Source organism: Dama dama, chromosome 31, assembly GCF_033118175.1.
Source record: "Dama dama isolate Ldn47 chromosome 31, ASM3311817v1, whole genome shotgun sequence".
In the NCBI taxonomy this organism is placed as follows: domain Eukaryota; kingdom Metazoa; phylum Chordata; class Mammalia; order Artiodactyla; family Cervidae; genus Dama; species Dama dama.
The window spans coordinates 42,216,390-42,452,187 of NC_083711.1; the positions used below are offsets into that span (position 1 = coordinate 42,216,390).

The following is a 235,798-nucleotide window of genomic DNA, read 5'->3' on the forward strand; positions in this document are numbered from 1 at the left end:
AAAGAACATTACAGCATACTAACAAAAATCTCTTTCTTGATTTAAAGTGATAAAAGCTAAGTGAGGAATTTTCTTGAATTTATTAGACTTATGTAGCACTTTATAGTTTACAAGTATAATCACTTACGTTACTCATTTTATCCTTACTGGAGACAGAATAGCTCATTCAAATGTCATTACTTCCCAGCTGAATGCCTTTGATCTTTCCTTTTTCTATTCCTTTTGAAGTTTAGTTTTCTCCTCTGTTATATGAAAATAATAATACTTATCAAATAGAGTTGTAAATATTTTAAACATGCAGTGCTTGGAAGAGAGTTGGAACTTGAGCATGAGTCCACTAAGCTGACTGCACATTGCCACCATTTATAAGATAACATAATCCACAAAAAAATCAGGTAACTTGCCAAAGACTTCATAGATGGATGAGATAGACATAATAGTATCTTCAAAATTACTATTCTGTGATTTTTCTACACAAATACAAGTATTTCACCTATAATCAGATTGACTAATGTGAGGGTCTCTAGATATATTTTTATTTACATTGAGTGGTATGTGCATCACTGTTATGCTTCTTAAACGATGTATGCATGGGGTATATGCTGTGTGCTACTGTTTTTCAAAATCACAGATTAAAATTTGAAGCACCTTAAACATGGGGGCAGAGCCATATTTTGTACTAAAATAAGCAACTATATATAAACCATATATAATGAGGTAGACTTTTTTTTAATAAAAAGCCAAAAAATTGGTTGTAGAAGTTTGTTTTAGATCATATTTTCTTCTGTGCTTGGTACTTCTGGAAAGAAGGTTTGATGAGCAATAAAATACCATGTTAAAGATCACAAAGATGTTTCTGTCCCCCAGAAATCTACATTTCCCAGAATACAGACTAGAGATTGGCATGGTTTCTAATCCTCTCTGCATACTATAATTTCTATATATTCATCAGGTTTTTCCTATTTCTCCTTCTCTTCCATTTTAAAGGAAGGATTATTAAATATAGAATGGGAAAGGCAATCTGCAGAGGAAGACAAGCCTGACACTTTCTGAAATGTATTCTGTTTTCTAAAGGACATGATTTTACTTGAGATAAAATTAAAATTCTTAACTATATTAACTGCTCTTATATCACATTTGACAGACATCTGGATAGTAAACTTTAAACTCAAACGTTTTACTGCTCTTTGTGATGCTGGGGCTGGAAGACTGGAAACAGTTCTGCTTTACCTGGTTGGATCTTTGCTGAACTGTGCCAACAGAGGGCGCTAGAGGGAACTGGAAAACCAAGGAGAAGAAAAGACTTAATGCTTCCTGTCTTGTCCCAGGGCCCGAGCATACACCTTCTCCCTACCAGTGACAATTCTTCAGTAAGCACAGCTAACTCCAATTTGCAGTTTTTCCAGCTGTCCCATTGTCTTGCTTTAAATCATTGCTTTAGGCACTATTTCTTTCAAAATCATTTCCTAAGTGCTTTGGTTATTATCACAAACAAGACTGACAGATATTTAGCTTGTGTTTTTTCTTTTTTTTCCAACTTGATCTCTGTCAGAAATCTCAAGAGCAGTCATCCTATCTCTCGCCTCTCCTCCAAGAATTCCAGATGGGATGGGTAATCTCCTTTTGTGATTACTGAAGAGAGTATTCAAATAAGTAAAATGAAATTTGTCTCAACACTGTAAGCCACGAGGCTACAAGATTTTATTTCAAACTTTGTTTAAATGTGTCCATATAAAATATTACTAAATGAAGTAGTTAATTGGGCCTTATAATTTTAAACATTCTCTTGAGAGCTTCTATGATATTAGAAACTTTTTTTTTCACCTTCCTCACAGATGCAACATAAAATACACCAGAAAACTAAACCACTGTACTCTCACATCTGTTTTTCCTACTTTATACATCAAAGTCTTTAATTTTTTTCCTCATTTTTTTTTCTCTCTGTGTAATGCTATAAAAAGGCTTGTGAAACAAAATATTTTCAGTTTGCTACCCTTTCATAGGAAATGAATACTCACAAGTTAATTTTTTTAATTTTTTGAAGTTCTTACTTTGAAGATGTTTAACCTTCTATAAAAGTAGAAAGAATAATATAACATATTCCCATATATTCATTATGATGGTTAATTTTACACACCAACTTGATTGGGCCACAGTGCCCAGATATTTGGCCCACCATATTCTAGATGTCTCTATGAAGGTGTCTGGGATAAGATTAACATTTGAATCAATAAACTTTGAGTAAAACAGATTGCCCTTTATAGTGTGAATGGTGGTGGCGGGTTAGTCAGTAAGTCATGTCCAACTGTTGTGACCCCATGGACTGTGTAGCCCGCTAGGCTCCTCTGTCCCTGGGATCCTCCAGGCAAGAATACTGGGGTGGGTTGCCATTTCCTCCTCCAGGGGATCTTCCCGACCCAGGGATTGAACCTGGGTCTCCTGCATTGGAGGCAGATTCTTTACCTACTGAACTATGAGGGAAGCCCCTGCTGTGGATGGGCGTCGTCTAAGCGACTGAAGCCCTGAACAGCACAAAAGACTGGCCTCTTTCACGCAGGAGAAAATTCTGCCAGAGGACAGCATTCAGATTGTATCATGTCTTCAACTTGCTGACCCACCCTACAGAATTTGACCTTGCCAGCCTCTATAATTTTATGAGCCAATTCCTTATAATAAATAAATAAATACATACATGCACACACTTACATCCTATTGGTTCTATTTCTCTAAAGAACCCTGAATAATACACGTATCATCTCCATTAACCGTTGACAATTGCTATATTTACTTAATCTATTTTCATGTGTAATGCTGCTGCTGCTGCTGCTAAGTCGCTTCAGTCGTGTCCGACTCTGTGCGACCCCATAGACGGCAGCCCACCAGGCTCCCCCTTCCCTGGGATTCTCCAGGCAAGAACACTGGAGTGGGTTGCCATTTCCTTCTCCAATGCATGAAAGTGAAAAGTGAAAGTGAAGTCGCTCAGTCATGTCCGACTCCTAGCGACCCCATGGACCGCAGCCCACCAGGCTCCTCTGTCCATTGGATTTTCCAAGCAAGAGTACTGGAGTGGGGTGCCATTGCCTTTAAAGTAAATACAAGTACATGACATTTCACCCCTAAATAGATCATTACATTACTATGTATAATCCTGAAAGTAATATTTCCCTGCATAAGAAAATACTTTCATTATACTTAACAATTATTCTTTATATCATTTAATAGTCACTTCATCTTAGAATTCTCCCAATGATCCAAAAATGTATTGTTCAAACAAGAAGCCAATTAAGAACCAACCATTATGTTGGAGTGTGATGACACATAACACTTTAGATGATGTTGTTTTCCTCATAATGCATCATAATGAAAAGCACACAATGTCTGCACCATCTGTGATGCTAACATCGAATTCCCTGCTTAAGGGATGATGGCCTTACCCCTCCCTCCTCTGTAAAATAACATCTTTTTCCCTTTGTGACAGATAATCTTTGTGATGACATTTTGGCATCCTGTAAATATCTGTAGCACTTTTTCATTAGTAATTTCATCATTCATTAATGATCCTTTCCTGAGTCAAATATTTTATTAGAAGTCCCCCCAAAAAAGTTAGCAGAATATCCAATGATAAATTATGCAGGAGTAAAATAGCAAGAGAATTCCAGAAAAACATCTACCTCTGCTTAAGTGACTACACTAAAATCTTTGACTCTGTAAATCACAACAAACTATGGAAAATTCGTTAAGATAAGGGAATACCAGGCCACCTTACCTACCTCCTGAGAAATCTGTATGCAGGTCAAGAAGCATCAGTTAGAACTGGACGTGGAACAACAGACTGGTTCCAAACTGGGGAAGGAGTACGTCAAGGCTGCATATTGTCACCTGCCTTTTTACGCTTCTGCGCAGCGTTGTTGCTATGGAAGTCACTCAGTCATGTCTGACTTTCTGCGACCCCGTGGACTACACAGTCCATGGCATTCTCCAGGCCAGAATACTGGAGTGGGGAGCCTTTCCCTTCTCCAGGGGCTCTTCCCAGCCCAGGGATCGAACCCGGGTCTCCTGCATTGCAGGTGGATTCTTTACCAGCTGAGCCACAAGGGAAATCCATATGCAGAGTACATAATGTGAAATGCCGGGCTGGATGAAGCACAAGCTGGAATCAAGAGTGCCAGGAGAAATATCAATAACCTCAGATATGCAGATGACACCACCCTTATATGGAAGAATGCAAAGAGGAACTAAAGAGCCTCTTGATGAAGTTCGGGAGAGTGAAAAAGCTGGCTTAAAACTCAACATTCAAAAAACTAAGATCATGATATCCACTCACATCACTTCATGGAAAAAAAAAATGGGGAAACAATGGAAACAGTGAGAGACTTTGTTTTCTTGGGCTCCATAATCACTGCAGATGGTGACTCAGCCATGAAACTAAAAGACGCTTGCTCCTTGGAAGAAAAGCTATGACCAACCTAGACAGCATATTAAAAAGCAGAGACATTACTTTGCTGACAAAGGTCCATCAAGTCAAAACTATGGTTTTTCCAGTAGTCATATAAGGGTGTGAGAGTTGGACCATAAAAAATGCTGTGCACTGAAGAATTGATGCTTTGAACTGTGGTGTTGGAGAAGACTCTTGAGAGTCCCTTGGACTGCAAGGAGATCAAGCCAGTCCATCCTAAAGGAGATCATTCCTGAATACTCATTGGGAAGGACTGATGCTGAAGCTGAAGCTCCAATACTCTGGCCACCTGATGGGAAGAACTGACTCATTAGAAAAGACTCTGATGCTGGGAAAGACTGAAGGCACAAGAAGAAAGGGATGACAGAGGATGAGATGGTTGAATGGCATCACGGACTCAATGGACATGAGTTTGAGCAAGGTTTGGGAGCTGGTGATGGACAGGGAGGCCTGGCATACTATAGTCCATGGGGTCGCAAAGAGTCAGGCACGACTGAGCATCTGAACTGAACTGAACGGGAGAGCCAGTTCTGTTCTCCGTCTCTTCCTAATCTGTTTAACTCTGAACATACTAGCATGGATCCTCAGATTGTCATGGCTGAAATCAATTTAAAAAAAAAGATAATTACTCTGGATGGAAGACAGCCTACTTTAAGATCTGGTTTTTATAAGATGAGGGGACTTGAAGGATTAACAAGAAATATTGATGTTCAGAATTCCCAACTTCCATGTCACTGTAAGAAAATTATTTTGTATATATTACATGAAATTTTCTGATAGAACCAAGAATTGATAATCGATAAATTATGCTTGGCAGTGCAAACCAAAGAGCTAATAGGTAACTTTTTCCCAGCTTTATTGAGAGGTAATTGACAAAGAATTGAATTATTTTTATAAAGACCTAATTAAATAATATTTAGTGTATATAACCTATTAACACAGTTTTACTTGTTGCCATGTATTTTTGTATGATCTGGAGAACATTTAACTTTTTTATTCCCATTTGTTTCTCCTATCCACTTTGAGTCAAAGGTTTTGAAACTCTGAGCTTTGCTTCTTTGACATTAGATTTTCACCGTTTAGCTACCACTGCATACCTTCTGCATATATAAACTTACCTTCAACTTTACTAAGCCTGTCGTGAAGGAACACCCACTGAGAATGAATGGAAAAGATATTAAAGTTAAGGGATATGGGATTTAGAAATTAACATTTTGATAGGAGCAAGATGATTCTGAGACAATACTGGAAAAAAGCCAGCTCTGTCTAAGTTTTGGTCTGCTCTGGTAGATTGTGGAGGTTTAATTAAGATCCCAATAGACTTTTGAACTTGGAATACTTATTCAAACTCATTGAACCCCTTGAGGTTGATTTGTTGCTAATATTTTTCCATTTTAGAGTAAGATTTCCCATTGACACTAACCAACACCACCTCAATGTGGATAAGTGGATAGGAAGTTCAAGATCACTGAACTCTTGTAAAATGACTTATTTATTGTTTTACTTAATTCCTCAGACTTACTTCAGGGGCTTTTTCTACTATTATTATTAGATTTTTTTAAGATCTATTTTCTGTTCAGTGGCCCTGATCTTCCTAGGAAAATCCTGAACAACAGAGACAGCTGTTAAAAGAATGAAGTCACTAATTAGTTTCATATTAGGAAAATAAATAGTGTAACAAGTAACTTACCTTATTTTTTATTTCTTAAGGGATAGTGTGGAAAATGTCCACTCATGACTTAATTGCAATAAAATAAATTGGATTCAGTTTGTGTGCTTTGGTTGACAAATTTTTTAAGGGTAGAACTGTTCCAAATTAAAATAAGAATCTGTCCTCATAAGCTTGGTTGTTATCTATCTATTTATTTATCTTTTTAGTCCAAGAAAAATTTAGTGTTGAATAAATTATTCTCTGAAATCCAGATGGCATGCAACAGTCTGCTCCTTAAAGTACTCTAGCATTTTAGTCTGCATGTCATTCTATCATGAGAAATAAAATAAGAAGGAGCACCTACTGAGAAATGATAGGTTTCTGTAGATTATAAATAAGTATTTCAGACACTGATATCAAATTGTTCTGTTTCAATAATGAAGTTTATTCATTTCATCTAATTTTTAAATAATACTTTGATTTCTTTAAATGTAGATCTCATTTTTTCATTGTATGATATTTCAGATTTTCTTTTCCCATCTTCATCCAAGAACTGACTGGTCTGTTATGGACTGAACTTCTAAAACTCATCATAAGAAAACCATACCCCCAAAATGTGACGGTATTAGGAGGTTGGACCTTTGGAGGAATTAGCATTAGAGGAGGTCATAAGGGCAGACTCCTCCAGACCAGGATTAGTGCTTTTGTAAGAGTTATTGCTTCTCTATTCTCTGCCATGTTAAGTGATAGTTGCTCAGTCATGCCCGACTCTTTGCAACCCCACAGACTGTAGCCTGCCAGGCTCCTCTGTCCATTTTATTCTCCAGGCAAGATTACTGACATGGTTGCCATTTCCTTCTCCACTCTGCCATGTGAGGATAACAACAGAATGACAGCCATCTACACTAGAAAATGGGTTTTCTCCAGACACTGGGTCAGCAGACACCTTGATTTTAGATTTTCCAGCCTCTCAAACTGTGAAAAATAAATGTATCCTACTTAAGTCACTCAATCCATGATCATTTGTTAGAGTAGCCAGAACTGACTAAAATTGTTTAAGCTAAATAATTGCCAGTCACATACGAAAATAATATCTTTGAAAGATAATGCTGGTCAACTTCAGCATTTATGTTTTTACTTATTACTCAAAAGATCCAGTGTTCTGAAACTCACAAATTCATCTTCTGGACAAACTTAAAATTAATGCCCATCAGAATTATTATGTGGTTCAACACAACTTCGCTTTTCATTTTTGTCTGGCGCCAGTCAAAGTGAAGACAAACCCACAGCCAGTTCCTGTGGGGGCACAAAATAATAATTTGTGTTTCTCTATGACCACCACAGGCTAATTGGTGTCTAACCTGGGAAGTCCTCAAGAACACTTAACTATTTATGAACGCCTTCCCTACATTATGTCACCTTAAACAGAAAAAAAAAGTGAGGAAGACAGTGAGATCAGGGGAAGCAGTAAGGAAAGAGAGTGATTGAGGGAAAAAAGACAGTAGTTACAAAGGATTTACAGTGGATTTCAGATTTTCTTTGCAACGTTCTCTAACAAAGTTCTGGAATAAAGGATGATTGTAATATGATGTCAATTAGTACACTATGAAAAAATAGGTAGTTCTACAGAGACCATTAATTAAAATAATGAATGCTTGAAATCAAATCAAAATAACAAATTTTTTATTAAATGTATTATTTTATTAAATATATAATTAAATTTTAACAAATATTTGAGATAGTAATTTCAAACAGTTAAGTAATTTTAACACTCACTTGAAAAAAATGTGTCATATGTTTGCCTCAACTTGTAACATTTAGCTCTATAATAATTTAGGGGCTTTAATTTGCTTTCAAAAATCTTTACCAAAGCAGTTTATTATACTTCTGTTTCTTACATCCAGCCATCTTCCAGGTTAAAAATACGTTTTTTAAAAGTTTGTGCTAAAGCTCTTACTTTTCTTTATAAGTAGGTAAAGTGAAAGTTAAAGTCGCTCAGTCGTGTTCCACTCTTTGCAACCCCATGGACTATATAGTCCATGGAATTCTCCAGGCCAGAATACTGGAGTGGGTAGCCTTTCCCTTCTCCAGGGCATATTCCCAACCCAGGGATCAAACCCAGGTCTCTCTCATTGCAGGCAGATTCTTTACCAGCTGAGCCACAAGGGAAGCCCAAGAATACTGGAATCGGTAGCTTATCCATTCTCCAGCGGATCTTCCCGATCCAAGAATCAAACTAGGGTCTCCTGCATTGCAGGCAGATTCCTTACCAACTGAGCTATGAGGGAAGCCTGTTTATAAATAGGTACACTAGATTTAACATAAATGATATCCAATAAATCTGTAAATTGCTGAGCTATGTATAAATTCCTTCTGGCTTCTGTCTTTGTCCTTTTGGTGATTCTGAAGTAAAAAAAAAAAAGTATTTATGATTGATTACTTGCTATGATAGAGTACTGCTACAGAAGATGTGATTAGTGGTAAACCAGAGAGAAGATTCCAATTTATACCCCTCAAAGTCTGTTAACCATATACAGTGTGGCAGAATGTATTTTTTTTTAATGGCCACAGCAAAATTTCTGGTTACACAGCAATATTTTCATATTCTTGCCATTCCCCCATCAAGAAGCCTATTTTCCCTACTTGAAAGAGAGTGGTACTTTAAATCAAATGTAAAGAATCCACCTCCAATGCAGGATATCTGGGTTCAATCCCTGAGTCGGGAAAATCCCCTGGAGAAGGGAGTGGCTACCCACTTCAGTATTCTTGCCTGGAAAAGTCCATGGACAGAGGAACCTTGTGGCTACAGTCCATGGGGTTGCAAGGAGTTGGACATGACTGAACAACTCATGCTTTCTCACTTCTCCCACAAGTGATGCTATGTGACTTTGAGGCTAAGTTAGTTGTAAGTGATTACATGGCTTCTGCTGGACGTTCTTGAGCCCTTGGGATGCTCATACTTGGAACCTACCTACCAGATGGAACGTGTAGGTATTCAGCCAACAGTTCCTGCTAAAATCCCAGATCCAGCATCAGTTGTTGGATGTGTGAGTAAAAGATTCCAGCCCCTAGCCTTCTAGCCGCCCTGTTAACACTGAGGCGGTATGGATGATGCTTTAATCCAATGGGACTAGCATCCTTATAAGAGGAAGAAACACTAGAGGTGCACTCATGCACTCCCTCTGGTCTCTCTCTCTCCCCCTCACCACCCTCCATGAACACACAGAGGAAAAACTATGTGAAAACACAGGGAGAAGGTGGTCTTCTGCAAGCCAGGAAAACAGAGAACTCACCAGAAACCAATCCTGTGGGCACCTTAGTCTTGGACTTCTAGCCTCTGGAACTGTGAGAAAATAAATTTCTGTGGTTTTAACCACTTAGTCTGGAGTGTTTTGTTATGGAAACCTGAGCAGACCAATACAGATTTTGGTATTCTGAGTAGGGCGTTACTGTTAAAAAAAAAAAAAAAAAAAAAACACTAAAAATGTGACAGAAACATTGCCAGCTCCCATTAAAGAGGACAGAAAAAGTGGGACAGAACAAAGGAACACTGATGACTTTCAGGGATTCTAAAGGATGAGACAACAGAACTATCCATCTTTGAACAAGTGAAAGTGAAGTCACTCAGTCGCATACGACTCTTTGCGACCCCATGGACTGTAGCCTACCAGGCTTCTCCATCTATGGGATTCTCCAGGCAAGAATACTGGAGTGGGGGGTTGCCATTTCCTTCTCCAGGAGATCTTCCCAACCTAGGAATTGAACCCGGGTCTCCCGCATTGTAGGCAGACGCTTTACCATCTGAGCCACCAGGGAAGTCCCTTTGAACAAGTAGTGTTCTTCAAAGAAAGGGAAGGATGGTCAAGAGGGCAATTCGGAGACACTCAGGAATTGCACTCCTACCACAGCCCCTGGGGGCCAGACTCCTTGCGCAGTGACTTTTGAAGGTAAGGCTGTCTCAGCGTCTGTGGGTCAGGATGCTGCTTGCTAGCGCCCAGGGGCAAGACCACCGCGCAGAGCTGCAGAAGTGAGACTGCCACCCAGCAAGGTGCGGGGGACGCTGCTCCCACTCCTGAGTCCAGACACGGAGCACTGAGCCAAAGAGGGTTATTTTGAAGCTTTACCGCCTGATGGAATTTTACTTGATTGGAGCCTGTCATCCATTTTGATTTCCAACTTCTCCCTTTTGGAATGGGACCATCTATCCTGTGCCTGTCCCACCTTGCTTGTATTTTGGAAGCATCTAAGTTGTCTAACTTCACAGGTTCACAGCTGGAGAGGAATCGTGAATCAGGAAATACCGTACCTCAGGTCTCACCTGCACTTGATTTGCATGAAATTTAGACAAGGCTTTCAACTTGGAATTGATGCTGGAATGGGTAAGATTTGTGGGGGCTGTTGGGATAGGTCAAGTATATGGCATACGAGAAGGACATGAATTTTGGGAATGAGAAAGCAGAATGTCATGAACTGAATTGTGTTCCTCCAAAATTCACATGTTGAGGCCCCAACCCCTCATTTGGACATAGGGCCTCAAAGGAGACAGTTAAGATTAAATGTGATCCTAGAAAGAATGAAATTTTGCCATTTGCATCAACATGGGTGAACTTGAAAGGTATGGTGTTCAGTGAAATAAGTTAGAGAAAGACAAATATATGATATCACTTATATGTGGAATCTAAAAAAATAAACTCGTGAAATAACAACAACAAAAAAGAAACTGACTCACAATTATAGAGAACAAACTAGTGGTTACCAGTGGAGATGTGGGAAGGGGAAGGGAAAAGACAGGGTTAATGGAGTGAGAGGTACAAATTATTTACTGTGTATAAAATAAACAAGCCACAAGGATATGTTATACAGCACAGGAAACACAGCCAATATTTTATAAGAACTATGAATGGAGTATAACCTTTAAAACTTATAATTCACTATGTTGTATACCTAAAATTGATATAACATTGTAAATCAACTATACCTCAAGAAAGAAAGGGCTAAAAAAAAAAAAAAATGAGAGACCCTAATCCAGTATCCTTACAAGATGTTCTTATAAAAGGAAGGAAGACCAGGAGCATGAGTGCAGAGAGAGGCTACGTGAGGACACAGCAGGAAGCTGAGTGCTAAATCACCCTCCCTCCCCACTTGCCTAAAGTACTTGTCAGAAGGCTATGAAATGATCTTTGAAATGTGTTCTCACATACTGCAGTGGCAGAAAACATCAGGCTAAACCATTTTATTCCATCCCAGAGTGAATTGTTCACTATTCTGCTTTTTTAAACATTTTCTTCCAAGCTTCTACTTTATAAAATGTTGATGGCTGTATCTTGAGAAAAAGAGATACTGCAAATAGGATTGAAATTATAAGTGTCTCTAGTGGGGATTAGAGCATAAGAAAAGGAAGGAAACATGCTGTTTTGAGTAACAGATGGAATTTGTTGACACTCAAACCCATCATTTTAACATTTGGGGTGAACTACCAAAGACAGATATGCTGAAAATAGGAAAAAAAAAAAAGCACACTACTAAATAGTAAAATATTAAATCATTTCATACAGCATTTGTTTATGTCTACAAGGTGCAACAAATTATATCAAATTATTACAACCTCAAATTATAATTAAAATAAATTTGAGTTTATGCATTAGATATAAAATCTCCCTCTACTTGACTTATATTTATGTTTGTCTATATTTCTTTACTTACTCTTCACATTGAAATTATGATACTTGAATTTTCTGTATTTATAAGATAAGAATAATTTAATTCTGTATCTCAGGTTTGATTTTTTTCTTCCTGATTGGGAAAATGGACTAATTTCCATAGATTATCCAGCATTATATATGATTTCATTATCTTTGTTTATTCAGATATTATTCAATTGTGAACTTGACAGTGACTATAAGACACAAGCTTGCAAAAAAAGAGCTTTTCATTTTGATATCAAGAAGTCATTAGGATTAACAAGTTAATGTTTATCAAATGACTCTGAACATTCATGTGTATGGCTCTGCATTAATACAAGGGATTATCTGGTAAGCCAAATTAACAGAAGTGAACAGCATGGCAAAACAGGAATCATCTGCTTTTAGGAATTAGGTAATTATATATAATTAATGGAAAGGAATAATAATCAGTGAATACATAATACTTACACAATAATCAGTTAACACTTTAAAAATAATTAACTTTGCTAATGACCATTTTCAACAAAATTAATGTAGTTTGCATGAGTAGCTCGTGACAACTAAAATACTAATAGGTCCTCATTACAGCACCGCCAGAGGGGGTGGAAAGAATACGGTGAGAGCAAGGCTTCTTGTTTTTCATTAGTATACTCCTTGCATTACTTTTGCTGAAACATAGTAATTCTCTCCTTCAGAAAATTTAGTTTTGGTAGGATTTAAATGATAAAGCATATGTGCATACATTTGTATTATATATATGCTACATATGTTTATATTTACAACTACTGTTATTTAAATGTATTAATTTCAGAGGAAGTAATCCTGTACTATTCTGCTTTCAAAACTTTTTATTTTTATAAATCAGGGTATCGCCGATTAAAAATGTTGTGATAGGTTCAGGGGAACATTGAAGGGACTCAGCCATACATATACAAGTATCCATTCTTCCCCTAACTCCCATCCCATCCAAACTGCTACGTAACTTTGAGCAGAGTTCCATGCGCTATACAGCAGGTCTTGTTGGTTATCCATTTTAAATATAGCAATGTGTACATGTCCATCCCAAACTCCCTAACTATCCCTTCCCTCCAACCTTCCCCTGGCAATCATAAATTCATTCTCTAGATCTGTGGATCTCTTTCTGTTTTGTAAGTAAGTTCTCAGAGGAAGTAATTTTTAAACTATCTCAGTAACACTTTCTCTTTTCCTTCTCCTAATATTTGGTCACTTATCAGTTTGTTCATTTTTTCCCTTCTAGACCTACTTCAGTTTTTCCATTCCACTTGCTCCCATCATACATGATATCCTGTAGGTATCTTACTTTGTTTTTAACTCCTATATTCTATCTTATACATCATCAGCAATCTTGTTTTTCCCCTAAAACATGGTTTACAACTAGGTCTCAACCAACTCAGAAAGTATCAGTGGTTTGCCATTGATTACAAGATAAAACCCCACACAGCAGCAAGACATTCAATGTGATCAAAGTCCAATCTAGCTTCCTTCTCAAATCTTACTTCACTCTTCTAATCCTGATTTTTATAGTTCTTACAAGGATTAGGTGCAATCCTTCTTATCCTAAAGTTAGTAATTCAGACATTCAGTGTTAAGATGATGATCAAAACTCAAAGTACTCTAAGTTGCCAGCTATTGTAATGATCTTCCAAACTATCCTCAACTTTCTCTTTGAATCTTCAGAAAAATAATTAGTAGTTAGCATGAGAAAGAGATCTAAATCCTGGTCAAGGAAACAATAAGATAAACCTTCCTTCTATGACCTTGCCCGTTTCTAAGCACATTTTGAATACTGCCAACTCTTTCTAGGAGAGTGAGTAGATGCTGTAGCAATTTGTCTTCTTTTTCTCATCTTTAGGGCTTTCCTCATAGCTCAGTCGGTAAAGAATCTACCTGCAATGCAGGAGACTTGGGTTCGATTCCTGGGTCAGGAAGATCCCCTGGAGAAGGAAATGGCAACTCACTCCAGTATTCTTGCCTGGAGCATCCCATGGACAGAGGATCCTGGCGGGCTACAGTCCATGGGGTTGCAAGAGTCAGACACGACTGAGTGACTTTCACTACTTCTACTGCTACTTCTCATCCTTGATTGTTTGGACATTTGCCTCAGGATCTTACCAACTGTGGGGCGTGGGGCACAGGTTTGCTTATCTTAGACTCTTACATACTGCTCTTGGCAGAACATCTCTCGAGAGTCTTTCTGGAACAGGACATTTAGCTAAACTATAGGCGGGGGGGAAAGATGCAAGAGACAGAGTTCACAGCGTTGTCTCAGATACTACTAAAGGGCATCACTGTAGTAAGAGGGAGCTTGATCACATTAGGAGGTGGGTCTCCTGAGAAGATGAAAAAGACCCAAAGACAGAATGAATTAAACACATGTGGTGTTAGGTACAGGGAGACCCTAGAAGTTATTCAGTCCTTATGTCTTATCTTGAAATGAGGTACAAAAGACATGGAGTGACTAGTATGGGGCTCTACAGTAAGTCCATGAGGGTGATATAATTTCAAAATGAGCATTCTGACTGCTAACTGGTCCAGTTTTTCTGCTAAGCCACAGTCTACATCGGGTGTCTCTAAAGTAGAGTGCAGGCCCCCCAGGATGTGAATAAACCAAACCACTGTAGAGTGCAGAAAATGTCAGCATTTATATTTACTTTCTAAACTTAAAAAAACTAAAGAAGTAAGTAATATTAAGTTTGACATTAGTCCCCTCAGTAAAACAATATATATGTCAGATGTTCATGTCACCTACAGTCTTCAGCTGACGAGGAATGAGTGGAACATCTACAGGTAGGAGAAATGGGACAAAGGTTCTTTCATTTATGCTTTGTTTTCATTTTACTGATGTATGTGGTAGTCTACATTTGTACCAGAAAGTGAACTTTTAGATTATGATACTCAGTTTTAACCAATAAGTGAACTTACAAATTGTACTATTCAGTTTCAACTAAATTAAACCTACATGAAGTGGACCAATGGCGAGGATTACATTATTGGTCATCCTAGTATAAGAACCTCACTGACCACACTGCAAAATAAAACTGATGAAAATCTGATCAGATGTGTTAATATATCAACATTAAAATATTAAAGTTATCAAAAAATGATTAAAATTATGAGCAATGTCCACATTCACTAATAATCTCACCCTAAATGCATATTTTGCATAGACATATAGGTTAATGGATAATGGTGTGTATAAATATAATAAATGAGTGAATAAATACATAGCTGGTATAGCCAAAAACTGCTCGAGTTAAGGAGCCAGATATCAAACAACAATTGGCCAATAACTGGAGACAATCCAAATGTCCATCAGCAGAAGAATGGATAAGCAAATTGTGGTATATTTACACAATGGAATACTACCCCATAATAAAAAAAAGAAGGAATTATGGATACAATCAACATTTGGAGCCAAATTTCTGAAATGTTTTGCTGATAATACGAAGCTATATCAAAAGAAAAAAGAACATACCAAGTGATTTCATTTGTATGATGTTCAAGTTGAAATTTTATGGTGATACAGATTAGAACAGTTGCTAAGGGATGGGAAAAGAATAAAAAAGGACTTGGGCGGGCTTTCTAGGATGATGAAAGTGCCCTATGTCTGGTTTTAGTTGTTGGTTACACAGGTGCATATGCTGCATTAAAATTCATTAAATGCTACATATAATATCTGTCTGTTTCACTGTGTATAAAGTTTGTCTCAAAAAAATTCTAAAAACACACATTTAAAAGAATAACATCGGTGGAACTCACACTTTTAACTAAGGCACCTATGTTCTAGCTCTTTTTATATGATACTGTAATTTTCATTCATATGTCCCCCTCTCCTCTTTATTGGGGGTGGATACTATGACTCATTTATTCCTAATTTATTCTACCACACACAGAACATCCCTTGGCACTGGCTCAAGGCAGGTGTTGTTGAAACAAATAAATGAAAAGGCACTAAATTTTATTTACAAGTTGTTTAATGTCCTTTTAATTAGCCAGCAGTTCCCCCACAATAACTCCAGGAGGAAGCTTCTCATTGCTGCTAGAACAATAGTAAATAAATTTCTCCAAGTCCCTCAGGCATTTTGGACTTTAAATCAGCCAGCTTTGGGTCCCAAAGGGCATTTTACTATATTGGGACCTTACCTTGAGCACAATTTCTCACTGATGTAAATGATGATAATAAGGCCCAACACAAAAGGCGTCAAGGATTTTAAGTGATATGGAAAAGCACTAAAACACCGTATGACACTGTAATAAACATGCCATAAATGTTTGCTTTATTCCCACATTCTATAAGCTATGTGACTACATTTCTCGTGCAGTCATCAAAATAATAGTTGTTTCTCTCAACCTTTAAATGTGTGCAGATGGCCAGAGAGGTTCACTAATTAACCTCTTGTTCCTGCATAATTTAGAGTTGCTGACTTACTTCTCCCCCAGTTCTGTTTTTAATTTGGTGTGACTGGGTAAGTGGAGGTGTAACACTCCACACCTTCTGTGACTTGAGTGTCAGAAACCCTCTTTTAAACCCACTGGACACTTCCTCCAGAGCAAACTAGAACTCTTTCAGGGTGTGACAACTGAATTGAACAGTTCCTGGTAGAACTCAGTTCCATGAGACCACTAAATTATCCAAGGAGCTTCTCCCCTTCCACGTATTGCTCTACTGCCCACCTCACCCCAAAATGTGTGTGTCAGTTGTTTCCTGCTAACTGCCTCCCATTTTAAAAAGCAAAAACTGGTGGGAAGAAAGCCAGCAGTGTATACTTATTCTGCTTTCTATGAATAACTTATTTTTCAAAAAAATAGGCAGTGTCTTATTTGTAGCCATAAATCCGAACTCAAATCTTAGAAAAGGATTAGACTCTAGACTCACATGAGCCATCACTAGAAATTCACAAGGCTCTGTCTAACAAATCCTAGTTTCCATACTACAGTCATATCATACCAAACCTACAGATTGCAGAGATAATAGGCTCTGAAATTTTGACTTTCATGAAACAATATCTACCAACTCCTTTATATATGCAATACTTTCAAATTTAATGTGTGTGATTTCAAGGAAGAAAACTATGAAGCTGGCAACTAGTCTCTTGATATGAGGATATTTAGATTTTAGTACTTTAACAAAGAATAATTTTTCCTGAATCCTCTCATTCCTACCACATTTTCTAATTAAAATAAGGAAATAACTAATTTAGTAAAATCAGCTAATTTAAATGAGAAAAATGACCTTTATCTAACAAAGTGGTACTTTTACCGGACATGATGGAGGGAGATGTGTATAACCTCAGATGACTGGCAAGCCTACAATGTCCTCCTAAGAAAAGTGGCCAGAACCAGTCCTTTCCTATATATGATGCTTTCAAAGGTATATGGGGTGAAACCAATTTAGTTCTTTGGCAACACTGACTGAAGCAGTAATCAGTGTGCTAGTTAAAGACAACCAAGCTGGAGCAGGTTAAAAGTGAGGCCAACCATCTCTAGGGGCTCCGTTCCGAAACTGTACCGAATAGACTTCATTCTGAAACTAAACCCTATAATTCCATTCTGAAACTACACCTGGAGCAGGTCAAAAGTGTGGCCAACCACCTCTGAAGGGCTCCTTTCTGAAACTATACCCAAACTGAAAGATGATAACCTAAGCCAATCAAATCCTCATATATTTAGAAACATAAATGATAAATGAAAAAGTATCTCACATTCCTATTAGATCCTAGATAATACTGAGTTACGGTTTCAATTCTCCAAGAGGGGTAGTACATGTTAATCTTAGAGAAACTTTCAACCTACTCTTTCTATATAAACTTAATAAGCTCCCTGTGCCAAGGTGACTCCTGTGTGCCTCTTTCTTGTGGTATTAAAGAATCTGACTGACAAAACAATACCAGTGCTGGGAATAATGTATTTGTTTTAATATGCATAACTGAATAATAAAATAAAATAAAGCCTTCATATTGACATCATAGACCATATTTCTTATGTGCAGCTTTCCTTACCACAGGGAACATGTTTAAAGGGAATACAATTTGAAGGAACAAAAGGAATTAATTTAGTGAAGCAGTTGACTGTGAAAAATGTATAATTGAGAGAATAGTAATTGCAAATAAATAAACAGCATACTTCATTATACTAAATTCCCATTTTCCTCAGGGTGGCTCCAGGTAAAAAGTAGAGCTTTACTTTAAAATAAAAGGTTGGCAAATACCAAGAGTAAAATGAAAATTCTCCCCAGTTTAGAATGGGTACCAATTCCTATCATTACTGACTTTTCACCAACAAAACCAGGTTAACTGGAAATAAGGTAAACACAAATGCTATCCAGCCAAAAATAAAGATAAACACTAAGTTGCAGCCATACTTCTTAAATAAACTCTTAGAAAGCAGTGTAGACTAGTTTGGATCATATTAATGTCTAAAGTGGGTAGTAACTAGATAAAAAGGGCTTTTTATTCTAGCATAGCTAATTATTATTTCTCCCACAATTTTGCTTTCTCAATAATGTAAGCCCTGAATGCAGTCTGCACAAATGTCTTGTACTTTTCTATAATAAATGCTATCCTATTTATAATGCAAATCTAGATACATTTAGTCATGAAAAGATTCATATTTTGCTACTTATAATTGGTTTTAGCAGTAAGTCTTGCTATCATTTACTCTCTGTTAAAGGCACGTGGCTTCATATATTCCAATGAAACAAATTTTCCAATGTTTTAGTCTTGTCTTCCTGAATTTAGCCTTCACTTTTTTTCAATAATTTGAAGACATGGATGTGTTTTGCTTCTACATCCATTATATTCCACCTTATACATACCTGGCCTTGAAATGTTTTCTGATACTTCTTTCTCCCACTTTTCTTGCATGCTGACTCCAAACCAGACTATTCTCCCTCTTTATGCTAATTTCCTTTCTAACTCCAATCACTGCCCAGTTTTGTCTTCCTTTCTGTTTGATCTTGTTCTAACTCTAAATAAGTTTCTAAAATATAGAAACTTGTATATATGTCTGTTAATTTTTTAGTTGGAGGATTGAGCCAAAGTTATTAGAAGTGAGTTAGGTATTAGAAGTTATTAGAATCAAGGTAGGTATTAGAAGGCAAGCACAAAAAATCTTGATTTCCAAAAAAGAATATCATATTTAAATATCAATCAGCTTTACTTGAGGTAAACAACATAAATTAAACTACTCAAAGGTGCCTACTTAGAATCTGGCCCACTATTAGATCACAACTTCAGGAAATTTGACCCATCTTTTCTCAAAATAACAGAACAAAAGTAGCTTGGTTTGTGAGCGTAATTATTCTTCATTTACCCAGCACTAACCCAAGGGCAATTTAATTCAATCAGCCTCATCCAAACATTTACTGGTATTGTGTAAGTGACTGTCATCCATGACAGATATTGTGAAAAACAGAACAATAATTTCAATATAAAAAGCATTTCTTCCTACACAAAAAAGGAAGCAAAGGAAGGCCTGAAACTTGACCTTAGATACTAAACATTCTAGTGACTGCAATTTTAAATTGAACTATCCTTTTATGAAGGAGTAGAGGTTTGATTTTTTTTCTGCTCTATTTATATTTTATTACATTTTAAAAAATGAATTTATGCCATGTAGTATAAAAATGGAACACAGAAAAGATGAGAAAAGAGTAACTATCACTCCCCTCCCAGTCCCTTAATTACAGAACAGAATCTTATAGACAATGCAATTACTTTGAAATATTTCTGTTTTCAGTATTTTATGGTTATCTAATTTTCTAAGAAATGAAAGTTACTGTAAATATGCATCCTGCAAGGTCCTCTACTTCTTAGTAATGAGAGATACAGAGAAATACTTCAAAGTCTTTAAAATGCAATGGACCTATTAGTCCTTTTGAAAGTCACTCAGTCGTTTCCAACTCTTTGTGACCCCATGGACTATATAGTCCATGGCATTCTCCAGGCCTGAATACTGGAGTGGGTAGCTGTTCTCTTCTCCAGGGGATCATCCCAACCCAGGGATTGAGCCCAGGTCTCCTACATTGCAGGCAGATTCTTTACCAGCCAAGCCACCAGAAGCCCAAGAATACTGGTAGCCTATCCCTTCTCCAGTGGATCTTCTCAACCCAGGATTCGAACTGGGATCTCCTGCATTGCAGGTGGATTCATTACCAAGTGAGCTACCAGTCCTTGTACTCCACACAAATCATCTAAGAGAGGCTATCTTTTGAAAGTCTAAGTCCATGAAACAAAATAAGGTTAAACTTAAAAGTTTTGCCTGTGAAATTCAGAGTTCAAGTTGCACTGGAATTTCATTACTCAAGTGCAACCTTTTTTCAATAACATCAGATGAGATTATTTGTTTGGTTCAGGAATTCAGGTTATGGTGATGGAAATTGGAGGGTCACTCCTGGGTCTGATAACATTAATATCTGCGATTGGATTGGTTGGGTTGCATTCATGATTTATGAAACAATCTCTAAGTCAATATTTCTAGAATTCATAGAACCTTAGAGTGGAAAAGGACTAGAGACATCACCTGCAAAGAAATGACTTAATGATGGAAATGGAATCTCATGATTTAATAGTTAGGAGAGAGAGCGAGCGAGCATGAAAACCATTTTCTCTGCCTCTTGGAGAAGTGTCTTACTCCGCTAAAGCAAATACAAAGAAATGAATTTCTGTCCACTTGACAGTATCTTTCGGTTCCTAGAGCTTTTTTACACACTAACACTGCTTTCCATATCTCTGGGCTCTTCTGAAGTGTTATTTTTCAATGCTTTTTGGTGTAATTGCTATCTATCTAAGCAAAAGAATAATTTTAATTGACTTCTTTTGGCTTGCATCTCAGCAGAAAACGTGAAAATTCAGCCCTAAGCTATTCTTTCAAATAATAAATACTTTATTTTTATTTGAACCAAAATTACATTTTTAAGCATGTTCCAAAACACTAAAATGCTATGTGTAGCCAAAAGGAAACACTTTTTTCTGTTGATATAAGAGCCCTTATCTAAAAAGCAAAGGATTCAACTCTCAAGTCAACCACATTTTACAACAATCTTATTCTAATTGGTCTGAAAATAGGCTCTTATAATTTTATGGAATGCATAACTCTCCTTAACAAATTAATTGATTATTTATATAATGGCAAAAAATAATATGTATATATATATATACATATATATGTATACATATGTATACATATATATATACATATATATACCTCAGAAGAATATTTCAGTTACCAGGAATAATTCATTAAAATACAACTGGGTGAAAAAATAGAGCCAACACATGAGAAAACCAAAGGAAAGAGAACAAAATGAAATCTAAGATTCATGTAAAAGCTACATTTCCATGCAGAGAAAGAGTGAACATAGACTTCATGAGCTGAAAACCATAAAACAAAGAAAATTTGACTAGAGCAGGAGTGAGAGACTAACAGGAAACAAGTAAGAGATAACATAAAACAAATATTTTTGACTAATATTCTTACTTTTTGTTTGTGATACAAACTCTGATTTTCCATTGTATGTCTGTTTGATTTTGTCATTTCCATATAGCAGTTAGAAATCAGACAAAGAAGGGAAAATGTATCAGAAAAAAAAAACAACACAACCCTTCTCTTTAGCTAAATTTTAGGGGAGAAATTTCCAGGATCTGGAAATTGAGGGGAGAAACACATAAATGGAGTGGTAACAGGTTAAAAGAGGTCCAGTCAACCTTTTTGATCATCTTCAGTAAAGACTATTATCAGTCACGGCTGGACCTGCATACCTTCCAGCCCTGCTAGGTAACCATCTGAGTATTGAACTAAATGACCCTCCATGATTCTCAAATACTATAGTAGATCAATTGCATTTTAACATTTGCACAGCTGGTTGTTTGGTTAAATGTGGGCAATTCCCCAAGTCCTCATTTGATTTTGGAATGTATCTGTTCACTTAAAGCACCGTGTAATGTGCTGCCTTGAACAGTGTATTTGTACCAGGGGAATTCATTCAGCAAACCTGTATTCCCACAAGCAAAACATCCTCCTGGAGAGACGGTGGAGGGATTCCAGCCTCATTGGTCACAGCCCTAAATACACACTATCTGTTGATGGTTATTTTTAAACAGAGACATTATTAAGATTAGCAAAAGAATCAAAAGCCTAAAAAAAAGAAGGGTTCAGGTGGCAAAATGAGTCCCCAGATGATTTATGATCCAATATGCACTTTATCAAATGTTGTCTGAAATTTCCTATCTGTAGTTAAAACCTAACTAAAAATCTGATTATAAAATACCAGAAAAATTGCCCACAGATTCTAAAATAATAGAGTAGGATAAATTATGAAAATTGTTACTAATAAATGTTCATTTATGGCATTTTATATATAGTCCATGGGGTCGCAAAGAGTCGGACACTGAGAGACTTTCACTTTCACTTTTCATGCATATCAGAGAGCTCTTAAATCTTTCTATTTAAAAAAAAAAAAAAGTATGTTATTTTTTCCTGTTTTATGGTGATTTCTTTCTACCATCCAGTGAAGAAAACAAAAGCAATGCACTTCCTTCCTCAGAAAGCAATGGAGGTAATCAATTTAATGGAGGTAATCAATTTAATCCTAGCTTCCCTTGTGGCTCAGCTGGTACAGAATCCATCTGCAATGGTGGGAGACCTGGGTTCGATTCCTAGGTTGGGAAGATCCTCTGGAGAAGGGAAAGGCTACCCACTCCAGTATTCTGGCCTGGAGAATTCCAGGAGGGGTCCCAAGAGTCGGACATGACTGAGCAACTTTCACTTTATTCCTAGCAGCCCTCCACAGAGCACTTCTGCTGCTGTGATTTAACAGTGAGCCCCTTGGTCCCAATCCTCAAATTCTTTCCCCTAGAGCAAATTCTTCTTTCACAGTCATTTTAACTTCAGGAGAAACATACTTGGATGTTCAGTTTGTTCAATTGCTTCTTAAGGAAGAATTGCCTATATGCCATTTATACGCAACCTCTGTAACTCTCCCTCTGTGAATGGGAATGATTTCAAAATTTATCTCAAAAAGTTTTGTGGGAAATAAAAGAACAGTTCATGTGAACCATATAGTACAGCAGTTAGAATATATACCATGAATGTTGGCTTTTATGCCCTGCTAGAAGACAAAGAGGCAAAGACATCTTAAAAGGAACTTGTAATTTAATATTTAAGACAGAAAGAGAGCAAAGGCCAGTAAAAGAGGAAATAGAGTAATGTTCAGTTGCTAAGTCGCGTCCTATTCTTTTCAACCCCATGGACTGCAGCACACCAGGATTCCCTGTCCTTCACTATTTCCTAGAGTTTGCTCAAATTCATGTCCATTAAGTTGGTGGTGCTAGAGTAATACCAAAGGCAAAAGACATTTTAATTCACTTTAATTCATGAAGTCATATCTGCTTCAAGCTCTAATTAGAAACTCAAAGAATGGAAGTTGAGTTGCTCTCCATTCCATTTTTTTTTTCCTTTACAGAACATTCTACCTATTTCAAAGAGGGGCTACAGAAATATTACATTCATGAACATAGTGGAAATAAGTTAACACCATGACAGCGATGATATTTTTATTTGTTTATATGTTATGCAACCTAAAATAGCATCTATAAAGAAGTAAAGGACCTGTGGAGAGGGGAGGAGAGGGTGAGGTGTACGGGAAGATTAGCATGGAAACTTACAGTCAGTTCAGTTCAGTCGCTCAGCAATGTCCGTCTCGTTGCGACCCCATGAACTGCAGCATGCCAGGCCTCCCTGTCCATCACCAACTCCCTGAGTTTACCTAAACTCATGTCCACTGGGTCAGTGATGCCATCCAACCATCTCATCCTCTGTCATCCCCTTCTCGCCCTGCCTTCAATCTTTGCCAGCATCAGGGTCTTTTCCAATGAGTCAGTTCGTCGCATCAGGTGGCCAAAGTATTGGAGTTTCAGCTTCAACATCAGTCCTTCCAATGAACATCCAGGACTCCTCTCCCTTAGGATGGACTGGTTGGATCTCCTTGTAGTCCAAGGGACTCTCAAGAGTCTTCTCTAACACCACAGTTCAAAAACATCAATTCTTCTGCACTCAGCTTTCTTTATAGCCCAACTCTCACATCCGTACATGACTACTGGAAAAACCATAGCCTTGACTAGATGGACCTTTGTTGACAAAGTAATGTCTCTGCTATTTAATATGCTATCTAGGTTGGTCATAACTTTCCTGCCAAGGAGTAAGCGTCTTTTAATTTCATGGCTGCAGTCACCATCTGCAGTGATTTTTGGAGCCCAAAAAAGCAAAGTCAGCCACTGTTTCCACTGTTTCCCCATTTATTTCCCATGAAGTGATGGGACCAGATGCCATGATCTTAGTTTTTGAATGTTGAGCTTTAAGCCAACTTTTTCACTCTCCTCTTTCACTTTCATCAAGAGGCTTTTTAGTTCCTCTTCACTTTCTGCCATAAGGGTGGTGTCATCTGCATATCTGAGGTTATTGATATTTCTCCCAGCAATCTTGATTCCAGCTTGTGCTTCCTCCAGCCCAGCGTTTCTCATGATGTACTCCGCATATAAGTTAAATAAGCAGGGTGACAATATACAGCCTTGATGTACTCCTTTTTCTATTTGGAACCAGTCTTTCGTTCCATGTCCAGTTCTAACTGTTGCTTCCTGACCTGCATACTGGTTTGTCAAGATGCAGGTCAGGTGGTCTGGTATTCCCATCTCTTTCAGAATTTTCCACAGTTTATTGAGATCCACACAGTCAAGCTTTGGCGTGGTCAATAAGGCAGAAATAGATGTTTTTCTGGAATTCTCTTGCTTTTTCGATCCAGTGGATGTTGGCAATTTGCTCTCTGGTCCCTCTGTCTTTTCTAAAACTAGCTTGAACATCTGGAAGTTCATGGTCTATGTATTGATGAAGCCTGGCTTGGAGAATGTTGAGCACTACTTTACCAGCGTGTGAGATCAGTGCAATTGTGAGGTACTTTGAGCATTCTTTGGCATTGCCTTTCTTTGGGATTGGAATAAAAAGTGACTTTTTCCAGTCCTGTGGCCACTGCTGAGTTTTCCAAATTTGCTGACATATTGAGTGCAGCTGTTTCACAGCATCATCTTTCAGGATTTGAAATAGCTCAACTGGAATTCCATCACCTCCACTAGCTTTGTTCGTAGTGATGCTTCCTAAGGCCCACTTCACTTCACATTCCAGGATGTCTGGCTCTAGGTGAGTGATCACACCATCGTGATTATCTGGATCGGGAAGATCTTTTTTATACAGTTCTTCTGGGTATTCTTGCCACCTCTTCTTAATATCTTCTGCTTCTGTTAGGTCCATACCATTTCTGTCCTTTATTGAGCCCATCTTTGCATGAAATGTTCCCTTGGTATCTCTAATTTTCTTGAGGAGATCTCTAGTCTTTCCCATTCTGTTGTTTTCCTCTGTTTCTTTGCATTGATCGCTGAGGAAGGCTTTCTTATCTCTACTTGCTATTCTTTGGAACTCTGCATTTAAATGAGTCTATCTTTCCTTTTCTCCTTTGCTTTTCATTTCTCTTCTTTCCGCGGCTATTCATAAGGCCTCCTCAGACAGCCATTTTGCTCCTTTTCATTTCTTTTTCTTGGGGATGGTCTTGATCCCTGTCTCCTGTACAATGTCACGAACCTCTGTCCATAGTTCATCAGGCACTCTGTCTATCAGATCTAGTCCCTTAAATCTATTTCTCACTTCCACTGTATAGTCATAAGGGGTTTGATTTAGGTCATACCTGAATGGTCTAGTGGTTTTCCCCACTTTCTTCAGTTTAAGTCTGAATTTGGCAATAAGGATTTCATGATCTGAGCCTCAGTCAGCTCCCAGCCTTGTTTTTGCTGACTATATAGAGCTTCTCCATCTTTGGCTGCAAAGAATATAATCAGTCTGATTTTGGTGCTGGCCGTCTGGTGATGTCCATATGTAGAATCATCTCTTGTGTTTTTGGAAGAGGGTGTTGCTATGACCAGTGCATTCTCTTGGCAAAACTCTATTAGCCTTTGCGCTGCTTCATTCTGTACTTCAAGGCCAAATTTGCCTGTTACTCCAGCTGTTTCTTGACTTCCTACTTTTGCATTCCAGTCCCCTATAATGAAAAGGACATCTTTTTTTGGGTGTTAGTTCTAAAAGGTCTTGTAGATCTTCATAGAAGCATTCAACTTCAGCTTCTTCAGCATTACTGGTCAGGGCACAGACTTACATTGCCACATGTAAAATACATAGCCAACGGGAATTTGCTGAATGGCTCAGGAAACTCAAACAGGGGCTCTGTATCAACCTAGAGGCCTGGGATGGGAATGAAGATGGGAGTGAGGTTCAAAAGGGAGGGGATACATGTGTACCTATGGCTGATTCATAATGAGGTTTGACAGAAAACAACAAAATTCTGTAAAGCAATTATCCTTCATTAAAAAAAAATAAATAAATTTTTAAAAATGAAGTAATGGGAAATGATATCAAGAGTGACTTTTGAGTGAAAAACTCTAAAGATTTGACAAAGCTATATCTAAAATAGCTCCAAAAAACAATCTGACACAGATAGAGATATGTGCATGCATGAGTTTTAGTATTTTTAGATGCTTCAGGATTCATTATTTATTTAAAAACTAAGTGAAAATGAGCATGTATATGGTTGCAGGAGTGCAAAATTAAAAAATAAAGTCAAAGAATTCTTCCCTAGAATTGTTCAGGTGTCAGCATTGCCATCTTTGCGTTTATGGACAGAATTAATTTTTTATTTTTCCAGTTGTTTCCTAGAAAGTTACTGAAATTAAAGTTTTGTTTCTTTTGTGAAGAAGTGAGGAAGGATCAGACTTCAGAAAAGCAGGAACCAACCCCAAGGGGTTAATGAGGATGGAAGAGTTAGAAGGGAGACAGGGGCTAGGTGACTGGTACAGCTGGGGATTCTTAATAGCAATCAAGGGCCACTATAAACAAATAAGCAGGAAATAGAGAGGCTCTACATTTTCCTGGCCTAGTAGCAGGAACCATCTGGACAGAGAGAATTTGGCTTAAAACTCTCATAAGGGAACTTGGGTGTTTTTTTTTTAACCACTCCAGTATAGTAGGTCACTGAAGTAAACAGGCTGAACCTGCTTGTGCTATAACAGATTAAATTACTGTCACAAAATATAAAATCCACAAGGCTATGACTAACAACACAATAATAAAGGAAAACTTCTACAGCTAGGGAAAAATGGGTATAGTTTTAAGAGTAAGCAGGGAATCCAAAAAAAGGAGAGAAAAGAAGAAAAAAGTTATTGGTTTATAATATATATATCTTCTGTTTTCCAGAGTTTAAAAAAGAAATCATAGGTTGTTTAATAGCATTTGAGTCAGCAGAACTGGTGAGCGTGATCAAATCTGTTTGAAAACATCTCTTGGGCAGTCCTGGGTCAGGGAACTGCTAGTGAGGATGGAAGTAAAGAAGAATCTGGAAAAACAGCCTGAAAGACTTTTCCTCCAACAAAAGGAATGGCTAGTCATGATATAAAGAATGACAACAGCCAAAGGATAGCTTTTCTTGACTTTTCCTTCCGTCTGTACATTTACAAATCTCCATCATCTCTGCCCCACTTCCTAATGTTTACTATACCCAGACCAGACTCCACATCTTTTTTTTAACTTAGCATTCACTATACTGCTTTATGTCTCCCTTTCTTTGTATCTGTAGGATGCAACATTCCACTGTCAGGAGACAAACAGGCTTATCATCAGGGGGTTAGGGAATTCTCCATCTACGAATCAACAAGGTTAATTAGCTCTCTCTCCTGACTTCTTTCTTTTTCAGATGCCGACTCTGTAAGGCTGACTCTTTCAAATCTTGAATCTAGTCAACTTTGACTTCAGAAGTTAAACAAAAGAACTGATATTAAACTCAAGTCAGTTCCTGTATTTAGCTTGATTTTCATTTTTTATTTTTGAATGCCTATGAAAAAATGGATGTTGAAAAGTTGCTATGAAATACATTCACTATTGTTATCAGTTGGTAATTTAATGCTAAGGGATACCCTTTTAAGAGGTCTGCCCCCTTGGAGTTGAACTTAAACAGCCAAAAATGGCTGTTAGAGCCTGCTGGCCTATGTATAAAATAGCAAAATGTTTGCTGTTTATAAAAAGATGGGATGTAATGGGGTGGGGGGCAGGGGTAATTTCAAGTTATTAATTTAAAAATGAATTAGCAATTTTGTACCTGGTGACTTTGCGGTGCACTCACCTCTGATAGTGACTTGAATTTGGTATGTTAAAAGGGGTTAGTGCTATTTCATTGCTGCTAAAAATGGCAACTCCCTCTGTGTCCTGTTTTTTTCTTAAAGCTCTCAGTGTACAAGTGGATATTTGGGTACAAGACCTTACTGTAACAAAGAGGAAAGGTGATATTTGAAGCATGTAAATTGGATATAAAGTTCTACTCTTAAAGAGTTGATCAAAGAGTATGACTAAACATCTATATATGCAATCTATTAAAAGAACTTAATTTGGCTCTAAAAAAAAAAAATGGCTGTTAGGCTTGCATCCGAGTTGCGGTCTTCATGTTCAACACTATATGGTGTAACTAAGAGGACCATACAACGCAGAGTCTCTGTGCTACCATTTAGCAGCTCTGTACAACTAGGCAAGCTGCACAACCTCTCTTCCATTTTCTCATCCACAAAGTAGAGAAAATAAATAGTACCCACTGATAGTGTTGCCGGAGGACTTAGCATTTTAATGTGCGCAAAGTGCTAAGCATTGTGCCAGGCACAAAGATCAGGCTCTTTTAAGACAAATTAGCTCTTGTTTTTTTTCCAGGAACTGCTTTTGAAAAATTGTATGACTTTCCTCCATTTTAGGCAGACTCATTTGATTTGTACCCAGTTGTGAAATTATAAATATTCAGCTGTTCAGTTCAGTTCAGTTCAGTCGCTCAGTTGTGTCTGATTCTTTGTGACTCCATGGACTGCAGCACGCCAGGCCTCCCTGTCATTTAGCTGTGAGTAGTTCTAGTTCTCCTTTGTCATTATTTCCTGTCAAGTGCATTATGTGTACACTATTCCCACCAAATAGAAGCAGAAACAATTTCTTGGTTTTTGCTTTTCTCTCCTGGGCAGCAATTATAATTTGCTTGAAACATAGTTTAAGTCATCAAATCTATTTCCCTATGGTGTCATTGTACACCACCCATCTAAATATTTTTTTCTGCTGATTTATTTATTTGTTCTTGAAATAAAAATAAAGACAGTCATATGACAAAAAATATAATTTACTTATCCAACAGTCTTACAAAAGGTATGTACATTGACCCTTTAATTACAGTGATGATTTTAAATATCACAGCAGCTTTAAACTAACACTAATTCCACAATCCTTAATTTGGATTTACACAGAGAAGGAGAGATTTATATTAAGCACAGATTACATTTGAAGAAGGAAAATTTTAGCCATATGACCAGACATCATAGAGTTATTCTTTCTTTCAATCATTAAATCAACAAAGAGTTGGAATACTTAGAGGTGCCAAACTCTGCTACACACTCAGGATATGACAGTGGAAAAAATGTCTTGCCCTCATGGGGCTTAAATTGTGGAGTGGAAGACAGGAAATAAATAGTATATGTGATGTGCCAGATTGTAATCAGTGCTGAGGAGATAAAGTAGGAAGAGAAAAATTGAAATGTACAGATAGGAATTTTAATTTTTAAACATTGACTTGAGTGACTCACTGTAAGGTAAATTTTGACCCAAAAAACCTGAAAGCACAAAAGAGCTTCACTCTACCAATATCTGAAGGAGCAGCATCTCAGGGAGATGGAGCAGCAAGTGTCAAGTCCTTGAATAAGGAGTATGCCTGACTGTTGAGGAAGAACAAGGAGGAGGCTGGGTGGGCATGGAGAGAATGAAGGGATGAGAAGCAGAAGAAAATGACAGAGAAGTAATGGTAGCTTAGGCAGAAAAGGTAGCTTTGTGTATGCTTTGAATCAGTAATAAAAATTATCTAGAACATAGTTGGAAGTTTTACTACCCTATAAAGTATGTATCTTAGATTAAGATACCATAAATAGAACATTTCAAAGAAGGAATTAGTTTTTTGGCTAGTCACACCGAAGTTCTTTATTTGCATGCATATTATCTATAATGGGTCTTCTGTAGACATCATCCTTGATTTAATCTAAGGCTAAAAAATATATTGGATAAAATATGACCATTGAATCTTTTTTTTCTTACCTTCTATGCTAAATCATGATATCTCAGTTGGTAAAGAATCTGCCTACAATGCGGGAGACCTGGGTTCAATCCCTAGGTTGGGAAGATGGCCTGGAGAAGGGAAAGGCTACCCACTTCAGTATTCTGGCCTGGAGAATTCCATGGACAGTCCATGGGGTTGCAAAGAGTTGGACATGACTGAGCGACTTTCACTTTCACATGCTAAGTCAAAGGATTAATCATTTCATAATTTACCTTAAATTTAAAATATGTGAGAGGTCAACAAAATCCATAAAAAATAAAGTAGGGGCCATAAAGCAATGGGTAAGGAGCTCTACTCAGTAAAAAGAATAGGTTATACCCCATGCCTAAGGAATCTATAATGATCAGTGAAGAAGATTCCTTCAGAAACTCCTTGAAGTTACTGTAAGGGAAAATCATTAACAGCAGAGCATTGACAGGTCTATAAAATGATCTAATGGCCTTACAAATTTAAGACAAAAAATGCTCAAACTGAGGCAAGAGAACTTTTCATGAAGTAAAAGTTTTAGGGCTGAAACACTGTTACAGAGTGGGGCACTGTTAGAAGATCAAATTCAACTGACATCAGTTAGGCAATGTGAAGAAGATGGTGTTAGACCCTCAGAGAGGAAGTGACATTACAACTTAATGGGGAAGATAGATATTCCTTCAAAAGTCACATTGAAATTTAGAACCAAAGGGAAACCAAAGACTTTCAGGCTCATTTTTATAACTTCAAGTATAAATTTACTGAGATAAAATATATATATTTAACTAGACTATATATATATATACACATACATACATACATACACACACGTACAAGAAACCAGTTGGGAATTTTCTCTCCCCTTGCCTAGGAAGATAAAAATAGGATTAAAATAGGATGCAAATTGACTTCTATAAGTCTAACCCTTTCATTTCACATGGATAATAGAGTCATTCAGTATGCAGAAGATACCTAAACATCATCACCTCAAATATTACATTTGAGCACTTATCAGGATTACTATTTACCTAAGCTATTCAACCCAAACCAGTTTAAGATTTACTGTGAGCCAAGCCTAATGAGAATTTATCAGTTCAAACAAAATGGCAAACAAAATCTGGAGACCATCTATTCTTTTCATGTAGCTCCTGACATTTGATACAAAGTTATGAATCCCTGGTAGCTCTGACAGTAAAGAATCTGTCTCCAATGCAGGAGACCCAGGTTCAATCCCTGGGCCAGAAATATCCCCTGGAGTAAATAAATAGCTACCTCACTCCACTATTCTTGCCTGGGGAATTCTATGGACAGAGGAGCCTGGTGGGCTACAGTCCACGGGGTCGCAAAGAGTCAGACACGACTCAGCGACTAACACTTTGACTTCAAGTTATGATTCAATTAGTACATGTAATCCCAGTAAAACTAGACAGGATTTTTTTATGACTTAAAAAATTATGCCACACTTATTAGATATTTTAACTTGTTTTCAGGTAACTGCACTCACCACCATCAATAACAAAAATATGGAAAGTGAGAATCACTCAGTCTTGTCTGACTCTTTGCGACCCCATGGACTATACAGTCCATGGAATTCTCTAGGCCAGAATACTGAAGTGGGTAGTCTTTCCCTCCTGCAGGGGATCTTCTCAAGAGGCCATGAAAATGTCTGTCTAGGCTAATCTGCACTAGAGTAGGAGTTTCCCTATAGTCACCTCCTGCCCAAACTTAATCCATTTGGGCCTTCTCTTTATGAAGTGTAAGAAATGAGGGTTATTAAGTCACTTTCAAGTAGAGTAACCATTTTCTAAATTTTTTAAAAGAATTTTATGGTTGCACTGGGTCTTCATTGCTCTGCACAGGCTTTCTCTAGTTGCGCCAAGCGGGGGCTACTCTTCGTTGCAGTGCATGGGCTTCTCATTTATTGCGGTGACTTCTCCTGTTAAGGAGGATGGGGTCTAGGGTGGGGCAAGCTTCAGTAGTCATGGCACATGGGCCTAGTTGTTCCGTCATATGTGTAATCTTCCTGGGCCAGGGATTAAATCTATTTCCCCTGCACGGGTAGGCAGATTCCCATTCACTGTACCACCAAGGAAGTTCATAAATTAACCCTAAAATCAGATCAATAGTTGTCTTATCTACCTATCTACATATCTATCTATTCTTAGAGATACAATAGTCTTAAATCAAGATCTTATTTCCCTGTCCAGGGATTGAACCTAGCTACCAGTCCACCAGAGGCTACAGGCTAGAGGCTAGAAGCAAAGTTCCCTGATTCTTACCCCATCTGAAACCAAGTATGTTTCAAGGAGGCAAAGACTGCAAAACAAGATACCAAATTTCTTATCAGAGACACAGTACAACATGTGGGACAGCACATAGAGAAACAGTTTATTAATTTAAGTCACAGGTAAGGCGGAGATACAGACCTAGGGAGGAGTGCAGGTGTCCTGAGTAAAGAGTGCAATAAAGAGATGGTTTACATCACTTTTTATAGCACAGTCCTTCTTGGTCTTTGTCTACATATGACCAACTAACTTGTTTCTTTCTTCACACCTGACTGGTCCTAGGACCCTCCACAAGGTGCGTGAGCAATTTTTTTCTAAGATGATCCCACCATAGAGGCTTATGGGTGCATGTCCAGACTTTATGGGGTGGTGTCCCCCTCCCTTTTTGATCCCCCAAGAAGCTTTGCTGCATATATGCATACAGGGAAGTCTTCGTGGACCTCAGGAGGCAGTGCCTTATCTCTCTACTTGAGCAGAGCTCAGCTTTTGCCTCTAGCTTTGTCCTTGGAGTATCTGGGTAAGAACAAAGCTTGAATTTTATTCTACTTGATGAACACCAAGTGTCCAGCCCAGGGGCCCATCTACCTTCTACCTCATATCCATCTATCTATATCTGTACATACACATACATGTATGTATATGATGAATTCTATTTCTATTATTCTAAGATTGTACTATAATCTAAATGTTTTATTTCTACACACACTACCGATGTAACTTCTATGTACAAAACTTCCTCTCACTACCAAAGCCACGATTAATCATGTTTTTTGTAGCATAACTCATTCCATGCTCTTAAAATGATCTCTCATAACATTTCTGATTAAATCTAACATCTTCTTTTTCTCCTACCATTTGAGTTCATATTGACCTATCTCCAGCTTTCTATGCCAAACTCCTTTCTTCCACACTTTGCTCCATAAGTTCTTCCCAGCAGCCCACTGTATCAGTGTTCCTCCTTCCTTCCTGAAACTTTCCATAGTTAACGGAAATAAGCTGACATCCCCTTCTCCTCAACTACAACATAAAATCCACATGATTTCCTTTCTGCCTTCCCCCCAGATTTATACACATCAATTTTAAGTGCTTTTCTAATTAATTTTGTTTTAAAAAGAGCTAAGACTTGCACATCTTACATATGTCAACTTATTTAATCTTCACAACTATTACGTGAGTAAGTACATTATTAGTCCCATTTTACAGGGAAAGAAACTGAGGCACATAGAAGAGAGCTACCAAATGTCATATGCTAGTAAGTTGAAGAGCTGGAATTTAAACAGAAGCATTATGACTCTTAACCATGACACTAATCCGCTCCTTCGTGTACAGTATTTATCCTTTATTCATATTTTTTAAGCTTATACATCTCTGGTGTCTGTTCTGTTATACTAAAAACTCTATTGTTACAAGAACAATGAAGTTTAATTCAAACTATATTTGAATTTTTTTAACTTTCATTAATCTTTAGTAGTCAATACATTCAGGACACTAACTTGGACAGGGCTGTAAAAAAATGCCAATACATGAGGGAAAAAAGACAAGGAAGAGATGAGAGAAATATGATGAAGCTGTATAAATAATATATTTGCTGGGATTTTCTTTAGGAAATCCATCATCTCCTTTCAAAGTTTTCTGCTGCCTCAAACCATTGCTGAAAGATTACATTAATATTCTAGTCCTTTCAGATGGATTACTTGCTTTGTCAGAGGTATTTGTTGGGGGGTTGTGGGTTGGACTAAAATATACCTCAAATGTTAAAATCATGTTGCTGTTTACAGTATACTCTTTATATATACCTTAAATACATTATTTTACTAAATTATATCTCCTATGACCTTTTCCTTTTTCCTGACTTAGAGTAAGTAAAATGACAAGATGGGAGAATGAATTTCTTAGGAAAACATTAATTTTTGGAAAGTTAAAATGGTTTCTCATGATATGCACCCATCTTCCCCGTCCTAAGAACTAAGTTACTTTCTTAATCGATGAGAAGGTTTAGGCTACCATTGCAGCAACATCATTTGTGTGTCAGTTTCTACTAAATAGTAATCAAGACAAAGAAATGAGAAAGGTTTGAGGGCCAGTGTCCATTCCCACAAGTGGGAAGCGATGTACACTTCTATCTTTACCATGCCCTACTTTTTATGGAAAGATATGCATGGGTAAATAACCACAAATTAAAAACTAAAGCTCTCTCTCTCTGTCACACACACACACACAATAATAAATATAAAATAATCATTTTATTAATGGATTAATGTATAAAGTCTTTTTCTTTTATAAATTTTAAGTTAAGTAACTAATAGTAAATAAGCAGGTTGTCTCTTATCTGGTATTAATCATTTGTATTTCAGAGGAAATGTGTTAGGTTTAACAAAATAATTGCAGCTAAATTAATTGTGAAAGTGAATTTACTTTGTATATGTTGTACCCTCTTAGATTCCTATTATTTGGGGTGACATTTTATACTTCTTATGTTGTTTTTATATTTTGTACTCTCCACTAAGTGTACAGTAAAACAATAACTTAAAAGACTTTTACTGGTCAGCAAATAACAGCAGATGAAGTTAAGAGCTTTATTAAGGAAAAGATGCTATTGATGCTATTCTTTATTCTGCAACCAATAATTTTACAATTAACAGGAAATAGGCCAGTTGTTTCTCTGGTATAGACTTTTTCATAGGGATTCTTGTGATGTGATTGCCAAGAATAGATTTTTACATCTGCTTAATGGTCACTGAAGGGTTGATATATTTTCAAAGTAAACCAATCAATTACTTTCAATTTCAGAAGCTCTCTAATATAGTAAAAACAGAACGAAGTAAAAGGAAGTCTTCTAAACTGCCTAAAGAATGTTGCAAAATGTAAGTTTTATACCTGTAACATTAATAAGAACAAAATGTATCTCTAAACTGAGAAAAATAGTCATTATTCTCTCTGAGCTTGTGACCAAATCACTAGATGTGATATATACAAGCTTTCTGTCTGTGAGTTTTCCTTTCACAAAAAGGGAATTACCCAGCACATTTTTACCACCCAGCAACACAGATAGCCTGCAATTATATTTAAGACAAATCCATATTGTGGAATCAAACAGTCACTGCTCTATTAAAAGACTCAAGTAACACAAAGATCGTGTTAACTCACAAAATCAATCAGATTCATGTTTGAAGTCCACAAAGAAGTCACTGTAGCTGTTCTTCAAGCTATTCCTTTGATTTTTTTTTTTTTTTTTTTTTGCTTCCTTCCCAGAAATCAGGCCCTGATACTGGCAAGTTGAATTACAAACCTGTAGGTAGAGACATCTGTAAATGATACTGTAACCAATGGTCATGGCTAGATCCCAAATTTAACTAGGTGCAAAAAGATAAAAAACAAGAGAGTTCCAGAAAAACATCTATTTCTGCTTTATTGACCACGCCAAAGCCTTTGACTGTGTGGATCACAATAAACTGTGGACAATTCTGAAAGAGATGGGAATACCAGACCACCTGACCTGCCTCTTGAGAAACCTGTATGCAGGTCAGGAAGCAACAGTTAGAAATGGACAGGGAACAACAGACTGGTTCCAAGTAGGAAAAGTAGTACATCAAGGCTGTATATTGTCACCCTGCTTATTTAACTTATATGCAGAGTACATCATGAGAAACACTGGGCTGGAGGAAGCACAAGCCAGAATCAAGATTGCTGGGAGAAACATCAATAACCTCAGATATGCAGATGACACCACCCTTATGGCAGAAAGTGAAGAAGAACTAAAGAGCTTCTTGATGAAAGTGAAAGAGGACAGTGAAAAAGTTGGCTTAAAGCTTAACATTCAGAAAATTAAGATCATGGCATCTGGTCCCATCACTGCATGGCAAATAGATGGGGAAACAGTGGAAACAGTGGCTGACTTTATTTTGGGGGGCTCCAAAATCACTGCAGATGGTGACTGCAGCCATGAAATTAAAAGACGCTTACTCTTTGGAAGTAAAGTTATGACCAACCTAGACAGCATATTAAAAAGCAGAGATATTACTTTGTCAACAAAGGTCTGTCTAGTCAAGGCTATGGTTTTTCCAGTAGTCGTGTATGGATGTGAGTGTTGGACTATAAAGAAAGCTGAATGCAGAAAAATTGATGCTGTTGAACTGTGGTGTTAGAGAAGACTCTTGAGAGTCCCTCTGGACTGCAAGGACATCCAACCAGTCCATCCTAAGGGAGATGAGTCCTGGGTGTTCACTGGAAGGACTGATGTTGAAGCTGAAACTCCAATACTTTGGCCACCTCATGCAAAGAGCTGAACCCTGGTGCTGGGGAAGATTGAGGGCAGAAGGAGAAGGGGACGACAGAGGATGAGCTGGTTGTATGGCATCACCAACTCAATGGACATGGGTTTGGGTAGACTCCGGGAGTTTCTGATCGACAGGGAGGCCTGGGATGCTGCGGTTCATGGGGTCGCAAAGAGTTGGATATGACTGAGCAACTGAACTGAACTGTTCTCATCTGTATGCAAGTGCTGAATTCAATGTTGCAAAGAAATAATCTTTCTTCTCCAAATTTCTGTATTATTATAAATCATCATGGAAAAAGTTCAGATTAATCAGACAGTGGTAATAGAAGTTGAAGCATTCAAAGTCATTGAGTTTGGCCATAAGTGACAAAGATTTCAGAATATTTAGTGATTCAGTAGGAACAGCTTTCTAAATAAAACTTTGAGATGCTTATAAAAAATAGACACAGGATTCACTCTAGATACAATTATGATGCTGACTCTTCCCAGCAACTCTGCTATTATAAACTCTCTAGGGTTGCCCTATTTTTTATAAACCCTCTGATAGGTTGCCCTATCAGAACCTATGTTCTGATTCCAAAGGTTCCTAATCTCAGCTGTAATGGTAGTAAAAAAAAAAAAAAAAAATTAAAGTGTTAATATGCCATGAACTGAAGAGATCATTTGCTGACAATGACTGATTTTTACGTGGTTTAATAAGCCAAACTCCCCTCATAGCTTCTCTCATAGCTCAGTTGGTAAAGAATCCGCCTGCAATGCAGGAGACCCCAGTTCGACTCCTGGGTCGGGAAGATCCCCTGGAGAAGGGATAGGCTGCCCACTCCAGTATTCTTGGGCTTCCCTTGTGGCTCAGCTGGTAAAGAATCCGCCTGCAATGTGGGAGACCTGGGTTCAATTCTTGGGTTTGGTAAGATCCCCTGGAGAAGGGAAAGGCTACCCGCTCCAGTATTCTGGCCTGGAGAACCCATGGATGGGGTCGCAAGGAGTTGGACACGACTAAGCAACTTTCACTCACTCACTACCTCAAACCAAACTCCTACCAACATTATTTTTCAAACAGCTGTAAATGCACAGCAGAAGTAAGCACATGAAGGAACTGATTTTTCCCACTGGGGTCTATTGCAAGATTAGAATGAGCAGGAAAGTTTTTTCAGAACCTATGCTGTGTCACAGGGCACAGAGGGTACAGTGATGGGACTGTTCCAGATAATTCAAATAAAAACCCTTCCCTCAGTGGTTCTCAATCTTAATCGTGTATTATATCACCTTGTGAGCTTTTATTATATACAAGTGCCAGGGCTCTTCCCTAATCCAATTAAGAAAGAACGTCTCTGATGGCTAGGGAATCAGTGTTTTAACAGTTCCCCGGGTGATTTTAATATGCAGCCAAGGTTGAGAACCACTGCCTTATATTAAGAAGAAATTGGAAACCATGAAGTCACCGAGTTTGCAAGGAAAACTGACTACACTATTTATCATAAAATATATAAAACCTTATGGTTTCAGTTTTACTGTGTATAGTTACAAACTTTATATTTACAGTTGACTGAAGTTAGACACAGCCTAGTGTGGGAGGAAGTTTGAGGGGAAAACAAATAAAGATCTTGAGTACCTTCTAGTTTCTTATTCTCTCAGCTTTATAATTTTCAATCATTGAAAAATTCTTACTCATTGAAAAGTGTCACTATGACAACACCAGGTTCTTAGACATAATAAGTTTTCAAATAAAATAATGATTAAAAATAGAGGGCTTTGTCCTCGCTTAGTAGCTTTTTTGCTTGGTAGTTTAACAGACTTGAAAGACAAATGCCCTACAACCATCCTCAATTGTTGCTGTAACATTTGATCAAGTGGAGACCGTGACCTGAAAGAAGATATGGACCTGAGAAAACTTTTGGAGGTGATGGAAATATTTAGTATTTTGATTGTGCAAACTGTTTTGGGGTATATGTACATGTCAATATTTATCATATTGTATACTTCAAATATATGCAAATATATATCAATTATACCTCAGTAAAGTTAGAAACTATTAATATCATTATAATACTAAAAAAAAAAAAAATAGAGACCATGTCCTAAATCAAATGAGGAATCTCCACAGTTCTAATGCACACAGAAGCTCAATATGCATTATTGATTGACAGGAGGAGGAAGGAAATAGTCTTAACCTGTTTATTTTAATTTCCAAGGCATTTAAAATACAAATTGTTTAGTACATGTATTTAAATAAGATATATATTTAAATACTTCGAATTTAGAAAAACAATGTAAATTTTCAGAAAACTTTTATAACTACAAAAGTTTCTGTCAATCACAGAAGTAACTTGGGAAAAGATTAAAGAACTAATGATACAAAGAGTAAGGATTACAAACAACTATTTCCAAAATTCTCAGATTTTAGTTTTAGGGATATTTTTGGTATTGGAAAACATTAAGCTACTACAAATTCTTATTCAAAGAAGGCAATCTGTAAATAAAATATTGCAAGTGTGAAATTGTGAGTGGAAAAAGCAGTTATCTTCATCATCATATTATAAAGGTAACTGTTGTAATTCCATCAACTCCCTCCAAATTCCAACAATGACTGAAATGACATTGTTATTATATAAACCTTTGAGGACCAATTACTTGCCATGAATACTCCTGGTAAAACTGGTATCGCCAGTTATTTAAAGTAACTTTAACAGACATGAACTGATAGCATTTGGTGTAAAAAGCAAGATTAGAGGCTTCCAGACAGCATCAAAGTCCACATTTGTCTACTTTACAGAAATTGAAACGCGCTGTGTTGGCTTAGCCACTTAGTCATGTCCGACTCTTTGCAACACCACGTACTGTAGACCACCAGGCTCCTCTGTCCATGGGATTCTCCAGGCAAGAATACTGGAGTGGGTTGCCATGCCCTCCTCCAGAGGATCTTCCCAACCCAGGGATTGAATCCAGGTCTCCCTCATTGCAAGTGGATTCTTGCACTCCTGGGCTACCAGGGAAGCAGAATGAGACTAACTTACACCCTCTCAGGATCAGTCTCTACATCTGAAAAGATGCAGATAACACCCTGAAGCTATTGAAAGTTGGAATCACTTAGAATTAGATGCTTTTGAACATAATTTTTTATAGCTGAAAATTTTGAAAATCTAGTATACTGATGTAAACTTAAATGTAGAAATAAAAATAGAAAATGATTTACTGAGAGCAGTTTACTCAAACAGAATTTGAGAGAAAACATTGGGGTAATTTTTTAATAGTTAAAAAAATTTTTTTCCAAAGACTTTACCAGTCTAATAAACTAGTCTATAATAAATATGAGAATCTCATTTAAATTATTTCAATTATTTTAAGATAACACATTGTATTAATATGAAATTCCCAAGTGGGTAATGAAGGTGATATTTTAAATTTTGTGTATTTTCTTGTATTCATTTTTTAAAATATATATTTACTTTATTTGGCTATGTCAGGTCTTCATTGCATCATACAGGGTCTTTTCTTGTTGTGTGTGGACTCTCTCTGGGGTGGGTGAACTCAGTAGCTACAGAGGTTGGGCTTAATTGCTCTCAAGCATGTGGGGTCTTAGTCCCCTGATCAGGGACTGAACCCATGTCCCCTGCATTGCAAGGCAGATTCTTAACCACTGGATCACCAGGAAATTCCCTGTTATATTCATTTTAATTTATTTAACTTTTTGGTAATGTTTCATTTTATTTGCAGTTGTGCCATAACTAAAATATTTGCCATTACATTTGCAAATAAAAAATGGTTTAATGAGACTGTAAACATAATATTAATTTTTATAATGTTAATAATTGTGATATTTAATTTATAATTTTGTAATCATTTTAATTCAACTGTTAAAATAATTATAAATAATTCTGTTACAATATTAATGACATTGTGCATACTTACATGCAAATATTAAATAGTTTACATGCAAACAATTAAAGCAGTTTACCATATTATATGCATATCATTTGTTAGTCAGTTTTTATGTCACTACTCAGTTCTAATATTACTTCTGTCCTAAGCTTGTGAAATAAGTTTTTTGTTTTACTTTTTAAATTATTATATCAAACATTATGTTCACATAGATCTCTTTAAAAGTAAAACTAAACTCTTAGAGAAAACACAATTTAACTAGATCTTATAGTTTAAAGATATATACTGAAATGGTCATTGAATTTGAGCACATAGCAGACAAATAAAACATTAATTATTATGAGCCAAACAAAGGTTTTCAATTTTAAATTTCTGCTACTGTAGTCACAATTTAAGTCAGTGAAGCTATAGTATACAAAAAAAAACAACCCTCCGTAAATGGTAATTCCCCACTATTGTCTAATAGCCATTAATATACTGTGCATTTTCTGTATAGTGCTGGCCTCACTATCAGCTCAAATTAAGGTATCTTTGAAAGGATGAGAAATGCCCTAATCAGGCAAATCTTCCTGGATCATCCATTTTGTTGTAAGATTTGAGAGGCACAAAGTAACAAAAGAAATCATTAAACTAATATATAATTTAAAACACTGTTTTTATGTTAAAACAAATACTGGTACCATGGAAATAAGAATAAGTCCCCAGAATTTGTATGATTAAACAGGAGACATCAAACGTATTTGATACAGATGCTTCTGGCCACACTTCTGCCACCCGGGACACTCATCATTCTTCTCTGCTGCAAGGAGGACTTCTGAGAAAAAGTGACAGAAGAAGGGCTGTGGTCCCTTCCTCTTGCTCATTGATGTCAACTACACCTCTGACCCTGCATTATACAACCAAAATGCTGGGTTTTTTTCAATTAATTTCAACAGATAATGAGAATGTATTATGAACCCACCATTTAAAGAGATATTCAAGGATAAGACAGAATCGTTTAGGAAAGAAAGAAAGCAGAGTAATTTTTGTGGCATTCGATAAACATACAGGACTGATGCACAGAAAATAAGCATATAGAACAGATGCATAGAGAATAACATGTGTGTGTGCACACGCTCAGTTGTGTCCGACTCTTTGTGACCCTATGGACTGTAGCCCTCCAGACTCCTCTGTCCATGGAATTTTCCAGGCAAGAATACTGGAGTGGATTGCCATTTCCTTCTCCAGGGGATCTTCCCAGCCCACGGATGGAATCCTCATCTCCTGCATCAGCAGGTGGATTCTTTACCACTGAGCCACCTGGGAAGCCCACAGAAAATAATACATTTTAGTAAACCTCACAGTAGTTCCCACAAGAAATATGATAATTATGTAGCACGTATGGGTAAAGGAGAGAGGCCTCAGCATTAAAGTGAGGAGCAGACACTTCTCTGAGACAGGAGACTTTTGTTCTCAAACAAATTAGATAGAGAAGAAGAGGGTGGTCTTCCCCAAATGGAAAAACACCCTGAATAAAATCATATCACTGACAATAATCAGGATCTGAGAAACATTACAAAGAAAGAAGTGATCAGTCATGAAAGATTGGACAAGGATGAAGATGACAATAAAAGATTTCCACATTTCAAACTTGAGAAAACAGGTAAATAATGCCAAGGAAAGTCTGAAGGGAAATTTCATGAAAGAAAAGCATGAATCTGGGTTTAAATATGTTGAATTTTCAGCCACTGGAGAGACAGCCAGAAGAAAATGAAGGGTAGACCAACATGAGAAGGGACAATGGAAGATAACTGCTACCATTTCTGCTACTGAGAAAAGCACAATCACTGTTGTTGTTGTTTTTCTTTTCAACACAGCTTGTCTTCCTTCTATGTGAAACACTGAGCAACGCATATTCTCAGTGAACGTTTCAATGGAATCCCTAGGACTCCACAGTTTGCAGGAACATTGAGTCAAACCTCCTTCCACAGCTTTTTTTATACACCCACTTTCCTGCACTCAACAGAAGTTATTCTAACTCTTCCAAGACTCTTCTAACTCACGAACTTTAATCCAAGGATGCTAGAAAATTGCTCTTCTGGTGAAGGGTCAGAGGATACCAAGGTAAAGAGTAGGTGGCCCAGTCACCCTTTCATCCTTTCAATCTCTGGAAAGATGGCTGGATGCAAGCTCCCCACAAGGAGATAAGCAAAATGACCAGTAAGAGTTTCTCACATTTGGCAACCTGATGTCTTCTAGGAGTATAGTGTAACCCCATAACAGCCATGGCTTCCCAGATGGCACTAGTGGTAAAGAACCCACCTGCCAATCAGAAGACATAAGAGACGTGGGTTTGATCCCTGGGTTGGGAAGATCCCCAAGAGGAGGGCATGGCAACCCACTCCAGTATTCTTGCCTGGAGAATCCCATGGACAAAGAAGCCTGGTGGGCTACAGTCCATGGGGTCGCAAAGAGTCAGACACAACTGAAGCGACTTAGCCTAGCACATAACACAAGTAACACCCAAGCCCAGATAATCCAGGCTCAGCTCAGACTTGTGGTCAAAGAAACATAATACTGTCATCCTTCTGTATCTTCCGAGGGCTGGTTCCAGAACACTACCACTCCCAATACCAGAGTTGTGCAATCTTTGCATACAACCTATGCATATCTTCTCATATACTTTAAACCATCTCCGTATTACTTCTAATACCTAATACACTGTAAATGCAATGTAAATAGTGCACAGGAAGTTCAAGTTTTGCTTTTGGAAACTTTCTGGGATTTTTTTCTCTTTGAATATTTTCCATGGTTGAATCCTCAGGTAAAGAACCTAGGATACAGAGGGCCAACTGTAGAGTTAACTGGAAGGAATTAAAAGACATTCCAATCATTTAAAGATGTCACTAAACCAGACAAATCATTAAAACAGACTTTAAAAACTATGAATCATCTTAAATATCCATTTCCCCCACTTTTATAACTTTTAACATTCCCACATGGATAGAGCCACTCCTAAAAGTCTTCCTCTCTGATACTGTCAACTCCCAACCCAGCATGCTACTTAACTTCACCTCCTGCAAGAGTTTTTCCCTTCCCTTCCTCTCTCACTTTTCTCCAATCACTATTCTTCTTTCTCTTCCCAAAGTAAATATTCCATCCTCCCTTTTTCATTACTTGCCTTTTTTTTCCTGTTTTATTTCAATGGCCCATAATAGCATCAAAGTCACATAAGAAATTAAAGACTTCTCCTTGGAGGTCAAGGGCAAGGAGAAACGAAGGAACAAAAGTGGGGCAGCGTAAAGCATTCACACGTTAACATCTTTTATTCCCATCACATGTGAACACTTGGTTTCCAAAGAATGTATCAGTATTATGTTTTATTTTAGTCTCAAACTCCAGGCTCTTCAGAAGAAAGATTTCTCAGGCAATCTACAGATCATCCTTGTTTAGGATCCCTAGGGCTTTTGGAATCAGTGGAAAACAATAAAAGCCTCCATAGTTAAGTCTCAGGACAGAGATCTCAAGAGGCCCCTGACCTCAGAGATGCAAATATCCTCGGTGCGTCCCTGGCACCTGAGATGAAATGCAAGGACTCAGTGCAGCGCCACTACCGGCCGATCTACGGCTCTGCACCGCCTCTCCCCAGGAAGCAAGCGCGGGATTTGTCTGCCCCAAGAACCCGTAAACTGACATTTCCAGGTTGTTTCTTTTCGTCAGTTTGTTTTTGTCCTATTTTGCATTTAGGAAGGAGAAGTTAATGATTAATCAAATGTTATCTAAACTTTTTAAGTGTTAGAGAATTACCAAGAAAGAAAAACGCTGCAAAAATACAGAATATGTTCTTTTTCTTCTAAAATGTCCAATAAATGTTAGGTTACTGATGGTAAACACCTGGCTAAGTAGAAACTTCTATGTCAACTGCTAGTTACATAAAGTGTGAAAATACAAAAATATTCTTTGGCACATAGTGGACCTTAATAAATATTCATGCACTAATCATTCTCCTTGAGGAGACTGTTATTGACAGTGGTTTCAGATAATAGTCTCTTTACTAGAAAACTAAAATATTCCTTTTTTTTCTGAAAAATGAAAAATTTTAAAGCAAATTTTCTCTTAAAGAGTCTAATTTCAGGTAGTTTATTTGAATCGTGTCTTTTACGATAATTGCACATGTTTTAATAATTATTGTAAGTGTATTAGGGAGTGCTGTATTCTTAATCTTCACTTATAGAATAAGAAATCACAGTATTTGAATTTGAAGGAATATGAGGTGTAACTATGGCAGAATATATACTCCTTACTCAACCTGTCCAGCTCTAATTCAATTATGTGATATGTAACTATCCATTATACCTACTTAACTGTTTATTCAGCAGAGTGAAGAGATATCAACCTAAGTAGCACCAAGTGGCTTTTACCTAAGTGCAAGATTGCTTTATAGACATTGCTGAATTCTAATTGCATAGTGGATAACATATGAAATGAATGAAAATCATCCGGAATGAATGAATTCTTATCTAAAGTATATTATGTACCACTTAAGAAAAATGCTGAATCCTTTAACTGTGATGAAAGAAAATTTGAAATAAGGTTCCTTAATTTGGGATAGCTCTTCTATGGATGCATATGTTTAATAGCATTATAAAAATCACTTCTAAGACACCATTATATTTGCAGACAGCATATTCTTAGGTCACAAAGTTACGATTCATATATATCAAGTCACTTAGCACTGTTGGCAAGTGTTGCCAGCCTGAAATATAAAACAGAGAGGATAATAAAACTTTAACAAACAGCAATAAAACTAATGAAATATAATCTCAAATATACTACTCTAATTCATCCAGAGAGGAAACACAATCACCCAATCCTGAGGATGAGGAAATGAAGCCAGGTCCATAAAAACACATATTCATCATAGTAACATGGGTCATTTTAGAATTAGAACTAGAGAGAATTCTAGCGGGTTACAGCAGTGTAATTATCATTGCCAAATAGATGAGGATGACAGGATGAGGCATCAGTTCACAAATGCTTATTTTGGCTCCATATTTAAAGCTATGGAAATGAAAATATTGATGTTATTTTTAATAGGGATTATCTTTCATGCTGAGGACAGAGAAATTTCATGATAGATTGAGCAGCACTTAATACATTAGTTATGACTTCCAAGATCAATATGTAAGTGGGTCACACATTTATTTACATATGGTTTGTATGTGCCTGTAATAACCACGCAATCTAGTCCAAAATAACCTCAGGTTGATGTTTATTACTGTGTCCCTTGAGGTTGTAATTTGACAATTGTGTGTTTCCCCTTCTAATTCCTTGTCATTCTCATCTGCTTTTGAGAACTTAGAACTCCAAATTTAAGAATAAGGGAGGATAGAGAAAGACAGAGGAAGGGAAGGAAGAAGAAGAGAAGGAGGTAAGAGGAGTTTGTTATATGAGTCCTTTCTCTGTAGCTTGATGTTCTGCACACAGAAGTGCTGTAAGTCAGCAAGCTAAACAACAGGGAACAGACTTGTCCAGCGATGAAATCAGGTAGACAAGCTTTCCTTTTCTTTTAAGAAATAACATCTGTAATTGTGTATGTGGTATAGTTTACACATCCAAATAAATCAGGAAAGAGAAACTGGTTGATCCCCATGACTAGAGTTCTGTGATTACTTTGTCACTGCTGAAGATTGAGGACAAAATTAGAGGCATTCCTATCAATGCCTGACTTCTATCACCCCAGATGGCTGGGGAAACATATAATGTCAAGTGTGGTCAAACATGAGTAAGACAGGATGTGGGGTTCTGTTCAGGTATATTTAAGATGAATAGAAATAAAGAGGAAGATGGTGTATGGAGATTGTATAGAAGTTTGGAATTTCTGTTTATTAAAGGGCAACCTAAATGGACTAGTCGGAATATTTTCCTAATAGAGTAAATTCATAAACAGGTTATCCTTCACAGGCTAAGTTGACTGAAACACTTTAAACAACTCAAACCTAAAAAGGTGCTTGACATATAACAATCGAAAAAAAAATAAGGTGTCACATGAAAAATGTATGAATATAGGAATACATTTTTTTAATCTAGGTTTTATCAGAGTAGAAAATAGGATATAAGGTTTAACTCAAATAAAAACAATCAAATTTATCTTATTTGCTTTCTGTTATCTCACATTTAAGAAAAGTAAGTGTGCTACTACCCACTGGTTTTATTTCAGTTTGGTCAATAGGAGTATTAACATTGGCCTCAAAATTGTCCCCTTCAAAGACTTTCATTGTTTCTCACCTATCTTGAAATTTTAAAATGATAATTATTTATTAGTTACCTCTGAGCATAATACAAGAGAAAAATAAAATAATATAGTAATGAAATAATGAGGTTTGGAAGTGTTATCGATTGACAAAAGAGTTAACACTACTATTTTACTACTCAGTATAAATGGCTGATCCCTCTTTTTACTAAAGTCGTGTTCCACTCTTTGAGACCCCAATGGAATATAGCCTACCAGACTCCTCTGTCCATGGGATTTTCCAGGCAAGAGTACTGGAGTGGGTTGCCATTTCCTTCTCCAGGGAATCTTCCTAACCCAGGGATCGAACTCCGGTCTCCCACATTGCAAGGAGACGCTTTGCCATCTGAGCCCCAGGCATTCTTTTTACTAAAAATAGAATCAAAACAACAATGCCTTTAATATCTACCTGCTTTCACTGATTACCTTTAATTCTATCAGCCTATGATTGGGGAGAGGAGTCCTTAATACAAAGAGCGTATACTTATAATATTTGTAATAGAAGGATGTTCTGTGAAATAGGAAAATCGACTTAGGTCACATTCATGTTTTAATGGATAATTTGGATTGTTAAATTATGCAGTTTGAAAATGATTTTTTTTTTTTTTTAAGTTTGCTTTCATTATGAGACATTCATATAGCGCCATCGTGTGGTAAACCAATCACAATCCAGTTTATTTGAAAGTAAAAAAATACCAAAAGAGACTGTGCTGTTTTGCCCAGAGATAAATCCACGAACCTATGGACACCTTATTTTTGACAAAGGAGGCAAGGATATACAATGGAAAAAAGACAACCTCTTTAACAAGTGGTGCTGGGAAAACTGGTCAACCACTTGTAAAAGAATGAAACTAGAACACTTTCTAACACCATACACAAAAATAAACTCAAAATGGATTAAAGATCTAAATGTAAGACCAGAAACTATAAAACTCCTAGAGGAGAACATAGGCAAAACACTCTCCGACATAAATCAAAGCAAGATCCTCTATGACCCACCTCCCAGAATATTGGAAATAAAAGCAAAACTAAACAAATGGGACCTAATGAAACTTAAAAGCTTTTGCACTACAAAGGAAACTATAAGTAAGGTGAAAAGACAGCCCTCAGATTGGGAGAAAATAATAGCAAATGAAGAAACAGACAAAGGATTAATCTCAAAAATATACAAGCAACTCCTGCAGCTCAATTACAGAAAAATAAATGACCCAATCAAAAAATGGGCCAAAGAACTAAACAGACATTTCTCCAAAGAAGACATACAGATGGCTAACAAACACATGAAAAGATGCTCAACATCACTCATTATTAGAGAAATGCAAATCAAAACCACAATGAGGTACCATTACACGCCAGTCAGGATGGCTGCTATCCAAAAGTCTACAAGCAATAAATGCTGGAGAGGGTGTGGAGAAAAGGGAACCCTCTTACACTGTTGGTGGGAATGCAAACTAGTACAGCCGCTATGGAAAACAGTGTGGAGATTTCTTAAAAAACTGGAAATAGAACTGCCATATGACCCAGCAATCCCACTTCTGGGCATACACACTGAGGAAACCAGATCTGAAAGAGACACGTGTACCCCAATGTTCATCGCAGCACTGTTTATAATAGCCAGGACATGGAAGCAACCTAGATGCCCATCAGCAGATGAATGGATAAGGAAGCTGTGGTACATATACACCATGGAATATTACTCAGCCATTAAAAAGAATTCATTTGAACCAGTCCTAATGAGATGGATGAAGCTGGAGCCCATTATACAGAGTGAAGTAAGCCAGAAAGATAAAGAACATTACAGCATACTAACACATGTATATGGAATTTAGAAAGGTGATAACGATGGCCCTATATGCAGAACAGAAAAAGAGACACAGAAATACAGAACAGACTTTTGAACTTTGTGGGAGAATGTGAGGGTGGGATATTTCAAAAGAACAGCATGTATACTATCTATGGTGAAACAGATCACCAGCCCGGGTGGGATGCACGAGACAAGTGCTCGGGCCTGGTGCACTGGGAAGACCCAGAGGAATCGGGTGGAGAGGGAGGTGGGAGGGGGGATCGGGATTGGGAATACGTGTAAATCCATGGCTGATTCATATCAATGTATGACAAAACCCACTGGGAAAAAAATAATAATAATAATAAAAATTAAAAAAGAAAAAAAGAAAAAAAAATAAATAAAAAATAAAAAAAAAATTACTCAAAAAAAAAAAAAATAAATAAACTTGATCTTCTCGAAAAGAGCCTAGAAAGAATAAGTTGAAATGAACTCATCCAATAAATGTAAGCCCCAAATACTTATTTAGCAGTGGGCTTGGAAAGTGCATGCTTGAATTCAGAAAGAAATCAAAGTTAGCTGAGAAGGCCACAGGGAGCAAATAACAATTCCCCTTTCAGAACTGTTCAATATTATGGGCATCATATGTTAAAATAACAGACATGAAGCTGACCAAAGTGCCTTTTTTAATGTTACCCCATAGCCAGATTTTGTTCTTTATGTAATTATTTTCAAAAATCACAAGTTACAATTAAATGATAGTTTATAACCATAATTCCTTCTTTTATCTCACTAAAAAAAAAATCTAGACATGAATAGACACGTTTAAGTGCCCATGTGGGGCAAATCAGAGCAATTTAAATTGTAAATGCTAAGCACTCAGTTTAATATTGTACTTTTCTCAAATCGTTTGTGTTTATTTTCAAAAGTACAAAGTCAAAGAGGAGCTCCAACTCTCTTCTACTTAATTTTCAGTTTCATCTCTAGTTTTACTGATGGATGGGTATAATCATTCACATCATGAGATTATTTTAGCAAATTTATATTTTACAAGTTAAAAATTTTCTCCCAAGGTCAGAACATGGAAATCAAGAACACAAGTTGGTAAAAGACTGACTATTGATTTAAATATAGGGGTTCTTAAAAAGCCTTTAAAATTCTTTTTCAGAAATACATTACATAAATTTAAGTATCGCAAAGGCCTCAGAGAAATGCAACTCTGTTCACGACTTCTCTCACTTTAGAAAGTATTAAATAAGCTTTTGAAATTTTTGCCTTTAGTAGATAGCGTAGAGAGAGAGAAATGGGGTCATTTGATTTAAACTCTATTGTCTTTATAATTGTTTTTAAAAATGCCAAGTACTTTCAAACATACTATTTCAGATTATAAATTTTAAATACGCCAATCAACTTTGTGAGACAAAATCCTAGTTTTATTCTTTTTTTCCCTTCTCAGGCCCAAGAGGTAGAAGAAATTAAGAGGTACAAGCTTGCGGTTGCAAAATAAATGTGTTGTGAGTATGAAATGTACAGTGTGGGAAGTAGAGTCAATAACTGTGTACTACCTCTGTGTGGTGACATATTTTTAAAAAGCACCAACACAAATTACTTACCAGATTGAAAAGATATAAAATTATTAGCAGATATAAAATCACAAAGAACATAGCTATGAATCTAAATTTTTGGTCTTAAACGGTCCATTTAACATAGTGTCATTCAACAACAGATTAATGAGTTTATAATAGTTCATTTAAAATAAGTTTATTCTGGTGAAATTTAGTAATAAAGAAGATACCCATAAAAAAAAAAAGAAAAAAAATGACTTAGTAAGTAAATATCCTAATGAAGAAAGGAAAAAAATGTGCTAAGTAGAGATGGAGATTATCTACCCCAAAGATAAGTACTACAATTTTGGTTATGAGCGTCTATTATGAAAAACAAAGCAAAACCAGTAAATAGGCATAATAAAGTAGAAAGCCTGAAGAAATCCTGGACACTCTAAAGTGAAAGTCACTCAGTCATGTCCGACTCTTTGTGACCGCATGGACTATACAATGCATGGAGTTCTCCAGACCAGAACACTGGAGTGGGTAGCCTTTCCCTTCTCCAGGGGACCTTCCCAACCCAGGGATTGAACCCAGGTCTCCTGCATTGCAGGCGGATTCTTTACCAGCTGAGCCACAAGGGAGGCCCCAGACACTCTAAAAGGACTTAATGATTAAGGAAAGTGGAACCACATTAAGACCAGTCCACAAGTTACTTAATTGCCTGTCAAAATCCCACAAAAACATTTAATTCAGCCAACATGTGTTTTGATATAATAGAAGTACCAGGGACATGTGCCGATGGCAGTGCTACAGATGGAAAGTCTCCTGAATCTTCAACCCTTATGAGAGAGACGCATGGCTTCCAGTAGATTTAGCTACGGGTAATAATACCAAGGAAGGAGTGCTGGCCATCTTTATAGATACATGTCTGTTATCTTCAGGACAAAGAAGAGTGAAGGCAATCTTCACTCAATATTCTTTTGACTGAAACTCACTTGAGATGGTGGAAGCAAAGGGCATCCCTCATATGGATATAAGTGTACACTGTGGATATAAGTGTATAGTGTTGCTCAAAGAATTATCCAAAGAACACGATGGGATTAGTTACAGAAATTAAGAATTTAGAAAGCAGCGTAGCATTTGATAGAGTACTTTTTTTGTCCACTGATTCTATAATAAAATCTGTATTAGTTTTTTCTGGCCGCTGTGACAAATTACCATAAATGTGGAGGCTTAAAACAAAGGAGATTTATTCCCTCATAGTTCTGGAGACCACTCCAGCCATCCTCTTTAAAAGGAGGACCTTGAGCTATTGAAGCATCTTTGCCAGCATAAGCAGAGAGCAGGAAGTGCTTGAACGTTTACAACCAGCACTGCCTCCCAGGATGGCTGCAAGCCAATGTCTGATTGGTGAGGGAATATGAAAGCCCAGCAACTTTGCCTGAGTCAGGACAAACAGTGCATTGTAACTTACATTCCAGAACTCCCCTGCTGAATCAGGCTGTCACCACCCTTGCTTGAAAAAGCACCCTTGCTGCTTACCTTCCCTCCCCAGCTTCCCTCTTTCCCTTTCCAGTTTATCTGGGAGCACTTCCTTAATAAATTACTTGCATATGCACTCCTTGCTTAATGTCTCTTTATATGGAAGAAACTGACCTATCACGAGGGGCATTTCACAAACAACTTATTTAATGTCTCCTTAGATTGGAGAACCCAACCTAGAACAAAAGCTGCCTCATACCTAGAGGAGAATGAGCATCTTTAATGAGGATTAAAGACCCAGAATCAGATCATCCAGCTCTGTCTCCCTGGGCCTCCTGAGCCTCTGCTTCTCTCTGCATGTCTATTTTATTTTTGTTTCTGCACCCATCCATCTCTGCTTTACTAGACATGACCATCACTTTCCATCTAATGTTTTGGTCTTAATTTATCATTTCTTTTCACTTAATAAAGTAACTTTCTCTAATGTATTCATAAAATTTTTAACATTTTACACAAAAGTTTATTTCAATGAACTTCAATAAAAAAGAAGTATCACTCTACAGCTCTAAAGATTACAAAACTCTTAAGAAGATTCTAGGAAGATTCATCTCCTAGGATCTGTTAGAAAATTCTTCCCTTTTAAGAGAAGAGATGAATGGTAAGGGCAGAAACCATTCAGCTTTCAGGAGATATCTGAAGGAAGGCATGAGGCACCTCATTTTTGGACCTTGAAGAACAAACCAAGGGAAAACTTGAAAGGGAGGCATATCCTGAACGAACAGTGAATTTGTCTTTGAATACAGAAAAGGGTTAAACTGAATGTGCCATAGGGAAAACCATTAATAATTAAACTGTTTACTGAAGGGTAAAACCTTGATTTGGCCATTGATAGTTTTACTGGTTAGAATAATTTAAGATAACTTTTTTACTAATTATGATGAAAAACAGTATTATTGTTATTATCTAAAAGATAGCTAACGTTTACTCAGTTTCTGTTACAGACCAAACACTGTATTTAAATCTCTTCATGTAAAAGCTCATTTACTTGTCACAACGATGTTTTGATAGGTATATTATTCCCTTTTTAAAGATTTCAAAAGTGAAAGTCGCTCAGTCATGTCTGACTCTTTTCCAGGCCAGAATACTGGAGTGGGTAGCCATTCCGTTCTCCAGGGGATCTTCCCAACCCAGGGATCGAACCCAGGTCTCCCGCATTGTAGGTGGATTCTTTACCATCTGAGCCACCAGGGAAGCCTTCAAAAGATTTCAAAACTGAAATTCAAAAAGTTTTATAGAAACTCACAGTTACATAGCTTGTAACCTGGAAGGCAAATCTAGACCTTTGTTACCAAAGCCCAAGTCATTCCACCCTATTGTAGCATCTTAAACTATTATACTGTGTAACATCTCCTTCTCTCTGTGCCTCAGTCAGGGATCCTATTTCTAAGTCAGGGCTTGTTCTGCAACATCAGCTGTCTCAGCTTCACTTTCTCCTCTCTCAGAAGTCCTTTTCAAAGTGTTAAGGTGCCAACAGAAGGGATCCATGGAGACTAGGGCATACCACACACACACATGTTCTGTTTCCTGCCCTGTCCAGCTTCTCAGAGCATGCACACATGTCCTCCGTGCTGGTGAGGGGAAACCCTCATCTGTTTCCAGGGGAGAGCTTTCAAACAAACGTAAGCGCTCCTCACTCGAGAATGAATTTGATGCAATTAGACAATTCAGCAGAATATACAAAATGATCTCTCACTCCACTGTGATTATTTAATTTTTTAAAATTGACTGGTTATAATGTAAGCCAGGAATCATGTTAAAGGAAGGGAATAGGTCTTGATTATCCTTGGTGAAAATGGAAAATTCAATATGGCTTTGTCCCACTGAAACTTTATATTACAGATTAATGCTTAAGAAAGGATTATACAATGGAACAAATACCACCTTATGGAAAGCCAGAAAAATGACACATACTTTAAATTAAGATGAATTAAGATATATAAATTAATGAAAAATAATATAAAACTTAATTATACTCTGAATAATTGTAATTTTATTATTTGTATTTCAATGGGTTAATTTGAACCACATTTACAGATCTCTAAATACCATGCACCCCTCTTTGACTTCACATTTGTGATTGTGTTAAATAATTAAAACCTAATGCAGTACAGTATGCCTGGAATAAATGTTTGACTATGATTCAATCACTGTTTGATTTTTGAGGAGGCTGATATGAGGAATCCATGGGTCTTGTTCTCAAGCAGGGAACTTACAACCTTACTATAAAATAATTAAGTTCTTGTTCATTCAGTATGCATATTGAATGAGAAAGAGAGAGATGGAAGGAGAGAAACATTCTCTTAGAAACTGGGCATCCAAAAGTAAAAAAGTGAAAGTTGCTCAGTCATGTCCAACTCCTTGCTTTATGGACTGTAGCCTGCCAGGCTCCTCTGTCCATGGAATTCTCCAGGCAAGAATACTGGAGTGGGTTGCCATTTCCTCCCCCAGGGAATCTTCCCAACCCAGGGATTGAACCCAGGTCCCCTGCATTGCAGGCAGATTCTCTACCACTTGAGCCACCAGGGAAACCCCAAGGTGAGCGGAAAGAAAGATGCCATTTCTGCTTTAATGTTATACACTATTTAGTAGGGTAGATGGATATTAATAAATAACTATTACAAATAGGAAAGCTACGAAGGAGAAAAACATGGCGCTATGAAGTATGAAATAGGGGAAACTGATCTAGGATGATTAAGCTGGGATTTGATGGCAGAGTCTGGGTGGGCTAAACAAAGTGAAAGGAGAGGACTGGTGGAATAACATGTGTTAAAGTCCTGTGATGACCACTTGAGAAGTCATTTGGGTAAGGTCCAGAGTGACTTGAGAGGAAAGAATGAGGGCGTGACAAATATGACACTAGTCTGGTAATGCAGGCTGCACTGTCCAGAAAGCAGAACGCCAAGCTGATAACACTCATCTTCACCTAGGAGCCGTGGAAGCCACTGAAGAGCTTTCAACAAGAGAGTGGTGACTACGTCCCTGAGGAGAACAAATACAAGGAGCAAGCATGTGGGTGATGAACAACGAAGGAACAAAGGATTGCTGCAGTAGAAGAGCATGGTCAGGGTGGCCAGGAGGAGTGGTGTTGAAGATGGACAGCACCGGACACTTCTGAGAAACATTTAGGACCTCATGTCAACAAAAATATGCAAAAGCATAGAAACATCTGGTCACAATACAGATTCATTCTTTCTAGAAGATAATTCACAGAAATAGCATTAGGTGTGGACTTGAACAGTGGATAAAAATTTAAGAGGGGTAAGTAAGGGGAAGATATTTTATGCAGAGAAAACAGCATTGTCAAATCAGTGAAAGCTTAAAATGAAGCTTCTAGAGAGTAGATATTCTTTTTTTTTTTTTTTTTTGAGAGTAGATATTCTTTTTGGTGCTTTTCTTCCCACCATTCAGTCCTTGGGTTATGCTTCTCACATGCAAGTTGTTCAATAAAAGAGTGTATTCAGAAAATAAGTGCATCAGAAGAGTAGCTGGATTGTGGAGCACATAGAAGAAAGTTAAGGTGGACAATGACAAAGGAATCATAGCAAGATGAGTCTGAGTTTCCTCCTCTAGGTAGTAGCCAGTCAAAGACAGTTTTAAGGCACAAAAATAACTTGATGGACCTTCATTTAAAAAATATAAATAATAAGAAAAAAGGACAAATTGAATACAAGGAGATTAGAAAGCTGAAGTAGAAATTACCACTAATTGAGAAGAGGTAACAAATCCCCCAAATATTCTAGAGGTAGAATTGACAAGACTTGGTCACCAAAGAAATAAATTATGAGGTGAGCAGGGGAGAAAGAAGTATGAGGTCACAGATGAATGAGGTTTTAGAGAAAATGCCTAAGTAAATGATAATCCTTTTATTTAAGGTAAAAGAATGAACAGGAGAAACAGACTTGCACAAATTAATAAAAGTGCAATTTCAGGCTTTATTTAATTTTGCAATGCCAGGTATGTGTTCAGAATGAAGATACAGAATGAAACCTCAATTTCTCTCGAGGGCAGAGATAAATCTTTGGAAACTGTCAGTTGTGCTCAGTCATGTCTAACTCTCTGCAGCCCCATGGACTGTAGCCTACCAGGCTCCTCTGTCCATGGGATTCTCCAGGCAAGAATACTGGGGTGGGTAGCCATTCCCTTCTCCAGGGGATCTTCCAGAAGCCATCTTCAAAGAGCCTGAACCCTCCAAATGGAATATGCACAAAATGAGTAAAAATGAGGAAACTTAGCAGCGCAAAAATTTACATTAATTCACAGGAGATGGGCTTCTGTGGTGGCACAGAGGGTAGAGAATCTGCCCGCAATGCAGGAAATCCAGGTTCGATCCCTGGGTTGGGAAGATCCCCTGTGACGAGTATGGCAACCCACTCCATTATTCTTGCCTGGAAAATTCCATGGACAGAGGAACCTGGCAGGCTACAGTCCATGGGGTCACAAAGAGTTGGATACCAGTGAGTGACTGACACAGGGGATAAAGGAGGTTTTCTCGTAAAGCATCCATTTAACTCTATGGCAAAGAATTTCAAGCACTCTCTATGGAAAATAAACTAAAAACTAGCCTCACAATAAGTGTTCAATCTTGCCTAAAGAATTCAGTTTCTAAGAAAAGATTAAGGAAATGATTCAAAGTCTTAGAGGAAAACATAGGCAGAACACTCTTTGACATAAATCACAGCAAGGTCTTTTGTGACCCACCTCCTAGAGTAATGGGAATAGAAACAAAAATAAACAAATGGGACCTCCTTAAACTTAGAAGCTTTTGCACAGCAAAGGAAACCGTAAACAAGACAAAAAGACAACCATCAGAATGGGAGAAAATATTTGCAAACGAGGCAACTGACAAAGGATTAATCTCCAAAATATACAAGTAGCTCAGGCAGCTCAATGTCAAGAAAACAAACAACTCAATCAAAAAAATGGGTAGAAGATCTAAATAGACATTTCTCCAAAGAAGACATACAGATGGCCAACAAACACAAGAAAAGAGGCTGAACATGACTAAATATTAGAGAAATGCAAATCAAAACTATGAGATAACTCCTCACACAAGTCAGAATGGCCATCATCACGAAATCTACAAACAAATGCTAGAGAGAGTGTGGAGAAAAGGGAATGTAAATTCATACAGCCACTATGGAGAACAGTATGGAAGTTCCTTAAAAAACTAAAAAAGAACTACCATGTGACCAAGCAATCCCACTACTGGAAATAGACCCAGAGAAAACCATAATTTAAAAGGGCACAAGCAACCCAATGTTCATTGCAGCACTATTTACAATATCCAGGACATGGAAACAACCTGAAATATCTAGAAGCAAAAAAGATCATTGGAAAGAGAAAAATCTGAGGCAAATGAAAAAGTATACGGCAAATTAACTGAGAATTTTATGAATAGAAATGGAATTTTATGAATAGAAATGGTTACTACTAATTTGTGGGTTTTTATGATACACTTAATTGACGTCCGGTATATCAAAAGGGTTCAAAATAAGACTCCCCAAAAATGTGCCCCAAAACTTTTGCATGAGGATTATTTTGAGCTAAAGGCATTGACACCCTACAGACTGAAGAGAAACTGCTGTCCCTTCTTTAATTATGTAGGAGAACTTAAATTTCCCCTTCCCCAAATAGGCTTCCCTGGTGGCTCAGGTGGAAAGAATCTGCCTGCAATACAGGAGACCCGGGTTCGATCCCTGGGTCAAGAAGATCCCCTGGAGAAGGGAGTGGCAACCCACTCCAGTATTCTTGCTGGAGAATTCCATGGACAGAGGAGCCTGGCAGGCTACAGTCTATGGGGTTGCAGAGAGTGGGACATGACTGAGTGACTAACAATTTCCCCAAATAAGATTTACAACTAGATATAAATTTTATTTGAGTGGTCCATATATATGGCAGGGCAAACATCTAATTATCCAACATCTGCTCTTCTCCTTACTGCCCTGTGAATAATCCACCTGTCCTTGGAAGCCCCAGACTCCTATCCCATTCCTTATCTCTATCTCAGGGTGACATATATACTTCACTTAATCTTTCTGTCTTTGGACACCTTATATTGTAGCCTCTCTGCCCTCCCCGCACAGATGTGAGATTACCATACATACAAAATTAAACTTTATTTTTTATATTATTATTTCTCATGTTAATTTAATTCTTAGACCAGCCAGAAAAAAACTTAGAAGGGTAGAGGAACCTTTTTTTCTCCACCCCCACAACATCAAACCTTTAATAAGTCTGCTACACCTACGGATTCCTTGTACCAGCTATGTTCAGAAAAATTTGGAGAAGCAGTCATCTTCTATGTTTGGATTGACACTGTCCTCAAGGGTATGGATGGTACTAGAAGGATAGTGTAATAGTATATCAAATGAACTACGCCAGAAGCACCAGGAAGTCAAAGTCGGAAGTGACTAAGCAAAGTTTAAGTGCCCTCCCTGCCACCCACACACATCACATCCCAAGGTCCCAGAGAGATGGAAAGGGACCCATCGTACATAGGATGAGGTTCAAGCAAAATAGGAATAATAATAAATCCTAAAGAAGACGACCTCATTTGACATCTCAGTTATACCTTTTATAAAGTAAACAATGGTGGATACAATACTGATTAGAATATAAAATCTACCTAGAATTAAGATAAAACTCGGAACTCCAAGTTTTGTGCTTAGGGTGACAAACTTTAGGTTACGCTTCCAAAACCCCCAAAAGACACAAGTGCAGTCTCCTGTGCTGTCAGAGCTGCTTTTCTAGAGTTTCCAAAGCAATTAAAATAGAAAATGAGATTTGGAAAAATTCACATTTAGAGGATGACTCTACCAGAACTGCACCCCCCCATCACAAAACTTTCTTTTTTTTTTCCCCTCAGAGAAGCTGGAAAAGAATCTTGAGAGAGAAATGACCCAAAAACCAAAACCTAAGAGTGTTTCAGATCAGATAGGAGACCCTGGTCAACAGGGCCCAGTTTGGTTAAAACATCTTTGAGAGTTATAATTAAGACCTTCAGGTTGGCAAATGGGAGGTCAATGGTGACTTGTATGAGAGCAGTTTTAGTGGAATAGCTGAGTTGGGTGGTGAGTTAACTTGTAAACATAAGATTTTCTTAAGTGAGCAAGAGAATCTGGATCACTCTCTCAATAAGTTTAGCAGTCATAAAGGGAAGGAGAAAAACCAGTAGCAGCCAAGAAATAAGAACTGACTAGAGACCTTTTTCAGAACTGAGAAATCATGAATACATTTTGAGACTAGGGAAAATAGAAGAAAAGTAATGATTAAGAATGGGAGGAATGCAGTAGTTGGTGGCACAGGGTATCCAAATGTGGAGGAAACAGGACAGGAGTGCATTGGACAGGATAAGTCATGGGCGGGAGAAACCCTGCTTTCCTCTGCTCTGAGGAGGGCGTGAAGGACGGTAGAAAGCTAAGCAGGCTGAGAACACGGTGGGGTCTTGTCTTCTCGGGGATTTGGACTTTAGGCAAACATGAGCATGCACGCACGCAAGCCAGTGAGGGCTGAAGGTGCAGGGCTGAGTTCAGGCATGAAGAGATAGTAAGAGTTTGTTAAATTTATGGGAAAAGGAGTAAACTGGAGAGAAGTGAAACAATTAGTATTTTGTGGACGCACTAAGTGTAACCGAATGTCTTTAAAGCAGCTAATTATGTTATATGAATTTTGCTTCAATTTATAAAAAAAGTAGTGAGCGAAAGTGAGACCCTAAAAAGCAATGCAGTCAAGGTTAGCATGAAACAATGGGAAGAGAAGTGGGATACTCTTAAGACCATGAGGAGTTCTATTTTGACTCTACTGACCTGACACAAAATTGACTGAAATACGAGTTTATCTTCAAAGGTAGAAAGAGAAAATAAAAGCAATATCATAGGCAAAAATAGAGAAGGAAAAAAATGTACTTAAATATTGGGCACTTAAGTCAGGAGGAGGAAAAAGAAGTCTGTTAAATGTAAATAATTGGAGGGATTGTGTGTGTGTGTGTGTGTGACTCAGTAGAATTCATTTGAATTATTCACTGGGATGTTGACGTAATGATGAAACACTCCTTTTGTAAGAGTATTTGAAAAATAATGGCAGGTCCATGTTGATATAAAAGTTGAGGATTTCCTTTGAGACAGTTCTGGCAAGATTTGTGGATGTGGGCTGTTCAACAGTAATATGAGTCATGTGTTTTGCCTGGGACATGAAATTCCAAGAATGAAGAGAAAAACAGGGTGCATCTTTGCATATGAACATCTTCCTTAAATTGGTAATATCTCTTTAGAGTGCAGGAGAAGGCAGTGGCACCCCACTCCAGTACTCTTACCTGGAAAATCCCATGGACGGAGAAGCCTGGTGGGCTGCAGTCCATGGGGTCGCTGAGAGTCGGACACGACTGAGCAACTTCACTTTCACGTTCCACTTTCACGTGTTGGAGAAGGAAATGGCAACCCACTCCAGAGTGTTCTTATCCTGGAGAATCCCAAGGACGGGGAAGCCTGGTGGGCTGCCATCTATGGGGTCGCACAGAGTCGGACATGATTGAAGCAACTTAGCAGCAGCAGCTTTAGAATGCAATGACTTTTACCCTAAATCATCTTGTTCATACTTGAGTAAGGACGGCTCGTTCTTGCTTCTTCTTTTTTTTTTCCCATTTATTTTTTATTAGTTGGAGGCTAATTACTTTACAATATTGTAGTGGTTTTTGCCATACATTGACATGAATCAGCCATGGATTTACATGTGTTCCCCATCCCGATCCCCCCTCCCACCTCCCTCTCCACCCCATCCCTCTGGGTCTTCCCAGTGCACCAGCCCCGAGCACTTGTCTCATGCATCCCACCTGGGCTGGTGATCTGTTTCACCATAGATAATATACATGTTTCGATCCTATTCTCTCAAAACATCCCACCCTCACCTTCTCCCACAGAGTCCAAAAGTCTGCTCTGTACATCTGTGTTTCTTTTTCTGTTTTGCATATAGGGTTATCATTACCATCTTTCTAAATTCCATATATATATGTTAGTATACTGTATTGGTCTTTATCTTTCTGGCTTACTTCACTCTGTATAATGGGCTCCATTTTCATCCATCTCATTAGAACTGATTCAAATGAATTCTTTTTAATGGCTGAGTAATATTCCATGGTGTATATCTACTACAGCTTCCTTATCCATCGTTCTTGCTTCTTTATGGGCAGAACACAAACACAGCAGTCTTCATTATTTCCCTTTACCTTCTGCAAATGTTCTGCTATAAACACTCAGCTCCAAAAACTTCTTCTCAAGATGTTCTCTCTTCTAGACAAGATGATGGTGAAGCATAGTATAGCTCATCTCAGGATGCTAAAAAAGGACTTACTAAAACTCACATACCTCATTCCTATTTATCTTATTCCTTGTTCTCCCTATAATCTTCACTGGTGAGCCTAGCTTCACTTCATGAGCTTAGTTTTTTTCAAGTATCCATGGAGTCACTGGTATTTTAGGAGGTAAGGAGGTTTAGAAGCAGCCATGGATTCAAAAAGATGAGTGTTTTCCCTATACTTAAGTGTTTGCAACCTGCTTGGAAAGGAAGTAAAGCAAGTACGTATAAGCAGTAAACTTTATAAAATTTATTCAAAAAAATGTAATGCTTGCCAAATGCCAGGCACTAGGGTACAAGTAATATCCCTCCTTCCATAAAAATTATAGTCTATGGAAAAACACATTGTAACTAAACAGTATACATGGAAGTATATACAAAATGTAGTTAAGTGCTACAAGGGAGAATGGATGGATTGATTTGTGAAAGTTTGAATAAAGATGGGGAGGGCTCTCATAGTAGAATGAAAAACATAATAAGCAAAGCAAAACAAAGACAAATGATTAAATGGCACCCGTGAAGGGCTAGGAAATAAAGGACATGATGAAGTAGAGATGATGGCTGAAGACAGCAGAGGGGCAAAGATTATAGAGGACTTGGGAACTTGAACATAAAGCAATTACTGGACAAGGAAGTATCTGTTTTAAAATGAGATTAACAGTAAGATTAGCTCTTTCTTTCATTAGAGAAATACAAGGATTTACTCTTCTTCCTATGACAGGAGAATTTTGCAGGTGAGGAAGAAGCCTGCACTCAGGGGGAAGACTTGAGTACATGTAGCAATCTGTCACATTTGTCCCTCATTACCATGGGTTTTGTGTGTGTGCATGCATTCAGTCATGCCTGACTCTTTGTGACCCCATGGACTGTGGCCCACCAGGCTCCTCTGCCCATGGGATTCTCCAGGCAAGAATACTGGAGCAGGTTGCCATTTCCTTCTCCAGGGGATCTTCCTGACCCAGGGATTTAACCCCCATCTCTGCATCTCCTGCATTGGCAGGCGGGTTCTTTACCAGCTGAGCCACCGGGGAAAGCCCACCACGGGTTTTACTTAACTGAAAACATGAGTGGAGAGAAAGTGGGTGAATGCAAAGTACTACTTTAAAATCCAAGTTATTAAGAATAGAAATGAAAAGCATTTAATCATATTATTAAATTGGGTCAACTCATAGTATTTTGTGCTTCTCTTCTCAGCCCTAGGGTATACTTTATATGTGGTATATTTTACCAAGAGGGTAATAGAGTTAAATATTTCTTAAATTTGAAGTATTACTGAGTAGTTTCATGGATACATAGTGATGGAAAGTCTCTAGAATAATATTGAAACATATGCTTTTTCCTGACAACCTCATGTGGTCATGTGAGCCCACTTTTCTAGATCTAATAGCCTAATGCTTGCCGGTTTCCAGTCAAATATGTAGGTAAGAACAAAGTATATATAAAAGCTGCTATCAGAAACACAGCTTTATTAATTAAACTGATTTCTTCTCTTATTTAAGTTATTTAGCACCTGTCATTCTGTCCACACAAAGAGGCCTTATATTTGTTTTTAATAAAAGGGATTTTAAAAGTTAAAAGGCAGAAGAACAAAGCATTGAATAATAGCTATGTATATAATTGACTAATCATAGAAGATAATTTTTGTTTGAATAAATCTATGGTCTACCAATGAGGGCTAGCTTAAATATGAAATTCTACAGTCTTCTTTTTACTTTATAAACCACACAATCAACTATCTAAAAATTATATAGAAGAAGCACAATATATCAATGCTTTAAAGTAATTCCTGCAGGAAGCAACAAAGACATGTTAATGCTTTCAGAGGAAACGCATCTAAATGAATTATGCTAGTTAATTATTTTCCTAGGTTCCTTACCTTCCCCCTCACATAATTTACAACAGAGTCAGAATCTATTTCTTTTATTAAATGAACATTAACATGAGTGCTTAGTGGATCAGCAAGAATTCTCACACTTTTAGTGGATTAGCATTTCTATTCTTGCATCATAATGAATTAGAATATATGTTCTAGAGGTGCTGGTGAAAATTGTGATGGTGCAAACATGTAGCATAAATATATCTTTCAAAGCTTTCGGATTTTGCCCTTTTTCTAAACTTGGTACTGTCAAACAAAGGGATAGATTTGAGCCACTTTTGATCAAGTGGAAGGTATAATCTCCCTTCTTCAGCACAAAAATGGAACTAGAAAGAACAAAACAGCCTATTACCATTTTCAAGACAGGCCTGAGACAAAATTGGAATGAATCAATGACTCAAGTTGGATCTGCAGGGAGCACTCCTTTCAAGCCAGTTTGTGGACTTCCACATGGCAAGTTTCTAGTCCTGTAAGACCGTCAACAATTGCAATGCCAGGATTTTAATAATTTCTATGAATTCAGCCTAATTTCCTCTAATAATAACAATAATAAATATAATAACAAATGTTTATATATCACTTACCACAGGCAATTTAATGTTCACATCAACTCAATAAGCTAGGCTTTATTATTATCCCATTGTATAGATAAGGAAACAGACACAGAGACACTAAATGATTTGCCCAGGTTCACTGAGCTAGTGATGGAACTGGCATTTAAACCAAATAGTATGACTCCAGCATTCATACTCATAATATTATATTCCCTCATCTTCTCTGTTCTCTCATATTTTAGCACCAATTTAATATGAATTTTGTACCTGTAATAAATGTAATGAGATGATTGGTGATCCCTTCCTTCAAAAAAAGACATGGCCACATCTTAATCCCCTAAACCTAATGGTGTCACTTTACTAGGAAAAAAAAAGGTCTTTGCAGATGTGATGAAATTAAATATCTTGAGATGAGGCAATTACCTATTTTACCCCAACGGGCCCTAAATTCAATGGCAAACATGCTTGAAAGAGACTGATGCACAGAGAATAAGATACACGCAGAGGACAAAGCAATGTGAAGATGAAGACAGGTTGCAGTTGATGTGGTGGGTGACAAGCCAAGAAAGCCAAGGAATTCTGACACCACCGGAAGTTGGAAGAGATAAGGAGTGGATTCTCTTCTAGAGCCCCCAGAGGAAGCATAGCTCTGAGAGATTTCCAACTTCTGGCCTCTAGAAGTGAGAGAATGCATTTCTGTTCTTTCAAGTCAGCAAGTTTGTGGTAATTGGTTACAGCAGCCTCCAGAATTGAATATGGTATATAACTAGTTGGATTTGGAGGGCTACACTGAGAACACATTTTGGGAAACTTAAGGCTGAAGTGCTGGAGCCAGCTTAGACAAGATGGCAAGAATTAGCTTTTGAATATTGAAGAATATTGCAAACTGGTGGCTAAATGGCTACCAGTCAGGGGTCCCCTCACCCAACAAAGTCATTTTGCCATTTCAGCACTGTCTCTACTTTAAGCAGTCTTGGGGAGCTAAGGTGGTTCACTCTTGGCCCAGGTCTCCAGGTTCTTTGGGTTTCCAAAGATGTGTCTTTGGATGGTATCTCAGATGTAAAGAATCTGATGTAAAGAATGGTCTCAGATGGTAAAGAATCCACCTACAATGTGGAAGACCTGGGTTCAGTCCCTGGGTTGGTAAGATCCCCTGGAGGAGGGCATGACAACCTGCTCTAGTATTCTTGCCTGGAGAATCCCCATGGACAGAGGAGCCTGGAGGGCTATAGTCCACGGGGTTGCAAAGAGTCAGACACGACTGAGCGACTAATCACAGCACCAGGCTCTTCAGCGCTCACTCACTGCAGCTAGTAGCCTCTAGACTCTAACCATAGGACAGGTCTTCCTTCCATTAGAAAAGGCACCTTGCACCCTATAGCAGTTTAATTGCTATTGGTGGCATGTATAGGAAGAGACACGGATAAAGCAAGGTAGGAATATAAAGAGATGCTAAAATGAGGAAAGGACTTTTATAACAATATTAATAGACCTATTCTAAAAACTAGTTAAGCCGGGCATATTCAAACCCTCCCCCCAACATTTCTCTCCACCCAGCTTATACACGTACTTCTACTCTAACATCAGTTTTATATTTTTATAGAATAATTACTGAGATCAGATATTCTCAAGCCAAAAGTCATTTTAAGTCAAAACTTGGGGGATATGGTGACAGCATAAAACCTATAAACATGACTCTACTGCCTGGATGTCTGTTGATTTACCCTATATTTTCTCCTTCCAAATCAAAACTTTTACGAAAGCTACAGAACTGTTATGGGTTGAAATGTGCTCTCCCAAAATTCCTGCGTTGAAGACCTAACCCCTATTGTCTCAGAATATGCCCTTATTGGGAGGCAGGATCTTTACAGAAGTAATTAAGTTAAAATGGGGTCATTGGAGTGAGGCCTGACCCAGTATGACTGTCGTCCATAGAAGAAAGGGAAATTTGGAGGCAGATGTGTAAGAAGGGAGACAATGAGAAGATACAGTGGAGAGATGGTCATCTACAAGCCAGACAGAGAGGCCTGGGGCAGCTCGTCTCTTCCTTGCCCTTAGCAGGAACCAAACCAGCCAACACTGCCATCTGGCTTTTAACCATCCACGCCAGGCTGTTGAAAGCGCTAGGGGCAGATGTCCAGGACCCCCTCAATGCAGTTCTTCTTTTATTCCTTATGTTCCCAGCTGGCATTTTCTTTGGCATTGGTTTGATTGCTCTAACTCAGAGACAGAATTCACCAACAGAGGTTTGCAGAGTTAGACCTTGTAGGATATCAGGGTCCACCATGTTCTCTGGTTTGGGGCATTCTCATGGGAGAGAATGCCTGATTGTCATTATCAAAGGGACGGTCCTTCCTGACTGTTTGCCCTTGGTAACCATTGATGTCACTGGAGGGAGGTGCAGAAGACGCCTGAGGGTCACTGTGTATTAGACTACATTTGGCTTTAGTGTCCGCAGAATCACCACTTTTTGTTTATTTCTGGGGGGGGGGGGGGGAGTCAGCATATAGTGAACCTAACATGAGAACTCCGATTGCCTCCGGTGGCCCTCACCTGGAGGCAGTCTTGCTCTGTATCATACTATGCTCAGACTGTGGGCGACACCCACCCCTGACACGACTGTAGCCCTGAGGCTGCTGCTGGAGTGGGCCAGAGCAACGGGATGCTAGGGGCCGGTGAGACAAGTCTGAACTATTCAGGTTTTAAGACTTTGCATAGGCAGACCAACACAGTGTTGGGTTATCAGTCTTTCTGTTCAGTTGGGGACCTGGAGCAATGAAGTCAAACCACGTTTGCTTCTAGGTTACTTTTACCAGACCATTCGTAGCTGATTAGGACAGACTATTGGCTCTCTTAGCTCCCTCTGTTCTTCTAGCCTGTGCCCATTCTTGAATTTTTGTTTCCCCAGATCAGCAATGGACTGCCCAACATCCTAAATGTCCTGTCCCACACCTGGACTCAGTGTGGATATCCGCATCCCATCCCAGATGCTAGGGGTGGACTGGTGTATCTCAGCTTCCATCCCTGAAGCAAATGTGGCCTGACCAAGGCCTTCAAAGACAGCGACATAGATGGTCTGCCTGTCTCCCTCCCAACTCCCTAAGAATTTGTTGTACCTCTATATATTTTCAGCACTTCCCAGGTGGTGCTAGTGATAAAGACCCTGCCTGCCAATGCAGGAGACATAAGAGACCTGGGTTCAATCTCTGGATGGGGAAGATTCCCTGGAGGAGGGCATGGCACCCCATTCTGGCATTCTTCCCTGGAGAATCCCATGGACAGGGGAGCTTGGCAGGCTACAGTCCGTAGGGTCACAAAGAGTTGGACACAACTGAAGCGACTTAGAAGGCAGGCACACTATATATTTTCAGGACTCCACATGACCAGGAGTTCCCTCTCATTAACCAAGCCTCCCTGCAGGATAGAATAATCCAATAAGGGAATGAGTCCCTTGACTGCACTCCCCACAGCACCACGCAGGTGCTGCTGGAGGGCAGGGCGTGTTTGGTGATGTTCATTTTCTCTGCCTCCTGCTGGGTCAAAGAAATGCCATCACCCTCTGTGTCCCGCAGCCACGCCAACCAGCCTGGATGCTTTCGCTGGCCTTTTGCTGGAACCTAGCAGCTGTATCAAAAAGCTCAGAGAGAAAATATTTTCTTATCGTGAATGTTTCTTGAATTGGGAGCTGCCCCACTGGCTTGGGTCACTATTGCTGTTTTTCCTTTCTTTTATATTAGAGGTCAGACAGAGCATTGGAGATTTCTTCCATTTCACCATTACTACAGCACCTGCTCTGCACTCTCCTCACTTTCCAGGGATTCAGCCTCTTAGGGTCCTAATCAGGCTTTGTCACAAGGAAAGACCGTGACTCATGGCAGTTTGCACCCTCTGAGCTTTGCAAAACACAAAGGTTTCCACCTTCATATCCTGTTCTTCCACCTCGTCTGCCAGCGCAAAGTCAGCAGGGCAGTGGACACCCACACGTCCTTCTCTAACCTCTGCCCTTCCAATTTTCTAACCTGAGCTTCAGCCTCTGGTTGGGCATCGGTATTCAGGGACTTGCCCACAGTAGAGGCCAGCGCACTGTGGCAGCCATGTATTTGCTTTCTCTACCGCAGTACACTCCGCACAGTTCCTCGAACAAGCGTATTAGACCAGCTGGTGTTTTCAAGGACATCTGTCCACAAGCATCCTACATAAGACCACTCCTACTCTCCCATATGGAAATCAACAGCTAATCCAGAATTTCTTCCAAAGAAGCTCTTTGCCAGCACTCAGTTCTTGGGTCTCCTGGCTAGCTTGCCAACTGTTAGCTAGAAACCTCCCTGGGAGGGAGTCGCCCAGGTGAAAGCTGAAACTGGCCCCATATGTGGAGGGCAGGGAGAAACCAAAGGAATTGGCAGGCTACTCTCAGTTGGCAGATGGGAGACTTAATGAGCTGTCTTGGGCAGCTGCAAGACGAGTGGATTTCTGAACCCACCTGCCAGAATCTTAAAAGTTTTTGAAGCTGCCTCAACTGGGTTCAATCACACCTACCATCCAGATAGTCTCAACAGCAACACATTGGTCTCTCAAAACTGCATTCTTGAAAATGGCTCCCACCGTGGGAAGAGTGGAGAGTGTATATTTTAAGCACGTGGGGCACGGGGAGGAAACTTCAATTGCCCAGGTCCAAATCTCAGATCAAACGGGGGTCACGTCCTCTTGATTACCTCATCCACCAATATGTCACCATGTATTGTATTTATAACAAAAGCATCTGTAGAAAGTATAGAGTTTTGTTTATTTTCCCCCAATTTTAGAGTGTTTGTGCTTAGTAGAGATTACCTAAAGGAATTTAGTTTCCAATTGCAGCTTTGTCCATGGCAGATTTGAGATAATTGTTCATATCTACATGGCAAAATCTTTGAAATCTGGTTGTTGGGTTCCAGTAAGTTTTTTTAACATCACAGTTTTGACATAAATGTAGTCCAGTTCATCTAGAAATCCATGCAGTTATATCCATGCAAGAGTACTTGTTTATATTCCAAACTTCTGATATAACCAAATTGAACAATAAAACCAGAAAATGTGATAATTTGCAAAAGAACTATGGAAGTTTTACCAAAACTCTCTAAACTCATATAAATTCAAGAGAAAATTTGATGTTTCAATCCAAAAAGGGTTGTTTTTAGAACATTTTTAAGAGCCATAACAAGCACAGCATGAAACTTGTAGAAGAGTTTGCCTCAGCAGATCCACTGCCAAAGCAATATTTTCCTAATAATGGAAGAAGATTTAGAAAAAGAGTTATCTGTCAGCGTGTGTTTTCTGCCAAAAATGTGATTTGTTTTAGAACCATACACATTTTCAGGCTTTTATTTTCTGTATGAAAAGTACACTTAAAGTGAGTTCTTTTATACAACCATTATTTTTCAAAAGGTATAAAAAGTATATTACATACTAGAATAAATTACTTTTCATATAGAATAAGTTACTTTTCATATAGTAGAAGAGGGATTTTTTTGGTATGTTGTTAATAAAATCTTTTCTTATCGAAAACATGGCAAAATAAGTCACATTTTAAAGATGGGTTGTATGATATAGCTTTACTAAATGACTAAAATAAGAACACTCCTGAAAAACAGCAGGTGATTTTATTTCCTAGTGGGTATGTACAAGGGGTTACCAGGACCTCTTCTTTGAGGCTGCCTGGACTCTCATGCCCACCCCATCCACCGTGCTTCCTGGGAGATGCATATCTCTGTGACACACCTTAGAATCACCTATAGAGTCTTAAAACTCTCTGTTGCCCAGACTGCACACCAAACCAGGTAAATGAGAATCCTGAGCTGGAGGGTGGAGCAGGGGTGGAGGAGAGGACCTGAGTGGTCAGTGTGGTTAAAGAGCCACAGGGAGACATAAGAATGGATTTGTGGACACTGGCAGGGAAGGGGAGGGTGGGATGAATTGAGAGCAGCATTGACAGATACACACTACCACGAGCAAAATAAATAGCTAGTGAGGAGCCGCTGTATACAGAGGGAGCTCAGCTCGGTGCCCCGTGATGGGATGGGGGACGGGGTGGGAGGGAGGGAAGTTCAAGAGGGAGGGGATATGCATACACTTACAGCTGATTCACATTGCTCTATAGCAGAAACTAACAGAACATTGCAAAGCAATTATACTCCATTAAATATTTTTTAAAATAAAGGTCTACAGGTGATTTTACTATGCAGCTGCTTTGAGAACCACTATTGGCAACCCACTCCAGTGTTCTTGCCTGGAGAATCCCAGGGACGGGGGAGCCCGATGGGCTGCCGTCTATGGGGTCGCACAGAGTCGGACATGACTGAAGTGACTTGGCAGCAGCAGCAGCAGCAGTTTAATGTAAGCCCACTTTGCCTTCACACCGTTGTGGACTGGATATTTAGCACTTAACCCAGGCTTCCTCTATGCTTGACTCATCTTCCTTTGTGCTACCCAATTTTTTTTCTCTAAATTTACCTGGTCTTTTCTTCTCTGTTTCCTCCCCCCTCCCCACTTTGTTCTCCCTAACCTTTTCTTCTTTCACCTTTTCTTTTAAATTTCTACTGCATTATCTCTGTCACTTGTTAATCTCTCTGTAGCTCTCAACTTATCACTACCTACTTTTATTTGTGTCTACAGGGAAGAAGATATTTCTTTTTGTAATTTTCCCCTATCTCGACCTTATCCTCTTCACCCAGTATCTTTTTGTGCTCTTTGCTTCCTCTTTCCTCTCCTTTATTATCTGTATCTTATCAAATGTTTCACTGAATCTCTGTTTTCATTTCCTTTGTATCTTCTCTCATTTTCTTTGTTGTCTCGTTCTCTCTACTTGTTTTGTTCACATACACACATACACATCCCTTTTCTCCTGTTCCTATTTTTCTCATTTTTTTTTCTTTTTTTGCTTTATATCTGCATGCACATGCTTGCATGCATGTGTGTGAGTGTGTGTGTGTTAAATGTGTATGTACACATTCACATGTACATGGGAGAAATAAGAATGGGGAAGACGGTGCCTGAGGTTACAGCAGTATTCAGAGGCTGGACTTACGGCTTGTTACTCTGGTTACCCATAGGAATCCTCTGATTTAGTTGCCAGGGATGGGGCCAGGGAAACCAATAAGCATTTTGGGGTTTAAGATCCACTGGTTTAAGGATGAAAGTCCTTGAAAGCTTAGGATTAAATATTTGTACTTCTAGCAATGATTGACAGGAAAGATCTTTTGGGTGTTGAGGATTATAGTGAAACAAGATCTCTGTGTGAGCCATCATCTGAAAACATTGTGGGGAATAGGACTTGGAGGCAGAGAAACTAATGAAAATTTCTATCTACCTTACTGGGCCTAATCCAAAATATAACCTCACTAGTTTTCCATTTCAAATCCATTTCTGCCTCCTCATAAGCCCCTGCAAATGTTTATTTCTCTGGTGCAGCTCTTACCAATCTTGGGCTCATATTTGAATTACTTCTCCATTTGTCTGGTATCCCCTAAACTGGAGTAGGGCACTTTCTCCACTTTTCCTAGGACAGTATCCAGCCTAGAGTTCTAATTACTGTAGTTCCTTGGTATCTGAGGAAGACTGGTTCCAAAAGTTCCCTACAGATACCAAAATCCACGGATGCTCAAGTCCCTTATATAAAGTAACATTATATTTGCACACATCCTCCTGTATACTTTAAATAACTCCCAGACTACTTATATTTAGGTTGGTGCAAAAGTAGTTATGATTTTACATTTTTTAACTTTACCATTTATACTGGAATACAGTCTTAAATAAACGTGGTTATGTTATATATCATTTTAATGTGCATTTCTCGCTTTATGTTCTTTTTGCTATAACTTGCTATTTGCTATTTATATATGTTTTAGACTATAGAAATTATGTTAGACAAAAAGCAAATTCAAACGATTTTTTGTTCAAGTTCAAAATGTGTCATCAAGCAGCAGAGATAACTTGCAACATCAGCAATGCATTTGGCCCAGGAGCTGCTAATGAACATACAGTGCAGTGGTGGTTCAAGATGTTTTCCAAAGGAGATGTGAACCTTGAAGATGAGGAGTGCAGTGGCCAGCCATCAGAAGTTGACAATGACAAATTGAGAGTAATCATTGAAGCTGATCCCCTTACAACTACACAAGAAGTTGCTGAAGAATTCAACATTGAACATTCTATGGTCCTTTGCTATTTGAAGGAATTGGAAAGGTGAAAAAGCCCGATAAGTGGATGCCTCATGAACGACCACAAATCAAAAAAATTGTCATTTTGAAGTGTCGTGTTCTCCTACTGTATGCAACAACAAACCATTTTCTGTGCAAAGCAAAGTGGATTTTATATGACAATTGGTGATGACCAGCTCGGTGGTTGGACAAAGAAAAAGCTCCAAAGCACTTCCCAAAGCCAAACTTGCACCAAAAAAAGGTCATGATCAGTGTTGGTGGTAGGCTGCCCATCTAATCCACTATAGCTTCCTGAATCCCAGCGAAATCATTGCATCTGAGAAGCATGCTTAGCAAATTGATGAGGTGTACAGAAAACTGCAACGTTTACAGCCTGTTAGTTAACAGAAAGGGCCCAATGCTTCTCCATGACAATGCCCGACTGCACGTTGCACAATTAATGCTTCAGAAGTTGAATGAATTTTGCTTCAACTGCCATATTCACCCGACCTCTCACCAAATGATGACCTCTCACTTCTTCAAGCATCTCAACAACTTCTTGAAGGGAAAAGGCTTCCACAACCAGCAGGAGGCAGAAAATGCTTTCCAAGAGTTCATCAAATCCTGAAGCATGGATTTTTACGCTACAGGAATAAATAAACTTATTTCTCTGGCAAAAATGTGTTGATTGTAATGGTTCCTATTTTGATTAATAAAGATGTGTTTGAGCCTAGTTATAATGATTGAAAATTCACAGTCCGAAACCACAGTTACTTTTGTACCAACCTAATAGTACCTGATACAATATAAATACTATGTAAATAGTTACCCAGTGTGTAGCAAATTCAAGTTTTGCTTTTTGGAGCTTTCTGGAATAAGTTTTTCCCCAAATATTTTCCATCTGTGGCTGACTGAATCTGCCTATGCAGAACCTACAGAAGGTCCACTGTATGTCAGTTTTCAGAGTCATTATCAGCATTTGTTTAACTGAATTAAATAACATACATTTGTCTTAAAACCATTAAGCTGATATTATTACCAACTAAGACTCTACTAATACAGCAAGTTACATGTTGTGTTAGACACAGAATTTTTTCACTCCAACAATATAACATTCACTATATAACAATATAACATTTCTCTACCTAGTTATTTACTAACATATACTATGACTAGTTAAGAATATCAGTGAAATATAAACTTTTGAATTTGGCTGTAGACTCTTGAGTCAGACATCCTGGGTTTGAATCTCAGCTTGCCAACCTGCTACATATATAAAGAAGGCTAAGACTGCCTGTTTTTCAGAATAGCCAGCTTTCAGTTTCTTTGGCTACCTTGTACATGCCAAGTTGGCTCAGGAAGATACTCATCTCTGAAGGCACCAGCCTCAGCTCCAGTGTCCAAAATGCTTTGTTTAAACTTTTATAGTCATTGCATCTTATTTATTTTATATTTATTATTTATATTTAAATAAGTAGGGTGTTTATTTTTGTGAACTACAGATAATAATGTTAGAGCCTTCCTACATCAGCTAGATACTATCCCCATCTTCCTTTTCTTCAAATCAGTTTAGAGAAATAATCAGAGTTAAACAAGTGGTTTTTCCATCTAGAGACAAGTTACAGCATGAGACTTCAGATTCCACCATTTAAAACTTGAGCAAGAAAGATGATTTCTCACTAGTAAAGTTCAAACTTCGTCACATTATTCTCTCACAGAATTAGGATTCTTTTTGGAAAGGGGCTTCTTGTGGGAAGTAGGTCAGCAAAGACTGAGTCAGTAAGTTCTCTGGATGCTATTCTTATCTACAAGGTAATTGCAGATCCAAAGTACTGATGAAGTAGTAGACTGTGGCTCGGGAAATCCCAGCTTCAATGCCCTGCCACTTGTTTCAAACAGCTCTAAGTTTAGTTCCCCTGTATTTCTGATCCTCTTCGCTTCACATACTTTGGTTCAATAATCTGTTTTGATAATCTGGCCTCATAGGATGTATGTTTACGTGTATGTTCCATGTAATTGCTCCTCACCTTCACACTCTGTAAACATGACCACAAGATAACCATGGGCTGGGCTGGACCCAAGCCCATCACTGGATGAACCTCTGACCAATGCCTCTTCTATAGGATAAGAACTAATTTTCAAATATAAGTTCTCTATGAAAGCTAGAAGCCTGCTACAGCAAGTAACCCACGTGCAAGATCACTGTCAAATCAGTTTTATTTGTAAGAAACAAACTACTCCTATATAGGGACAATGATTAAGTTTTATTGCTTCAATTTCTGAGACAATCTAAAAGGACTGCTCAAGGAACACGAATTTGAGGTCTACCATGGGCCTGGTGGCTCAGGCAGTAAAGAATCTGCCTGTAATGCAGGAGATCCAGGTTCAGTCCCTGGGTTGGGAACACCCCCGGAAAAGGGGATGGCTAGCCACTCCAGTACTCTTGCCTGGAAATCCCATGGAAAGAGGAACCTGGCAGGCTACAGTCCATGAGGTTGCAAAGAGCTGGATTATGACTGAGAGATGAGCACTTTCACTTTCATGGGCCTACTGAGTACCGTCACTTTCTATTCAGTTGAAATTAGCTCTTCAGACATTTTACTACCTTCAGTTTCACATGCACAGACTAGGTGCTTGATGAATATTTGTTGAACAAATTAGATTTTTACCACATTTGTCCCTGGAGTTTCCAGAGTTCCTGTCTTCTCCCAAGCTCATATTATCAGTAACAATATCAAGACATCTGAAGTGAAATTATTTTAAATAACACAGTCTTCTTCTATACTGACCATAGAGATTAAAGGCCTAAGAGATTTCTAAAAGAAAGGCAATTACTAAACACATTGTTGAAAAAAGTCCTCTGTCCAGCAATAATACCAGTTTCAGAATTAAAAAAAAAAAAAAATTTGAAATACATTATAAGACTCACATATGGTGACTGAGACTGGAATTACAATTTCCAATAGGAAAAAGAGATGAATAACTCTGTTCTCACAAATTAACCATTATTTCACTGATATGTAATCCATCTCTGCAAATGGTAAGGTGTATGGGACTCTGTAATGACCTTCTCACTTAGATTTTCTCATGATACACAGCTCAAAAAGCACCAAATATCCTATTTGTGCTCCATGAAACCACTGTTCTCTACCAATCTTTAGAAGATTCTGTGTATTCTGGCAAAGATCAAGATCAAAGATCCAGACACTTTCTCTTTCTAAACCATTGTTTAAGTGAATCTCAAAGATAGATATTGTTTATAAATGAGTCTCTGGAACCTCTATGAAGATCAATGCATGTTGGAAAGTTTCTGTTTTTCACGGGAAAAGTGAAATTGACCCCCATAGCTACCCTTGTATCTGGGCATAATTAAATGAGAATTAGAGAACTCCTGAAAGAAAATTCATTTTTTCCTTTCTTCTTTTTTAAGAATTTCCATTTACTTCTAGTTTTACTACTTCCTTACTTTTTTACACCACTGTAATTATCAATAGTTGCTCACTGAAATTCACCATCCACCATGCATGGTGGTAGCCAGGGGAGAAATTACATCCAGTAAAATGATCTAGCGCAATTTCTGGTATGTGTCAAACACTCAGCATGTTACTTTTGCTTCTCTTTCCTTTCTGAGATCCAGTCCATGACTCAACCACAACTACTAATCAAATATTACAGTTTCATTTGTCTTTCCTGAAGAACTACTGTGCTGCATGAGAGTTACATGAATATTATGTAATTTTATGTTCTCTTCAAAGACTTGATAGAATATAGTATTCATATAAATTTTCAAAATATCACCAGTTAATTATGTCTTACATAATGTAAAATGTCTACAGTGGAAAAAAGTTTACTTTCTAACACTATCAGTGAAACATCTAATACATACCCAATGTGAATGGCAGGTTTGAGAGGAATAAAACTGCCACTTGAAATGCATTACCAGTAAATACATAAATCTTACCTCTTTAAAGCTAGGATATTACAAAGACACAATATTAACTGTGTCCCTCTGTGGTTTATCCTTTCATTAAAATTTGTTCTAGTTTTCATAGCTCCTTTTGTTCTTCAACAATCACATTCTGGGATTGTACTCTGGTAATTAAGGGTTGATTCAGGGAAAACCAGAAACTTTCATATTATTCATTCTCTCATTTGTTCTTTCCATCATTAGGTTCTGCCTTTCCTAATCTACACTTGTGTGACTCACACAGCCAGATTTAAGGAATGTATCCACCCCAGGTTTCTACACCCATTCCAACACAATATATTAGCCTTATAAAATCCAGTCACTAACCAGCAAAATTCATGTGCTGCTCTTATGAAAATTTGTCCTACTCATTACGTAATTCAGTAATAGCCCACTCATAATCTAATTCAAACGTGAAAACAGGTGAAAGAAAGATGAAGTCAAAGCTGGTTTCCCTGAGAGACTGTTATGGAATAAAGCTTTAGGGCCTTCCACTCAATTCACACTTAACAATTCACACTTGACTCTTCTGCTTTCATTAGGAAAAAATGAAAACAAAGTATCTCCTCTGATCAACAGTGTCAGCCGCAAAACCCATTAACAGTTCCTGGGATACACAAACAGAATCTGGGTAATAAAGTCTAAGCTTTCTCTTCTCCTTTGTGCTTAAATTTCACTTGTTCCAGTTTCACTTGTTCACAGGGGGCTGAACAGAGAGGGGCCACATACAGAGGCCTCATACATGGCCCTCAGGATCAGAGTTCCTCCTGTGAGCCGGCTTACCTCAGGTAAGGGGCCTGTGTGCAGAAACACCACGCAGGAGCCTCAATTCAAGATGGCGGAGGTGGCGGGCCCTGTGCGGAGACGCTTCTCCCCACACGGTGTTCTGGAGCATGAGCGGCAAAGCTGAGTCTGCTCTGCCAGAACTCCACCCGCTCCCACCGCAGCCCACCCTCCTCCCGCTTTACACAGGAGACCCCCTAAAGCAGCCCGGCCCACGGCCTGTCAGAAGGGCTTCTACTCTAGAGCTGGAACTCCCACCTCTCATCCTCTGATCCAAGGATAACCTTCCTTTGCTTCTTCAGAACCAAACTCGGTCTCCTATTGGTTCGAGGTACACCAGGCAGAATGTCCCTTATTTGAAGACTGACTTGGGAGGACAGATAACAATGGAATTTAGTCACACGTACTTTTGTTTGGATTCTAAAAAAGGTTTAACTTCCTTGACTCCTCCCCCCGCCCCCCCCCCCAAACAAAACAGATATTTAAACCCTAGTTCGTGATGATAAAATTAAACTTTACTTTTACAAACATAAAAAAAGAAGAAATGTCATTTGTCACAAAAAATTCAAATTAAACATTTTTATAGGTTTCATTAATTTCTAGACAGAGAGGTAAGAATATTTTTTAATGTGATTCATATCACAAGAGAATCTTGTTTTCTTGAAAAAGGACCTTTTAAAAATTCCAGGAAGGTTAAAGTACCACAAAATAATCAAGATATGCACATTTGTAGGTAAAACACTTCAGCTATTACTGAAACATAAGTATAATTACACACAGGTAAAAGATATTATCAGCAGAGAAAAAATGCCTTAAGTATGCTTTGTCTTCTGCCAAACTGATGGACACGAGTGAGCTCTAATATCATTATGTTTAGAAATGGCTTCATCCAGATCCAACTGTACACCATTAATGTTCACTTCCATACAGCCTTGATAAAAGGCATTCACTGGTGTGGCGCTGAATGGAACATCTGTTAAAACAGAATATTAAAATATTAGCCCAAGACTTTTAGCATCTTACTTGCTTATAGTTAGAGGAATTATTCAGATTGCTCATTTTCAGTTAAATTCTAATCCTAAAAGTCAATAATGTAATTCTGTTCAATAAGTTCATATTAAGTGACTTCTGTGTTATAAGGTGTTGTGTTTGGTACTGAATTCAGCATAGCTTGAGTTCCTCTGATTTTGTAAAAGTTCCAGCCAAACCTCAGATAAATAAACATGCTTTAGAAAGAATAGAAAATAGCATTCTTACTTGTGGTGTTCTACTTTACTTTCTCCTTAAATCTGAGCAATAGGCTAAGCATTATTAAGACATTTTTTTCAACTCAAAATTATAGCTACTTGGAAGTCTTTTTTAAATGTCACGATAAATATGTCTCTTCTATTATTGCTGGAACATAAGTAGATTTCTGCATTTTCCAAAGAAATAAGTGTCTTGCGGAGCATACAGCAGCAAGTCATAATAGGGAACTCACTGTTATGTAATGTTTGGTGTTCTGAAAAATAACAGTTTTAATAATACTTCAGTGAAATAGGGCCTCAAGGCTTTCCTATGCTTTTACTCTCCTTATCAAACTCAATATTTAGTCAAATCCTTGGATTCCTGAGAACTATGGTTCATCTTCAAAACAGCCAGCTCTCTATTTGCTTCCTCTTTTCTTGGCATCTCATCTCCATAAATTTTAATTCCCAATGGATATTTTTCATCTCTTAATCTTCCTTCTCAGTACCTTATACAAATATATATATTTCAAATTTCCCACTTCTAACTTGTCAATGTAGTGAATAAATCCATACTTTTCTATGGGCTCAGCATTTGTTAAGAAACGGTTTCAAGTTTGGCTGACTACATAGGCTATATCATTGTTATAAATATCCCTGGAATCATCTATTTCCCCTGAATTTAATTCATAATATGTGATGTAACATGCCTATTTTGCATATCAATTAAGAAATTACCCATTCCCTAGTTCACACTCTTCAGTTCAGTCGCTCAGTTGTGTCTGACTCTTTGCGACCCCATGAACCGAGGCATGCCAGGCCTCCCTGTCGATCAGAAACTCCCGGAGTTCACCCAAACCCATGTCCATAGAGTCGGTGATGCCATCCAACCATCTCATCCTCTGTCATCCCCTTCTCCTGCCCTCAATCTTTCCCAGCATCAGGGTCTTTTCAGATGAGTCAGCTCTTCACATCAGGTGGCCAAAGTATTGGAGTTTCAGCTCCAACATCAGTCCTTCCAATGAACACCCAGGACTGATCTCCTTTAGGATGGACTGGCTAGATCTCCTTGCAGTCCAAGGGACTCTCAAGAGTCTTCTCCAACACCACAGTTCGAAAGCATCAGTTCTTCTGCGCTCAGCTTTCTTTATTGTCCAACTCACATCCATATATCACCATTGGAAAAACCATAGCCTTGACTAGACGGACCTTTGTTGGCAAAGTAATGTCTCTGCTTTTTAATATGCTATCTAGGTTAGTCATAACTTTCCATCCAAGGAGGAAGCGTCTTTTAATTTCATGGCTGCAGTCACCATCCGCAGTGATTTTGGAGCCCCAAAAAATAAAGCCTGACACTGCATCCACTGTTTCCCCATCTATTTGCCATGAAGTGATGGGACCGGATGCCATGATCTTAGCTTTATGGATGATGAGCTTTAAGCCAACTTTTTCACTCTCCTCTTTCACTTTCATCAAGAGGCTTTTTAGTTCCTCTTCACTTTCTGCCATAAGGGTGGTGTCATCTGCATATCTGAGGTTATTGATAATTCTCCCGGAAATCTTGATTCCAGCTTGGGCTTCATCCAGCCCAGCATTTCCCATGATGTACTCTGCATATAAGTTAAATAAGCAGAGTGACAATATACAGCCTTGAAGTACTCCTGTTCCTATTTGGAACCAGTCTGTTCCATATCCAGTTCTAAGTGTTGCTTCCTGACCTGCATATAGGTTTCTCAAGAGGCAGGTCAGGTGGTCTGGTGTTCCCATCTCTTTCAGAATTGTCCACAGTTTATTGTAATCCACACAGTCAAAGGCTTTGGCATAGTCAATAGAAATAGATGTTTTTCTGGATCTCTCTTGCTTTTTCGTTCATACTCTTAATGTCTTAATTTCCACTTTTCCTCAATATTTCCTCACGCTTTCTAAACACATCTTGCCTAAAATTAGTCCTCAGTGCTATTGACAAAGTCCTGGAACCACAGAAATTCTGACATTTTTACTTCTTCTGAACTCTTTACCTGTTTGTTTGATTTCCTAAAATTGCATTCAACTAATTTGTGAATAAGGTAGTAGGTGGATTTCAATGTATTTAGAATTCATTCATTTGAACCATAATTATACTTCCTAATAATTCATCACATTAATGTAACTATGCATGTATACCTATCAATGGATCTATCTAGCTAATGGATCTATTTATAACTTTTATAACCTATTTACTAAATCATTTTAATATATATATCTTGGCCGTGCTACTTGGCTTGGCAATTTCAGTTCCCCAGCCAGGGATTAACCTGGGCCACGGCAATGCAAGGGCTTTCCTGGTGGATCAGTGGTAAAGAATGTGCCTTTCAATGCAGGAGATGTGGGTTCGATCCCTGGGTCAGGAAGATTCCCCTGGGGAAGGAAATGGTAAGCCACTCCAGTATTCTTGTCTGGAGAATTCCATGGACAGAGGAGCCTGGCAGGCTACAGTCCATGGGGCTGCAAAGAGTCAGACAAGACTGAAGCCACTAGCATGCACACACGTGCAACGGTGAAAGCACCAAATCCCAACCACTGGACCACCAGGGGGGCGCTGCTACAGTCTATTTACTTATAATCCCCCAAAGCCTAGAGAAAATGTCCATAAATGGGAAATGAACACACTGAGCAGTTCAAGTATTTTAAAGATTAGTTGAAGTTCAGACACCAAACTATTCAAAAGTGTTTCTAAAAAACTTTCTGCCTCAATTTTTTTGTCATTTAAAGTATAATGTTGATGCCAATGTCATATTTTCCCATATTAACCACTTTTCCTCCAGTTTTTCCCGTCTTGGTAAATGGAATCTTCATCTATGCAACTGCTCATGCCAAATACCTAAGAGAGTCTTTCAATCATTAATTTCTATTAGCTTTGTTTCCCACATATATCTCCAATCTAGTCACTGTATCCTATCTCCACTAACATCACCCCAGTCCAACAGTTTCCTCCGCTTCCTCATGTGCAAAATGGAGATAACTAAAGTACCTTCCTCATAGGACTACTTTAAATATTAAATGATACACTTGAAACACTCTGAACAATGCCCAGACTGTTTGTTATGCACCATTTGAGGCAGTATAGTTGTCACCATTGTTATTGTAACTGCTTCTTCATCTGAGCCGCTTCATTAGCCCCCAACTCATCTCATCCACTTTTATCTCCCACCTGTCCATCTGCATCCATCATGCAGGGGAATTTTCTTAAACTGCATCTTTGATATACCACTTCCTTATCTAAAACTTTTTAATGATTCTTACGGCTCCAATAAGACGCAGGACTCTGAACCAGGTCTATAATAATCCCATCCACCACCCATTTCACAGCCTCCTCTTGCATGACCATCCCCCTTGCTCAATGTGCTCTCATGGTACTGAACTTCTATACATTCCTCAAGCACGTCAACCCCTTTCCATTCTGCCATGGACAATTTGCATACTAGCTCCAATCTCCACCCTGATTACCTGTAAACTTCATTTAATCCTTCAAATATCAGAGTTGTATCTTATTCTCTTCCTCAGAGAGCTTGTTCCTGGCCCCCACAGCCAGATCAAGGCCTCACTTTTCAGGCTCTAAAAGCAACCCCTACATTTCCTTCATAGAAGTTATGAAAATTTTAATTTTTAAAATATTTTCTTAATCAGTTGTTTAATATTTGCCTGTGTCATTAGATGGTAAGGGTCTTAATAGCAGAGATTGTATCCATTTGTTTATTGCTGTGTCCCTACTGCCTGAGACATAGGATCTTAATAAATATTGGGTGAGTGATGGTTGAATCGAAGAATAAATATTAAACTCGGAAGACAATTTTGAGTATAAAATGAAATAGCAAATCATTTGTGGCTAGGATAGTCAAATGCATCAAAACTTGGTTAGTTTCAGTTTACCATTAAAAAAATTAAATAAAAATGACCAATAAAATGTTCATGCAAGCCCCCAGAAAAAGAATAATGGTTACTGGAATTTTCTCTTCCCTTCTGATGCCCCTTTACTACAATTACATATGCTCTCTATATATACAGATGCTGTTTTACTAAAATTGCATATTTAAAATAGTATCAATTTCATTTAAAAAAAAAAACACTTTTTAAAACGGAAAACAAAGTAAGAAGATACCTGGAAGGCCACCCAGGTAAGTGGCCACTGTTCCTTTCATTGCTTCATCCAAGATGGCAAATTGTCTTTGAAAGTCTTCAGAGTGGAAGCTATCCTTTGTAAGCTGAGTCAATAGTTCCAAATTGTTTCTGTTGACTCTGATTTCCAGAAAGGTTTGCTGATCGGAACATAGACTTATGGCCTGTATCCGAGCTATTACCATACTTTCAACAGATACCAGGATATCCTGAAGAACAAAGACTCATTATAAACAAATACTAACAGTAATGCCAATTAAAAGAGACTTTGGTTTTTAAAATTCAAGAAACTAAATTTCAATGAGGTGGGGAAAATATGATCAAGTCTTCAAGTTTAAATGAAAAAAAGTCTATTATCATAATCATTATTTTTGAATATATATTAGTTTTACAAACTCCAGGTTTAGCTAAGATGTGAATGTACAGCAGGTTCTGAAAATTCAAGAAACCAATGGGAACTTAAGTAGTATCTTAAGCAACAAATTTCTTTTTATGAGCCTTCCCAATTTTAAAACTTACATATGGAAAAGGAAGGAGATGAATCATTCTTTGTTGGGGAAAAGACCTAGAAAACTTAAAGTGCTTTAGTAAGCACATCCAGCAAGACTGAAAGGTTTATTTGTGCCACACAAGAAATCCTATAGACTTGGGACAAACTGAGTGACGTCTCTGAGAAAGAAAAACCAGGACTGTTACAGAGTATTTATCAGAAGGTTCTCAAATATATATACATACATATATGTGTGTGTGTGTGTGTGTATTTATTTTCGAATGTTTTAAACTGCTGATACACTAAATTAACTCAACTTGCCAAGAATCATCTATGCAGATAGCTTACCAGCATATAGAGGAAATATAAAAAGGGAGAGAAAATAAAATCAAAACTAAGGAGGTGGGTGTTATGCTGCTTTCCAGATAGCAGAAAGATAGTCTGAAATATTTACAGAAACACATAAAACATAGACAAAGTAAAATAAATATCAAGGACATGGCACGTGTTAACCTCCTCTACTATTCTGAATGTAGTGTTGAAGGCAGGATTTCCGTTTTGCTTTTAAAAAAACCAAACAACTGAAACCCAAATGTAGCAAGCTCCTGTAGTCTACTGGAGACAAAACTTAACAGGATTTTTTTCAGGTTGCTTATAGTTAACCATCAGAAACTCCCCACAACCATCCCTTAAGTTGCAAACAGCATCTCTTTTTATCACTATGGGCATTATTCAATTATATGTCTCTTTCTAAAAGTCACAGAGAACATCCAAGTCAACCATGGCACAAATGAAAGCTACTTGCAGTAACTTGTTAGAATCCACTGTGGATGACACAAGGATAAAATTATTATTCTCTAATAGAAGGCTGAATAATACAGACCTTCTGATAACTCTCATGTTTTCTTTTATCTGAGAGTGTTTTCTGTTCTTCCTTCTAATTTCAAGGCAGATTTGCCAGTAGGAAGCCAAGTACACTGGTTTTAGTTTTCCCTAGTCTTTTCTAATTTACTTATGGGAGAAAAGATTAAGAGTATCAGAAAGCACAAAAAAAGTATAATTAGACACTGAATATTTCAGAGTGGATTGCAATCAGACTCACTTTTATTCTGTTAGTACAGATAAATTCCCATGATACTTCAAAGATTCGGAATAAGGGCAGATCTCCATGTACTCAGAGAAGGCTCCAAGCAGCCTTTGTGGGAGTCTGCCTAATCTAAACTATAGATACAATACACAGGTTTTTCTATTCTCCCCTATCCCCTTACTGCTCAGTTCCAACCTTGGAAATAAGCCAGCAAAAAAGTAACAATAATGAATATTTATTCAATCTTTAATGACATGCCAACTAATTTATGTAAGTTATCTCATTTCATTTTCAAAACACCACTTTGAGGTAAACACTGTTATTCTATCCATTTTACTGATTTTTAAAAAATTACAAAATAAGGATCATAAAGGTTCAGAGTCAAGTTACCTGAAGCTTTTCAGTGGCGGAATCCACCAAGGACAAGGCAAAGGGCACTGTGTCACCGGAAACCAAGGCCAACATAACACCGGTGCCCGCTGATGGGCGAATATTCAAGGACACATTGATTTGCCAAGCCTCGGGATTGGATTCATTCTCTGTTTAAACAATGAAACAGAAGCAGGATCAATGTACTCCTAAGTGCACCAGAAGAATTAGCTATAATCTTATTAATATTCAAAGCCATCTTTGAGTGATATTATAGAATTTAGTTCTTTCTCAATGATCTATATAACCTAGGCAAAACAGAGCAAGAGAAAACAGTTTTTAATGCCGGCAAGAAACACACAGACGTTCTCATCCTTTAGTTCTTCCGACAACAGAATTCTGGGTTGTGGTGTTTAGAATTATTATGAATTTTCCATTCGCTCTTTAACAGCTCTCCCTTCTGTCTCACATATTCTCCAATGCTCAAAATCTCAGAGTGGTTGTATTTTAAAATACAAGAAAGTATGACAAATTTATTGTAATATTTCTGAGGGAAAATCTGAGTACAGCTGCCAACCCCAGCCCAGTACTTCTCTTCCTTATAGGAGTCAGGTTAGAGCAGTGGGAAAGAAAAATCTGATCTCTATACATAGGGGTGTGGGATGGTTTGATAATAGAGAAATATTCTGAAGCCAACAGTTAACTTTGAAATTCTAATAAGAACTCTTCTGTAATTATCTTATCATAATACTTAACATTCTTTTTCTTAATTATTAGGTCGAAAATCTATACAACTAGAGTGCAAGCTTTGCAAGTCTCTTTTTACTGCTTTCCTCAGTAATCACTTAACAAATGTTTGCTGAATTAATATGATTTCAAAACAGTTTGATTTCTAATAATTTGAAATAATTTGTAAACTAATAATCTGAAAATATTAGCTTAAGATCTGAATGAAGTCTTCCCCGTTTAATACAAACAAATGTATAACAATAGCCCAAATACCACTTTGAGGCTTTAAAAGGGTGAATGTGAATGGAGAAAATAATTCTCCTTTGACAAGATATTCTTCCATTTAGCCACATCTAATACTATTACATTTTTCACTATAATCCTTTAAATTCCACCCAAGAGGAAAAAAAACCTGTATAATCATTTTGAAGTAAGTAAATTTACTGTAGGACATTAACAAGCTCAAAATGAACATGCAGATGTGGAGAAATTATAATGTAACATTAATTATAAAGTAGGCCACGTTTATGCTATCTGTGAAACAACTAGTTAGTTACTTATGAAAGTAAATTCAGGTACAATAAAACTATTTTCATTTTCTTTTCAGAGCTTTTCTTCCATTGGAACAAATTATCATGGGCCTAGTTTTTTTCTATATTCAATCATCAACTCAATTAATGTATTTTTTAAAAAAAACCTTTATATTCAGAACAGAGCTAAAGTTAATGACATTGTATTAATTTACATTTAAAAAACAGAAAGCAATAGTAAGATGCTTCCTTAAAACTATAGTAATACTTTTAAGGCTGCAAGTAACGTTAAAATATGACTTTTTCTTAAATCAGAGTATTCAAATTTACCCTAAATTCATACTAAATACTGTTAGTAGCTCAAATAATGAACTCATAAAACAGAAAATGACATAGAAGCCAACAAAATAATTAAGATACACAAATACCTAATAAAAATATGGTGAGATATTCAATTTCAATAGAAACTGGGATAATCAAAACTACAAGATTTACTTTTTCAACTCTCTAATTAGAAACAAATCTTGAGCATAAACTTTCTTCTGTTGGTAAAAGTTTAAATTGATAAAAAGAGGTCCTCTGGCAAACCAGCCATTACCCTAAGAACACGGTATATTAAAGGAATTTGAAGGGTAGTCATGAAAACAAGAAAACGTAAGCAGTTTAACTCTTGACTAGATTGATTCAAGCCCTCTCATTAAGAGTCTAGCAAATGGACAGATATGCTTATCTTCAAATGTTAATATGATTTATCTCAGTCTCTACTGTTTTATCTGACACCCATCTTTAAGCCAAAAATTATTAAATACAGAAGAAAAACAACCCATAGTCAAGAGAAAAAGCAATCATTATGGCTAGTTTTAGATATGACACAGATTTAGTTTCAATTCAAAACAGCAAAGAATTTTTGCTATTTGTTAATGAATAAATGTAAACATTAGTGAGAAGAGAAAGATACAATATGAGATCACTTACTATAATCTATGCTAAATTGAGCAACTCCAGTACCAGGATAGTAGGAACCCCTCTCCACAGTGACAAGACAATGCTTATTTTGTTTTTCTTGAATGATTTCCTTTACTCCTGAAGTACCTTGATTCATCAAATTCCAGCCTCGAATACATCCATCTAGACGAGGGTTAATCTAACAATATAAAGTATAGACCAATGAATGCATTTTAAACTTAAAAAAGGGGGGCTTTGTTGATTATATTACTATGTCTATTGATATTACTATACTTATTGATTATATTACTGGATACAGATTTTCATTTAAGGGCAAAATTCTTCTTTGATGACGTTTTAAAATATTTAGAATTTTATCTAAATTTTTTCCAAGGTCTCCTACAGATGACAGTCTTTTTCAGTAAAAGTGCGCTTATAACATCAGAGACCTTCACTGGGATCCTAATGACTTTTAACATCTATCCTAATGATTTTTAACACCTCAAGCCCCACCTGCCTCTCCTGTATCATCCGGCACTAACTTTTCTGCTCTCTAGTTCCACGAATGCTTTTAGCTGTGGCCCTGAGTTCTCAGCTGCTTTTGTTTTTTGTTAACTATATTTACAACACAGGTTTGTCTTGCCATAAAACACTAAGCCTTTTCAGGAACAAAAGTGTTTTGCATTCTTTAGTTCACCAAAGCATCCAGCCACACTCAGACATGTAGCCATTTCATAAATAGTTGATTTTTTTTTTAATAATTTATTTTACTTTTAAAATGTCTTGATTTATCAATTTCAAAGGACAGGTATATTCACTCTGACATAAGTTAACTAACTCAGATTTTATATCATATCACAAATCTTTTAAAAGCTAAGGCGACTGAAATATATATAAAATAGTAAATATTTAAATTAAACCAGTAAGTGTAAAATTGGCAGATCCATGACTTCAAATGAAAAATTTTAAACTCTTCAAGGTCAGTGATCAGTCTCCTTCATGAAACCTTTTCCACAGAAGTTAGACAAACACATATAGAAAAATCATCTATTATATCTAGCTTCAATTTATGACAGGCTGCAGTTTTATTTCCATCAAAGATTTTCTTTTTAAAATTCAACCTTATGTATAGAGCAGACTTTTGGACTCTATGGGAGAAGGCGAGGGTGGGATGATCTGAGAGAATAGCATTGAAACCTGTATATTATCAAGTGTGAAACAGATCGCCAGTCCAGGTTGGATGCATGAGACAAGTGCTCGGGGCTGGTGCACTGGGATGACCCAGAGGGATGGGATGGGGAGGAAGGTGGGAGGGGGGATCAAGATGGGGAACACATGTAAATCCATGGCTGATTCACGTCAATGTATGGCAAAAACCACTACAATATTGTAAAGTAATTAGCCTCCAACTAATAAAAATAAATGAAAAAAAAATAAAATAAAATTCAACCTTACATGCTATGCTTGTCTCCCAAATTTTAGTCCTAAAACAGACCTAAGAAAGTCTTACTTTGACTCGCTTCTAGAAAATAATGTACTTTTGGACTCAAATATATACATTTATACGTCTAATGGCTGAGTATGAACTATTATGATGTTAATGTTTAACTGATGCTTGAAGAATTTTTAAAAATCTACTTCTCCATGAGTAATGCTGGGAATTTAAACAGACTCAAAAACACTACATTCATTTTCTTATTTCCTTACTATAATTTCAAAGGTTGATAATGCTATTTTCCCAGGTTCAATTCAAGTTTTCACAGTCGGTGTGTTCAACAAAATAACTTCATTTGACTCTCAGAAAAACACATTTTCAAATCTATTACAGATGAAAGATTTCATCCATGATGAATGATAAAAGCTTGGATCATTACCGGTCTAATGAGTGCATTCTCCAATTTCCGAGGTATTCCTGCAAAGTATACTTTGGTTTCTAGAAACCCATTGGTGGGCTTAAAAAGGCTTTCGGGCTTATTTATATTCATTACAGCTTCTTTAGCTATTTTTACACTAATACTCTGTTCTAATTCTTCCACAGAGACCTACAATTAAAGAGACAAAAATTATAAACCAACCAAACATTACTGCATTTCATAAGATTGAAAAATCCTATTATTATTCAAGTACATAATTTTCCAAAGTAATCATTTTAATGCACTTGTTAATTTGTTCCAATACATTTCACATGTCAAATTAGTATAAAGGTGATAAAAATGTGTTTTACTGTGATAATTCTTGATCAAAACTAAATCAACACCATATTTTTAAAGTTAAAAATCAGTATTTTTCTATCACATTTAAACATTCATTTATAATATATATCTTTCAATCCCAGTGTGCAGAGAAGGCAATGGCACGCCACTCCAGTCCTCTTGCCTGGAAAATCCCATGGACAGAGGAGCCTGGTAGGCTGCGGTCCACGGGGTCGCTAAGAGTCGGACAGGACTGAGCAACTTCACTTTCACTTTCATGCATTGGAGAAAGAAATGGCAGCTCACTCAGTGTTCTTGCCTGGAGAATCCCAGGGATGGGGGAGCCCGATGGGCTGCCGTCTATGGGGTTGCACAGAGTCGGACACGACTGAAGTGACTTAGCAGCAGCAGCAGCCATAAAATTAACAGTTTAAAAAAAAGAATCACTCTACAGAATCTTAGGAAACTTTTAAGTGCCCTTATTTTGCATTTGTCTGATAGTATAAATATGAAATCAATAATGTGAATACATTTTAACATAAATTAAGAGAAGCTAGTACATTCAGTATTGTTTATTAAACACATATTATATTTTGTTTCAAAATTCAAAAGTAGTTGAAGTCATAAGAAAGCATAATACATTAAATTAAATTGGGTTTTTCCAATTCTGAAAGTAGTTTGGGTTTCTAAAAAAATTGGAAGTAGTATTAAACAATAACAAGAAACATTTTTTTTCTTATAAAGGCAATCTGAAGAACCATTGCTGCAATTTCCTCATATAAAACTGTAGGACTCAACATGCAAACTCTGCATTTGCTTACCAATCGGGGTAGCCAGACAATAGGCATATCAAAGCACTACTACAGGAAGAGAAAAATTATGCTCTAAAGTAAAATAACACCCCAGCATAAGCCTTCATTTGTAGCTTTCATGTTATTCTATGTATATGAGCAAGCGTTGACAAATATTATACTTGAACTTAAGTATTTACATATTGAAACATTTTTTATAAATTATATTATTTTTAATATAATATTTAGAGCAGTATATTGGATATGCTAAGAGTTTAAAACCACAGACTGACAGTAACTTATCTTGTGGTCTTTACAGCCCTCTTTATGCTGAATTTCCAAAAGCTTTTAGTCTATCTTAAATTAAAGGCTGGATCTTAAAAATATACTCTGAATCTGATCACTTCTCAGCACTCCTACTATCAACACTGAAGTCAAAGTTGTCATCTTCTTTTCACTGTGTTATTGCAATAGTCTCCTAATCCCATATCCTGTTTTATCCTTGTGAAAGTGAAAGTGTTAGTCATCCAGTCGTGTCCGACTCTGCAACCTCACAGACTGTAGACTGCCAGGCTCCTCTGTCCATGGAATTCTCCAGGCAAGAACACTTGACTGGGTAGCCGTTCCCTTCTCCAGGGGGTCTTCCTGACCCAGGTATTGAAGCCGGGTCTCCCACACTGCAGGCAGATTCTTTACCATCTGAGCCACCAGGGAAGCCCATAGTTGTGGCCCACGGGCAATAGTTGTTCTGAGGCACGTGGGACCTTCCCAGGCCAGAGACTGAACCTCAGATATCAATAACCTCAAGTACGCAGCTGACACCACCCTTATGGCATAAAACAAAGAAGAACTAAAGAGCCTCTTAATGAAAATTAAAGCAGAGAGTGAAAAAGTCGGCTTAAAACTCAACATTCGGAAAACTAAGATCATGGCATCTGGTCTCATCACTTCACGGCAAATAGATGGAGAAACAATGGAAACAGTGACAGACTTCATTTTCTGGGATCCAGAATCACTGCAGATGGTGATTGCAGCCATGAAATTAAAAGACATTTGCTCTTTGGAAGAAAAGCTATGACCAACCTAGACAGCATATTAAAAAGCAGAGACCTTACTTTGCCAACAAAGGTCCGTCTAGTCAAAGCTATGGTTTTTCCAGTAGTCATGTATGGATAGGAGAGTTGGACTATAAAGAAAGCTGAGTGCCAAAGAATTGATGCTTTTGAACTGTGGTATTGGAGAAGACTCTTGAGAGTCCCTTGGATTGCAAGGAGATCCAACTGGTCCATCCTAAAGGAGATCAGTCCTGGGTGTTCATTGGAAGGACTGATGCTGAAGCTGAAGCTCCAATACTTTGGTCACCTGATACAAAGAACTGACTCCTTGGAAAAGACCCTGATGCTGGGAAAGACTGAAGGCAGGAGGAGAAGGGGACGACAGAGGATGAGATGGTTAGATGGCATCACTGGCTCGATGGACATGAGTTTGAGCAAGCTCCAGGAGTTGGTGATGGACAGGGAAGCATGGTGTGCTGCAGTCCACGGGGTCGCAAAGAGGTGGACATGACTGAGTGACAGAACTGAACTGAGGGATTGAACCCGTTGATGATTATTTACCACTGAGCCACTGTCTTTACTCTCTACAGTTTCCACAATCATTAGGTCCTAACCAGGATCATCTTTTAACATGCAAATTAGACAATATCACTTCTCAAAATCATCTAGGGTCTTTCTACTTAACACAAAATTCAAGGTCTTATTCCAGACCACATTTCTGACCTCACTTTTTACTACTCTTTCCCTCTCTCACTCCACTGCATCTACACTCACTTTCATGTTGCTGCTCAGATAAAAACAAACACATCCTCTAGCCTAAGATTGTATTTGCTCATTGTATTGTTCATGTGACACAGAATTATTTTCTTTCCAAAATATCTGTTGTCATGTGCCCTCAAGTCTCTGATTTAAAGGAATTCCATCAGAGATGACTTTTCTGATGCCATATGCACACCCACCATCATCATTCTCTACTGCCTGGCTTTGCTTTTCTTTTTCCTTATAGCATTAATCACTATCTGACATAGCTATTTGTTGACACATTTGTAGTTTTCATCTCACCACCAAAATGCAAGCTCCATAAAAGCAAGGACTTTTTTGTTTTACTCACTATTGCATCCCCACCACCTAGAAGAAGGAATAGCACAGAAAGTGCTCATAAAATATTTTGTTGGATAAATGAAATTATACAAATTATACATTTTCCACCAATATTAGGACTGTATCCAGCTATGAAATATAATAATCACTTACAAGTTATCAATATTTATTCCTACAGGTTATAGCCATTCTAATGACAATCATTACACATTCGATTTTATTTACCTGAATTATAAAACAATTCTAAGTTATACATTTTAATTTCTTATTTTTAACATATTTTATTTAAAATTTTAAAATAATTTAAAATTAGTGAAACAACTGCTATAAAGTGAATAGTCCAGTTAATAGGTTAGTTTAACTTAATCACTTTGTCATTAATTAAAATACTTATTTAAAATATTTTCTTATTTTAAATAATTTCTGGGCTGCATAAATTTGTTTGAAACAGTATAATTCATTAATAAATCATCAGGATTATAAGTTAGTAGGACTACCATGCTACCATAGTGAAAGTGAAGTCGCTTAGTCATGTCTGACTCTTTTCGACCCTGTGGACTGTAGCCTACGAGGCCCCTCCGTCCATGGGATTCTCCAGGCAAGAATACTGGAGTGGGTTGCCAGGAGTGGATCTTCCCGACCCAGGGATCGAACCCGGGTCTCCGGCATTGGAGGCAGACACTTTAACCTCTGAGCCACCAAGGAAGCCCTTGCTACCATTCTATCTTAAATATAAAAGGTATGGACTAGAAAAAGAAATCCTATTTTTCAGGGGAGTGTAAAGTGCAAAAATTGTTAAGATATTGAATTACAATTTAAAGAAAAACCAATAGCACCAAATTTATTACCAAAGTTTCTCTCTGACTTGAAAAAAATATTGAATTATAATTTAAAGAAAAACCAATAGCACCAAATTTATTACCAAAGTTTCTCTCCGACTTGAGAAAAATATTGAATTATAATTTAAAGAAAAACCAATAGCACCAAATTTATTACCAATGTTTCTCTCCGACTTGCTAATTGTTCTTAAATTTTACTTTTTCTATAAGCTTGTATTCAGTTTATAGAGGGAGATTTTAATTTAAATGCTGTAGCTAAAACATGGGCATATCATTAAATAATGGTTTCTTTTTAACAAGAATCATAAATATAGGAGATGAATGAAACTGAACAGCTGCGTTCCATTCAACCTGAATTTTGACCTTAACAGGATATAACTCATAAACAATTCTTCAATAAATACTACTTGCAACTCATGATCACTTTACAGATAAATATTTACCTTCTTCTTTATATCCCTTATATCCTACCTAGAAATGTATTTAAATTCACCTTCAAACAGCTGATACTTTCAATTTGTATAAACTCATTGAAAAAAGAATTCTGTTTACTCTCTTTTACTGAAAAAGTGATTTTAGTGGTTTTAGCTAGGTGATTTAGGGACAGCTGGCATTAAAGTGTATTCTTCAGTACACTGTAAGAATAGCTGTATGCATCAAATATTATAGATACAGATGTAGTAGGAAAGACATGGTAAAAAAAAAAGCTATACTAATAAGCAACAGAAGTGAAAGAATTTTAACACCTTCTCTGACAGCTGCATTTGATCCTCTGAAGCCACAATTCTTTCAAAGTCAGGAGCCCAAAAGCCATGGCTACCAATCAACAGATAGCCCCCTTTTTGGTGAACCACATCTGCACCCAACTATTCTTTATTACACTTTCCTGTAACATATTTCACATTACACCGTATTGGTTCATAGTGCCACATCCACTATTAAACTGTTAAGAGTCTAACCTCAAAGAACATGGACAATCTCTTACTATGGTTTAAGCCCCTTGGACTCAGAAATATAGCACTTTAAACTTGCTTACTAAATCCTTATTGAATATATGATTGCAAGAGTGGATAAGTATAATGAAATAATTTAGTGATGACTTTACATGGTTGCTTAACATGGACCTTTCTTGTCAGTTCCCATTGACTTAGAAAGTGTCTCTTTGGGTCACCACATTCTAAGGTGAAGCTGGTCTTCTCAGCTTTTCTCTGCTGAAAGTAGCATTGATTTAAAGTGACATTCTCCCCTCTGTAGACTAACAGTAATCCCTTCTCCAAGATAAGTTCCATTTGAATGCAGTAGATTAAAGTTCTATTCTTGATTATTCAAATAAAGACTCACTTTTAGGGATTACCTAAAAATGCTAGTTTCTAAGCATTCTGATTGGCTCCAGCTAGTGTATCCTATTTGTACAAATCCATTAATCTACATGATAAATTTAAAATTAAATTAAAATTTTAATTTTGTTACTACATGTATTTCTCTTTTACATTCAAAATATTGATGGCTATCCAGTGTAGCTGTCCTAGATCAGTGTTATCTTTGCATAACCCTTGACCTTATAGGTGCGATATCATAGTTCACCAGTTACAGCCACTAAAAAAGGTAAAGTTAAAAACAAAATAGTTATTTTTAACAAAGCAAATAACTGAAAACAACTTCAGTTATGGGAAATCCACACATGTTGAGAGAGAATAATTTCTCAGACCATTTCAGGTATTTACAGTGTGTAGAATACACTTCACACAACATCAGATAAACCCAAACTTATTTTGGTTTGGTATCACTATTAAAGTAATGATTAATGATTTTATACAAACTGCATCAGAGTGGAATGATTCTTTATAAATTCTGCAAAACATACCATATTCCATAAACCATCATTAATAACTTTGCCGCCAGTTGTCATTTTGACTGTATTTTCATTCTTAAACTGAATTTCAATCTTTCCCTCACGAAGGGCAATCAGGAACCAAGCTGAGTGATCAGAAGATTCTGCATACAGGATAACACCTTCTGAATCATATGTCCGGAAATCAAATTCAGCTGAAAATCTGAACAATGGACAAAGAGAGAGCCTGAATAGTGAGAAATATTGAAGATCATGTTTTTCTTTTACTCTCGAACTGGCAAATAGCAGTATGTTGAAAGAGGCAACTCTTTCACTAGAAAAAATAAAAGAGAAGGGCCGGATTAAACGCTTCTTGTATTATCTCTGGCTCCATGTGTACTTAAAATCAAGCTGTTTTACTTTCTTGCTTATTCGTGGAAACTTTTTTCTAAATGAGCATATGCTTTGATAAATTTTTCATCTTTTGGCATTTGTTTTGAAAGCTCTTTTAAATGCTGGAATACACATGTATAAATATTGGGCATATTGTCTCAAGCCTTTTATACACTATATAATGTAACATGAAGATTCTTCTTTTTTTTTTTCCTGTGTCCACATATGATTAATAAAAGATGTTTAATCCATGATTGGTTCATCCATTAAAGAGAAAATTTTCCCTATGATTTCATATATGTCAGGAAGGAATCACTCAGAGAGATATACAAGATAGTATCTGAATGATTTCTAACATAATTAAGTCTTCATGTGTGGTAAAGGAAGGCAAAATCAAAAACTTTTAAAAGTATCTGTTAGTTTAATTTTAAAGCTCTCTAAAACTCTAATTGCACAAATCACTATCCTGGAGTACACAGAAGGAGAGTTTAAAAGATACAGCCGTGTGTTTGGGGCAATCTGAGCTCTGACAATGCCTGTTGCTATTAAGAGATTGAACATATACGTAGCTACTACAGGGAAGGATAAAAATCTTAAGAATGCTGGACTGAAAAATAATATATATAAATTCATGGCCTTACGATACTGTGATGAAAATCAGCATTAAAGTTTCCAAGGGACCCATAAAGCAAAATGATTGAAAAAAGGTAAACAGGAAAAATAGTTGTATAATTACTGGCCATCTGAGTTAAATTAAAATAAAGGTAATTTAAATTAAAAAATGAAGATTTCAGATAATTATGAAATATGGCAAGAAAGAATCCCAGACTCTTTCCTTTTCTATGTACAGAGGTAATAGTAATAGAGGCATAATTTGTAATGGGCACAAACCTACCTCGAACAGAACAAAGAACAAGTGATAGAATAAACTTTCTAGCCTTGAGAATTCCAAGAAAATATTATAAAGAGGTAAATGTGGAGTAAAGTTTGTTGGATAGATGACAATATACTAGGAATTTAAGGAACTCAGATTATATTTAAAAAGAACCATTTTGCTCTGAGTAGGGACTTCTCTTTATAGTCATCACATTTTGCTGATGTGAAGCATTATTATCTTGCCAAAATCTGAATCTGTGTATGGTCAGGATCTTCTGGAAGTTGATCCTATTATGGAGATAATTTCCTTCCCTTTGTAAAAACATGCTAAACCAGTAATTCAAATAGTTGAGTTCTGCATATTTTCTGTCTGGAATACATCAGCATATTGATTCACTACGTTAGGGAACAATTCATTCTCTTTTAGAAGTATTGTAGAGTGAAAAAAAGTGAACTTGTTAACTTTGGGGCAGCATAAGGATTTGATGGTGGGAAATAGACTTGAAGAAATTTGCAAAAAAAGAAAAAGGAAACAAAAAACATTAGCTATTTTTTGAGTTTGTTACACAGGTGGCAGCTTATAAAAGTTCATCAATCTGTATATGTAAGATATATGTATATTACATGTATACTTCTGTGTGTGTGTATGTGTGTGTGTGTATATACAAATATATATAATACCTCAATAAAAAGTTTAAACTAAATAATAAATACTGAAAGAAAACAATTGTTTGACCAATTTTATCCGATGTTAGAGCCCAAGCTTTTGTGAACAGTGAGAAATGAATATCTCTGAAAGTGTCTGAGATAATTCATTCTTCTCTCTCATAATTATTCTCATAGCAAGGAAAGGCTGTCTCCAATCCATACCACTGGAAGATATTCTTTGCTCTGAGATGTTAAAGGGGAAAACATTTTTGGGGAAATCAGAGTGCTAAAAGGTCACAATTATATCAGTGAATAAATTTCAGTGTTCCTTAATGATAAAATTTCTATGAATTGAATTGAATTATTTAATGAGTATTCACTCATATATCTAATGGATTAAATTCTAAATATACATGCTTATCTAATAAAAATATTTTAAAATTTGGATTCTATAATCAGTCTCAAATGTTTCCTTTCCATTATTCCAACAAAATACCAATTTTTTTTTTCCTAGTTCCAACAATGATGGCTCTGAGAAAATTTGATAAAGTAGCATCATGATTCAAAAACAGAAGCAATTACTGTCTCTCCAAAGTCAACCTAACTACAGGAAGAGGAGATAAAGTACTCAGTCAACTAAAATCATGCGACACATTTCTTTAAAATACTACTTCAGCAATCTTATAGTTTCCTTAATAATTATGAATATAACTATATTCTAAAAGCAGTATCTTGAATTATTCCCATTACTTAGAAGGTATAAAAAAGAATGAAAATTTCACAAATACATTAAATCCTCTCTTCCAGCTTCTTAAAATATGTATTCATTAGAAAAGGAAGAACTCTGACTTAAGGTAAAATGATCACTAGGGAAGATCAGCCTAGAACAAGCCCAAATGATTCAAGCATGAAAATTATGTGTGAAGGAAATGAACTTTAGGGTACCCAATATCATCTGATTGATAATACACCTAAATTATCTGATTGTTAGTAAAATTTCATGGATTTTAAACCATTAGTAACTCCTTTTCTTCTGTCCTGATCTGCTAGACAGGACAGAATCTGTCCTGATTTCTAGAATTATCACTGACATTGGTACCTCACCTGGTGGTTTCTGGCAAACGAAATTTTAAATACAAAACAACCCCTACAAACTGCTCTGCCAAGTAAAGCAATTCATAATTTTTGTCAAGGTCCAGAGGAAGGCACACCGGAACAGCCTGGAGAAAAGGCAACAAAATAAGAAAAGGCACTGGTTACTGTTTGGTGTATGTGTCAGGATATCATCCTTTCTCTGGTTCCTACTGTTCTTGTCAAACATATCCTCTCTGATACAGTACAATCAATGCAGAACACCCATGGTAATAACAAAGCAGTATCTTTTACTTCCCTGTATAGTCCATCAGTGAAATCCTCAAGAATGCATGCTAAGTCACTTCAGTCGTGTCTGACTCTTCCTGACCCCATGGACTGTAGCCCGCCAGGCTCCTCTGTCCGTGGGATTCTCCAGGCAAGAATACTGGAGTGGGCTGCCATTCCCTTCTCCAGGGGGATCTTCCCCACCCAGGGAGTGAACTCAAGTCTCCTGCATTGCAGGCAGATTCTTTATAGCAGAATAAGCTATATGTATACATAAATCCCCTCCCTTATGAGCCTCCCTCCCACTCACCCTCCATTTGTTTTAAAGTCTTATTAAGCCAAAGTTTTTCGGAGCAAAAATGTGCTCTCTAGATATCAAAGGAAATGCTGAAAAACCTGAACAGGATAAATATAAAGTAAGATATCATCAATATCTCCAAGGAATTTATCAAAAAAAAATAAGATTTAGAGTCAGGTGATTTATTATCAGGGCTTCCCAGGTGGCTCTAGTGGTGAAGAACCCACCTGTCAGTGTAGGAGACATAAAGGACAAATGTTCGATCCTTGGGCCAGGAAGATCCCCTGGAGGAGGACTTGGCAGCCCACTCCAGCATTCTTGCCTGGAGAATCCCATGGACAGAGGTGCCTGGCAGGCTACAGTCCACAGGATCACAAAGAGCCAGGCATTACTGAAGTGACTCAGCACACATGTACGAACTATTATCAAGATCTTTCTTTCTTTTGAGAGTAAAAACAAACATTTAACTGGAAAGTTTGTTAAAGGAGAAGTTCTTGGGCATACATCTAGGGATATTCTGGCGAGAACTGCACAAATAGCACTGTATTAAATCTAGGTCCTGAAATAATATCTCATTTCCTCTTAGAACTTAAGTAAATCTATTCCAAGGAAGATGGCCACGTGTAACTACAAAAAATACTGAAATAATAGGATATCAAATTACAAAATAAGCATGTACACAATACACTTCAATGAAGTGCTACCAAAGTTACTACATATACCAACTAGCTTTCCTTACCTTCCTTTACCAAATAGGTAGAATATGAAATGTTGACATTTTTTTAACATATACAGCTTCTCTTAATAGCAGATAGAGAGTATGTGTAAATCAATGACTATTAAATAATCAGTTAAGGGTATTTCTTTTTTTTTTTTAATGTCTGCCTCATAAGCATGACATTTCACTTTCACTTTTAAAAATTAAAAGAGATTCATGAATTGGACTAAAGATTACTAACGTGATCCTTGCTTAGAGAAAAAAAGAAAAAAAAGAGCTTCAGATTTCTTCAGTGGAAGAAATATTAGAACCTACCCCCAACATTCAATTTCTGGATCAATTATGAATTGAATTTGAGTAGCCTAGAAGCAAGTTGTGGAGAAGGAAATGGCAACCCACTCCAGTGTTCTTGCCTGGAGAATCCCAGGGGCAGCGGAGCCTGGTGGGCTGCCGTCTATGGGGTCGCAGAGAGTCGGACACGACTGAAATGACTTAGCAGCAGCAGCAGCAGAAGCAAGTTGAAGAGATAGAAAGTAACAAAATTGATCCCTCTGAATTTTGATATACTTAAACCTCAACTAAACCGTACTCTGACAAAACTGTTTGCACCTGAGATTTTATGCACACTCTTGCAAGTACTAACATGCCTAAGGCATGATCAAACTTGTCAGAGTGTGATAAACAAAAGTAGACTCTGAAAAATGTTTTCACTGAAATTTCTATGAAAGATTTTTTCTCACCAAAAGAAGTATAAACCTTAGCTTTTTACAGTTGTTTAAGTAAACATACACATTGCATTTTATAAAAGTACAGGCTTATTTATACACATGAGCACTCTTTGAACTGTGACCCTGCAGCTTTTTTTTAATCCAGTCACTAATTATCCACATGCATGTTACACCGCTTCAGTCCTGTCCAACTCTTCGTCACCCGCTGTGGACTGCAGCCCATCAGTCTCCGCTGCCCGTGGGATTCTCCAGGCAAGAATACTGGAGTGGATTGCCATGCCCTCCTCCAGGGGACCTTCCTGACCCAGGGAATGAGCCCGCGTCTCTGATGTCTCCTGTATTGGCAGGCAGGTTCTTTACCACTAGCAACACCTGGGAAGTCCCTCACAAGGTTTACCAAATTACGTGGTCGAAATTAGTAAATAGATTGTGACTTATAGCCTGTTTTGAACTATAGCAATTAAGTAGAAATCTGTATTCTTATTTACCTCAACTATGTGGAAATAAGTACCTGGATCTCATTTTTAAAAACAGATGGGCATGTTAGTATTGCAAAGTGTTACCTCACAACTCTTCTGATCTTGGGCAAGTTTGAATCCTTTCTTTCCATCACAGTAACAAGAGTAACCTCCAGGGTAATTGACACAAAGTTGAGCACACAAGTTCTCAGAGCATTCATCCACATCTGGGGGAAAACAGAACATAAATTTTAATATCTCCTGAATGTTCAGTCTAACAGAAGAAGGACTATTCTGATTTTAGTATAAGATAATCAGTGATAATAAATCCTTAGTGAAAGAAATTCTTTGACATCAAATCACCTTTATGCACTTGCCACAGAAATTTAAATGAGTCACAAATGTAATTTCCATTTGTTTATATGCCTGAATCAACAAATTAAAAGGATAACTTTCAGTAATTAATTAATAAAGATATAACAACTATGCTAATTTTATGATTTTGAAGGAAAAAACAGAGTCTCAATGTAACTGTCGAATCTGATCATATGAATTCCATTGACACTTCTTAACTCTCTGCTTTGATGAAAAGGAAGGGGAAAAGAAGGAGTGGAGGGGAGGACAGGAAGACAGGGAAGGGAAGGGAAGAAAAGATCCCTTTTAAATGAACCTTAATGTAATTCACAGAGACAGAATCCACCTGCCAAGCCAGAGATGTGGGTTCAGTTCCTGGGTCTGGAGGATCCCCTGGAGAAGGAAATGGCAACTTACTCTAGTATGCTTGTCTGGGAAAGCCCATGGACAAAGGACCCTGTTTGGCTATAGTCCATGGAGTCACAAAAGAGCTGGACGCAACTTAGCACCTAAATAACAATGTAGTTGGAGATTAAATGACTATATCAAGAAAATATCACTTTCCATAATGCAATGATTAATGGTGGCAATAAATTTAAGGACATACATGTATTTCTTAACTTATTAAAGATATAGAAAAACAAAAAATCTCACTGTGCTATTACCTCCCGTTTCGTGAAATCTTCTCCATGGTCCCTGTCCCAATCCATACTTTAAGAAAATCACTCTTGAAAAGTTGTAATAAGATGTTTCAGCTTAGAAACACTTTAGAAATATGTAAGATCATTGAACTTTTAGATGAATATACCCTGTGATCTTTGAAAATTCCCAAACTCGAACACTGCTATAGCATAGTTTCCCCTTAAAATGAGAACCCCTTTGAATGTCTTAAAATAAAACCCCAAAATTAGTGAGCCCTCAATACTACTGAAATTGAATAGCATAACTAAAGCAAAAAAAATATTGTATATATGTATGTCACATCTATTTCTGCTTTACTGACTATGCCAAAGCCTTCGACTGTGTAGATCACAATAAACTGTGGACAATTCTGAAAGAGATGGGAATACCAGACTATCTGACCTGCCTCTTGAGAAACCTGTATGTAAGTCAGGAAGCAACAGTTAGAACTGGACATGGAACAAAAGACTGGTTCCAAATAGAAAAAGGAGTATGTCAGGGCTGTATACTGTCACCCTGCTTGTTTAACTTATATGCAGAGTACATCATGAGAAACACTGGGCTGGAGGAAGCACAGGCTGGAATCAAGATTGCTGGGAGAAATATCAATAACCTCAGATATGCAGATGACACCACCCTTATGGCAGAAAGTGAAGAGGAACTAAAAAGCCTCTTGATGAAAGTGAAAGAGGAGAGTGAAAAAGTTGGCTTAAAGCTCAACATTCAGAAAACTAAGATCATGGCATCTGGTCCCATCACTTCATGGCAAATAGATGGGGAAACGTGGAAACAGTGGCACATATCTTATTCATGTATTTTGCCATAATAGAAAAATTACTATTAATTTGATTAGTTTTAGTCATGATATTGGGCTTCCCTGGTGGCTAAGCTGGTAAAGAATCCACCTGCAATGGGAGAGACCTGGGTTTGATCCCTGGGTTGGGAATGTTCCCTGGAGAAAGGAAAGGATACCCACTTCAGTATTTTGGCCTGGAGCATTCCATGGACCATATAGTTCATGGGGTTGCAAAGAGTCTGACATGACTGAGAAATTTTCACTTTCACTTTCAGTCATGATATTAAACTCACTTTAAAATTTTTTAAAAAAATCAGAGGAGGATGTGAGATAATTTGTACATATCCATGATTAAAAAACAATAACCCTATGATACATCTAAGCTACCTGGACAGCAGCACTGGAGTCAAATGAAGTAATCACAAGCTTCAAGGAGCTCTCCCAAATCCAGACACAGACATCCCTAATCACTGCTTCTCACGGTTTTAGAGCTTGGCTCTCATCTGGTTATGATAAGATTTTCTTTTTATATATATTTAATTACAATGGAGTTAGGTCATTTACTATTTTACAATAAAATGACAGACTTAAACACACACAGAAAATCATTGAAAAGCCTGGCATAAAACCAAAGATTTCTAACCACCTTGTTTTAAATTTGTCTTCCTTCCTCTCTTGTGTGTGTGTGTGTCTGTGTTTCCTTTCAGCTGCTTTTTATTTTTGAATATTATGTGTTTCTTTTGCTTCTATCATATATGGGAGGTCTGCAATTCAAATACAGCTTAGAGGGCCATCAGATTGCACAGCACTGATCATGCATGCGTCTTACATACTTTTAATCTGGAAGGAAGCCATCACCACCCAAATGATCAAATTATAGCATGGATTTTACCACCTGAGAAAATCTGATTACTGATATCAAGGAGAACCAATGCTTCTCACTTCAAATCAGGGTGCCAACTCACCCCTTCCACCACCAATAATACCAGCAGAACTTTACCGTCACAAGACTTTGATACGGGATTGTATTTGTAGCCTTCAGCACATTCACATTCAAAGTCTCCTGGGATGTTCTTGCACACAGCTGTGCCACAAATGCTTGGCTTTAAAACGCATTCATCCACATCTACAAATGAAACAAGTATATTAAAAAAATTTTTTCCCATACCAGAAGACACTAGCAAAGAACCCTTGATTTGTGTTTCCTGGGTCTAGTTTCATATATCTAATAAGACAACAAAGTGGATTGGAAATAACAAAATATTAAATCTATCATCATGTTTTAGTTCACTTAATACAGTTTCTTTCTACAAATGCATAGGGAATTTGATTGGTGTCTGCTATTTCCTTGTAATCATGTAAAGGAAAAAAAGGCTTTAATTATTTTCTTATCTACCAGGTTACAGTATGAAAATAAATTGAAGAGACTCATCATATTCTTAACATGTATTCCTAAACACATGCTTCTGAAATATGATCTTAAAAGCTTATGTACACTGAAAAAAAAAAGCTTATTTACTCTGTATTATCACAAATATAAAAAATAGGATAAAAATGAGATGGCTCATCACTCTTACACCTTTCCTTTGGAAATGGACAATAGCTACATCTGCATACTACTATTACGGCTTAAATTATTCAAGAGTGATTCAAATTTAAAATGGGACTGGGTGAGGTCTTCAATTATTTATGAAGCCACAGCTAATCCAGGGTAAATTTTAACATTAAATTAATATTTCAGAAATTTGAAATTGCAACTAGTTACTGAATAAGTGACTGTGAAAAAAACAAGTGATAGAAATAGTTCAATAGAAATATAATTATTATAGTGAACTTTTCTCATCTGTAAAGAAAGCTGAGCACCAAAGAATTGATGCTTTTGAACTGCGGTGTTGGAGAAGACTTGAGAGTCTCTTGGACTGCAAGGAGATCCAACCAGTCCATCCTAAAGGATATTAGTCCTGAATATTCATTGGAAGGACTAATGCTGAAGCTGAAACTCCAATACTTTGGTCACCCTGACTTGAAAAACTGACTCATTTGAAAAGACCCTGATGCTGGGAAAGATTGAAGGCAAGAGGAAAAGGGGACAACAGAGGATGAGATGGTTGGATGGGATCACCGACTCAATGGACATGAGTTTGAGTAAACTCTGGGAGTTGGTGATTGACAGGGAGGCCTGGCGTGCTGCAGTCCATGGGGTCACAGAGAGTCGGACACAACTAAGCGACCAAACTGAATTGAACTTTCTCATCTGTACTCTCTCAGGAAAGACAAGCTCAGAATGAAATCCAGATTTTCTACTTAAAAAAGCTGATAGTTTAATTTTTCCACAAATTGGCCAAATTTTCAGACATTTCTCTATTTAAAATAACCTGCACAAAAAATAAATGAATCAATTTACTGTGGCAAGTAAATTTTCCTGTATCTTGCTTGTATCAATGTCAATATCCTGTATGTTATAAGGTACTATAGTTTTGCAAGTATTCCTGTCTGGGGAAATTGGGTAAAGGGTGCATGGGATGTCTTTTATTACTTCTTACAACTGCATGTAAATCTATAATTACTTCAAAAAATACTTAATTTTAAAAAAAGAGCTATAAAATCCATATTTTTAACAGGAAGTAAAAACATGACTAAATTTATTTGATTTGAGGCATATTACAAGAACTCCTTTAAATTATATGAGTGTGGGTTATAGTATATACATTTTATGACTCTACACTGACATCTAATGTCTGATGAAAAGTTTTATTCTTGCATTTTTGGAAATTTACTGGCAACTTAATCCCAACCAAATTCACATTTTAAATAAAGGCCCTGTTGTAACAACTGTATATATATTCTACTAATTGTGTACTTTATTGCTTATGTATCGTGAACAAAACACTATGTAAATGAACCATACAAAAACATATGTACTGATAACAGAGACCATCATTTCTAAGAGAACTTTTGGTTAATGTGTATTAACTCAATGGCTAAGGATTAAATTGCTCTAAATTAAAATGAAAATCATAAATTCTTTAGCAGCACAAATTCTTACAAGTATTTAGATGTTCAAGTACAAATGGGTATTATTTGCTTATGGAATGCATATGGTATCCTTTCATTACGATGATTTTCTGTAACTAGTGTTCTATTGATACTGGTATTCTAAATATCTACCTCAAACACCTTCAAACAGGCAAACAAGAAAGATATAATCTAAAGATAATCTAAAATTGTATAATTGCTCATAAGAAATTGTTAGTTTATGCAGTTCACCTTAAAGTCACTTAACTACACTTTAAATGATATCATAGTAAATGACAGAATGATCTTGGTTCATTTCCAAGGCAAACCATTCAAATCACAGTAATCCAAGTCTATGCTCCAACCACTAATACTGAAGTAGATGAAGTTGAACGGTTCTATGAAGACATACAAGACCTTTTAGAACTAACAGCAAAAAAAAAAAAAATGTCCTTTTCATCATAGTGGACAAGAATGCAAAAGTAGGAAGCCAAGTGATGTCTGGAGTAATAGGCAAGTATGGCCTTGAGTACAAAATGAAGCAGGGCAAAAGTTAACAGAGGTTTACCAAGAGAACTCACTGATAATAGCAAACATCCTTTGCCAACAACCCAAAAGACAATTCTACAGGTGGACATAGCCAGAAGGTCAATACCAAAATCAGACTGGTCATATTATTTGCAGCCGAAGATGAAGAAGCTCTATACAGTCAGCAAAAACAAGATCAGGAAATGACCATGAACTCCTTATTGCAAAATTCAGACTTAAATCAAAAAAAGTAGGGAAAGCCCCATGGCCATTCAGGTATGGCCTAAATCAAATACCATTTGATTATACAGTGGAAGTGACAAATAGATTCAAGGGATTAGATTTGATAGACAGAGTGCCTGAAGTACTATGGATGGAGGTTTGTAACATTGTACAGGATGTAGTGAATCAAAATCATCCTCAAGAAAAAGAAAGGCAAAATGGTTGTCTGAGGAGGCCTGACAAGTAGCTGAGCAAAGAAGAGAAGTGAAAGGAAAAGGAAAAATATACCTATCTGAATGCAGAGCTCCAAAGAATAGCAAGGAGAGATTTAAAAAAAAACTTAAGTGAACAATGCAAAGAAATAGAGGAAAACAGTAGAATGGGAAAGACTAGAGATCTCTTCAAGAAAATTAGAGATACCTTGGGAATATTTCATGCAAAGATGGGCACAATAAAGGAAAGAAACAGTATGGACATAACAAAAGCAAAAGCAAAATATATTAAGAAGAGGTGGCAAGAATACACAGAAGAACTGTACAAGAAAGGTCTTAATTACCAGGATAACCATGATAGGGTGGTCAACTCACCTAGAGCCAGACGTCCGGGAGAGTGAAGTCAAGTGGGCCTTGGGAAGCATTACTATGAACTAAGTTAGTGGAGGTGATGGAACTCCGGCTGAGCTATTTCAAATCATAGAAGATGATGCTGTGAAAGTGCTGCACTCAATATGCCAGCAAATTTGGGAAACTTGGAAATGGCCATAGGATTGGAAAAGGTCAGTTTTTTCATTTCATCCCAAAAAAGGGAAATGCCAAAGAATATTAAAACTCTACACAATTCCACTCATTGCACTTGCTAGCAAGGTAATGCTCAAAATCCTTCAAGCTAGGCTCTAGCAGTATATGAACTGAGAACTTCCAGATGTACAAGCTGAATTTAGAAAAAGCAGAGGAACCAGAGGGCTTCCCTTGTAGCTCAGTTGGTAAAGAATCTGCCTACAATGCAGGAGACCCAGGTTCAATCCCTGGGTTGGAAGATCCCCTGGAGGAGGAAATGGCAACCCACTCCAGTATTCTTGCCTGGAGAATCCTATAGACAGAAGAGCCTGGGTTACAGTCCATGGGGTCACAGAGAGTTGGACACACCTGAGTGACTAAACCACCATTTGGGGGAACCAGAGATCAAGTTGCCAAGATCCACTGAAACATAGAAAAAGCAAGGGAATTCCAGAAAAACATCTACTTCTGCTTCATTGACTATGCTAAAGCCTTTGACTTGGTGCATCACAACAAACTGCGGAAAATTCTTAAAAAGATGGGAATACCAGACCATCTTATTTGCCTCTTGAGAAACCTGTATGCAGGTAAAGAAGCAACAATCAGAATCGGACATAGGACAACAGACTGGTTCCAAATTGGGAAAGGAGTACGTTAAGGCTGTATATCATCACCCTGCTTACTTAACTTATATGCAGAGTACATCATGGGAAATGCTGGGCTGGATAAAGCCCAAGCTGGGTCAAGATTACAGGGAGAAATATCAACCTCAGATATGCAAATGACACCACCTTAATGGCAGAAAGCCAAGAGGAATTAAAGAGCCTCCTGATGAAGGTGGGGCTTCCCTTGTGGCTCTGGTGGCAAAGAATCTGCCTGCAATGCAAGAGACCTGGATTCGATCCCTGGGTTGAGAAGATCCCCTGGCGAGGGGAAAGGCTACCTACTCCATATTCTGGTCTGGAGAATTCCATGGACTGTATAGTCCATGGGGTCGCAAAGAGTCAGACACGCCTGAGCAATTTTCACTGGGCTTCCCTCATAGCTCTGTCAGTAAAGAATCTGCCTGCAATGCAGCAGACCTGGGTCTGATTCCTGGGTCGGGAAGATCCCCTGGAGAAGGAAATGGCAACCCACTCCAGTATTCTTGCCCGGAGAATCCCATGGACAGAGGAACCTGGCGGGCTACTGGCGGGCTACAGTCTGTGGGGTCCAAAGAGTTGGACACGACTTAGTGACTAAACTACTACTACTCCTTGATGAAGGTGAAAGAGGAGAGTGAAAAAACAAGCTTAAAACTCAACATTCAGAAAATAAAGATCACGGCGTTCACTCCCAACGCTCACGGCCAACAGACGGGAAACGATGGAAACAGTGACAGACTTTGTTTCCTTGGGCTCCAAAATCGCTTCGGATGGTGACTGTAGCCATGAAGTTAAAAGACACTTGCTCCTTGGAAGAAAAGCTATGACAAACCTAGACAGTGTATTAAAAAGCAGAGATATCACTTGGCTGACAAAGGTCGTCTAGTCAAAGTTATGGTTTTCCCAGTAGTCATGAATGGATGTGAGAGTTGGACCATGAAGGCTGAGCATTGAAGAATTGATGCTTTTGAACTGTGGTGCTGGAGAAGACTCTTGAGAGTCCCTTGGACTGCAAGGAGATCCAACCAGTCCATCCTAAAGGAGATCAGTCCTGAATATTCACTGGAAGAACTGATGGTGAAGCTGAAGCTCGAATACTTTGGCTACCTGACGTGAAACTCATTGGAAAAGACCTTGATGCTGGGAAAGACTGAGGGTAGGAGAAGAAGAGGGTGACAGAGGATGAGGTGGTTGGATGGCATCATCGACTCAATGGACATGAGTTTGAGCAAACTCTGGGAGACAGCGAAGCCTGGCGTGTTGCAGTCCATGGGGTTGCAAAATGTCAGACATGACTGGGCGACTGAACAACAATAGTAAACTACGCTAAACGCTACAGTGCAATGAAGGACAGACCACTCATTGAACACGAATTCAATTTAAGGATTTATGAAAGCAGACTATGAATAGAGTTGCACAAGATAACTTTACATTTTAACTTACTAAATTTTTTTACCTCATCACAAAAAGAGGAGAAAATGGGAAAGGGGAAGGGAGGAAGAGAGGGAAGAAGAAAGAAAAGAAAGGAAAGAAGAAAAAAGGGAAGGAAGAAAGAAGAGAAGAAAGAAAAACTTGCTCCCATTTTCTAAAGGTAACTCCAGGCTGGAAATGTCATGTTTAGTTACCCACATACCTAGCACCTATATGTGAAGATTTAGTAAAAGACAGTTAAGCAATCTAATGGAAAAGATATCATGCAGAAAAAAGAAAGGCAAAATTTGGGGGAAAAAATATTTCTTTTTTTTTTTTTTAATTTATCTACTTTTTATTGAAGGATAATTACTTTATAGAATTTTGCTGTTTTCTGTCAAACCTCAACATGAATCAAACATAGGTATATATATATCCCCTCCCTTTTGAAACTCCCTCCCATCTCCCTCCCCACCCCACCCTTCTAGGTTGATCCAGAGCCCTTGTTTGAGTTTCCTGGGCCAAACAGCAAATTCCTATTGACTATCTATTTTACATATGGTGATGTAAGTTTCCATGTTATTCTTTCCATACATCTCACCCTCTCCGCCCCCTCCCTGTGTTCATAAGTCTATTCTCTATGTCTGTTTCTCCATTGTTGCCCTGTAAATAAGGCCTGGTGCACTGGGAAGACCCAGAGGAATCGGGTGGAGAGGGAGGTGGGAGGGGGGATCGGGATTGGGAATACATGTAAATCCATGGCTGATTCATATCAATGTATGACAAAACCCACTGGAAAAAAAAAAATAATAATAATAAAAAAAATAAAAAATAAAAAAATAAAAAGAAACACACTAGCAAAATGACTTAAAAAGCTAAATTAACTGACAGGAATTATTTAAGTCTGAAATTTTTTAAAAAAAGTTATGACCAGTGATGTGATCTTAAATGTATAAAGAAAAAGAAAAACCAGTTTCATCTTTTTCAAAAACACAACAGGAAATGAGGTGCAGGATGGAGGGTTTATATTGGAAATTAGAAAGGTATTTCTGACAAGGAAATATAAAATACAATGAAAGAAGTTACTAAGGATTGTGGTGATTTATTTGTGAACTGTAGATCTTATTGAAATAAAGGATATAATAATACTACTACTACAGAGTCTGGAAGAAATAGGATCAACAATGATTTTGCAAATACTGTAGTATGCGAAGACTTGCATTAAAACTTCACTTTATCACCATATAATGAAACTCTTCATTAAAACATGTGCATGTATCAATACACACATACATACACAATAAGAAAACAACAAAATACTCTGAAATAAAAAAATACCCGATCAACAATAAACTAAAGGCAGTCCCACAGAATCACAGGCTTCAAGGTGGATAATAATGTACACTTATTATAAACACTTAAAACTCAAGAGTTTTCTGTGAATTGCCTGGGGAAATTCCTCTAACTGAATTTTTGCTCTTACACAGAAAATACCTTTTTTTATTCTACCTTTTAACTCTTACCTTTGCAGTCCTTTTTATTTGAAAGCATAACAAAACCATTTTTACAGGAACAGTGGTAACTTCCAGGTGTGTTTACACAAATCTGGCTGCAACCTGCATTTACATTTGCAGGATCTTTGCATTCATTTATATCTAAAAAGGAGAAAACAGAGTACTTTCAAAGTAATAAAGCCTTCTGAGAACTTTTCAGGAAGTCAATTCAGATTGGGTATGTTATAAACACCCATACCTGCTGGGTATGCTATACATACCAGACTCACACTTTTCTCCTTGCCAACCTGATTTACAAATGCAAGTGAATGTCGCTTGGCCATCTTTGCAGCTCAAATATCCATCTTCATTGCATGGCAGAGGATTACACTGGTCCGGAATGGCTGAAGGAAATACAAATCTATTTAATTTTTATAACACACCACAGTACAATAGAAATTTATGTCCTTTAATAGAAATCTCATGAACAAAGTCTGTGGTATGTGGAAAAAAATACTTAGTCCTTCAAATACTATTTTAAGAAGAGTGGATCTATTAAACTTTTATAATTATTTCTGCAAAAGGAAGCTACTTTTTGCTTAAATCCACTCTTTTTTTAAATAATTTTATTTATTTATTTATTTTTGGCTCTGCTGGATCTTCGTTGCTGAGCTTGGACCTTTTACTAGTTGCTGGGAGCAGCGGCTACTCTAGTTATGTCGCCTAGGCTTCTCATTGCAGTGGCTTCTCTAGTTGCAGGGCAGAGACTCGACTGTGGGCTTCAGTAGTTGCAGTTCCCAGGCTCTAGAGCACAAACCCAACAGTTGTGGTGCACAGGCTTAGCTGCTACTTGCATGTGGAATCCTGGATCAGGGATCGAACCCTTATCTCTAGCATTGGCAGGCAGATTCTTTACCACTGAGCCACCAGGGAAGCCCCACAACTACTTTTATATTTGCAAATATACACAATAGTTAATAATTGCAATTTAATATTCTTTTTATATATCACCTTATTTGATCCTTAAAACAATTTCATGAGGCAGGCAGACAAATAAAACCATTCAGTTCCAATAGAAACATTTGAGACTTCCAATTTGGGATAATATAGAATAACAGAGGGCCTTTCCTGGTGGCTCAGACTGTAAAGAATTCACCCGCAATGCAGGAGACCTGGGTTCGATCCTTGGCTTGGGAAGATCCCCTGGAGGAGGGCATAGCAACCCACCCCAGTATTCTTGTCTGGAGAATCCCCATGGAAAGAGGAGCCTGGTGGGCTACAGACCATGGGGTCTCAAAGAATCAGACACGACTGAGTGACGAAGCACAGAACAGAATAACAGGGACCAGATTTATTCTCCTGCTTTAAATAAACAGATCTAGTCAAATGGTTTCAGACATTGGGCAACAGGCAGCAGAATACTGTGATTTTTAAGGCAAGGATATTTCTTTCATAAAATGTCACAGCACTTCATCACCATCTTAAATGATACGCCCATTTGTTTCTTGATTTATTTATGGTCTCTCTCGCCTCACTAGACACTGCAATGGTTCCTGGCTCCTGCATATTCCCATACCTGTTTCTCTAGCCTTCCTAGCCAACTCTGAAAAGTCCTTTAATCTTTCCTTTTACATTTTCCTTTCCTTAAGTTAGCAAAGCAAACTGTTAATTGCAAAAAAAAAAAACAAAAACAAAATTTTTTTTAAATTTAACTAAAATCTAATCACTGAACTTTTCAAAAAATGTCCCCATGAAAGCAAGTTTTCTGAAAATTATTAGCAATTTATTAGGTATTAGTTATGTGTGTGTGCTGAGTTGCTCAGTCGTGTCTGACTCTTTGTGACCCCATGGATTATAGCCCACCAGGCTCCTCTGTCCATGAGAATTCTCCAGGCAAGAACACTGGAGTGCCCTGCCATTTCCTACTCCAGAGGATCTTCCCAACCCAGGGATCAAACCCGCATCTCTTGCGTCTCCTGCATAGGCAGGCGGATTCTGTACCACTGGGATATCTGGGAAGTCCAGATATTAGTTAAAATAATAGAAAACAGATTAGTCAAGAAATTATAAAATTATTTTTTTGTCCTTTGGTAAATTAAGAAAATAAAGTATGAATTAAATATACATGTTCAGGCAAACTGTTTTACTTGTGAAGTTACAACTAATTTTGAATTATAGAAAATGCAGATAAGTGAATATCTCAATAGTACCAATGCTGCATGTAAAATATTCACTGGACAAACATCCCAATTTACATGTTTCAATTTCACCTTTGTCTCTGCATGTCAGGAAATTGATAAACTAGAGACAAATAATTTACCAGATTTATCACTAGGCCTTACGTGAACTTCAGAGGGAAAAGGCTAATTTGATATCACAATATTTTACACATTTATATCCACATTTATACCAAATGTGGTATACCAATAATTATACCAATAATTCCACATTTCCACATTTATACCAAAAGTCAGAAAAGTAAATGTGGCTCCCCTGTGATCTATTAGTCAACTGTAACATTTGGTCATAAGTACATGATTATGCAACAACAGTCAAAAAGCTCTTGGGAATAAAATTCTGAAGCAAATGATGTAAAGCTTGGCAAACAAGGACCACTTCAATTTAAAAATAAGCTAGAAAATTCATTTTAAGCACATTTACATCTGAAAACACATTCCTCCAGGGAGTTCCCTGGCAGTCCAGTGGTTAGGGATCTTCCTTGCTGTGGCCAGGGTTCAATCCCTGGTGGGGGAACTCAGATCCCACAAGCTGTGCAACATGGCCAAAAAGAAGAAAAGAATTCATCTTGTACATTTCTGATACATACACATTATATGAAACTTAAAAGTTTAAACTAAGTGAATAATGAACACTGAAAGAAATAATTATTTGGCCAATTTGATCCAGCACCAGAGCCATGTGGCATACCCCCTCCCCCCAAAAAAACACTATTCCTCAAATGTGTTTTGAGAAAACTTCCTCACTTGGCCTATAGCCAGCCCTTCAAGGGCTCATTTGTTGATTTTTAAACAGCAGTTATATTTATACGGTGTACTTTACTTGCAGGTTTTTGTCGTTTTGTTTTTTAAACTGATGGTAGAAGTGTTTACCATTGACACAGCTCCTCAGGTCAGGGTAAGTATTAGTTGACAGACGCGCAGCAGTGAATAATCCAGCTCTGAAAGAGCCAAGACAACCTGTAAAACACAAACAAGTGTCATCTTAGAGCCGATACACTTCACTTGATCTGAAATCATGGTAGAAATTATCCAGAGCAATAGGATATTTATGCTTCTGTGTATTGACATGATTCAACAATCAAAATGCCAATCCTAAATGTCTCCATCCACCTTTTTGAAAAATCAAAAATCTACAAGCAAGATTGCAATATATACACAATCATAAAAAACATATTTATAGAAGCTTCTCTTTGGAAAAGAACCTTAAAGCCAGAAGGGGAAAATATCTTGGATTAGCAAAGAAATTTATTGCCACATAAACCCATGTTCTTAAGTCTATAGCAGAGACCTAAAATCACCCTCAAATTTGTAGACCAGAGCCTAATTTAGAAATTGTCTATTATTAAGTGAATAGAATGAGTGAGTGTTTCTGGTTGTTGTAGGCAACTTCCAATTCTTCCAATGTTGCATAGAGATTAATAAAATAATGCTTGTATCAATCAATATTACAAAGCAGGTTTACTTTATTCATTTTATTTCTCAATACAACTTTGTGAAATTAGATCCAGCAATCTGGCAGAAGTAAGATGAAAAATAGAAATAAAATACGTATGGACTTTAACCAGGGGTCATTCAAGACCAACAACATAACATTTCTTCACAGCCACTGAAGACAACATTGTATATATCAGTTCATTGTACAGATAGGTGTAAGTGCTCACTGGCTAAGTTCTGTCTACCTCTTTGCAACCACATGGACTGTAGCTCACCAGCTTCCTGTCCATAGGATTTCCCAGGACAGGTACAGATAGTCACTAACCCACTAAAAAGGTGGTGTTTTGGTTATCTTTTGCTGAGCAAAGACTCCCAAAATTAGTGGCTTATAAAATCATCATTTTATATTACTTATGATCTATGTATCAAATATTTAGAAAGGGTTTATTTACTTAAACTGTTTGTCTCTGCTGCACACAGGACCAGTCAGGGTGGCTGGGGCTGGAAGACCCACTTTCTGGATGACTTTTCACTCACACGTTTAACAGCGCAGGCTTTTGGCATCTCTGTCTCCGCACGGTATATGCCATGCTTCAGGGCTTCTCCACATGGTTGCATTTCCCTGAGTACGCAGTCCTAAAGTGGCACTGCTTTTGTGGTACTTAGCTTCCAAGAGGAAGAAGAAAGAAGCTGCCAGGCCAATTAAGAGGCACTGTGTCACTTCCATCATTGTCTATTGATCAAAGCAGTCTCAGAGTCCACCCAGATTTGGGGGAGGGGGAAAAGGATAGATTCCACATAGTGATGGAAAAGTGGCAAGATGACATTGCAGAAGAATATGTGAGATGGGAAATATTTTTGCAGTCATCTTTGGAGAGCACAGTTTATTACAGGTGGGTGCAAAGGTTCATTTTGAAGTCTGTGTGTATATTCCTTTTCTACTGCTTTTGTAACAAATCATCACAATGTCACCAGCTCAAAATAACACAAATTTATTCTTTTACAGTTACAGGGATCAGAAGTCTAAAATCAAGGTGTTGGTAGGACTGCGTTCCTTCTAAAGACTCTAAGGGAGAATCTATTTCCTCTGTTTCTTCAGCTTCCACAAGCTACCTGCATTCCTTGGCTCATGGCTCCCACCTCATATCATTCTCAACTCTTGCTTTGTTGTCATGTATCTTACTACGAATCTGATCTCCTGCCTCCCTTATATGAGAACGTTTATAACTACACTAAATAATGTCCTCATCTCAAGATCCTTAACTTAAATCTTCAAAAATAACAATTAAGGTAACATTCAGAGGTTCTAAAGGTAGGACATGAACATTTTTGGAGGGGGGCGGTCACTATTTAGCCTACCAAGGTAGGTTATAATATTTTCCCATAAAAACAATACTTTATACTTACATTGTAGTCTTTCTGGAAACCCAGTGAGACCTAGGCAATCTTAGGTCTTGAGTATTCTTTCCCTGAATTCATTTGTTCCTCCTCTTGAATCACCCACTCCCAGAATTATCTTACTCTAGTGTGAACATTTCATTAGGATTCTGGCTTGTAAGAAAGCCTCATTTTGCAGTTCTGGACAAATCTGACAGCCAAAATTCGAAACCCTTAAGCTAGAGATTCAGGTGAAATGCTTCATATGATGATTAGGACCCCAGGCCAGACTACAAAGTACATTTAACCCATAAACCACATTATATACGAGTCCTTACTAATACACTGATACCATTTTTTTTGAATTTTTTTTTTCTAATTTTTTTAGAATTACAGCGTGAAGAGTGAGTTGCATGGTTACTCAAAGCAGTGTAATCCTATCCCTTACTTTCCCATTTCTCTTTCTTACTGTCCAACAGGAATGCATGAAGTGGGAGAGAATGAGTAGAAAGGTGAGAACTGGAGAGATGTCTTAGCTTTTGTAGCCTGAAGCAGAAGCTCTCCCAAGAATTGGAACTAAGAATAGAAACTTGGGCCATCATGGAGGGAAGCCTAAGAAAGAGGCACTTTCAGGAGAAGTTCCAGTGGTCAGACAGAACACACTAGAAAGAAATCTTGGTTCTAGACTATGACAGCTCCTATACCCATATTGTCATACGATTATCTTTTGTAACATTTTATGATTATATTTTATTTTATCATCTTTATTTTATGATTATAAATCCAATCTGTATTGGGTTTATAGTAGTTCCCCCCTTTAACCTACATTTTGTGTTTTGGTATTTCTTCTTTCCCTTTTTTTCTTTTTCCTTGTTTATTCTTGCCAGAGGTTCATCTAACTTACTTCCCTTAATTTGCCTTTTCAAAGAATGAGATTTTCTTCTGTTAATCCTCTCTTTGTTTTCCATTTAACTTATTTCTATCCCCATTTTTGTTATTTCCTTATTTTTTTGTTACTCAGGGTTTTTTCTGTTGTACTTTTAAGAATTTGCTTGATTTGAATGCTCAGGTTCTTTTGAAAATTCCCAAAGTGTCCTCTTAGCAGAAGTCAGCACCCCAGGTCTCCACACACACAGTGGGTCAGGCAGCCTTCAGTCTATCCGTGGACTTCTCACATTTCTTGACCATTTTTTTTTCATTATATTTTGTTATTATTAGCACCTGGAAAGCTATTGCTTCTTTTGAGATGATTTTAAGAGAAGTCAGCAGTCTGAACTAATCCACCAGTTTGGCAAGAACTAAAAACTAAAAGCTATTTCTGATGTTTACATTTTGGCTCAGAATGTAGCATTCTTCCCAAGAAGTTATTCTCTCATAAATTTAATCATCCATTTAATCAGGTGATATTTTACAGGCCTACACAGATGGCAGAGTTGTTTACTCTATTTTCTAAGGAAAAGAACACAATTTAAAAACTTACCTTTAAAAAAAAATAAAAATAAAAACTTACCTTTATATAATGAGGCCCTGAGTATTTTTGCCCAAATTCCATGTTTTCAGTGCAGTGCATGGAGGATGTGGATAGACTAACATGTTTCCTGAACTCTTACAACTCTAAATGCAAACACTGTCCAAAAAATACGTAATAGTGATCTAATTTCTTGGGTGACATTATCTCACTGTAAGGAGCTCCCCGCATGAGCTGTGGTAATTACTGAAACTACTATTAGGTTTACCAGAGACAGGATTATAAACATTTCTTTTTCCCAATTAGGAACACTGGCCTACAAAATATACACATCAAAGGACAAAAAGGTTTTAACTAAGGTAGAGCATTTCTGTTCTCAACGGTGGAATTCATCACATATAACCAAATAAAGACCAAAATATAAAATGTGACTCAAAAATAAGTCATAGTAAAAAAAGTCATACTTTTTTTTAACTATATAAATCGGTTGAATTCTACTTTACATATGAAGAAAATTCGACATAATTTTTAAAAAATCTAATTCATGTGTTTATTTGGTATTCCCAATAGCTCTGAAGTTAGAAAATAAAGTTATAACATAATGTAATACAGAAACTAAAAAGTTAAATAAGTTGCCTAATCTGACACAGCTGAAACTTTTAGGTCTGAGACTACAGCTCACATCATATTATTATTATTTTTCTTAGGACTTTGGCTTTTCTATTATGCTGCCAAATAAGATAGGCAAAGAAAAGTGAAAGTTGGCTGCTGCTGCTGCTGCTAAGTCACTTCAGTCGTGTCCAACTCTGTGCGACCCCATAGACGGCAGCCCACCAGGCTCCCCCGTCCCTGGGATTCTCCAGGCAAGAACACTGGAGTGGGTTGCCATTTCCTTCTCCAATGCATGAAAGTGAAAAGGGAAAGTGAAGTCGCTCAGTCGTGTCCAACTCGTAGCGATCCTATGGACTGCAGCCTACCAGGCTCCTCCGTCCATGGGATTTTCTAGGCAAGAGTACTGGAGTGGGGCGCCTACATGTCTTTAAATAAAAGGACACCAAGGATAGCAAATCCGTATAAAGAATGAGATCTTACTCCCAAGGCTAATGAAACTGTATGGTGTAGAATATATATAAACGAAGGATTGGACTTCATCATATTTAAGTTTTCTATCATTTCTAAGATTATATGATTGGGATCCTTTAAACTTACCTAAATATTTTGGATAAAAATATTCCTAGGAAAAAAAAGAAAAAATACACCTTAACAAAGCTAAATTTCACTATAAAGTTAACATTTAATTTTAAAACATGTTTTTATAGTAAAGATGCAATAAATTACATATAACTGTCATTTTCACATTACAATATCATTTTTTCTATCGTAAAAGGTACACCAGAAGTATATGGCTAATAGCATTAAGCCAATAAAATGCTTTTAGGCTTAAAGCAATACTGATCAATTAAATCATGCTTCGAAAACTTCTAAACCGAAAACAGGTTCTATTGAAGATGTTAAATGTGACTACATATGCCCCCTTTTTGTAAATCCTTTAATTTTCCCATGATGATTAGATACCCATTTGATATATTTGACATCATGTTGATTACACACACACCAGATTAATTGCTGAATAACAGCATAATTTGAATTGAAGTGGACATTTATCTTTTAGCATCTTATGTACACGTAATACCTTACTTATAAACTGGTGATGTACCAAGAAATTTTTCTGTAAATCAGTAATTTGGACTAAGGAATACACTTACCAAAAGGAGAAAAACGTTAACAATGAATTTCTGATGGAAAGGCCCCCAGGCTGGTTCACGAAAGCCTTCTTAAGCCATAAAATATCTAGCGCGCAGCATTAACAGTATGAGAACTCCTCATGAGAAACCAACGTTTCTACACAAAAACAACCTCAAGTACAGAGTATAACTTTCATCCAGGATACAATTAAAGTCCTTATTCCTTCCTCCTCTCACATATAAACCTACACAACACTTATCTACTAGTTTCTAAGAATGAGATCCAACCACTAAGCAATTCAGACATTGATACTGTCCTCCTCTGTAGCAGCGATACCCAATCTTTTTGGCACCGGGGACCGGTTTCATGGAAGACAATTTTTCTTCCAGACCAAGGGAATGGGGATGGTTTCAGGATGATTCAAATGTATTACATTTATTGTGCATTTTATTTCCGTTATTATTACTTCAGTTCTACCTCAGATCATCAGGCATTAGATCCCAGAGGTTGGGGAACCCCTGTTCTACAGAAAAAAGCCAGGACATAGGTAACGATGAATGGGTTCAACACGAGATAATGTAATGGGGAAAGGACTACATTAGGGACAATGAGGGGATAAGCAAAAAGGTGGTGACTGGGAGTGTGGACTAGGGTATGAGGGATGTAGACAGGGAGTGTTTGGGAACGGAAAGAAAGTCAGAAACAATAACAAATGCTTTTTCTTTCATTTCTCCCATTTCTTCCTCACTCTCACCATCATCTCTTTTTCTTCTATCAGTAACACCATTATCAGAATGAGTGGAGGAGAGGAAGCATATAAATGAGTTTCTTTTCTCCACTCTTTCCCTCCCCTCCATGCGTCTTCTGTCTCATTGCCCATTTGCCACTCAGAGGTTAAACTATGAGAACATATTTAGTGTCAGAAATACATGCTTAAGGACTGATGGGTGATATAATAAAATGAAATCTTGGGCATGCAGGCTTGTTTTAAAATGTTCCGGCAAAACAAAACAAAAACTAGAGTGAGTGGGGTACAGAATAGGCAGGACAAGAATAGCAGATGGTTGATAATCACTGAAAAGGGAAGAAGTCACTACTTTGGGATATAGTTTCAATTTCCATAACAAAAAGAAACATTTATGTATATGTGTGTGGAGTGTGTATTTGCTTCCTACACAATAAGAGTACACTGTTCCCTTGTGCGAAATAATATTTTTGCCTTGTCAATTGCTTTTCCACAAAAGACAGCAAAACTAAGAGAAACATTTGGTTTCAATCTTGGAGAGTGTTAAAAATGGGTACCTTGGGAAAAATTCCCTTTGAACCTATTAGAGTATGTGGAGGTAAGAGGATTAAAGGGCAATCCCAGAAAACACAAGTTGTTACTGTCCTGGACAAGTTCTCTCACTATAGACAAATGGTTCCTGCTTGTTCCTGCTTATCTAGTCTCATGGTCCCAGGAGCTAAGTCAGAAGTAAAGGAAGTATTTGAAGATACAGATGCAGATACTTTTGCCTCCCTCGTTTCCTTTTGGATATACAGTTCATTCCAGGAGAAAAAGTCTAGAGTAACCCCAAAGGTCATCAAACTTTAATTCTCAAGGTCACCCTCATCCTAATTCTTAGAGGCACTATTTATATTCTTGCTACCCACAGAACAAGTTAGAGAAAGGCTTCTCTAGGAGAATTAGGGGGCTAAAGATTAGCTCTAAGGGTCTCTTATTTCTGTAAGATATTTAGGGATCTTTATAGTTTTCTAGACTAACTTGGAAAAATATATGCACTAAAGATATAAATTCTACCCCTGGGATTATTGATGATTTAAAGTGGGCTCAGGAAACTTCCCAAGAGTTTATGGAATAAATTAAAAGTGGTCTTAGGAAACACAGTATTGAAAGGAATTCTTCAGTAAGCATTCACTGAATACCTATTATGTACCAAGCTCTGAATTAGAGGTCCTGTTTTCTAAAGCTTAGTTAAAAATGCCAATGGAGAGAATTAATGAAGCATAGTGATAACGATGTAGTCACACACACACATACACACACACTAGAGATGCCTTCCCCTCACCCAACAGTACAAAATACTGGTTGGGAGAAAGTAGTTACAAACCATGAAATTCATACTATTTGTGATAATTAGGTATAATTGAGTTATACCAAAAGCAGAGCATACTGCTTTTGGCAAATAGTATTTCCCTAACAAGCCCACCCTTGAAGGTACTTCCTCCTGAAATGTCTCAGTGGGAAAATGCAGAAGGTGATACTGTTGTCATTGTTCAGCTGCTAAGCTGTGTTCAACTCTTTGGGAGCCCATGGACTGCAGCCCACCAGGCTCCTCTGTCCACGTGATTTTCCAGGCAAGATTACTGGAGTGGTTGCCATTTTCTTCTCCAGGGGAGCTTCCCGACCCAGGGGTCAAACCCGCATCTCCTGTGTCTCCTGCACTGGAATGTGGATTGAACCCACAGAAGGTGATATACACAATCATTAACTTCAAAAAGGAACACAAGGGAACAGAGACTAAAGCTGGAAATGTTCTGTCTGTAACTATATGTCTAGGTATGCTAACTGACCGCTTTTCATGAGTTCTTACCGTTTCCGGGTTATTTTCAAAGACTTCCCTGGCTTCTTCTTTATTGCACAGTTCTTCAATGCATTCTCTTTCAAGATTGCCCTTTTTTGTTTCTTCAAGCAATGTATTTGCACGGCGTCTCCTAACCAGGACTTGTGAAGCATGTTGCCTTGACAAAACTGAAGGAAAAAAATATGTTTACATGAACAAATCTTTCATTTCTCCACCTAAAATATTTTTTAAACATGAGAATTTAAATCATTTTTTGGCTGTAAATTGCATGACATTCAAAGTAGGGTTACACTGAGGGGGAAAATGCAGATACATATATATGCCCCTTGGTTAACAACCCAAAGAGCAGTTTGGTGTGTAGCTACAGCACTTGTCTAATGATTTACACAAATTGTTCAAGTTTATGCTTGAGGCCAGATATAACTAACGAAAATTCAATGTTTACCTCATTATGACTGCTGAAAAAAGTATCATGCTGAAGTGATTGTCACAAGTCACATAGCCACAGCCTCTTTAAAGTTAGAGTAACAAACTTTGTCAGTTTTAATGGAAAACTTGTGTGATCTCTGAGAATGTAGGAGTACAGTCCAATCAGCTATTTGGAAGATACTTGATAGGCTAACATACCTGGTTATCTATACAAACAATAAAATAAAAACCCAAGGCAAAAGGAAGACCGTATGCAAAGCACAAAATACAGAAAGCAAAGAGAAAAAAAATGGTAACTTTGAGTATATAAAAAATTTTAAGCAGTTGACAAACAATGATAAAAATAACAAAGTTCAACATCAAGCAACAGACTGACATCTAGAATTTATAAACAACTTTTGCAAATTAAATAAAAAATAATACAATATGGCAACCAATACAGGTATGTGCACAGTGTATGTGTGCTCAGTCATTTAGTCGTGTCCCACTCTTTGCGACCTTTTGGACTGTAGCCCGCCAGGCTCCTCTGTCCATGGGATTCTCCAGGCAAGAATACTGGAGTGGGCTGCCATTTCCTCCCCCAGGGGATCTTCCCGACCCAGGGATTGAACCCGCCATCTCCTGTGTCTCCTGCAATGTAGGCTGAAACTAAAGAAGCCATGTGTGCAAGGTTAAAAACAAAATAAAAACTGTAAATAAAATATAAACAAAACAATATGCAAATGTCACTACAGAGAAAAGTAGCCGATAAACATGTGAAAAGATGTTCAACACAAATTTTTTAAAGCAATCAGACTTTTGCCTAATAGATTTGCAAAAATGTAAAAGAAGGAAGATACTACTGCACTGAAGGTCTCCAAGGTATATTATTAAATTGAAAAGTGTAAATTATAGATGCCTCATCTATAGCATAATCCTATATATACCAGCCATACTTGTAGATGTGTAAATATCAGGTGGACAAACACAGAGAAAAGAGTTTGGAAAGACACTCAAGCTATCATCTGCAGTTATATTTGAAGAAAAGAATGGAAAATATAGTTTGGGCTTTATCATTTTAGTATATGAATAGAATATTATTTCTTGATGAAAAAATTTTAAATCACATATAAGATCTACAAACAAACTTTTTAATCCTGATTTTTAACCACAAATGGTTACTTCACTAGAAAGATAAGCAAATAACATAAATAGCTAGATTACTTTTTCTCTTATTTCTCTCATAACCCAGTATATAATAAGGAATAATCAAAAGTTGACAATAGAAAGAAGAAAAAGAACAGCAAAAGGACTAATTAATCAACACTTACTATAATTATGAGTTGGATAATTGAACACCTTTCAAGAGTGATTTATGTTTATTTATTTTAGTTTTATACGGGTTTCCTCACAAAACAGAAGTTTAAATGTGATGATTATCTAACAAAAGCATTTGAGTTATATTGAATACTTTTACAATATCTCTCACCATTTTTACTGCTGCTCGAGATCAAGATAAATTAAGGCTGTGTGCATCTAAAAGATGCTATTCTGTGAGCATGCCAGCCTCCAAGTGCATTGCTAATTGATAAATGGCAGCCCAACCAACAATGAAAGGGTGTGAGATTAAAATTAGCTCATTTATTTGAAACAGTTTTAAGCATGCTACCTTATAATAAATATAGCAAAAACTTGGCCCTTCTGAAAAGAAGAAAGCTTTAGTCATTCAGTCATATCTGACTTTTTGTGGCCCCATGGACTATAGCCCACCAGGTTCCTCTGTCCATGGGGATTCTCCAGGCAAGAATACTGGAGTGGGTTGCTATTTCCTTCTCCAGGGGATCTTCCCAACCCAGAGATTGAACCCAGGTCTCCTGCACTACAGACAGATTCTTTACCATCTGAGCCACCAGGGAAGCCTTTCTGAATGTCAAATAAAATATGTCAGCCTTTCTGAGGAAAACAATAACACTTTGTATTAAAGATGAATATACTGATGTAATAACAAAATAATCAAGGTCAGATGCAATTGGAAAACAAACCATAAACATCACTCCTTAGCATTTCTTCCTTACAGAATATAAAACTTTAGAATTCAGAGGTTAATATTGATATTTAAGAATATCTCTTTCTCTATAAGAGCCTTATTGCATGACACAGTCCATGTGTAGCAACACATATTATACTTATCTTTGGGGAAGTTCTCAATTGTCAGAGAGAACTAAAGTGATAGTTTTAAAAAATGCTCACACAAAGTTATAAGCCAGAAGAAAATATAGTAAACTCCATTACTACAGAGATGATGAAAATCCAGAGCATACAAGATATTTGCTCTAAGTTACTAAGCTTATAAACAAAAAAAGTACAACTTAGATCACAGGCACCCCAACGCTCAGACCTGCAACCATCCACTACTATTTGCTACTGCTTCTCAGAAAAGAGGGAAAAGTTTCATTATCTCTGATAATGAGAGGAATATTAAAAATGAAAATTGTTATACCTCTGACCTAAAGGATAACAAAGCTAATAATTAAAAAAATGATTTTGTCTAAATAAATTTTGTCTGAATTTGCAAGTTTGTTTTAGTTTACCTAGGTTCAACCCAGTAATACTTTCAACTGGATGGTGTGCAACAACTTTCAAAGTGCATATTAGTGATTTCATTTGATCCTACATAAATAACAAAATATGCTACAGGATAGAATTATCATTTCCATTTTCTTATTGAAGAAACTGGAGCTGAAAGAAGTTACATGTACTTTTCAAGATCATAGAGCTACAAAGTGGTGCTTTTTAAAAATTTTTTTAAATTTTTAAAAAATTATTTTTAAAATTTATTTTTAATTGGAGGATAATTACTTTACAATATTGTGTTGGTTAATACCATACATCAACATGCATCAGCTGTAAGTACACATATATCCCTTCTCTCTTGAGCCTCCAACTTGAATCCCCCTCCCATGCCAAGCCAACCCTCTCGGTTGTCACAGAGTCCCAGTTTGAGTTTCCTGAATCATAAAGCAAATTCCCACTGACTATTTTACATGTGGTGGTGCATATGTTTCCATGCTCCTCTTTCCATCTGTCATTCCCTCGCCTTCCCTGTCATTCCCTCGCCTTCCCCCACCGTGTCCATAAGTCCGTTCTCTCTGTCTGCATCTCCACTGCTGCTCTGCAAATAGCTTCATCAATACCATCTCTCTAGAGTCCATACATATGCACTAATATACAATATCTGCTTTTTTCTCTCTGGCTTACTTCATTCTGCATAGTAGGCTCTAGGTTTAGCCATCTCATCAGAATGGACTCAAATGTGTTCTTTTTTATGGCTGAGTAACATTCCATTGGATATATGTAACACAGTTTCTTTATCTGCTCATCTGTTGATGTACATGGGGACAAGAATTTAAATATATCTATCCTCCAGTGCTCTTTCTTCTATGTATTCTACCACTTAAATGCCCATGATGGACTGGATTAAAAAAAATAAATTATGTGGTTGTGTAGTGTAGACATATTTGGTATCTTAAATAAGACATGTATTGTCGGTTATAAAATCAACCCACTCATCTAACAGAATGTGTTTTCAAAGGAATCTACCATTCCTTGTCAAAAAGATATAAATGTGACCTCACAGATCCAAACTAAAACTACACAACTGTAGGATGAGACAAATATATGTTCTGAAGTGTTCATATCACTGGCTCAAAGTCTTTCTGCCCCCAAATATCTATCCTGCTGGCATGCAGGAGTGTCTAAAAAGTTTCATAATATTCTTAATCATAAGATTCTTAATCATTATGATTCTTAATGATAATATTAAGTATGGCACCATAAGCACATAAATGCTTTTTTTGTATTATCTCCTATTAACCCTATCTCATAGTTAAACATACAATAAACTAAAACTCAGAGACGTGGAGTTTAATCTTACCAAATTCACATAACTGAGAACAAAGTTTATCAAGCCTGGCTCCAAAACCCATCCTCTTTTTGCATAAGCACATTGTCTCTAATCCTTTGTTTCACTTCTTTTAGATTAAGAAGTTTTTCAAGAAAATCCTTGTGAAAAGCCAGCTGACATGCTTGAAAAGTGTTACATTCAGATTTAAATTTTTAGGTTACGTTTAGTTATGAGTAGTCCGAGATTAGAAACATGACTGAATCTGCTTGATTTTTTACCTTATCTGAGTCATCCCTTCTTCACAATAACAACCAGAGAAGCTGAACAATTATGTCAATCACATAACCACTGACTCCCTCAATGTTTTCTGTGGGAGCAAAAATTTTTTTCAGCATAAATTTGATTAACAACAAAAATTAATTTATTGTTGTTGGTACATACTTCATTTAACACCTGTCATAAGGATAGTGGAGTTAGCACTGTCTCTGTGGTGGTGGTGGTTTAGTTTCTAAGCCATGTCCAGTTCTTTGAGACCCCATGGATCATAGCACACTAGGCTCCTCTGTCCATGCGATGAGTGTTGGAGTGGGTTGCATTTCCTCCTCCATGGGGTCTTCCCCACCCAGGGATCACACCCACAGAACTACATCTCCTGCAGGACAGGCGAATTCTTCCACAGCTGAGCCATCACGGAAGCTCAGCATTGCCTCTTCTCACAGCAAAATTCCCTCACTGTTCAATTCAACTTGACCTCCATCAAGAGTTAAAAAAAAAACGTTAAAAGCCCCTTTCCCACTTAGGTGTCCAAGCCTGCTATCTTCTGTTTAGAGGGGTCAGAACTGCAGTTTGTCCAAAACCAATCAGTCAGCTGTAGGTGAGGTGGCAGATGGAGAAGACCCAAACTTTAGGCTGGTTCATCCTCTGAATCTCTTTCATTCTGCTCTCTTACCTTTGCAGAGATAGTTCTCACATTCCTCCCTCCTAAAACTCATATTTTTAAATTCTGCTTTCTGTCTCTTCTTTTAGCCCCTCTTGGCACCCCAAGAATGAAAAACTGTCCCTAAAAGGACGGATCTGAGAAGGGAATCTTAGGCTAGCGTTTGGTTTGGCAGAGTGTTTGAATCTTTGTTTCTTCTTCAGCATGGGACAGGGTCAAGGAAATGGCATCCAGTGTACAAACAGAACGATTAGATAACACACTGAGGTGTAATTGTGCCGCCCATCTCTCAGCTGCTGAAATGGCATGTTTTGCTTACACACAGACTGGGAAAAATAGAATTGCTATTTTTGATTGATATAGGAAGTTGCTATTTTCCAAATGATATAGAAAAACCATGAGTTAATAATGATGGGAAATTTTATTTTACAAATTTTATTTTAAATAATCACATGTCTGAGGGAGAAAGGATACATGTGTATGTATGGCTGAGTCCCTTCGCTGTTCATTTGAAACTCCCACAACGTTGTTAATCTGCTATACGCCAATACAAAAGAAAAAGTTTAAAGAGTAAAAAAATTAATCATCATATATTAAGTGTAAAAATCTTTGATTTTTATTATAAAGATTTATACAATAGAATATTTACAATTGAGGAGGGGTATTAAAAATATGAAGGTTGCAAGGACTAAGAAAAAACCAAAGATAGATTTTTAATTAGGCATTCATCAGGCTACATAATTATTACAACTTTCAGAAAAGCTTGTGTTAACCTTAAGAAACAAATGTTATGTCTGTACATATGTTATACGTCCATTCTTTTAAAGTAAAGTTTATTTTTTTTTAAGAGAGCTAACATACTAGCTAATACACTTCTCTACATTTCACATTTGTTTCTTATTGAGGTCCAACTATCATATCTGTACACCACTACCAGAAAAACCATAGCCTTGACTACACTGCTGAGCAACCAATTCTTCTCATATTGTTATATTAAGGATTGGAAAAGCATTTTAAAAAGTATTCTGTAAAGGTGAACCATGCCTCTGTCTTTCAAGAGGACCAAGCAATGAAAAGGCTGACAAGAAACATTTTAAGAGAATCAAATACTGTAAGAGGTAGGTCTGTAAGTAACTGAAAGTCACTCAGTCGTGTCCGACTCTTCGTGACCTCATGGACTATACAGTCCATGGATTCTCCAGGCCAGAATACTGGAGTGGGTAGCCTTTCCCATCTCCAAGGGATATTCCCAACCCAGAGATCAAACCCAGGCCTCTCACATTGCAGGCGGATTCTTTACCAGCTGAGCCACAAGAGAAGCCCAAGAATGACTGGAGAGGGTAGCCTATCCCTTCTCCAGTGGATCTTCCCGACCGGGAATCAAACCGGGGTCTCCTGCATTGCAGGCAGATTCTTTATCAACCGAGCTATATGGGAAACCTTAAGAGGTAGGTCTGGATAAGGTATAAATCTGGGAAAGAAGAAGAGGAGACAACCTGTGAATTATATAGTATGCATATAAAGGTGAGTTTTATAACATTTGGATTAGGAGAAATAAGGGTTGGCATTTATTCAGAAGTAGGAAAGCAGTGGCATTTTAAAAAATGTGATCATCGACCCCCCTTCTAGAGCAGATCAAATGAGTAGAGAAACAATGCTTGAACTGTTTAGTCACAATGGAAGTGAAATGAACTTCTCCTTACTTGAAGATTTAATTATAACTAATTCACAGCCCCTAGTCTAGGAAAAAAGAGTAAATCGAACACTCTGCCAATTATCCCCAAGATTAAACCTTTGCTTTAGCCCTAGACAAAGACAGTATACATTTTAGTTACTCCTTCCAAAACTACAAATACTTCTACCCAAAAGACAGAACAGGCAGCTTGTGACCTTGAAATAAACTATATTGTCCATTTCTGCTATTTCATGTGTTTGCTCTCAGTAAGTGATAAATTAAGGTATTTTTGAAGGAATTCAGAATTCAGAGTTTGGCAAGGTCTAAAGAGGAAATTTCCATAGCCCTCTCTTTTCTTCTCTAAACAACTATACTGTAAATTGGCTATACTTTCTGAGGCTACAAACAAGAGGTCTCTTTTTAGGATATGCAGCAAGATATTCATGTAGTCAGCTTGCTTTGTCTTTTTTTACCTCCTACACATTAGGGCACCAAAACACCATCTGATTTGATGTCATTTAACAAGAGGTTACAGCCCAGTAAATGTTTTGTTTTTGTTCTATTTGACCTATTTTGTTAGGGTGGCGTCAATTAATATTATTAGTTCAGTGGCCTGTGTCTGTATTTATGTTTGGAAAAGCAAAAGGCAACAATAAGACAGCTGGCCTAATTCTGCAATACCCCTCTTCCTGCACCATCTTCCGGATCTCCCCAATAAGCAATAAGTATGAAGCATGCTTAGAGGCTTAGGAAGACTCTAGATCTCAAAGGCTTCCATTTTGACTCCTGTGCTGTGCGTAGTCGCTCAGTCATGTTGACATTTTGCAACCCCATGGACTGTAGCCCACCAGGCTCCTCTGTCCAAGGGATTCTCCAGGCAAGAATACTGGAGTGGGTTGCCATGCCCTCCTCCAAGGGTCTACCCAACTCAGGGATCAAACCCAGGTCTCCCACATTGCAGGCAAATTATTTACCCTCTGAGCCACCAGGAGTCCCACCAGAGAGACTCTTAGGATATTACTATTTTTTAAGTGCTGATTATTCCAAATAAGATTATTTGGAATGTTGGTAAAGCATCGACTAGATATTTATAATTCAATATAATTTCTGCCAACCTTTCAGAACTCCCTGCGGACTTTATAAAAGGCTGTAAGACACAGTCTAAATTACAGCGGAGTAAAATGATAACTTAGGAAAGGAGAAAAAGTGATTGGGATAAGAAGTAGAGGAAAAGAAGGCAAATAAAACAGTAATGAGGAAAGATGCATTTAAGGTATACTGTGTGGGATCAAGTAGTGCAACTAGAAAGAGTTATTTCAAAGAGTAATATGCTCTTTACCTTGACAATTACCCTCGACCAATTCCCACAGAGGCTTAAATAGAAGTCTGTCCAGTTACCTAGGACTCATAAGTTTCCCAAAAGCAATGTCCCTTTAGAAAAATAGACCTTAACAATTTACCACAGAGGTTGTATATTGCTTATTTAACTTTTTTTTTTTCCTGTATTTGGTTTCTTTTTTTTTTTCTTTTTTTTTTATTAGTTGGAGGCTAATTACTTCACAACATTTCAGTGGGTTTTGTCATACATTGATATGAATCAGCCATAGATTTACACGTATTCCCCATCCCGATCCCCGCTCCCACCTCCCTCTCCACCCGATTCCTCTGGGTCTTCCCAGTGCACCAGGCCTGAGCACTTGTCTCATGCAACCAACCTGGGCTGGTGATCTGTTTCACCATAGACAGTATACATGCTGTTCTTTTGAAATATCCCACCCTCACCTTCTCCCACAGAGTTCAAAAGTCTGTTCTGTATTTCTGTGTCTCTTTTTCTGTTTTGCATATAGGGTTATCGTTACCATCTTTCTAAATTCCATATATATGTGTTAGTATGCTGTAATGTTCTTTATCTTTCTGGCTTACTTCACTCTGTATAAGGGGCTCCAGTTTCATCCATCTCATTAGGACTGGTTCAAATGAATTCTTTTTAGCGGCTGAGTAATATTCCATGGTGTATATGTACCACAGCTTCCTTATCCATTCATCTGCTGATGGGCATCTAGGTTGCTTCCATGTCCTGGCTATTATAAACAGTGCTGCAATGAACATTGGGGTGCACGTGTCTCTTTCAGATCTGGTTTCCTCAGTGTGTATGCCCAGAAGTGGGATTCCTGGGTCATATGGCAGTTCTATTTCCAGTTTTTTAAGAAATCTCCATACTGTTTTCCATAGCGGCTGTACTAGTTTGCATTCCCACCAACAGTGTAGGAGGGTTCCCTTTTCTCCACACCCTCTCCAGCATTTATTGCTTGTAGACTTTTGGATAGCAGCCATCCTGACTGGCGTGTAATGGTACCTCATTGTGGTTTTGATTTGCATTTCTCTAATAATGAGTGATGTTGAGCATCTTTTCATGTGTTTGTTAGCCATCTGTATGTCTTCTTTGGAGAAGTGTCTGTTTAGTTCTTTGGCCCATTTTTTGATTGGGTCATTTATTTTTCTGGAATTGAGCTGCAGGAGTTGCTTGTATATTTTTGAGATTAATCTGCTTATTTAACTTATATGCAGAGTACATCATGAGAAATGCTAGAAATCCAGAAAATCTGGATGAAGCACAAGCTGGAATCAAGATTGCTGGGAGAAATATCAATAACCTCAGATATGCAGATGACACCACCCTTGTGGCAGAAAGTGAAGAACTAAAGAGCCTCTTGATGAAAGTGAAAGAAGAGAGTGAAAAAGTTGGCTTAATACCCAACATTCAGAAAGCTAAGATCATGGCAGCCAGTTCCACCACTTCATGGCAAAAAGATGGGGAAACAATGGAAACAGTGACTGATTTTATTTTGGGGGGCTCCAAAAATCACTGTAGATGGCAACTGCAGCCATGAAATTAAAAGACGCTTGCTCCTTGGAAGGAAAGTTATGACCAACCTAGACAGCATATTAAAAAGCAGAGACCTTACTTTGCCAACAAAGGTCTGTCTAGTCAAAGCTATGGTTTTTTCAGTAGGCATGTTTGGATGTGAGAGAAAGCTGAGCACCAAAGAACAAATGCTTTTGAACTGTGATGTTGGAGAAGACTCTTGACAGTCCCTTAGACTGCAAGGAGATCTAGCCAGTCCATCCTAAAGGAAAACAGTCCTGAATATTCATTGGAAGGACTGATGTTGAAGCTGAAACTCCAATAGTTTGGCATTGGAAAAGACCCTGATGCTGGGAAAGATTGACAGTGGGAGAAAAAGGAGATGACAGAGGATGAGATGGTTGGATGGTATCACTGACTCAATGGACATGAATTTAAGCAAGCTTTCGGAGTTGGTGATGAACAGGGAAGCCTGGCATGCTACAGTCCGTGGGGTCACAGAGTCGGACACAACTGAGAGACTGAACTGAACTGAACTGAACAACCACAGAAGGACTCTACCTAGTCAATGTAATCAACTTAGGACTGTCTTCAAAAATTATGGAATAACAGCTAAAAATCACTAGATCATTGCATAAAATTAGTAGCATGAAAGAGAAGAGCTAGAGGAACATATAAACCCCAAAGGAAATAGAGGTAACTGAAGACATAGTACATAACTTCCAAAAATCTATAAATAATATCCTTAATATATTGGGAAAATCTGGCATCCATAAAATGAAAGTATGTCATGATAAAGAAGTAGAGAAATAAAATAGGATATAGAAATAAAAAAGTTAAAGGATGAACTAAAAAATAGTATGGACTACTCCTCACACCTCAAAAAGTCAGCCTTTTTTATAGCTATTGCTTTGACAAACATTTTAAAAGAAATTAAAATCCAATGTTGGCAAAGATGAAAGGAATTAGGTATTCTTAAAATCTACTTTTGAAATCAGTTTTCCAAAGGATATCTATTATTAAGTAATTGTGGTTTTGCATTATTGAACTTTGCCATTTGATATTGGAATAAATTCTGAAATCAATGTGGTTATGTTATACATCATTTTAATGTGCATTTCTTGCTTTATACTTTTTGATAATGAATTATTACGTGTTGTTTATTTTATATGTATTTTAGATTATGGAAACGACATAGATTTAGATTATAGACAAAAAGCAATATCGAGCCATTTTCTTATTCGAGTTCAAAATGGGCCACAAAGCAGCAGAGCCATTCGCAACATCAATACAACTGGCCCAGGAACTGCTAATGAACATACACTGCAGTGAAGTTCTACAAAGGAGACCAGAGCCTTGAAGATGAGGAGCACAATGGACGGCCATTGGATGTTGACAATAACCTGTTGAAAGCCATCACTGAAGCTGTTCCTCTTACAATTACATGAGAAGTTGCCAAAGAACTCAATGTCAACCATTCTATGGTCATTTGGCATTTGTAGCAAACTGGAAAGGTGAAAAAACTCGATAAGTGGCTTCCTCATGAGCTGAAATCAAATAAAAAAAATAATCATTTTGAAGTGTCTTATACTACCCAACAACAATTTCTCAGTCAGATTGTGACCTGTGACGTAAAGTGGATTTTACACAACAACCAGAGATGACCAGCTCAGTGGCTGGACCAAGAAAACGCTCCAAAACTCTTTCCAAAGCCAAACTTGCACTCCCAAAAAAGGTCACGATCACTCTTTGGTGGTCTGCTACCGGTCCGATCCACTACAGTTTTCTGAATCCCTGTGAAACCATTACATCAGAGAAGTATGCTCAGCAAATTGATGAGATGTACCAAAAACTGAAATGCCTGAAGCCAGCACCGGTCAACAGAAAGTGCCAATTCTTCTCAGTGACAACAGCCACCACACATCTCACAACCAATGCTTCAGAAGTTGAATGAATTGGGCTATAAAGCTTTACCTCATCTGCCATATTCACCTGACCTCTCGCCAACCGACTACCACTTCTTCAAGCATTTCAACAACGTTTGGCAGGAAAAAGGCTTCCACAACCAGAAGGACACAGAAATTGCTTTCCAAGAGTTCGCTGTATCCTGAAGCACGGATTTTTATGCTACAGGAATAAACAAACTTATTTCTCATTGGAAAAAATGTATTGACTGTAATCGCTCCTATTTTGATTAATAAAGATGTGCTTGAGCCTAGTTACAATGATTTAAAAGTCAGGGTCTGAAATGCAATTACTTTTGCACCAACCTAAATGATAACACTATGTGTCTAAAACCTTTTAATAGACACACTCTTAAACTAATATATATAGGATGGATAAACAACAAGGTTCTACTATACAGCACAGGGAACTATATTCAATATCCTATAATAAACCAAAATGAAAAAGAATATTGTAAATGTATATATAGGCCAATCACTTTGCTATACACCAGAAACCCAACACACCACTGTAAATCAACTATACTCCAATGCGATTTAAAAAAAAAAAGAGTAATTGGGGGCCACGTGGAGGCTGTCTACCACAGGCCAAGCTGACTTTTCCCTTTGGGTGTTTTCTGTACTTTGTTATCATGATTCTGTTTTTCCCCTGGGTAGATACTTTTAGAAGTTTTCATTACATTAGAGAGTAAGATTTTCCACCAGTAAAAAAAAAAAAAGGGTGCACTCTTTAGACATTCAGCTAACAGTTCCATTTCTAGGACATTAAACTGAGGAAATGAACATGGACATATGTAAAGAAATATATATGAATATGTTCATCACAATACTGTTGATATAAGCAAAACACTGGAAGTAATATAAATGTCCAAAAATATGATTTTGCTTAAATATATTATGATGAACATTTATAAAGGAAAATTATAAATCTGTTTTAAAGTGACATAGATTTTAATTTATTGATATAAAAACAATCATCGTTCTTGGGTGAAATAACATGTTACAAATACTATTAAGGGCAAAATTCCATTCTTTCACTTACATATTTTAATTTCTAAGACTGTACATATACATTCTTAAAAGGGATTAGGAAAATATAAAGCAAAATGTTACTTTGGCCTCTTGCTAGTGAACCTATAGATGTATTTTTAAAGCACATTATATTAAGCATGGTTTAAAAATGTAAAGAGACAGTAGGATATAGCTAGTAGTTTACATTGGGGAAAGATGTCCAATAGGGACAGAAGGTCAAAATGGAACCCCAGGAATCTCTAACATTTAAAGAAAAGCAGAAATCATCAAAACAACAGAAACACAACTAGTAACATGTATGCAAAGCGAGAAAGAAAATTTGAAGATAATGCTTCTAGACATAAAAGGAGGTCAATTTCAAAAGAATAAGTTTCAACAGTGTCAAAATGTATATAGTTGGCGTAACAATAGGATCACCATTAACATTCTCTGCCCCCAGTACCCATGGGATGGTGAGAAGACAGGAGACCTCCAGAACAAACTGTTTCTTCAAGAATATCAAGTGAGAATAAGAAGTGAAAGAGTGGCTAATAACTTTAATAGAGGTGGAGAGGAAACATAATGTTTTCCTCAAGTTGGGAAAGTGCATCACAGAATAGCTGTGAAACTCAGGAGAAAATGCCAAGTAGGCTATTTTGAAAGATGGAAAATATCATATAATTGCAGGAAGTTACAGTTTTACCACTTCTATGGAGATTTAAAAGCCAATGTTCTTGAATGTGTCCTTTTAAAGTCCATTCCAAAAAATGGACCAGAGGACTAACAAGAATTATGCTAATAGACTAGAACCAGTAAGAGCCGATCCCTATTGCTTCACTCCATTGTAGAAAGGTTCAGAACCTATGTGGGTAAATCACCCTTATTCCACTTGTCCCTCCAGCCTGGAGAATCCAATTTCTGTACATGGACTGCTGCTGCTGCTAAGTCGCGTCAGTCCTGTCCGACTCTGTGCGACCTCATAGACGGCAGCCCACCAGGCTCCCCCGTCCCTGGGATTCTCCAGGCAAGAACACTGGAGTGGGTTGCCATTTCCTTCTCCAATGCATGAAAGTGAAAAGTGAAAATGAAGTCGCTCAGTCCTATTGGACTGTTAGCGACCCCATGGAATGCAGCCTACTAGGCTCCTCCGTCCACGGGATTTTCCAGGCAAGAGTACTGGAGTGGGTCGCCAGTGCCTGGACAATGCAGTATAAATAAACCTCTTAAAGGAAGAAGTTATTGCCTATACTAGACTTGATAATACTCTATTTGTCACATTTGTAGAACCAAAACTGCAACTTTAAAACATTAAAGCAACTTTTGTAGTTTTAACTTGAACCTTTGAAACCCTAGTTCCTAAAGGTTCTGTTACTGCACATCTAATTATTTTTTACTGGAGATTTTCCTTACAGTGGAGTTCTCCCTCCATGGGGCTCAGCTTCTTTTCCCCCCTTCTCTGACATCTCCCCTTCTTGTTCCCTGGCCACTGTCTACTGTCACCCTGGCAAATTTCTGTTCACTTCTTATACAGAATCATTTATCTGTATTCTCTGCTATGGCCTTACAGACCGGAATGATTCAAACTCTAAGTGAAGAATTACCTGAGGGTCTTGTTAAAATGTGTATTCTGAGTCAACAGGTCTAAAGTGGTGCTAATGATACTTCATTTCTTTTTTTTTTTTTTTTTCCTTAAAAAAATTTTTTTTTTAATATGAGCTATCTTAATGTCTTCATTCAATCTGGTAAAATATGGCTTCTGTTCTATGTTTTGCTTTTGGCAACGAGGTGTGTGGGTCCTTAGCTGCCCAACCAGGGACTGAACCAGCACCCCCTGCATTGGAAGGTGAAGTCTTAACCACTGGACTGCCAGGTGAGTCCCTTCATTTCTAATAAGCTTCCCAGTAACTGGGCCTTCCTGGTGGCTCAGATGGTAAAGCGTCTGCCTCCAACACGGGAGACCCGGGTTCGATCCCTAGGTCAGGAAGATCCTCTGGAGCAGGAAATGGCAACCCACTCCAGTACTCTTGCCTGGAAAATTTCATGGACTGAGGAGCCTGGTAGGCTACAGTCCATGGGGGTCGCAAAGAGTCGGACACGACTGAGCGACTTCACTTTTCAATGCTGCTTCTGGTCATTGGACGACACTTGAATAGTAAAGCTATAGACCAAGTTTTGGGGACTTCACAGCCTAAGTCTAAAGCCATTTTCAAGGCAATTTCTAAAATAATAACAATTCTCACCATAGGAACAATTTTAATACTAACTGTTACAATATTTTTTTCAGGCAGCCAACTTAACGTCATTATACTAAGTTCCCAGGTAGTTTGCTAGTAGGAATAGTTAATTATGCTCTCTCTCTATGACAAATTCTACTCAGATAGTTAAAACAACTTCACACTGTGTAATATACATTACCAAAAGTTTAAATGGGCACTAAGTGTTTGTCCTTCTGTTAGAGGAAGAAACATGAATCTTAATCTTGGAGGAAAAATGTTGGTAACAGGGAAAATGCCGACCAAACATTCCATGTGCTTTCTTGGGCTGGGTGCTATTTACCCTATAAGCAGATGTGAGTTTTGTCACTTCCATGCTTGCATCCAAGAACAAGCAGGCCTCTTCCATTGCTTTCTTTTCTTCCAGGGACACTGGGGGCCATGTGTTCCAGATGGTACAATTAAAGATGTAAGAGATTTACACAAACCACACTGGACTTCACATGACTGAAAAATTAACTCTTATTTTGCTAAGTTACTGAGATTTGGTGATTTGAGTATTAATTTAAAATGTGTGGATTAAAGTGTTATCACTCCATAGCATATTTTTTAATTGGTTCTCTCGTGGAGTTACCATGGAGTTCAGGTTCAGTTCCCTGAACTCGTGCCTGGACTTCTGTCCTATGAAGCTATGAGATAATACATTATATTGCTTTAAGATGCTAAGTTTACGGTTATTTGTTACACAACAATAGAAAGTTAATACAAAGCGGTGTATATGATTTTGAATCAGGCTGAATGTATTCAGCTCAGTTCAGTTGCTCAGTCGTGTCCAACTCTTTGCAACCCCATGGACTGCAGTATGCCAGGCTTCCTTGTCCACCACCAACTCCCGGAGCTTGCTCTAACTCATGTCCATCGAGTCGGTGATGCCATCCAATCATCTCATCCTCTGTCATCCCCTTCTCCTCCTGCCCTCAATCTTTCCCAGCATCAGGGTCTTTTCCAATGAGTCAGTTCTTCGCATCAGGGAGCCAAAGTATTGGTGTTTCAACTTCAGCATCAGTCCTTCCAATGAATATTCAGGGTTGATTTCCTTTAGGATTGACTGGTTAGATCTCCTTGCAGCCCAAGGAACTTAAGAGTGTCTTCTCCAACACCACAGTTCAAAAGCATCAATTCTTTGGTGCTCAGCTTTCTTTATAGTCCAACTCTCACATCTGTATGTGACTAATGGAAAAACCATAGCTTTGACTAGATGGACCTTTGCTGGCAAAATAATGTCTCTGATTTTTAATATGCTGTCTGGTTGGATTGCTAATTTTGTTCCATGTGCGAGTTAGAGCCACCAGCTTCAGTTCTAACAGCTGGCTAGGCTGGCTAATGCCATCCCAGACAAAACCTTGGCACACACTGAACAACACTGAAAAGCCAGATGTTCCCTGACATAATATAAAAGAATTTACAAAGGATAGGAGATTGATGTTCTGCCTGAACTGTTCATGTGATTCTTTTTTTTTTCCGTTTATTTTTATTAGTTGGAGGCTAATTACTTTACAATATTGTAGTGGGTTCTGTCATACATTGATATGAATCAGCCATGGAGTTACATGTATTCCCCATCCTAATCCCCCCTCCCACCTCCCTCCCCACCCTATCCCCCTGGGTCTTCCCAGTGCACCAGGCCCGAGCACTTGTCTCATGCAACCAACCTGGGCTGGTGATCTGTTTCACCATAGACAATATACATGTTTCGATGATGTTCTCTCGAAACATCCCACCCTCGCCTTCTCCCACAGAGTCCAAAAGTCTGTTCTGTACATCTGTGTCTCTTTTTCTGTTTTGCATATAGGGTTATCATTACCATCTTTCTAAATTCCATATATATGTGTTAGTATGCTGTAATGTTCTTTATCATTCTGGCTTACTTCACTCTGTATAATGGGCTCCAGTTTCATCCATCTCATTAGAACTGATTCAAATGAATTCTTTTTAATGGCTGAGTAATATTCCATGGTGTATATGTACCATAGCTTCCTTATCCATTCATCTGCTGATGGGCATCTAGGTTGCTTCCATGTCCTGGCTATTATAAACAGTGCTGTGATGAACACTGGGGTGCACGTGTCTCTTTCAGATCTGGTTTCCTCGGTGTGTATGCCCTCATGTGATTCTTTCCTATTCACTGCCTTACTTATCCTCCCCACTTCCTAATAAAGGAAAAAAAAAAAAGAATATATTTTCATGATTATCATAGATTATTGAGGAAGTCATCAGAATTTTTAAAAAGCTGTATTGGCTGTTCTCCCTAGATGGAAATCCTGCTGGGAGGGGCTGCAACAAAAACTGGGCTCCCAGATTTCAAGAGCCATGGGAGGAAGCTGGGTGGTTGAGCTTAGACATTAGCCTATACTGACCTGAATCAGTCAGTAGTCAAATCCCGGAGAAAGGATTAACAGGCAAGGACCTCCCAAGATCGAAATGGAAAGACAACCCACAAAATTATTCATTGAGGTTTTCACCCCAAAATTCTCTGGGTTAGCAAATAACACAATGAAATCACCACCTCACCTTAATTAGTAATGTTGAATCTGGATAGATCCAGAACCTCTTGAATGAAGGAGAAGAGAGATGCCTTTGAGGAAGCATCTGTAAACTTTTTTCCTAATTTTCTCCAAAGCAAAATAAATGCACTGGGTAACTGCACTAAGGAAAGAGACTCCCAAAACTTTAGTCATTATTAGATACCTAAGATCTAAGATCAAAACACCTAGGGTATAAAGTATCTGTTTAGAACTGAGGTTTATGAGCCTCAGCTGATAAAGGGAATTCTTTCCTGAAACTATAGGTCCAATAAGACTCAGTCTTCAAACTGCAATTCCTTCCCCAGATCTAGAGAACACGAAACTGTTTTCAGCGGCAGTCTGGTCACATTGGAATATTCCTGCTCAAGTGAGAAACAAGTTGTTATATACCTGGGTGTCTATCACTAAGATGGCAGAATAGATTTTGATGGACCTCTTATATTTAAGGCACATTCATTCCAACTTTAGATGTTCTACTCTGAGCTTTTAACCATGAGTCTAAAAGCTGCCAAATGGAGGTGGGAACCAAAGCAAGAGAATGCTCTCCAGCTAGTCCAAAGTTCACGTCAAGCAGTCTGTCTTGTAGTCTGGCCAATGACTCATCAGATCCAACTGGAGTCAAATGGTCCACTGGACGGCAGGGTACGCTTGAGAGACTGTTGCAAGTCCCAGAAGAATTTCAGTAGTGTTCCCTTTGAGTTGGGAGCAAGTCACATTTCTTTCAGCAACTATTTTCCCTTTGAGAAACTGTTCCTGGTGTCCTTTTGGACTTACATGAAGACCTGAACACAGGACTGCTTTGTGATTTGAACAGCTCATCATGAACTAGATGCTATGTTTTCCATCCAACTATAAATTTAGTTGTGGCAGCAGTTCAGTTTTCAAATGGTATGAATGGGATGAGCCGAAAGGAATGCTAAGTGGCCTGGGCTGATGCTCACTCTCTTGACTTCTTTCCGTCCCTTTAGTCCCTTCATAGACTCAAGAGGAAAGGCCTATGACCAAGAACAAACATGAAAAGATGTACTAACATGAGCCAGAGTCAGACCTGCTACAAAGCTCCAGCCACAAATGAACTCTCTCAAGCGTGATCCTAAAGGGCACAGGAGAAACACAACCCTCACAATGGACAGACAGATAAGCAGTTTTTCTCATTGTCCACTTTGCTTAGAATAAGAAATTATCTGAGATCAAGATCTATGCTACTTTATCACTGGTTACAAATGATCTGTCCAGTTGTTCAGGAGACCTGCTAAGAGTTAGACCTTAGGCCTAGAGACAAAGAAGTTTGGGCAAGAATTGCCCCAGAGCTGAGAATATTTGTGTTCCAAGGCAGTGTTCACAAGACAGCCCCATACCAGAGATTCTAAATTACAAAAGGGGATACAATGGCCCACTTAATGATTGTCAGTTGTGTTTCTTCTCAAGGTAATCTGGTGCAAGGCTCATAAACTCAAAAATCAACAAGTGTCAGCTAGGTTCCATAAATAAGGGAAAAGAATTTGGTGACAAGCAATGAGGAATACTTGGAATTACGGCAGTCTTGAGAAGGTCCGACTCTTTGCGACCCCATGCGTGGACTGTAGCCCTCCAGGCTCCTCTGGCCACAGAATTTTCTGCATAAGAATACTGGAGTGGGTTGCCATTTCCTTCTCCAGGGGATCTTTCCAACCCAGGGATTGAACCCGTCTGCCACAATGCAGGCAGACTCTTTACCGTCTGAGCCAGCAGGGAATTTACTGAGATGATTTATTTCATCGAAAAAAGTGTGTTAGTCGCTCAGTCGTGTCCAACTCTTTGTGATCCCATGGACTGTAGCCCAGCAGGCTCCTCTGTCCATGGAATTCTCCAGGCATGAATACTGGAGTTGGTTGCCATTTCCTTCTCCAGGGGATCTTCCCCACCCAGGGTTCGAACTCTGGTCTCCTGGATTATAGGCAGATTCATGACCATCTGAGTCACCAGGGAAGCCTTCCAAATCACTGAGAGATGAATTTAAATGGAAATAAATGTTTGGTAAGGAGTGGTAAACGTATCATGATAAAAACTTTGACAATATGGTTTGTTTTGGGTTCATTAATGAAGCTGTGGTTATCCGAGGTTATAGAATCAGATACAATCAAATGGATAAAGAAAACTTAGATCATTAGTGGAGAAGACATGGAAGTTTGCTGACTTTCTTTTTTCTTTTATCTGTACCACATGGCTTGCGGGATCTTGGGTCCTTGACCAGGACAGAACCCAGGCCCAGGGCAGTGTAAGCACTGAGTCCTAAGTACTGGACCTCCAGGAAATTCCCCAGTGACTTTCTATGTACTATTTGCTTGTATAACTGAATATTCAGCACTTAAGTTTTTGCTATGTTTCAAAAGTTACTTTCTTCACCTTTGTATAGTTTTTTAATAGTTGAGGACTAGAAAGGATTTGCTCAATATTTTAAAAATGCTAAATGCTGGGAGGTAGTGACAAGCATATGGAAATTCTTAACTATGCCATAAGTAGAAGTTTAACCAATAAATTGAATAATTAAAAAGAAAAAAAAGTAATGTTAAGGTATTTCCCATCCAGGTTAATGTTAGCACAGGGAACATTCCTTACATACTGCTTATCCTGGGTTACACTTACCAATTTAAATCATTTTCCTGAAATAATAGGTCCTACATTCGTTAGAATCATTAGGATTGGTCATTGATTAGGACTGTATTTGATTTTTCACATGTTCTGATTTCACAGCAAGGACCTAGTTTTACTCAACTGCCTTCATTCACTGCTGCTGCTGCTGCTAAGTCGCTTCAGTTGTGTCCGACTCTGTGAGACCCCATAGAGGGCAGCCCACCAGGCTCCCCCGTCCCTGGGATTCTCCAGGCAAGAACACTGGAGCGGGTTGCCATTTCCTTCTCCAATCATTCATTCACTACCAAGACACAATGACTCAAGTAAACAAACAGTTATCCCTCAAAACCAAATTAATAGACTTTTCCAATGAATAAAAGTTCTAATTGTTCACTAGGATGCCATTAAAAGTTGCAAACATTTGAGTTTTTACAAAACATGTGTTGAAACAATTCTGGCCTAAGATCAAGGAGATTTGAGAAGACTGACAAAGAATTTTAAGTCTTTCTATAATTGCTTTCCACTCTACTTAAAATGTAACAGCCACTGTGATTTCACAATAAGAAATAATTCTATAATTTTTTCAAACTTCATTGAAAAAACGGTAGTTCTGAATCAGCTCTAGCTGAATCTTGCTATGTTAGAATGTGGGCCCAGTATTGCCAGATCTTTGTTTTCCAAAGAAGTCATAAAAACAAATTTGTAGATGAAATTTTATGATTTTTAAACTGCTACGAGGAGTAACACACCAGTCTGTGGGTACACATGGCCTTCAGGCTATTGCTTTGTTCTCTCAGGTTAGTGTCTGTCCAATGCTCATAAAAAAAGCAGCCACGGTGGCAAGGGTAGAGACTACATATAGACTCAATTACATAGATTTTCCTTCACAGAGGGCCACCGGACAAGACTCTTGCTCCTAAAAGACCCACCAAATCTGTTAGCAGAATTGTTATCATTCAGCTGTTGGAAATGGGGTAGATTATAAAATCCAACCAGTTACCTGGTGACTGGCTGATTAGTTAGGGCACTTATTTAAATGAAGAAGCAGCAATTCGTACTCAAAGGTAGAGAGATTTACTCTTCATTTAGACTTAATTTTTCTATCAGCACGAATACTGATAGACTTGTTCAATGCTTTATGCTAAGCCACCCAACTTTACCTCTAAGGAATTAATTCCACAAAAGAAATAAGTCAATGGGACGATTATTTTGGCTTTCATTGATCCATTATGTCTTATGGAATTATGCACTGATCAATTATTGAGAGCTCAGTTAGTGCCCTTTGAGACAAAAAGAGTCTCAAAGTGTTGCTTCTCCAGTATAGCTACTATACAAGCAGCAATTTTAAGGGAAGAGATGGAAAAATCATCCAGAGGTAGGAACAACAGGGCTCAGATTCTTCCTCAATAAGTGTATGGTTCATCTCACTGAGCGGACCAAAAAAAAAAAAAAAAGAAATCAAACATGAAGAACTGCCTAAAAGCAAGAGACATATGAATTGGGTAGTGAAGTAGGAAGTCATGAATACCAGTCCTAGCTTAAAATCAAGAGACATAGGCAACCCCTAAAGCCAGTACCCATATCGCCTTGCTTGTTTTTTGTTAAAGTATTTTTTGGTATATAGGATGTGTTTGTATTCTAATGTATCATTCCACTCCATAAAGCACACCACACTGACACAGAACTGGGACAGAATTAGAAGAGACATGGACATCATCTGATGATACTAAGCTAGGAAATGGTAGCCTTTAGCCTTCTTCTGAGTGTGGTGACTGGAATCTGTTAAAGAGAGGTCCTTTCTGCTGTACATTAGTTATTTGCATTATATCAGAATATCTGCATTGCATTAGAAATATTTTTCAAACAGTGTTCATGGAAAGAAGGGTATGTATGTATGTGGTACAGCCAATTGGAATGTGTAGACTTCTGTTGTTTCTGCTTCCTTCCCAGCATCCGTTCCTTTGTGGGAGTGGTCCTTCTGACACTCTTCCTGATTCTAGTGAGTTGTCAATCACAGGACTCCAGAAATAAGCTAAGCCAAAATAATCAGGCTCTCTTTTCTAAGAAATTCAATCATGAACAAGTATACACAGAACTAGAAGGTAGTTAGAACTGGGTTATCTGATGGCAGCTCCTAACATAGTGAGCATATGCGTTTCCACTATATCAGTTCAGTCAGTTCAGTCGTTCAGTCATGTCCAACTCTTTGCGACCCCATGAATCACAGCACGCCAGGCCTCCCTGTCCATCACCAACTCCCGGAGTTTACTCAAACTCATGTCCATCGAGTTGGTGATGCCATCCGGCCATCTCATCCTCTGTCATCCCATTCTCCTCCTGCCCTCAATCCCTCCCAGCATCAGGGTCTTTTCCAATGAGTCAACTCTTCACACGAGGTGGCCAAAGTACTGAAGCTTCAGCTTCAGCATCAGTCCTTCCAGTGAACACCCAGGACTGATCTCCTTTAGGATGGACTGGTTGGATCTCCTTGCAGTCCAAGGGACTCTCAAGAGTCTTCTCCAACACCACAGTTCAAAAGCATCAATTTTTCAGCGCTCAGCTTTCTTCACAGTCTGACTCTCACATCCATACATGACCACTGGAAAAACCATAGCCTTGACTAGATGTGCCTTTGTTGGCAAAGTAACGTCTCTGCTTTTTAATATGCTATCTAGGTTGGTCATAACTTTCCTTCCAAGGAGTAAGCGTCTTTTAATTTCATGGCTGTAGTCACCATCTGCAGTGATTTTGGAGCCCCAAAAAATAAAGTCTGACACTGTTTCCACTGTTTCCCCATCTATTTGCCATGAAGTGATGGGACCAGATGCCATGATCTTAGTTTTCTGAATGTTGAGCTTTAAACCAACTTTTCACTCTCCTCTTTCACTTTCATCAAGGGGCTTTTTAGTTCCTCTTCACTTTCTGCTATAAAGGTGGTGTCATCTGCATATCTGAGGTTATTGATATTTCTCCTGGCAATCTTGATTCCAGCTTGTGCTTCTTCTAGCCCAGCGTTTCTCATGATATAGAGTTTTGCTTTTCATAATCAACCTTTTCTGTCCACCAAGTTCAGTAAACTCTTTAGCACGTAAGTGATATCTATTCATATTTAAACTTTTAAAATACTGTGAGAAAAATATGAGAAGCCTGATAATACCTATATTAATTAATATTCTTTAGCCCAAATCCCTGGCTTCCCTAGGCCTGGTAATTCAACATACCATTACATAGTCTTCCAATAAATTCACTCAGATTTTTTTTCCCCTCTTTTTTTCTTTATTTCTTCTTTTCTTTCTTTTTTCTCTCTTCCCCTTCCTTCTTTACTTCCTTCCCTTTGGCGTTAGTCATCAAGAGTCATTGCTGTTGCTTATAGCTAAAGAATATTAATTAATATAGGTATTATCAGGCTTCTCATAGTTTTCTAACAGTATTTTAAAAGTTTAAATATGAATAGATATCACTTAGCTATTAAAGAGTTTACTGAACATGGTGGACAGAAAAGGTTGATTATGAAAAGCAAGACTCAACATCCTAGATGTGATTAACAGCAGAAGAATATGGCACAGGGTGTTGTTAGATGATGCCACTGTATACGAGACATTATCTCTAACTCTTCCAACACCAACCCCAACTCTAACCTAAACTTGATAAAAATCTCTCCATCAGGGCAACACATTTTGAACTCTGAAATAAAGGGAATTTAAGAAAAGACAAAGCTAGATAAATGATAAAAAAAAAAATCAGAAAAGGAAAGAATAAAGTAGAAAAGAGAAGGAAAACATGAGTCATCAACGTCAAGGGTAGACACCTAAGCAGAAGTGGATGTCTGGAAAGGACCAAATTAGCACAGCCAAAGGGGACATCCTCTTTCCTCTAATTTTCTTCACACAGCCTTTAGTGTGGCATACAATATATAAAAGAATAAACTTTAAATCAATAGATAGATATACATATAGATCCAAATCTAGATATATGCATGTCTGAAGAGTCAGTTCACATCTCTGAACAATTTCAAAAAAGTTTATAAACTTTTTCCTTTAGTGACTATTTCTATGGACTAAACAATGAATCATATAACAAATATTTAGAACTTTAGTTCTATCTCAAATTTAAAATCTTAGGGAGTAAACACATTCCATCTATATCTCAGTTTTCTCATCAGTAAGCCAGCAATGATTTTTAATCCCATTAAACTACCATACTCTTTAAAACAAAGGTGCTATAGGGCCAACTATTCTTTATGAATATATGAAGAATTAATTCTGCAAATTAATTCTTTATAGAAGAATTCTATTCTATCAGTGTGTATATACAACAAGTGTATTTCTCCCTATAGATGGCATGATTACATGGGTATAATCACAAACACACACACATCATTTTTAACTCAGCTACAGACAATGGGGTTGTAAAACCAACTTAGCAACTACACAACAACAAAAGATTCAACAAAAATGTAACAATCTCGACAAAAACAAATGGTTTAGCAAATTTCTGTGGTGACAAGCAGTAAGTGTAGCAAGCCATTTTTGCCTTTTTCTCCTTTCCAAAACACTGGTTATCAGACAAACACTTGATTGTCCTGCTGAGCTATATAGATAATGAGTTAGTGTATGTGGTCCGCATATAGGCTTAATGACAGAGGTTTGTATGTGGAAGTTCTGCAACAGGTCTTTAATATAAAATCAGTAAATGTTCTTTTAGCCTTTAAAGTAGAGTTATAAAACACCACATTCATCCTGATCTGCAACTAATAAAAATCAGTAGAATGTTGTGTGTGTGTTACGTTCAATCGCTTCAGTCCTGTCTAACCGGCTGCGACTCTATCAACTGTAGTCCACCAGGCTTCTCTCCCCAGGGGATTTTCCCAGAAAGAATACTGGAGTAGGTTGTCCTTCTCTCCTCCAAGGGATCTTCTCAACCCAGAGATGGAACCCATGTTTCCTGCGTTGGCAGGCAGATTCTTTACCGCTGAACCACCCAGGAATGTTAGTAAATTCCTTTTGAATTCTCCTGAAATTATATCTTTGTGAAGCTTACAATGGAGCTTTAACCGTTTATGGTGTAATTCAGTTTATCTCTCCCATGCCATTTCCTGAGAATAAAACATATCACAAGAAAGCATATTTGACCAGTGAATGTGCTTAAACTTCAGAGAACCAAGTGCAACTAAAACGTACTAAATACCTTGATACGACTATGTTCTTTTAGAGAAAACTCAATATCCTGCCTTGAATCGAGGCACGGAAACATAAAGAACAAGATACACGAAGGTAAACTAAAAAGAATTCCTGCGATGATCTCAGAAGAATGGCCCTCAGTGCCAAAAACTGTCAGTAAAAAACAATCTGAGAACTACAAAATATAACAGTCCTTTTGACTTCAAGGTTAAAAAATGACATCTGCTTTGCAAACGCGCAGTCATCTCCTAACAATTCGTTTGTCAATGTTGAGATAAGCAAAGCAAGATCAAAGTCCAGAAATTGCCGAAGGGAGGTAGGCTGCAGCAGGGGGTGCCGGTTGGGGTCAGGCGCTTGTACAAATGGAAGACAGGGTGGGTTGCCTTCCCTCCCTACTTTTATAGTGCAGAGTGCTCATCCTTGTCATCAACTGGGAACTTCAACTGTTAGGGTAGGTGTTCGAACTCCTTCATGGATGTTTAATATCACTCTTGTTTTAGAATCTGTCCCGTAGGCAACACGACTCCCAATTGACCCTGCCCCACCATTACGACGCCCGCTAGATACACTGCTGATGGAAGCATTTACTGGAAACTTTCTAGGAGGCTGCAGCCCCAGAAAAGAAAACCCGTCCAACAGGGCTCATAGTTTAGTTGGCACCGCTGAGGAAAGAAGACAAGACGCTACGGATTACTCACAGTTCGCCTCCAAGACGGGAAGCACGAGAGCGAGGCACGCCAGCAGCGTCCCCGTGCGCCCACCCGGGACCCTCATGGCGAAACGGGCGGAGGCGCGGGCAGACGCGGCGGCGCGGCGCGGCGGGGACCCCTGCGCCCGGCGCGCGGCGGAGACACGACCCGGGCGCCGCGAGTTGAGGACTGCGGCGCGGGGGCGCCGCTGAGCCAGCGCGCCCGCGGGGCCGCGGGGCCGCGGAGCCGGGGGCGGAGGGGACCGCCCGCTCCCAGCCCCCCGCCCGGCGGGGAGGTGATAACAGGGACATTTCCTGGAAGCTTTTCTTTTCGGAGCTGGGGGCAGGGCTCGGGGAGAGAGCCGGAGGCCTGGTAAACACAATCGAGACATCCTTCCTGGCCCTTCCCGGACGCCAGCGCTTCGTTCCGGTCTCCGGAATGTGAAGTTTGCCAAGAAGGGGAAGCAAAAGCGTCTCAGACGACCATCTCCACCACCACCACCACCACCTCCAGCGAGCCGGAGTGGAAGGCTGAGTGGCCCGGAAAACTGAGGACTCAGACATCAGGGTTCAGTTCAGTTCAGTTCAGTCGCTCGGTCGTGTCCGACTCTTAAAGATCACGGTATCCAGGCTTAAAACTTAGAAGGAAAAAAATCTGATGTTGGCGATGAAGATGTTAACCAAAACCTGGAAGCGAATGAGAACTCTAAGTTGGCTACAGAGAACAGAGATAATGGAAGCTGAAGTGATAGTTTTGATCATCTACGTTTTAATTTTGTTCTTGCATTTATAGTGTAAAGAAAGTATAGCAAAAAAAAAAAAAAAATTCTGGGGAGAAAAGAGAATATATCGGATTCTATCACCTTCAAATAGCTCATTTTTGGGTTTTGCATATTACCTCTGCTTTTTGTGTTTAGGCATGCACATTTGAAACATGTTGTTAATGTTTAAGACTGCGTTTGGAGCTGAACCGCCTAGATGAGAATGGCCATGCTCTGCGGCTTACTAGTTGTATTATCTGTAAAATGGAGATAATAAGTGTTTACAGTGTTGCCGGAAGAATTTAGAGAGAGAACACACGTGAGGCAGTTAGTGTGTTAAAGAGTAGCACGTACTTAGGGCACACTTCCTAGTATCACTTCCAGTATTTCTGCCTAGTGAACATATTAACTGATTTCCTATGTGTGTCAGTCAATAGGCTGATGGGCTCTCAAGGGTGTTTCCCAACTCTAGCTTTCTGTGGTTCTGTGATCCAGCTGGATGGAAGTTTATATGGGTCACTATTTCTGAAAATGTGCAAAGGAGTTGTTGAATATATCCTATTCTTCCCTCTTTTAACTTAACTTCCTTCTTGCTATGTTGTGAATCTACCATGTCAGTCTATTCAGATTTATTCCAAACCCAGGCGATTTAATTAAAAATATAAGTCTAATCTCTGTAGAATGGTTTGGTGTGCTAGTAATCAGAACATAAAACAAAATGACCTTTAGCTGTTATATTTAATTATTGAATATTTAAATGCACTTAAGCCACAGCATTGCTTCATTCGTGAGGAAGAATTAAGAGTAGAATATTGGCTTTGAGATATCAATATTTCACAAGGGAAGACTTCAAAAATCATGAATCAACAGTGTTCATAACAAAGCATCACCCATACAGACATTAAAAAAATAGAGTATGAAGAAAGCAATGTTAGCAAAATGCAAGGGACCTAAAAAAAAATCTTGATCTTTAAAAAAGTTCAACCAAATGTGAAACTTTTAAGTCATTTTAAGACCACAAATGTATATCACAGTCCTAGGATTGGTTGTCAATGCTGAAAAATTATGTGTCCTACCTACACTGTAATGTTGAATTTTGAAAAATTATACCCTGAAATGCTTTAAAAAATTTAATAATACATCTTTGGAGAAATTTTTCAGGTTTTTAATTTATTGCATGAATTTACTCTGTGAAGATGATTTCACCTTTAGCTTGATATTGATTAGCATTTGGTCAATTTCACTGAGTCAAAATTTGTTTTCAGTACACTTCTAAATTTGTAATTAAATCTTATCCAAAATTTGACTGGCAAACTAATCCCTTTTCCTGGTTCTAATCCCATTCCCTCACCCAGTTTACATTGCTCCATGCAATCTACTAATACATTTTCCCACTTATTTTCTACCGTGTCTACTAAAAGTTGGTACTGGTCATCTGCCTCTACAAAGATTAAGTCATTAGCCACTGAAGCTGCTGACCTTCAACACACCCTGAAAAAAGTTCAGGGTGGAGATCAGGAATGAGGCACTCTGTGCTCTGGGAAAAATTGACAGAATGGGCCTTCAGAAAGTTACATATTTTCAGATTTTATGATGCCAAATTCTTGCATCTTCTCATATCTAGAAAACCACTAAAACTGTTAACAGTAATAGATGCTCCGTGTCACTAGCAGTAAGCCTCTGCCAAAATTTGTGCCTGCTTGCTTGCATATACCCCCCCCTTGACAAAAATCATACAATACTGACCTTTCTGCTACCTCTTTAGAACAGTTATTAGCGTTATTTGAGATGTTCTCTCCCCAACTGTAGTCCTCATTTGGCCCCAACTGGCTAACTTGTAACTCTCATGTTGTGCATTTTCTTTAGTCCACAACTACTAGAATGTAAAATACAACCATAAGGGCAGGAATTTTTAAATGTTTTGTTCACAACTATTTTCCTAGTGCTTAGTACAGTGACTGGTACATAAACATTCACCTAAATTCAACTTAACAGTATAAGTCTGGTAACATTTATGCCCAAATCTATCTATCTATCTATATTTCACATTTATACATGGGTATTATGTGAAGTGAGATTAACCAGACAGAGAAAGACAAATGCTGCATGTAATCACTTACATGTACAATTTTTAAAATGTTAAATTCATTGAAATAGGGAGTAAAATGGTGGTTTCAGGGGCTGAGAGGTGGGGAAGTGAGGAGGGGCTGATAAAGATATAAACTTTCAGTTATAGGATGACTACGTTTTGAGCATCTAACTTACAGCATGGTGACTAAAGTTAATTTTACTGTGTTGTATACTTGAAATTTGCTAAGACAGTAGCAAACTCTCACCCCTCCCCCAAAAGAAAGAAGAAAGAAAAAGAAGGAATGTGAGGCTGTGGATGTGTTAATTAATTAATTAATTAATTGATTGATTGTGGAAATCATTTCACAATGTATACATACATGAAATCATCAGATTGTACACGTCAGATATATTGCAATTTTATTTGTTAATTTTATCTCAATAAAACTGGAGAGAAATAAACCAGGTAACATTTAGGATGCAAATTCAACAGTGTCTAGAAAATGAATCGAGAGTCTTAATTAGAATGATGATAGCAAGACTATTTTTTCACTCAGAACAAATAGGTCTGTACTGTGGCAAAACAGCCATAAAATTACAGTGGCTTAAAATAAGTGTTTATTTCTTGGTTATAGGCAGTCTACTACAGGACTTTCTAGGCAGTTGTCTTCCATGGGTTGCCTCATCATTCCATGCTATTTTTAATGTTGTAGTACTTCAGAGGTAAAGTAGGCTTCCATAGTTAGCATTGCACAAGAAGATAGAACATGAAGAATTGTGGACCAGCTCTTAAATGCCTTCACCAAAAAGTAATTCAGCCACTACACTCATATTTCACTGAACAAAGGAAGTCTTATGTCTTCAAGATGGTGGGAGTATTTATCTCATGTGCTTGTAAAACTAAAAGAGAACTGGAAATAGCAGCACATGTCCATCAGGCCAGTCAGCTAGTTAACTAACAGTCAGCTAGTTAACTAACTGACCAACAGTATATTAGTATCAGAAAAGTTTGGTAATGTACCACTACCAGAATTATCCTGACATGAAGTAGAGCAGGGGTTAAACATAGTTCCAGAAATGCTCAAGGACAGTTAAGTATAGTACAGCTCTTCAGGTACAGAAGACTAGTAGTTATTAGATTCTCCAAGAGAACATATTTTTTAAGAAAAAGTAGAGGAACAAAGTCAGATTTTAAGGAATATAAATAGGAAGCTGATAGAGGAATAATCGGTGAGATCAGAAGATAACCAAAGTAGTATATAATTGTGGAAACCAAGGAAGGAAAGAATTTTAGAAGTGCCAACAGTATTAATTGTAGTTACAGAGGTATTATAGTATCCAGAAGGGCACTCTGGGGAGAGGCAAGGGCACTCTGATGAGGAATGGCTAGATGAGTTAGGAAAGCCAGTAGAGGTTATACACTCTGGAGAAACTGGAAAGAAAACTGAAGTTATTAAGATAGGACAATGCGAACAGAGAACAAGATCCCTAACAGTTTGGAGACAGAGGTAGGAGGAGATATATCATAAATATTTATGGGACAGGTATCACCAACTTCAGAAATCTGCTATTATTTGCTAGAAATTGCACCTGAGCTATATTTTTCTCATTTCATCATCTTAGCAGCCCTGCAAAGTGGGTATTGTGATTCCCATTTCACAGATGAGGTTATTTGAGTTCAGAGCCAGTAAGCTATATGAGTTGGGATTAGAGTTTCATCAATGAGTAAAAGACAGAATTTAATTTTAAAACTAGAGCTACCTTAATCCCAAACCATTATTTTTCTCTTGGGATACACTGGGCTTCCTAGGGCCCTCTCTCTCTTTTACTAGAATTTGAAAATAAGTATATGTAACTGGAGACTGAATGGACACATGGATCCCTACATATAATGTATTCATTTCTTTCTATAGAAATGTACCTGTCATTTACTTATTTCCAAGGAATATAATAGAAAAGCAGACATTACAAATTTCTTTAAATAAAATATGACATGTTACAAAATAGCAGTACCCTGTTGATGAAGGTGAAAGAGGAGAGTGAAAGAGCTGGTTTAAAACTCAACACTCAAAAAACTAAGATCATGGCACCTAGTCCCATAACTTCATGGCAAATAGATGGGGAAACAATGGAAACATTGACATACCTTATTTTGGGGGACTCCCAAATCACTGCAGACAGTGACCGCAGCCATGAAATTAAAAGATGCTTGCTCCTTGGAAGAAAAGCTATGACAAACCTAGACAGCATATTAAAAAGCAGAGACGTCAATTTGCAGAGAAAGGTATGTCTAGTCAAAGCTGTGGTTTTTCCAGTCGTGATGTATGGATGTGAGATTTGGACCATAAAGAAAGCTGAGACCCAAAGAATTGATGCTTTTGAACTGTGGTGCTGTAGAAGACTCTTGAGAATCCCTTGAATTGCCAGGAGTTTAAACCAATCAATCCTAAAGGGAATCAACCCTGAATATCACTGGCATGACTGATGCTGAAGCTGAAGCTCCAATACTTTGGCACCTGATGTGAACAGCTGACTTGTTGGAAAAGACCTTCATGCTGGGAAAGATTGAAGGCAGGAGGAGAAGGGGACGACAGAGGATGAGATGTTTGGATGGCATCACCGAATCAATGGACGTGAGTTTGAACAAACTCCGGAAGATAGTGAAGGACAGGGAAGTCAGGAGTCCTGTAGTCCATGGGTCGAAAAGAGTCGGACATGACTAAGCCACTGAACAACAACAACAACGATATGATCTCCATCTTGCAGAAACTAAATAGCTAGCAATCTATGTCTCTATGAATCCTGAAAGTACATACATCAAAATTTAATACTGGTTACCTTTAAATGGTGAGTATGAGATCTTATTTTCTTAATCTTTTTCCTTTTTCATACTTTCCAAAATGAACGTATACTTTTGTAAGCATAACCTCTACACAATATATATGATACAATTCCATTTCACATTCTATGTAACAATAAACAATTCCTAGAGGAAATCAACCCTTAATATTCATTGGAAGGACTGATGCTAAAGCTGAAGTTCCAAGACTTTGGCCACCTGATGCGAAGAGCCGACTCTTTGGAAAAGACCAACTCAATGGCAATTGAGTTGAGCAAATGTACCGTGAGTTTGAGCAAACTTCGGGAGATGGTGAAGGACAGGGAAGCCTGGCTTGTTGCACTCCATGGGGTCGCAAAGAGTCGGACACGACGGAACGACTGAACAACAACAACAGACTAAAACGTCACTCTCATCTAAACTATTGGATGGTTAGCGAACGAGTTTCCCCCTCATTCTTAATTTGATTGTCTCAGTGTATTTTTTCTGTAGTTGTGCAGCCAGTGTCCGCTGGCATCCCTCAGGATCCACTCCTTGCTTTAAGAGAACAAAACACGCGCAAGACCTGAGGTCTCGGGATCTCAGTTGGGATTGGAAACAGACAAGGAGCAGCACGATCACACAGTTTGGATAAGTGTACAGATCCCTGTTAGCCTAAGAACTGTTGGAAATCCCTCAACTCAACTCTGGACGCTTCCGTTGCCTAGCTACGAGAAGCGCCTGCCCCCCTCCCCCTCTCTCTCCAAGCCACGCCCCCTTCTCCGCCCCCGGCGGGGGCGGGGAGACGGGCCTCTTCAGCCACTGAGAGAGCCTCGCGACGGGCCGTCCAACGGTGATTGGAGAAGTGTAAGGGCGGTGCTTGGGGCGGGCCTTCCGCGCCTGGGGGAACGTCAGCACGTTGACGCGGGGGTTTTCTGTGGCGGCTGGATAACCGTGCATGGGTTTGTGGAGCTGCGCCTTTAGTCCCCACTGCGTGGGCGAGGAGCGAGGTTTTCCGCTCGCCTGCAGGCGCGGTTGTTGGGCTTGGTTCTGAGAGTGACCGCCCTCACCCGTCTCCCGGCCTCTCCTCCAGGCCCATTCTCCTCTGGGCCTCCTCGGAGCGGCGACGGCGTCTCCGAGGACTCGGCCCGGGAGGACTAGCGGCCCATCTCCGCTGCGGGCTCGGATGGGAGGCGGCGGGAGGAGCGGCCTGGGATGTTCAGTCTGATGGCCAATTGCTGCAACTGGTTCAAGCGGTGGCGGGAGCCCGTCAGGTAGGCTGGAGCCAGTGGCCAGGTGCCTTCCTGGGGGAGGGGGCCAGCTGCGCCCCAAGCTAGGGGCGCCGCCTCTCCTCTCGGCCTCCAGCTCGAGTCTCTCACAGGCCGCTAGGGATGCTTTCGCCCCCAGTTTGATTTATCTCCTCAGGGAGCGATAGAAGGACGTAGCCTTTCTGTTTAGTTGCAGTTAAGTTCTATTCTGTAATACTTAATGTTGTTATAAATGGGTCCCAATTTCTTAAATAGTTGTAGGTTGTGTGTGTGTGTGTGTGTGGAATTGGAGACTATCCGTTGTGTATTTTTCCTCTGAAACTTTTGTAATGGGATTTTTTTAATAGAGCATTATGAGATGTTTTTCATAACATCCACAAACACCTTCCCACTACACACACTGTTTTGTTTGGGACTTGGACTTGAAATCTTTCTCCACTACTTAATAATTAAATGACTTTCCCACTTTTGGCTCCACCCTCCTCGTATTAAAAGAGAGTGATAATATCTGTGCTCTAGGAGTGTTGAATTAAATGAGAATAACTGATGGAAGGTGTTCTTAACTGTAGTGTAGCTTCAGTTTTTACATGAGATCTAGTTAAGCCCTTTAGTTGAAAAAGTCCACTTTTTAACATTTCGTTTTAAATGCTAAATATTAATATTTAGAGCCTGCTACTTGGAATTCATTCATTTATTGAGAAAATACCACGTGCCAGGCACTGTGCTAGGAAGAAGTCAGTGAAAATTATGTTTTTAAAATTGAGCTACTCATCCTATAAAGAAACCTTAAGTTTGTTTGTCTTTATAAATAATGTTGTTTTTAAAATAATTCTACTTTAGAATTAAGCCAAGGGTAATTTATAGCAAAAGTTTTGGGTTTTTTAAATCATTAACATTTCAAATAAGTATTTGCCATAAGGATGAACTATTCTTTAAAGGTATACTTATAAGGAAAAATACATGTCTGTATTTGGAAATTTGCTTTAAATGAAACTTTTGAATTCTCCCATTATTAAGTCTTAAATGGATGTGAATCTTATAAGTGATGTGATCAACTTTAAAGAATCAAAGATGTGTTGAATGTGTAGATTGATTTAATTTCTTTTTAACATATTCTGGTCTGACTGCAGCCTCTACTAAGCTTGGAGGATCATTCATAATAGATGGTCCCTTGCTTTTCTCTGTGTCTGGTTTTTAAAAAATATTTTATTTTTCTAAGGAGAGCACAGTAGCAGCATGTGTCCTTTTAACTAAAAACACTCAAAAACCTTTCACTCCAAAGAAGTTTTCAATTTAATTCATTATTCTTTGTGTTTGCTCCTTTCAGGAGCTGTAATGTAATAATCTTTGGGATGATTAAAGAAAGTACAGAGTTCAGAGAACAGAGACTTTATTGATTGCTGAGTAGAAAAGATAATACGATTTGATTAATAAAGCAAATTGAAATTTAACCCTATAACTCAGTTTATTTTCTTTAATAAATAGTAGTATCAAGATCTGTGCTGTCCAATAGGGTGATGATAGCTGCATATGACTGTTGAGCATTTCAAGTGTGGCTAGTTGGAATTGAGAGGCTATAGGGATTCCCAACATGGTAAAGAATCAGTGGCTCAGTGGTCAAGAATCTGCCTGCCCATGCAGGAGACACCTGTTCAATCCTTGGGTGGGGAAGATCCCTTAAGAAGGAAATAACCTCCCACTCTAGTACCCTTGCCTGGGAAATCCCATGGACAGAGGAGCCCAGGGGCTGTAGTTGATGGGGTTGCAAAAGAGACACCACAGAGCACACATGCATGCAAAGTGTATAATACAAAATAGATTTTGAAGATTTGTTATACAGGAAGGAAAAAGGTAAATATCGGTCTTTTTTTTTTTTTTTCCAGTTTGATTACATGATGTTTCACGTTTTATTTTCATTTTTTAAAGTGCAATTACTAGAAAATTTAGCTTTGTATATATGGCTTGCACTGTAGTTTTTATTAGACCTCATTAATCTAGATCATGGCCTAATATGAAGGACATGGATAAAATCAAAGTTTGATAGAGCTAACTGTCAGAGAACTTAAAAATAAATGAGTTATACCATCTTTCAAGTACCGTGTTGATGCCTGGTTCATAATGGCTGAGTAAATATTTGTAAAGTATTGTATGTAGTTTGATTATTCCTTTGCAAATCCATAAGTAAACAATACTAGCAGGTAGTTCATTTGCCAGAACAAAATGGGAAATGAGCAAGCTGATTGTAAAAATATATCCAATTTTGTGGCTTTATGATATATTGCTGTGTAGTTTCTATGTTTTAGGCTATACTGCTCCTTACTGAGGAGAAGGCAATGGCAACCCACTCCAGTACTCTTGCCTGGAGAATCCTGTGGACAGAGGAGCCTGGTGAGCTGCAGTCCATGGGGTCGCTAAGAGTCGGACACGACTGAGTGACCTCATTTTCACTTTTCACTTTCATGCATTGGAGAAGGAAATGGCAACCCACTCCAGTGTTCTTGCCTGGAGAATCCCAGGGACGGTGGAGCCTGGTGGGCTGCCTTCTTTGGGGTCACACTTCGTCGGACACGACTGAAGTGACTTAGCAGCAGCAGCTCCTTATTGAGATTCCCCTTCATGTTTATATTTTATGAAGATATGTTTGCAAATGTGAGGAGTGAGTGTGTGTAAGAGAGAAGGTGATCATTAATACACTCTATTCTGAGGTTACTTTGCTGACTTTACACTGCATTCTTTGTATTTACCTATTTGTCCTTACTTAGATACTCTCCAAACAAGCATATTATTCTGGAGTTTGGAATCAGGGATTAGATTGCATAGTCAGAATGTGTGGATAGGACCAAGGCAGGAGTCAGAGGTCAAGTGTTCAAGCACCAGTCTAGGACAGGAGTCAGACCAGAATGCCAGGGAATTCAGGAATACCATATGCACTATTGTTAACCACCAGAGAGAACCTAAACGTAGGCTCTGCTGCTCCATAAAGTTAACCTTGAATAGACTGAAAGCTAGACTCATAGATAAGTAACTTTCTCCTGTAGAATCAGAGGGTTTTTTTTTTTTTTTTTAACTTTTTGAGTTCATGATACAGTGATCAGAGCTAAGAGGTTAACATTGGTATGATGCTATTAACTAAATTATAGGTTTTATTCTGAGATCACTTGTTTTAACACCTAATGCTTTTTCTTTTTTTTCCGGTCCAGGATCTAGTCAAGGATTCCACATTGTTTTATTGCGTTTCTGTTCTCTCTCAGTCTGTAATAGTTCCTCTGTTTTGTCTTGTCTTTCATTACCTTGAGACTTTGAAGAGTACTTGTCAATTGTTTTGTAAAATATCCCTCACATTGTTTTCTTGTGATTTGATAAAAGTGTTGCTGCATAATTGGGTAAAGGAATACCATGGAGGTGAAATGTCCTTTTCAGTACATCATATCAAGGGGTACCTGATTTTGATATGTCTTATTACTGGTACTGTTAACCTTAATCACCGGGTTATGGTAGTGTCTACCAGATTTCTCAATGTAGTGTTTGAGTCATACAGGTTTTCATCTGAATCCTAGGAGTTTTGGCACTTTCCCCCAGTCAATTGTGCATAATTTTTGTCTTGCAACATTTTGAGAAAGAAAATTTATGCAAGTACTTGATGCTTTGCACATAGTAGTTACTCAGTAAATAATAACTCCAATCTTAGGAGACAAGCTGATTAGTATGTTACTTTGCTTAATTCTGGAGGAGGAAATGACAATGCATTCCAGTACTCTTGCTGGGAAATCCCATGGACAGAGGAGTCTGTGGGCTATAGTCCATGAGGTTGCAAAAGTTGGACATGACTGAGCGACTGAACTACCACTTCCTCAATTCATTTTGCACTTGTCAGCATAAATACCCTTCCCTTCCTCCCTTTCTGTTAGTAGAAGGGTTCCTTGTCCAAGGCTAGTTCTAGGAACAAATTAGTTCTGTTTATTCCATTTCTTCCCATTTCCTGGTGAACCTCAGTCATTCAGCATTCAGCCAGAGATCACAGAAGGAACTTCTTGGATGTAAGATTAAACCTAAATTTTTATCCCAAAATTTATTGTCCAGTTGATCAAAAATACAAAATGTTTCTCTTTTGTCTTCAGAGCTTTGCTTCTGTTCTTTCCTTAGTATGTAAACATACGTGAACCTCTCTTACCTAAAGAATAAAGCAAATGAAATGTTTCCTAATGTTGCTGTAAAAATTGCTATTAACTTAGTGACTTAAGCTTATTATTCTGCAATTCTGAGATCAAAGCTCTAAAATGGATCCGCAGGGTTGCTTGTTTACCTTCTGGAGGCTCTAGGGGAGAATATTTTTCTTTGCCTTTTCCAGCCGAGAAAGAGGCTGCCTACATTCTTGGCTTGTGATGCCCTTCCGCCATCTTCAAAGCCAACATCATAACATCTTCTGTCTTCTGTGATCTCCTCTTCCTTTTTATAAGTAAGAAGCCTTGTAATTACATCGGGCCTACCTGGATATTCCAAGATAGGCTCCTCATCTGAGATCCTTGGCTTAATCACAGCTTCAAAGTTCCTTTTACCAGGTAAGTTAGCACAGTCACAGGCTTGGGGAATAAGAATGTGGACATCTTTAGGAGGTGGTGGTTCTGTGTCTGCCATTCTAAACAATCCTGTGCCTGCAGCCTCTATCCTTCCTCCTTCCCTTTACTTCAGACTTAACAACTGACCCCGTGTGACTGGTACTTTCTCAGCTTCCTCCCCTCTCATGCATTCCTGAACTCTCTGCATTACCCAGACCCTTCAGTTTTTCTTGCTACATTAGATGTTGTCTGGTTATTAAATCCAGTGGATACTTTTCAATCTTTTGACATCAAATAACACTTAAGATCACTCTCTGCTTGGGAATCCTCTGATTTATTTTTCTTAATTTTTTTTTAACCTTTCTATTTAACCTATTTCCTTTTCTGTCTCTTTTTTCCAGTCTTTAGTCTTTCTTCACCTGACTCCTAAGAGTTTCCTCCAGGATCTGTCTTCGACTCTCTTTTCGTCTTCTACACATTCTCTCTTTGTGGTCAGTCTCACAAGATAGGACTTCAGCTACCTTGTCACCATTGACTCTCAAGTCCTCACTTCCAACTCAAAGACTTAACCACCATTTGAAGACTTACATACCCAGTTACCATAGAATCTTCAATAGCAGCACATCCAAAACTGAACTTAGGTCTTCTTTCATGTTGAATTGCCTCTGCCTTCCTCTTACCCAGCTCAGAAGCCGAGAGTAATTCTGGACATGTCTTTGTGCTTTGTTATCTCAAATCATCAATCAAGTCTTTTGGTTTCTTCTTACTGAATACCACTTGTGTGTTTTGCACTCTTTCAGTCTTTTCCATACCGTTGCTCCATTTTAAATAAGGCTTCCATTCTCTCTCTCCCAGGTCTCTTTGACAAACTTTCCACTATTCCCCTCAGATTTATCCTCCTCACTGTCAGTAGTCTTTTTAGTATGCAGCTGATTTTAAATCTTGAGTCTTTCCTAATTGCCTTCAGGATCACATCCAAACTTATTACTTAGAGGATACTTCTGACTTGACCTGAGCCTGGCTGTATGAACTCATCATAAGCTATTCTTTTTTCTTCCTGTCATTCCAGATTTGGAGTATTTAAATTTTTTAGTTCCTACATTCCTGCCTGAATGCCCTTCTTCATCTTCTTTTTTATTTTTTTGACTATTCCTCATCATGCTTAAATCTCACTTGGGAGAGTCTTTCCTTCAGGAAAGTTTCTTTGTGTTCCAGCTAGATTCTTTACCTTGCATTGTGTTTGCTAAGTAACCCCCTGTATTTATCTCTACTTATTCATGTATTGTAATGTTTATTCAACTTCCCTAGTCATCTAGGATGTCTCGAGGAGAGGAGATGTTGTTATTTAAAAACATTTAAAAGTAATGTGTGTTTATTGTTTTTTAAAGTAATACATTTATTACTTTATTGTAGTTTATTGTAGAACCTTCAAGGCACAGTTAAGCAGAACGGGCAAATTTAAATTAACTCACAATCTCATCTGCCAGAGATTACCACTTTTTGCATTTTGGTGTAGAATGTCTTATATGCATGTAAATATTTTTAAACAGTAGTGAGACAATGGAGTGCTGTTTCACAGCTTTTTATTTATTTATCTTGCCTTAATGCTTAGTTAACATCATTTTGTATTGTTGCATATTTTTTGTTCGACATCTTTTTGTTAATAATAGCAGAGTAATGTGTTGTATTAATTCACCAAGGTGTGTTTAATCATTGCAGTTATTAAACATTTAGAATGTTTAAAATGTTTTACTATTTCAAAAATTCCTTGCTGAGCATCCTTATATAAATGTTTTTGGATTAGGATTCTAGATCAAATGATATGAAAAAGTTTAAGGTGTATTATATATATTGCCAAGTTACTCTTCAGACAGGCTTCTTGTTTTTTTTTTAAACCAGTTTCTATTCCTACCAGCAGGGTGTAAGAGTGCTGTTTTCCTAAAAAAAAGGAGCTGTCACTTCTTCATTTTTCTAGGTTAAGGTGGATATGTTAGTTTCTATTTTCTTGATTACTGATAAGATTGTTTCCCCTTGGATATTTGTACTTCTTTTGAGAATTTCGCAGAGATTCCTTTTGCTTTTTTTTTTTTTTTTTACTATTGGGAGAGGTTTGTCACACGAGTGTATGCTATCCGAGTCACGGCACCAAAGATGTCAGGCGAGTGTATGCTCCTCGGTTCTTTGTCTCGTCACAACAAAGATTTGGAGTGACAGACATTAAAGCCCCTTGGTGGGTCACAGCTCTCGGAGGACAGACCGTGTTATAACTCTTAAATAAATCACTGTTACAGCTCAGTGTTACAGCTCTATTTATTTAGATGATAGCAGAAAAATCCATCTTTGAGGTGTGAGGGCACGTCGATCCAAAGACGGGAAGAGAAGAGCGCCCCATCCTGTGGAAGAGAGAGAGAGAGAGAGAGAAGAGGGCTTTGGCTTCTCTTTTTATATGTTTCTCTGTCCCTGGGCCTGTCTTACGTAAATTGGGCCAGCCAGGAGCGTTGTTTGTGTTACCTGAGGTTCTCACTCCGGTCCTCGGACCTTCCTTTGTTCTATTTTCGAGGGCTTTCCCCTTCCAGGTCTTTTAGCCACCGCCATTTTGGACTCCTTTTCCCTATTCTAACTACCTAACAGGTTCATTTTCATATTGCTATTTCTATGGGCGATTTTAAGTGTTTACACTAGTAACCCGTTCTCTCTCATACATGTCATGGATATTTTTCTTTTGTTATGTTTTTAGATTTTTTAGTGGTTTTTGAAGTATAAAAATTAAACTTTTTAAATTCAAATGTATCATTTTTTCAGTGTAATATATAGAAAATTCATCATCCCTCCAGGATTATATTCACTTGTACTTTCTTCCTAGTACTTTATGTTTTAATTTTTAATGTTTGAATCTCTCTTGAAATTTATTTTGTGTAGAGGGAGCAGCCTTTATCCGGAACACAAGCCCCTGCTGTCGTTACTCAGTCACCAGGTTGTGTCTTGACTCTCTGTGACCCCAGTGAACTATAGCATGCCAGGCTTCCCTGTCCTTCACCTTCTCCATGAGCTTGCTCAAACTCATGTGCATTGAGTCAGTGATGCCATCCGACCTTCTTATCCTGTCTCCCCCTTCTCCTCTTGCCCTCAATCTTTCCCAGCATCAGGGTCTTTTCCAGTAAGTCGAGAGCCAAAGTATTAGAGCTTCAGCTTCAGCATCAGTCCTTCCAATGAATATTCAGGTTGATTTCCTTTAGGACTGACTGATTTGATCTCCTTGTAGTCCACGGGATTCTCAAGAATCTTCTCCAACACCACAGTTCAGAAGCATCCGTTCTTTGGCATTTACCCTTCTTTCTCTCACATCCATACATGACTACCGGAAAAACTGAAGCTTTGACTAGACGGACCTTTGTTGGCAAAGTAATGTCTCTGCTTTTTAATACCCTGTCTAGGTTTGTCATAGCTTTTCTTCTAAGAAGCAAGTGTCTTTTAATTTCATGGCTTCAGTCATCATCTGCAGTGATTTTGGAGCCCAAGAAAATAAAATCTGTCACTGTTTCCACTTTTCCCCCATCTATTTGGCATGAAGTGGTGGGACTGGATGCCACCATCTTCGTTTTTTGATGTTGAGTTTGAAGCCAGCTTTTTCACTCTCCTCTTTCACCTTAATCGAAAGGCTCTTTAGTTCCTCTTAGCGTTTTGCCATTAAAGTGGTATGAATGTCTGAATTTATGATATTTCTCCTTGCAATCTTGATTCCAGTTTGTGCTTCATCCAGCCTGGTATTTCGCATGTTGTACTCTGTATAGAAGTTAAATAGGCAGAGTGACAATATACAGCCTTGATAGACCCCTCTCCCAACATTGAAGCAGTCCATTGTCCCATATCCAGTACTAACTGTTGCTTCTTTTCCTGCATACAGGTTTTTCAGGAGGCAGGTAAGGTGATCTGGTATTCCCATCTCTCTAAGAATTTTCCATAGTTTGCTGTGAATCACACAGTCAAGGGCTTTAGTGTAGTCAATGAAGCAGTAGACTTTTTTTGGAGTTCCCTTTGCTTTTTCTGTGATTCAGTGAATGTTGGCAATTTGATCTCTGGTTCCTCTGCCTTTTCTAAATTCAGCTTGTATATCCGGGAATTCTCGGATTCATGTACTGCTGAAGCCTCCCTTGAAGGAGTTTGAGCATAATCTTGCTAGCATGTGAAATGAGTGCAGTTGTACGGTAATTTGAACATTCTTTGGCCTTGCCTTTCTTTGGGATTGGAATGAAAACTGACCTTTTCCAGTCTTGTGGCCACTTCCATGGTTCTCAGTAAATATCTGGACCCTGTCAGCAGGTCGTCACTCTTACATGTTGTCATCTACATATTCAGAACTCCAATTATTTATACCAAGTAGCATCTAGTTGCTGAAATATTGCATATAATATGATAAAATTTGCCACGTGCTCAGTTGCTCAGTTGGTTCTGTTTGCAGCTCCTTGGACTTTAGCCCACCAGGCACTCTGTCCATGGAGTTTTCCAGGTGAGAGTACCAGTTTGGGTTATTTTGTATTTTGTATTCCAGGGGATTGTCCCGACCCAGGGATCAAACCTGCATTGGCAGGTGGATTCTTTACCACTGTGCTACCTGGGAAGCCCCATGGTAGAATATGTAAGAGTTTAAAGATGATTTCTAAGATTCCTAGCAAGGGTTGCAAGCAGAAGTTTGGATTGTGTAATTTTATTTGGGTCTTGAAGAAATTTGTGATTCCTGTATTTTCCCTGAGCATGATTTCAGGAATAGCCCACCTAGAGAGGCAGAAATTAGCATCAGTTTAAAGGAAGGAATTTTGGCAGCAAGAATTAGGTAATATAATTTAAAATAGTAAAAAAATTTTTGCCAGTATTTAAACAAAAAGAAAAATGTAGTCAGTACTCATGTGCTTGCTTCCCTAGGTTTTACTGATATTAACCTTTGGTCATCACATTTGTTTTTTTTCCTGAAGAAATGGATAAATTTTGAAGCTCTCTTCACCCTATTTATCTCCTACAACTTCCCTCTAGCTACAACTAGTTTCTTACTCATCTGTGTTTTTCCTTGTCACAATTCAGCCTACCAAAGCTTTACTTCAGATTTATTAGTAAGTTGTTACTCACCATGGCCGTGTCTAAAAGAAGAGACTCAAATGTCACACTAAGCAGTGTGGCTTGTTGCTTTCTGTGTATCAGTGTGGTATCTGGTAAAACATGCCGTGATGTAGTATGTTATCTCTGCTAGGGGAAGCAGTCCCCTATAAACGATCTTTCTTGGTCTAAGTTAATGTAACTGTAAATCCTAGACTATTTATGGCAATTGCTGATTCTTATTTCTTAAGTAAGCTGTACATGCAGATTAGCAGGGATTATCTGATGTGCCATGGCAGAACTGGAACTTCTTACATTTCTTTTTTATCCCTTTACAGCTTCTTGTTTATTCATAGTAGGAACCTCAGAATTTTAGGAGAGAAAGGGATCTAGAGATATCCTGATTCTACCTCTTTATATTTTATTTTTAGTTTTAATTTTTAAAAATAGTCTTTATTTTTAGATAAATTTTAGGTTTACAGAAAAACCGAGCAGAAAGTACAGTGAGTTCCCATACACCCTCCCTCCTCTTAATTTCTGCTGTTACTAACATCTTGCATTAGTGGGGTATGTGTGTTACAATCGATGAACAGATAGTGACCTATCATTAACTAATGTCCACAGTTTACACTGTTCCTTTATGTTGAGGTTTTGTTTTATTTTTTTATAGTAATATTTTAGGAATGAACAAGCAGACAGTAAGAATTTCATTTGATCAAGCTTCAAAGGCAGCATATGACCCTAAGTTTGGTTCCCTTTTTAGTACTTCATAAATTTAGATAGTGATTTTGGTGCAGTATTATCTTGAACAGTACAATCAGAATTAAAATACCAGAAAATAGTAATTATAAAATAATAGAAACATAAAATCACAACATAAATGGTTTGGTAAGTTTTTTCATTTCATTAATTCTCTTTGTGGTAGGTTTTTTTGTTTTCTCACACATACATCATAAGGCAGTATTTCCAGGTCCCTTTTCATATGTGTTTGTTATTTGCTCATTGTTCCATGTAGTTTTAAATATTTTAAGTAATAAATACTGGTTCTGTTGTGTTCAATTTTGCTTTAGTTTTCCCAGTGTTCTATTTTAACTTGCATAACATTTTTGAAGTTAGAAATATCTTTTATGTAGTTATCTCATTTGAAGTATTGTCTTCCTTAGTTGACACATGAGGAAGTTTAGAGTTGTACATGTTCAAAAAAAACGTTCAAAAAATCGTAATAATACCATTCAGAAAAGATTCAGAATTCACATGTTTTCTAAGTTCAAAATGCTAGTATAATATGACTTATATTTCTGGCATAGTAATTTATCTCTATATAAAAAAGGACCCTGAGATATAATGTATATAAAAGTCTTTGACTCTCTAAATCCCTACTCTTTTTTCACTCAGAATTATTTTAGTTTTAAAAATATTTCTCACTGTTAATTATTGTATTGAAACCACAGCATGTAGATCTACTCAGAAAACTTCGATTAATGTAAGAAAATTAATGTATGTAATTTTAATTACATTATCTAATATTGAGCTGTTACTTTGATTTGAAGATTTATGTAAGTTGAATCTGTTACAGTACAGTCTCAACTTAAAGTTGTATGTTTTAATTTTACTTACGTTTACTTAGCAAATAAAGTGAAAGTCGCTTAATCCTATCTGACTCTTTGTGACCCCCTGGACTAGTCCATGGAATTCTCCAGACCAGAATACTGGAGTAGGTAGCCTTTCCCTTCTCCAGGGAATCTTCCCAACCCAGGGCTTGAACCCAGGTCTCTTGCATTGCAGGTAGATTCTTTACCAGCTGAGCCACAAGGGAAGCCCAAGAATACTGGAGTGGGCAGCCTATCCCTTCTCCAGCGGATCTTCCCGACCCAGGGATCAAACTGGGGTCTCCTGTGTTGCAGGCGGATTCTTTACCAACTGAGCTATGAGGGAAGCCCAGGGATCAGAAAATACATTTATATTGTTTCATTCAGTAAAAGTACGAGGTGTATGCTCAGCACATTTGATCCTGGGGCTGCAGAGTTAAAACAAGTTCTAGTTGAGAAGACTGAATTAAAAGTTACATGAGAAAGTTAAGGTTTGTTTGCTGTGATAACATGCCTGGTCGAGAAGACCTAGGAAGTTCCCAGCCTTAAAGGTCTGCTGGGGAGTGACAGAAGAGGAGGCTGCAAGAGTTTGGACTTGATTCTGTTTAAGGATTTTAAACAGAAAAATGTCACTGTTAGCTTTTTCATTAACATCATAATTAGATTTAATTAACAGCATGCAACTCATTACCTTAGTTAATCTACCTGTTACTAGGTAATCTACCTTGTCTTAGCTCTAACAAATAGGTTATGATTGGGATACACTGAAACGTGGGGAAAAAATATTTTGATGAAAATGAGCCAGACAACCTGACTCTCTGGTATATATCTGTGTGTGGGTATACATATAAATGTGGGTAAATTTTAGAATAAACAAGACGGTTCAAGTTGCCCTTTAAATTAATAATAATTGTTTTTACAAATCACTGTATTTAAACTTCCCATAGAAACTGCTGTTAATTAACTTACTAGCACTGTAACTTTGGGTAACTTTGATCTTCTCTACTTTCAGGGATGGTGTGAAAATAGATAAGACACATTATGAAATAAATTCAAAGCATTGGTATTGTAGGGTTGGTAAAAAGCTGAGAGCGTTTATTTCTGAGGTACTTAATTGATGGCAGTTACCAAAAAGATTCCTTTATTTTGCAAAACTCTGTAGTGTTTGATACTGTTTGTCTCTTAACCCTTCAGGAAACTCTTCCCATCCCAACATCATTATTGGTCTCAATTCTTTCTGGCTGCAATTTTAAGAGTTTCTTCAAAGGCTCTTAGGGTTCCGTGTCCCCTGTCCCCTGGCTCTTCTTCCTTCTGTGCTCTTCCATCTATTCCTGCAGTTTTAATTAGCATGTATAATAATCTCGTAATCTTGGCATATCTTTCCTCCAGCTTCAGACTTCAATGTGAGACACGCACTTCTTTCAACATGTGCAAAACTGAACCCATTAATCCTCTTCTGTTACTTAATCCCTTTCCATCTCTCTGGTCTCATTTTGTAGACTCCTTGTCTTGAATTTTATGCTGTAGTAATAGGTTGAGCTATAGCTTGAGCACTTACTGTGTGCCACAGGCATTGGGCACTTTACTTGCATATCTAACGTAATTTCACCATATCCTATGGGATGGATATTTTTTTTATCCCATTTTACCGATAAAATTCTGAGAAGTTAAATAATGTGTCCAGGTCATATAGCTTGGAAATGACAGTTCTGGGGCTTGAACAGAGGTTGCTCTAACACCAAGCTTGTGACTATATATCAGAATACCCGTTACCCCTATTTCTGATACTTATTACTAGTACAAACATACTGTACTTCTTACAACAGAGTCCTTTCCTTGTCAGCCTTTCTGGTTTGGTATAAAATTCAAGACTCAATGATAACTGTGAGAAGAGCAAAGTGATCACTTCCAGCTTCTGGGAAGGTTCACCTTATTAGCTGTTTAATGGTACTTGTTTCTTAACTAGCAGTATGTCAAGTTCCCTTTAGATTCAATACATAGTTGTATTGAGTTGTGGTTGTGTATGCATGTTCTCCTTTTGCTTAAGGCTGCTTTCCAGAGGTGTGTTCTTCATTGCCTGGATTTAGCATCTCAGCACCCAGTTCTTACCTTCTCAGTGTGGTGTCTCAGGCAGTGTTCTTAGTCTGGAACCTCTTCATACTTCCTCCTATTCTCACCTTCCTGTTCCTTGGCAAACTTGTGCAATTTAAGAACTTAGCTGAGGCATCATCACTTGTGTAAGAAGCCTCCCAGATCTTCTCCTGTATCTCTAGGCTGAATGAAGGCTTCTGCTCTGTATTCCCTGAGCATCTTGTGTATATGGATAAGGATTTTAAACTTTCATAGTGTCACAAGGTACAAATATTTGTTCACATTTTAGTCACTGTCATTAGAAGAGAAGCACTCTGGGATAGAAACCATGTCTCAGGCATTTGCTCAGGCTTTTTTGTGTCTCTAGTACTCAAATGCCTAGTCTACTTTTATTGATTACAACTGTCTATTTACATGACAAAATGTTTACCTTTATTGCTGCTGTCAACTTTCAAGACATTATAAACCTAAGAACACTGTATATTATTTTTTCAATTGAATAGCTAATGTATTTGATCAATAATCAGAAGACATAGTATTTTATTTCTCTGTTGTGACGTAGCATCACAGCCAAATTGTTCCCAATCAATGATAATTTTTCATATTTCAAAAGCTATAATGACATATACATTTTGGTATATGTTAGATTGAACATATTCAGTGTTTAAGAGTTCCATAGAATTTTGAGTGATAGCTGATTGTTAGCTTTTTAAACCCATTCTGTTCTGAAAAATATAAGTTTAATTCATTGTTATCAGACATAGCAGTAATTCATGATGTGATTTTCATTTGTGCTGCTAGTGTTATATTTTTTCATCAAGGATTTAATTACCTCAGATATTTAATTAAAGCCATGTTTTCAAGTATATGGCATAATGATCTTAAATATTGACTATGTACTCGCAGGGATAGTGAACATAAAAATATAAATCCAGAAAGACTTATTTCATGCAGTTTCAGCATGATTATAATTTTTCTAAGTGATTTTTATGTTTGGAGAACTTTTTTTGTTTGAATCTAATATTCTGTTTTAAAAAAGAAAGCCTTTGAGATAAAATCTAACAACTTTCCTTGGTAACTGCTTTAAGAACAGCGTTTCAAAACATATTAGTTCAGTTCAGTTTACGGACTGCAGCACGCTAGGCTTCCCTCAATCACCAATTCCCAAAGCTTGCTCAAACTCATGTCCATCAAGTTGGTGATGCCATCTAACCATCTCATCCTCTGTTTTCCTCTTCTCCTGCCTTCAATCTTTCCCAGCATCAGGGTCTTTTCAGATGAGTCATTTCTTCCCATCAGGTGCCCAAAGTGTTGGATCTTCAGCTTCAACATCAGTCCTTCCATTGAATATTCAGGACTGATTTCCTTTAGGATTGACTGGCTGGATCTCCTTGCAGTCCAAGGGACTCTCAAGAGTTTTCTCCAACACCACAGGTCAAAAACATCAGTTCTTCGGCACTCAGCTTTCTTTATAGTCCAACTCTCACATTTGTACAAGACTACTGGAAAAAATGTAACTTTGACCACATGGACCTTTGTTGGCAAAGTCATGTCTCTGCCTTTTAATATGCTGTCTAGGTTGGTCATAGCTTTTCTTCCAAGGAGCAAGTGTCTTTTAATTTCATGGCTGCAGTCACCATCTCCAGTGATTTTGGAGCCCAAAAAAATAAAGTCTGACACTCTTTCCACTGTTTCGCCATCTATTTGTCATGAAGTGATAGGACCAGATGTCATGATCTAAGCTTTCTGAATGTTGAGTTTTAAGCCGACTTTTTCACTCTCCTCTTTCACTTTCATCAAGAGGCTCTTTAGTTTTTCTTCACTTTCTGCCATAAGGGTAGTGTCATCTGCATATCTGAGGTTATTGATATTTCTCTTTGCAATCTTGATTCCAGCTTTTGCTTCATCCAGCCTGGCATTTCACATGACGTACTCACATATAAATTAAATAAGCAGGATAACAATGTACAGCCTTGATGTACTGCTTTCCCGATTTGGAACCAGTCTGTTTTTCCATGTCCAGTTCTAGCTGTTGCTTCTTGACCTGCATACAGATTTCTCAAGAGGCAGGTCAGGTTGGCTGGTGTTCCCATCTCTTTTAAAAAATTTCCACAGTTGTGACCCACAAAGGCTTTAGTGTAGTCAGTGAAGCAGAAGTAGATGTTTTTCTGAAATTCTCTTGCTTTTCCTGTGATCCAACAGATGTTTGCCATTTGGCCTCTGGTTCCTCTGCCTTTTCTAAATCCAGCTTGAACATCTGGAAGTTCCCAGTTCACATACTGTTGAAGCCTGGTGTGGCATAAGTCCTGTTGGAGGAGGTTGCCATTAGCTCCATTTAGTCACCGAGCAGACGACCCACAAACTGGAGAACAGTTATACTCCAGAAGTTCTCACACTGTTGTAAAAGTTCTAGGGCCCATAACAGATTTCCCAACTTGGGGATCTGGCAAAAAGACTGAGAACCTCCAGGGAATTTGACTTTGAAGACCAGTGTGATTTGATTACAGAACTTGCACAGGATTGGGGAAACAGACGCTTGGAGGGCACAAACAAAACCTTGTGCACACCAGGACCCAGGAGAAAGGAGCAGTGACCACACAAGAGACTGAACCAGACTTGCCTGTGAGTGTCCAGGAGTCTCTGGCAGAGGCATGGGTTGACAGTGGCCTGATGCAAGGTCAGGGGCGCTGACTACAACAGTCTTGGGAGCTGTGGTGTGCTGGCCTAAGTCCTTTTGAAGGAGGGAGCCATTACCCCTACTATAGTTTGGCCTGAGGCTAAACTACCACGGCCCTTCCTGTTAGCAGAAAACTGGATTAAAGATTTACAGAATAAAGAAAACCAACAGAAAATGGGGATTTGTCCCCCAAAGTAATTGTTTTCGTTATGATGATGTTTGAAGCACTGTAGATCTTGGAATAAATTATTTAGAGCAGTTGAATTAACATTAATATTATGGTCTAATTCATTATATATTTAGAAACTTGAATTATCCAAAATATTATTTGTGCTATATCATCCATATTTTTGGATAGTCATTTATTATATTTTGTTTAGGAAATTATTTTGTACTTTAATCTTATACTTTGATATTTGGAAGTTATGAATTCTTCAGACAAAGTAGTAAAATTATACTCTTCATATCTCAAAGCTTCCTTAAGAAGTGAACATATTCTTCAGTTAGTGATGCAGGTAAAACTTTGACGTGGATAGAAGTACTTAGACCTCACATATTCCTCAGCTCCGTAAATTCATATTCTGGCATTTCCACCGACCCCATCTCTGGCTGACTGGGAATGGGGTATGAGAAGGCTGCTAACTGACTGACCAGTGACTCAAATGTAGACATACTTTTGTGTATTCCTCATGGTGGATATAGGGACGGTTGAAGCATTTAGAAAAGACTGAGGCTCCTGGATAACAAAGGAAATTGACATGAAGAGTTAATTTCACTCACAAAATCCACAGTCCTCACCATGGCCTGCTAGGCCCAGCTGATCTGGCTTCTGATGTGTTTCCCACCTCCTGTCTTTCTTCCCTGCGCTGCCCTGACTGGGTTTTACCCCACTGGCTTCCTTGCTGATTCTGGAACATTGCTGTGTCAACACCTCCTGACACACGCACTGTGCCCATCGCCTTAGTGCCTTGGCCCCAACTGTGCTCTCTTTCCTCCCTTCAAGACCTTGCTCAGACTTTAGCTCCTTTCTCAGCACGTCCTGCCCTGGTCACCCTGTTTACGCTTCTTTCCACCTCCACCCCCGCTCCTGCTCCCCTTTATCCCTCTCTATTCTTTTTTCTGTAGTCCTTAATCACCTCTAATATAGGATATAACCTGTAATTTACTTATTTCTTAGATTTATTGTCTCCTGCAACTAAAGTATAAGTTTAGTAAGAGAAGAGTTTATCATTTTTTGTTTTTCATTGTTGTTGTGGTTATTTTAATAAGCAGGTGTCTCAGTACCTAGAACACTGGTGTATGGTATACAGAAAATGTTTAGTAACTATTTGTTTAATAAAGTCCAGCTCCAAGAAAGCCAGGCTTAGGCAGATGGAAAACACCCTTCTTGCCATCTAAGTTCTGTTTTTTTAACCCTTCTTGGAATGACTGCCAGTGAAGAATGACTGTACTTGGCAGAAACCCTGACTCCACTCCATGGGAATGTGGCCCAGTTTTACTGTGACTTTTCTCTCTCTATTCCCAAGTGTGTGGTGTTAATAAGTGGTCTCACCACTTGCTGTACTAAGCAGTAGTTAAGCCTGGAACAGAAATGGGCTTTAGTGCTGGACTGAATCCCCAGGATACTAGGAACTGTGTGATAGGTTTGTTCCTTTATAACCTGTCCCAGGTTTAAGAAGTTCCTAGAAGTTAGGTGAATTAGGTTCTGGTTCTGACTGTAGCCAATTCATTGTCTTAGCTTATGACTCTAGGCTGATGTTTCTTCAGTTGTAAAATTGAACTGGGTTGTGTTTTTTCCCTTACTCTGTGAAGTTTAGCTATATCACAGAAGCATTTTAAGTTTTCTAATTGAGGAACCCTCTTTTAAAATACATTAGCTCTTATGTTAATAATCATGTTACTGTACTATAAGATTTGTATTTGGTAAGGTGCTACATATATAAAAACAACTGAGTGTACTAGTAGTGTATAGAACCTAAACTAATTCTTTTCTTATATAATTTCACTGGAAAAAACAAACTTTTGCTAATCGTTAGAATTCAGTTAACTAGAAAATTGAGTCTTTAGATGTGATAAATAACTCATGTTCTAGAATCCATCTCTCTCTCCCCCTTTCTCTCTTCTTCCCTTTATTTCTTCTCTATCCTTCAGGTTATCTACTGTACAGTTTCTGTTTTTTTGTGCTTAGAGAACAAAAGGATGGCACTTCACAGGTATTTTTCAAGAATTTTGCTTTTTGAATATATATTTTGTTCATCATTGTACCCCTTAGCATTCAGCGTATTGACTTGTACATAGTAGTTGCTTCTTAAGTATTGCTTGGATGAATGTATTTGCCTTTATTTCCCCCCCCCCCCCCAATATTTAATTCACTCAGAAGGTGATTTTCTTAAATTTTTATTATTTTAAGAAAGGTGACTCTTGTGATGTTGGGACTTGATAATGCTGGTAAAACGGCGACAGCGAAGGGAATCCAAGGAGGTAAGCTGAAAAAAATTATTATTAAATTATTCTGATTTATTTATTTAAATTGTTTTATTACATATTTGTTGGGTAGAGATATTGTGTACTCTATTATTTTATATTCTTAGTGTACTTCTGTCTAATATGATGAATAGACTCTGGCTTAATAGTACCAGCCTGTTCTGTTTCAGATTTGAATGAATGCAAAGATATGGAGGCTCCTTGAGGTCTTTGGTCAGCTAGGAGGAGTCATAGCTGTCTTCTAGCTAGTAGGAACGAAAAAGTGTAAAAAGGATATGCCCCTGCTATTAAGGATGCATATCGTCTACATTCTTTTGGCTAAAATTTAGTTAAAGAGCTACAACTCAGTGAAAGAGAGGCAAAAATACAGATAGCCAGGACAGCTCTCTTTGTATCTCTTGATTTTTTTTTTTTCAATATGATGTGTAATTTTTACAATTACGTTAAAGATACACTGAAGGGTTTTATGTCCTTTATGTTACATCTCATTGGATGTATTTATTTAGTGTTAATTTAATGCTCTGTAACTATAATATAGGAGTTGCTGTACTAGTGAGTTTGTTGTGTACCCGGAAGATGTAGCATGAGCCATGCATCTTAAAGGTATGAATTGGGAAAAAACCTAACGTATATTTGTTCCTGAAAATAAATGTTGCAACAAGATATCATACATGACAACTAGGGAACTTTTACTTGGGGAAGTTTATGAAAGAAAATTGACACCTTGCAAAACTTGTTGGAAAAAAATGTTTTGTCACCCCCAATTCTGTTTTATAATGTTAGATACAAACTATATGTTAATTTCTTTCTTTTTTGGTGCGTATTTCATGACGTGTGGGATTTTAGTTCCCCAACCAGGGATTGAACCTGTCCCCCCTACATTGAAAGTACAGGATCTTGAACGCTGGACCACCAGGGAAGTCCAACAAACTATATATTATTGTTTGAAGCAGTCTTCTGAAGGCTTTTTGTACCCCCTCATGCTGTCACTTATGTTATATCCTCAAAGAACTGTCACCGTCTAAATCAGGGGCACTCAATATGTCAGCAAATTTGGAAAACTCAGCAGTGGCCACAGGACTGGAAAAGGTCAGTTTTCATTCCAACCTCAAAGAAAGGCAATGCCAAAGAACGCTCAGACTACCGCACAATTGCACTCATACCACACACTAATAAAGTAATGCTCAAAATTCTCCAAGCCAGGCTTTAGCAATACGTGAACCATGAACTTCCAGATGTTCAGGCTGGTTTTAGAAAAGGCAGAGGAACCAGAGATCAAATTGCTAACATTCTCTGGATCATCGAAAAAGCAAGAGAGTTCCAGAAAAACATCTATTTCTGCTTCAGTGGCTATACCAAAGCCTTTGACTGTGTGGATCACAATAAACTGTGGAAAATTCTGAAAGAGATGGGAATACCAGACCACCTGACCTGCCTCTTGGGAAATCTGTATGCAGGTCAGGAAGCACCAGTTAGAACTGGACATGGAACAACAGACTGGTTCCAAATAGGAAAAGGAGTACGTCAAGGCTGTATATTGTCACCCTGCTTATTTAATTTTTATGCAGAGTACATCATGAGAAACGCTGGGCTGGAAGAAGCACAAGCTGGAATCAAGATTGCTGGGAGAAATATCAATAACCTCAGATACGCAGATGACACCACCCTTATGGCAGAAAGTGAAGAGGAACTAAAGAGCCTCTTGATGAAAGTGAAAGAGGAGAGTGAAAAAGTTGGCTTAAAGCTCAACATTCAGAAAACTAAGATCATGGCATCTTGTCCCATCACTTCATGGCAAATAGATAGGGAAACAGTGGAAGCAATGACAAGCTTTATTTTTTTGGGCTCCAAAATCATTGCAGATGGTGACTGCAGCCATGAAATTAAAAGACACTTACTCCTTGGAGGTTATGACCAACCTAGATAGCATATTAAAAAGCAGAGACATTACTTTGTCAACAAAAGTCTGTCTAGTCAAGGCTATGGTTTTTCCAGTAGTCATGTATGGATGTGAGAGTTGGACTATAAAGAAAGATGAGTGCAGAAGAATTGATGCTTTTGAACTGTGGTGTTGGAGAAGACTCTTGAGAGTCCCTTGGACTGCAAGGAGATCCAACCAGTCCATCCTAAATGAGATGAGTCCTGGGTGTTCATTGGAAGGAGTGATGTTGAAGCTGAAACTCTAATACTTTGGCCACCTGATATGAAGAACTGACTCATTTGAAAAGACCCTCATGCTGGGAAGGATTGAGGGCAGGAGGAGAAGAGGACAACAGAAGATGAGATGGTTGGATGGCATTACCGACTCAATGGACATGAGTCTGAGTAGGCTCCATGAGTTGGTGATGGATAGACGTGCTGTGGTTCATGGGGTTGCAAAGAGTTGGACACGACTTAGTGACTGAACTGAACTGAATTGAAATCAGGTTTTGCAAGTTTCTTCTGTAAAGAGCCACATAATAAATATTTTATTATTTTTTTAAATTTATTTACTTTTTTTGGCCATACTGCATGGCATGTTGGATCTTAGTTTCCTAATCAGGGATTGAATCCATGGAGTCTTAACCACTGGACCACCGGGGAAATCATAGATAGTAAATACTAATATTTTAGACTCTGAGAGTTTACGGTCCCATTCCCAGCTACATAGTTCTGACACAGTGGTTTGATAGGAGCCATAGACAGTATGTAAAAAATGAACATGGCCATGTTACAATGAAACTCTCCTCATAGACACTAAAATTTGATGTGTTATGAAATATTTTTGGGAGTTGTTTTGGAATTATTTTAAAATGTAAAGCATGCTCTTAGCTTGAGGGCCATGTAAAAACAGGTGGCTATCCAGATTTGGCCTGCAGTCCATGAAGGCTTATCCAAACATCCTCTCTTTTATTCCTTCAAAACCTTAGGTTCAAGGGAACAGGATCTAGGAACTTGCTAATAAATCCATCTCATTATTTGGATGTGCTTAGAATATCCGCTTTCCATCAGGTCTTTTTCTTCTAAATCCCACCTCCATATATCTATCAGTTTCATTTTCTGAGTTTAGAAAATGTTCAAGGTGTCACGTCATGAACAAAAAAGTCAAAGCTGCCTTCAACTTTGAGCTGCCTTCTGACTCTGTTTTTGTTCTTCATTTTTACTCCAGTGACTAATTTCTTACCTTTTTTTTTTCTTTTCTAAAGAAACCAGTTATATAGAACTACTTGGGAGTTTTCTTAGCATATAGGTTTGATTGAGCCTTTTGATGCCTTTGTTTTTTGCTTATACTGTTCCCATTTGCCTTATTAAAGAGAAATAAACTTTTCCTTAAAGACAGAATATCTACTTATCTCTAAAGACACTTGTTTGTCATGTAGTCTTCTTTATGAAGTCCCCTCTGGTCTCCTACTGCCCTCACCCCTTATCACCACCATGAACACAATTGACTACTACTGTTTTTGTCTACTCCTGTTTGTATATAATACGTGTATCAGTGCTTAACTGCTCCTCTGTTTATATCTCTCTACCTCTCCTACTATAAATCCCAAGGGCAGTTTTACTTGTTCTGGTGTCCCATTTGAGTTATGCCTTAGGGTATAGTAAGCTGTTTTTGTAAAACATTTCTCCCATGGCTTCTACTCTTTAGCTTATTTCTGGCTCTTCTCTCTCTTTTTTTTTTTTTTAAATTAAATGCAAATTTTATTATATATTTCCTCCTTTCTTTTGAGATAATTTTCCTCTCTTACTGTATTGTGATCAGCTAAGTCCAAACCCTAGTGTTTCGCCTATGATTTTATTACAGTTTCCTAATCTAAAAGTACTTCCCCTATCTTCATTTCATTCATTCATCTTTTCTTCTTCATGGCTGTCAAAGCAATTGCATTAATAGGATATAGGTTCGATTGTATTAACAAGCCTAAAATAACAGTGGCTTAACAAAATAGAAGTTTATTTCTCTCTCATGTAACAGCACAGGCAGAAGTTGTCTAGGGTCGGCATAGCAGCTGTATGGCATTAGGGACTCAAGTTCCTTTTCATATTTGCTTTGCCATTCCTAGTATTTTCCCTTGCCACCTGGTCCAGGGTGACTCAATACTACATGTGTACTACATCCAGAAGGAAGAAGTAAAGGATAAAGGGAGACTGTCCTCCTTTTTTTTTTCTAAAGTGTGTGAACCAGAAGCCACCATAGTTCACAGGCTGTTGGCTAGAACCTGTGGTATTCCGAGCTGGCTCCTACTTACTTATATTGGCTCATATAATCAGGGAAAGCCAATTAGGTACCTCTTCGCCCAACTTTATGGTCAGGTGCCTCATATTGGTAATTTCAAATTGGCCATAGCGGTAGTATTTACAGCATGAAAATTGACAAATACTATACATATCAGAGTTCCACAGCCTCCAAAGCCAATTAAACATTTAACAATGATAGCTTATGGTGAACGGTGTCAGATTCTTGATCTCCGAAGAAGATTTAGCTTTGGGCTTGATCACTCAAGAGCTTTTCTGTAGCAGAGTTTTATTAAAGTGTGAAAAAGGGACAGAGAAAGCTTCTAACATAGACATCAGAAGGGGTCAGAGAGTGCCCCCCTCACTAGTCTTTAGCAGGGGAGTTATATACTTTTTAATTAATTATTACAATAAATCAAAATAATGTCTCAAGGTTGTAAAATTTTATCAGACCCACTCCCACAAGTTACATTTTAGGATAATAGGATTAGAATTTAATAATAGAAGGAACCTACCAGACCCACTCCCATAATATACGTTCTAAGATATCAGTAGTAACTAGTAACTGGTAATGCTGAAGAAGCTGAAGTTGAACGATTCTATGAAGACCTACAAGACCTTTTAGAACTAACACCCAAAAAAGATGTCCTTTTCATTATAGGGGACTGGAATGCAAAAGTAGGAAGTCTGGAAACACCTGGAGTAACAGGCAGATTTGGCCTTGGAGTACAGAATGAAGCAGGGCAAAGGCTAATAGAGTTCTGCCAAGAGAACTCACTGGTCATAGCAAACACCCTCTTCCAACAACACAAGAGAAGACTCTACACATGGACATCACCAGATGGTCAACACTGAAATCAGATTGATTATATTCTTTGCAGCCAAAGATGGAGAAGCTCTATACAGTCAGCAAAAACAAGACCGGGAGTGGACTGTGGCTCAGATCATGAACAACTTATTGCCAAATTCAGACTTAAATTGAAGAAAGTAGGGAAAACCACTAGACCATTCAGGTATGACCTAAATCAAATCCCTTATGATTATACAGTGGAAGTGAGAAATAGATTTAAGTGACTAGATCTGATAGACTGAGTGCCTTATGAACTATGGATTGGAGGTTCGTGACATTGTACAGGAGACAGGGATTAAGACCATCCCCATGGAAAAGAAATGGAAAAAAGCAAAATGGCTGTCTGAGGAGGCCTTAAAAATAGCTGTGGAAAGAAGGGAAGTGAAAAGCAAAGGAGAAAAGGAAAGATATTCCCATCTGAATGCAGAGTTCCACAGAAGAGCAAGGAGAGATAAAAAAGCCTTCCTCAGCAATCAATGCAAAGAAATAGAGGAAAACAACAGAATGGGAACGACTAGAGATCTCTTCCAGAAAATTAGAGATACCAAGGGAACATTTCATGCAAAGATGGGTTTGATAAAGGACAGAAATTGTATGGACCTAACAGAAGCAGAAGATATTAAGAAGAGGTGGCAAGAATACACAGAAGAACTGCACAAAAAAGATCTTCATGACCCAGATAATCACGATGGTGTGATCCCTCACCTAGAGCCAGACATCCTGGAATGTGAAGTCAAGTGGCCTTAGGAAGCATCATTACGAACAAAGCTAGTGGAGGTGATGGAATTCTAGTTGAGCTATTTCAAATCCTGAAAGATGATGCTGCGAAAGTGTTTCACTCAATATGTCAGGAAATTTGGAAAACTCAGCAGTGGTCACATGACTAGAAAAGATCAGTTTTCATTCCAATCCCAAAGAAAGACAATGCCAAAGAATGCTCAAACTACCACACAGTTGCACTCATCTCACACTCTAGTAAATAATGCTCAAAATTCTCCAAGCTAGGCTTCATCTATACATGAACTGTGAACTTCCAGATGTTCAAGCTGGTTTTAGAAAAGGCAGAGGAACCAGAGATCAAATTTCCAACATCTGCTGGATCATCGAAAAAGCAAGAAAGTTCCAGAAAAACATCTATTTCTGCTTTATTGACTATGCCAAAGCCTTTGACTGTGTGGATCACAATAAATTGTGGACAATTCTTCAAGAGATGGGAATACCAGACCATCTAACCTGTCTCTTGAGAAATCTGTATGCAGATCAGGAAGCAACAGTTAGAACTGGACATGGAGCAACAGACTGGTTCCAAATTGGGATAGCAGAATGTCAAGGCTGTATATTGTCACCCTGCTTATTTAACTTATATGCGGAGAACATCATGTGAAATGCCAGGCTGGAAGAAGCACAAGCTGTAATCAAGATTGCCGGGAGAAATATCAATAACCTTGGATATGCAGATGACACCACCCTTATGGCAGAAAGTGAAGAGGAACTAAAGAGCCTCTTGATGAAAGTGAAAGAGGAGAGTGAAAAAGTTGGCTTAAAACTCACCATTCAGAAAACCAAGATCATGACATCAAGTCCCATTACTTCATAGCAAATAGATGGGGAAACAATGGTGACAGCAAGAGACTTTATTTTCTTGGGCTCCAAAATCACTGCAGATGGTGACTGCAGCCATGAAATTGAAAGACGCTTGCTCCTTTTAAGAAAAGCTATGACCAACCTAGATAGCATATTAAAAAGCAGAGACATTACTTTACCCACAAAAGTCCATCTGGTCAAAGGTATGGTTTTTCCAGTGGTCATGTATGGATGTGAGAGCTGGACCATAAAGTTAAGTACCAAAGAATTGATGCTTTTGAACTATGGTGTTAGAGAAGACTCTTGTGAGTCCCTTGGAGTGCAAGGAGATCTACCCAATCCTAAAGGAAGTCAGTTCTGAATATTCATTGGAAGGACTGATGCTGAAGCTGAAACTTGGGCACCTGATGTGAAGAACTAACTCATTGGAAAAGACCCTGATGCTGGGAAAAATTGAAGGCAGAATGAGAAGGGGACAACAGAGAATGAGATGGTTGGATGGCATCACTGACTCAATGGACTTGAGTTTGAGTAGGTTCCAGGAGTTGGTGATGGACAGGGAAGCCTGGCAGGCTGCAGTACATGGGGTCACATAGAGTCGGACACAACTGAGCAATCGAACTGAAACCTAGTTACGTCCCAAAGGCCCCACCTCCTTATACCATCACCGTTGGGGATTAGGATTTCAGCAGATGAATTTGACTAGAAGATAACCATGTAGTTTATTACAACTTTACACTGTCCCCTCCAGACTTATTCACAGAACATATAGGTTCTTGTGTTATTTCCATTAATATCATGTCTCTCTGAAGTGTACTGGATATTCTTTGAGGGTGAGTGAAGTCACTCAGTTGTGTCTGACTCTTTGCAACCCCATAGACTGTAGCCTACCAGGCTCCTCCATCCATGGGATTTTCCAGGCAAGAGTACTGGAGTGGGTTGCCATTTCCTTCTCCAGGGGATCTTCCCAACCCGGGGATCGAACCCGGGTCTCCTGCACTGCAGGCAGACGCTTTACTGTCTGAGCCATCGGGGGAGCCCCCCTATTTTATTCATATTTACCTTCTAATACCCAACAAGGTTCTGGTACTGAGTAGGCATTCTGAGTGTGTTATTTCTCTTATTTCTTCCTCAGGACAGTAGACTTATTTTCGCTGATAATTTCAGGGAGGGGGGTACCTTTCAATTTGTACTTAAAGACAGCTCTCTGTGATAACTGTGAAACAAATTCTGGTCTGGACTAGATCCACATTTTTAAATTTCTAGTATAATTCTGTTTTTGGAATATATGTCTGCTTATATTGTTTCTAAACTTGGTTTTTCCTCCCTCTAAATAAGGCAGGTCTTTTAAAAATGTCACCTGTGATTGTCTTTATTAACTTTTTAGGGAGCTGTCTAAACTGTAGTAAGATGCTTGCTGAGAGGCAGTGGTACATTGCAAGTCCGTTTCTCAGTCATACCTAAGCCTAGAAGCAAATGCCTTTCAAATTTATTTTTGTAGTAGCAAATGTTTTGCTGAATGTGAGAATGATAATACCCTCTAAACCAGTGTTGTTCAGTAGAGCTGTTTGCAATGATGGACATGTTCTGCATTGGCTCCATTCAGTAGGGTGGGCCACCAGTCACATGTGACTCTTGAGTACTTTAAATGCAGCTAGTACAACTGAGGAACTGAGCTTTTTATTTAAGTTTGATTTAACTTTGAAATCCTCATGTAGTTTGTGGTCACTGTATTGACTTTATAAACAAAGTTCAGGGGAGTAATGTTTGTTGTGAATTCCACGATGATGTGGAGAAGGAAACGGCAACCCACTCCAGTATTCTTGCTGAGACATTTCCTGGACAGTGGAGCCTGGCAGGCTGTAGTCCATGGGGTCACAAAGAGTTGGGTACAACTTAGCAACTAAACAGTAACAACCACAGTGGTGAGCGAATGGAGGAGACAGACGTGAAGTCTGAACTCTTCTCTGTAACTGTTGAGTCACTTGCATCGTTCATCGCTCATGCATTCTCTCTTGCTGTGCTTCTGTTTTTGTTTTGTTTTCTTACCTCTCTAAAAAGTGACTTTCACTCTCATTTTCAGTCAGTTCTAGAGACTTTTGCAAGTATGAATCTCAATAAAGGACTACTTTAGTCATCTCATGGCTTAGAGGGTAAAGAGTCTGCTGCAGTGTGGGAAACCCAGGTTCCATCCCTGGGTCGGGAAGATCCCCTGGAGAAGGAAATGGCAATCCACTCCAGTACTCTTGCCTGGAAAATCCCATGGATGGAGGAGCCTGGTAGGCTACAGTCCATGGGGTCGCAAAGAGATAGACACGACTGAGCGACTTCTCTTTCCTTTTTCCTTTTTAGTCATCTCAATTATATTATTGGTCTGCTGAAATGCCTTCTGTGGCTCCCAGTTCTCTGTCTTCAGAACCCTCTTCAGTGTACATTCACCATTAAAGATCTGCTCCAACTACAATGTTCAACTTGTTTGTACGTCTTGCTTTTTCCATTTCTGTTACTTAGATCACTGATCTGACTGTTTAAATTCAACCTAGCTTTAAAGTCTAGGTTTCAGCTCCTAGTTCAAGGCTTGAACCTTAGTGATCTTTTTAATCTCTTATTGTCATTACCATTCCTTGGCAGTTATAATTGTATATATCCTGTACTTCTTTGTGCTGTCATATGCAGACGTACAAAGCAATTCAGTTATAATTTATGAAAATATCCTGTATTCTTTTCTTGTAGAAAAAAATAAAATCTACTCTTTACATTTACAAGCTGTCCTTGTAAGTTTCTTTATTCCAATTATAGCTTTTATTCAAATTAAAAAGGAATGGTCCCATACTCTTCATTGTTGTCAGTTGCTAAGTTGTGTCTAACTCTTTGTGACCCCATCAGCTGCAGCATGCCAGGCTTCCCTGTCCTTCACTATCTCCCACAGTTTGCTCAGACTCATGTCCATTGAGTCAGTGATGCCATCCAACTATCTCATCCTCTGTTGCCCCCTTCTCCTCCTGCCCTCAATCTTTTCTAGTATCAGGGTGCTTTCCCTGAGTTGGCTCTTTGCATCAGGTGGCCAAAGTATTGGGAGCTTCTGCTTCGGCATCAGTCCTCGCAATGAACACCCAGGACGGATCTCCTTTAGGATGGACTAGTCTGATCTCCTTGCAGTCCAAGGGACTCTCAAGAGTCTTCTCCGACACCACAGTTCAAAGCATCAGTTCTTTGGTGCTCAGCTTTCTTTATGGTCCAACTCTCGCCTCCATACATGACCACTGTAAAAATCATAGCTTTGACTATATGGACCTTTGTGATCAAAGTGATGTCTGCTTTTTAATATGATGTCTAAGTGTGCATGGACAGAGGAGCCTGGTGAGTTACAGTCCATTGGATCGCAAAGAGTCAGACATGACTGAAGTGACTTAACACACAAACACTAGGTTTGTCACAGCTTTCCTTCCAAGAAGCAAGCATCTTAATTTCGTGGCTGCAGTCAGCGTCTGCAGTGATTTTGGAGCCCAAGAAAATAAAGTTTGTCACTGTTGCCGTTGTTTTCCCATCTATTTGCCATGAAGTGATGGGACCAGATGCCATGACTTTAGTTTTTCGAATGTTGAGTTTCAAGTTTTTCACGCTCCTCTCACTTTGATCTAGAGGCTTTCTGGTTCGTCCTTGCTTTCTGCCATGCTCTTCATAGCTTCTCCCATTGTTTGGTTGTTTTAAACTATTCTCTAAATGTTTAGTTTTTCTTTATAACTCTACATGGGTTGTAATGGTCCCTGGGGATGGCCGTGGTGTTGAAAGTTGAAATATTTATTGTTTGTAACTTGGAGAATCTGTAGCCTTAAAGCAAAGGTTCATTTATTTATTCTACAAATACTTATTAAGTACCTGTTATCTTGTAGGCATTATTTTAGGACCTGGGGTTATAGCAATAAAATCAATAAGCAAACAAAAAGCCCTGTCTGCAAGGAGTGTAAATTCTAATTGGATATTTTATAGTACCTATCTTTCCTCCAAACCAGTTTGCTTAGATGTAATGCTCATTATGTAAACAAATAATAAACATTCTATTTAGTAGTAATATATGATGAATAATACACTTATGCCATTTAAGTTGTGAAGTTAAATTAGCGTTACTAATTTGAAGTCTAAAGATCCTTTTCCATTTGATTATTTCATTTGAAACAGAGTATCCTGAAGATGTAGCTCCTACTGTTGGATTTTCCAAAATTGACCTTAGACAAGGAAAGTTTGAAGTCACCATCTTCGACTTGGGAGGTGGAAAAAGAATTCGAGGAATCTGGAAGAATTACTATGCTGAGTCCTATGGGGTAATATTTGTTGTGGATTCAAGTGATGAAGAAAGAATGGAGGAAACAAAAGAGACAATGTCAGAAGTGCTGAGACACCCTCGGATATCCGGAAAGCCTATATTGGTGTAAGTAATGTTGGTGTTGGGCTTCCATGGTGGCTCAGACAGTAAAGAATCCACCTGCAGTTGGGGGAAACCCGGGTTTGATCCCTGCGTTGGGAAGATCCCCTGGAGGAGGGCATGGCAGTCCACTCCAGTATTCTTGCCTGGGGAATCCCCATGGACAGGGGAGCCTCCTGGGTCCATGTGGTTGCAAAGAGTCGACACGACTGAGTGACTAAGCTTGTGCGCGATGTTGGTGTTATTGTAAACATAGAAGCAGCAGCATTAGTCCTTAAAGAAATCTCCCTAGGTTACAAAACACTGAAAAAGTGTTGTCACACTCTCACATAATCAAATGTATGTAATTTACTGGGAGTTGTTAATATACCAAGACTTTGTTATAATGCTGTCTGTAGGGATTAAGGGCAGAGGCTATGTAATGAAGAAATCTTATAATTAGATCTGCTGGATTTTCAAGTGTAAACTCTTTGTTTTATTTGATAATTTACTCTTGTCAAATTTTGCAGATGGTCTATTAATGAGGTTCTAAAATGTTTTTCAATTTATTTTCCTCTTTTAGTAACATTTAGGTTTTGCCTCTTTTTTTCCCTTGAGTATTCTTGTTTGAAACTTACTTAGGTGGTTTATTTTTCTAATGCCACGTTGATTTCTCAGTTTTTACTTTTATATTTCCAAACTGAGCATGTGATCTGTGTCATTATCAGCGTGTGATCTGTGTGGTTATCAACTTAGTCATAAGCTTAGCATCATTTTGTTCAGCTGCTTAAACATTTAAAAAAAATTCAATGACAAAGCTTTTTTGCACTATCTGCCCTCATAGCATTTCCGGAGAGTAAACACAAGGTGGCGCTATGACTTTGAGACATAGTCAAGTGAAAAGTAGTTGAAATTGCTTTTAAAATCGGAGTGAGTGGTATGTGTGCTCTCGCCTTCTTGTCCTTTTCTCTTGTTCTCTTGTAATTGATAACTAATGAATGAAAAAGAAAACAAAAAACCAAGCAACCTATCAACATGGTTAAATGGGAAAGTGTAAGCAAACTGTCCCTGTGGTCCTCAGAAATAAGTGAACATTTTTAAATGATGCGGTCTGAAAACTCTGATTACAGAAAATAAAATGTTATTGTACCATTTATTGTTAAGCTTATACTATTTAATTTTTATAGTTTTAACTAATTATAGAAGTTATTTGATAGATATAATTAATTCTTTTATTGAATCTGAAAGAAACTTTAATAGACATGAATACAAAGAGTAAACTTTGTTGAACCCCATAGGCTAAATTAGTCTCTACAAATGTTGAAGCAGAGAACCAGTGACTTATAAAGAGTACTAACAACTGAAGTTCATTTGTAAAATAATTGAGTATGCTTTTTAACCTAGTAGTTATTTATTCTTTTTTTTTCATGTATTCTTTCGTGCCTTTATTCACTCATACAAGTACTAATTCAACAAATAATTGTTCAGCATCCACTATATGCTCGGCATGTTCTGGTATAGGGATCCGTTTAGGCATAGGGATCCGTTTAGGCATAGGGATCCGTTCAGGCGTAGGGATCCGTTCAGGCGTAGGGCTCCGTTCGGGCGTAGGGCTCCGTTCGGGCGTAGGGCTCCGTTCGGGCGTAGGGCTCCGTTCGGGCGTAGGGCTCCGTTCGGGCGTAGGGCTCCGTTCGGGCGTAGGGCTCCGTTCGGGCGTAGGGCTCCGTTCGGGCGTAGGGCTCCGTTCGGGCGTAGGGCTCCGTTCGGGCGTAGGGCTCCGTTCGGGCGTAGGGCTCCGTTCGGGCGTAGGGCTCCGTTCGGGCGTAGGGCTCCGTTCGGGCGTAGGGATCCCTTTGAGAACAGCAACAATAAAACTCCACATGTGATCTCAGGAGTTTACATCCCTGGAGGTGAGGCACACAGTAAATGTAATAAATAAATTGTGTCGTACGTCAGGTGAACAAGTAAAAGCAGATCAGGACTCCCGTAGTGGCGGTGGTGATGGGCATGTTCCTCTTAAAATAACCGTAGTAGGTCTTATTGAGAAGACGACTCTGGAAGGAAGAGTCAGTCATGCATATGTATGTGGCAAAACCCTGAGGCAGCGGCATGCAGTTGGTGAATGTCTGTAGAATGGTTGCTCACCATTACAATTTCACTGTCAGTGAGATCTCACAAAGACATGAGAATTAATTATAGATCATATAATATGTTTATGAAACATAGAATGGTTCATCATCTGAATGGTTTTTCTTAAGGGAGTTTTACAACTGTAGAATTCTTGTTAATTAGGCTAAAGTTTTGAGATGTGTGTGCTTCAAAAATATATACAGTTTACCAGAAAGTACATAGTCTTAGTAAATTTAGAAGATGTAAGAAAGAATGAGGATAAAAAGTGATCGGCCTATCATGCACAGCCGGCCACTGCTATCATTTTGATAAGTGTCCTGTGCATATTTTTGTAAAACGTGTAATGTATGCAGTGTTCATATAACATACACAATTTTCTATCCCACCCTTCTTGCTGCTTATAAATCCCGCTTTAATATCCACCTAAGTCCCATATTTGAAAGTTCTCCTGTTTACCTTTTTGTCTGTGACCTACAGTGTTTGTCTTATTGATGGTACTGTTTTAATATTTGAGTCTCTTTACTCCTCTCAATTCCATTTGATGTTAACTCCATTCAACCTTTGTTCACTTCTCCCTTGTGTTACTGATTACTCTCCAGACCAGTCTCCCTGCTAGCATCTTGCCTGTTCTCTAAGCTCTCCTCTACATTGAAGGCAGGAGCCCTTTTATTTGATATTTTTCAAATCACAGAACAGGTACATGCTTTCATAAGTGAAACAATGCAAGAATAAAGTACTTGAGAGCTCTTTTTTAAATGAAGATTTGATCATTTTACTTTTCCTGAGTCTAGGTTGCCTTCATAGCTCCTTGCAGATGGGAAAGTCTGTGTTTTGACTGATAATAACTATAGCATATAATAGATATGGCATTGAAAAGTAAGTGGAAAGGGTTGTAAGTGTCTAGTAAGTGGAAAGGGCCTCCAGTAGAGCCCTGCTAAAGTCCATGCTCTGGTCTAGTGGGTATGGAGATGGAGGAAAGGCTACCTAAATTAAGAGGCTGACTGCAGTGCTCCTTGTTGCACACAGCTGCCTCCTTCCTGCCCACGGACGTCTGGACTTCTTAGCTGAAAAATCCAGTTATGGCATCTAATTTCTTCTGCTTGCCACTTTTCTGAGCCTCAGCTAGTGGATTTAGGACCTGCAAAGCCTCTGAGAACTCAGTTCAACCCCTTGATAATTTTTTCTTCCCATCCTCTAATGATGACCAAACAGAGAACAGCAGACCTCTAAGAAGATTCAGTCCTTCCACAGAAGGAATAAACCGGGAGAATTATCTTATCAGGAAAAACAAAATCACAGATTGGCAGAGCAGGATTCATTCATGCTAGGAGAAGCAGAGTAGACGACGATGACAGCAGGTCCTGGGCACTTCTCCAGCTCTGCCTGACTCGATTCTGCCTCCTGGTCTGACAGCGTGTGTTGTTGCACATAAAGTCTCAGTCACATTTCATTTCATGTCACAGACTTGAGGGTTCTCTGGGAAGGTCAGATTCATGGATCACTAGGCTTCTGTGCTTTATTAGCTTGGAAGTTCTGTTTGGCAGTTATATAGTATTTACTTCTTAATCATCATAATATTCTAGTCAAATCTCTGAAATAAGTGGTGAAAAGTTGAAAAAAACATGGGTTTAGGGAGAATATGGAGAGTCTAGAACCTGGATTCTAGGAGCTATTGTGAATTTGTTTATGACCCTGGCAAGTCACTTCACTTCTTTGGACTAGGTGGGTAAATGCTGAGCGTGCTTAGTCACTCTGTTGTGTCTGAGGCTTTGTGACCTCATAGACTGCAGCCCACCAGGCTCCTCTCTCCATGAAGATCCTCCAGGCAAGAATACTGTAGTGGGTTCCCATGCCCTCCTCCAGGGGATCTTAACCCAGGGATCAAACCCAGGTCTCCCACACTGCAGGTGGATTCTTTACCAGCTGAGCTACCAGGGAAGCTCTAATGGTTAAATACCTCTTCTTTAATAAAAGTATCTGTAAAATATTGTATTCAGCTGTATATTATAATGTGAACCATAGTACAGTCTATGCCAAAAATCCATTTTGGTACAAAGGTAGAAGTGATTTGTATTTCTTCTAAAGAAATTAAAAGAAGATATGATGTAAATATCTGCTCTGAGATATGAAATGTTATGATGTTAAGCTGTGTATTTACCTAGAATAGAAAGCCTCTTTTCTCTCATATCTACTATTATAGAGATTAATTTGAACCTATACTCTGATTGGGTTCCCTTTGTGGTTCATCAGTAAAGAATCTGCCTGCCAATACAGGAGACGTGAGTTCAATCCCTGGGTTGGGAAGATCCCTCAGAAAAGGAAATGGCAACCCATGACAGTGTTCTTGACTAAGAAATCCCATAGACAGAGAAGCCTGGGGAGCCACAGTCCCTGGGGTCGCAGAGTCAGACACAACTTAGGGAATGAACGAAAACAGTGTACTCAAATTAACTAAGGTTTGAAATATATTATCTACCCTCACATTCCCCTCCACATACACATGCTTGCTTTAACCATTTATAGCTTATTTTATTAAAAGCCCTAATACTACATAGTCAGATAAAGAGGACCTTTCCAAGAGAAAAAGTAAACAACTTAAGCAGTTGTATCAATAGCACTGAAATCAGCAGTAATTTCAAAATTTAAGCTCAACATCCACCATAGAAGTTTTCTGTCAATAAAACAAGGCACTGTTTGTTGATTCCTTGTGACTGAGCTGAGAGGTATTTTAAACATCTTAAGTTGAAATTTTCAGCAACCCAAGGTTACACTAATGTTATAAGAAGATGCATATTCTTTCTGTATCTCTTCTTTCTAATATAGTCTTAAATGTTGCCCTTAGAGCGAATGTAAATTACCCTTCACTTTTTGTGGTTGAATCTCCTAATACTGCCAACTGAAATGACTCTGGAGATCCAAGGCTAAAATTTCCTCCCAGAATAATAACAATTCTTACTGGTGTTAGCACACTTGAACTCTTGGAATGGTGCCTCTTTCTCCTTAGGTACTGTCTGCTTAGCTGTGGAGTTATATGACCTAACTTAACTTTTAGTCAAACCTCATAAATTAGATACTACACAACAAAAGTGTTAAATATATAGCAGTTTCACTCAGGGGAGAAAACATAATATCTCTTTTATAATCTGACTAGATGTTATGAACATTTCAGGGAAAAAGAATATTTTGACCTAGAGGTCTCTGTACCATGGATGGCTTCCCCAGATCTTCTGTAATCACATGCACAGTCCTGAGTGCTTGGGCATTTTCCTTGAGAGCAGATTCTATCTCTCGTCAAATTCCTAAAGGATTTCATGACCAAAGAGGTTAAAAAAAAATGGCAGTGAGTTTTCATATTAGGAGAAACAATAACCAGGATTTTATCATTTTTTGATAAGGGGAGTTTTCAGCTTCTATATACCTGCTTAACTCAGCTTTCTTCTAGACAATAATATGGAAAACTTAGTTTGAGAATTATTTTTTTCTTGTAAGTGCCCAAGAGAAGTTAATTAGGTTATGGGTTATCCTAACACTGTCCTTAGAATTTAAGTCAAATGTACTTTTACAGAGTTACATCTTTCAATGAGAAATAGGAGAACCTGGGTCCTTTGTCAAATTCTGTAAACCCTTAAGTATGGGAGTGGGGACAACCTATATCATTTAATCACTTGATCTTTAGTTGTAGTGGTGAGTCCCTTAATTTACTGTCTGAAACCTCTACTCACTTTATAGTGCCCATTGGCTTAAGATGTCTTTTCTTTCAGTGGAAACTTACCAAGCTGTCATCTTCATCAACCTTATTTAGTTACACTGTTGACTTACCCCTGCATTTCCTTGCTGAGGGCCACCTTTTGTCTCTTATGGCATCCAGCTTCACTATAGCAGCTGTAGTTTACAGTAAAACTTCTTAGCTGGTTGACTTCTCAAGTAATTTATGCTCCAAGAACCCATAGAGATTCCTGTCCTTTCCCTCCCCTGTCCCAACACGCTCTATTATAAAACAAAACAACGAAGAAAAACCTGTTGACTGTGTTGTTAAGCAGCAGGATGTTATCTAGGAATCACCTGGTATCAACATCAGACCAGACTATATTTTTTAGAGCAGGGCCAGGGATGCTTCTGTTTTTTCCACAAGTTTTCCAGGTCTCTCTGATGCACAGCAGAAATTAGGATCTACTGGTGTAGGGGAAAGCATGGGCTCTGGAGTCAGCCAGGCCTGAGTAGGTTACTTAATCATCCTGAGCTTCTTTGTTTCCACTTGTAAATAAGGATTTTAATATTTATAGTACATGAATTCTGAAATAATGTATTTAAGGCATCTAGTGCAGTTTTTTACTAGTGTTCTGTGCTTGTGATTGTGGAAATGAATAGCTGCTATCGATTGCTGATATGTGGTGCCTAGGTAGATTGAATTAGGAGAGCCAGTTTTAAAGTATCTTGTGTGATTTCAGGCTACATGAAGCTTTTGATTTACAGAAACTGACATGGCTTAGTAAGAATGAGTCCAAGTACTCAAAGTAGTTTTCACTATTTTTGTTATTGCACACTCTCTGAGCCAGTAGCTTCCTAATATTATGCTTCTAATGCTTAAGAATTTTTTCTTTTAAGGTAATTTGAAGGAAAAAATGGCTACTTTTAGTACTTGTTGTATGTGAATAAACAATATATTCAGCAGCTAATTAGTTAAATATATTGTTTTTATTGCATAATAGGATGCTTTTGAAGTATAACAATGAAGTTGTATGTGATATATCAGTTCAGTTCAGTTCAGTTACTCAGTCGTGTCTGACTGTTTGTGATCCCATGGACTGCAGCACCCCAGACCTCCCTGTCCATCACCAGCTCCCAGAGTTTGCACAAACTCATGTCCATTGAGTCGGTGATACCATCCAACCATCTCATCCTCTGTCGTCCCCTTCTCCTCCTGCCCTCAATCTTTCCCAGCATCAGGGTCTTTTCAAATGAGTCAGCTCTTTGTATCAGGTGGCCAAAGTATTGCAGTTTCAGCTTCAACATCAGTCCTTCAATGAACACCCAGGACTGATCTCCTTTAGGATGGACTGGTTGGATCTCCTTGCAGTCCAAGGGACTCTCAAAAGTCTTCTCCAATACCACAGTTCAAAAGCATCAATTCTTCAGTGCTCAGCTTTCTTCACAGTCCAACTCTCACATCCATACATGACTACTGGAAAAACCGTAATCTAGACTAGAAGGACCTTTGTTGGCAAAGTCATGTCTCTGCTTTTTAATATGCTGTCTAGGTTGGTCATGACTTTCCTTCCAAGGAGTAAGTGTCTTTTAATTTCATGGCTGCAGTCACCATCTGCAATGATTTTGGAGCCCAAAAAAATAAAGTCAGCCACTGTTTCCACTGTTTCCCCATCTATTTGCCATGAAGTGTTGGGACCAGGTGCCATGATCTTAGTTTTCTGAAAGTTGAACTTTAAGCCAACTTTTTTACTCTCCTCTTTCACTCTCATTAAGAGGCTCTTTAGTTCTTCACTTTCTGCCACAAGGGTGGTGTCATCTGCATATCTGAGGTTATTGATATTTCTCCCGGCAATCTTGATTCCAGCTTGTGCTTCATTCAGCCCAGCATTTCTCATGATGTACTCTGCATATAAGTTAAATAAGCAGGGTGACAATATACAGCCTTGACGTACTCCTTTTCCTATTTGGAACCAGTCTATTGTTCCCTGTCCAGTTCTAAGTGTTGCTTCCTGACCTGCATACAGATTTCCCACGAGGCAGGTCAGGTAGTCTGGTATTCCTATCTCTTTCAAAATTTTTCACAGTTTATTGTGGTCCACACAGTCAAAGGCTTTGGCATTGTCAATAAAACAGAAATAGATGTTTTTCTGGAACTCTCTTGCTTTTTCGATGATCCAGCAGATGTTGGCAATTTGATCCCTGGTTCCTCTGCCTTCTTTAAATCCAACTTTAACATCTGGAAGTTCATGGTTCACATATTGCTGAAGCCTGTGATATATGTGATATATTGCTGTCCTATGAATCTTTCTGTGATTGTCTTGTATTCAAATGAGTATGTTCAGATATAAATAATACTATAGAAAATTGCTCTTTCTGAAACCATCTGTATATAATTATGCTAATGAATAATAAATAGTACTTGATTTTCTTAGTTTTCATGATAAACAATTTAGGAACAATTTTAAACAAGTATCAGTAAGGCACTACATAAAGGATATTGCACAGCTTTGGGACAGAAGAAATAAGTCTCACCACCTGATTAGCTGGGGAGTTTATCATTAAATTTATCTTTTTTTTTTTTTTTGCCATCTGAACCACCAGGGAAGCCCTAAATTTATCTTTTTTTATATGTTCTTTAAACATTTGAAGTTAAAATATGCTTACAAGAAAAAAAAAAAAAAAAGATGCTTACACCTTAGAAGAAAAGTTACGCCCAACTGCAACAGCATATTAAAAAGCAGAGACATTACTTTCCCAACAAAGGTCCTTCTAGTCAAGGCTATGGTTTTTCCAATAGTCATGTATGGATGTCAGAGTTGGACAATAAAGAAAGCTGAGCGCAGAAGAATTGATGCTTTTGAGCTGTGGTGTTGGAGAAGACTCTTGACAGTCCCTTGGACATCAAGGAGATCCAACCATATCATCCTAAAGTAAATCAGTCCTGAACGTTCATTGGAAGGACTGATGTTGAAGCTGAAACTCCAATACTTTGGCCACCTGATGCAAAGAACTGACTCATTTGAAAAGATCCTGATGCTGGGAAAGATTGAAGATGGGAGGAGAAGGGGACAACAGAGGATGAGGTGGTTGGATGGCATCACTGACTCAATGGACATCAGTTTGAGTAGGCTCCGGGAGTTGGTGATGGACACGGAGGCCTGGCGTGCTGTGGTTCATGGGGTCGCAATGAGTTGGACACAGTGAACTGAACTGAAACATTTGAAGCTGATCTACAGGAAACTTTTTTGTCTCTGGTAATGCTGCTGCTGCTGCGAAGTCGCTTCAGTCGTGTCTGACTCTGTGCGACCCCATAGACGGCAGCCTACCAGGCTCCTCCATTCCTGGGATTCTCCAGGCAAGAACACTGGAGTGGGTTGCCATTTCCTTCTCCAATGCATGAAAGTGAAAAGTGAAAGTGAAGCCACTCAGTTGTGTCCGACTCTTCGCGACCCCATGAACTGCAGCCTACCAGGCTCCTCCATCCGTGGGATATTCCAGGCAAGAGTACTGGAGTGGGTTGCCATTGCCTTCTCCACTGGTAGTGCTGGTAACTAGCAAAGTATAAACCTCATCAATTTCTTTATATTTTATAAATTAAAATTATTTTATAGTGTTAGGAGATACACACACATACATATTGATATTTCTGTTCTTCCTTAATTCCACGGAGCTTTTAGTTTATAATTTTGCCCCATGGTTTTCTAAGGAAATGAAAACTGTCATATAAGAATTCTCTCATTTTTCCCACTACCAGATTTGGTCAGTTATCTGCTTTTATTCCTAACCTTCCCTTCCCTCCTGTAATATCGAAGATGTGTTTCTACTCCTATCTAAGGTCAGCTTCTCCGTGTTTACTCTAGATCCCACCCCTTTCTACTATTATATATTACCCCTTCCCTTTCTTATACTGAGTTTCTCTCCCTGGATGATTTCCATCAGCAGAATGTGCTCTGGTGTTTTGTGGTATATTGTGGAATTTTTTGACTCTACATTTCTGTCTACCTGTTTTCTCATTTTAATAGGATTCTATTCAAAATTCTGCAAAGAACTGCCTATAGTGTATACATTTTTATATCACATTCTTTCTTCAGCATACTCCATTTGTGCTTCCATCCCTACAGTTCCTTGAAATTGCTCTTGTTGGAGTCAGCAAATTATCTCTATGTTGCCAAATCCATTGTTACTTTGCTGTTTTTATTTTACCCAAAATTGACTATTTCCTCAACTTTGGTTTTGTTTTTAAGCTTTTTGTTTTATTTCCTCAACTTTGTTTTTCCTTTTTTTTTTTAAATTAAAACTCTGTATTTTGCATGAGGGTACAGCTGATTAACAATGTTGTGACAGTTTCAGGTGGACGGTGAAGGGACTCAGCCACACACACACATGGATCCATTCTCCCCCAGGGTTTGCCTGGTGGCTCAGATGGTAAGGAATCCACCTGCAATGCAGGAGCCCGGGTTCGACCCTGGGTCAGAAAGATCCCCGGGAGGAGGGCATGAGTACCCACTCCAGTATTTTCGCCTGGAAAGTCTCCATGGACAGGGGAGCCTGGTTGGCTATAGTCCATAGAGTCTCAAAGAGTCGGACACAAATGAGCAATTAACACTACAGCTATTCTCTCCCAAACTCACCTGCATCCAGGCTGCCACGTCACATTGAGCAGAAGTACATGTACTATAACTGTTTTTTTCTTTAAATACTTTTGCATTACAGCGTCCTTTTCTTGGTTTTCCTCCTACCTCTTTGATGGTCTCTTCTTAGTCTCTTCATAAACTCCTCTTCTCCTTTAAATACAAATTTTAAAATACTTCAGGCTCTTTTCTGGCCTTCCAGTTTTTTGCATCTAGATACTTTTGAGACCTTATTTTACTTACTCAGATAACCTAAATCTATAGCTTTGGCATCTCCCAACAGTTCCTCCTGATGTAACTAGTTATCTTAGGAACCTTCACTTAGACATTTTATGGTCATCTCAGACTCTCTTGGCCAAAATAGAATTTCTTGATTTCTTCCTCACCCATAGTTTTGAAACCTTCATCTCTGTCTTTTCTGATTATAAATGGTATTATAATCCAATCAGTAGACTGGATTATAGCTATTAAATCTATCATATTTTAGTCTGATTTTTTTCCCCCGTCACTGCAACATGGTAATTAAGAACTGTTTTCTGGAATCATATTGCTTTGGTTCAAATCCCAGTTCTCTGTATAGTTTCTGTGGCCCAAGTTAGGTTACTTAACCTTGCTGTGCTTCAGTGTTCTTATTGGTAAAATTGGAATATTATTAGAACAATGCTAGGACATCGCAAGTATGTTGTTTATCAGCTTTAAGTATTAGTATTGCTGATTCCACCATTACCACCTGCCCTCCCATCCAAGCCCAAACCTCCATCATCTCTTAACTGGGACTGTTGCATTAGCCTTTTAATTGTGTTCTGTACGTACGAGCTAGTACTCTATTCACCTGTCCTCAATTCCATTCTAACCCATTCTCCTACAGTAGACAGGATGATTTTTCTTGAACATAAATTACATAACATTATTACCAGGCCAGAAACAGCCCGAGGGCTTTGCACTCATTACACTTGCTGGGAACTTCCGACTCCAGAGCTTTACATCTAGCTCCTGCTGACCTTTCTTAACCTCACCTCTTGCCTCCCTGCTCTTTCCCCACAGGTACAGCTGTGTTGCTCATTCATCTTTGAATGGAGTAAGTTATGGTCTCCTCAGGGTCTTGTACTGTTTGTTTCATATGCCTAGAGTAAATGTTTCCCTTGTCTTCACCACATAGGTCTTCACTTACATTACCTTTTAGAGAGGCCTATATTGACCACCCAGTCAAAAGAAGCCACTCTGACAGTCTCTATCTTATCACCCTTATTTTAAATCTCTGCCAAGAGCTTAACATTGTCTAATATTTATGTTTGTTATATCCCTTCTCCACTAGAATATTAGTTCCAAAACTCTATCCCCACATTAGTTCAGAGTGTATCCCTAGTCCCTAGTCTACTGCCTGGCTTCACAACAAAGTGGTGGAGAAACTTCCAAGAATAATACAGTTACCTTTATTTTTTACTTTATTTAACAGTTTTCTTAATCTGTAATACAGTGTCCTGAATGGATCCAAGTCCAGGAAAACAGTTCCTTCACTTAGCTTTTTAGGCCTTAAGCTAGAATCAGCTCCTAGTTACCAACTAGACTCTTCATTGAGTACATATTAATAGTTGGGTTTCCCTAGGATTTGTTGACCACTGAGTTAACTGACCTATGTGAACATAAAAGGTTTTATGCAGCTTCCAGTTTGATTTTGCTTCAATATAGCACTCCTTGAAGTCTTGTCTTATACAATTCTTTACTACCAAAATGCTCTTAAATGAACCTGAAGGATTGTTTAAGTAGTTTTCATTTATTGACATTTATCTTGTTTAGGCATTGAAAGTTACAAAAAAATATGTGATAGAGCTTGTTATCTGTCTAGAAACTTAAGATGATTCATCTCATTTTTAATAGTTAACCCATGAGTTTGAAGCTAATATACTATATTTAGTTTAATAATCGAAGACTTGTTTTATGTTACTAGCTTGAGAAATTTCTGTCATTCTAGTAGGTAAGAATGAAAGGGGAAAATTATAACTTAATAGCGATGAAAGTTTATGAGTAGCTCTATGAAATGAAGAAGAGTGATATGAGACAGTAAATTATAGAACATCCTTCATTCTAAACTGGAAAAGTTTCTAGAATAGCTCCTTTATTTTGAGCCACAGCATGGACAACACCAACAACACAATATCTTGCAAGGATTTCTTTTTTTGTATTTTACAGCTAGTCCAAATTTTTCTTTAGTAGTGTTAACATACTCTTTTGTGCCATTGACTATCATTTCAATACTGTTAATACTTTCTCCCTGTTCCTCTACCAAAAGCGATATCTGAATGAAAAGATCCCTTAAATCCTTTATTTGGCTTTCCAGATTAACCAGTTCTTTGTGTCTCTGCTCTATCTCTGAGAGTTGTGCTTTAGTGATACTGATTTCTGTGAGTAAGCTTTCATTAAAAACTTCCCATTTTCCTTGATGAAGCATATCGTTTACTTCTTCTTCAGGTAGTTCTTTTCCAGCAACTTCAAGCTGACGGAAAATAAATGTCCTGCACTTCTCTTTTTTTGCTGCTATTGTGTCGTTGTATGTAAACATAGTTTGCTGAAAATGGCGGAACATCGCAGCATGCTGAAATTTAAGTATCCTTGTGACCACCGATGATGGACCACTTTCATCCTCTGACTTTTTAACTTCTTTTACTAAATCATCCAAACCTCTGTTAATGTGTTCTGCTAGGATTTTTATCTCTTTTGCAATGCTAGACTCTTTCTTAAGTAGACTAAACCTCCTCATTGAAGCCACAAGACTTTTCTGTTGCTGTCCAAATTTTTGAACATTATCTGTCAAATTGTTAATGCTCTCCTGTAGTTTTTGGATCTCATGTAGGTGTCTCTCAGCTACAGGCTCTCTTTCATAAATAACAGCTTGCTGCAGAAACACCCCTTGTTCCTCTGCTTCTGTAGTGGACACATCCTTGTCTTTAGAGAGCTCAATTTCCTTTGTTCGTTGCTTCAGTTCTTGAAGTCGGTCTTTCATCTTCTCTTTTCTCCTAAAAGCAAAAAATGATTGTGTTGAACAAAGAAAAAATTGGTGTTTTCCCCCAGTAGCAGTTGGTTTCACATAGCTACATCTATCTCACAGGAAAAATCCTCATGGCTTTCTGAGAAGATGGTTAAAAATAAGAAAAACTGATAAGAATTTTCTCATAAAGATTACTCAACTAGGAAAAGTAATGTAAAATGTCTTATAAATTACTTTGCATAATTCATGGCTTCTGTGACTCCTATTCAGTTGTGTAAAGTAGCTGAGTAAGCAGTGATAGAGAAATAATTGCCCCAAAGTAAATTCTTCAGTATCATGATACTGCCACAGAATAGACTTTTCTTGATTTAGGAAGATTTATCTTAGAATGGATGATTTGACCAGATCTTTTTAGGACTTAAAGGTCACTCTGAATGTGTCCTTATTACTGAAGGTATGATTCCCAGTTAATTTGGTCTTTGTAATGTTAAAAACATTTTCACTTTGCTGTTCTGTGCTTAGTCACTCAGTCATGTCCAACTCTTTGTGACCCCATGGACTGTAGCCCATCAGGCTCCTCCGTCCATGGGAATTCTCCAGGCAGGAAGACGAGTGGGTTGCCATTTCCTCCTCCAGGGGACCTTCCCGACCCAGGGATTGAACCCGGGTCTCCCTCATTGCAGGTGGATTCTTCCTGTCTGAGCCACCAGCGAAGCCCACATGTGTACTTCAGCTAAAACCAGTGTAGTGATGGGGGGATTCCATACGAGAGCTGTAAGCAATGTAGATAATGTTGGATTTATCTTAAAATTTCTCAGTCTTCTGGAATTGACTAACACATTATTTGACATAGCTTTGTTTATATCAATTCATAATAAGTGGTATTTTTTTATAGGATATACAAAAATCTTATTTGAGAGACACTGATGATATTGACATTTGCTATATCCTGTATTGGTAGTTATTCAGGGAATCAGTTGGTGTACATAGTTATATATAGTGATATGCATATATGTGTATAATAATATGCATATGTATAATAAAGTGAATAAAAGGAAATCCTTTTTAATAAAACACTTTATTTTCATAGTTAATCTTGACTTTAGAAAGGCATTCAGAATACCTTTCATGATATTTTTGTGGATAAGAACTCATTAGGGAGTTACACGTAGCTCATTGAACCATGGGTGGTATCAGTATCAACTGGGAGAAAAGGCCTCTAATGTTATGCTGTTAGACTATCACACTCAGTGTTTGATACATTTATGCAAATATTTTTATCAGTTATTTGGATGTCATAGAAGGCATTCTTTTCAAAATTGTTGATGGTGCAAAATTTAGAGAGCTCTTTAGTATGTTGAAGTACAGATTGGGATTTGAAAATTAAAATATTATAGAACACTATACTGAAATAAAAAAATATATTTAACTGAATAGGTGTAAAATGTTTCACCTAGTTCCAAAAACACCTTTACATCTATAAAATGGAATATCCTTGAGTTCATAGAAGGCTTTTCACACAAGTAGAGCTGTCTGAACATGGAATGAACTGCTTCATGACATAAAAACCTTGCCATCTCTAGAGATGTTCAGGATATTATTGAATGATGATTCAATCAAGGATATTGTAGAAATGATACCTTTATTACATAAAAAGTTAAACTAATATTCCTTTGCTTTTAAGGTATTGGCATTCTGTCAGATAATTTCTGAAGCTTACTTTATGCAAAGTTTTAAATGCTGTATTGTATATTCAGTAATACCTGTCCTTGCGTAATTACTCTCTGAAGGGGGCTGGACAATATACAATTAAACAGATAAATGAGATAACTTTAGATCTTGGTAGATCAATTAGGCAAGGCCTCACTAAAGAGCTGTTTGAGTAGTAAGACCTGAATATCAAGAAGATGAAGAGCCAATAAAGTGTATCCTGAGAATTAGAGACGTGGTGCTGGAGCAGTGAATTGGACTGCTGTGTTTTAAGGACAAAATTAATGCTTGTGTAAATAGAAATCAGGCTTCCCAGGTGGCACTAGTGGTAAAGAACCTGCCTACCAATGCAGGAGACTTAAGAGACTTGGGTTCGATGCCTGGGTAGATCACCTGGAGGAGGGCATGGCAACCCACTCCAGTATTGTTGCCTGGAGAATCCCATGGACAAAGGAACCTTGTGGGTTACAGTCCATGGGGTTGCAAAGAGTTGGACACGACTTAGCTACTTTAGAGCTTTAGAGAGAGGTAGAAATTAATATGAGCGGTAACACTGAAGGAGTGAAATCAGGACGGTAGGCAGGGATCAGATCACAAATGGCCTTGTGGGTCAATGTAAGGAGCTTAGATTTTATTTTAGATAAAGGGGATGACAATTAAAAGAGAAATAGGATATTGACCTAAGGTTTATGTTTTTAATAGATCACAGTATTCAGTTCAGTTCAGGTGCTCAGTCATGTCCAACTCCTTCTGACCCCATGGACTGCCGCACACCAGGCCTCCCAGTCCATCACCAACTTCCGGAGTTTACTCAAACTCATGTCCATGGAGTCAGTGATGCCATCCAACTATCTCATCCTCTGTTGGCCCCTTCTCCTCCTGCCTTCCATCTTTCCCAGCATCAGGGTCTTTTCCAATGAGTCAGTTCTTTGCATCAGGTGGCCAAAGTATTGGAGTTTCAGCTTCAATATCAGTCCTTCCAATGGACATTCAGGACTGATTTCCTTTAGGATGCACTGGTTAGAGCTCCTTGCAGTCCAAGGGACTCTCAAGAGTTTTCTCCAACACCACAGTTCAAAAACATCAATTCTTCTGCGCTCAGCTTTCTTTATAGTCCAACTCTCACATCCATACATGACTATTGGAAAAATCATAGCCTTGACTAGAAGGGCCTTTGTTGGCAATGTAATGTCTCTGCTTTTTAATATGCTGTCTGGGTTGGTCATAACTTTCCTTCCAAGGAGTAAGTGTCTTTTAATTTCATGGCTTCAATCACCATCTGCAGTGATTTTGGAGCCCCCCGAAAATAAAGTCAGCCACTGTTTCCACTGTTTCCCCATCTGTTTGCCATGAAGTGATGGGACCAGATGCCATGATCTTAGTTTTCTGAATGTTGAGCTTTAAGCCAGCCTTTTCACTCTCCTCTTTCACTTTCATCAAGAGGCTCTTTAGTTCTTCTTCACTTTCTGCCATAAAGGTGGTGTCATCTGCATATCTGAGGTTATTGATATTTCTCCCGGCAGTCTTGATTCCAGCTTGTGCTTCATCCAGCCCAACGTTTCTTATGATGTACTCTGCATATAAGTTAAATAAGCAGGGTGACAATATACAGCCTTGACGTACTCCTTTTCCTATTTGGAACCAGTCTGTTGTTCCATGTCCAGTTCTAACTGTTGCTTCCTGACCTTCATACAGGTTTCTCAGGAGGCAGGTCAGGTAGTCTGGTATTCCCATCTCTTTCAGAATTTTCCACAGCTTATTGTGATCCACACAAAGGCTTTGGCATGGTCAATAAAGCAGAAATAGATGTTTTTCTGGAACTCTCTTGCTTTTTTGATGATCCAGCGGTTGTTGGCAATTTGATCTCTGGTTCCTCTGCCTTTTCTAAAACCAGCTTGAACATCTGGAAGTTCACAGTTCACATATTGCTAAAGCCTGGCTTGGAGAATTTTGAGCATTATTTTGCTAGCCTGTGAGATGAGTGCAACTGTGCGGTAGTTTGAGCATCCTTTGGCATTGCCTTTCTTTGGGATTGGAATGAAAACTGACCTTTTCCAGTCCCGTGGCCACTGCTGAGTTTTCCAAATTTGCTGACATATTGAGAGCAGCACTTTCACAGCATCATCTTTTAGCTCAAATGGAATTCCATCACTGTATAGAAAATAGTTTTCTGTTGACCTCCAGGAGAGACCTGGATGAAGAAACTAGATGGAATAAATGGGAACCATTTGGGAGATATTTTGGAGGTGGAAGCAATAGGACTTATTGGTGATTTTAATGTTTCAGCAGCATGTAACCACCATTACTTCTTGAAATGCATTCAAGTGTTGCTTCTGACTTTCCTCTTGCCTGTTTGACTCTTCCTTCATCTTTTTCTCCTCTCTGATTTCTCCTTGTCTTTCCCACCTTTGAATACTGAAATGCTTCCGCACACAGTTCCCTTTTTATCCACCATTGTTTTCAAGCCTCACAGCATTAAATACTGTATGTTAGCTGATGACTCAAAATTATATCTCAAGTATAGACTGCTCTCATAACACCTGTCTAGTCAATAACTCCATTTAAATGTCTGTGTCTAAAATAGGCTCCTGATCTTCCTCCCAACTCCCAAACTGCTGCACTAGTTCAGTAAGTGGCATCTCTTCTGGTCTCTTGTTTCAGTCTTCATCCAGGTCACTTGACTAAAAAACTTGGAGTCATTCTGAATATTCTATTTTGTGTCCTCCCCCCCACACCCCCCCTTATATTTAAACTAATAGCAAGTCTTGCCAATCTATTTTTAGGGTACATGGCGAACTAACTCCCTGGCTCAAGTCACCATCCTTTCTCGCCTGGATTATTGAAATTGTCTCTCTGTTTCTTCATTTGTATCCCCTTCTCCTTTGCCCCTTTGGTCTTTTCTTAATACAGACATCAGAGTTAAAATGTAAGTCAGATCACATCATTCCTGTGTCTAAAGTCCTCCTTTAACATGATCTCTCAGAGGAAAAGCCAGAGAGAGCCCAAAGGTCCTGTAAGGCTTCTCTGAGGTCTCTTTCCCTCAGTCTGTAAAGAGTCTGCCCGCAATGTAGGAGATCCAGGTTTGATCCCTGGGTCGGGAAGATCCCCTGGAAAAGGAATGGCAGCCCCCTCCAGTATTCTTGTCTGGGAAATCTCAGGGACAGAGGCCGGGCTACAGTCCATGGAGTCGCAAGAGTCAGACACGGCTTGGTGACCGAGCCACCACCACAATATCCTGTGGGACTTCCCCACCCTTCTTTTCCCCTCTCTGACCCTGCCTCCACAGCTCCTGGCTTCCTCTGCTTCAGCCATACTGCTCTCCTTGTTACTGCCTACACAGACCTGGCGGGACCCTGCCTTAGGGCTTTAGCACTTACTATCTGAAATCTTACTGAAATAACAGTGCTCTCAGAGAGGCTGTCCTTGGGCACCCTATCAGGAACTGCAGCCAGCATCCCCAGCTTTAGTTTTCTTCCTAGCACTTTTCACTATATTTTACTTATTTATCTTACTTTATTGGCTGCTCTACCCCCTGAATATAAGCTCCATGAGGGCAAGGATGTTTATTCATTCTGTATTTCTAGCACCTTGACAAGTCTTATATTTATTCAAGTTCTCATATTGAGCACTTTATACCTCACGTTTTCTTGAGTTCTTAATATTTGACAGACACTGTTCTAAGTGTGTTGCATGTTTAAGAACTCTGAATTAAGTATTACCATAGTGTCTATTTTACAGATAATAACATTCGGACCCGATCTTAGGGAACTTAACCGAGATGTCAGCTTGTAGCTTTGGGATTCAAATTCAGATAATCTAGTGTGAATGACTCCCTCTTTGCTATAATATAAAGCCTTTTTCAGTGGTGTCAGATGCTCTATAGAGATCAGATAAGTTTTCTGAAGAGGCAGCTATTTAATAGAAGTGGTTGAGAAAGAAGGCAGATCACAAGGGATAAGACCTTGAAATCTGTTTTTGATGGGAAAAGTCTTTTATAGATATTAACAGTTGACTCAGAGACATTTCTGTGTATCTGAATTGCTGAGCATTTGAAATATTGGTAGGAAACATTTAACAGCAAGTTTTTGTTTCCTGAAATGCACTTACAATTTTCTGCTATTTAAATTATCTAAATATTTAATTCAAATAGCTTTAGGCCTTTTATTTTACCACTGATTTGTTATATTAAAAGTTAAAAAAGTTTCAATCTGTATAATTTATGCAAGTAAGCGACTTCTATGTAGGGAAAGGATTTTATTCTCCCTGTCTCTCCACCTTTCCATTGTCTGTGTTCTACCTTACTTGCAAGGAATAATTTCTCTACTTTAGAAATAGAACTAACCAAATCTAGTGGCTTACTAAGATCTGTGGGAAAAAAATAATCAGCTATAACATTAAGCCTGGAAAATTTGTGGAAAGATTAGTTAAGGGAGACGATGAGAAGGTAGCAATATTGAGCAGACTTTGGGTGTTAGAAAAGTAGATCAGTATGAAACAGTGTTAAGCATATCTTCTAGGAATGTATTTACTGGCCTTTGCCCTTACAAGTAGGAAATAAGCAAAAGAGAGGAAATTTATTTAATGGTATGTGAGCATATTATTTTTTAAGTCCTTTATTAAAGTAAAAACACACTGATTTTAATTGAGAAAGGTTTCAGTACTAGAGCAGCCAATTAAATGTGCAGAAAGTTTGATGTTATCATTTTTTATATTTTTCACATCTTTTAGATTGTATTGGGGATTCTCTGGTGGTTCAGGGGTAAAGAATCTGCCTGCAATGCCGGAGACCCATGTTTGAAATTAACTTATACATATAATTTCATAGTTATTTATAATTACAATTAATTGTAATTAACCTAATATAATTATTAATATAAAATTCAGTTTTAAAAGATAAATTGTAAAGATTTTTAGCTTTATAAACTAATTTAGGTTGGAACTTCTTGTGAGTTTTAAATAATTCAGTTTATGAGAACTTTCTTGTGGTCCCATTTTATCAGGCAAGATTTGCATAATTATGTCACAGTAATATCCAGTCACCAAATCTTGCTGTATTACAACCACAAAGATGTATTTCTCATTCATGTTTCATGTCCACGTTGGGTAAGCAGGGGCTCTCGTTCCCATCTTGGTCTTTCCGAGACCTAAGCTCCACCTTTCTAAGTGTGGTAGGTTGGTAGGGCAGTTGGAAGTACTGGAGAACTCTCATTGATATTAACTGCTGTAGCCCTGAAATCAAACAAAGCATGTTACTTTGCTTTGCAACTCCTCAGCCAACTGAAGGAGGATGGTAGTGATGTGTAGTCCTCACCTGTTCTCCAGAAGAGAGGTGATGAACCTGGTTTTTTCCACATCTGTTGAATATTGTAATTTCCAAAATGAACCCTTAGAGTTAACTAATCAATATCTAACTAATCCTTAGAGTTGACTAATTGATTTTTCTTATGGGGAAATTGGAAAATTTCTGAAAATCAGAGAACTTAAATGTCTTATCCAGAGCTTGTTAGTCATACTGGTATAATGCACACTTCCTGGCTGCTAGGCCAGTGCTTTTTTACATTATAAGATGTTTAATACAAATTTCCTAGAATGTATATGTTATATAAAGCTGGCATCGTCTGTATGCTCTTTTATATTCAGTATTTTATAAATATTCGATGATTATGCTGGTGAAGATTTTTAAAAAGAACTAAAAACTATCATTAAGTGATTGTAGAAATTTTTATCATGTTGTAACTTTGAGCAAGCAGAGTTATCACATATGATTTATTATATGCCTCTGATAAAGACTAATCTTTCCAGTATAGAGGGAAGTAATTTACTAAAGTTGGTTAGTTTAGTGAATTATCTTGAATAGTTCCATACTGTTCTTTGCTTTAGTGTTTATCACTTACTTATCTATATGCTTCCTCTGGTATTACCATATTGACGCTGAAAATTCCTCCCAAAGTGTTTAGGATGTCATGTTGCTTTTGAAACAGTCATAAGCTCTTTTCTTTCTTTCTCTCACCTTCCCTTCCTCCCTTCCTCCCTTGATTTGCAGATATGTTATTTTTCTTTATTTCGTAGTAAATAGAAATAGATTATCCTAATGAAACATGTTAAAGTGAAGTTGAATTGTGTCAGATATCGTGTTATGTTTTTAATAGAAACACTGTGTTTAAAAGAAAAAAGTTCTTACGGGAGGTAGTGTAGCATATTAGATCTAAAATAACTATGTTAGCAGCTCTGTTACTTAGGATTTTCCATATTATAATTTTTCAAATTAAGTACTTTATAATTTAGAAAAAGAAAAATAATTTCTTCTGATCTCTTGTATTTGTGTCATGGGAAATATAAAAATTTCTGAATTCTAGTCTTGGCACCATGAAGAAATTGGCATTCTTGTATTTTCTTCTGCTGTACCTCATAGTCATAGTAAGACAGGAAGTGAGGTGTATTGCCTTCCTATTTATGTACACAGATTTACGTATCCTATTCATACATACATGTAACCTGTTACTATGAATTTTTATAACTACATTGTACATAGCAGGTATGATGTTTGTTGCACTATTTTTTTAATTGACTTCTGTTCTTCATAATATGGGGAAAAAGAAAAGAGTATTTGAGGCTTAGACGAGAAATAAGGGGGTGGGTATCAAACCAAAATAGATTTTAATTTTTTTATTCATGTGCTAAGTAGCCTAAAAATTTTTTTAATTTCACAGTTGTGAAGAACTACAGTGAGTATAATTTTCTCTTTGATTGTGTGGCTTGAAACAAATCGCGAAATAAACTCTAATATACTTATGGCGAGTTAGGTTCTTTTTTTTGTTTTAGTTATCTATGAATAAACAGTGCCATCATGCCATCAAAAGCCTTTTTTTGAAGCATCATAGTTTAACTTATTTTTTTTTTTAAAAAACAAAATAGGGTATTTCAAATATAATAGCACAGTATACTTTTGCAAAGTGCTTTTAAGGAGGTAAATTTTACTGTCACTGGTTCTGGAAATGAAGATATTTGACTCTGACCCTTCTACTAAAGGTGATCTTATCCTGGGTTTCTGTGTTTCTGGAAGAACAGTTTCCTGAAGGAATACCACGTGGGCTGCCATTTCCTTCTCCAGTGCACGCATGCATGCTGAGTCACTTCAGTCGTGTCCTACTCTGCAGCCCTATGGACAGCAGCCCTCCAGGCGCCTCTGTCCACAGGATTTTCCAGGCAAGAATACTGGAGTGGGTTGCTATTACTTATAAATAGTTCCTTTGTTTACTGTGGTCACCAACTGTTTTTCATGGTGATGAACAGATGTATTTAGTAAACTTCATCAGCAGTTTATCTTCAGTAGGGAATTATATAGGAATGCCCTGAGTGCCTTGCATTATGGATATGTTCTTAACCCTGTTTTTATGATTGTCACAACTATGAGTTTGACATACTCAAGCTATCATAGCCCAGTTAGTGTACAGTTGTCCCTGCATATTGTGGGGGATTGGTTCCATGACGCCCACAGACGCCAAAATCCATGGATACTTAGGTCTCTTATATAAAATGATGTAATATTTGCATACAACTTATATATATCCTCTTGTATATTTTTACTTTAAAAATATACTTCAAGTCATTTCTAGATTACTTATAATACCTAATGCAATGTAACTGATATATAAATGTTTGTGAATAAAATGTTAATGCTATGTAAATAGTTGCTGGTGCATGGAAATTTCAAATTTTGCTTTTGGGAACTTTCTGGATTTTTACCTAAATATTGTCCATCTGATGTTGGTTGAATCCATGGACATAGGACCTGCAGGTACTGAGTTTGTGGGCCTGACCTTTCTCTAGGGATTTCTATAGCTCAGATAGTATAAGCATGGGCCTGATTTTTCTGTAGTGATTTTGTAGCCTGAGCGACTACATCACTCCTTGCTGTAGTCCTGGACAAACCAACAGAGATTTTCGTTTTTCTGTACGCAGACTATATTCTGTTTTTTTTTCTGTTTCATTACTTTATATAGGAAACTTGACTTTAGTTCTCAATTATGCACACTCTAAACCCCAGCCTCTAAGATAAAAGTGTTTGCTCCTAGTAGCCAGTGGTTGGTTGGTGTTGTTATTTAGTCACTAAGTCATGTCTGACTCTTGTGATCCCATGGACTGTAGCCCACCAGACTCCCCTGTCCATAGGATTTCCCAGGCAAGAATGCTGGAGTGGGTTGCCATTCCCTTCTCCAAGGACTCTTCCTGACCCAGGGATCGAACCAGAGTCTCCAGCACTGACAGGTGGATTCTTTACCACTGACCCACCAGGAAGGCCCAGTGGGGTTAGCTTTAATTCCTGCTGTCCACTTTGGCGCTGAGTGTTTTTGCTCTTCATTTCTGGCACCTGGAAAATTCCCTTTCTTACTTCAGATATAATGATGTAGTTTAGAAATTTGTCTTTCTTTTCTTTTTCCCCATAAGATTATATCAAGCACTTCTCTAGGTTTCTAGCAAGAGGAGGAATTTCTTTATCTGTGCATCTTCACTTAAAGTCATAGGTGATTACTGTAAAGAGTTTACATAATTCAGAATGTTCCTTAAATCCTTATATTCCTCTCTGTATAAACTAACTTAATGTAGGTATTCGGGTATACTTTCATGCTATACATAAATTGCATTTTCCAGTAGTTTCATACTCATAACTATATGTATAACTATTTCCAATTTATCTTATGATCTTCTTCTATCTTCATAAATTATAATATAAGCAAAGTGAGATATCTAAGTGTGTTAGAATTTAAAGTTGGAAGAAACAGAGTTCATGAAGGCATAAAACATTAAGCACATAGTTGTGAAATCATTTAATTGCTTAGGTAAGTGAAATTGGCAATGCTACCATTTTATGCAATATTTTCTGCACCTTAAATTTATTTTTTTAATATCAGAAGAGTTCTATCCAAATATTCCATCTTTCAGCATGTTTAATGTACTGCTTTGCTATACAATTTTGAATTTTACTGTTAATAACTGATTGTATCTTTGAGCTCAAATGTAATATTTGCAAAAAGAGAATTAGAACACTGATTTATAAATACACTAATTAAATTGACAATTTGTTCTCTGAAATACGAAAGCAAACTTGTATTACTCAAAAGTTTCTCCCCCCTATTGTGGATAGGGAACATTTCTGGAAACAGAAATATGAATAAGATTTTTCTAATGCTTTAGGAAATATGCCCTGGATCAATACTTTATATAATTTATAGAGTTTTTAAAAGTAAGACATTTCTTTTTATAGTTACTATTATCTACCTGCAATGCGGAAGACCCAGGTTTGATTCCTGGATTGGGAATATCCCTAGGAGAAGGAAATGGCAATCCACTCCAGTATTCTTGCCTAAAGAATTCCATGGAAGAAGCAGCCTGGTGAGCTATGCAGTCCATGGGGTCTCAACAGAGTCGGACACAACTGAGTGACTACACCTTAACTTTTCACATTGAATAATCATTTCTAGAAATGTAACAAATGTTTATTTAACATAAAATGGAATGTTTTTTTGCTTTTGTGTATGAAGACAGCTTGCAGCATTTCCCTAGTTCAAGGTGAAAGCAGCTATTATTGGAATGTTCACCTGTTTGGCTTACAGGAAGAAAACAAACTAAAAAAAATATTGCAAATTATGTTAATTATATCAGTTTAAATTATTTTACATTTTTTGGTAATGCAACCTTTGAGTGCTTTTTAAATTCTACTTTTTGTTTAGTATAAATAACTGTAAAATTAACTCTTTAATAGTAAGACTATTTTGTTTAAATATTAAGACTCATGTAATTTTGAACTCTCTCATATCTGACTAAAGTAAGCTGTACATATATAGCATTATTTTTATATTAAATTTAAAACTGCATCATCACAGAGGTAGTATGTTCTGGGTATTGCATGGTCAACTTTCACGTTTACCCTTAAAGCACTTACTAATGGAAATATTATTTTGATTTGAAATATTATATATTAAAATCTAACATAACAGTTGTAAAATAACTTTGAAGAAATATCAAAAAATAAAACATGTTTTGATGAAGCCTTTAAACTTTTTGAAACTACCTATGTATTTTGCATTTAAATGATGGTGACTTAAGTTTTTAAAGTTATCAAATCAAATATAATATTGATATTAAATTTTAGAATTTAAGTACTAACGGAAACATCTAAAAATTGAGTACTTAGAAAAATTGAGTATGTCGGTATTTTACAGTAGTCCTTTTACAACACGACTATTTTTTAACTTCCTCAAATTAATTTTAAAGATTCTGGGAAACAACAGTGAAGAAATTAAGGCCTTATAGAAAATATTCTTAAATTTTTAAGCATTATACATATGTGGCAAGTTGGGCATAAACTTCAGAATTAAGTGGAAAAATGTTCTCTAAAGCAAGCACAGTATAATTTATATAGTCTGTTTATAGAGGAAAGAATTTTAAGTTTGTTTTTATAGGTTCTGACCTTCTAGTGTTTCCAAAATGGAAAGATATTTTTTAAAGGACTTAAAAGGAAAAGTTGATTTTGTTTGGAGTGGTCTATTTCTAGGGACTCTAAACTCCTGTCTCATTCAGCCTATCGATAGTATATGTGAATGGATCAGCTGCCGGTAGCCTGGTCCAAATCTGAACAAAACAGGTAGCTTCAATTATCTGTTGAGTTCTTTTTAAATGTCACAGATTTAAATCTCTGGATGTCTCACATTAAAAGTACAGAAAAGAGTGGTTTCTTTACCTTTGTCTTGTTCCTTTGGCTTCTTTTTGTTGCTTTTCCACCTGCGTAGTTGGAGTCTTGCCTGTGAGAGAAAATCTTGAGTATCATCTGTAACATTTTATTCATATTTTATTTAAATCTCTGTCTTATAGCTCACAGGCTAATCTAGGTGCGGTTTTCATTTAGTTAACTTAATTGAAAGCCACATAATGAAATAAAATAAGTTAGATATAAAGCTGTTTTGCAGTTCGTATCAAGTGAGAACAAATTGCTTACCTCACACCTGGAGAATCCGGTTCTGCCTGTTAGCTGCCTGTTCTTTGGATTAAAGGAAGGTTGTTTTCACTGGAGCTAGTTGGTAACAGGAAGTCCTTGTTAAACTGTCTGCTATGGAAAACTTGGCACGGGCTCTGAAATTCCTGTCCTATATTGTATAGGAAATACACTACTCACAAAAAAGGGCGTTTATAATTAACCAAAGATTACTTTGTTTTCTAAAGGTGTGAAACCTTGCTAAATTGTTGGAATTTGGAATAAATAGGAATGAAAAGAACCTTGGGTAAAGGCTTTTTGTTCAGTTTACTTTAAAATAATTGAATTCCATCTTATTTTAGGGAATTCACTTCGCTGGTGGCTTAGCTGGTAAAGAATCCGTGTGCGATACAGGAGACCTGGGTTCAATCCCTGGGTTGGGAAGAATCCCTGGAGAAGGGAACAGTTACCAACTCCAGTATTCTGGCCTGGAGAATTCCATGGACTGTGTAATCCATGGGGCCGCAAAGTCGGACATGACTGAGCAACTTTCACTTAGGGAATTAAATAGTTGAGTTCCATCCTACTTTCTTTTTTTTCCCCCCATCTTATTTTCTTAACTCAGAAAATTACCAAATTTCAGAACTACAACAGCCAGAAAAGAGATAGTATCTTTAAACTTGCAACTTTACTTTTCTTTTTGGTATGCCTGCTATTTTTACGTTTCTTTCATAATTTTCCACATGAAAAGACTGAAATTGTGCAGTGCTGTTATGCTGTTTATTATATCAAAAATTCAAAATTAAGTGTTGCCAGAGTGAAATATTTGTAGGAAAAATCAGACATGAAATTTCTCTTGCATGACTAACTTTTCTTACACTCCCTTTTTCTCTGTCTGAGGTGTTATGTTTTGAGGATGAGAGGTGGGACATTGCTATTATATCTATCAAAATATCATTTGTATTTGTTCTTTGGTTTAGTAATCCCACTTCCTGAAGTCTGTTCCCACAATAAGGAATAATGCCTTCACGCACTTATTCCTCACGGCCCTTTTTGTAAAAGCAAAACATTGAGAACTATCCATAAATACTATATGTAGTTCTTTAGTGGCTGAGTAAATGATGAAACATGCATATAATCAACATTTTGTTTATTAGTAAAGAATATAGCACTAAAGATGGTCTCTTTATACTGCTTCAGGGTAATTTTAGGATTTACTGTTTGGAAAAAAAGCATAGTGATTCACAGGAGTGTATATAGTATGCTAACGTTTGAGGAAGAAAGGGAGGGTATAGATACACATATAAACATCTGTTAACCAATCACTACCAGTGGATAGCCAAGGTGCCCAAATTGTGGGCTTTAAAATAGCATTTTTTCCATGTACATGTTTATATTATTAATAAAAAACAGTGGGGGAATGAATGAAAAACTAATGAAAGCTCATTCATGCTCTCACTGCACCCTCCCTGACTTGTTTTTATAGTTGGGTGTTGTAAGTAACATTGACCAGACTGCCATTTTTACAGTCTTCTCAGAGGTATTGGTAGTGATGTTGCAGGAGAAGGCAGTGTTGGCATTGGGGGTGATACTGATTCAGAAACACTTAAAAGAATAAATTGTAATGTGTATCTGGTTTGGATCTGAATTTGGACATTACACTTAAAGATATTGAAGAATATTAATTTTTTTCAGAGCTTAGGTGTGACAGTGGTATTAGAATATTTTTAAATTTTAAGGTGAAGTGATATGACCGATGGGAACATGGAAGATATATAGATGAGCAAAAATGGTATAAATTTTTAGATAGGTGATAGGGTTCATTAGATTGATTATTCAACATATTTATGATATAATATATATTTTCCTGAAATACTACCAAACCCTTTTCAAGACAGTATTTTATTATCTTTTGACCTCTGCCATCTGATAGGAAAATAGTTGTTTTGTTGTTCAGTCGCTCAGTTGTGTCCAACTCTTTGCGACCCCATGGACTGCACCACGCTAGGCTTCCAGGAAAACAGTATCTTGTGGTAATTCCTAACTTTTTTTAGAACTTGTTTTGGTTTTTTAACTTGTTCCCCAGTTTGTTCCTAATTGAGTATAAGGTTTTCTATGTCCAGTGCTGTGCTAAATAAATTAGATAAAAGTGACCTCATTTCTCCAGTAAATTGCACTGTTATGTGAACACATCCACACACTGGAAATACAGGTTAGCTCAAATAATACAAGCTTTGAATGACTATTTAGGTATGTGAAACATGATGCAGTTTGTATTTTAAAGAAGAAAAAAAGACTTGGGATAAGGGCCTTTGCATCACGATGCAGTGTATTTTAAGAAGATAAGGCTCTAAGGTGAAAGGTGTAACTGATGGCTGAGAGCTGTGGAAACTTGTCCACTACTTTTTCTGTTTGTACTTTGTTGTTGGCCTGTTGACATATTGCTTTTCTTGACATTTCTCTGTACTTGATTTCCCTTTTATAGGCCAAATCTTAAAAAATGTTTGCAAACTTAATAAAGGAAAAATGATGGAATAAAAGATAGTACATTGCTCTATAAAACCAGCATGTTCTGTAATCAGCAGGGTTAAAACTTTGGAGTAGGAACTTGGTGAGAATGTTTTTAAGCAGCTGTCTGATTGTATATTTGCTTTAAATCCACTTTACTTGTGTCTCTCTAGGTTGGCAAATAAACAGGATAAAGAAGGAGCTCTAGGAGAAGCTGATGTGATTGAGTGTCTTTCTCTGGAAAAGCTGGTCAATGAGCACAAGTGCTTGTGTCAGATAGTAAGTTTTGAGGCTTCTTTTGCCCTATAAATTATGTTCGATATAACTTAGTTTTTGTAAAGGTGATAAGCAGTTAGAGAGTAGGCAGCTAACAAAATAATTTATTAGTGTTTCTTTTCTAAATATTTTACCCAGGAAATACATGATCTCACTGTTCATTTGAAATTACTTACTACAGTGATATTTGTTTTCTGTTTGGTTGTTACTGACTTCTTTGAAATATCTTCCATCATTTCAAAGACTTTAGATTTGATTTTGTTTAAACATTGCTGACAAATAGGTAAGCTATACAAACATGTTACTCTATAAATATTGTAAAATGGTGGAAGTATAAATATACAATTTATACTTTGGATAGTTTATAATGAATTTTGAAGGATTATATTAGAGTTATCCTACATCTTAAAGATGAACTGAGGATTTAATAATTTATTCTTGGTTTCAGAAAATGATTGTTAGGCCGTCAATCTTAAAAGATGCTTAGTGCCATAAGTTCCCTGGTGTAAGAAATTAAAATTTTCTGCTATTTTTATTATGTAGTGTTAAATAGTAGTAGTATTAATAGTATTTTTAATAGGTAGTTTTCTTCTGTAAGTTCAATTTTGTCTGTCAGTGATTTTGTTTAAAATTATCTAGCACTGCCAACTTCTTGTGTCAGAATCACTCTCCAAGCTTACAGGTATAATCCATAAAATATTTCAACTCATATATACATACTAATGTAGTAATTATTGCACAGATGTATTTTATAAGTTAAAGAAGCAGGTGCTTTATATCATTAATTTAACGAGTTAATTGATTCAATTCTCCAGTAATTATACTAATGGTTTATGAATGAATATTTGTAGAGAACTTTTAGTTTTAATCTTTAAGTAAAATAAACTTCTATTTTTAAGGAACCTTGTTCAGCAGTCTTGGGATATGGAAAGAAAATTGACAAGTCCATTAAAAAGGGCCTTTATTGGCTGCTACATATCATTGCAAGGGACTTTGATGCCTTAAATGAACGCATCCAAAAAGATACCACCGAACAACGTGCTCTTGAGGAGCAAGAGAAGCGAGAAAGGGCTGAACGCGTACGGAAATTACGAGAAGAAAGGTAAGTAGATTAATTATATAGCACAGTGCGTATGAAACGCCAGAACACCTCACTTTTATGAATAGTTTTTTAGTTTGCCTATTCAGGTTCTTCATGGTAATTTTTTTTTATTTCTGTAGACTTAGAAGGTTTGGTTTATAGAGTTCTAATTTTCCTAATGGTGGTATAGTAGTTATATTTATTGCTGCAGTATTTATCTCTCACAGTTTTAGAATTTTATTTCTTTATTTCTTGTGACAACCTTTAGCGCAGTGGTTCTCAATCTGCAAGGTGAATTTTGCTCCTCAGAAGACATTTGGCAATGTCTAGGAACATTTTTGCTTGTCATGGCTGGGAGGTGGAGTGCAATTGGCATCTAGAGGGTGGAGGCCAGGGATGCTGCTAACCATTCTGTGATGCACAGGACAGTCTCCCATAGGAAAGAATGTGTTGTAGACTGAGATACTCCTCATTAGTGTCAGTGAAGATAGAAGGTAAGCTGTTAGTGGATCACCCAGCTGAAGCAAAATCTGATCTTCAACACTAGTTTTTGTCTGAAAGGAGAATGAATTGCACCATCTCAGGTTTTAAAAACATGCTATTAAAACTATTTTTAAAATGTGTTGCCTAAATGGAAATTTTAAAAATGTTTAGCAAACTCTAAATTTAAAAAAAAAAGTTTACATAAATTCTACCATTAAGTCAGTTATTATAATCTTAATGCTGGAAGAAAATAATACTCAGATTTGATTACATGCATATATGCTAAGTCGCTTCAGTTGTGTCCAACTATGTGTGATCCCATGCACTGTAGCCTGCCAGGCTCCTCTGTCTATGGGATTCTCCAGGTAAGAATACTGGAGTGGGTTGCCATGCCCTTTTCCAGGGGATCTTCCTGACAGAGAGATCGAACTGGCTTCTCAGATTTGATTAGATGTTGAATTTAGTTCTTAATCCCAAGATTTCGATTTCTTTCTTCATTTGATTATTACATGTCAGGGGAGGGAAGAAACGGAAAGATTTCCAAGTGAGCTCTTGTGGCATCCAAAGTTGTCTTCCATCTACCTAAGTAATACTGGCCTCCTGTGTGCTTTAACAATTGCAGCCTCATAGGCAAGAACCCACTGTCCGTGGTGATGCCTTTGTGAGGTGCTCCCTCACACTGTCAAGGAAGTCCTCTGATTACTGGTATCTTTCATTTAATTCAGAGACAGGACTTATCTCTTGGAGAGATAACTTTTCTATCCTCAGGTGCTCAATAACATGAGCAGATCAGTGACATAGGTCTCTCTTGAACCAGTAAGAGGTTTTAGTTCCTGTGAGAATCTTTGATTTTCTATTCTAGTGTATACTTTCATGATATAAAGCTAAGTACACCCAACCATTCATGTAAATATACCTTCTATGTATTTATGAAAGCAAAATATATGGCCATAGTTTTCTTTTTTTTTTTATGGCTATAGTTTTCTAAAGGCTTCTTTGCTTTCCCTCTACTTAGAAAACAAGCAAAAAGAAAAAGATTGAATAAAAGAAATTTAGACATTTTTTTTTTTTCCAGTTTTAGCTTTTTCCATAAAGATATTCCAGATCATATTATGGCTGGCTTTTCTGGCACCCCTCTCCCCTTTCCTCCTTTCTCTTAGCCATGCCACTTGTCTTCGGAATCCTCTCCTGTTTAACAGAATCCATAATTAAATTTAGTTGAGAGTGTTAAAAAAAAGAACTTTTTATTGTTAAACACAATTTAATAGGTTTTTAGATTTTTATAGGTTTAGATAATTTTGGAAAAAACAGTAAAACAGCTATTATTGGTATCTGAAAATAGTATATTAAAACCAGATACTTGAAATTACTTACTAATAAATGAATAGCATTAATAATGAATAAGTGTCCAGTAAGTTATGTTTATATAGAGAGCTTTCACATATATTAATTTATCTGAAATAGCCCTATGAAATAGGTATTTTGTCCACATTTATGGGAAAGCTGAGGCTCAAGTATGCAGATAAATGACCACAAGGTCACAGAACTAGTAAATTGCAGATCACTAAATCTTGGCTTTCTAGGTTCAGGATGAGAGAATATATCTTTCCATCATAGAACTTAATTAATAAATGCCATAGTAATGAGCATTGACATTGTTCTACTATACTTACAGTCTAGTTGCGGATCTAAAATAGTCATGTTTCTGTCTATAGCTACGTCTTTTAATAATTTATTACCTTTATCTCTGGGGCAACATTAATTTTAAGTAACAGAGGTAATAAAATTCTCAGTAGTAACTAACATAGAAATATTTTTTTGGTTTGAGTGACAAAGGGCTACTTATTTTTATAGCCTTTTCTACTTATGCAAAGCAATAATTGTTATCTAGTTCATTTATGGTATATAACTATACACAGCTCTTAAGAGGTTTAACAGTAGAACTTACCTAGTTAACATTAGAGAAGAGGATAGCATTGGTTTGGGAGGGTAATTAAATTGATTAATATAAATCTTTATTACATAGAAAAATAATCTGTACTGCAGACATTAAGAAGTCAGTCATAGAGAATGTCATTTTTGTCAGCATTTCTTTCTTTAAAAATTCAAACGATTAATCTTTACGTGGAGATAGAGGCCTATTACCTGCATAAGGATATCTGAAAATCAGTAATTCAAGGCCATGTCCATATGTTTAAATATTGAATTTAATAGCCATAAACCTATTGCAGGTGTTCTTAAACATGATTTATCATTTTCTCATAAGGAATTCCAATTTTTTTCCTTCAAAATATAGAGAACAAAGAGAACAAGAACGGGCTGAACTCCATGGAACCAGTGGGATGGCTGAATTGGACCCAGAACCAGTTATTGTTAATCCTTTCCAGCCAATAGCATCGGTAATCATTGAGGTATGGATAGTGGCGAATTAATTTTTATATGTTAAGTTATAAAGTTGGAAGTTCAGAAAGGAGGTGAGGGATAGGGAAAGGAGGCAGGGAGATGGTAATATTTCACCAGGGATTAATTATTTGTAAAAGAAATTAAAAGGGGGAGACAGGCTAAAGGTTTGTTGCTTTTTCTTCCTCTTCAATCTTCCCTTCTGATCTAGCATTAAAAGGAAGAAGGATGGCTGCAGAATTCACTGAGAATGAAAATGAAGATAGGATATACAACTATCTTATTGTTCTGATAAATATATTTTGTCACATATCCTATGACAGTAGTGTTTAACTCTTATTTATGTTGTCTTTGTCACTGTATATTGCTATTACTATACTTTTACAGTAATATTTAGATGTTTATGAAGCATTAGAGTATGTAAATGGTTTTCTAGCTATTTTCCCAGGATACTTAATGTTTGAAACTATGATATGTTCTTTTATATCTGAATATCATTTATTTTAATTTTAAATGTCAGAAGTTTAACTAAAATTAATTTGTAGATTTTAATCATAAGAAATTAAGGGTGAGAGAAAGAGTGTGTGTGTGTGTGTATGTTTCTATATCTGTCCGTCTGTGTATCTGTGTCTGTTTTCATTTTCTACTGATGTTCAGAGTTTGCATTGGTCCTGCTTTAATCACTCCCAGCAGCTATGCTTCCTCAGTGGCGGAGCTCCCTAAATCGCCTCTCCATTCACTCAGAGCTTAATGTGGCAGGTGGCTCGCGTGACCAACCTGTATGTTCTCCATCCCTCCTCCCCTATCACTGCCTCCTTCCACACAGGTATTCATCTGGAAAGGTGGATGATTAGTTCTTCCTTGGGGCTGCTGCTGAGGAGGGAGGCAGCTCCACAGGTAAGAAGATGATTGTATAGTTTTTGGTTGCTTTATTTTTGCAAAATAGTTGGTAATATGAGATATTTAGTTTTAAGTTACTTAAGAAATGAAATAAATGGAAATATCCTTTTTATCAAGCAAGTTTTCTTCCCCAAAAAACTTCTCCTTTAAAATGTTACCTGACATTTTTTTCCTTTGATTTTTATCACAGATAATGAAAATGGTGAGATGTTGGTTCCAGAATACACAATGAAACAATAGTAACAAACAGAATTATATATAAGTTAGTGTGTGTGTGTGTGTGTGTGTATATATATATATATATATATATATATATATATATATATATATATAATTTAGCATAAGAGAAAGGTGGCATTTCAAATCTGTGAGAAAAAAGATATTGTAACAACTGAAGAGTCATTTGGGAAAAAAAAGCAAAATTATTGAACCAATTATTGTATACCAAATTAAATTTTAAAAGATTTAAATAAAAAAAGAAGCCTTAAAAACACTTGGATATAATACAGATTGACATTTGTAAACTTGGAGGAGGAGAAACATTCAAAGCAGGACAATGAGGCCATAAATCACAGACTGAAAAATAATAAAATGGGAAAAATAAAGTAGATCTTACTATATTCAGTTTTTAAAGAGATGTTCTACAAAGTTAAAGACACACAAAAAAAACACCAAACCAAACTAAATGTAATGAAAAATATTTGAGAAACATGGGACCAAAAAAAAAAAAAGAATCCTTAAAAAATTACTGTGTAAATAATTAGACTCTAATAGAAAAAAGGGCATTGGGTTATGATGGGTAGTTCCTTATAGAAAAAATTTAAATGGCAATAAGGATATTTTACAACTTATCTTCAGTAGTAATAAAAATAATAAATCAACATTGAGGTAAAAAAGTATTTATTAGTTTGGTGGAGATATTAAAGATTTATAATGATTAAAACCTGGAGGGGAAAATGGCAACCCACTCCAGTATTCCTGCCTGAAAAATCCCATGGACAGAGGAGCCTGGCAGGCTGTAGTCCAAAGGGTCACCAAGAGTCGGACACAGCTGAATAATTGAGCATGATGATTAAAAAAGCGCTGAAAAAAATGTGGGGTGGGGGACTTCCCTGGCAGTCCAGTGGCTAAGCCTGCACACTTCCAGTATAGGGGGTGCAGGTTCGATCCCTGATGGGGAAGTAAGATCCTACATGCTGCGCTATGCAATCAGAAAAGGAAAGACGTGGGAAATCATCAGCCTTTCAGTCCTTCTCCAGTGGTGTAATCTGACATTAGTTTTTACGAAGTAAAGTTTGTAGTATGTCACATTTTAAAATGTGCTTTACCCATTGATCCAGCAGCATGACTGTTAGGAATTTATTCTGGAGAACTAATTGAATAATTGTATTTCTTGTAATAATGAAAAATTGAAAATCACGTCTTTGGCCATTGAGTGGGAGTTGGTACAACAAGTTATAGAATTATTCAAAATAATAGTGTACTTGATGAAAGTAGTAAGAGCTTACACATACATTATAATATAGGGAATCCCTGGCGGCTCAGTGGTGATTCAGCTCAAGAATCTGCCTGCAATGCAGTAGATCGCCTGCAATGCAGGACACTTGGGTTCCATCCCTGGGTCAGGAAGATTCCCTGGAGAAGGAAATGGCAACCCACTCCAATACTCTTGCCTGGGAAATCCCATGGACAGAGGAGCCTGGTGGGCTACAGTCCATGGGGTCGCAAGAGTCAGATATAACTAAACCATAGCATATGACTAAACCATAGCATAATATAATACTTTCATAGCTAACACTTTACTATGTATGTGTGATGCACTATTGTAAGCACTTCATAAATTGATTGACAGAGAAAGAAACATGTATTCTTAAATCTTTGATTCTTTTCTGTTTAAAAATACACATGTGCTTGTGCTTAGTCGCTCCGTCGTGTCCAACTCTTTGCGACCCCATGAACTACAGCCCTCCAGGCTCCTCAGTCCATGGGATTTTCCAGGCAAGAATATTGGAGTGGGTTGCCATTTCCTTCTCCAAAAATATACATAAATATGTATATGTAGAGAGACAGTCACATTAGTGTATGTTTGTGGATGTGTATGTCTGTATGTGTGTGGGATAGGCAAAGAAAAGCACCTCTCACTGACCTGTACATCAAATAGTGATCATCTCTAGACTGTGGAATTACTGGTAATATAAGTGTTCTTTCTTTATACTCTCTGCTTTCTGAATGTTTGGCAATTAGCATGTTTTAATTGATATATTCAAATAATTTTAATGGAAATATCACACAGTGCCCTGAAGTTACATAATGCTCACGAATTATTTGATTTCTCCCTTAAGCTATCTTAAATATGACCACTATATTAAGAATGATACATTTCATTTTTGTCAGAATGAAAAAAAACTTGAAAGAGAGAAAAAGAGGCAAAATACAGAAGACAGTGATGGCTGCCCCCTGAAGCATAAAATGGAGCATGAGCAAACAGAGACGCAAAGCCAGATCAGTGACAGCAGCCAAAAAATCAGTGAGTTTGGAGTAGTAGAAAATTATAAGGAGGCATTAACACAGCAGTTGGAAAATGAAGATGAGACAGAATGGAGATCATCAGAATCAGGTGATAAATCTAGTTATTAAAAATATATAATTTATTTATTTTTATGGTCATTGTGTTTATTTTTAAGTTTTATGTATTATATGTGACATGTAAATAACATATATAAAACTTAAAAATACTTTTTTGTCATGGTTATTTTCACAAAGAAATGTGTCGTAAGATTTTTCATCTCCAAATGCAATGTTTCTTATGTTTTTTTCATGAATTTTAGTTCATCATTAGTTTGCTAATTTATGTTTTTATTCATGATGTCTTAAAACCTAGCCCTTTGTAACTGAAAAGAATTTCAGCTGAAAATTGCATTTTCAATAATTAGGAATATTGCATAGCCCCAGGAATCCTTAGAGTGTATTTAAAACGTTTAAAATTCTTGGAGGGTTTGTTTTGGTTTTCTTAATCTTCCAAAAGTTATAGTCAGCGTCATTTTCTTTATTTACTTGTGATTTTTAGGGGATGCAGACATAACTGAACATTTGGCAGAAACCAACACAATACTGTAAAGCAATTATCATTCAATTAAATTTTAAAAATATAACTTAAAAGCCATTTTATTATCAAATATCCATGTTCCTCTTATTTTAATATTATATGAAGTCTTTAATTTACAGTTACTTTTCTTTTTTTAAGCTAGTTACGTGCTTTAACAGGAAATTTATGTCTTTTGGTGTCGTAGAGAGAGACCATTTGGACTCACACAACCCGAGGTAGCGTCCAGACTTTCTCATCTGCTAGATGTATGTTCTGTTACATGTGTTCTTCAGTCCTTGTTTTTCTCATCTCAGAAATGGAGTTTTCTTTTTTTTTTTTTTTTTTCAACCAGGCTTTTAGGTTTCCTTATAATAAAAGTAACCCTACAATGTTCCTAGCACAGGGCCTGACACCTGAGAGATGCCCAGGAACCATTGCTTCCTTGCCATTCTTAGTTGGTGATACAATAACTAGGTATATGATGTATTTGTAAGAATGGTATATAAGAATTTTTGTATAGTATTAAAGAGTTTATGAAGACAAGGTCTCAGTCCGTGAGATGCAGAGTACCTAACATGGATGTTTTGCTATATAAAAATACTTAGATTTGAAAGTTATACTTTTTGTAATTTGAGAAGTTGGGGTATCCACATTTGTACCCATATCACTCTGTTAACAGAGTAAAACAAAATGTAGACTTAAAGTGGCCTCTAAATATATTGGAAGAGCTCTTTCTAATAACACTAATATGTTGTTAAAGAACAAAATGGTTTGGTAGATGATTTGAAAATATTAACACAACATTGTTATTTCACATAGCAATCCTGAGGTATATTTTTCTCATTATGTAGAGTAGGACAGCAGGGACTTGGAAAGGTTGAGTAATTTGAGATCACACGTCTCACCTGTGACTGTGCTGAGATACACTTCCCTCAACTTTCGATTCTCTGTTGCATAGCCTGTGCTCTTCCATGACCCTGACTTATTGCCCATGCTAAAGTACCATATGATTTTGGAAGCTCTCTTTCCTTTCTCCCAGCTGCAAAGCTTATAGCTTTAATTGTAAAAGGATGTCTCTGTTTATATCTAGAGTAAAATGTTCTCAAGTGACACTAATTTATTTTGAAAAATAATGAGTTTCCAAATATAATTGTATTTCTTACAATGTTTTATAGGTTTATATAAAACTTTATAGGTTTCATAGATGTTGGCTGTTTCTTGTGTAACATAATTTCCATTTTATAAAATGTATTATATGTATAAATTTAGTGATTTGGGATTATCAATTAAAATATTTCAGTGGCTCTGCTGTTTGATTATTTAAGTACTATATCATCCTGGTTTATGTTGTTAAAGTTTACATGTTAACAACATAGATTCACTTAAAATGTCTATATGTGCTAAGCGAGAATCTGTAAATATTTAGAAAGATTAAGATTCAATTCTGTAAGCTCTAATATGAGTTTTGGTTACATACATTTATATTGAACATCTTGGGCATTATTTTCATAGATAAGATGCTTTGGTTTGATTAGGGTCTTTTTTCACATTTCAAAGGATTATTTTTGGGCTTAGATCTGGAATCATTCTGTATATCCTACTGAGACAAACCAATACCTGTCTTTCTCCCCCAGGTCATCCGTAGCTTTGTAGAAGTCTCTGTAATTAGATAATCCCATTCATTTATTATGACACTTGAAAAAAAATGTTACTTTTGGAAATATGTATTTTTTTTTTGTATTCTGAATCACTTCTCATTGAACTTAAAATATGACTTTTTGCCACTCGCATCATATTTATTAATCATTCATTCAATAAGCAATCACTTACAAATTTATTCTTAGAAAAGGCAAGTTCACAGTTCATTATTGGTAACAATTTTTAAGTTGAAGTTATATTTCTATGGTAATAATAATATCAGTATTCTAATTCTGTTCTTTTTTTATTATAGAAGTAACTTTTTCCAAAAGGCATAAAGTTGCATGTTTATATTCTTATAGATGGCAGTAAAAAGAAAACCAAGAAACTAAGGATGAAAAGGAGCCACCGTGTAGAACCTGTTAATACAGATGATTCTGTTCCTAAGAGTCCAACACCACCCCCACCTCCTCCTCCTGGTGAGTAAATTGATGTTGATACTGAGTTTAGAAATATTGCCTTAAACAGTGAAGAAAAATTTTAAAAATCATGTAGTTTTTATTCAGGGTATTCATAATCTTGTGAATTTGTGAGAAAGGTAGAATTCTTTGTTCTGTCTACTTAGTTCAGAATTTATCAACATAAATATCGATTTTTTTTATTCAGAAAAAAATGCTTTATGAAAGTAAAAAAATAGTAAAAATTAATAAGACATCTTTTTCATCACTAAGCATTGTACCTCACATATTCAGTAAATACCTTACAATGTATATGTTTGTAGTTTCCTTTTAGTCTTGCTAGAAGGTGTTAAGATGGTAACATTTTCCTTTGAGCCCCATTTTAAGACTCATTTTTGATATTCTATTTAATAGTGTACATTTCTTTTAGCTTCTCTTTGGACTTAGGTTAGTAGCCTAAGGTTATTTATGATGGTGGTGAGGATGCTTATATTTTTAACTAAAGGGAAACAAAAACTTAAAGCAAGTATTACCAACCTAAAATTACATTCTAAAACAGAAACCATTTAAAATGGGTTTGTGGTTATTTGGTACTGTGTCATTCAATATGTATGAACTGACATTGAAGCTGTATACATTCCTGTCAAGAGAGGGATCCTCTTAACAGACCTAAAGAGATATTGTTTAACAGTGTTTTTAAATGTCTTTCTTTTTCTTCAGTTGGCTGGGGAACCCCCAAAGTCACTAGACTTCCAAAACTTGAGCCTCTTGGTGAAACACGTCATAATGGTAATGCCAAAGCGTCAGTTTTCAAATATCTATACATATCACGTTCATTTTTCTTTACCTCATTACTTCAGTAAATTTTTACTTTGGGGAGCCTTTCAAATCCACAACCATCCTTTTTCATTTTACTTCACTTTCATTTATTTAATTTTTTATTCTTAACTGCCCTTTGCCTCAATATAGTTTGATTTAACATTTATCTTAGAAAACAGAAGTAAAGACCATCATAGCTTGTGTTTATCCATTATATATTAATATAAATAGTTGTAAAAGAGAATGATTTTAAGGCAGCTTAAATATGAGACAGTACAATTATGGTGTTTAAAACTTCATTGTCCTATATATGCTCATATATGCAATGATGCATGCATGCTAAGTCACTTTAGTCATGTCCAACTCTTTGCAACCCCGTGGACTGTAACCTGCCAGGTTACTCTGTCCATGGAATTCTTTAGGCAAGAATACTGGAGTGGGTAGCTATTCGCTTCTCCAGGGGATCTTCCCAACTCAGGGATTAAACCCACATCTCTTACGTCTCCTGCATTGGCAGGAATGTTCTATACTACTGGCGCCACCTGGGAGGCCCCAGTGATGGTGAAAGTGAAAGTGAAGTTGCTCAGTCGTGTCCGACTCTTTTGTGACCCCATGGACTGTAGCCTACCAGGCTCCTCCATCCATGGGATTTTCTAGGCAAGAGTCCTGGAGTGGGTTGCCATTTCCTTCTCCAGGGGATCTTCCCCATCCGGGGATCGAACCCTGGTCTCTCGCATTGCAGGCAGACTCTCTACCATCCGAGCCACCAGGGGATCCGTAATTGCTCTTTCTCTGCTTCTAAGGATACTCAGCTGCTGAAATTACAATAAAGTAAAGAGTAACACAGTTTGTAAGATCAGAAACCAAATCAGTAAACCAAATAAAGTTCAGCTTAATAAAAGTGAAGTTGCTCAGTCGTGTCCAACTCTTTGCGACCCCATGGACTGTAGCCTGCCAGGCTTCTCCGTCCATGGAGATTTTCCAGGCAAGAACCTTCTCCAGGAGATCTTCCTGACCCAGGGATTGAACCCACGTATCCCGCATTGTAGGCAGACGCTTTACCATCTGAACCACCAGGGCAGTTACTAAAGCCTTCACTGAATCAAGAAAACACTTTTTTGGATGAAATTAACATAAGGTGTAGTACAGCCAGTATAGGATTTAAGAGTTCCGCCTGGAAACTTGAAGAAGGACAGTGGGGAATACAGAGCTGCCCTTTACAACAGGCAGAAGTTCTGATTTCTAACATGCAAAAGGATGATTTATACATATAGAATTGTAGTTCAGTAAAATTCATCAAGAACATCTCATTTCCTTTTTGATAACTCTGTTTACCTAATCTTGGTTTCCTAAGAAGATCCATTTACTAGAAAAGAAAAATTCAGAAGTTTAATCTTTCAAAAAGCATTATATATAATTTGAAATTATAGCAAACTATATAAACTATTTTATTCAAAAAGTATTTAAATTTAAATGTGCTGGTTGCTTTCTTTTTCTGAATACTGTATCAATAATGAAATATTTCTTCATAATCATTCAGTTCAGTTCAGTTGCTCAGTCGTGTCCGACTCTTTGCTATCTCATGGCCTGCAGCATGCCAGGCTTCCCCGTCCATCACTAACTCCCAGAGCTTGCTCAAGCTCATGTCTGTCGAGTTGGTGGTGCTATCCAACCGTCTCATCCTCTGTCATCTGCTTCTCCTGCCTTTGGTCTTTCCCAGAATCAGAGTCTTTTTCAGTGAGTCAGTTCTTCGCATCAGGTGGCCAAAGTATTGGATCTTCAACTTCAGCATCAGTCCTTCCAATGAATATTCAGAACTGATTTCTTTTAAGATTGTCTGGTTTGATCTCTTTGCAATGAAAATTAGATTTTTTAAATTTCTAAAGACAGAAGGTTCGTCCTTCAACTTCAAAATAACAGTGAAGTCACATGTCTTTTTGGTGCTAACTTTACATCATGATGTTTTCGTTGACTATGATAGATTAGTTCCTGTTTGTTTATATTTTGAAATTGTATGTGTTAGAATATATTATCAGCTTAAATATTCACTATATTGTTAGAAACAATTAGGTAGTGCTAATGTATGTGTATGTAAATATATATACATGTGTACATGTGTGAGAAGAGTTAATAAGCAGAAGAAATAAACTAGTCAAAGATGGAGAGGTGGGAAAACACATTGCTTAATTTGGAAAATAGTATAAAGTTACTTGTGACTAGATCTTAGGTTCACGTAGGTGGAACAGGTAAGAAATAGGAAGTTTAAAGTTATAGAGAGATACTAAAACTAGAATTATGGCTTATAGCCAGATTGTTTAGGGCCTCACATGTATATTTAAGATGTGTAGACTTGCTAAGTTTACAAGAGACAATATACATTTTTAACAGGAAATAGTATTACAAGAGTTATTGTTTAGGAAAGTAATTTTTGTCACTATGTATAGACTAAATTGTGCCCATACCTAAGGTTAGGATCCCAGTTAGAAGCTATTGCAGTAGTCAGAGTGAGAAGTGAAGAATGGGAATTTGGAATGGAGAATAAAAAATGTGTTGAGAGAATATTGAACAGTTATAAGTTCTATATGAAGAATGAATGTATGGGATGAAAGAAGAGAGGAACAGAATATTATTTGGCTGAAGGGGCTAGAAGGTTGGTGCTATCTCTAATGCTGACAATATATGAGGAGAAAGGAAACTTGCTTTGGAGGTGTCTGTAGGCTTCTCTATTTGGAAATGTCCATATATCAGTGCAAATAAGATTCTGAAACTCTGGAGAAAGGGGACTCAGGTGGGTGGAACGGTATGTAGGTAGTTTTTGTTTTGTTTTTCAGTTGTCATCATATAATAGAAATGCTTTGTCACTAATAGATGTTGTATATTTGTTTACTGGATGAATGCAGTTGAAGGAATGATAGTTTCCTGTTTCTGAGGGAAAGTGTGTAAAATAAGGAGAAAAGAATGGTAGCATCTGGGGGAACATTAGTTAAAAGCAACTAAAAAAGAGGTTGAAAATGGGCTAATAAGGTTGTTTTTTGTTTTTGTTTTTCTTTGCTCTCCTATATTTTTAAATTAGAACTCCTAGAAAAGGATTATAATGAATTAGTTAAATTTTAAGACCACTGTTATTCTAACATATCAGTTAATTTTAAGTAGATCAATAAATTTAACTTCTCAAAGCACAGAATTAAACATTCTAACTTCACAAGTTTTAAAATATCTTCATTATTTTTTTCCCATAAATTTTAAGTCAAAGTATACCTTGTATAGCTAAGAAAAAGTATGATCAACTCTGTTTTCATTATGGAGAAGAAAGTCAGTATAATAAATTTAAAATTGTAATTAAAAAGTTTAAATTAGTTTTTAGTATTTGTTGTGAGATTTTTGTTTGTGATGCTGATAGTTGCCAATTTTATCATCACATCCTCTTCTCTTTCCTGACTGTATTAATATATATTTATTTGAATGTGGTTAATGGGAAGTAGACAACAGACATATAATGAGCAAAGGGAAATAATTAAGTTAACTGCATTTGGGTTTGGCACTTAAAATTTTTTGAGATGAAAACTAATTTTTTATAGTCAAATTAGGAGTTAAGGCAGATTTTTATTTATTCTTTGATTATAGACATTGATTCCTTGATGACAATTCAATTTTACTTTTCTAATTGCTTTATTTTCTGTAAACCTCACTCTGGGTAATGTGTAAGACATACATTCAGAGAATACACTTAAAAACTGAATCTATATTCACTTTGTAAATACTCTTAATCCGTACTTCATAAACATTACGCATTATGAGAAATAAACATTCTGTTAGCCAAAAATGCCAAGTATAAAACTAAAGAATATTTTCAAATCTTAAAATATGAATGAAGATATTTTGTATGTTAAGTTTGAAGCCCTTTATTAAAATGGGTATCAATTAATTTGGTCATATCAGTTGGTCAGTATGGTCAACTTATATCCCCTACAGTTAAGACAATAAGAAATCTGTTTCATATAGAATGATATAATTTTCTGGCAATGATATAATACAGAATCAACTGCAATTGATACTTCTTGTCACGTGTATGTGATTTGGGTACTTTTCAATTCTAGAAGTAAAACATAATATTCATTCTGGTTTAATCATGAGTTCTGTGATGTGTCAAAATTCTCATTAATTTTGAAAGCAAGAAATTAGAAAAGGCATACTTTAAATTTATCAAAATAATTGTACCTTATAATTTTATTAATAGTAGTACTAATAACTGTATACTATGTCCCTGGCATATTGATAAGCACTTTTAAGTACATTATCTCATTTTAATTCTTCTAATAGCCTTGTCAGATGGGCAGTTTTGTGTGTGAGAATCCTACACCCAAGTTCACATAGCTATAAATGACACAGAATTTGAAGTTAGGTCTGTTCAGCTTTGAAATCCATACTTCTAATTCATTTTATTAACATTGTTATATTAAGATTTGTTAGAGCATCATGGCAGCTTAGTATTCGCTTTAAAATTTATAGTTGCTTGAACAATCATTTTCTAGTTTTTTTTAAGGAGAGAATATACAGTTTATTTAAAATTTTTTTAAGTAATGACATAATTGTGGCAAATATAGCAGTGTCTGTGGTACACTGGTGGAGGCTGCATACTGATGACACAGGAGCACCTCTCATTGTTGAACCAGATTGATGCTCAAAATGAAGTGGGGTGTACATGATGTTGGGAAGTCTCATTATTGGTGGTGCTGACCTTCATCATTTGAATAAGGTGATATTTGCCACATTGTAAAATGTTACTATTTTCTTTGTAATTAGTAAATATCACTGAAGTGATACTTTGAGATTATGCAAATATTCTGTTCTCCACAAACTTTAGCTTCTGTTTTAGCATCTGTCATTGGATTGTGTGTGCAATAATTTTTACTGTGGTATTTGCCTAATTGTAATTTTCTGTTACTCTTTCCTTCATTGAAATTTATTCAATTTCATTATTTTATTTTTTATTTTTTCCTTCCGGTTTTATTGAAATATAATTAATCTAAAGCAAGCACTGTATAAGTTTAAAGTGTATAGTGTAATGTTTTGACTTACATACATCATGAAATGGTTGCCACAGTAAATTTAGTAAATGAAATGCATCATCTCATACAGATTAAAAAGGAAAAAAAAAGAAAAAATTTTTTTTCCTTGTGATGAGAACTCTTAGGATTCATTCTTTTAACAACTTTCATATATAACATACAGCAGTGTTAATCATGTAATTATATTAATGTTTTACATTACATTCCTAGTACTTATTTTATAACTGCAAGTTTGTACCTTTTGACCACCTTAATCACCAAAGATACAGAGATTATTACTGACTGTATTCCCCACTCTGTACATTTCATCCCTGTGACTCATTTATTTTGTAACTGGAAACTTGTACCTGTTAATTTCCCTCACCTATTTCCCTCATTCCTGCACCCCAGCTGCTGCCTTGCCACCCCCCTCCTTTGTCCAGCAACCGTCCGTTTGTTCTCTATCTGACTCTGTTGCTGTTTTTGTGTGTTCTTTTGCTTTTTGTTTGTTTTTTAGATTCCACAGATAAGTAAAATTGTACACTATTTGTCTTTCTTTGACTTATTTCACTTAGCATAATACTAAGTCCACCCATGTTGTCGAGAATAGTAAGAGTTCCTTGTTTTTTATGGCTTAATTATTGTGTGTGTGTGTGTATCACAACTTTATCCATTCCTCTGTTGAAGGGCACTTAGTTTGCTTCCATATCTTGGCTATTGTGAATAATGCTGTAATGAATATAGGGGTGCATATATCTTTTTAAATTAGTATTTTTGTTTTCTTTGGGAAAATACCCAGAAGTAGAATTGCTGGATTGTATGGTAGTTCTATTTTTAATTTTTAGAGGAATCTCCATACAGTTTTGCATAGTGGCAGCTGCTGTGCTGTTTACATTCCTACCAACAGTGCATGAGGTTTCCTTTTCTTCACATCTTCGCCAGTGTTTGTTATTTGTGTTGTTTTTGATGATAGCTATTCCAACAGGTGTGAGGTGATACCTCATTGTGGCCTTGATTTGCATTTCCTTGATGATCAGTGATGTTGAACATCTTTTCATGTGTATGTTGGCCATCTGTCTGTTTTCTTTGGAATAAAGTCTTTTCAGATCTTCTAGCCCACTTTTTAAATTTTTTATTTTTTTTGGATATTGAGTTGTCTGAGTTCTTTGTGTGGTTTGGATATTAACTCCTTACTGGATGTATTATTTGCAAGTATCTCCTCCCATTCAGTAGGCTCTTCTTTTGTTGATAGTTTCCTTGCTGTGTGAAAGCTTTTTAGTTTGATATAGCCCCACTTTTTCTTTTCCTTTGTTTCTCTCGATTGAGGAGACACACCTAAAAAATATTAAGACCAATGTCAAAGTGTGTACTGCCTATGTTTTCTTATAGGATTTTTATGGTTTTGGATTTTATCTTTAGTCATTTAAGGTTTATGTTTGTATACAGTGTGAGAAAGTGATCCAGTCTGATTATTTTGCACATGACTCTCCAGTTTCTCCAATACCACGTATTGTCTTTTCTCCACTATACATTCTTGCCTCCTTTGTCATAGGCTTTTGTTAGTGGCAGCCTTAGAGTTTGCAGTATACACTTACAACTAATCTAATTTTGCAAGCTGTTTTCTAGGGCATGTTCTTGCATGAGGTGCTAGTATCTATTTAAGATCCCCTTAGGCCACTTGGCCAGACAAAACGGATGCTGAGGCAGCAATACGATGGAGCCGCTTAGCTGAACTCTGGCATGAGCGGAACTGGAAATGGGCCCCTTAATACATTTTTAATATATTTATTTCAAGTGACCTTGAACAGCTTTTCTTCTAGAACAATTTTTGGGTAATAGGCCAGAAAAACTGAAGTTTCCTTATGCTATTAAAATTTATAAACCAATTTATGATAATTAAGGGTTAGGAACCTATTAGGAAGTACAAATTAAGACTGTTTTTGTATCAAATATGCCCTAAATCAATGAACTATACTGAAGTATCATTGTAAAATACTCCTAATACCAGAACACTAAGATAATTAGCTTTTCTTACCAAATTCTTAGAAGTAGTAAACACTGGCTAAGAACACGGATTGTACAAACACTGACTTTATCAGGGCTTTGTCAACAGGCTCCATTAGTTTTGGATGTTTGTTATTTGTTTTGTTCTGCTGTGAACACTTACTTGGAAATAATATATATATTAGGTGCAGCTTTATATTAAATCAGTAGAGATTGATTTATAACCTCAAGTTAAAAATTTGCCCTAGTGGTTGTTTTTTGAATTTATTCAAGTTTTTTCCAATTCAGACTTTTTTCCCCAATCTGCCCTACACATTGCTTCACTTACAAGGTCAGAGTTTCTTACTCTTTTAAAGGTGTTGGTTGGAAATAAATGAATTGTGCCAGAAATCTTATTTACCATAACAATTACGTATTTTTGGTATACCTTCTTTACATAGATTTCTATGGAAAGCCACTGCCTCCCGTGGCTGTGCGACAGAGACCTAACAGTGATGCTCACGATGTCATCTCATAACCAGGTCATATGGATGTGCTCTCTTTACATCAGCAAGATGAACTGCAGGGCCTTCTTTCTCAACAGAGGAAAACCTTGAACATCGATGACTGGGGCAAGATAACCATAACAATATCAGTGAGCCAAAGACCTGACTGTTCTGATCATTAATTACTTATCCATGGTCTTCATGGTTTAAAAAAAAAAGACCAGCAAGTGGGATGAGCGTTTGGAACAAGTTAGCAAGAGTTAGTGTTGACTCTGGTTTATACATCCCCACTCCTGGGTGTATTCCTGAAGGAAAACCTGTTCAGAAAAAGAGCCAATGGACTCTGTACACTTCCTTTACTATTTAATAGTCTTTATTTCTTTATTTTAAATGTTTGTAAGATATATGTGCATGGAAAGGGGATTCTTGGGAATTTATAACCTCAATTTTTAACTTTTTATATTTTTCTAGAAATTTTGTTTAAGGATTTTAATTACTATGATATTGACTGTGCACTTTTCTATAGATGGTTTGTTTCAACTGTGTCTGGAAAATGGAATTGATTTACTTGACAGACATGAACTATACAAACGAGATATATTTATATGGTTTGAAGTATGTTTTATAATAGTATTGTTCTTTAAGTATACATCTTTTTTTTTTTTTAAGTATACATCTTAATTTGACCTTAAGATACTTTTAAAATAGATTCTCAGATTTTTATTTTACCAAATTTTGTTATTTGAAAGCACTAATTACTTAAATGTTTGTTGCTGTTTGTTTGCTTTGATGACATTCCCAATAAATGAAAGACACTTGCAATTCCTTTTGACTTAAATGCTTTTTAAGTTAATAGAAATGTTTTATGAGATACTATTAAAAGTCCCAGTAAACCCCTCTTTCAAAGATTAGATCTTTTCAGAAATCAAGGTGCTCCTTCTCACTCCTTGTTCTGTCAGAAGTTTTAGTAACTCTTGTAGGTTATTCTACCTCTTTTGTGTCTTGAAATTAAAGGCAGAAAGACCAGGAAAGCTACTATAGTCCAAAACTTTATTTTATAAGTGGGAAATGCTTGGGTACTAACAAAATAAGAATAAATGTTGGTTTAAGTTACATTTATAAAGAAACAATTCCAAAATAATTAATTTAAAATAGTAGTACTTCCCTTGCACTGAAGAATGGCATCTATATGTTCTGTCTTCCAACTGGCGTTGAGACAAACTTTTAGATATTTTTTGAATAATAGATTAAAATGTTTAATTAAAAGCATCTATATACATCAAGGTGAAAATACTCTAAACAGAAATCACCTTGTTAAAACTGGTAAGTCAGTTTGGCAACTTATACTGATAACAGATATATATATACTGATATCTGATAATAACACGATTAAGCATGTCTAAGGCAGTTTAATACAATTATTTACTTTAAAAATTTTCGTTTTGAGCATCATATGCAGTTTTTTTGAGTTTTGTACATGGAACTTACCTAGTGCACTGAGTAGAAAGCATTCTACTTCAGATACAAAATTCATAACAACCCAAATTTGATAGGTGGCTGAAGTGTAAGGAAAAGTAACACAAGAAGACAGAATGTAAATTTTATATTGGCTTTTAGAGAAAAAACTGGCTTGTATATCTTCTTGGTTCCTTTTTGTAAAATTTACATTAGTTCATTTTTTAAAACCTGAACTCATACTTTTGCATTTTTACTATTCATCTTGTTTGAGAATACATATATCTTTAAAATTTTTGTATCCTACCAGTGATTAGTGTACAGTAATTACTGAGTTCATTTAATAAAAATAAATGATTATTTTTAAGATTTTGAAATTAAATATATGGTAAAATAGAACATTTTATATATCTCAAAAATTAATTTGTATTCTTAACACGTTCTAAAAATATTTTTAGTTTTGTAAATCCACATGGCTTTTAACATGTAAAATGCCTATTTTGTTATATGCTGCATTTTCATTCTTAATCACTATGAATTATGACATTTTCACACAATAAAAATAGCTTGTATCACTATGTTGTTTTGTTTTTCATTTGAGAAACTTAAATGATTTCTTTTTGGTAATAAAGGATTTTTAAAAATATGATTGTTGACATTTTAAGTTGAGAGATTAAAATAATATATTTTTTTTGTTTTTCATTAAAAACTTTTTTCTCTGCATACATTTTTATATATGTGAGACAAACATTAAAGACTGAAAAACAACGTCGTATTGCCTTATGATTCTAGATGACTCAAGGTCTGTCTCTTGAGATACAACTATTATCCAAAAGATACAACTTCACTTATTTGGAGGATAATTCTGTATACCTTTTATGTGTAAAATATATAACATATATACAATTTTGTAGGTCGTCGCTATGAGTATAAAATAGTGTTTTATACTATTTCTAGAAACAACAGTAGAAAAAAATGTTGAAAAATGCTAAACTATTTTAGCTATTGTTTGTGTTTTCCTCAGTTTTTCAAACTAGGTTTTTTAATTTGTCTTTTATAATGGAGGAAGCAAATTCACAATTTTGTAAAAATTAAATGCCGTGTTTTCTGCAGGTTTAAAATTAAATGCTTTTTAAGTGCCAAATTATAGAATAGAATTCACCTAATTTGTAAACATTGCACGCAGCCATGAAATTAAAAGATGCTTGCTCCTTGGGAGAAAAGCTATGACAAACCTAGATAGCACATTAAAAAGTAGAGACATTACTTTGCCAACATAGGTCCATCCAGTCAAAGCCATGGTTTTTCCAGTGGTCATGTATGGATGTGAGAGTTGGACTATAAAGAAAGCTGAGTGCCGAAGAATTGATGCTTTTGAACTGTGGTGTTGGAGAAGACTCTTGAGAGTCCCTTGAACAGCAAGGAGATCCAACCAGTCCATCCTAAAGGAGATCAGTCCTGGGTGTTCATTGGAAGGGCTGATGTTGAAGCTGAAACTGCAATATTTTGGCCACCTAATGGGAAGAGCTGACTCGTTAGAAAAGACCCTGATGCTGGGAATGATTGAAGGCAGGAAGAGAAGGGGGCAACACAGGATGAGATGGTTGGATGGCATCGCCAACTCAATGGACATGAGTTTGAATAAGCTCCACGAATTGGTGATGGACAGGGAAGCCTGGCATGCTGCAGTCCATGGGGTCGCAAGGAGTTGGACACAACTGAGCAACTGAACTGAACTGAATTTGTAAAACTTCCTGTGAATAGTTGAGGCTCATTCAGCATTAGAATATGCCATTACGTTTGAGGCTGCTCTCTTACTTAGTATTCTTTTACTATGGCAATATTTTATTTTATTTGCTACTTGGTTCTATTTGCTATGCTTTTTGTATTATTCAGTTTCTCCCATTAAAGAAATACTATTCCTGCAGATGGCAAAAGCTTATAAAAAATGACACTGCCTATGCAAATAAAGCTGTAGGTTATATATCTTGTTATCTTTTGCTCTGCCACTTAAATTTTTCTCTAACTGAAGTATACTTTGCAGCTAAGATTCTGCTAATACCCTCTAGTTTATCAAGAAATACATGCCAGTATATCCAAAAAATAAATTCATATATTTCAAAGCTTACATTAAAACTGCTTTAAATTATCAAAATAGTAATAATCCATTGTCTTTGTGGAAACATAATAGAAGTCTTTTTTTTAAATAGTAAATCAGAAATGAATTTTCTTTATTGAATGGGAGTTTATGTTAAACGGAAAATATGAAGAAAATCATTTGTCAGGTTACAGCAGGAGTTGTGAATTCCTTTTGCCTGATGATGAGAAAACAACTTATGTCCCGGGTATATGAACTAGTGATCTCCAAATTTTATACATCCTTTTCAGTAAACACTTTTGGTATACAATAAATATAAAGTTACTGTATTAGTTTGCCAGGACTGCCAGAACAAAGAGTACCACAGACTGGGTGACTTAAACAATAGACATCTATTTTCTCATAGCTCTGAAGCCTGGAAGTCCAAGATCAACATGTTGGCAACCTTGTCTGAAACCTTTCTCCTTGGCTCACCTGGCCGCCTCCTCCCTGTGTCTTCACATGGCCTTTTCTCCGTGTGCATTTGCTGTTAGTGGCTCAGAGTGCCCAAATTTCCTCTTTTATAAGGACCCCAATCAATTCGATTAGGACCCACCCTAAAGGACTCCCTTTAACTTAAACACTTCTGAAAAGGCCCTATTTCCAAACAGTCACATTCTGAGATAATGGATGGGAGAGGGCAGGGGAGGGGAGAGTTAGGGCTTCAACATAAGGAATTTTCAGGGGAAAAGTTTCAGCCCTTAATTATGTACATGTTCTCCCGTATTTTGTATATATGCCCTCCTAACTTTTTTTAAAGATTAGAAAAAAAGTTAAATACCAGTTACTATATTCACTTCCCAGCTCCAGAGGATTATTGTCAGCTGTAGTTTGTAGACACCACTTTGGAGGGCTGTTATTAAAAAAGTGAGAGTCTCAGCTGAGTACTAAAGTGAAGTCCAAGATTGCCTCGCCTGTAACTATGTTCTCTTGCTTTGATGGTAAGTTTCTCTGTTGTGTTTTTCTCCCATTCAATTTAAGAAGCTAACACTCTTGATATCAGATTGTTTCACTTACAAACCCTGTCTTTACCTTTTTGATGAATAAACCTAAACATGAAGTACTGTCAGAGGTGTTTTATATAAATATGAAAATTCATAGTTTATTCTGAAACACTTCTTAAATAACCTCACAATAAAATTGCATAGGTATGTAGAAATTATTTTCTTGTATAGCAGTAAGTCCTTATATTCTTAAGCTGCTTCAGTCTTTATCATAATAATAGCAATTTTAAAACCTTAGTACAATTTCTGGTGTTTGTGTCAGCCTACTCTCATGTCAGCTTCTTATCTCATGTTTGCAAAAACAAGTCTGCCTCTAACAGTTTCTCTTCTTAAAACTAAGTGTAGAACTTTATTCTCCAGTAGCTATTTGGTGTCAGGTAAGGGAAATCCATTAATATTTTTACGATGCTGATACTGATTCTAATAGATTAGCAGGTCAAATGAGAAAGGTCAAACTAAAGAAAAAAGGGAGAAAGAAACTGAAGCAGCTCCTCTCTGTGAGAAGAAATTTCCAAGCAGTGGAATCAGTTACAAACAATTGCATACAAATTTAAAATATTTTCATGTTTAAAATCATGATTTTAAGAAAAATTGGAAAAGTACTTGAAAATGTGATATGGTTAATAGCTCTAATATAAAGGTAAATATAAATAGCACTAAGACAGCTCCTGATAAATGGATATGAGTAGGTAATTTACAACAGAATTATAGTAATAAGATTTTAAGATCTACCAGACTAAGGACATAATTGAAAATTACAAGATTATCAGACATGCAAAGATCATGAAAAAAATATCAATAAGATAGTAAATATGTTAACCTACATACTTTGAAATACTATGCAACTTCTAGAAATTATGTACTGTATATGAAGAATTTTTAATTAAAAAATGCTTATAAAAACAGGGTACAATCTTATATTTTTAGCAAATTTGAAAATGCATAAAATTAGAGAAACACACCAAAATGTTAATAGTGATTACCTCTAGTGGCGTTATGCATGATTTTCATTCTCATAGGCTTAAAAGTTTTTTTTTCAATAAAAATCAGAAAACAATTATGCTAAAGAAGTTACAAAACAATATAATAACTAATATGACCTCTTTCCAAGCATAACATATCCCCTTTCCCTTAAAGAAAAATAGTATATATGATTTCTACCTTCTTAAAAGTTTTTTATATGTCTACATTGCATTTATACTGCTACCACATTGATTCATTAAATGCAACCATTTGTAAGACGTACAGAAAAAAATAAACTATATGAAATCTCTTAGAGGCTTAAAGGTACACTAATGACTTTTTCTTAAACTTTCAATAAAATGCATTTAATCACCTCCTTAATACTGTACTTTTTTTTACACCAAATCTAAATTCATTTTTAGATTATTGGATAACTGGTTTAAATAAATATATTAAGCTTCAAATCGCAATAGAGGTGGTGAAATTTATCTTTTTACATGGTCTTAAGATTTGCACTTATATACTTAAGACTGATATTTTGAGCACCAAGGGTCTCAA

The 235,798-nt window shown here is 37.4% G+C and overlaps 3 protein-coding genes across 9 annotated transcripts; 1 reads left to right on the top strand and 2 right to left on the bottom strand.

Annotated features, from left to right (window-relative positions):
• Positions 1-76,771: 76,771 nt before the first annotated feature.
• PROS1 (protein S) lies at positions 76,772-146,074 on the bottom strand. Its single transcript, XM_061134072.1, has 15 exons — positions 145,920-146,074; positions 119,875-120,032; positions 116,744-116,768; positions 112,126-112,212; positions 109,297-109,419; positions 109,046-109,177; positions 101,928-102,053; positions 99,202-99,323; positions 96,640-96,755; positions 93,652-93,841; positions 87,684-87,851; positions 85,840-86,008; positions 83,627-83,775; positions 81,643-81,868; positions 76,772-77,251 (listed from the first exon to the last, which is right to left on the bottom strand). Exons 1-15 carry the CDS (start codon positions 145,993-145,995, stop codon positions 77,091-77,093), a joined length of 2,028 nt encoding a protein of 675 aa, XP_060990055.1. The 5' UTR covers positions 145,996-146,074; the 3' UTR covers positions 76,772-77,090.
• A 6,402-nt stretch (positions 146,075-152,476) lies between these two features.
• Positions 152,477-229,828, top strand: ARL13B (ADP ribosylation factor like GTPase 13B). 4 transcript variants are annotated; one of them, XM_061134073.1, is made up of 10 exons: positions 152,477-152,832; positions 171,238-171,308; positions 182,137-182,386; positions 211,178-211,283; positions 212,180-212,382; positions 215,141-215,255; positions 218,539-218,761; positions 221,230-221,346; positions 222,046-222,114; positions 229,637-229,828. In XM_061134073.1, exons 1-10 carry the CDS (start codon positions 152,774-152,776, stop codon positions 229,711-229,713), a joined length of 1,290 nt encoding a protein of 429 aa, XP_060990056.1. In that variant the 5' UTR covers positions 152,477-152,773; the 3' UTR covers positions 229,714-229,828. The 4 variants fall into 4 exon arrangements, with proteins under 4 accessions (XP_060990056.1, XP_060990060.1, XP_060990058.1 ...); XM_061134075.1 differs by lacking the exon at positions 152,477-152,832 and adding an exon at positions 168,658-168,772; XM_061134076.1 differs by lacking the exons at positions 152,477-152,832; positions 171,238-171,308 and adding an exon at positions 171,892-171,914.
• STX19 (syntaxin 19) lies at positions 183,658-209,088 on the bottom strand. Of its 4 annotated transcripts, none has more exons than XM_061134127.1 (4): positions 208,521-209,088; positions 208,266-208,326; positions 192,937-192,981; positions 183,658-184,263 (listed from the first exon to the last, which is right to left on the bottom strand). In XM_061134127.1, the coding sequence occupies exon 4, from the start codon at positions 184,239-184,241 to the stop codon at positions 183,813-183,815; it is 429 nt and encodes a 142-aa protein (XP_060990110.1). In that variant the 5' UTR covers positions 184,242-184,263; positions 192,937-192,981; positions 208,266-208,326; positions 208,521-209,088; the 3' UTR covers positions 183,658-183,812. The 4 variants fall into 4 exon arrangements, with proteins under 4 accessions (XP_060990110.1, XP_060990109.1, XP_060990108.1 ...); XM_061134126.1 differs by having other exon boundaries at positions 192,829-192,981; XM_061134125.1 differs by lacking the exon at positions 192,937-192,981.
• Positions 229,829-235,798: the final 5,970 nt, after the last annotated feature.

Excerpts from the sequence above, each read along its gene's own strand:
- PROS1 (XM_061134072.1), bottom strand. The coding sequence starts at position 145,995 with ATGAGGGTCCCGGGTGGGCGCACGGGGACGCTGCTGGCGTGCCTCGCT. Across the intron at positions 86,009-87,683 it reads AGAATGCACTCATTAGACCG|ATTAACCCTCGTCTAGATGG; the intron begins GTAATGATCCAA and ends TTATATTGTTAG. Across the intron at positions 77,252-81,642 it reads TTACCTGGGTGGCCTTCCAG|ATGTTCCATTCAGCGCCACA; the intron begins GTATCTTCTTAC and ends CTGTTTTAACAG.
- STX19 (XM_061134124.1), bottom strand. The coding sequence starts at position 195,829 with ATGAAAGACCGACTTCAAGAACTGAAGCAACGAACAAAGGAAATTGAG.
- ARL13B (XM_061134073.1), top strand. The coding sequence starts at position 152,774 with ATGTTCAGTCTGATGGCCAATTGCTGCAACTGGTTCAAGCGGTGGCGG. Across the intron at positions 152,833-171,237 it reads CGGTGGCGGGAGCCCGTCAG|AAAGGTGACTCTTGTGATGT; the intron begins GTAGGCTGGAGC and ends TATTATTTTAAG. Across the intron at positions 182,387-211,177 it reads TCCGGAAAGCCTATATTGGT|GTTGGCAAATAAACAGGATA; the intron begins GTAAGTAATGTT and ends GTGTCTCTCTAG.